This window comes from Aythya fuligula, chromosome 5 (genome assembly GCF_009819795.1).
Source record: "Aythya fuligula isolate bAytFul2 chromosome 5, bAytFul2.pri, whole genome shotgun sequence".
NCBI lineage: Eukaryota > Metazoa > Chordata > Aves > Anseriformes > Anatidae > Aythya > Aythya fuligula.
The window spans coordinates 31,291,477-31,563,992 of record NC_045563.1 but is presented as its reverse complement, the minus strand read 5'-3'; the positions used below and the strand labels follow the sequence as shown (position 1 = coordinate 31,563,992).

The 272,516-nt window shown below is 50.7% G+C and overlaps 17 protein-coding genes across 26 annotated transcripts in view; 10 read left to right on the top strand and 7 right to left on the bottom strand.

Annotated features, from left to right (window-relative positions):
- Positions 1-4,746, top strand: part of PSMD13 (proteasome 26S subunit, non-ATPase 13) — an 8,154-nt gene extending 3,408 nt beyond the window's left edge. Inside the window, exons 10-13 of the mRNA XM_032189059.1 lie at positions 749-811; positions 1,737-1,817; positions 3,038-3,154; positions 3,917-4,746. Of these exons, the coding sequence (XP_032044950.1) occupies positions 749-811; positions 1,737-1,817; positions 3,038-3,154; positions 3,917-4,012 (357 nt within the window). The 3' untranslated portion in view covers positions 4,013-4,746. The remainder of the gene's footprint in view (positions 1-748; positions 812-1,736; positions 1,818-3,037; positions 3,155-3,916) is intronic.
- Positions 4,747-13,117: 8,371 nt separating this feature from the next.
- Positions 13,118-27,123, top strand: PGGHG (protein-glucosylgalactosylhydroxylysine glucosidase). 2 transcript variants are annotated; one of them, XM_032189473.1, is made up of 13 exons: positions 13,118-13,381; positions 14,463-14,673; positions 15,281-15,716; positions 16,792-16,911; positions 17,109-17,240; positions 17,587-17,698; positions 21,494-21,566; positions 22,077-22,213; positions 22,831-22,964; positions 23,229-23,324; positions 23,780-23,877; positions 26,035-26,249; positions 26,419-27,123. In XM_032189473.1, exons 1-13 carry the CDS (start codon positions 13,129-13,131, stop codon positions 26,481-26,483), a joined length of 2,082 nt encoding a protein of 693 aa, XP_032045364.1. In that variant the 5' UTR covers positions 13,118-13,128; the 3' UTR covers positions 26,484-27,123. The 2 variants fall into 2 exon arrangements, with proteins under 2 accessions (XP_032045364.1, XP_032045365.1); XM_032189474.1 differs by lacking the exon at positions 13,118-13,381 and adding an exon at positions 13,729-13,948.
- Positions 27,124-28,074: 951 nt separating this feature from the next.
- On the bottom strand, positions 28,075-29,286 carry LOC116490063 (interferon-induced transmembrane protein 5-like). The gene is made up of 2 exons (XM_032188939.1): positions 29,039-29,286; positions 28,075-28,565 (listed from the first exon to the last, which is right to left on the bottom strand). Exons 1-2 carry the CDS (start codon positions 29,222-29,224, stop codon positions 28,347-28,349), a joined length of 405 nt encoding a protein of 134 aa, XP_032044830.1. The 5' UTR covers positions 29,225-29,286; the 3' UTR covers positions 28,075-28,346.
- Positions 29,287-30,225: 939 nt separating this feature from the next.
- Positions 30,226-31,767, bottom strand: LOC116489416 (dispanin subfamily A member 2b-like). The gene is made up of 2 exons (XM_032187778.1): positions 31,424-31,767; positions 30,226-30,714 (listed from the first exon to the last, which is right to left on the bottom strand). The coding sequence occupies exons 1-2, from the start codon at positions 31,607-31,609 to the stop codon at positions 30,571-30,573; spliced, it is 330 nt and encodes a 109-aa protein (XP_032043669.1). The 5' UTR covers positions 31,610-31,767; the 3' UTR covers positions 30,226-30,570.
- A 77-nt stretch (positions 31,768-31,844) lies between these two features.
- Positions 31,845-33,848, bottom strand: LOC116489415 (dispanin subfamily A member 2b-like). Its single transcript, XM_032187776.1, has 2 exons — positions 33,537-33,848; positions 31,845-32,648 (listed from the first exon to the last, which is right to left on the bottom strand). Exons 1-2 carry the CDS (start codon positions 33,789-33,791, stop codon positions 32,493-32,495), a joined length of 411 nt encoding a protein of 136 aa, XP_032043667.1. The 5' UTR covers positions 33,792-33,848; the 3' UTR covers positions 31,845-32,492.
- B4GALNT4 (beta-1,4-N-acetyl-galactosaminyltransferase 4) lies at positions 32,903-66,045 on the top strand. Of its 2 annotated transcripts, none has more exons than XM_032187774.1 (20): positions 32,903-33,039; positions 51,916-52,028; positions 53,520-53,627; positions 54,015-54,110; positions 54,416-54,506; positions 54,846-54,946; positions 55,336-55,403; positions 55,730-55,808; positions 57,508-57,574; positions 59,200-59,343; positions 59,613-59,722; positions 60,050-60,150; positions 60,396-60,478; positions 61,198-62,398; positions 63,190-63,497; positions 63,795-63,948; positions 64,099-64,171; positions 64,260-64,413; positions 64,725-64,851; positions 65,074-66,045. In XM_032187774.1, exons 1-20 carry the CDS (start codon positions 32,940-32,942, stop codon positions 65,186-65,188), a joined length of 3,393 nt encoding a protein of 1,130 aa, XP_032043665.1. In that variant the 5' UTR covers positions 32,903-32,939; the 3' UTR covers positions 65,189-66,045. The 2 variants fall into 2 exon arrangements, with proteins under 2 accessions (XP_032043665.1, XP_032043664.1); XM_032187773.1 differs by lacking the exon at positions 32,903-33,039 and adding an exon at positions 41,524-41,723.
- Positions 37,608-39,203, bottom strand: LOC116489414 (dispanin subfamily A member 2b-like). The gene is made up of 2 exons (XM_032187775.1): positions 38,583-39,203; positions 37,608-38,143 (listed from the first exon to the last, which is right to left on the bottom strand). Exons 1-2 carry the CDS (start codon positions 38,796-38,798, stop codon positions 37,934-37,936), a joined length of 426 nt encoding a protein of 141 aa, XP_032043666.1. The 5' UTR covers positions 38,799-39,203; the 3' UTR covers positions 37,608-37,933.
- Positions 66,046-67,567: 1,522 nt separating the features above from the next.
- On the top strand, positions 67,568-76,817 carry PKP3 (plakophilin 3). Its single transcript, XM_032188880.1, is given in 15 exon segments — positions 67,568-67,687; positions 67,690-67,767; positions 70,334-70,526; positions 71,559-71,635; positions 71,843-72,567; positions 72,943-73,066; positions 73,237-73,441; positions 73,679-73,853; positions 74,038-74,155; positions 74,347-74,514; positions 74,867-75,052; positions 75,268-75,421; positions 75,704-75,896; positions 76,276-76,363; positions 76,620-76,817. Coding segments are annotated over 15 exon segments (2,640 nt in total). The 3' UTR covers positions 76,656-76,817.
- Positions 76,818-78,320: 1,503 nt separating this feature from the next.
- Positions 78,321-80,915, bottom strand: SIGIRR (single Ig and TIR domain containing; the record flags this gene model as incomplete). Its single annotated transcript, XM_032187984.1, has 8 exons — positions 78,321-78,523; positions 78,856-79,036; positions 79,417-79,567; positions 79,647-79,749; positions 79,864-80,007; positions 80,137-80,277; positions 80,505-80,635; positions 80,716-80,915. Coding segments are annotated over 8 exons (1,254 nt in total), but the record flags the coding sequence as incomplete, so codon positions are not given.
- A 7,150-nt stretch (positions 80,916-88,065) lies between these two features.
- Positions 88,066-100,428, bottom strand: ANO9 (anoctamin 9). Its single transcript, XM_032187983.1, is given in 23 exon segments — positions 88,066-88,093; positions 89,002-89,114; positions 89,234-89,327; positions 89,469-89,588; positions 90,043-90,190; positions 90,480-90,632; positions 91,165-91,331; positions 91,537-91,857; positions 92,125-92,236; positions 92,714-93,011; positions 93,267-93,371; positions 93,835-93,917; positions 94,977-95,037; positions 95,428-95,524; positions 95,635-95,769; positions 97,300-97,382; positions 97,585-97,643; positions 98,235-98,364; positions 98,367-98,555; positions 98,557-98,723; positions 99,343-99,490; positions 99,709-99,774; positions 100,423-100,428. Coding segments are annotated over 23 exon segments (2,883 nt in total).
- A 10,866-nt stretch (positions 100,429-111,294) lies between these two features.
- On the top strand, positions 111,295-150,966 carry PTDSS2 (phosphatidylserine synthase 2). Its single transcript, XM_032188222.1, has 12 exons — positions 111,295-111,431; positions 120,148-120,249; positions 125,504-125,586; positions 132,472-132,539; positions 135,237-135,371; positions 136,379-136,429; positions 138,246-138,359; positions 139,798-139,916; positions 140,643-140,757; positions 142,980-143,125; positions 147,689-147,874; positions 148,475-150,966. The coding sequence occupies exons 1-12, from the start codon at positions 111,298-111,300 to the stop codon at positions 148,617-148,619; spliced, it is 1,398 nt and encodes a 465-aa protein (XP_032044113.1). The 5' UTR covers positions 111,295-111,297; the 3' UTR covers positions 148,620-150,966.
- Positions 150,967-152,951: 1,985 nt separating this feature from the next.
- SYT12 (synaptotagmin 12) lies at positions 152,952-162,949 on the top strand. Of its 6 annotated transcripts, none has more exons than XM_032188488.1 (8): positions 152,952-153,262; positions 157,039-157,103; positions 158,463-158,656; positions 158,752-159,144; positions 160,195-160,410; positions 160,504-160,624; positions 160,729-160,862; positions 161,497-162,949. In XM_032188488.1, exons 2-8 carry the CDS (start codon positions 157,067-157,069, stop codon positions 161,668-161,670), a joined length of 1,269 nt encoding a protein of 422 aa, XP_032044379.1. In that variant the 5' UTR covers positions 152,952-153,262; positions 157,039-157,066; the 3' UTR covers positions 161,671-162,949. The 6 variants fall into 6 exon arrangements, with proteins under 6 accessions (XP_032044379.1, XP_032044378.1, XP_032044381.1 ...); XM_032188487.1 differs by lacking the exon at positions 152,952-153,262 and adding an exon at positions 153,508-153,902; XM_032188490.1 differs by lacking the exon at positions 152,952-153,262 and adding an exon at positions 154,157-154,257.
- A 1,042-nt stretch (positions 162,950-163,991) lies between these two features.
- On the bottom strand, positions 163,992-205,658 carry IGHMBP2 (immunoglobulin mu DNA binding protein 2). Its single transcript, XM_032189362.1, has 15 exons — positions 205,573-205,658; positions 203,979-204,148; positions 201,952-202,144; positions 201,151-201,248; positions 193,287-193,450; positions 192,657-192,857; positions 188,626-188,773; positions 186,109-186,283; positions 176,181-176,363; positions 171,644-171,762; positions 169,868-169,962; positions 169,392-169,515; positions 166,734-167,555; positions 166,297-166,481; positions 163,992-164,504 (listed from the first exon to the last, which is right to left on the bottom strand). Exons 1-15 carry the CDS (start codon positions 205,656-205,658, stop codon positions 164,307-164,309), a joined length of 2,961 nt encoding a protein of 986 aa, XP_032045253.1. The 3' UTR covers positions 163,992-164,306.
- A 37-nt stretch (positions 205,659-205,695) lies between these two features.
- On the top strand, positions 205,696-221,309 carry MRPL21 (mitochondrial ribosomal protein L21). Of its 3 annotated transcripts, XM_032189352.1 has the most exons (8): positions 205,696-205,754; positions 207,137-207,197; positions 210,897-210,982; positions 213,960-214,123; positions 215,339-215,391; positions 220,385-220,488; positions 220,923-220,990; positions 221,164-221,231. In XM_032189352.1, the coding sequence occupies exons 1-7, from the start codon at positions 205,718-205,720 to the stop codon at positions 220,940-220,942; spliced, it is 525 nt and encodes a 174-aa protein (XP_032045243.1). In that variant the 5' UTR covers positions 205,696-205,717; the 3' UTR covers positions 220,943-220,990; positions 221,164-221,231. The 3 variants fall into 3 exon arrangements, with proteins under 3 accessions (XP_032045243.1, XP_032045242.1, XP_032045244.1); XM_032189351.1 differs by lacking the exon at positions 220,923-220,990 and having other exon boundaries at positions 221,164-221,309; XM_032189353.1 differs by lacking the exons at positions 205,696-205,754; positions 207,137-207,197; positions 220,923-220,990 and adding an exon at positions 209,862-209,954 and having other exon boundaries at positions 221,164-221,309.
- An 8,471-nt stretch (positions 221,310-229,780) lies between these two features.
- On the top strand, positions 229,781-237,576 carry LOC116489830 (ras-related and estrogen-regulated growth inhibitor-like). Its single transcript, XM_032188526.1, has 4 exons — positions 229,781-229,915; positions 235,574-235,630; positions 236,381-236,454; positions 236,932-237,576. The coding sequence occupies exons 1-4, from the start codon at positions 229,819-229,821 to the stop codon at positions 237,415-237,417; spliced, it is 714 nt and encodes a 237-aa protein (XP_032044417.1). The 5' UTR covers positions 229,781-229,818; the 3' UTR covers positions 237,418-237,576.
- An 8,096-nt stretch (positions 237,577-245,672) lies between these two features.
- LOC116489327 (SITS-binding protein-like) lies at positions 245,673-258,903 on the top strand. Its single transcript, XM_032187563.1, has 10 exons — positions 245,673-246,131; positions 248,239-248,410; positions 249,435-249,630; positions 249,860-250,010; positions 250,263-250,457; positions 250,890-251,158; positions 252,818-252,954; positions 254,510-254,631; positions 255,378-255,557; positions 258,730-258,903. Exons 1-10 carry the CDS (start codon positions 245,673-245,675, stop codon positions 258,901-258,903), a joined length of 2,055 nt encoding a protein of 684 aa, XP_032043454.1.
- A 7,411-nt stretch (positions 258,904-266,314) lies between these two features.
- Positions 266,315-267,221, top strand: LOC116489555 (olfactory receptor 5AS1-like). The gene is given in 2 exon segments (XM_032187982.1): positions 266,315-266,848; positions 266,850-267,221. Coding segments are annotated over 2 exon segments (906 nt in total).
- Positions 267,222-272,516: the final 5,295 nt, after the last annotated feature.

The window sequence follows — 272,516 nt, the reverse complement described above, 5'->3', positions numbered from 1 at the left end:
CCCTCCAAGACCATCTGGTCCAACCACCCCCTACCACCAATTTCCCCGCTAAACCATGTCCCTAAGCACCACGTCCAACCTTTCCTTGAACACCCCCAGGGACGGTGACCCCACCACCTCCCTGGGCAGCGTGTCCCAGTGCCTGACTGCTCTTCCTGAGCAGAAATGGCTCCTCATTGCCAGCCTAAACCTCCCCTGGGGCAACTTGAGGCCACTCCCTCTAGCTCTATCACTAATTATCAGTGAGAACTGGCTGACCCCCAGCTCCCCACACCTTCCTTTCAGGTAGCTGCAGAGAGCAATGAGGTCTCCCTGAGCCTCCTCTTCTCCAGACTAAACACCCCCAGTGCCCTCAGCTGCTCCTCACAGGACTTGTGTTCAGTTTAGTTTTTAGGAAGCCCCGTGTGGAGCCAGGAGTTGGACTCAACGATCCTCATGGGTCCCTTCCAACTCTGGATTTTCTGATCCCGTGGTTATGGACATAGCAGTAATTTGCAGGTTGACCTGGCTGCTTCTACCAGGCTGTGGCCGTGTAGTAGCAGGCTGCCCACCTTTTGAAGCCCTGCATTTAAGCATGCAGACTTATTTTATGGACTTACTGCCAAGCAGTAGGTGGATTGTAACGGTGTCTTTCCCTTGTAAATGAGGATAACGGGTTGCTGAGTGGCTTCCATCAGTGTACGGTGTGCTCCCAGGGGTGGGGGGGAAATAAGTACTAATGAACATGTTTCATTTTATCCTCTCACAGCCAGATCTGGCCGCAAATGAAGCACTTCTGCTGCAGAAGATTCAACTTTTATGTCTTATGGAGGTGAGCTGCTGAGCTGACAGCTGTTACGTGTTAAATGTGGGAAATAGAAAGGCACTGCTCTAACTGCCTTTTGATGGGGGTCGCACTGTTAAGCGGCGTGTTGTCTGCTGGATTTACTTGTTTTACGGATCCTCAGGGTTATAACTAGCTGTTGACTGCAAGTTTCACCTCTAGGTGGTGCCAAAAAGCAAGTACTGCTAGGAAAAGTCTTCAGCTACTGCTTGTTTGCAGTGTAAAGGGTGTGCTCTCTTTGAGGAAGGATGTGGAGGTGGGGAAGAAAGGTATCTGCAAAAACTGCTCAAGTGTAACAGTTCTAGTATAACAAAGACTTCTGAAAACACAGTTAACATTTTAATTTAAGGAGGCCTGAAAATCCTTTCCCTGAGAGGCAACCCTATATATTAAAAGCAGTTTTCTCCTGTCACTCGAAGGCTTTGGCTCTATTGTTACTAAATAGCACTGACGTATAATCCTCCATGGCTCTGGCTCTGTTCTCAAAAACTTAAATATTGAGTATCTGAAGGATAATGTGTATTTATGTATTTGTGCACAGGTGTGTGCAGATATATTCCACTTCTCGTGTTTTACTGAGAACTAGTCTTACGTCCTCTAGGCGTTGTGTTATGCCAGGAATTTGGTGGGCACTGAGACACTTCAGCACAGATTGATTTGCTTTATTTGGAGCTTTTGTTGTCTAAGAAATGCTTGGAGGATCGAGGTGTGTGTGGAGGAGTGAGGGGTGCTGCTCCTTTCTGCTGATGTAAATCTGTTTTTATTTGAAGTATTTCAATTAAATGTAAGCAATGTAGTTGGCACTGCACGTTGAGTGCTCAGCAGGGGGATGCAGTGAAAGTTGTGCAACCTGTGCGTGGAGGGGAAATAAAACTATGCGGCTTTATTTTTTGTTCTGTTTGCTTGAATTCAGATGACTTTCACCCGACCAGCCAATCACAGGCAACTCACTTTTGAAGAGATTGCTAAGAGTGCCAAAGTGACTGTGAATGAGGTGAGTTCAGGTCTGACACTTTTTGATATCTGAGTTTTGAAGCTCTAAAAGCTTCTGGATAGGTCTACTCCCACAGCTCAACTCTAAGTATAAACATTCTCCCCTGTTCTTGTGCATTTGGAGAACTCCGTTCTTGCGAGGAATTGTTCCTGTTCTTAGTAAGTGAGTTTGGCAGATTCTTCGTCATCCAGTGAGGGGAGATTCCACCGTGTCACTGATGTTTAATTTTTCTCACAGTGAAGGTTTTTTTTTCTGTAATCCAGGTGGAATTCCTTTGAAGCAACTTCTGCCTGTTGTCCCTTGTCTTTTCATGTGTCCTTGTAAGAACGCTACCTCCACGTTCTGTGTTACTGCCTTTTAAGTTTTGGAAGCCAGTGATGAGATTGCCCTAAGCCTTCTCTTGCTGAAGCTGAACAAATCCAGTTTCTTCCTATGTCAGGTTCCCCACCTCCTAATCTTGGTGGCTCTTTGCTGTACTCTCTCCAGTTTTGCACTGCCTGACTCAAACTAGAAAGAGGGTGGTGCACAGCAGACCCCAGTGTTTCAGGTATGTTTGAGGAAGTGTGAGGTCGCTGCCCCTGCTGCGAGTCCCCCCCTTTTGAGCAGGGTTTCTGTGGCCAGAGCTCAGCCTGTGCCGTTGCTGGGAAGCTTTCTGTCTCAGATGTGGGACCTTGCACTTGTCTTCGTTGCACTCCACGCAGTTCTTGTTAGCTCAGGCTGTTGAGGTCTGTCATTACGGTGACTCTTTACTTCTAGCTTATCTACCTCTCCTACCAGTTTGGCTTCATCTGCAGATTTGTAATGCTGCTGATTTCAAATGCAATGAACTGGTATCAGACCCAGTATCAACGCCTGGGAAACTGCTTGTAGCTAGCTGTCTGCAGCTCTGAATCACTAACCACTACCCCTTGAGCTTGGAGGCTTAGCAGATTCTTTCACTCATCTTGCGGTCCCTCTGTATGCTCTGACGAGCTTGTCAACAAGAATGTGGTAAAAGGTTTTGCTGAGTTCCTTGCTAAAAGAAAGGTGCAGAGCACCTACAGCTCTTCATCCACTGAATAAGTTATTCCATTTAAAAGATGGGTGTGAGAGACTGGAGGTGGTCTTGATTGTTTTGAATGTAGAAAGAATTCTGCAGGCTAGATCCATTTAAAAATTTCATCCATCTTTGGAAAAGCGGCTGATTCTGTGTTCTTGATCTTTTTTTTTTCCTTTTTAAGGTGGAACTGCTGGTGATGAAGGCGCTGTCAGTAGGCTTGGTAAAGGGCAGTATTGATGAAGTGGATAAGAGGGTGCACATGACGTGGGTGCAGCCACGTGTGCTGGATTTACAGCAGGTAATGACCAGCTTGAGTACTGTGGCATGTCTGACTTGTTTTCTTGTGTCTGAGGTGACCGGAAACTAAAGTAACAACTGGGAAGAGTTACTAGCTGAGAGTGTCTCCTTAGTGTTTCTTGAAGCTCCTCAAGGAGCTCAGAAGTATATCAGCTTTTCCTCCATCCTTTTTATGTTGCCTTCTTTAGCTCTTACCGTAGGTAGACAGTACTTCTTGTATCTGATTTGCAGTAGCTAGTTGCAAATCTGTCAGGCGATAAACTACTCGCAACACTTCTCAAAAACCACACAAACCACCAGGAAACAGAGAGGCGATGACAGTGTGCTACAGAAGGCTGCAGATGTTTATGTGGTTTCTTCAGACTTAGGTGCATCGAACAAAATGTTGTGTTCCCAGGTTGTAGGTGGCAGCTTTGTCTTGGGAAGAGAGTAGTTCAAGGTGGTAATGAAGATGAATTTGAGAAGCTCAGCACCTTCGTAATAAATGTTTTGGGAGACTATATAAGGTGCCTTTACCTTTTGAGAAACACAAACACACAAAATTGCTACATCCATGGCATAATAGCTGCAAACAATTCCTGTTGTGCGTTTCAGTTTAATTTACAATACCGTAGCTCTGATGTTAAGAGATGTTAAGCAGTGTCTTTTCTAGATGCAGGGGTTTATGAGAAGTTGAGATCTCAAGCGTTTGTCCTTAACAGTGAGTGTTGGTGTTGTAGTGGGAGGGAGCAGCAAAGTGACTTTCTGTGGACTTGTCTTCCAGATCAAAGGGATGAAAGATCGCCTGGAGTTCTGGTGCACAGATGTGAGGAGCATGGAGATGCTGGTGGAGCACCAAGCCCACGACATCCTGACATAGAAGCCCTTGCACTACCCTGGGACAGTAACTTCTGCTGCTGCTGCTAGCAGCACTCAGACCACTGACTCTGTACTGAATTATATGGAAGGGGGGTGGGTGGGCGGGCAGAGGGGAGAGCAGCTTTCTGATGCTTGGTCGGAGGAGTAAGTGGCCTTTTGCAGTGTAACCCTTTGGTGCTTGGAGTCAAGATTTCCCTACACGCTACCATTAGTGGCACTGACCGTGGGAGCTCCCGTCCTGCTCTCGTAAAAAAGTGGCCACGGGCTCCACAGTGGTTTATTTATCAGTTTTGCTATCAAGCTGTTGCGGGAGGACGATGCTGGTTGCATGTTATGGGGGTGGAGGTTATTTGCCCGGTACAGGGGTAGCAGAAGCTCCTCTATTAAAGCGTGCTAGAGAGGTGCCTGATCACTGTATGTGGTATTACGTAGTGGTACTGGCCTTAGGAGGGCGTGACCTTCCCTCGTATCCTCTCCCTCTGTGCCCCTGCAGCAGCCCCAAGGCAGCAGTGCTGAAATCATCTTTCTCTTTTCGCCCCCCTTCTCCACAACCCCTCCTCCTCATTTGCAGTAGAGGGAGTGTTTACTCCATCAAAGGGTTTTTTCCAGGATTGCCGTTCAGTGGATTTGGTTTTATATACTTCTGGGGGTTGTTGTCTTTTATGAACACTTTGTGCTAAAGCGAGTTGCAGCAGTATTGCTGGAATAAACGTCTCTGCCTTCCCTTTTCTTGTAGTTCTGTTGTGCCTTCTTTCTGACTCGCATTTGGATCTCTGCTCTGTTTACGAATGTGCTTCCTTCTAGGTTTCATGTTACAAAAGCCCTTTCTTCAACACAGATTAAATCAGTCTGCTAATCACCAGCTGGATGAGTGTGTAATTTGCATAGTACGTAGTACTATTTAAATGTGTTCTTTATTGTCAAGTTCTGCTCTTTTGTGGGAAACTACTCCTGATATCTTTTTACAAATAGGCATAAGTGACTGAAAAGGTTGAATAAGGCCTGAGATGAGGTTGTGGTTTTCTGGGTTTGTTTCTTTGCTTTTGCCTCTTAATGACTTTAAAAGCTTTCCATAATGTAATGGTTTCACTCTACAACTGCCGATGTCTTCATAAGGATGGAAAATAATTGTACACATCAAGACTTTGAAACAAATGCAGGTCTGAACTGGGGGCTATGTCCAAGTATCCATTTGGATGCACAACACGCATAATTAAACAGTAGTAATAGCAAATACACTAAAACTTATAACAGTGGCTTTAAACTGAGCACAGTCGTACAACTTTGATAAATTCCTGAGGGTGTAACTGGATTTTTTTTTTTTAAGTACTGCTGCCAAAGCATCCATGGATGGTTTCTGCTTCACAGTGCTAGCTTGATGGACTACTGTTCTTCAAGTGCTTCGGTTAGCATTTTGATTCTCTGCTTATTAAATATGCTGTATCGCTCAAACTAGTATAGAAATTCTTATTCTTTGTATGCTTTTTTTGTTTGCTGCCTTGACTTTCAGGGTTTAAGACCAGCAACAGAAAAAAGCAAGCACATGGCTGATGCTATGCTGCTATGTGAGTGCAAAGGTGTTTTGGACAAAGAAGAATTAAGCTTTTATAAAACAGCAAAAGTAAAACTGTCATACCTTACACCTGCTCACCCTCAACCCTTCTGCCTCTTATTAGTTTTTGCCAAAATTTCTTGGTTCAGTTCTGAATACCCACGTCTTCCCTGCCCATTCCATCAGCTTTAATGTTTTGCTCTGCCCTTAGCTGAGCTGTTGAATTGCATTGTGATGTTCTCTCCTCCTAGCTCATGCAGTTTGACTTCCCTAGCTCCTGCCTTGTTGCACCTTCCAAAGCTCATTCCTGATCTTGCTTTTACTGACTTCTGGAGAGAATGCTGGGGGAATGAGCATTCTGGTCAGGAAAATCTTCCATTTACCTCATAGCTGAAGACAGGAAGAGGACTCGAAAATAGAACTTCCTTAGCAGCCTCATGTCGCTGCATGTTGGGAGTAAAGGCAGTGCCAACAGTGCAGCAGGCTCATAGGGCTGCCATCACTTCTGAAGCATGTCAGAAGGCTGAGGCAGTGCTGTTGAGGCAGTACTCGAGTATTTTCCCCGAGTATTTTGACAACCCTCTTGTGCTGTGGGGAGTGTTTGTACAGAAACGTTTGAGCAGCTTCTGAAGTGAGTGTAAAGATCTGTAGTCTGACTGAATTGTGACAGTTTCAGAAGTTTTTTCAGGATGTCTGGAAATACGGTTTGCTCTCCAGATCTTTCTGAGTGGGAGCAAGTGCTGGCTGTCAGCTTTCCTTGGGCTTAGGAAGCTTGGTGTGTGTTTGGGTGGTGGGCTGGGGGGTGTGTGTGCCTTCACACAGGATCAAAAGAAGTCAGATGTGTAGCAGCCAGCAGACCACTTTTAAAGTGGTAATTTAAAGTGATGTTTAAAGCCTTGAGCATTTTCTTGTCAGGAGTTTAACTTAATTTTTCTCTTCTGTGCTCATGCTGAGTAGTTCCTCGGCATCTGCTTTTTGCTGCACTGCAACTCTACTAGGTAAAAGCTCAAGAGGGAAACCATGCAGCCCTGGGGCCTGCTGCAAACCTCTAAAGGAATACTGCCTCCAGGACAGCACAGGATTGCTGGTTTGTTCCCTTACCAACAAGCACGCGGACCAAGCAAAGCCCACAGACCCCGGTGTTTAATGCAAACATGGATTTTAATGAACAAACTCGGGGTTCTTTCCTGGGTGAAGATTTGTTCTGTGATCTTATTTTTGCTCACACTTCTGCTCCCGGGGGTGTAGGTGGTTCTGGCCACTTCTTAATCTCCTCTGCTCTTGTAGTGCTCCACGTGTGCCAAGACCCAAGCTGTTGGTGCCAGGAAGCATGTGAACATGGCAGCCAGTGCGATGGCCTGCTCCTGCGGGAGGGAGAAGGACCAGAAGAATCAGCGGGGTGGCTGCACAGCAGCTGCAATGCCCGTGGGGTCCCCAGGGCAATTGCATGCTGCGGCGTCTAATGCAACAGAGTGTGCTCATCTGCGTGCCCTGCCCTTTCCAGGCTGTCAGGTGAAAACTTTTTCGGGGCTGTAGAAAGGACATTTGGGTAAGCACAGCAGTTTCTACCAACAGCGGACCAAGCCATCTGCTCTCTAGGTCTGTTTCTATTGCTCTGTATTTCTCGGTCACGATACCTGCTGGGAAGTGTGGCTGTGTCCTTCAGGCGGCTGCGAGACTCGGGCTTGGGCCCACAGAGTTTGCAGAAGCAGCTGTGCCTGACTTTCAAATGACTTTGAGGTGGGAAGAGCAACGCAGCAGCCTCTGCCATTTTTGGCACACAAGCACGGCACTTAACCCGTTGTGCTGTCATTTTTATTTCTTATTTGGCTTGAAGAAGAGTCTTCAGGCCTGTGAAACGCTTCCTTGCAGACCTTGGAAATGCAGCTTGGGGGTAAACTCCACAAGCAAAAGCTGGCAGCGAAACCCACCCAGGATTTTTGGCGTAAAGCTCCTTTTTTTTTTTGAGCTCCTTTCACCCAGCCCAGGAGGGTCTCTGCAGCTGGAGCAGCTGCTGTTTTGGTGGGCAATCGTCCCCACTGCCAAAGGAAGGAATGGTGGAGGGACCTGCACAGCTCAGCTCTGCGGGGGCAGCAAACCTTCCCTGCACAGGAGGACACCTGCTTTGGGGGTGAGTGCCCCTCTGGAAATGGCAGTAAAAATTGGGGGGTGGGGGGTGGGGGTGGGAATGGGGTTGGGGCTATCCCTGCACTGTTGGGGTGCCTGGGGCCTTCAAGCAGCCCCATGGAGGGCACTCTGGGCTGTAGGGGACTTAAAAGGCAGGCGGGGTACTGAATGGACAAAATAAAAGGAAAGCAAGAGCCGGGGGGGTAGGGGATAGGAGGTGTGTGCACCTTTCTTCCTCCCTCTCCCCCCACCTCACTTTAATTCCCAGCAAAAATTTGGGTCTGTATGCCAATACCCAGGCCGTCCCCAGCTACCTCCCCCCCTCCCACCCGGTTTATTTTTTTTACCCCCCCCAAAAGCTACTCACCCCAGCAGAAATCGGGTGTTCGGGTGGTTTGGAGGTGACCCCCGCCCGGGGGACCCGTGGTGCCCGCAGCATGGTGGCCAGCAGCCGGGAGCCCCTCTGGAAGCCCCACATGGCGGCAGGCTGAGCGCTGCCCTCCTCGCTGCAACTCGGACTGCAGCTGCCCGGCCCGTCACTGCCACCCCCCTGCTGCCACCCCTCGGCACCCGGCCCGCTCTCCTGGGAGCGTGGCAGCGGAAAACCTGCGAGCCTCGAGGCTCTCCTCGAGTGCTCGCTGTGTTTTTCCTCCCCCGGGGAGTGTTTGGCCTTCTGCCTGCACCCCACAAACAGCAGCCCCAGCCATCAAGGGAAGGCATCTCTGCAAAGTCCTGCTGGAGAGCAAACCTTTTATTCTGAACTTTGTTAAATTTGTAAGACCCATAAAAAGCATATGCATTCTTTAAGGTATTACAGATGTGATGGCCAACCCTTGCTTGGCCTGAACCAGCAATGTCTGCTCGGCTCCTCCGTCTTCCCTTTGTGGCTCAGCGAATGCACAGGCTCCCAACCAAGCACTTACAGGCACTGTACGTGATATTATGATCTGTTCTGCAAGCCACGGACTGTTGGAGACGCTGACGGATTCGTTGGTGGTGTTTGGTCAGGTTGGGCTGATGTTTGCAGAAGCAACTTCCTACTTGCCTCAACCCGATAGCAGAAGTGGCTGAAAGCCTCGAGCCTGGGTCGCATTCCTGCGATGTGCAGGCACTTGTCAGAGGGACAAGTCAGGCCCCTTTGCTTCAACACGTGCCAGCTTCGTTGAATAACCCAGCTTTGTTCTTCTCTCCCTTAAAAACAGCTACACAGAAAGATTATTGAGATTTGTACAGAATTGGGAATGCTCTCCTGGCAGCTGCTGGGGTTTTGTGGTGTGCAGCGGGCTCCTCTTTGGGGTAAAACTGGGTTATTATTATTATATTGAGAAGGTCAGAGACTTTCTCCCAGAGCACCAGCTGTCTCAGGAAGGTACAGCTTTTTACCTTACAAGTGGCCCAGTGAGCTGCGTGGACCAGGACAGGCCAAGCACACTTTTGTTGATGAAAGATGACTGAAGAAATTTAAAAGCAGTACGAGAATCCTCTTACCTTATATCTGCTGCATGCAACTGGCTTTCTGAAGGATTCCTCTTTGACTCCTGTCTCATGAGAACTTTTTTCCAACTCGCTGACAGTGAGCTGGAAAATCTCCCTATGTGGCAGTCACAAAGCTGGGGAGGTGGTGGAACCTCCAACAGCAAAGATCTCTTCTTTTGAGCAATTTCACAAAAACACTTTTCATGTTGAGATAAGGAAGGAGACTCTTAGTCCTCTGACATCCAGGAAATCCCTGTTTATATCTCATGCTTACTCACTTTCCTCCTCCTAATTGTATTAGGAGACATTGCAACACCTGCTTCCATCAATCCTCTCCCGCTCAGCTTTTTAGGGTGCAAAGGAGGGGGGGAGCATTCCTGTACCTTTCTGAAAACCTTGGTGAGAAACCTCTTTTGCTCCTGTAGATCAATCTTCTCATGCGAGACAAATACTCGTGTTGAGGAGCATTGCTGGGATGAACATGGAGGACAGCAGGAGTGGCCACAGTTTGACCCTGTCTCCTAAGAAGCTGTAGAACAGCCCATGTTCTTGCCTCTTACATCCTTGATATTCTACCTCTCCTTTCCCCTTCCTCCCTGGAAGCTGCTTCAGGACATGTTACCAAGTGTGCCTGTGGAAAACCCCTCAGCCCCGTTTAGCATGATTGGACCCAGAGGTGGGACAAGGAACATTTTCTTTATTTTCTTTACAAGCCTACATGATGCTTTCAGCATGGGTTCTGGTCGTCTTCCTCCTGGCTCAGTCACTATCACTTCTCTTTGGTGCTGGTTGTGGGAGACTTGAGGCATAAACCTGAAGTGACTCACAGTGGCTTGCTCAGGAAGGTGTGGTGAGGAGCATTCATCTTCCCCGAGCCATGGCGAGCAAAGAGAAGCAACGTCTTCGCTTGCCTAGGAGAGCTTCTGGACGAAGGATTTGCTTCCTTCACACTGATAACAGCTTTGCTTGAGTCAGACATTGGCTTTTCTGTGGATTTGCAGAGAGTAGAACAGATGTGTAGTATTTATCCCATAAATGCTGGATTGTTCAATAAGATAATCCTCTCTGAGCACTGAGCCAGAGGCAGTAGGTTGCTACACGAGTCACAGCATCTGGCCATGCTGCTTTCCACGTGTCCACTGATCCCTGAGGAATGGACCTTAGATCTTTTGGCTAAAGGAGGTTTGTCCTTCCAAGGATCATGCAGGCTACAGAGGGTAGCTGTGTAGAGGCTAGGATTTGACCTTAAAAGCATTTTGGCATTGATGCTGCCCTACGCATTTACCTATATTGCTCACATTTGGTGTAGGGTGGATTATTTTTTTGTTCTCCCATACTCAGTTTGAAGCTTTCCAGCAGCTGTAGCGTGGCAGGACTGTGTTTCAGGTGCCAGGCAAGCTGCTAACGCAGTGCTCCCCTGCATCAGGGACACAGGTGGTGCTCAGTTTGGTTGAGCAGGGAGCCTTGATCATGCTCTTGCTCTCAGGAGCATTAAGGGTAACAAAAGCTGAGGTTGCTCTATGCCTGGGCTGACCTTGGAGACAAGGTGAGGGAAAGGGAGCAGGATCAGACTCAGAGAGAAGACACCGAATGAAGTAAGAGGTGGATCTGGGACCTCCATCTTCCAGTGGGCACTGACAAATGAACTGGAGGCACATCTGGAATCCAGAGAGAAATGTGCACTTAGGTCTACGGTAGCTTCCTATTTTTTTCTTTCTTCCCTCCCCTTAATGCCCCCACTTCCTAAGCCTAGGTCAGCAACGCGATGCTTCTGTGCCTTCCTGTGGCTGCCACGTTTGATGGAGAGCACGAGTGTGTCTGCAGAGGAGCAGCCATCCCCCTTTGCTGCAGGACACACGGGATGAATTTGGCCACTGCAGTTGGCAATTGCAAGATCTGTTTTTCTGCTCGTGTATAAAGCCGGACTGTGACATGAGATGGTAAGAACATTGCTCTGGAAAAATCTGCAGGGAAATGTGTAGTTGTGGTCTTGGGCATAGAGGATGTCTGTGCAGCACCGTGGCTTCTGGCTGTCTCAAAGCAGTCTCTGCTGGAGACAGACAGCTGCTCCTCCAAAGTAGGGCCTCAGGTGCATCGAGGCCATGGCTTATCTGCATCAGCAAGCTGGAATTGGGGTTTGGGTGCTACACGAGACGTGGTTTTACAGGTGTTTCTGTGTTTGGGTGGTGTCAAGATGATGCAGCCTGGCAGGTCGAGCTCAACATGCGGAAGAAAGCATGTTTGACCTTGTAGCAGAAGGTAAGCTGGGCATCTTTGAGGACAGCTCAGTAAACCCTTGTGTTCTGTGTGTGACAGGGCTTTAAAAATGACAGAAGGTCTGGGAGGAATGGGGATTCATGCTAGAAGTGCCTTCGTGGCACAGCATATCAGGGTGGGGACTGCTCTGCACCAGAAAAACAAGCTGCAGCGCCAGCAGCGGTTCAAAGGACGGAAGCTGGAAAGTTACAAAACTGAAGTCTGGGTCTCCAAAAGCAGGCAAGTAAAAGGGTCACAATGCAGCTGGGGACAAAGGGCAGTTGTCAGCCACAATTCCTTCTGCAGAGGGCTTTGTGCTGCTTTCTCAATGGAGAGCGATGGTGGCCGTCTGCCAGGGCTGTGCTCATTGCTGAATTCCTTGGACAGCTTTCAGCTGGCAAACTTTTTTTTTGTCTCAGTCCCTCTTTCCTGGTGCTTGAGGCAGCCCCAGTCCCTGGTGTGCCGGACGGTGAGCTTATCTAGGCAAGTACCTACGTGTCAACCAGATAATTTTTAAGGAAGGGGAAGGGCGGGGGGAGTTATTTCCTTCCTCCCATCTCAGTTGGGCAACTTCCGTCGTCTCCCCTCCAGCAGGGCCCCACGGCAGCAGCCTGCATGGTCAGAGTCCGAGCACAGCCTGACATGAAAGGCAAGGTCAAATCTCCGAACTTCCCACACCTCTTTTTTTTTTTTTTTTTTTTTAACTCCCTCCCTGCAGGCAGGAGGAGTGCTTTTCCTTGTGATTTGATTGTGGGCACCGCCTGACGTGAGCCAACTGAGCTGTCCCCAAGCACGGCTGGGCAGCCCGTGGGGACAGCTTTTGGGTACTGCCCAGAGCTGGTGTCCTCCCTGTGCTCGGAGAGCCTGTCTGTGCTCTACTTCTACCATTTTTTATATTAATGCAGTGCCTAATGCTGAGAGGCACCAGGTGCAACTCATTTCTGCAATGTTCTCTTTATATGTGCATATATTAAAAAAAATAAAATAATAATAATAATAAAAAATATATATTATATATATATATAATATATATATATTGTATATAATTTATATATATAAATATATAAAAGAAATATGATGTTCCTTCCTCAGCAAGCCAGTAACTGAAGTGAAACTAGAGATGCAAGAGGGAAGTGTGGAGGTACCACGAGGATAAAGAATAAAAGAATATTCAGTAATGTTGTAGAATAATGTTGGGAGGAGGAAGAAGAAGAGGAAGGAAGAGGAAGATTGTTGTGTGATGTGATGTATTGGGAGGAAGTGGTGAGATACTAGCATGGAGAGAGAAGTGAAAGGGGAAAAAATGGAGAAGTGATAAAAGCAATGAGCACGCAAGATTTGGGTAAGTTAGAGAAGCTGGCTGGGAGATGTCTGCCAAAAAGGAAGCTACACAGGAGGAAATGAGCCTAGGTGGAGCTGACCCACCTGAGGCACTGGGATGGAGGAAAACTGTGGCTTGGAGGTGCTGGTGGTGACCAGAGGGGAAAATAAAGGAAACAGAGACCCTAGGAATATAGCGAGGTTGGAAGCAGATGAGCAGGAAGGTTGTGCAAAGAGGGGCGATTTGCAGCCACCATTTTCAGCTGCCATCTCCCCCCCCAGCCATGCTTGGCCTTACACCAACTTTGTGTTGGGATTGCTCCATCCAGCCCTTTCCTCTGACTTTTACTTTTTTTATTTTTGTTCTGCAGCTTGGGCTGGTAAAAATGACTGACGGCAAGGAGGACCCTGCTGTGTTCACCACCACTTGTTTGCCCTCAGACCAGCGCCTTCTTGCTACGGTGACCAACGCGTACCTCGGCACCCGTGTGTACCGGGACATCCTCCATGTCAACGGGGTGTACAACGGCGCAGTGGGCGACACGCACCGTGCTGACGTCCCCAGCCCCCTCAATGTGAGAATGACTGTGCCTGGTGCGGACAGCCTGGCTGAGACCTTCACCCTGAACACCCGGACGGGTAAAGAGCAAAGCACAGAGAAGGTGTCCCTATCCTGCAACTTTCCTACCTGCAGCATGTGTGCCCTTGGCTCTTCCTCTCCGACTGCTGGCCACCCTCTGCTGGAAGTTAAGCCTCCTTGCCTCTTCCAGGAGCTCACATCTTTCTTCTCCCTGCTCTCCACTCACCCATGGGGTTGACTCAGTGTGTACCAATTAGGTCTGTGAAGGATGTCAGCTCCACCCCAGCAGTGGAATTCATTGCTCTAGGTGCAGTCAGTACTGGAGCTTCTGTGCAGGACAGATAGGTAGTTTTGTTGGCAAAGGAGATTTGATCCGTCAATTCAAATGTTTATAAAGAGATGAAATGAATCATACCCCGGATTACATTGACTGTCATAGGTGTCTGACTGTTTGGTTCAGGTGCAGGCATTTATTTTGGAGGCAGCTAGCTAATGGTTGTAAAGTGAACCCTACAGTGTGTTTTTAAAGGAGCCAGAAATTGATATGGCATTGTTTGCTCTCGCCTTTGGACAACAGCCAGCTCTGACCTTGATGTCATGCACTGGAATGTCTAGTTGGAAGAAAGGTGAGGAGGGTTTTTTGCTGATCTCTCTGTGAGTGCTCATTTTGCAGATTTCAGGATGTAGCTTTACAGAGTACTAAATTCATTTATTTTCAGAAGCAAATCTTCTCTTAGTAGTGGTACATATTGAATGAAATGGGCACTTTCATTCATGCATGGAAGACATGCAGAAGACTTTCCTTTCCCACATTACTCTTATGAAGTTGCTTTGGAATAAGTGGAGAATAAAAGCAGGTGATTTTCAGATTATATCTCAACCCCTGCTGGAGCCAGGCTCAGTAAAGACTGTTTAATGGTGAAACCTTGTTTAAAAAAAAAATAATTATAAATCCATTCCTCACCAGCTTGGTCAGATTTAGTGTGTTAACAGTGTTCTCCAGTCAAAATTTATGTTCTGGCCTGGATCTGGGGAAGACTGTTCCTTTGCCAATAGGGACCAGTAAATAAGGTAGAAATGGTAGTCTGGGGCAGAACATCAGGACCTGGCAGCTAAAAAGGCTGACTCTTGCACTTGCAGGAACCTTCTGCCACGTGCTTCAGTCAACTGATTATACAGCCATCCATCAAATCTACGCTCACCATTCCCTTGTTCACCTGATGGCCTTCAGCATCACCATCCGGCGGTCAGCTCACACCGGCCAACCCATCACGGTGCAGCTCCAGACTCCTTTTGTGCCAAAGAGCCAGGACTTGGACCTGCACCAAGGACCGGACTTCCAGGGAGCACAGTGAGTTTGCATCACAGGCAGGAGCCTGGCCTGGAACAAATCCTTCACAGATTGTAGCACGTTGCCTTGTTCCCAGATAGGAAACTGAAAAAAATAAGGCTAGAGTTAGACTGAGATTATAAGTATTGTTGAGGTTTGTGCAAATTTACTTCTTCCTGACAGGAACAAGAAGTGTATATATATATACATACATACATATGCAAATATACACACATGCATATACCTATTTATTATATATAAAATATATAGAAACACTTTTATTAGCTGCAATGCCAAAATTATTATCTATGCTGACACACAAGAGCATCAGAGGCCACAGGGACTATATGTGATTACAAAGAAATGAGTTTGGGGAAAATTGTGAGCTTGGAGGAGATAGCCATTTTTAGAGGTTTTGTGGGGCTGGGGACCCAGTGAGAGTTGTGATGGATCTCAGTCTTCTACAGTTTGGAATTGAGACTGCCGCTGAGCTGAAGTATGGGGACAAGGGAGCTTCTTTCCTAGGTGGGAACAGGGGAAAAATTCAGCTGATGGTTCACCCTGCGTGGGTTGATTTGCACTTCTGCTCTGCTCTTACTTTTCCCTTTCTTTTTGCCATCCCCTGCAGCTACGTCTATGGGACGACGCTGGTTCCTGAGGTAGAGGGGGGACCCCAGCCTACTGTTCACATGCTCTGGACTCCTGTGCCACAAGACCTGACTTTGTGCGGGGAGGAGCAGGAGCAATCCTGGGAGTTCCTGACAGCTGTGGCTGAAAGCGAAGAGGAGGTGAAGAGGAGCTACAGCGAGGGGCTGGCCCTCATTGCCTCTGGCTCCCTGCATTCCTCCCACATCCATGCCTGGGATGCGCTGTGGCAAGGGTGCTGCATCGACCTGGATGGCCCTCTGCCTCTAAGACAGGCCCTCTACGGGTGTCTGTATTACCTGCTGAGCGCCATCCCTCCCCGGGACAACCCGGGTTTCCTATTCCACGGCATCAGCCCTGGCGGCTTGTCCAATGGCACCCAGGGTGAGGACTACTGGGGGCATGTCTTCTGGGACCAGGTGGGTTAAAGCTGTGCTGTCGGTTCACCTCAGGGCTTTGAGCAGCAACTGGGATAGAGAAAACTCTGTGTGAGGTTGCTCACCTCCTCCCTGATGGTAGGGGTGTCTTGGCACCAGCCTCTTGTAGAAGAGCATCCTGCTTCTCCTTAGCTAACAGCTAGTGAGACACAGCTCCATCCTAGGTATTTCTCATGTTAGTTATTTCCTCTAACTCAAAAGTTAATTGCCTAAAGCCAAGCTAGAAGGCTGGTGTTGATGTTTAGGCAGTGGGGGTGAGAGGCCAAGAGGGATCCCACGGCAGGGCAGCTCTCTTCCCCATGCTAAGATAGGTCGCTCACCCAGGGGAGGCCAAAGCAAAGGGAACTTCAGTGTCTAGTTTAAAGCGAGGCCACTAACATATGGGAAACAAGTTGAAAACAGCCTGAAATCCTCCCAGCTTTGGTGGCATCAGCAAACCCTATTGTGCTTGAGGTAACTATTGAAAAAGCAAGCGTTTTCTATGTTTTCAGCTTTTTGGCATGGGTTTGTTGTGTACTCAGCAATCCAGTCCATCCGGGCAGCTTTGCCCTGACCAGAGGCTCAGAGCTGCCCTTGGAGACAGCTGCACCGAATGAGCACGCAGCTCTGCAGTTGAATATTTAAAGCATAACGTGAGCGAGAAACATGGCTAGATGGTGCTGAGTCCCCTGTGCTGCACCCAGCCTGGTCTTTCAAATGGGCAAAGGCTTTTTAGTCCTGTGGGTCTTATTTTTGACTCACACCAGAGCCCTTGGCTTTTTGGAGGACTCCTACCTCCCCTCTTTTGCATGCTGACGGTCCCGCCGAGATAATCCTAGCAAGATACCATGGGGGTGGCTAGCAGAGGATAGGAGGTTTGGGTGCCTAGATGCACTTTTGAGGGCAGAAACAGACCTTTGAGGGATTATCCCTTTTAGTGAGCCAATGTGACAGCACCTTTAAGCAGCAGCAAAGTCATGGTCAGAGCATTCAGGACTGGGGGTGGACTTGAACTGGTGGGAGCAGTTGGGTGCCCAGCCAGCCAATTTCACCACCTTGCTTTGCTCGATGTTTTCAGGACACCTGGGTGTTCCCAAACATCCTGCTGTTTTACCCTGAGGCTGCCCGAGCCATTCTGGAGTACCGAATTCGCATGCTGGAAGGAGCCTTACGCAACGCAGAGGAGCAAGGCTACAAGGTGGGGACAGGGCTGTTGGGCTGGGGACAGTGCAGCCCAGCCAGCATCACCCAGCAGCACAGTTGGACTTTCTTCCTCCTCTATGGCTCTATCTTTAGCCAGAGGCTGTGAGTTGGGCTTTGCCTGCAGGCTGTAAACAGGGAAGAGTGTCAGAAGAGGTTGTGTTTAGCTGCTCCATGGGTGTCTTCTCCCAGCAGGGTGCTAAATTCCCGTGGGAGAGTGCAGCCACTGGCCAGGAGGTCTGTCCTGAGGACATCTATGGAGCCCAAGAAATTCACATCACTGGGGATGTTTTGATGGCCTTTGAGCAGTATTATTACACCACGCAGGTAAAGCGAGCGTGTGCCACACAGAGGGCCTGGTGGTAAGGCCTGTAGGGCATCTGATGACTGTCACTGTCCTTTCTCAGAGACACTCTGCAGTTATCTGCTCCTGTCGGAACTGCCAGTAGCATCCTGGGATCCTTTCTTCATCTCCTCCTCCCATTCTTGATCCTCCATGGGTGGCTCGGCATCCTATTGACTCAATTCAGGCCAGTTTTCTGCCTTTTTCCCCTGCTCTGTGTATTTTCTTATAGCTTCTTTCCTTCTGCTGAATCCAGGCCTGTCTGAATTTGCCTCATGCTTCCCTGTTTTTCCCTCATCCCTGTTTTTCTCTGGCTTTGGCTCCTTCCAGGACCAGAAGCTGTTCAGAGAGGATGGAGGATGGAAGCTGGTGGGGGCCGTGGCTCAGTACTGGTGCAGCAGGATGGTGTGGAGCGAGGAGGAGCAATGCTACCACATCAGAGGTACTTCTGCAAGTGCCAGGCCTGTTCGTGGGGAAGGGCTTTGCAAAGAGAGGCTCAGAACTCCTCCAGCCAGACCTGGGTGGGAACATGTGGGTTCTGTAGCCTCCTGCCCTGTTATCCACGTCTATGTCCATGTGGCAAGATGCCCAGATCTTTCAGTGCCACAAGACCAATTGGTTTTTCTCTCAGCCCCTTGCTGCTCACAGGACACCCCTCAACGTCCCCTTCCATGGCAGTATAAATTGATGCGACAAGCCTGGGTGCTGTTTGAGGTCTGATGGTGTGACTGGCCACACTTTGGAAAATAGGATACGAGGGCTTTAGAGAGGAGGGAGAAAGGTTCAGCAGGTGACAGGGATGTACCTCTGCATGATGGAAGTGAACCTGGGAACACTGTCGCTTTAGGAGACAGCAGGGAAATGCTTGTGAATTGTCCCAAAGGAACTGGGGAAGGACTCCTCTAAAAAGGTGATGTGGCAGATGGCCCAGCTGAAGTGCCTCTACACCAGTGCATTCAGCATGGTAAACAAGTGGGAGGAGTTGGAAACCACAGGGCAATTAGAAAACCATGACTTAATTGCTGTCATGGAAATGTGGTGGGATGGATCACGTAACAGGAACACTGAAAGAGAGGGTTACAAGAAGGGCTTCAGAAGAGATGGAGGGCAGCACTCCTATACCTCCTTCCCTGCTTATGTTAAGTATTCAGGTTGGATTTCAGGAAAAGGTTTTTCACCAAGAGAGGGTGGTGAGGCACTGGGACAGGCTCCCCAGGGGAGTGGCTCATAGCACCGAGCCTGCCAGAGGTCAAGAAGCATTTGGAAAATGCTCTCAGACACATGAGTTGGACTCGATCCTGGTGGGTCCCTTCTGACTCGGATATTCTATGATTCTATAAGAAATGTCTCAACAGTGAAAAGCTGCCTCTGAGAAACAGCCACAGACAGGTTGAGAGCTTGTGGATAAAAGTTAAGGACTGGACCAATAAAGGACACCTCGTGGCTGGGGTTTACTACAGGCTGCCTGATCAAGGGGAGTCTGTGGACGTGGCCTTCAGCTACAAGCAGCATTGTGCTTGCAGGCATTCATGGTGGGGGGGGATTTCAGCTACCCAGATATCTGCTGGGAAAGCTGCACAGCAGGCTGTAAGCAATCCAGGAGACTCCTGGAGTGCATTGAGGATAACTTCCCAGTCCAGGTGTTAGAGAAGCCAACCAGAGAAGAGGCATTACTGGACCCGGTGCTCGCCAGTGCAGATTAACTCATTACGTAGGTGAAGATTGGAGGCAGTCTGGGCTGCAGGAACCACACCCTGCTTGAGTTCGTGATCTTGAGGGAATATGGACCCGGCAGAGAGCAAAGTCAGGACCCTGAACTTTAGAAAAGGGAAATTACAGCTATTTAAAGACCTAGTAGATGAGATCCCTGGAACACTGCTCTTAGGAATAGAGGAGCTGATCGGAGCTGGCAGCTCTTTCAGGATGTTTTCCTTTGAGTGCAATAGCTCTCTACCCCCACGTGTAAGAAATCAAGCAGGGAAGGCAGGAAACCAGCATGGCTGAGCAAGGGCCTGCTGGTCAAACTGGGGCGTGAGAAGGAAATAAGGCAGTGGCAGCAGGGATATGTGGCCTGAGGAGAGTACAGGGATGCTGTTCGGATGTGTGGGGATGGGATGTGGAAAGCCAAGGCACAAATGGAACTGAGATTGGCGAGAGATGTAAAAAATAACAAGAAGGGGTTCTATAGGTATGCTGGCCAGAAAAGAGAGGCCAAGGAGAGTGCCCCCCTTCTGATAAATGAGAAGGGAGAACTGGTAACGACAGACATGGAGAAGGCTGAGGGACTCAACTTCTTTGCCTTCATTTTCACTGCCAATCAGGCTGCCCACATCTCTTGAGTTGCTGAACACCTAGGCAGAGGCTGGGGGAGCAAAGTCCCTCCTACTGTAAGTGAAGAACACAGGTAGGAGACCATCTCATGGAACTGAACAGGTACAAGTCTATGGGGCCTGATGCCATGCATCCCAGGGTCATGAAGGAATTGGCTGATGGAGTTGCCAAGCCTTTCTCCATCATACTTGAAAAGCCCTGACAGGTGAAACCCCTGGTGACTGGAAGAAGGGAAACATCACTCTCATTTTTAAAAGGGTAGAAAGGAGGGCCTGGGGAGCTACAGACCAGTGAGCCTTGCCTCTGTGCCTGGGGAGATCATGGAACAAATGCTCCTGGAGGCCTTCTACAATGCAGGGAGGGGATTGTTCCCCTCTGCTCTGGCCACGAAGGTGCTCGGAGGGCTGGAGCACCTCTCCTATGGAGAGAGGCTGAGAGAGTTGGGGATCTTCAGCCTGAACAAGAGAGGGCTGCAGGGTGACAAAAAAAAAAAAAAAAAAAAAAGAATGCAAACCCTTCCAACCCGAGCCATTCTATGACTTGGCAACCCAGGCAGACCTTTTTTTTTTTTTTTTTTTTTTTTTTTTCTTTTTTTATGAGACCCGAGTTTAAATCTGACAGTAGCCTGCAGGAGTTGATTCCTTGAAGGTCTCCTGGTGTTGTTGGTGCCAACTAAGTACAACCACTGAGATGTCTGGCAGGACAAAGGGTGTCTCCATAGGCAGCAATCCTGCTGAAGCATTTTATGTTGAATGAGCACACATCACCAGTGACTTGAGGAAGATCTAAAAGAGATGCAGAGCTGTTTGTTGGCAGAAGGTCTGGAGGAGATGGCTGGGTTAGAGTGAAAGGATCTCAGTGCAGTTGGGGTGATCAGAGCTAGAAAAGCCCCCAGAGTTGCTGCAGGTTAGCTTGTGATCAATAGATCCTTTGTATTAAACCCCAGTGTCCTGAAAGTTGTCCCAGAAGGAGGCACTTGAAATGCCTATTTTCACTTTTCCTTTGGAAAGTGGACATAAGCAAGAGAAGGAGTTGAGCTTGTAACTAGCGAAATATGTCCAGTTAAGGACTTGAAGGTCACCTTGCCTACGAGTCTCAGCTCTGAAGTAAGGGAAATGCCCTCAGGTTGTCTGCTACCTTGAGAGTCTGCACTTTCTCAGCTAAATCACAGAATATTCCAAGTTGGAACGAAGCCACAAGGATCATCAAGGCTAACTGATAAAGCTGTAAGAGAGGGTGTTTATTCTTTACAGCAAATGCAAACACCACTTACATTCCCCTCTACTGAGCATTGCACTGAGATCACTTCCAGAAACAGGGAGGCAACACCTACTGTCAGGAAATATCAGGACTCCAAGCATGCAATAATGCAGGTACAATTCAAGACAGGTGTTTTCAGTAGTTATTAATGATTATCATAGTGAGAATGCTCAGGCACATCTCTTCCTCCATGCTCTCTGCCCAGTCGTTGCAGAGGCTGCACTTATATGCTGTTTCAAGGACATAAGGAAAATCACTGTAAAGTTAAAAAGGCAGAAATACATTCTTGGGAAGAATGGATGTTGGACAATCATCTGTTAATGAAACCAAGTTCCCATTTCTGGGAGGGATAGACTCCTTAGGGCCTATAGGAGGAGCACATCCAGTATTAGCTCAGTAGTGGGAGATAGAAACGATCAGGGCTACTAACTTTTGGTTGAAAGGAGTGTTCCTTTCATTAGGATAAACTTCTTAGACCTCTCAAATCTTAAGGATTAATAATTTTTCCACCACACTAGTCATGTGAGCAGGCATCAGTGCAATGGAGGGGTTCCCTTTCTTGTGCCAGCTCCCTGAGGAGGGGCACAGAGCCATGGCAAACCTTGGGTGTACTGCAGTGTGAAGTGTCCCCTTTCTCTCCCTCCAGGTGTCATGCCCCCAGATGAATATCACTACCAGGTTGATAACTCTGCTTACACCAATGCCTTGGCCCAGCGGAGGTAACACGCATGCTTTGGTTAAGGCACTGGGCCAATTTTCTTCTCTTCTGCCTAGCTGTTTGGCAGGGGTAGGAGACAGCAAGTCTCCCATATGCTGCACTCCTCTCCTCTCTTTGCATACCTCTGTCTGAGCTGGTCTCCTTTGCCTTTGTTTGCAGTCGGTGGAAGGAGGTAGATGTTCCCCTGGCAGTTCACCTGACCCTTCAGGTATCTGCATTAGGCAGAGGCATTTCACAAGTTTTTCATTTCATCTCCCTGCATTGTGTGGGATGTTTAGACAATTAGCCAGCTGGAAATATATGTAGGTAGACAAGGAGTCCCAGCTCCAGCAATGAAAGCTGTTACCCCGAGCTTAGACTTTAACCCATATTCTTTCTAAGCACTTGCTTCTTTGGCGGTGAGTTATGGCTCAATTAGTTTTTTGTGTTTCTCCCTCCCTTCTCTTTCCCTCTCTAAGGGGTCACAGGCACTTGTGCCTGATATAAAAAATTTTTCCTCGCTCCTTTTCAGCTTACGTTTTACAGCTGACATTGCTCAAGACCTCTTGATCCCTGTGCCAGAGGAGTGGGTGGAATGTGCCAACAAAATCAAAGTGCCCTTTGATATGGAGAAGAAATATCATCCTGAGTACGATGGTTACAGCCCAGGTGAGCGGAGGGGCAGCAAGCAGACCTTTGAATTGGCAGGTGCTCTTTCTTTTGAAGCACACGAGAGGCAGGGACAGTGCCTGAATGGTTGGCTGAAGCAAAACCTTCTAGCTTTTGCTCTCTCAGTGCAGCATTTGGGTTGCCAGTGTGGGGATCCTGATCTGTAGATGTTTTTTTTTCTGCTTCTTGGTGGATCGTTTTTCATTATTGTGGTCATACAAGTAAGAATTTTAGGTATGCAGAGGGTAGAAAGAGGCCTTGAGAGCATGGGCTACTGAGCTGCAGATGACATGGTGGCTATGAACTTGTATGTTGGCAGTTAGGTCTATCCTTCCAAGGTCAAGTGCGATGTATTGCCATTCCAGCAACCTCTGGCAGTGAAAGTTTGTGTGGAAGTGAACATTCAATTTAATGCCCCCTTGTACATTTTACTTGCCTTTAGCAAGGCAGCGATGACTTGTCCTCCTTGCAGTTCCACAACATTTCCAACGCGATGTGGTTTTTGTTGTTTTAAGTTTATGATTCTGTATGCCAGATTCATTCCCTTTAGTAAATAGACCATCAGTTATTCCTGGCTGGCATATGTGGTCTGACTGATTCTTGGCTCCTTTTCCCAGGTGAACTTGTGAAACAAGCTGATGTTGTCTTGCTTGGATTCCCTCTGATGCACTCCATGAGCCCTGAGGTCCGGAGGAATGATCTGGAGATGTATGAACCTGTCACCGAGGTGAATGGGCCAGCCATGACCTGGGTAAGGAGAGGGGCAAAGCCTGAGGTGGCTTTCATCCACAAGGTGGTAATTTCTGTCTGAGTTAGTCAATGCCAGCCCGTATCAATGGGCATAAACCTACTTTAAGTGATAAGAGAACGCAGACAGTTATCTTGGAGCTAGAAATATGTTCAAAAGGGATCTACACTGAAGACTGCTAGTTGTGGTGTAACTCTGGAGGCTTTGCAGCATAGTCACCCCTGAGGGAGACAGCAGCCAGCAAAAGGACAGTTCTCCCTCCTGCAGAGCATGTTTGCGGTGGGCTGGCTGGAGCTGAAGGAGATGCAGAGAGCACAGAGCCAACTGAACAAGTGTTTCAGCAACATCACGGAGCCCTTCAAGGTCAGCTGTGTGGAGTGTTGTCGCTGCTTCCATGTGACAAATGTCTCTTGCTTCTATCTTGTGTGTTCCCAAGTAGATCCCATCTATGCTGTGTGTGCTTGCAGTCACTAGATGATTATCATATTGAGCTGGGTGGCTGCACGTTCAGTCTCCTCTCTGCATGTTTCCAAAGAACAGCAAGGAGGTGTTTGCTTCCTACCAAGCAATACAAAGCCAGGGGTCAGTATCCTGCTCATCCCAGGCTTCCTTCTTTCTTTAAGGGGTGGGAAAGGGAATGGAGGTGGCAGTATTTTAAAGGCCTACTTCATGCTGGGATGGGCAACAGCATAGGACTGTTGCAATACCCCTAATATGTGGCTGTGATGGTAAGCATATGCAAGCACACATAACTGTATGAAGGGTCCCAGTGAAACCACTGACTTTTTTTTCCCCTCCTCCCCCTCATACTGGAGTAGATCTGGGTGGAGAATTCAGATGGATCTGGAGCTGTGAACTTCTTGACAGGGATGGGTGGATTCTTGCAAGCTGTCCTCTTTGGTTACACAGGGTTCAGGTGAGACCTACATTATGTCTTGTCTAATTTCTAACCAACAAGTGACTTGAAATGTTAGCATTTAGCTGGAGCAACTTGTTGCTTGTGAAAAAGAAAAGAACTTGAAGCATCTAGCAAATTCCAGAACATCTGCCAATGGCTCCTGGCAGGTAGTGGTTAACGATCCTTGATGAACTGTGGTCACTGGGGACAGTTGGTCACCGCTGGAGAACAAAGCAGAGTTCTCAGAAATGATGAGCTTTGATCCATTTCTCCTCCAGCTATGTCAGTGTTTAAAGCCATTGGCTTCAAAAGGAGTCAAGACTTAACCTCCTTTTGCTGGAAGAAGGAGATAAAAGTAATCTTGAGCAAAACTGCCATTTTGCAAAGCTGTTTTCTTCCTTCCCTGTTTTTCTGCTGAGTAGAAAGGGAGTCTCAAGCAGGCAGAAGTTCTTCTTTCCATTTCTTTTGCACCTTTTTTGTTTGGTTTGCTAGATTATATATATATATTTTTTTTTTGCACAGGCCACGGTGGATATCACCATGGTGAGAGATGGTGACGCTGCTGAAATGGCAAGGGACTGGGAAATGTATTTGCTCTTTTCATGCCAAAAGACTAAAAATAGCATATGTAACAGAGGGGAAGTCTCCTGCTGAGTCCCAGAAACTGTGTGGAAAAGGATGTTAGTGCAAAGGGTCATAGATGGCCTGGCTAACAGCAGCCTGGCCAGTGAGAGATGCCACACACACAGGTGTAAGTCCTTCTGCATCCCCTCTGAAGTAATCTGCCATCCACACATAGGACTGCAACTTTGTGGAGGAAAAGTGGTCAGCTGGAATTGCCACAGCATTAAGATACCTTAGAAAACACCCTAAGCTCTTCATATAATTTCAAGCCTGCCTCTCACATCTGAAGCAGCTTGGTGGTTTCAACCCTGAAGCAGCAGTCCCTGGAGTATATTCTTAGAGTTTAATTGAGGATGGATCACACTGGCAAGTCTTTTGATTGCCAGCAAGGCCTTCTAGCTTCTGTGTTTTTACTCTGTGTGTGTGTGGCCAGAATCTGCTGAGAAATCCACCAGACTCTTGGTGGAGCTGGGTGTGAGCTACTATATTCCTCTCTGAAAACCTTAATCTCAGCTTTTGCGAAGCTTCAAGGTCTTCCGATGCAGTGTGTGTGTCAGATTTGGGCCTCTCTTCCAATAGGCTCAACCCACAGACTTTGGGGCTCGAGCCAAATTTCCAAAAATGTCACGATGACATTGATGTAGTCCTTGAGACCACACTCCTGCCTTGCTTGTTATAAGCCGTGGCTGGCTGGCACATTGCTCTGCTGCTGAGTACCTCCGTGGAGGCAGCGCTGTGAGCGGGGCAGCACAGGCCCACGCTGTGAGCCCCATTTAATTTCAGGCTGAGGACTGGTGGCATGTGTGTCTGGTATAACAACTTGGGAGAAGTGTGCTGTTTCTGCTCTTGGGCCTCTCTCAAGTCCTCTCAGTAGAGTCAAGTAGAGTCAAGAGTTCTCACAAGTCAAGATTTCAGCAAGAGATTTATTTAGTGACTGTTATCTTTTTTTTTTTTTTTTTTTTTTTTTTTTTTTTTGTCCAAAGCCAAACACAAAAATGGGCTCTGCTTGACTTTGGATAAGGCTTTGGAGAAAGGGTTTGAGCTGCTGGACTGATTTTTATCTTTCTGTGAAAGAGCACATATGGGGCTTTGAATTTATTCTGAGTTATTTTGGCAGTTTATTATCTGTATACAACTCCGCTGCCCACTGCTTGTTCCTGTGCCCAGTTCTCCTCCCCATCCCGGAGCAGGACATTTCTGAAGTTTTGCCAGCATAGCTGCTGATAAAGTCACCCCCTGAGCTGGAGCGGGAAACTGAGAGGGGAAAAAGTATAATCCTGCTGTGTTTTTGTTTGTTTATTTTAAATCCAACCTACGGATCCTAAGCTGGGCAACTGGAAGAGGGACAGAAACACCGGAGGGTGCTGGGCTGTGAAATCACAGCCCCAGTAGCTTTTCACCAGATGCTTTGTTGCTGTGTTTGGGATTTGCTTAGAGAGCCTTGGGATGCACCTAGGAGTCTTTCTGCCTGAAAATGCATGGAGTAAGAGGAGGAGCCACTAGGATACATGAGGGGGTGCTGTTTTGACTGACTTCCTCCTGCCTTTCCAGGATCACAAAGACCAGCCTTCTCTTCAACCCCTCATGTCCTGATGACATCCACAAGTTGAAAGTCACTGGTGTCTCCTACTTGGGGAACAAACTGAAGTTCACCATCACCAAGGAAGAGATGAGGATTGAAGTGTCTGAATCTCCCCTTGACCCTCCCGCACTGCCCCTGGAGGCAGTGCTGGAGGAGTCAGGGCAGCGGTTTCCCCTGGGTGAAGGTACGGTCATGACCCTGGGTGACCATGCGTGCTGGCCTTGCAGTTGTCCAACAGCACTTCCTGCTCTCTAGCTCTTCAGGAAGTCATTGCTTGGGCAACTTTCCTATAAATGAAGAAAATGTTGGGAGGAACTGTTCCCGTGCTTCATGCATGTTGTTTTTTGTTGCAGGGCAGAGCATCTCCTTCCCCACGGTGGCTGGATGGATTCAGAGGTCACCCACCAAGGCGCATTAAAGCCTGGCTGATCTGGGTTTTGCATGATGGGAACTAAAATCCTGAAGTGCAGATGTCAGAGGAAGAAGGATGAGGCATCCTCGTGGTGTTCTGGCCTGTGCCGTAAAACTTTTGCCCCTGTGGGACTGTGTATGCTTTGTTTTCTTGGGCCTGGGGAAGGTGCGTGGAGCACTCACCATCACTGGGCTGGCAGCAGCTCTTTGAGTGAAACTGAGCATCCTTGTCCACAGTGGGGGGGACTGAGCCATGTGTTCCCACTTCACAGGCTGTCCCCATCTCTCACTTAGTAGAGGGGACAACACCAAGCCTAAAACCCATGTGCTTTGCACGAGGAGAGACCGGTGGAATGTGTGAGCTCAGTTTAAAATGCATTCTCTGAGTGGCCTGTGGATGCGAAACTCTGAGAAAGCAGCGGGTGCTCTTCCTGCTGTGCTTCTCAAAGGGTTTTGCAGGCCTAGCCATGAATGCTTTGCCACGTCAATCTGCAGCAGCAGCCACCAGGAAAAGGAGGATCCCTTGGCCTCTGGTGTTTCGATGTGCCAAGTACCAGCACCCCCAGACCTTGACTCCCCTGTACTGAGAAATGCTGCCGAGGCAGTGTGATGAGGTGTGGATAAAGGCAAGGCTGAAACTGAGCATTGTTCTGGTGTACAATATGTGTGTTTTTGGTACTGTATTTCCTGCATGCATTCATCAGAGCGGCCGTGTGTTGAGCAAGGGGATTTTGAAGGCTCTCCCTGCCCTGCTGAGACTTGTTCTGCTCTGTACACAAACCCCAGGAATCTTACCTAAATGGATGGGAGTTTATAAAAAGCTTTGTGGCTGCTTGGCACCACAGACAGCATGTGGGAACACTTAGGCAAGGCAGCAACGGAGGTCCTCTGCCTTGTAATTAGTGCTGGCTCCTTACTGGGCCCGGAACCGCTAATTAGCAGCAGCCCTCAGCAGCAGGGCAGGACGCATGGCCCCCTCTGTCCTGCCCCATGATAACGGCTCTGGGGGCTGCACCTGGGTTACAGTGCTTGGGGAGGAGATAGGAATAAGGCCCCACTTGTGAATGGATGTTTTTGGCTGTGTTTCCAAAATGAGACAGCTTTGGCCGTAACACAAAGCAGCAGGGAGAGCCAAGCCTGAGGGCTGGGGATGTCTCCTGACCTGCTTAGAGCAATGGGGAAGGTCCCCATGGATCCTGTGTGGGCTGAGCCGGGGCGTGCTGTGGCTCACAGCATCCCATGTGGCTCGCAGTCATCACACGCAGGTCTCCTCTGTCATGGCCCAGGAGCCAGCTGGGGGGGATTCTGCTGTGCTGCCATGAATTTGTAGGTTTCAGCTCTGCCTGGGGAGGTGGTGGTTGCTCTACCGGGCTGTTGCCATCCCAAGTCAGGAAACATCTGCCTACTTCTTTCCCCTCCTCTGCTATAGATGAGGCCCATGTTCTTCCCCTCACCCCAACTGTTTTAGGCTGGGACACCCTAGAAGCAATGTAGATTAACTCTTGCAGTTGTGAAGTGCACTATCTGAGCACACAAAACACATTTATATCATCCCTTAGCAGGATCCCTGCACCACGTACACACAGGCATGCCACAGGTTCGCAGTGGGTGAATTGTTTTAATGATTTAAATAATAATCGCTGAGGCTGGAGGGGTGCCGTAGTCCACAGGGGAGGCAGGATTTAAAAAACAAATAAACAAAACCACACAAGGTAAACGGAAATAACGTAGCTGCCCAAAGAAGCATGGGGTTGGGCACGGAGGGGCTGGGGGTTCTGGGCTGGATGAGGATTTTATTCAGGGCTGGCAGTCCTTTTTCGGGAGGCTGCCAGTGCTGCAAAGGAGCTTTGTCCAGCCCATCGCCCACTGGTCACTTGTCCTCGTCGTCGCCTGTGTTGAACTGGTAGCTGAAGAAGCCCACGGAGTCCTGGGCGAGCTTGGAGAGGTGGAGGACACCGGTGACGACCAGGGCAGCGAGTACGAGAGGCAGCACCACGCTCCCGGCCGTGGCCAGGGCATTGTAGCACCGGGCCTTGGAGCTGAAGCGCCGAGCGGCTTCCACGTCCCCAGCCACTTTGCGGTCCCGCGCCTGCAAGAACCAAGACGCAGGGCAGCCCTGGCTCCCCTCGTGCACCCTCCTGGCTTCCTCCAGCCTTCCCCTGGGGCGTCTGCCCAGCTCCAGCCCAGCTGGAGGGTAGATCCAGACATGGGGCTGGGGGCATATCAGCCCCTCCAGCGTCATCTAGGGCCAACAGTAGCTCCTCGGGTGATGACAAGAAGCTGTGATTACCTGGCTGGGGGCCTTCTGACAGCATTATTAATAGGTGGCAGGACAAAGAGGAGGGCTTTACCGGGGCATGCTGTCACCTAAAATGGTCTATCTGAGGGTGTTGAGCTCTCATCTTTGTGCCCGCCATCCCAGGCAGTTATTTGTGATGCCCTAGAAAATCCTCCCTGCTCCTGCATCAGCACGGGGGGTGACAGGGACTCCTAGAAACACCAGGTGACCCCAAACACCCCCTCTCCCATCCCTGCTCATGCCCTGGCCATGGCACAGCTTACCTTGACAGAGAAGGCGAGAGCCACAAAGCCAAGGCAGCAGAAGTTCATGTAGATGGTGTTGAAGATGGACCAGATGAGGTGGTCGCGGGGTGGCGCAGAGGCCCCGACGGTGACGACGGTGGGAGACAGGTCCCGCTTGTGGGATGTCATGGGCAGGTAGTCCTCCCGTGGGTAGGACGTGTCCATGGCCACGGAGAGAGGCACCCCGCGGCTCTCCTGCTGCACCAGCCTGGCTGGGGGAGCGGGGCTGGGCGGCCCCTTTATATAGTGCTCGCCTGCAGCCCGGCCTTGTCTCCTCTATATATAAAACAGAGAAATTACAGCCCTCCACGAGCTGTGGTTATCAGAAATGCTTGGCTGGGAGCTAGGAGAAACAAAGTTGGTTTTGTGAGCCTGCCTTTCTCTCGCGAGTGGATGGGCTTTCTATATCCAGCCTTTCTCCCACAGCGAGGGGCACGGGACCAAGGGGACAGAGCTGTGGGATGGGTTGGAAACCAAGCAGCCACCACCCCCCGGACACGATGCAGGATGCCAGGAGACGTTTCCTCACACCGGTGCCTCCAGCCAAGGCCTGTAGGTGGTGGTGATCGGGAAAACTCCTCAAACACCAGCAAGGCCTGGTTGCTCTGGGAGGCTGGAGTTTCCTGTGTGTCAGCAGAAGCTGCTGTCGTTGGGTGTGTGTGTGTTTGCCTTGCAACGCGCCTTTCACGTCAGTTGTTTCAATAAGGGCAATTGCAGTAAGTAATCGTTTTGATCTCTGTCACTACAGCACCCAGGGTAATGGGCTAGAAGCCTGTGGGACTAAGTACTGCTAAAAGCTCCACACTTAGGCATCCTCCCCACCTCCCTCCTCCAGGAATGCATTACATGGGCATTTAATGCTAAAATGTGGAAGGGCTTCTTCTAGCAAAGCCCTCTAGGGTTCTCTGGAAGTAGGAGGGGATGGGGCTTTGCAGCAGGATGTCTGTTTACAGCCAGAAAACACTTTTTTTTTCCCCATTTCCTTCTTCTGCTGTGCCTAAATCTTTAGGAAAAAACTCATGTCCTCAGCTGGGGGAAGAGGTGGGGGCTGGCAGCGCCCTGCAAGGCGGTGGGGATGGAGGAGGATGAGGATGAGGAGGCTGCCACCAAGATGCTGAAGGACCCTCTCTTGTCCTTCCCTGCTGTGAATAAGGCAACAGGCAAGGGGCTTGGCAAGCAGGAGCTTTATTTGTGGCAGCAGCGATCTACATGAGCATTGCAGCTTCAACAAACACCGACGCAGCCCAGGGAACCCAGCAGCTCCCTGACGAGGAGCACAAGCAGAGGAGGAAGGGGGCTGCCCCTTCCCCATCCCACCCTGGCCCACCCATCCCCTTCCAACCACCAGCCATGCCGGCCACCCGGCACAGCAAGGGGACAGGGCTCTGCCTTCCTCACCACCCCCTCCAACCAAAGCAGAGACACGAAGGTACATATTTTTTTGGGGGGTAGGGGGGCAGTGGGAGGGTGGCGGGTCGGTCCATTGGTTGAGGGGATGTGGCCAGCAGTGGTCAGGTGATGACGGCCACGAAGACAGTGATGGCAACGATCACGGTGACGACCATCAGCAGGGAGCAGATGATGTTCAACACCTTGGCCCGGGTGCTGTGCTTCCTGGCACCCTCCACGTCCCCCAGCATCTTGCAGTCGCGGGCCTGTGGGAACAAGTGGAGGCTGGGGGGGGGGAGGGAAGAAAAATCTGGGGACCCCTCCCCACCTGGGGAAGTTGTCAAAAGGGAGCTGGGACCTCATGGATGCCTTCCCTTGGGGGGCAGGGTGTGAAGTTGCCCATGTACCCCCCCTCCACACACAGTCCTGGATTTTGGGGTACGGGCAGCAAGGTAGGAAGGTTTGGGGGTGATAAACTGAGGGGGTGTCAGGGAAAAATCGGGCTGGGTTGGGGGGCACTGGTTCTGGGCTGGGGGGTGGTCAGGTCATGGAGGGGAGGTTCTGGGTTGTGGGGGGGTCCCAAGCTGTGTGGGTGGGTTGGGGGGGATCAGATTGGGCAGCAACGAATGTGGGGGGCACTTCATTGGGGGGTTGGGGATGGGGGGGGAGAGGGATATGTTTTGTCAGGCTGGGTCAGGCGGAGACCAGATTGGAGGAGGTTGAAGTAGTGGGGGGTCCTGGGGTGGGCCAAAGGGGGTGGATCGGGGGGTCCTGGGTTGGGGGGATTTGGGGGTCCTGGGTTGGGGGCGGGGGTCCGGACAGATCGGCTCTGGAGACCCTAGGAGGAGGTGGCTTGGAATAGGGGGGCATGATGACAACACAATGGGACACGGGGTGGGCAGGGGTCCTGGGGTGGGTGGGCAAAGTGACACCAGGTCGGGGGATGAGGGGGATTTGGTGGGGGGGGGGTCTCACCTTGATGGAGAAGATGAGCGCGGGGAAGCAGAGGCAGCCGAGGTAGGCGAGCTCGTAACCCATCAGGACGTTGAAGAGGGACCAGAGAAAGAAGTCTCGGGGCTGCTCGTTGGGGCCGGTGGTGGGGGGCTGCCCCCGGCTGGGGGGGTACAGCGGGATGCTCACCTCCTCCCGCTGGGGCTTCATGACGGGGCAGGGGCGCCGAGCGGGGACGGGAGGGTTGGGAAGCGTGTAGGGGAACTGAAACGGAACCCAACCCCGCAGCGGCCCCACACCGCCCCTAAATCCGGCCCCGAGGCCCCAGAGCGCAGGCGGAGCAGCCGAGCCCCCTTCCCGGCCTCCAGGCTCAGCCTGGTTGGTGTCCGTCCTTTTACCCCCCCCATGTTCCCCCCCCCGGGTGCGAGGACACTGACCCCTCTCAGGGACGGGCAGCCGTGGACATGGCTGGCAGCCGGCGTGTGGGCAGGCTTTAGGGGGGGCTACAAGGGCAGAAAAAGGCAAAGCTGCTGCTCGGAGGGGTTGGGGGGGATTAAAAGTTGCCGAGGGACTGATTGGAGGGGGGGGAGGGACAAGTGGGAGCCCCTCCCCAGCTCCCCCTGGGTTCAGCAGCAGGGCTGTAAAGCTTGGTGGTCCCCCTCCCCACTGTGATCTCCACCTGGGGTGGTTAACTGGTCTGGGAGGGGGCTCTGGGGGTGCTAAACACCCCCATAAACCCAGGAAGGGGGAAATATTTAACAGCACTGATGTGCTCTCCAAGACCTTCTGCTGCTGCTTGGCCCCGTTCCCTTCTCGTCTGAGTTATGGGGTAGCCACAGCCCCCTGAGGTGGGGATGCTTAGGGTGGATAATGCCTCCCGAAACCCAAAACCATGACATTTCCAAGCCAAAAGGGAGTGAGGAAAGCTTTATTGATCTTGAGCTCACCCCAGAGGCTCACTCCCAGCGGGGTCACCACGGCGGGCGCACCCCCTCAGCTGGAGGGAGGGGGTTGGAAGGGTGATGGGGTTTGGGGCCGGGGGGGGGGTAAGGGAGAGCAAAGCCGTGGTGCTGCCTCTCCTCAGTGGGCCAGGTCAGGGGTATACTGGTCTGTAGAGCAGTGCCACAACGACTATGACGATGATGGTGCCCACGATACCCAGGCATAACGCCGCGATGTTGAGGCTCCTGGCTGTCCTCCCGTAGCTGTTGGCGGCCATGAGGTCCTTCGCCACTGTCCTATCTCGGGCCTGCAGAGGGAGAGGAGCGAGGGAGCCTCAGACACCCGCCCAGCTCCACCACCGCAACGCGGCCGCTCTTGCCGAAACCTGGCAGCGGCATCCACGAGGCGCCAGACCCCCCTCCCCCCGGATTGGAAGCAGAGCTCCCGGCAGCCTAAAAGCCATTTCTTAATGGCTTATTAAAAGCCATTACACTTGGCCATGTGCTGCCCGGTCCTGCAGAGCCGCGGCATTGGCAGTGGAGGAGAGATGGGGGAGAAGGAGGGGGGGGTCCCAGTGTGCTTCCCGGGGCGCCGGTGAATGCTGCCCTGCCCTCCCCTCCCTGTGTGCTCATTACGAACGATTAGCCTTAAAGGCAATAAAGGGAAGGTGCTTGGGGAGCAGCTGCTGCTTATCGCAGGTAGGGCAAAAGTGTCGTGGCGCATTGGTGAGCGCTGCATGAGGCTCTCGGGGTGGGGTGGGGGGAGCAGGGAGCCAGCTCCATGGCTTTGTGACACCATCGGCTGATTTGGGGTGCTCGGGGGCAGTGGAGAAGAGCCGAGAGCAACATGGTGCCTGGGTCCCCCTCTCCCTGTGGCCCTTGGGGACGGTGAAGCGCTGAGAGGTGACAAGTGGCCCTCCAAAGGTGGCTTTCCAGGGGAGGTTGGGTGTGGGGCAGGGCTGGATGTGGCAGGGTGGAGGGGGGAGACATCAGACAGGCAGGGAAGGGAGAGTGGTGATAATGGGGTTTGGGGCAAGCTGGAGTGGGATGGGACAAAATGGGATGGGATGGGACAAAATGGGATGGGAAAAGGTAGGGTGGGATGGGGTTGGGGAGCCCCAGCGTGGGGGCAGGTGGCAGCCAGGGCTCCCAGGCTGGGCGGGGGGTTGCCGGGACTAGGCTGACTTTTCCCTCACCTTGATGGAGAAGACAAGAGCGAGGAAGCCCAGGCAGAAGGGGTTGCAGTACATGGCGTTGAAGAAAGACCACAGCACAAAGTCCTTGGGTGGCGGGGTAGAAACGGGTGTGGGCTCCGTCTGGCCGAAAGAGGTGGCCTGGCCAAAAGAGGTGGCCTGGCCAAAGGAGGTGGACGGGGGGTTGGGGGTGCTGGCTCCCCCGTTCCTGCCATAGGGTTGCATGTTGATGCTGAAGGACTGCGGGTAGTTCTCCATGGCAGCCTGGCAGCAGCGAAGAGCTGGAGCACCGGTGCTTGGGCTTGCCCAGTTATGGGTGAGTGGAAGGGTTTGTCAGGGTGGGGTCACCCCGCCCCGCACTGGGGCGGGGGCAACCAGCCCCGTATCCCAGCTGGAGATTAGCCGGCTGCCTTGGGGTCACTGGGATCGGGACAGGGGAGCGGCAAGGAGCCAGACACGATCTGTGGGGAGGATGGGGAGATGGGCCAAAGGGAAGTCCACAGGCTGGGTGATGTGGCAAAGCCTCATCTCCTTGTCCTTGTTGCTTTATGCTTCTTTATACGTGCCCTGGGGAGTGCAGGGCAGGGCTGTGCCAGCTGCTGTTCTGTCCCAGCACGGACACGAAGGGCAGTAGGGACAGATGGGGGCCACCACGAGCACCCCATACAGCCCTTATCCTGAAGCTGTGGGGGGGACAGGCTGCAAAACACCACTCCGGAGCTGCTTCAGCTTTTGCATCTCATCCCCAGCAGTGCCAGCATTTGGGAGCCAGCTCGTGTCGAGGCGTTTGCACGGTGTCAGCAAGGGTATGGCAATTCGGTGAGGCTGGAGTGCAAAGGGTGGCTTCTCGATGGCACGGGGCAAGGTGGCTGGAAGGGGGCATAGGGTGTGCTGCTTGTCCCCAGGAGGATTTGTGGACTCGATCCCCATCTGCGGGGAATAAAGCTACTGGCTTTGCACTTTGGGTTTGAAGGGTTTTCTTTTCTTTACTCTTTTTCTTTTTCTTTTTCTTTTTCTTTTTTTTTAATTTATAAATTTATTTCTTTCCTTTGTAGTGTCTTGCAGCTGCTGAAATGATTAGGGGAATTAAAAAAAAAAAAAAAAAAAAAAGGTTCAGAAAAGCAGCAAGGAGTTAAAAATTACCTGAATTAAAAAAATACCAATGCACAGAGCAAACGCATTGTGTGTGTTTCAGAAACATCAACAGCCTGCAGATTCAATTCACGTTTCCCGGGGAAATGAGTTAGAGGCAGAGAAAACGAAACTGAAACAACTTTTTTTTTTTTTTTTTTTTTTTTTTTTTTTTTTTTTTGTGAGAAATGGGGTTTTCCTACTCAGGAAAAATTGAAGATTGGGAGGTTTCATGTCTGGGCTACATCAAGGGCATTAGCCACTTGTGCTTGCTGTCACATGGCTTTTGTGGAAACCTGAATGCTTTGGTGCAAATCCAAGCCCTGGCCCCCAAAGTTGCTTATCTCAAAACCTTAGGAACAGAAAGATTTTTTAAAAATGTATTTCTTTCCCTGTTCCTGAAGCTATTTTCCCATTGTCAGGGCGCTGCTCTTTGAAGGTAACGAGGTTCAGTTGGGCGTAGTGACAATTAAGTGGAGAGGCTGGCGGGGAGGGGAATTGTAGCTGGAGGAGGGAGAGGGCTCGGCGGGGATTTGGGGCTGGGTTTGCGCTGAAGACCCAAAAACCTGACCTGCAGCTCTGCCAAAAAAGCTGCAGGTGTCCCTCCACGGGGCACAATGCACTGCTCTGCCTCACCCAAGCCAAGGGTGAAGGTGCTGGTGGCAAAATCAGACAGCGCTGGCAGCTGCGAGGGTCATGAGCATCTGGCTTGTCCCAAAAGACCCCACGTCTCCGCTGAGGTTTCTAAAAATCCTCCCTGAGCGTGGCTTTATGGTTGTGGTCTTATCTAAATGAGCTCAGCGCGAACATCCTGAAATTGCCACCTGCCCGCTGTCGCCTGCATTGCCCTCAGTTTGCTCTTGCACCTGAGCAAATGACGGGGACAAGAAGGCACAAGGAAGAGACAAAGTCCAGCCCCTGCTGCTGCTGGGTGGGGGCCACAGTCCCCACTAGCCCCAGGGGGATGCTGGAGTGAGAAGGGGGCTGCATGGGGCTAGGGGGATGCTATAGGGCACCATGCACCAGAGGGACGGGATGAGAAAGCGAAATACCAGGATTGGCTTTTTGCATGAAGGGAGAAAAAGTCTCTGCAAAGCAAGAATGAGACTTTTATTTTTTTTCAGGTCTGTCGGAGGGTTTCTCAGCCGGGCTGAGCACGGGGCGCTGGGTTTCACCGAGTCCATTGCTCGCTCTGGGCTCGCTGCTGGCAGCAGGGCAGGGAGTTCAGTGGCCCGGTGGCTGCCTGCCAACGGCCCGCAGCGATTGCTGCAAGGGCACAAACGGACTGTTCATGTCGCGGGAACACCCCTGCCCTGCCCCTGTGCACCCCAAGAATAAGGGCTTTGCTTCCAAAGACCCCCCCCTCCCATTGCCTGCAGGGATCTGGCCCAAGGGAGCTGTGCCTCCCAGAGCTGTGCCACGCACGGAAAAGCACGGTCACGCTCAGGGAAGAGGTTTTGGGGCTGGGGATGCACTCGCTGAGTCTGTCCCACTCCCCACGGGGATGTCAGACCGGAGAACTGAAGTCCACTTTTGGCTGCAGGCTGTCTTTAGGAATTGCCCCCAGGTTTTTGCATGTGTCAGCTGCCTGGGGAGACTGTCAGATGGAGAGGTGGCATGTGTGAAAAACACCCTGATTTTGGGGGGGGGGGGGGGGATTTCAGCTGGGTCCTGCTGCTGAGGAGGGGGAGGAACACGCAGCAGAGGGTGGGACTCAGCCCAGCCCACCCGCACCCCGCCAAGACCTTGTATAACGGGACCAGGCTGCTGCCAACACTAGAAGGAGGCAGCGCTGCTGAGACCTGGAGAGGTCTGGACAACGTTTACGAGCAGGGATTTCATTGCCCTTTGCAAGGCTCCTTGACCCCAGCAGCTGGACAGGAACACGGAGTCCCAAATCTTGCTTGTGGACATGCATTGCCTGCTGGCTGCTTGGGAAGGTGGCCGAGAGCACTGCTCCCAGCCGGCAGCACGTGTCTGTTTGCTTTTACAGGAATGAGAGGAGGAATAAATGATTCACCCGGCCGATGCTGCCAGGGATCCTGCAACAAATAACTGTTGTGTATTGCGGGAAGGATTTCGGATGGCTTGCTCATGAGCAGAGCTTCTTGGCAGGAGTTGTTCTGGAGGAAACAAAAAAAAAAGCAAAGGCTTTCTCTCAGCTTGGCGGGGCCCCAGCCCTGGGGAGCAGAGCGAAGGCTTCCAGCGAGCTGGGGAGCAGGAAAGGCAGGCCAAGCACATACCTGAACCTCTGCCAGATCGGCTTTGTCCGGGACTTTTGTTCGGGTGGTCGGGGCCTTGCCTGGGTCAATTTGGACACGACTGAAGCCATGAAAGCCACGGGCGTGATTTTTTTTTTTTACATCACCCTTCGGCTGGGCTGAGGGAGGGGGGCTGGCAGGATGGGGCAAGGCTGAGAAGTTTTGGAGAGGAGGGGAGAGGTGTTGCCATCTCACTTGTCCTCCAAAACACCCCGTGCCTCTGTCACCTGGTGGTGCTTCCCCATCGCGGTGATTTGGGATGGGGCCATCCCACCCATGGCTCCCCCTTCCTCCTGGAAGCCTCTCCCGTCCCCCACTGCCCCGAGCTGGGCCAAAACCCTTTTTGCACCTCCCTGCCCCCCGATGAAGCCTGCCTGCATCTCTAGGGGTAGGGGTGATGGTGGTGGCACCCCAGGGACGGGGACACTCTTCCCTCCTGCCCTCATCCTTGCCATGGTCCATCCTATCCCAATGCACTGAGCTGGGTTCACCAGTCTGTGCATTTCGGAGCATCCTTGCAATGCTGCGTGCACTGAGGGTGACAGAGGGGACAGTTGTCCCATGGCAGTGCTTCACCAGGACAGCCACCATTTCCCGTCCCAAAAAGCTGGGCTAGGGGACTCCCCCCACCAAAAAAAAAAAAAAAAAAAAAAAAGGAAAAAAGAAAAAAAGAAAGGATGAGCCGTGGGCAAAAGTGAAAGAAACCTTTATTAAAAACACTTCTGACAAGAAGGTACTTGGGGCTATATATAAAAAAAAGCCAGAGCAAAGCAAGTGGCAAAGCGTGCGCGTCCCCTTCCCAAAGGCAGCTTCTGGGGGCTCGGCTCCCGCCGGAGGAGAGGTGTCACGAGGCGCTTTGAGCGGTGGTCAGAGGGACTTGGAGCAGCAAGGGAAGCAGGGCAAGACCCCAGCAAGTGCTGGACGGGCTGCACGGGGGTCTCAGCCCTGCTCCGAGGGGCGGCGGGGGCTGCAGCGGGCCGAGTTCTGCCCCCGGTGCCGGGGAAGGGGCTATGTGGGGCCGAAGAAGCGGTGGTCACCCTGCCGCTGCTGCTGGTGGTTGAGCAGGTTGACGAAGGTGATGGTGCCGCTCGCGATCAGGGCGATGATGAGGATGATCAAGAAGATGTTGAGCAGCAGGGCCGTGATGTTCAGGTACTTGGCGGTGGAGCCGTAGCTGAGCGCCCCGCTGTAGTCGCCGAGGACTTTGCGATCCCTGGACTGGGGAGACCAAAGCCGGAGTCAGTGGGGTCAGGGCTGGGGAGAGGGGGCTGCGGATGGGGGCTCTGGGCAACCCATGGAGCATCCTGGGCTTGGGGCTCCGGAGGGTCTGCGGAGCTCCCTGCGGGGTCACCTCCAGGATGGGGGATTTGGGGAGGTCCGCGGGTCTCCCTAGGGTCAGGGGCTCTGCGGGGTCCACCCATTAACCCACGGCCGGGGCTTTTGGTGCTCCACAAGGCAACCCCAGGCTTGGCGATTTTGGGGGGCTCCAAGGGACTCTGTGGGGTCCACGGCGCATCCTAGAGCCGGGCTTTTGGGGCTCCCCGGCTCCACCCCCCCCACCTTGTGCGGCCGCTACCCCACCGCCCCCTGGATGCCAACACTACCCCCGACCCCCTCCTCACCCCATCCCCGTCCCCGTTCCCCTTTTTCCCCAAACCTTGACGGAGAAGACGAGCGCCAGGAAGCCGAGGCAGCAGACATTGCTGTACAGCGTGGAGCACAGCGACCAAGCCAGGTGGTCGCGGGGGGGGGCCTGCACCGGGGTGGGCTCCACGGGCACCACGACGCTTCGGGACATGTTCTCCATGTCCAAACCCTCCACCAGAGGCTCGTAGGGTGGCAGAGCGAGTCCCGGAGCTCGGGTCCGCTCCATCCCCGCTTGCTCGGGGCTCGGGGGCGGGCGGCGGGGGCGGCGCTGCGGGCAGGGGGGGGCGCTCAGAGACCGCAGGTTTCGAGGTTTCGTTTCCCAGCCGCTGGGGCTGGGGCTGGGGTTTGGGGAGGGGAAAAGCCCTGCCCGCCCTCTTCCTATGTCCTGGCCCCGGCGCTGCGCCCCGCGTCGTCCCCAAGCGCCAGGACTTGGCTGGGGTCGTTAAAGTGTCTGTTTAATTATTTGTGTATTAATTTTGGCAGCAGGAGGAGATGGGGGTGATGCCGGCTGCTGGATGGGTGGTTGGGCTGGGAGAAGGCTTAGGGGGGCTTCATTGCGCTAAATAATTAGCGTAATGCCGTGCTTTGTAATTAGCTTAAAGGGAGTCGTGGCGAGGGGAGGCGCTTTTCCTGTTCGCCAAATGAGGGAAAACGCCTTGAAATTGTGCCAGGGGAGGTTTAGGCTGGATTTTAGGAGAAATTTCGTCACGGAAAGGGGTGTGAGGCATTGGGACAGGGAAGTGGCGGTGTCGCCATCGCTGGAGAAACGTGGAGATGTAGCACCCCATAGCGTGGGTTGGCGGCGGACTTCAGTGCAAGGTTATGGGTCGGGCCAGGTGATTTAGGAGGACTTTTCCAGCCCGAACCAGTGTACGATTCCATGCAGAAACCCTAAATAACGTACCCACCATGTGGCACCGCGACCCCTGGGGTTGAACCCGGGCACCTGATGACTAAACCCTAAACCACATCTCCTCCATGTGGCGCTGGAAGCCTTCACCTTGGTGTGGAGCCTGGCTGCTTGGGGAAGAACCCCCAAATAATGTTCCCGCTCTGCGACCCCCTGATGAAACCCCAAAATAATGGCCCCACTGTGTGGCACTGTGTGATTTGTCCCTGGTATTGAGCCTGGATGCTTGAGGGAGAAATCCTAAACCATGTCCTTGCCGCGTGGTGCTGGGACCCCCGTCCCTCCCCGCTCTCAGTGGGTGTTTCAGAAGGCAGGCACTGGGTTTTGATCCCCAAAACCTGTCCCTGCTGTCACCTTGTGCCACGCAGCCCTTTGGAGGGCCGAGATCTTGGCCAGGATCCAAGCTCTGCTTTGGCCCCTGGGGAAAAGGGGGAGGCCAGAGGGTGCCGCTTACTGGGGACAAAAACCCGACTTTCCTTAATGTCTGGAGGGACACGCGTCTGCTGTGGCCATTGGGACAGTCAGGCCAGCCGAGCTCCCCATGTCACGTACCGCATGGTTGCCTAATAGGTTTAATTACGAGCCAATTAACCTTCCAAATCTGCTCGCCAGCTGAGCGGGAAAACGCAGCCTGGAGCGCGGGTGCCCTCTAGTTTCCCCAGCTGCGGATGTTAGGATTTTTATTTTTTTTTTTCTTATCACCGTGCTTTCTCCCCCCATTTCATTCCCAGCCCCATGCTCCATGGAGGAGGAGCTGCCGCTCCAAGCTCCAAACAGAAAGGAAGAAAAAAATAAAATAAAATAAAAAAAACAACATCCTGCACCCAAAATTCTGCCTCTGCAGCGGTGAAGTGACTTGGGCCCGGCTCCTCTGGTGCCAGGTGTGATGGCCATCGTCACCACGGGCACTATGAGCTCCATCGTTATATTTTGGCAGAGTTTGGACTGGGGAAACTCCGGTGGGAGAGGTTTTGGTGACACGGGGGGGCCGAGCCTGCAGGAGCTGCCGGTAGGTGGCAGTGGGACCGCGCGGGGCTGGGACTGGGACAAGGATTGGGATGGGGATGGGGATGGGGATGGGATGGGGATGGGATGGGGACGGGATGGGATGGGGACAGGAACAGAGATAAGATGGGATGGGGATGGAGTTGGGGATGGGATGGGGATGGGGACGGGACGAGCACGGGGATGGGGATGAGGATGGAGATGGGGACGAGGATGAGGATGGGACAGGGATGGGGACAGGGATGGGGATGGTATGGGGACAGAGATGGAATGGGATGGGGATGGGGATGGAATGGGGATAGGGATGGGATGGGAATGAGGATGGAGTTGGGGATGGGATGAGGATGGGACAGGGATGGGGATGGGGACGGGGACAGAGATGGAATGGGATGGGGATGGGGATAGGGATGGGGATGGGGGCAGATGGAATGGGGATGGGATGGGATGGGGCTGGTGCTGGTGCCTGCGTCCCGGCTCCCCCCTATTCCTCCCCCACCCCCATGCTCCCCCCTCCCCCCGCAGCCTGCAGGCCGTACCACCCCACGGCGGGGGGGGAAATCCGCGACCCCCGGGGGTCCGTGCAGCCGCAGCCCCCATCCCGAGCCCCCCTCCCCTCGGCTCCGTGCCCCCTCCCCATCCTCCCCCTCCCCACCCCTCCCCTCCCCCCAGGGCCGGGCAGGGCCGAGCCGCCCCCCCCGCGTCCCCCCGTGGCCTCTCCCCGGGCCCCCCAAACCCGCCCCCTCTCCTCTCCCATTGGGCGAGCCGCGGGCGGCGCGGGCTGCGATTGGCCGGCGGCGCCGTCGCTCATCGGTGGCGCCCCCTCCCCGCGTTCCCACGGCCGCCCCATTCATCCCCCGCCCGCCGGTCCCGGCGCCACGGGGCGGCGGCGATGCTCCGGGGGGCCGGGGGCTGCCGAGCCCCGCCGCCGCCCCCCCTGCCCCGCTGCCGGCCCCTAGCGGCTGCCGGGGGCCCGAGGGGCCGGGGTTAGGCGGCGGCGGGGGGCTGGGGGCGCGGTGGGCGGCTGGCAGGGGGAGAGACACCGGTAGGAGGAGGAGGAGGAGGAGGAGGGGCGGCGGCGGGCGGTGATGCCGCGGCTCCCGGTGAAGAAGATCCGCAAGCAGCTGAAGCTGCTGCTGCTGCTGGCGCTGCTCACCTTCGCCGTCTGGTTCACCTACCTCCACATCAGCCTGGTGCGCCAGGGGCGCGCCCTCCGCATCCCCTTCGCCTACGGCAGAGGTAACCCCCCCCCCCCCCCCCATCCCCATCCCCCGGGACCCCTCCCTTGGGATCACCGGGACCCCCCGGTGGGCGTTGATCCCCCTCCCGGTGTCTCCCCGCTTGCCCCATCCATCCCACATTTCCCCTACAGGCGGTGTCACCTCCATCCGTAGCCCCACACCCTCGGGAGGGAGCCGAGAAGGAGCCAAGAATCCCTCGGGGCTTTTACTATTATTATTTATTAATTTCATTTTATTATTATTATTTTTTCTATTATTTTCATTATTATTATTTCTATTATTATTATTATTATTTATTTTTTAAATTTATTGCTCCATTATTTTCTTTCCTTGAGGGTTTCCCACCTCTTTTCCCAGCCATTTGCTTCTTCTCCGTGCTAACAAAAGAAAGTCGGCCGTAAACCCGGGGGCACCCAGGCGCTGGTGCAGGTCCCTGTCCCTGGAGCATCCTCATCCCCTCCATGGGGACCCCCCCAGAAATCCCCAAACCCCTTTTCCACCTGGGAAAGGATGTGGGAGGCTGCAGCACGGCCAGCCCCGAGGGCCCGGTGCTGTGCTCCCCCAAAAGCTTAGCCCCAGGGGAGCGGCCGGGTGAGGGGCTTCACGTTGATGGACCCCCGGTTTTCTGCCTTGCACACCTTGTTGGGCTGTTTTTCTGGTATGAAACTGCATGAAATATTTGCTAGGTGGGCCAAAACTTGAGTTTGAAACGTTTCCGATGGGCTTGCAGGAAGAACCTGTCTCCCATCTTATTATTTTTTAAAATGCTTTGTGCCCTAAAATCATGGGAAAGGAATAAGGAGTTGGTGCTCTTAGAGGGGAGAAATGACTTTTCTGAGCAGGTTGAGGCTGGTGAAGTCTCTCAGCTGCTAAACCCAAAGTTTCCGACTGCAGGAGCAGCATGATCCTGCAGATTTTCAAGCCCCACCGGTGCAATCGGGATAACGCCAATAAGAGGAGCAGGAAATGAGATTTGCTTGGGCATCATCTCTGAGGAGCACTTGCGGGGAGCGCTGCTTGTTTTCTTTTTTCCGCTGCAGGATCAGGCTCATCGGGAAACCCCCAAATTACAGAAGTCTAACCCCAAAGAGGCTGCCCGATATCTTTTAGGGCAGAAAAAGTCCTCTTTCGGGACTGGCAGATGGTGCGGGATGGCAAGCCCGGCTGTCTGTCTGTTGTAGTCCCTCTGGGTGAGGTTTTCCTTTTCTCTGAGGAGGATGCTCAGAGCAAAAGCACGTTCCCTGGCTGTGTTTTAGGGTGCTGAACCTGGTAGGTGCCTGCTCCTGCTCTCCCCTGCTGCCTCCTGTACGTGCCCCACATCCCTGCTGGCCTGTTACGGTGCTCGGGGGGCGAGGGGATGCTGTGTGCTGTAGCAGCGAGATTCATCGCTGTGCCCTGGCTCCTGGCAGAAAGCCCTGCAGTCGTGCTGCAGCTGAAAAGACGAGCTGCCAGTGGGATCCTCGTTTTGGGGGAGAAAGGTGGGGAAAAAGAGCCTGGGGATTGCAGCAGGGGGAACGCTCGTAGGGCTGTGTGAGGAGAAGTGGGTTTGGAGGTGCTGGGTGAGGACGGTGCTCTGGGCTCGATCCACACCGTGGTGTACGTGGCAGAGATTCAGACCCAGCATTTGGGGACGTGGCTGCCTAAAAACTGGGGGAAAAACAGCTTTTGGCACGGCCGGTACCTGATCTTCTGAGCTTAGAGGTGTCCCCAGCCCCACAGCCTTTGGGGATTTTTGGGGACACTTGTCGCTGGAGTGGGAGAGGTGGCTGGGGAGCTGTGCCCGAGAGAACCAAAGGGTGCCCAAGACCTCTCAGCCTGCCTCAGAGGATGCTGCCTGGCTTGTGTCTGCCAGCAGGAGGTGCTTGGAAGGGTTAATTACTCGTTAAACCAAGTGGCACAGAGCCCACGGGCTTTCTGGAAGCTGAAGGTGCGGGATGTGAGTCTTCCTGGCAGCTCTGTTGGGGGCAAGGTAGGGGTGGGCCATGCCAAGAGGTGTGTGTGGAGGGGGTCTGAGCACGTGGGGGGGATTTTTTGGGGGTTCATGGGGTTCATTGGCCTGGCAGGCACTCACACAGGGAGCTGGAGCAGCGTGGTTGGGGACTTAGCTGGGAACCATGCTGGCATCGTGTCCCTGATAAAAAAAATACCCCCCTTCTCCTTATCTCCCACAAGTAGATAATTACCCTTCTCTGCCTAATTTAACACACAGATTCCTCATCTGAAATAATGAGACCATTACAGTGTTCTCCCGGCTGGAAACCGCACCGAGTCAATGGGGTGGAAATGCTTGCGTGCCAGGTGGAAAGGAAAAAAAAAAATAAAATGAAAAAAGGGGAAGAACAGACAAAAAAAATACAGTAGACATTTAAAATAGCTCTTAGCAGGGGTGCTTGGCTGGTCCTGCTCCCTGGCTGCCACCTCGCTGGAGCAGCGATCGCATGCGCAGGGCTCTTGCTGGTGCCAAAGGAGCAGCAGATGTGCTGGGATCCTGGTTTTGGGAGGGTCCTGCAACAGGTGTGGGGTGTTTGGTGGAGGAGGGCGATGGCTCTAGCCAAAGCCAAAACAGGGAGGAAAACCTAGCAGGGCTTTTTACGGGGTGAGATGGTGGCTGCTGTGTGTGTGTTTCGGTGTGTGGGGTGGCCCAGAGAACTCCCCAAAATGCTGTGAGCAGAGGCGGTGCTGGTTTGGAGGGTGCTGAGGTCATAAATCACAATGTTTGGGGTTGGAAGGGGCATAAAAGACCTGCTAGTCCAACCCCCACGCTGTGGGCAGGACACCTTCCACCAGACCAGGTTGCCCAAAGCCCTGTCCAACCCAGCTTTGAGCTCATCCAGCCACGGGGCACCTGAAGCTCCTCGGGGCAGCCTGCTCAGCGCCTCACTGCCCTCAGAGCGAAGGATTCCTTTCTTACCTCCATTCTAAATCTACAATTTTAAACCCTCATCCTATCCATCTTTCTGAAGAGCCCCCTTTAAGTACGAAAAGGCTGCCACGAGGTCTCCCCAGAGCCATCTCTTTACCAGGCTGAGCATGCCCAGCTCTCTCAGCCCCTTTTCATAGAGGAGGTCTTCCAGCTTGCTCTGACAACTCCATCCCTCTTGTGCTGGCACAGGCTGGGTGCAAGTGCTTGCACTTGGCCTTTCTGAACCTCATGAGCTGCCCAGCTGCTGGCCGAGCTGCCCTGAACCTTCTGGGGCCCTGCTGGATGCTGGAGCAATTCCCACCTCCGTATGAAGCGGGGAGCACCACGCTTCTCCAGGAGGAGCTGTGAGCATCACTGCCTGCACACCCCATGCCCCGTCCTCACCTGTGCCCCTAGGGACAGCAGGAAGGAGTGAATTCGGGCTGACGTGCAGCATCCCGAGCACATCTCCTTGGTTCATGATGTGCTTTTTTTTTTTTTTTTTTTTTTTTTTTTTTTTTTTTTTTTAAATTGGAAGGCTGGCACACTTGTGAAGCTGGGTGGCTTTTTTTTCCTTTCTCCAGAGGTGCAGGTAGGGGAGAGGATTGGAAAAAGCCCTTTGAAAAGGCTCGGTCGCCCTTGTGGAAGGACAGCGGTGCTCGCCGGGAGGCTGAGCGCAGCGGATGGCAGCTGCTGTCCCCAGAGCCGCTGTCTTCCCCTCCGTGCTATCCCCTGGGCCTCCCCCAGGGAGCCCTTTCCCTCCTCACTGCGGCCCCACTGCCCTGAATCGGCTCTTTGTACCCGCTCCTGCCCTGCCAAGAGCTGCTGGAAGGGGAGGAGGAGGAGGCAGGCAGACAAGCGAGCCCTGTCCTGGGTAGGCTGGGGCTGTCTCGGGGCTTTGGGGCTGGAAAACGAGCTGGCGTGTGGCTCGGAAACGTGGCAGCACGGCTCTGAGCCGCCCTGGGCACCTCTGCCCTGGGTGAGCACTGAGCTGCTCCTTAAAACGGGGTGGGGACGACTGCAAGGCTTGGTAATGAAGTGAAATGATGGGCTACACCTAATTGATCCAAACAGTCCTCTAGCTTCCCCTTTGTGATGTCTGGGAGGGGGCTGAGAGTTCACATTTATGGCTCCTGCCTCAGCACAAACCCCAAAACTATCAGGGATGGGGCTCAGCATCCCCTCTGCATCCTGAGCCGTGACAGGTGATGCTCCTTTAGGGTGCCTTTTATCCTCTAAAGTGTCCTTTAAAGGAGCTATATATAAAGGATATCCTCTAAAGGGTCCCTAGTGTGGGTACCCTGAGCAGGTGAGACCCCAAATGAGGGGAGGAGGAACTGGAGCCTAGTGCCTGGCTGGGCTGGGACATGGTGTAGCGTGTGCCGGAGCATCCCTGTAGCTCTGCAGGGTCCTGGTCCTCCCCAGCACCATTTTGCACAGCAGGGGGGGTGCATCACCTCTTCCAACAGCTCGAGTCCTTTTAAAAAGAGGAGAGGAAAAAAAAAAGACATTAAAGAACCCAACAAAAATACTCCTCAGTCTCTTTAATGTGGGCTTCTGCTAAAAATGAATTTCTTCCTGTCTTGTTTGTCTCCAGGCTTTGTTTGAAGTCTCCTTTTTGCTGTGGGGCTAATGATGCTGGGGTCACCATCCATCTCCTCTGTGTCTGCCCACATCCCTGCTGTGGGGATGTCCCCAGCCTGGCACCCCCCTCTGTGCCCTCTCAAATTTAATGTAAAAGCAAAGGAAAGGTTCAAAAGCACCCAAGGCTGCTGGAAATTCCTGGGGGAGGACGGGGAGGACATAACGCAGGTGCTGGCCACCGTGGGGTGCTTTGGGGCTGGTGCCAAACGAAATGAAACGGGAGGATGGAGACCGACACGGGTGCAGGGAGGTGGGAGCTGGGAAGCTCTGGGTGACCAGAAGGATTCAGGGCCAAGCACGGGGATGTGGGGCTGCCTGTTTGAGGCGTTGATGTTTTGGAGCCTGATGGGCTCCAAGAAACCACCGATGAGCAGAGGGAGGTGCTGCAGGTCCAGCCCGTTACCGTCTCCCGTGGCACAAGCGAAGCTGCCGGGAGCAGCAGTGTCAGGGGAAATATCCCCGCCTGGCCACTGCTCCGTGCCCCTCTTTGGGATGCCACATGTGGTCCCCTGCCTTATTCCAACCTCCCGGACAGATGCACTGATGGTTTTTGTGGCCTTGGGAGGAGTTTGCAGCATTGACTCTGATTGTAACTGCTCGGCAGCCCGGTGGTGGGGGAAGCTCGCGCTGCTGGCTGCTGACTCAGAGGCTGTGTGGCAGCGGCGAGCACCGAGCTGTTGGTAATTATCTGCTGGGATGGCACCTCGGGGAGGCCAGGCTCCCCTGGAGAGGGGTGACAGGGCTGGGAGAGCTTTGTGCCAGTCCCTTCCTGAGCTCAAAAGCACCCCAAAAATTCCGAGGTCAGCACACGGCCTCTGGAGGAGAAAAGGACGTGCGCAGATCTCGCCGAAGGGTTTCAGCCCCAAAAGGTGGGAGGTCAGGTACCGAGCGTACCCAAAACCTGGCCCTCAGCAGATGCTCCTGCATCTCACCCCGTCACTGGTGTGCTGGGAGCAGCTTTGGGATGCCAAGGAGCAGCAAACCCAGGGTTTGGGTTTCCGTAAGCAGTAAAACTCTGTCTGTAGCCTTGGTTAGACCACAGGGCTGGGCTCTGATGGGGTTGTTACATCTCCATCCCGATTGTTCCACACTTTCTTGTGCGTGAGTTGAGCTGCTGCCTCTGTGCATCTCTTCGCCAGGAGGGTCGGGCTGTAAGGATGCAGCTCTGAAGACACTGAGATGGTTTTGCAACTGGTGCAGCCCGGTCTGCTGATATTTCGGGGACAGATGGTGGAGGGGCTGCTGGTGGTTGTCTTGGAGTAAGATCCAGCTTGCTTTAGCATCTCCGGCTCGGCAGAAAGAGGAAGACAAGAGCAGATGCTTGCCTCTGGGGAGATTTCTCGGTTGGGAGCACCCAGCAACATCTCTCCATCCCCGTTTGCATCGCTCTGCTCGTGGTTTGCTCATCGGGGCAGCTGGAACATCCTGCACCACTAGTGCTGCTGGCTTTTTGGGGGGCAGCCAAACCCCAAATCCCTCTGTGCCCCCCTGTGGGTGCTGTGCAGTCTGGGAAACCAAACCCTGGAGGCTCAGTGGTGGCATTTACAAATTCTGTTCTGTTTTTTAGCACAAGATTTTGGGGGGCTTTGGTGCAAATTCAATATTATGCTTGACTGTCCTCATTTCCAGCTCTCCCTGGCCCCAAGCACCTCACCTGTATCTTCACCAGCACCTTGCTAGGAGGGGATGAGCAGCGAGAGGAGCAACCAGGCAAAGGCTCGGGGGGAACGTGATGGCAAATCACCCATTTGTGTCCCACATCCCACCTGGTTGATGTGCTTGGAAATTTGGCACTGGGGTGCATCGCTTTTCGTCTTGCTGGCAGCACCCAGTTGGGGTTTGCTTAGGGGAAGGGAGAGGAGAGGAGGGGATGCTCCTCCCCGAACAGCAGCATCTCCTAGGAGCCTTTTATGCCTTTTATCCTCGCTGTGGCCTCTGGGCTTTGCTGTGGAGTGGGGCCAGGAGCCGAACAATGAGGCTCGCCAGTGCCTTTGTCCCCTCTTTGGGGCCGGGCTTCCAGCACCCTCTGCTTTGGAGGCGAGGGCTGCTCTTCTATTCTTTCTTGGCGTTGCCTGGGGATGCTGATAATGACAGCGGGGAGGAGGGAGACGGCTTGCACGAGCCTGGCTGGGGCTGGAGGAGAGGTGGGGAGGGTTTTACATCCATCCCTGATTTTACATCCAGTGGGGTGGCGTGTGTCTGGTTGCGAGCCCTCTTGTAGCATCTCGCATCCATGCAAGGGACACGGAAAGAGCTGGAGGGGGTGGGATGGTGAGCTTGGTTTGCTGGATTTGGGGACGGGCAGCTGGGCTCGCTGGCTTTGCCTTTATCCCTGGAGACTCCTCTGGGTGGGCAAGAGCAGAGCGAGCTCTCAGCACCGCCTTGGGAACGATTAGGGAGAAAGCATCACCGAGGGGCATCTCCCCCTGAGCTGGCAGGGTTGGCCTCGAACCAAGGCAGCAGGAGAAATCCCAGCTCCGGAGCCTGCCCAAAGAAAGGGGCTGTGTTCGGGGCGAGCCAGCCGCGTGCCGCCGGCGGAGCAGGAGGGGAAGAGGAAGGCAGGAATTGGCAGCTTGAAAGGGCCTCTGTGCGCCGCGGTCCCGGCTGGCCGGAGCGGCACGGAGCGGGTTCGTGTGGCTGCCGTCGTGGAAAACCAGAGGTCTGGCTCGTCCCCCAGGGACAGACCTTCGCTCCCGTGCTGACGGGCTCCATCTCGGGCAGCCTTTTCCTTCCCAACCTGCTGCTGGCTGGTACGAGATGCTGGCCTTTCCCTCCCTTTCTCAAGGGGGGGTGCTCATTTTCAGTTCCCACATGCAGCAGCCAGGCTGATTAGCACTTATTTTTTGGGCCAAAGCCTGTCCTTGACTTTCCTACCCCATATTTGAATTGCAGAAGAACAAACACTGTCGCAGAAACCTTTTTCCAAGGCTTTGCTGGCGCTTTTCCTCCTCCTGGGATGTGGCCACCTCTCTGAGCACACGCTTGCTTCCCTATCCCTGCTGAGAAGAGAGGGTTTTGCCGAAAGCTTGCAGGCGCAATTAACCCTGCCCTAATGAATTTGTAGTGGCAGGGCTGGGATATGAGTGAATTCATTGGCAAGAGCATCTCTTGCCATGGTGTTCCCATAGAGGACCGTAAGGCTGGGGGATGTAGGAGCAGCGGCACCTCCTGCTCCACGGCTGTCTTGCTGGGGGAGGTGACGATGGTGTGCTCGGGGACCGACCTCACCCTGGCTGGTTTTGCATGGCCAAAATTGAATTTTTGCATCTCAGACTCTGCTTTGCGTGGGGTAGAGGCAGGTGCCTGCCTCCGTGTGGTGACTCCTCTTTCTCTGCGTGCGTTTCTGCTAACCTCGCTCCAATTTCCCCAGTACCTCGTATACCAGACCCCAAACTTGGGGCAGCATCCATGCAGCGAACACAAGGGCACAGCCTCATGCCTCCGTGTCCTGCAGCTGGCTCAGGTCATCCCAGAGAGGGTGTATGGGAATGGGGAGGGTCTGCAGAGCTGGACCTGCTCGCTTTCCCCCCCGCGACGCTCCCCATCTTGGCCTCGGTGGGGTCGCAGGAGGAGCGATGCGTATCTGAAGACGTGGGAGGGAGGCAGGGAGCTGCCAGGAGAAAGCTGAAGCTGCCAGGGCTGAATAATGGCTGAGAGCAGAATAAGGGGGCTTTAGAGCTTAATTTCCTGTTCCCGCGCTGCGCTGGGGACGGGATTTGTGCCGCCATCTCCAAGGAGACATGGGCTGCGCGGCCGCCTGAATGCTAATGGACTCGGGTAGGGACGAGCCCCCCGGGGCTGCCAGATGAGGGGATGGAGAGTGGGGGGCACCGAAATGTGGAGGACACCCCACTCCTCCTGCTGTCTGTGGGGACCCGTCGCTGCTCGTGGCATTTTGGGCTCCCCGAGGGGGTTTCTCACCAGGGTGCGGGGTGGTTGGTAAGGGGGAACCCCGCTGTGGACATCGGGGGGCTGCCGTGCTGGTTTTGGGGTCCTCCGTGCTTGTTTAAAAGTTTTGCAGGCATCCATCTGTTGTGGTGAGCGAAGGGGGTTTGCCGCCCCTCCCAGAGATAGCTAATGCAGTTTTCAAGTCTGCTCTGTTATTTTGGGGGAAGCAGATTATTTTCACACTGCGAAGCGAGGGCGTTTTAATGCGAACCCTCCCTAGCAGCCGAGGAAGATCAGTGCAAGCTGCAGAGGGGAGCCTGTAGGCTGGCGCTAATTATCGCAGCACCCGGTAACGAAGCCATCTGCAGTGGGTCCCCGAGCTCCCTCGGTGGGTGTAGGATCCCTTCTTTCCCTTTAGCTTGGTGTTGGCAGGCAGGAAGATATATTGGGAGAGATTTTTTTTTGGGGGGGAAAGGGGGTCAGCGTGGTGAGCTCAGAGGTGTGGGATGCCCCGGGAGAGCTGGGGACCTGCGGGAGGAGGGCTGGGGCCTGTCCTTGTCCCATGCACAGCCCATGGGGCAGGCTGGGCTGGTTTCTCTCCGGTTACATCAGAGCGCTGGGACGTGGGTTGAGCCCTAAACTAAGTAAGTTTGCAGATGATGCTAAATTAAGAAGAGCTGTTGGTTCCCTTGAGGGTAGGGAGGCCCTACGGAGAGAGCTGGGTAGATGGGAGCATCCCACCTGGGCTGCACGCATAGGCTGCGTGACGTTTTGGGCTCCACAACGTGAGAAGGGTATGAAAATATTAGTGTGCCCAAAGGAGGGCAGCAAAGGTGGTGAAAAGCCCAGAGGGCACGGCTTAGGAGGAGCAGCTGAGGATGCTTGTTTGGTTCAGCTTGGAGAAGAGGAGGAGACCCCCTGGCTGCCCGCCGTGTCCCCATGGTGGGGAGCGCAGAGGGGGTGCTGACCTCTTTTCTCTGGTGGTGGGATGCGAGGGGATTGCTTGAAGATACATCAGAGGAGGTTTCTAGTGGGTATTAGGAAAAGGATCTTCACTGAGAAAGCACCAGAACAGGCTGCCCATGGACGTGGTTATGGCCCCAGGCATGCCGGTGTTCAAGAAGCGTTTGGGCAATGCTCCTAGATGGCTTGGCTCTTTGGTTGCCTTGTGTGGAGTCAGGATTTGGCCTTGGTGATCCTCGTGGGTACCTCCCACCTCAGGATGTTCTGCGCTTTTATTTTCCACGCCATGCTTGGATCGAGTTTAATTCACGGCAGAGCTCAGCGCTGTCCCCGTAGCTGGACAGGCAGCCGAGGTCCCGCGGGAGCTTATCCCATCTCTTACGTCAAAGGGATGTGAGAGGAGTAATTAAACCTGATGCTGGTGAGCCACCGCAAGCTGCTTAGGACGCGAATGCCACAAAGGGAACTGCAGCCAGAACCCGCCTCACTGTCACCCCGTCCATCCCTGTCCCAGGGCCAGGAGGTGGCTTCAGGAAAGCCCAGGAACATCTTGTGGTGGGGGGGTCGTAGGATGGCGCTGGGTGGAAGGGACCTCAAAGATCACCCAGTTCCAACCCCCTGCCATGGGCAGAGGGATGCCAGCCGCTAGATCAGGCTGCCCAGGGCCTCGTCCAAGCGGTTGTTGAACACCTCCAGGGATGGGGCACCCACAGCCTGTCAGGGTGAGGGATGCCAGCGGGACCTGTGATGAGGGGGTGGCCGTGGTGTCACCGGTTCCCTGTTGGTGTTGCAGATGGAGAGCGGCTGGCGGAGGTGACGGACCCCGGCAGGCGGCCGGCGTCGGCCCAGGCATCGGCACGTCGAGGGAAGGCCGAGGACTCCAGCGAGAGCCGCGAGGAGGAGCAGGTGACAACGGGAGCCGTAACGTGTCTGGGGTGGGGTGGGACCGGCCGAGATCCCCGGCCCGAGTCCCTGGCTCAGCACCTGGCCAAGCAGAGCAGGGGGCTCCGAAGATGGAGAGGCCACCAGCTTTGTCAGGCACGATCTGCCCTTAGTGGAGCCACGTGGGCTGTCCCCTCCTTATTTTCCCTGTTCCTTAGCCCCAGGTCCTGTTGTGGCTCTCGGGATGGGGACAGCAAGCCCCATTGCTTACCAAAAGAGCAGCCCTTCGCTGCGTGCCAAAGATGCTTCGGAGCAGGTTGGATGCCTGGAGAGGCATCGAAGAGGCTCCCTGAATCCAGAGCAACAGCTGCAGCTTAAAAGCAAAGATGGGAAACTTTACTCCCACTGCGCTCCAAGCGTGTGCCAGGCATCAGAGTGGATCTTGCTGTTGGCACCACCGATACTTTAGTTTTGGTCTTTTTTTTTAATTTTTGCTGTTTTCCCTGTTCCCATGTGCAGGACACCCTGGCCCCAATGCTGGGCTGTTCTGGTGAGGCTGCTCTGTAATTGCATCCTGGCTTTCCCAGGGAGCACGATTACGCCTCCTCCCTAATAATGCCTTCCAAGGGCATCGCTCCCCTCCTCCGGGACGGTAATGAGCTCATTTAGGCAAACTTTGCTAATTATTTCCTTGGCGCTGCGCATCTTAACGGGCTGGGCTTTGCTGGCACTGCGGTTCTTACTGCTGGTTTTGGGGACACTTGGCTCCTATTTTGGGGGGGCAGCACTGTCTTTCCTTCCCCATCCAAGTCCATGGGGAAATGGGAGCCCTCTGGGGTCAGGCAGCCTCAGTGCCCACACAGCGTGTCCCTGCTCGGAGGGCACTGGGGCTGAAGGGTGACGTTTTGGCCCCGTGTTGCTCATCCCTTCCCGTCCTTCCTTATCTTGAGCTCATCTGCTTGCTCTGGCCTCTGCCAGTGTTAGTGCAGGGGAAGCTCCGAAAGCACACGGCTCTTCTGTGCCACTTTTTCGGCAAGCGACTGTTCCCCTAATCCCTTCTAAATTATGAGGCGCGAGTGATGGGATTAACCTAATCCCCCTTAAAGGAAGAGGGGAGCAGGGAGGCACAGATGCACTGGTTGCATTATTGCCCAGGCTTCTGCTCTTTTGGAAACAAAGCCCCAAATGCTCCCTTTCCAGGAGCCTGTAGGACCGGCCAAGTGTTTTGGATGCACAGAAGGCGTGCTGTTTAGGAGCAGGAGCACTTTCGACAGAGGATGGGAAATGAGTTTAGCTGGAACATTTTTGAAGCCCTGCTCCCTGGGACACCTCGCCAATATTTTTCTGTGCTGGGGTGCTCTGCTTTCCTTTGCATTTATCCTGGAAAGCTTTCCCCTTGGTTTGGAAACGCTTGACATCCCAAATGAGACGTTTACGTGTAGGGGGGCCTCCTCCTGCAGCGGGCTGGCCCCGATGCCCTGCGCCTCTCACCTCCCTCTCCTGCTTCCTTGGCAGGACGCACAGGATTTGGATGGCTGGCTTTCCAGGGGCTCGTGGTCCGACCGAGCCACCAGGCACCCCAAACTCAACCTGACCAAGCAGGCTTTGCCCTGGGATGAACAGGTATGCAGGCAGGAGGTGATGGTGGAGGGGGATCACAGCCACAACCCTGCCGTCCAGGGACGTGGGAGCATCGCGTGGTTCCCTCCACCCAGCCTTCTGGTGCCAATGGGGATGGGTGATGATGGAGCTGAGCTTTTGCTGTCATACCCATAAGGGAATCAGCCCTTGTATGAGCCTGCTGGTGAGCCAAAGGATGCTGTCAGAGCAGCAGGAGGAGGATTATCTGCTGGGGTTGGGTGCTGTGACTGTGGGGCTGGCACAGGGCTGGGGATCAGCCTTTCTCTTGGTTGTTAGCGTGGGTGATGGGCCGTGGGTGTCCACATTTCAGCCTTCCCTGACACTGTCCTGTTACCTCTCCCCCTCTTCCCCGGCACTCTCCTCCCGCAGTACAAAGGGAAGGCAAACCTGCACGTCTTCGAAGACTGGTGCGGAGGAGCCGTGAGGCACCTGAGGAAGAACCTCCACTTTCCGCTCTTTCCCCACGTGAGTCCCAGACCCAAAGGAGGTGTGTGGGAGAGGGGAGTTGCTCGCCCCTCTCTGGGTGCTGCTTCATCTCCCCTTGCTGTGAGCTTGGCCCTTCCCTGAGACCTTAGCCTTCAGGTTTTGGGTCCTGTTCAGGCAGGTCGTTCCCGTTGGAGCCAGCCGAGCTCCAGATCTGAGTTGGAGGGATCTGGGTGGTGATGGGACTGCTGTGTCCCCTCTGGTTTTAGGGGTATGAGACCCCAGGAGGACAAGGGGCGGGTGGTGGTGGTGCAAGGCATGAACCGTGGGTGTTTTCGCGTCCCCAGACCCGCACCACAGTGAAGAAGCTGGCCGTGTCGCCCAAGTGGAAGAACTACGGGCTGAGGATTTTTGGCTACATCCACCCCTTCAAGGATGGTGAGTGATGGAGCTCGGCCTCTTCTCCCCCTGCTGCGATGAGGAGAAGCTGCCTCCTCCCCCCTTCTTGGACCATATGAGGACAGAAGGGAGTCCCAAATCCCCTGGCTTGCCCCTTTGAGGCAAAGACCCTTTTCCATGGTTGTTTTGAATGGAGACAAAGCCCTGATCCCACCCAGGAGAGCACAGCGTGGGGTCTGGGCCAGCCTGTCGCCTCTGCCCTTCCATCCCTCTGTTTTCCTGGGTCACAAGGTAGAAGCTGTCACCTTCAAGCACCCATCCCAGCCCGCCAGGACTGCTGTATCCCTCCGTGGTGACCTTCTCCTCTGCTCTCCCCAGGGGATTTCCAGTTTTCCGTGGCATCAGATGACAACTCGGAGTTCTGGCTCAGCTCTGACGAGAGCCCGTCCAACTCCCGGCTGGCTGCGTTTGTGGGCAAGGTACGCACCGTCGTCCTTGAGCTCCTGCTGAGGGCAGCTCCTCCCTTGGGGTGCCTCTCGTTTCCAGCATGCTAATGTCCTGCCCCACTGCGCTGTGGGGATCCCCAGTACTTAGCTAACAGTGTCTCAAACCCATAGGACTGTCCCTGCCACAAAATCTCCCTTCGATGAGTCCCTATGCTGCAGCAGCTCTTAAAAGGAGCAAGCAGAGTCCGTGGGTGACTTTGCCAGAGGCAGCTTCTGCTGCTGCTTCGTCCTCCTGGGAAGTGCCAGGCCATCTCAGCCTGGCTTCTTCTCCACCTCAGGATTGCTCCTTGCTGCCTGTCTGAATTTGGGCTCATGCCTGCTTGGCCCAGCGGTTCTCACATGCTCTTTTTTCCTTCCTCCAGCTGGGCACTGAGTGGACGGCCCCGGGGGAGTTCACCAAGTTCAGCTCGCAGGTCTCCAAGCCTCTGCGGTAAGCTGCGCCCTGACCCTGACCAGCTCTTCCTCCAAAAAAAAAGCCCTTCCCCCAAAAAAACACCACTAGCTTGGGGCTCAGATGTGTTGGGCTCTACGAGGTGGGGACTAGCAATTCTTATAAAGCTTCTCCACAGTCGAGTTGGGCAGCAGGTATCCCACTCGCGGTGCCTTTCTCCCCACCCCAAGAAGTTTAGCCACACGTGAGCAAGGCAGAGGCAGTTTCCAGAGAGCTCCTCTGGCCCTGAGGGTCCAGGGGCTCCTCGTCGTGCTGGAAGCAGTAGCAGGCGTATTTCCTAAACAGCCTTTTCTCCTGTTATGCAGCCTCATGTCATCCAGACGCTACTACTTCGAGCTGCTCCATAAGCAAGATGACCGAGGTTCGGACCACGTGGAGGTTGGGGTGAGTAAATGCTCCCTGTGCTCCTCCTCCCAGCTTCATTTCATCGCGTCGTCAAAGCCATTAACGGGGCTTTTCCTGGTGTGCCTTCAAGTGCTTTACCCCGAAGCAAAGCCAGGATTTCCCCTTGGTTTGGAGCAGAGCTGGGACTTGCTCACCTGGGCTGTTCCTACACACGCTTTTCTCCCAGCTTGTCCGATCCCTGCATGTCGACGGCCTTTAGGGACCTAAAGACCCCGTCATCCCTCATTTGTGCCCTTGGACCTCCTGTAATGGATTCTAACAGAGTGACTCTGCTCTGGGCTGCAGTGGTGGTCAGACACCAGCGCTGCACAGCCAGTCCCATCCCCTCCCCTTCCCTCTTGCTCTGTGCAGAAGAGAATTGGGCTGGAAAAGGAGGAAAGGTCCCTTTTTGGGGGAGCCCAGACCGTGGGTAAGATCGGGACAGCCACAGGTCTGATCCAGGACTGTCTGACTGTCACCTCGAGCTGTCAGCCCCCCTTGTTACTTTGGGTCCCTTTTTTCTTCCTCCCCCCTCCTTTTGGAGATACCAGGAGCTTCAAATCTGAACTTGCCTGCCTTGCCTGCGCAGCCCTGAAGCGTACATCTCAGGAGCTCGGGCTTTTTTTTTTTTGGGAGGGGAAGATGTCGGCTCTTTTGCCAAGGTTTCCTTTCTCCCAAACAGCCATTAATCACTGCTGTCAGACTTGTGCCAGCAAAGCATCAGAGAGAGGCTGACAACTCCCCTTCCTCGCCTCTCTCCTCCCCACCTCTCAACCTCACCCTCTGAGGGCTCCGGTCCCAGTGCATCTAGCACTGATAAGATCTGGATTTCTGATGTGAAAAACAAATGGGGGGGGGTGTGGGGAAGGCATTTTTTTGCTGGAGGGAGGGAAGCCTCGCAGATGGTTGCAAAGAAACAACAACAAAAAAGGACCCTAATGCATCTCTCCCTGGGGGAACTTAAAGGCTTGTCTGGACGAAGGCTCGAATCCATCTGAAGGCATGCTTTTAACATGTAGTCACATCGGTGCAGGCAGCTGGGAAGACCCTCGTAAGTCAATGCACACTCAACATGCCCCAAATCAGCTTAAGCTGCGCTGAAACGAGTTGTGAAGAAAGCAGCAGGAATTTGCAGTGGGTTGCTTTGTGACCCGCTTTGGTCTGTGCTGGTTTCCTGTGGTGACTGGTGTGGGTTGTGGTCCTCACCACTGGCGTTTCGCAGCCCTGGGGAGAGACAGAGGAAGGAGGATGTGCTTTTGGGGCTCGGGGTATTTTAGGGCTTTGGTCACGGTCTTGATCCTTGACGTTGTCCCTGCCCTGCCAAGGCACTGCCCACGTTTGTGCTGCCCCTGTGATGTTGATGCTAGTAAATAGGCTGCTGCTGAAGCAGAGCTGGATGTGTCCTGCCTGGCCTGGAAGGACCACAAATAACTGGGATATGTGGCAGTCCCAGCCAGGAGGTAGCATGAGATGCTCTGTCCCACCTCTGGGAGCCTCGTTCTTCCCAGCCACCCAAGGAATAAGCCCAGACCACCTTGGGTTAAGGCAGGAGATAGGTCTGGACCTGCGTAGGGTCAGCCCTACCTCTCCTTCCACCCCTGCAGCGTTGGGGCTGGGAACAATGCAGAAGAATTCCCGGGAGCTGAGGGTGGATGAAGACCCATCCTCCCACTGATCCTTCCTGTCCTTCTTTTCCTAGTGGCGAGTTTTCCTTCCCAGCTTGAAGTTTGAGGTGATCGACTCCTCCTACATCTCTCTGTACACAGGTAAGGACCACCCGGGACCTCCCCGGGCACCCCACTGCTCTGCGGCCCTCCCAAAAACAGGATGTTGGAGGTGACACGCCATGGAAACGCAGCTCCCGTGGCTGCTGCACTTCAGCCTCCACCCTCCTAAAGAGATCTGGTTCCTCGGTGAGCAGCTTGGCTCCTCGGCCCGGCCCTGAGTTATGAGGAGCTGTCGTCTGGGTGGGGATGGATGGCAGGGGGGTTAATTAAATCTATCGATCTTCTGCTTCCTGCCCCTTCCCCGGCCTGGCAGCAAGAAAGCTCTTGATAGATGGGTCCTGCACTCACCGTGCTTAAGAGCTGGTCATCAAACATGCCCTCGAAGGTTTTTGATGAGGCCACAGGATGGGCAGCGCACGGGGATCAGCAGGGAGAAGAGGGATGGAGGGGGCTGAGCCGCTGATGCCAGTGCCCAGGAGATGGATGAGGCTGAAATAAATCCCCCCCAGCCACTATCCATCAGTGTTGGCACCCTCCTGCCTCCGAGCTCCCTTTGGAGCCCAGCAGCATCCCAGGGAAAAGCCAAGCCACACGGGAGGTGCCTCTCCTTGGGGTTCCTCCAAAAGATTTTCCCTTTCCTTTGCTCCAGCCTTTTCCAGGGGCTGCAGCCCGACCTTGGTTTGCTGTATGGGGAGCCCTGGGTCTGTTGATCCGAGGCAATGTGTCCCACGTCTCCCCACACTTCCCAGCAAAAAGCAGCGGTTTTGGTTCTGCTGGCTTTGGGACCTGCCTGTTGCCTCGCCGGGCACCCTTGGGTGCTAGAGACAGGTGGCTCTGCGTGGGACCGAGGTGGCCAGAGCACGGTGACCTCCCCTTGGGCGCTCTGGGGGCTGCTTAACAGCCAAGGACAACGTGTCGCATGAAGCCTTAAATAGAAGAAAGGGCACAAACAAGCTCGCTGTGTGTTTACCTGCAGCTTGAAGGGGAACAGCGCTGGTGGCTTAATTCCCGTGTCCTTGGGAGCTGAAGCCTCCGAGTGCTGCCATCCCTGGTGTTTGTGGCGAGCGATGCTGTAATCAGAGCTGGGGCTCCCGGCTGAGATCAGCCGTACCCTGTCCCTTCGTGTCATTAGCTGACGTCAGTAATTATCAGGCTGATTAGTCACAGGGTCTGCAAGCCTGGGAGAGGGCTGAAGGAGCTGGGTTTGCGCTGGTGCAGGCTCCTCAGCTCTGCAGGAGCTGGGAATCGGTAGGATGTGCTGTTCCCAGGGAGGACCACCATCAGTTTGGGGTCGCAGAGCACGTGTGTGTGTGTTTCCTTTTGGGGGCACAAACCTTGTGTCCCTGCTGGGTGAGGGGGGGGACACAGGAACCGGTGCTGAGCAGTGGGGTTCCCCACTCAGCCGGGTTCCCCCCACAGTCACAGGGGGGTCCCCAGGGCTCCCCTCTCCCACACTGTGTCCTGGATGAACAAATGGGGACAGAAGGGGGAATCCCCAATCCCCTGAGCCCTCCAGGTGGGATGAGGGCAGAGGCTGGGATGTGCCACCTTGGAGGATGCTCCCAGCTCCTTAGGGAAGGCGAGATGGTGCTCGGAGGCTGGCTGGAGGGCGAGCCCTGCAGTGGGTGTCCACAGGGTTCAGGCTCTGCCCTCGCTCCCTGCAGACGAGTCGTCCCTGAAGATGAACCACGTGGAGCACATCCCGCAGTCCCTGGCCAGCCACAGCGGGAGCTACCTCTGGGAGGCCCAGCAGGACGAGCATGGTGCTGACATGCTGAAGCCTGACCCCAGGGACACCTTCTTCCTCAGTAAGTGCCTGGGACCGGGTCCGTGCACTGCTCCGTGACTTCTTAGGTCCCTTCCAACCCAAACCATCCTGTGATTCAACGAAAAAGGCAGGACCTGGCTGCCCCAGGTACCTAGAGCATCTTCCCTGCCTTCTGCCCGTCTTGAGGGTGAAGGACAGCTCTGCAGGGGGCAATTTGGGAGGGTCTGGGCTACAAACTGTAACGTGGGAGGGGGCTGCAGGGGTGGAAGAGCACAGGCTGGGGGCTGAGCTGCAGCTGCCTCTCTTCAGCCCCTGCGATAGAGCCGTCCCGAGTGGAGAACGTGCTGGTGCCCTGTGCCTACAGCCCCACCTACGTGGTGAAGGACTTCCCCATCGCCCGCTACCAGGGCCTGCAATTCGTAAGTGTCTCTCCCCGACACCTGCGGGAGGAATGGGGTCACGCTCCCACAGGACACCTGCCAAAGCTCCTGCCCTCGTTTCGAGGTTTGGCTTGGCAGGGCTGTGTCCACCTGGTTAAACTCCAGGAGCTGTCCCCATTGGGAGGGTCAGGCTGAGCTTCCCCCTCTTGACCCGAGGGGGCCCGAAATGAGCACCCCACGGTGTGTTTGTGGTGCTGGGCTGGAGCTGAGGTCTCCTGGCTGTTGGGGTGCCCCCCACCCGTCCCCCACGTCCTCAGAGTGAGCCCACCCTGCGCAGGGGTGACGGCCGTGTGCTCGGCTCCCCAGGTCTACCTCTCCTTCGTGTACCCCAACGACTTCACGCGCCTCACTCACATGGAGACCGAGAACAAGTGCTTCTATCGGGAGTCCCCGCTCTACCTGGAGAAGTAAGTGTCGGGCCGCGACCCCAAACCTTGTCCCCAGCAAAAAGCCACCTCCAGGCTGGCTCCTACCCCATCTCGTGGGCTCCTGGGCTGGGTTTGGGGTCCCAGCTCCCATCCCAGAGCTGGGCTGTGGTTGGGGACGTTCCCCCGTGCACCCGTATGTGTGTGTGCGAGGCAGCACGCACCCGCCCGCCCGCGAGCACCCCTCCCTTATCTGCAGGACCTCATCTTTCATCTCCGTCTCCCAGGTTTGGTTTTTATAAGTACATGAAGATGGATGAGGAAGAGGAGGACCCACGCCAGCGAGCGTTTCTCTTCCTCAGCCCAGACAGTGAGTCATGCCCGCCCGCTGGCAGCTTTCGGGCATCTCTCAGCAGCTTGGCACGGGGCTGAGGACCTGGCATCCTGACCCACCAGCCCACCCGCTGCGAGAGGCAGCATATCGGGATGCCTCCGGTGATGTGCTGCTGCTGGGGGCTCAGGGGCTCACCCTCCCTGCTTTTTGAAGCCACATCTCCCCGGCTGAAAGCAGCTGTGGCTGCAGCATCTGTAAGAGGAGACCGGCGTGGTTTTTCCCCCTCTTGTCCCACAAGCCCACTATTTAATTATCCGATTGCTCTACCTCTTCTCTTCTGTTATTAGCATCACCTGGGCTTGATTCAGCATTGGCTTGATCTCCCCGAGCTGGGACCAGTGTGGACTTTGGGGATGCCCGTGCAGGCAGGGATTCCTGGGGGGAATTAATTTTTTTTTTTTTCAGAGCCTGCCTTGCTCTTGGTGCAGGCTCGGTTTGTTCCCAGGTGAAATGGGAGTAGTGCCAGGATTCGGAGGGGTTAATTAGCCGAGGTTTGGAGGGGTTAATTAGCAGAGTCTCTCACCCCTGTTCTTGGCGTGTATCACTCAGCACCTGCCACCTCAGTCTCCCTCACCTCGGGGCAGTTTTCAGGTTTATCCTCCTTAGGGAGACGAGCTTTGCCTGCTTGTCTTGAGCCATCGTGCTGCAGAATGGCCTGAACCCTCCGGGTATTTACCTCTGGCTTTGCTCCCTAGATTTTCTTGAGGACGATGAGGAGGAGGAGGATGGAGCAGACAGCCCTGAGCCTACCGACCCACCTCCTGAAGCCAAGAAAAACCTCGAGCTGGTAACCAGAGCCAAAAAGAAGGAGATCCTGCCGATCACCAGGGATTATGGGGACGAGCTGGAGTACTACAGCTTTCGCCGCAAACAGGACCAGGCGCAGGATGAGGCGGGCATGGGAAGGTGGAGCGTGCCCCTGGCTACCCCTAGCCCTGCAGCCACCCTCGAGGGTCCCCATGGCTATGGGGCTACAGGACCCATGCAGGAGCGAGTCAACGGGAGGATGCTCCAGTGGCTACCCCAGGAGCCCAGTGAGGGCAAGGAAGATGAACTAGGGCTGCTGGCATCCTCCAAGCATGCTGGGACCCTGAGCCTCCAACCCCACTTCTCTGTTCCCATCTTTGGTGGCAGAGCCAAAACACCAGGTCCCAACAAGCCCGTGGCACCCAAGAAGGACAAAAAAAAACAGAAAACCCAGGAGAAGGTGTACGTGACCAGGCTGCAGATGGGCAAGCGCAAAACCCCTGCCCAGGAGCCTGCCTTCCCCAGCATCTTCCTGTACCCAAAGCCTCTGAAGAAAGTGCACCTTCGCTCCAGGACCCCTCAGAGGCATCCCATCACCTCCAGCAAGCTCCGAGCTGTTCCCGGCCACCGGACCCCTTGGCTCTTGAGCAACATCTCCAAAGAAAGAGACGCGGCCAGGAGGAAGAGCACGTGGATGGGAAGCAGGAGGTGGGAGCGGGTGAACAAATGGGAAGAACTGGGGGCCGAGGGGATCTTCAGCCGGGAGACCCACGAGGACACGACTGCTGCCCTGGGCAGGGTGGCTGCCACCACCGATTACAACTCCTCCGAGGTGGGGACGAGGGTGACATCCTTTCTGAAGATGTCGGAGCTGACGGCGTCCCAGCAGGAGGGAAAGGGCCAGGAGGAGGAGGAAGAGGAGGAGGTTTCGGACTACAGCTACGAGACGGCAGAGCTGCCGCAGAGCTGGCTGGAGGACTCCATCAACTGGCAGAGGACGTTCAGCGTCAGCTCGGTGGACTTCGAGCTCCTGAGATCCGACTGGAACGACCTGCGCTGCAATGTCTCGGGCAACCTGCAGCTGAGCGAGAGCGAGGTGGTCGACGTGGTGGCCCAGTACATGGAGAAGCTCAACGAGAAGAATGGCGGGTAGGGAGGCAGCAGGGGGCAGGAGGGAGGTGTGGGGACCTGCCTTTTTGCCCCCTTTGGCTTTTTGGGACTTGGGGGATCCCAACGTTGGGTTAGAGTCATGGAGGTTGGAAGGGACCTTGGAAGATCATCGGGCCCAACCTCTGGGGAGGGAAAAAGGAGACTAGATGAGATTGCCTGACACCCTTTCTAGTCACATCTTGAAAACCTCCGGTGGTGGGGATGCTACCGTGTTCCTGGGCATGTTGTTCCAGTGAGTGGTTGTTCTCACTGTTTAAAAAAAAAAAAAAAAAAAAAAAAATTGGTTTAAATTGGCTTATATCAAGACAGAACCTCTCCTGGTGCGGCTTGTGCCTGCTGTACCTTGTCTTGATGTGGCTCCTAGGGAAGAGAGAGCCTTGGTCCTCCTTGTAGCTGCCCTTTAAGAACAGGAATATTGTGATGAGGTCCCCCCAGGGTGAACAGACCCAACTCCTCCAGACTTCGCTCGGGTTCTTTAGCCTGAGTAAAAGTCATTGCTCAGCATCCTCTGAGTGCAACCTGCTGGCCCATCTTACAGCCCACCTGTCCAGTCTGTGTCTTGGCAGTTTGTCTAGTAGAAGGCTGTGGGAAACAGCATCAAACGCGTTGCTGAAGCCCAGGTAAACAATACCCACCGCTTCCCACGTGGACAGACACGTTACAGAGTTGTAGAAGGTGTTTAGGTGATAGCAGGTTCAGCCCAGCCCCTCAAGCACGGGGAGCAGAGCTCGTGGAGGTGGTGGCTTCAGCTGCTTCTCCTCTCCCTGCAGCATCTACACCCTTCTGCGGATCGTCAACGTGGAGAAGCGCCGGGACACGGCCCGAGGGAACCGCTACCTGCTGGAGCTGGAGCTGGCGGAGCGGGGCCAGCGCACGGTGCGGCTCTCCGAGTACGTCTATGTGCTCCTGCACCACGGCAAGCAGGACGACAGTGCCGAGACCAACCCTGAGGGGCCGGCCCTGGGGGCCACCGAGCCCCAGCCCAGCGCCTGGAGCGTCTTGTATGGCAAACCCATCCTGTGCCAGCCCCTGCAGCTCAGCTGGAAGCAGGACATCATGGTGCACTTCGTGGTACCTGGTAGGTGACGGCAGGACGTGGCTGGCCCAAGGGTGTGCTGGCAGCCAAGAGGGTATGAACCGTGGCTGTGTTGGGCAGAGGGGTGTAGGGACATCCCCATGACCATGGTAGGGCCGAGCATGTTTTCTGGGGTCTTGGGCAACCACTGAGCAGGGCTGTCTCAGGAGGCCAGGTCCTTAGTGATGCTGAGGTTATCTGGTCTCGTGAGATGGGGTGCTGGTGTGGTTGGGCGTGCTCTTGGGACTTCCAGCGCTGGGATCCCGAGGTCTGAGAGACTTCTGTGGCTGTGCCTGGCAGTGAAGAACCAAGCGCGCTGGGTCCAGCAGTTCATCTCGGACATGGCCGGTCTGTATGAGGCTACAAAGGACGCCAACTTCAACGTCATCCTGGTGGACTTTGACAGCGATGACATGGACGTCGAGAAAGCCCTGCAGGATGCCAAGCTGCCCCGGTAACCTACCCCAAAGACCCCTCAACCCCATCCACGTCCCACCGTGGTCCTCACGAGGCTCACAGGGCCAATCCTCGCTGCTATTCTCAGTCCCTCTCCCTTGTGTCCCCTTCCACCACCAACACTGACTGCCGCGGAATCTCTCCCCAGCTACCAGTACCTGCGGCGCATGGGCAACTTCGAGCGCTCAGCTGGGCTCCAGGCTGGCGTGGACATGGTCGAGGTGAGCTCCCCTTGCTTGTGGCTTCTGGTGGGGGCTTGGGGCTGTCTGTCCACAAGCCTTGTGGCCACGTCTTGTCCCCCTGCTGCAGGACGGGCACAGCATCGTGTTCCTGTGCGACCTGCACATCCACTTCCCTGCCAACATCCTGGACAGCATCCGAAAGCACTGCGTGGAGGGGAAGCTGGCCTACGCGCCCATCGTCATGAGGCTGAGCTGCGGCAGCTCCCCGCGGGAGCCCAACGGTGAGCAGTCCCCTGGGCGGTGCCTCCCGCGTGCCCCAGGATCGCATGGGTTACAGCCGTGCTGGGTGACGTGAGAGGATGAGCGTGGTCTGCTTTGGTGAGACGGGGTTTGGAGCCCAAGGGTGCTCCAAAAGCTGTGGTGTCACCCTGTGAACCACCCACAGCAGGAGGTGGCAGTGATGGGGACAGACCCATGGTGGAAAGGGGTGGCTGAAAGGGGGGTGCTCCCATGGCTGGGGCTCAGCGGGCCGTAGGGAGCACCCCAGGGTGATGGTTTGGCGGGGCGGGGGTCCCGCTGCTCTCCCCCGCAGGTTACTGGGAGGTAAATGGCTTTGGCCTCTTCGGCATCTACAAGTCAGACTTCGACCGCGTCGGAGGGATGAACACGGAGGAGTTCAGGGACCGTTGGGGCGGGGAGGACTGGGAGCTCCTGGACAGGTGAGGATGGGGGCACCGGGACCCCTGAACCCTCCCCTATGGGCATAGCTGGCCTCCGCTCTGCTTTGTGCCCTTCCCATGGGCAGGTTGTGTCACCTGCACCTTGGAGCCACCTCCGAGGAGGTGTTCAGCTTCCCAAGGCCACAACCTGGCTTTGGGGCGCCCCCAGCTGTGTCCGTGCCCTCCTTTTCCCTGAGCGTTTGTCCCTCTGTCCGGCTGCAGGGTCCTTCAGAGCGGGCTGGAGGTGGAGCGCTTACGTCTCAGGAACTTTTACCACTACTACCACTCCAAGCGCGGCATGTGGAACACCCGCAGCAAGAAGCCGCCCAAGGACTAGCGCCCCGAGCCCGGCCTGCAGCTGCCAGGCCCCACCAGAGGTCGGCCACCACCACCGCCACCTGGCTGTCCCCAACCCCTGCCCGTGGCCACCGGTGCTGGCACGGAGGGCACTCGCTGCCACCAGGATCTCTCAACGAACCGCAGTTACTTTGGGGGGGCGATACGGGGAACGGGGGGTGGGTGGGCGAAAGCGGGCTCGTGGTTTTTTTCTTAAGGGTCTAATTTCTTAGTCAGAAACGAATTTATTAACTCATTAGCGCTGGGGCGACGGGCATCCTGCTGTCAGGAGGGGCGAAGCCTCCGGGCTGAGCCCTGGGGCTGTGCTGCGCCGGCGATGCTGGAGGTGAGAAAGAGGTACCCCAGAAAAGAGGTACCCCAAAAAAAAGGTACCAAAAAAAGAGGTACCCAGAAAAGGGTACCCAAAAAAGCGGTACCCAGAAACGCAGTACCCAAGTTCGCAGGCGGTGCCCACTCTGCATCCCCCCCAAAAATGCCAGTGCCAAGCTTCTGCAGGGGGGCTGCCGGAGCAGATACCTTCAGGGTGGGGGTCCAAGGCCAGCGGGATCCCCAGAGGCAGGCTTGGAGGGGAGAAGAGGGCTCGGCTTTGCCCCCACTGCTGTGGGTGGCTGGGGCAGGGGCAGAGCCCCTTCCTGGACCCCCTCAAGCAGGACGAGCTGGCGATGCTTAGGCCCGGGAGGGTGGGCTGTGGGGGGGGGAAAGGGCAGAGCCCGAAGCAGGTATCGGGAGCAGGGGAGAGCAAACAATGTTTCCAAGCTAATTTCTGTGAAATTATGAGGTAGGAAGCTGTTTTCAGGAAGTTCTGTCTGTTGTTTTTTTTTGTTTGTTTGTTTGTTCGTTGTTTTTTTCTTTTTTTTTTTTTTTTTTTTTTTTTCAATTCTTAAAAAATAAAATCAATGTCTTGGCTGGGATTTCCTTCCCTCCCAGCCCCATGTCACCCTGCACCTCGAGGCAGAGCAGGAGGAGGCCAGGTACGGGGTGAGGATCTGCTCTTTTGGGTGGCAACGTGCAGAAAAAGGGGGGAGGAGGAGGAGGAGGCAGCCGGGTGCCTTTGATGCACGCCCGGGCTTGCAGGGAGATTGGGGAGCCTCCACCCCACACCTGGGCTCCACCCGCCCATGCCCCACACAGGGAGCTCACCCCACTGCGGGAGCAGGGGCTAAAAGCAGGCCGTGGGGCATCCTTGCCCCTCGTGGGGGTGATGCAGTGAGGCTGAACACCCCCAGGGAGCTGAAATGTCCCTCAGGTTACCCCAGGATGTGCTGTTGGGGTTGCTCTGCTGCGGGATGAGGGCAGAGGGCAGGCAGCGGGATTTTATCCCCATGATGCCACTCCTCGCCCAGCTGCCCTCGTTTTCGAGCCCTTTTTCAGTGCTTTGTTGTGGGTGAGGGCTCTGCCTGCTGCACCAGGAGGTGGCCTCAGGGCTGAGAAGTCCCAGGTGGGGCAGGCGGCCACGCCGACCCCAAAATTTGTGGGCAGCATGATCCCCAAAGCCACTTTTCCTTAGGCACAACTTTTCCAGCCGTCAGAGCGGGCAGTGCTCCCGCTGGAGCTGCTGCTACCAGCGCTGTCACCGCTCACCCTGCTGGGGACACTGAGCCTCTCCGATGTCAGCTTTGGTAGGGCAGGGGAACCCCAAATGACAGCGGGGCTGGGGCAGTTTCCCTCTTTTTGAGGAGCAAGAGGGAGAGGCGTTTGCTGAGTGGCTCGCCCTGCCCCGGGGGAGTGCTGGATTTGGGCTTGTTGGGTCCTGCGGGATGGGGGGGGGAGACAGAGATGAGCACCAGCCCCAAGCCTGTGGCCCAGCAGCTCTCTATAGGGCCGGCTGTGGGGCTGAGCACAGGGGTGGTGGTGGGCAAAGGGGGCTGGCGAGCACTGGGTGCAGTGTGGAGCCGCGGCTCCGGCGCTGGTGGGAGAGATGGCCCCGAAACTGGTTTGGCTCGTTTGGAACGCTCCCTTTCGGCTTATCTGGGCTTCAAAGGGCTCCTGCTCAATCCCACACATGCAAACACACTCCCCGGGAGCCTCTAGGGCAGGGGGGAGCCCCTTGTCCCAAAAGCTGTGTCCCCCTCCTCTGCTTCTGCTCCCTCTTGTCCTCTTTGGAAGCCCCTTGTTGCACCCATGGGTGCCCTGTGCTGGGCAGGGGGCTCAATGGCCCACATTGGGCAGGACGCCTTAGCCAAAGGGGCATGGTGGTGGGGCCCCAAAGGGCTTTTGGGACCACGGTGGAGGTGACTGGGACCGAGGGACCCGCGGAACCCCACTGATGGCGAGTCGCAGAGCCACCGAGAGCCGGAGCCTCGTCATGAGCCCCAAAAGCACAAACTTGGCTGTGAGGCAAGCGGGTTTTTGAGCGCACATGCAAAACAACGGTGAAGAGACTGGTTGGGTAAGCTCCCGGGGCGGGCCCTGCCGCGGCCCCACACCCGCCACGGCGCAGACGGCAACGCCGACCCCGCAGCGGGGTGCTCGGCTCCCCCGAAAGCACCCGGAGGGGCGCGCGCCTGGCCGGGAGGGAGGATGCTGCAGGGCACCGGCCCTCCGGGGCCACCCAACAAGGTACGTGCCCGCTGCTCTCGCACGTGTGTGGCTGTCCCCACTGCGGGTTGTCATTGCGTTGAGGGGCTGTGGGTCCCACAGGGATGAGCTGGTGGCATCAGCCACCCTTTGGCATCCCCACAGCCAGCTTGTCCAGGTGGCAAGGGGCAGCTCGTGCTGGATGATGGGTCCGTCAGCGGCCAGCTCCTGGCCGGCTTTGGCCAAGCAGCTTTTCTGTCCCTCCCTAAATGTCCTCATGCCTTGGTGTCCCCGCTGTCAAAGGGACACCGCGGGCAGGGTGGCCCACGTGCGCTGCGGTGCCGCCAGCCACTCCCTGCCTGAACCGCTGGTGGCACCGGCAGCCACAGGCTCCCTGGGGACCTGCTTTTGGGGACAGGCACCCAGTGGGGCTTGAGGGGACAACCTGCCCCCGGGCACGGAGGTCTCACGGGGGGACATGGCATTAGTCGTGGCACAGAGGAGAGGACGGGGGTGCCTCCAGGGTGCAAGCCAGCTGCTGCTTTGGTGTGTCCACAGAGTTTTTTCATCCCTACGTCGCTCCAGCTGTGGCCACATCTTGGTTCTGCTCCAAATAGGAACGCTGCGCCGATGTGCTGCTGGTTTTCTTTCTAAGTGCCCCATCCTGAATTATTTTGTGGGATTTTAGAGCCCCGGCTGCCCACTTTGAGGGTGCAGAGGCATTGCCTGGGGGTTGTCCCCGAGTCCCTCGGAGCCTGGCATGGGGCCGCGAGCAAGCAGCAACTTGCATGGGGAGCGAACCGCCTGCTCCCAGGGCGGGGGGGATGTGATTCATGCGGGCTGGGAGCGCCCTGCCGAGCTCTGCTAACTTGGTGTACCCGTGGGGGTGGCACGAGGTGGGCACGGAGCTGGGAATGGGGTCTCCTTAGGGCTGCAGACCCCGAAAAGGAAGGATCAGGTGTAATCCCCAAACTTATGAAGCTCCCCAGGGAGATATGGAGAGGCGGGGGGAGTCATCAGTCCCGGGGCACGGTGCTGCGGTGGCCCTGGGGTTTTGGGGTTTGCAGCCACCAGCACCAGGGACCACATCAAAGCAGAGGACAGGCTGCCTGGCCATAAAACGCTCTCCCGCCCAGAATAAGCCGCTGCTCCTGCTGACGGCGGCACATTCCTCCCTGCTCTTTTCCCCCTCCTACCGAAGCACAAAAGCTGCCGTCTGGAGCTGTCATCGCTGGGTGTTGCAAGCCCTGGCCAGCTCACCAGCTGCCAAACCCCAAGACGCTGCTGCCAGGCGGGGCAGGAACGGGTGACGCTGAGCACCAAAGCCACCGCGGACACCGCTCCAACCCCGTCCCGAGGCTGAGGACGTACACAGCTCAGTTCATGAGTGTGCGGCTCAGGGAAAGAACTTGGGCAGAGGGGAAAGCCGTGGTTTACGGCCTGGCACGAGACAAAGCCGTGGGGATTTCGGGAGCGTGCTGGGCTGGGGAAAAGCAGGCGTGCCCCCCAAGCTGGGGTCGGCCAGGGTGGCTGGGTGGGTGGGGTGAGTCTAATTAGTGCCTGTGCACGGCAGCAGCTGAGTCACCCCACATTCATTGCCTCCATGTGCACAGCCACCAGCCCGGCGGCGCTGAGCTGCCCCCTTTGTTGTTATATTTATTATTATTATTGTTGTTTAATTCCCCAGCTGATTTGAAAAGCAAAGCAGGGAGAGCCTGGCCCCTAATTACTGCCCCCTGTGGAGCCCCCTGGTGGGCCAGCCCTGCGCCCCAGCTGGGGTGGGGGGCATTTGGGGCGCGAGGGTCGGCGTTAAGGGGCTTCCTGGGACCTGGGGCTCTCCGAGGAGATGGCACGTGGAGGTCTGAGGCTCACTGGTGGGACTGACCAGGGCTACAAGGAGGCTATCTGGTGGTCCAGAACCCTTCTGAGCCGCCCCATGTGTGTCTGGGGCTCTCCAGGGGGGTTGCCTGGGGTTCTGGGACGGACTGGAGAGGCCATGGGGTGGTGCAGGTCTCACTGCTGGGTCTGTGCTGGGGTCTAGGGCTCAGCAGAGAGACCACACAAAGGTCTGGGTCAACAGGGAGGCTGCCCAGGGGTCGGGGTCTCCCTGAGGGTCGGCTGGCAGGACCACGTAGGGGTCCACATCTCACTGCTGGCTCAATGCAGGGGTCTGGGGCTTAATGGGGAGCTCCGGGGCTTACTGGTAGGGTAGCTGCTGAGGCTCTGGGGCTTAATGGGGAGCCTGCCAAGGGAGTCATGGTAGCCTGAGGCACGTCCTCCCCCAAACCCCTTTGGGGCAGCCTCCACACCCCTTACACTCTTGTCACCGTGAGGCCACCCCTTGGCACCTCCACCTGTGGGCACCTCTCTGGGGTCCTGATGGTGGCGGGGGGCTCGCGGCCACCTTGTCCTAAGCAGGGACGAGCGGCGGCCGCCGAGGCGTGGCGGCGGCGGGGCGGGCCGGGTGCCTCCCTACGGCTCAGGGAAGGCCCCGCCGCCGCCCTGCCGTGCTCACCTGCGTAGTAGGGCGGCCCCGCTCGCCTCGGCCCCGCTCGCCGCCACCGCCACCATGCAGGAGACGAACAACTTCTTGCTCTCGGCCCTGCAGCCCGAGGCCGGCGTCTGCTCGCTGGCTTTGCCCTCCGACCGGCAGCTGGATGGCCGAGGCCGGGAGGCAGCCGAGGCCCAGAGGCTGCGCAGCGCCCGCGTCCAGGAGCAGGTCCGCATCCGAATGCTGCTGCGGGGGCAGGCGGCCGCCGCGCACCCCGAGGCCGCCGTGCTCGACCAGGTCGACGGCAGAGGTGGGAGACCGCCAGGTGGCTTTTTTAAAATATTATTATTATTATTTTGGAGGAGGGTGGGGGGTTCCCCTTTTCCCGTGCCCACACCTGCCCCACACCCTGGAGCAAAGAGGGTGAAGCCTGGGCTGGTTTCCCCCCGTGCCTCAGTTTCCCCCCACCCCGAGGGAAGCAGGGGTCCCGCGCCCCGCTTTGTGCTCCCTGGGGATTGCGGGCTGTGCCTTCCCCGTCCCTGGGTTTTCAGCGGCGTCTCGCCTTGCTGGCTGGGCTCCAAGCACCTCCATTTAACGTCTGAGCTCCTGGCCTCCGCCCTGTTGCTTCTCCCCATTGTGCCCTGGGCTGCGCCGCGGCGAGGGGAGAGCCCCAGTGGCACCCCTGGGCTCCCCGAGGCTGGGTGTGGGTGCGGGTCACGCTCCCGTTGTGGCCGTAGTGCTGGCGGGGTCTCCCTGTCCTCCTCCCTCGTGCCCCATCCCTGGGACTGGCTTTTGGGGGCTCCCAGCTCTTGCCTTGCTCACCCCCCAAGCCCCAAAGCTGTCCCCGTTCCGACACCTGGTGGCACCCACGCCACAGCACCGCTGCTGACGGCCACCCGGTGGGCTGTGGTGGCACGGCTCTGCCTCCCGCAGCAGGAGGCCATGACTAAGCGTCCCGGCCGGGGCACGGCAGGCTTCTCTGAGCGCAAATCCCAGCTCGGGTAAGGCCAAGGGGAGCCGTGCTGAGCCACCGTGTCCCTGCCAAGGTAGCAATTACTCCTCTCGCCGTCGGGGCACGATGAAAGGAAGGGAGGCCGTGGGAGGCGCGCTGTCTCCACGGCCTCTTCCTGCTCTCCGTGGCTGGAAGGCAGGCACATCCCCAGTCCTCCGACTTGCTCATCCCTCTTGCCACTGCTCTGGCACTACCACAGCTCCCAACGGGGCTCTGCTACTCTTAGAGCAGCAGGGTTAGGGTGCAGTATCGGTCCCAGACTGCCCAAATGCCTCCCTGCTTGCTTGGATGTGTGCGCGCCCCTCACCGCCTCCACCCTCCATCCCGCAGGCGGTCACTATGGCACGACCCTGCGCCCGTCCTTCAGCTCCCGCTCCCAGAGCAATGGCTTGGACTCCAAAAGCTCGGTACGTACTGGGGGGCTCGCCATTCGCCCCTGCACTGGGACCCATCTCCCAGTCAGCCGGGGATGCCCAGCCTCTAGCTGTAGCTTTTCTAGTTGAAACTTAGCACCAAGGGGGCTCTTGGCTCTGTTCTTCCCTCTGCTCTTGGTGGGGATGGAGGGGACAGGCTCAGGGCCGTCGTCCCTTAACCCTGTGCTCCCTGCCCTGCAGATGTATCAGTCAATGGCCAAGAAAGATTTTGGCACACTCAAGGGCAGCAGCTGGTCCTCGCGGTCAGCGGTGGACCTCACGCCGCACAAACGCATGGCGACCATCAGCAACGGGGGCATAGCGAAGGGCCGGGCCTACGGCACCGGCTACGCCATGTCGCAGGCCGCCAACACCTCCCCGCGGCCCAGCTCCTTCCACGAGCGCAACTACCGGGCTCGGCAGAGCTTCGACACACTGTCGCTGCGCTCCCTGCGGCTGGCTGACGGGCCGCTGCCGCCCACCGCCGCGGACGACCGCTACAGCGTCATCTCGGATCAGCTGGACCCCATGGGCCACCGCTCCCTCTACAAAAGCCAAGGCAACGGCGGCTTCACCCGCTCCTACACCTTCGAGAGGCAGATGAGCGCTGGCTCCAACGCCAAGAGCTCCTCCGACTGGCTGGATGGCGCCGAGGTGCCCCAGAGCCGCACCATCCGGGCACCAGCCATGCGCACGCTGCAGCGCTTCCAGAGCAACAACCGCTCCCGGCTCAGCACCAGCTCCTTTGGCAGCATCCAGCCGTCCTCGCAGGCGGGCATCGGGGGCTCCTACATGGGCATGGTGGAGCACAGCTCCCGCGCGCCCTCCGTGCGCAGCCTGGCTGAGTCCAGCCACCACCTTCAGGACCAGCGCGGCATGGAGATGTACAACGGGCACAGCACGCTGCTCACCCAGCAGTCGGGAGGGTGAGTGCCAAGCAGATGGGTCCTTTGTGTCCTCTTTAGGCACTCGGCTGGTTCAGGGCAAAACCCTCCAGCCCTCCTGGCATCGCCTTGCTGCGAGGGAAGCAGGAGAGGTGAGGTGGTTGGTAGGATTCAGCCCCATAGCGAGGTACCATGGTGCGGGGCGGCCTCTAAGTGCCTTTATCTCCTCTGCGTGCCTTTATCTCCTGCCAGCAGCCCATCCTGAGATGTGAGGGTGGGAAGATGCTCATTCAGCCATAGGAAGGAGTGTGATGGGTTGGCTGATCTTGGAGATGTGGGATATGGTGGGGAGCAGAGGTAGAAGACCCTCGGGGGATGCCCTGCCTGGGCTCTTCCTCATCTGCCTGTGGCTTCCAGGTTCGACGACATCGACCTGCCCTCCGCGGTGAAATACCTGATAGCCACTGACCCCAACCTGCAGGTCCTGGGTGCTGCCTACCTCCAGCACAAATGCTACAGCGACAGCAACGCCAAGAAGCAGGTGGGCACCTGCGAGCCAAAGGGGACAGGGCTGTCCTTGCTTCCATCAGGTCCCCTGCTCCTCTCTGCTGCCGTGGGGCGCTCCTGGAGGGGTGATGGAGGTGGACGGAGCCCCAGACCCCAAGCAAAAGGGGCTTGGCCTCTCAACCCATCTGGCCTCTCTCCTCGCAGGCCCGCAGCCTCCAGGCCATGCCCAAGCTGGTGAAGCTCTTCAACAGCCCCAACCAGGAGGTGCAGCGCCACGCCACCGGCGCCATGCGCAACCTCATCTACGACAACGCCGAGAACAAGCTGGCGCTGGTGGAGGAGAACGGCATCTACGAGCTCATGAGGACGCTGCGGGAGCCCGACGACGAGCTCCGCAAGAACGTCACAGGTCAGAGATGGCCACGGGGGCAGGCAGGGGTCCTCCTGGCATGGAGGTGGGTCTGGTCCACCCCCGCCTTGGTGGGGACAACTTCTTTGGGTGAGCTCTGGGTGGTGTCCCCAGCCGCGAGCTGTCCTGTTGCTGTGCCTGGCTGTGGGTGGCCGGTGTGAGCCCCGGGGAGGTGGGTCAGGGTGGGCATGCTCTCCAGCCGTCCCCAGGTCTGAGGATCCCCTCTCCTCTGCGCAGGGATCCTGTGGAATCTCTCCTCCAGTGACAACCTGAAGGATCGCCTGGCCCGGGACACGCTGGAGCAGCTCACAGACCTCGTCCTGGTCCCCCTCTCTGGGCTGGGTGGCTCGGGTGTCATCCAGCAGAACCCCTCTGAGGCAGAGATCTTCTACAACTCCACGGGCTTCCTCAGGTACCTGCTCCACTCCTGCTGAGGGTAAAGATCCCTAGGGCTTGTTTCTGAGGCACTGGTGCATCAAGGCAAAGCATTGTCAGCCCTGTGGCTTTAGCTGCTTCCCTGCAGAGTTGGGGCACCAGGAGGTGGTGGTCAGGGGAAGGCCCCTTCTTGCTGTGATGGATCCCTGTTCCCCCCGCAGGAATCTCAGCTCCGCCAGCCAGCAGACCCGGCAGAAGATGCGCGAGTGCCACGGGCTGGTAGATTCCATGATCCACTACGTGAACAGCTCCCTGGAGGTGGGCAAGTCGGAGGACAAGGTGAGCCCCGGGATTTGCTCTGGGTATGTCCAAGCTTACCGGGCACAGCGGGGCGCTGCCAGCCTTGGTGCCATTGGTGTGACTCTGGCCGTGGATCCCAGTAGGGACCCCCTGTGACTGCCCCCCAGGGAATGTGCCCACGCTCTGTGCTCTCCAGGACTGACCCCTCCGTGCCCTGTTTCTCTCCCCAGAGCGTGGAGAATGCAGTCTGCGTCCTGCGAAACCTCTCCTACCGCCTGTACGACGAGATGCCCCCCTCCTCCCTCCAGCGCCTGGAGGGCCACCGCAGGAACAACGGTGGCACCATGACGGGGGAGCTGGTGGGCTGCTTCAGCCCCCAGAGCAAGAAAGCACGTGAGGTCAGCGGCAGGGAGAGGGTGATTTTGGGGAGGGGGTGGCCCTTTTTGTGCCGTGCCAGCTGCATCATCCGGGGCAGGGAAGCAGCTGGTGGATGTGATGACAGCGGGGCGGAGGTGGACGCTGGCCTTGGCTGCTGGGTGGGACAGGCGGGTGAGCTCAGCAGAGGGTGAATCAGATGGCACTCGCATGTGGCAACGGGTGCCAGCCCTCCCCACGCCGAAGGGTGTGACCTGCCAGGTCCCTGTCAGGTCCTGGAGGTGCCCGTGCACACGGGGAATGCCAAGGGCAAGGGGCACTGTGGAGGGGACACCCCTCTAGGTCTAACACTGCACCCCGTCCCCATCCCCGCAGCACTACCTGAACGCGGACATCGTCACCTTCACAGAGGTCTCCAAGGACCCCAAGGGCATGGAGTGGCTCTGGAACCCGCAGATCGTGGGCATCTACAACCGGCTGCTGCAGCGCTGCGAGCTCAACAAGCACACGACCGAGGCGGCCTCGGGTGCCCTGCAGAACATCACTGCTGGGGACCGCAGGGTGAGGATGTGTGAGGGGAACATCCCCTGGGCTTGTCCCATCTCGCTGGGCTGTTCCTGCTGGCCACTGGGGGGATGTGGCCACCACGCTCCTCGCCAGCCCGGTCATCTGGCCACGTTGGGCAAGGACAGGAGGAGGAGGAATGGGGTGGGAAGAGGAGGTGGGTGCCTGGTGGTCCTAACGGGTGCCTCCACCGCGTGTTTTTGCCCCCGCAGTGGGCGGGCGTGCTGAGCCGGCTGGCCCTGGAGCAGGAGCGCATCCTGAACCCCGTCCTGGACCGCGTGCGCACCGCCGACCACCACCAGCTGCGCTCGCTGACGGGGCTCATCCGCAACCTGTCCCGCCACGCGCGCAACAAGGACGAGATGTGTGAGTGCCAGGGAGGGCCGGGCAGGGCCGGGGCTGGACGCTCTCCACCCTTTTTGATCCTCTGTTTGGCCTCTGGTTACCTGCGGGCGTGTCTCAGCACCTTCCTGCCTGCTGAGCTCACAGTTAGAGGCAGGCAGAGTGCTGGCATGCGATGTGTCCTCCCTGTTCCCTGTTCCCCGAACGTCTCCTGTGTGCTCTGCTCTGCCTCAGCCCCGCCATCTTGCTTGATTTGTCCTTGTCGCATCTCCCCCGGGGCTCTGACGTGATGCCTTTGCCCCCCAGCAACCAAGGTGGTCAGCCACTTGATTGAGAAGCTGCCGGGGAGCGTTGGGGACAAGGCACCTCCTGCTGACGTTATCGTGAACATCATCGCCGTGCTCAACAACCTGGTGGTGGAGAGCCCCATGGCGGCCCGCGACATCGTCTACTTCGATGGCCTCAGGAAGCTCTTCTACATCAAGAAGAGAAGGGACAGGTGGGAGCTCCCTGCCTGCCCCTCTCTCCCAGAGTGGACCTGGGGTCCTGTCCTGCTCTCCTCCTTCTTCCCCTGCTCCAGCGAGGTGGACGAGGCTCACAACCAGCCTCCCTTCCCTTCCCCTGGTGTTGGGAATCCCCAGACAGCACAGAGCGGCCTCGAGGCTGGCCTCCAGCCCTTTATAGCCTCCTCGGGACACCCCATGATGGGGTTGCCCATTGCTGCAGCCACCCAGCCCGTCGTGGCGGCCCCCAGCCTGTAGTCTTCTGCCTCTTTCCCCCAAATCCTTGGCCCTCCTGGGGTGGTATCCGTGGGCTGGTGGGCATCACCCCATGCCTGGTGGCACCCAAAAACTCATTGCAGCCTCTCTCTGCTCCAGCTCGGACAACGAGAAGTCCTCCAGAGCGGCGGCCAGCCTCCTGGGCAACATGTGGCAGTACACCAAGCTCCACCGGGACTTCAAGGTGGTACGTACCTCCCTCCTGCGGGGTCCTGGAGCAGGGCCCCGGGGTGGAACCCAAAGGAGCCAGGGCCAGGGGCTTCGCCCTGGAAAACTGAGCCACCCAGATGCATCCGGGCACACGGCTCGCTCGGCCTCTCTGCCTTTGCCTCCTGAAGAGGTGGGGACATCCCCACGGCATCGTCCCCTTGGTGGCAGGCGCCTAGAGGAGCGGGGACAGCGGTGTCCCTGCGGCGTGTGACGGGTGGCCTGTTCTCTTGCAGAAGGGGTACCGGAAGGAGGACTTCCTCAGCCTGTAAGGACAAACCCTGAGAGAAGGGACTGCACAGCCCTCGCTCTCCCTGCTGGGACGCTCCTCGCTGCCTCCTGTGTCCTGGGGAAGCTGCTCGCCACAGGACCCTGCTGCGTAGCGTAGTCCCCGGCTGCTCCTTGCACCCCTTGTGCCTGCAACCCCTCTGCTGGGCGCCCTGTCCCTGGGCTGGAGACGCAGGTGCTGCCAAGCCCCCGCCCTCCTTCCTGCGCCAATTCAAGCTCCTCTCGTGGCTTGGCCGAGGAGCAGAAGCTCTGGCGAGGCTCCTGCAAAGCAGTGGTGGTGGCGAGGGGGGCTTTTGAGGGAGTTTCTTTTCCAGCTCCCCCCCACTAATAGGGTCGAGCTCCCCAAATCGCAGCGTGCCAAGTGGCTGTGCCACTGGTCCAGCCCTGGCTGCACGGGGACGGGGCTTTGCACAACGCAGGGAGCCTGGGGAGGGGGCAAGGTGGCTGCTGTTGGCTCCCCAGATTTTCCAAGGAGCTGGGACCGGCTTCAGTGCTGTGGTTCTCAGTCCTCCCTCTGCTGGGGGCTCCACCTGGAGCTGTGCCTGAGGCTGCCTGTGCCCCTGCTGCAGGAAGATGGGCTGTCCCCATCCCTGCACCCCACAGGGACCATTTGGGGCACTGCTGCTGCTCTGTTAAGGGGTTGGGGTTGGGGCTGGTGCTGCGTAAGCAGGATCCAGGCAGGGCCAGGCAGCTCGTGTTTGCTGGGCGGCGTCTCTCTATGGGGTGGGGAGATGCCCTTGGTGCCCAGCGCGGGCTGGCGCCAGCGTGGGTCCAAAGCTCACTTTGCAGAGGCAGAGGCCGGGTTGGGGCGTGCGGGGAAGGGCTGGGGGTCGCTTGGGTCTGCCAGGGGGGTTGGGGCTGGTAGGGGGAGCCCTGCGCTTGGGGTGTGCCGCGCGCCCTGTCTGGGAAACGGGGTAGAGTATAGGTACAGGGGTGGGGGGCAGGCAAGGGGGGGGAGAGCAGGCAGCGCTGCCAGGAGGGGCTGCAGCAGCCCCCGATGCGGCTGTTCTGGCACGCCTGGGCCCAGCGAGGTCCAGGGGATCCGTTTATCTCCCCAGCTCTCCGTGTACAAGCTCCCCGAGCACTGTGTATCCCCGAAATAAAGGCCTTGAACAACAGCCCTGCGCCTGCTGGAGGGGAGGAGAGGGCCTGCGGGGTGCTGGCGTGGGGGAGCTTGGCCCTGCGGTGCCATCACGCTCATCCTCTTTGGGACACCAGTGTCACCCGTGTCCCTGCAGACAGACCAGGGTTGCTCCAAGCAGCAGCGTTTTATTGCCACTGGGATTCGGGTGCTGCAGCCGGCGGTGCTGCGGCTGCTCCCAGTGGTTTTCCAGCCCAGGCCACGGGGGGCGTGAAGGGAAAAGGGACAGAAGTGCACGCTGCTTCTTGGAGGGCATCGTCAATCCCCAAATTTGTCCGTTAGGTGGGAAAAATGTCCCTTCCACTCATGGCAAGGGAGGGGGACCCAGCACCCAGGGGTGCCCACGCCCTGCGGTGCTTTTCAAGCAGGGAACTCTTGCCAGAAGGAGCCAGCTCCTCTCTTCCCAGTGCTGGTCCAGCCACCGCGTTTGGGATCCTCCAGCTGTGACCTGGCTCCGTGCAGTCCTGCGGAGCAGGGGGGTCACCCCGTTTCCCCGTCGTGGCCCTGCTCAGATGTCATCCTCCGTCACCAGGCAGTAGAAGTCCGTGCGGGCGCCGTAGTTGCGCGAGCCCAGGTCCGAGATGTCGATCTCGGCTCTGTGCCCATCCCTCTGCTGCGCGTCCTCCGGCGGGCCGGCGGCCAAAGCTGCGGGCACCCCGAGGCTGCTGACGTGGGGAGGTGGGAGTCCTCTGAAAAGGCATCCACGGAGGCCTGGAAGGAGTTGGGGAGAGGGGTTAGGTGTCGGGGAAGGGGCTCAAGCCAACCTTACCACTACAGCAGTGTAAATGTAGCCCAAAGGGGCAAGCTGTGAGGCTGGCCCCACTCTGAGCAGCCCCTCTGCCCCCCCAACCCACTGGCACTGGCTCAAAAGGATCCTTCATGGCCCTGCCAATAAAATTAACACCTCTGTACCCCAGGGCTAGCAAACTTCTGCCCTTGTGCATCGCACAGAGGGACAGCAGGCAGGTGACCCCTAGCATGTGTCTCCCCGTCCCCAGCACATCTGTCCCCCGTGGGAGAGGAGGTGGAGGACACGAACCTACCTGCACCCAGGTCTCCATCGGGGTGGGGGTCCCCACGGCTGTCCAGGTAGCTGCTGTGCAGGATCAGCATGGGGTCCTTGTCCTCCTGCAGCTGGGTCTGCGGGTCCCCCATGGTCCCCTGGAAGGACACCTTGCGGGGCAGGGCCAGGCACAGCTCTTTCCAGAAGTCCGACGACGGGGTCTGCGCGGGGTAAGAAGGGACCCGGTTGAATTAGGACTGCAGCAAAGCCCAGCCCAGCCCAGCCTGTGTGGGGCTGTGGCAGGCTCTGTGGGGCTCGGCTCTCTCTCTCTCTAGAGCTGGGAGCTCAGCCCAGGTGAGAGCTGTGCTCCCGGCATGGCAGCGTGCCCGCATGGCGGCAGACAAACCGGCCCAACCTGCTGCATGCAGCTCATGGCCCGGCCCTGAGACGTGAGCAGCAACAGCAGCACGGGGACAAAGCTTTGCTGCTTCGGCTGGGGGACGCCCCGGAGCAGGACAGGGCTCCTGAGCGCTGAGCGTACACAAAATGGGGCACTTTTATACAAAACAGGGGTGCTGGCAGGGTGGGACCTCGCTCTTACCATGGAGCCAGCACGCCACACCAGCAAGGTCACCAGGTTCCTGTGCTGCTTCAGCAGGCTGATGGCAGGGTGCGTGATCTCCCGGTACTGGCTCTCAAAGACGATGAAGATGGGTTTCTTGGAGAGCTCCAGCAACCTCCAAAGGCCTTCCCTGTGAGTCAGGAGTGGGGCAGAAGGGTGAGGGCCCACCGGCTCCTCTTCCCCAGGAGCTGACAGGAGCAGGTTCGTACCTGAAGCTGCTGTTGCACCAGTCTTGCTCCAGATAGGCCACGGAGAGGACTACGATGAGGCGCCGGCACCGACTTACGTTCATGATCAGGTCGGCTGATGGCTCTGTGAGAGAGACAAGCAGCTCAGCCCTTCCCCTGTCCCCTCTTGGTTTCCAAGCCCAGGTGTCCCTCTGCCCGACCCCATAGAGGGCTGGGTGGGCATCAGCTGGGTGTCTACCAGCGTTGGGCAGGATGTTCTGCTCGTCCAGGAAGAGCTTGTAGCCGTAGCGGTTCTCCAGCTGTGGCTTCACGATGAAGTGGACGAACTTGCGGTCATCCGGGGCGGTGGCGTGGGACACGTAGGCATCATACAGCTTCCCGTCTGGGGAGGCAGTGACCATGGGGAAAAGGGGAGCCTACCTTGGGGTGGGAGCTTTGCACATTGCTGAGCCCCTTGCCCAGGGGAGGCTTGTCCTAAGGGGGGGCACCATGTCCTCTACACCCTTCTCACCGTTTATCTCCAGCTCGCCATAATGGTTCCTGTACCAGAGGAGCACGCTCAGGCGGCACCTGATGTAGAGCCCCGCCAGCAGCACCAGGAGGGCCAGGACCAGGAGGGCTGCCAGCACTGCACTCACGTGCCCCGCGGCCTCTGCAAGGATGGGGAAGGGGACGGTGAGCAGTCAGTGGCTCCAGATGCAGGCTTCTGGGTTTAATGTATGGTGCTCTGCACCCCAACGTGCAGCCATGCCCCCAGTGCCTGCTTTGTGATACCCACGGGGCCGCTGTGGCCACCCTCCGTGACCACGCTCCTCGTGGGTGTCCCTTCTTTGTCCCCTGCCCTGTCCCCACCAGAACTTGGTCCCCGTGTGCCCCTACCCTCTCGCCGCAGGGTGAAGGTGGCCGTGGCATTGCTGACCCAGCAGGCAAACACCCCGAAGTCAGCGTCATGCGTGAGGTTGACCTGCAGGACGGTGGCGAGGAGGTGCTCCGAGGCATTTTGGCCAAACCTGGAGAGAGAAGGAGCTCCCGTGGGTTGGGCAACCCAGACAGACAGGCAGACAGACGTACCCTGGGGCAGGCTCCTTACCAAGTGGTGTCTTGGCTGCTCTCGCTGCCCAGCCACTGCCCGTCTTTGGTCCAGGAGGGGACAGGCTCGCAGTGCTCGGTGGCTGCCCAGCGCACGGTGCAGTTCAGGGCTATCCGGCTCCCCCGTGCCAGCACCAGCGTCTCGTTGGCAGCAGGTGCAAGAAGTTCAGGAGGCATGCTGCAAAGGGCTGGGGGCACAGTGGGAAGGGGGTTTCAGAGGGGAAAGCCATCAGGGATACACCTTCCAGCAGCGTGGAAAGCATGACAGCCCCGTAGCCAGCCCAGCTCCCCCAGAAAAACAAGCTCAGCCGCCGGGGTCTGGCAGCAAGCACTGATTGCAGCTGCGCTGCAGCAGGCTGGGCCGGTTTTTGGGGCTTGGACAGCCCCTCACCCACCCCCGGAGCAACAAGCAGGACCTCCGCCATGCCCAAGGAGCACAGGGTCCTCCCCAGCTGAAAATATGTGAAATGTTTCATTTTGCAGCCTACCTGCCATGGTCAGGAGCGATCAGCTGCTGGCATTGCTGGCGGGCCACCCACGGCAGGAGGGCCCCCGCGGCGTGCCGTCTGCCGGGGGGGGCAAAGTTCTCCTGTCGCTGCCACCACTGCCGCGGGGTGGACTGGGGCTGGGAGAGATGAGAAAATGTTCCGTGAGCACTGGGTGCTCTTTCCTGGGTTGGCACAACGCTGGGCAAGTGCCCTATTCCCCCTCTGCAGCAGTCTGGGGTCACGGGGTGGTGGGTGCCACCATGGGGCGAAGCCAAAGCACAGCCACTAAGTCACCTGCTCTGCCTGCACAGTGCTAACTCACAGCCTGCAAATTCCTGGTCAGGAGGCGATTAATGACCAACTAAGGGCTGTGGGGCATTAAAAACATGGCTTTGGGACAATGTTCCACCAGCTAAAACCAGCCAGAGGCCACGATCTGAACACAGCCACTCGTCAGGGTGTGCAAGCGGGGGACCCTCCTCCATGCCGCGCGACTTGGCCACGGTGCTGCTTCCAGCCCAAGGTGCCCATTGAGAATGCAAATTAAGCCACGGGGTGGTTTATTTATAGTAGCACGGGCTCCCTATCTCGTGAGCTTTCATACCGTTGAGCTAATCTAAATGGGTGCAGTGCTCCCAGACACGTTAGGAGGCTTGGTGCGGTGCTGCCCCGTGGCCATGCCCGGGGAGAGGCACAGCCACACAACGTGCCCTGTGTGTTTAGGGTCTTGGGGACCAGCCCCCGGCTGGCATCGCACGACCAGAAGCTGCAATCGACCCAGGGGAAGAAGGGGGACCAGGGAGGACACCCCACACCCTGCTATAGCTTGCAGAGGCACCAGGAGCAAACGGTGAAGCAGAGCCTGGCGGTGGGGCTGGGCTCCTCTGTCCCCAGACGCCCACAGAGCCCCCAGTGCGGGTGTTGTGCCTGCCGGGGCTGATGTGGGAATAGCAAGGATGTCACGTTGCCGGTGTTTCTGCCAGGCAGTGCGACCGTAAACACACCCAGCATAACTGCTGGGGCCAGCAGGGGTAAAAATCCTTCTTGGCTACCTCTTTGCCCTGGCCCTTCACCACTCAAACTGGTTTTGGAACGATGAAACCCAGTTTGTCCCTGGAGAAGCCATGCTGGGACGCTGCTGGGAGTGGGGACGGAGGCACCTTGCTTCCCTTTGGCACAGAGGCCCTGGTGCCAGGTGAAGTTGGGGATCAAGGTACACAGGAAACGCTTGAGCAGCTGAACAATACCTGAAATATTAACTGGGTGTCTCCGTGATTAACTGGGTTTCTCCATGATAGAAGAGCAGGGGCTGGAGATGAGCCCCCCTCCCCTACCTGGCTGTATTGGGGTGCCATGGGGTTTTCCCTGCCTGGTGGGATGCTCAGCCTGCACTTCGTCCTGCCCAGATAGGTCACTCTCACATCGTTTCATCACTGCAAATATTAAGTCCCATCAAAATGTGGGCTTGCCAGAGAGCTGAGGGAAGCCCTCAATGCCCCCCTAGTCCCATGGGGAGGCACAGCTGGGGTTCCTTTGTTCTGGGGCCCAAAATGAGTGCCCAGAGGGCAGCTCAGTGTAGGGCTGGAGGAGGAGCACAGGGCAACGTGTAGCACGCTCCCGTTTCCTACGTCTTGGGACAAGGAACAGGCCGAATTTGTAGCAATCTGAGCTCGATGGTTGGGCTGTGGCATCCCCCCAGAGCAAAGCCATGGAGAGAGCAAAACGAGCAGGGAGGCATGGCAGCAGAGGAGCAAGCAGCAGGGATGGAAGCTGTCTGGGGAGCCAGAGGAGAGCGGTGGGGCTTGCAGAGAGAGGACAAGACCCTACAGACCCTGTCCGAGACGACCTTGACGCGGAAAGGGAAGCAGCGGAGAGCTGCATTTACCTTCAGGAGCTTCCTCAGGCTGCGGGCTCCCTGCCAGCTGCCTCCCTCCTGCGCCGCTTGAGCCGACTGGACCTGCCGGACCAGTGCTTGGTGGAGTATTTTTTTCTCCTTTTTTTTTTTTTTAAATTTATTATTTTCCCCCCTCCCCGGTTCAGCCCGTGCCCTTTGCTGGGTTCCCCTGCCGCCCCAATCGCTGGGCGCCAGGCCTGCAGGAGGAGTTGGCCGTCCCTCCCTCCCTCCCTCCCGCTGCTCCACCTCCACCTGAACCTGTTGGAGAAAAAAAAAAAAACAAAAAAACTTTGGCATTATGGGAGGGGAAAAAAAGACAGGAAAAAAAAAAAAAGGAGGGAGAAAAAAGGAGAAGGAAGGCAAACCGTGCACCCTGCCAGCTGAGCAGCCCCCGGGGAGTTGGGTGCATGCAGGAGGAAATTCCCTCCAGCTCCCTGTGGCTGGAAAAGCCAGTGGAGGCGTTGGGATGAGGCAAAACCTGCACCCACCGGTAACACCAGCTCCCCAGGCCACAGAGGGGAGGTCACAGGTACTGACTTGATGCCCAGGGTGCATTTTGGGGACAGGGTTTGCTGAGCACCCAGAAACTCGGTGCTTTGGGGCTCCGTCAAGGTGAGGTACTGATGGCGGGGCGCAGACATGGCCAGGAGGGTGGCAGCTTTGCCCGAAGGATCTCTGCAGGACCAAGTGGGTAATGTGGGGTCAGCTTGCAGTGGGGAACCAGGGCTGGGTGAGACGTGGCTGCTGATGAGCAGCAGGTGACAGCTGTGATGTGTCCCAAGGAGGTAAATACTAGAGCTGCAGCACGCCCAGGCACGGGTTATGTTCATAGCTGTGGTGATATTTGGTGCAGTGAATGACCACTGTAAGGACATCGTGGTCCTTACCTGCTGCCTGAGAACCTGGCTGTGCCTGAGAGCACCAAAATCAGAGTCTTCAGTGAGGTCATCACACAGTTTGTGGCTGAAAAGGGAAGAAAAGCGCCTGTTTCTTCTTGAAACACCCTGCTCCAGTGGAGTGTGATGGTGGTGGGAGTGGTAAGAACTGCCGGGTGTCTCTCACCGCAGGACTTTTCTAGAAATAAATTAATACAGCGACCACCAGGCAGCATTGCGGCACGAGAAGGGCAGAAACTGGGGACAGTTCTGGCTTCTGGGGGATTTTGGTGGGACGGCTGTGTGGTAGGGATGCGCAGAGGCAGGAAGATGTAGGGAGAGGGTGTCATGGCTCCAGTGCTTCACCTTCTGGTTGTTCTTTTTTTCTATGTTTTAAGTTTTTTTTTTTTTTGTTTTTTTTTTTTTTTTTAAATTTTCCTTTCAAAATGCATATATAGCTTTTTTTTTTTTTTTTTTTTTTTAAATTAAATTTTACTTATTTATTTTTTAAAAGGCTTTTCTAGGGTCTTCTGCACAGGTGGCCCGCCGTTGCTCTACCCCCAGCGCAGCTCCTTCTGTCTGCAGCTCATCAGATAGCCGTTGAAAAAAAATAAAATTGTTAAAAACTATGAAAAAAAAAATCCCAAATCCCTCCCGCACAGGTCAGTGTGTTCCCCCCCGTTTCCATGGCAACCGCCCGCCGGCAATGGCTGCCACCCCGCGCGGGGCACGCCGGGAGTTGTAGTCCCTCCACTCCCCTCCCTGAGCCATTTAAACCCTGAGGGAAAAGTTGGGGTGTAAAAAGGAAAAAGGGTGTATAGAGGGACTGTGGTTGGGTTTGTGTTTGGCTGGTGCCCCTTACCATAGGGTTTGTGGTTCCTGTGTGTGGTGGTCAGCCTCTTCTCGCAGATATAGGGCTAGAGGGAATGGCCCCAAGTTGTGCCAGGGGAGGTTCAGGCTGGAAATGAGGAGACATTTCTGCTCAAAGAGAGGGGTTGGGCATTGGGGTGGGTTGCCCAGGGAGGTGGTGGAGTCACCATCCCTGGGGGTGTTCAAGGAGAGGTTGGATGTGGTGCTTGGGGACATGGTTAAGCGGTGACATTGGTGGTAGGGGTGGTTGAAGCAGGTGGTCCTGGAGGGCTTTCCAACCCTGATGGCTCTGTGATAAAGGATCCCCAAGGCTCCCCAGCTCATGTGAATAGCAAGGGCACCAGGAGGCAGGGGAGGGACCTGAGGGCTGATAAAACCTTTCTTGTCTGTCAGAGTTATTCCCGTGGGTAAGTTGAAGCAAGAGGAGATGGAGCTGATCTTGCTCACCATGGCAAAAGGACAGAACAAGCCAGAGGGCCAAGAGCATTGCATGGTTTGTTTCATTTCCCTGCTTGGTGGTTTGTGGCTTTCCACGTCCGTGGGAGTGAAGTTTTTGTTTTGAGTTAACTTTGGTGCCTTTTGCTGCGGTTCTGGGCAGGGACTCACAGGCATGTCACCCCCTGGGAGAGTCACCTGCTGGCCTTGGTAGCAAGGCAGAGTCCTTGCAAGCCCTGCAACTGCTGGAAGTGTGTGGTGGGACCCTCAGGAGACCATAAATAGTTGGGGTTCAGCAATAAAATAGCTCTGCCCCCATTCTGTGCTTTGACAGGGCTGCGTTGTGCAAGGCAGGCAGCGGCTGGGGTCATCACACATGGGGCAGCTGTAGGGAAGGAGCTGGCTCTGCATCCCCAGCTGCAGCCGAAATTCTCTTGATTTGAGGTTGTTGCTTCGGTGTGTGGTGCTGCTGTGGGGTTTGTGACCCCGTCCCCCTGCTGCTGCCCCCTGGCCCAAGGTGAGCGCGTGCTGCTGAGGTAGGAAGAGCTCCCGGCCACCTAGGAGGCAGATGGAAATAACTTTATCGATGGGAGATTGCTAATAGCCGGTTCTTGCTGCATTTAACAGCTTGAAGCTAATTAAGGTTGAGCTACTTAATGCTGCCAGGCGGCTGCATACCGGAGTTCACCTCCACGTCCCATAAATGAGAGCAGTGCTACAGGATGAGGAGCCACCTAGCAGCAGACATTTAATCACTGTCACTTTTCTTCTCCTTTTCCCAGGAAACACAGCAGGTGGTGGCTTTTCGTTGTTAAATCGGGACAGGGACTCTCCAGGTGTTACAGAAAGGAGCATCACTGTATACATTTCTTTACAGGGACTTGGATTATTCTGACTTTTAATTACAGAATGAGACAGATGAGTCCTAATGAAATACTTGTTCCTGACCTGTGTTTCTCTGGTTTCATTGTCTGCATCTTTCTGAGTTTGTGTTGTGGCTACACGCTTATTACACATGCTCACACACATGCTTACCCATGTAGCTCCCACATTTTATTCATCTTATTCCCACAATTCACCCTGAGGTTTGTATTTCCATTTTACAGAGGAGATGATGAAAGCGTGGAGCTGAAGGTTAAATTTCAAAACTGGTTAAAAGTTTTCAGTTCTCATAAAGAAAAAAAACCTAAAACTCAGAGGTCAGCTTTAAAAATCCACAGTGGATTTACCCAGAGCTTACAGGGACCATGATAAAACTGGAAACTGAGCTATAACGCCCCAGCCTGTGCTCCTGTCTTCCTCATGGATCAAAGTTTGGAGAGAAAAAAAAAGAGAAAATTTGTTTCCCCCTGTGTTTACCAACCCAACTCAGCAAGGCTGCCGCCCACAGGTCTAACACGGCATGGGGCATCAAAGGGCTGTTTCTGCACCCGACGTTGAGTGAAGGATCCCACGTTTGAGGGCACGTTCTCATTTCTGTGTAGTGCCAAACAAACACATCATTCCTTTCGTGCAAATAACTCTGCCTTGAGCTGGCAAATCTGCAGGTAGGCCTGGCAGTAAGCAAAGCAAAGAGGCTGGAAATAAATATTTGAGAAGTCACAGTGATGGCTGTGACACCAAACCAGCTGTGGCACGTAGCCCCTGCTCTGCTACAGACAAAACCCTCTTGTGTTTGTAGGGAGAAGGGAGAGCTGTAAGGGAAGAGGGGAAGAAATATCAGGCTGGCAGGGCTGGGGTTTAGGCTAGTGGGTTTGTTTTGCAGCAAGAAGTAACCCTTTCTAGCCCTGTGACTCAGGATTTTCTGTGTAGCTTGATGCATTTTTGTTACCCTAGCAAATTAAAATGTTTTTTTTTTTTTTTTTTTTTTTTTTTCCCCACTATGCATGGTCAAAGCACCAACTTCTTTTAGTCCTGTCACTAGCCAGCACCTCTCCCCCAGCCCTAGTGCTGAGCTAGGCACAAGTGGTCCAGCTCCAGCCCTTTTTTGATTACCCACATGAAGAAAAGAGGGGGTGGAGTAGACAATTCCTTTGGGTGATGTGGATGGCAAAGGAGGGGAGGGGGGAATGGTTCCAGTGTGACTACAGTGACTCATGGCAGCTGAAGATGAGGCTGCTTGCACCTGCACGGTTAGTGTGTTTATTCACCATTCTCTCATTCTAGCTGAGGTGGGAATGTAATTGAGTCAGAGCAGGTGCAGTGACTTGGCAGGGCCCAGTACAAAAGCCACTCAGGCTAATGAGTTTGTTTTTCCAGCCTGTGAAAGCGCTGGGCTGGAGTTGCAGCCACATGGTAGTCGTGCTGAGAGGAGCATTGTGCTGGCTGGTGTGAAAGAGGAAGGACTGAATTTTCTTGATGGTACAGGAGCAGGGAGGTCACTGAAGGCAGAGGAAGAAGGTGCCAAGGAGTGAAAAGGAACCAGAGAGGGAACGTGGACTGAAGTAGCTGCCTTTTCCTGCGAGGCTGCACGGTATGTGGAGGCAATGACTGATGGGGAAGCTCGATCACCTCCTGCAGACCAGCAGCACGCTCGCCCAGTCCGTGCCCCAGGTAGCATTCCTGTCTCTACTGAGACTTTCTTCCTCCTTGTGGCTGTGCAAGTCATAAAACATCCTGCTCTGTGAAGCTGCCATCACCTTGTCACTCCCCAGCTCAAGTTCAAGGTTGGGGGAACATGGCCTGTCTCTGCCAGCGGTGCTGTGGTGGTTCCTCCGGTGCTTGTGGCACTGCTGGGCTGGGGAGAGGGGCTCAGGTCCGTGCTTCTCACTCTCCGCAGTGCGAGGAGGCTACACCTCGGTGGAGTACTCCATCATGCTGCAGGAGAAGGGAGAGGGAGGTTACGGATGGGATATCTGCATCGGAAAGGAAGGGGGGAAGAGGGGAAAATGTTCTGAGCGGGAATGGGGCTGTTTGCCAGATAGAAGTACATGTAGAGAACAACCCACTGTTTGTGGGAAGTCCCTGTGTGTGCAAATCTCTCTGCTGATGGGAAGCTGCAGCCTGGGAGCTGGATGGTGGTGGTGTGATGCTTCCCGAGCCCCACAGAGCTCTGCTCTCACCTGGATTTCAGGGGAGGCTGAAACCCTCCAAAGCAGGCTGAGCCCCCCTCCAAAGCAGGGTTCAGTCCTAGAGGACAGCAGCACCTACAGCTTTCTGCTAAGCTGGTTCTGCCTCCAGCTGAAATTGTTTTGTGGGTTGCCCCCTCCTGCCCCTCAGCAAAGTTTTAAATGGAAAATTTGGACAAAATTGCTCTTTTTTTTTTTTTTTGAGCTTGTCTTTCCTAAAGGAAAAGATGAAAGCAAGCAGACTCCTCCTCTGGTGAGCTTTAGTATTGAATCACCTCAGGTGGAACTCTTCTCACTGGCCTTGAGGCACTTGAAAGTCAGGCACCTGGGTTGCTCGGTGACACTGCAGGTGTGGAGGGAGGTGGCTCCTCCTCTCCAGGTCATGCAGCCCACCTTTAAATGGACATTTAGTGCTGTAGGCCCTAAGCAGGAGGGGCTGGACTGAAAGCTGGGGAGAAGCTACCTCCAAAAGTGTGATGGAGGAGCTTACCAGAAGGCAGGGGCTCACAGCCCCATGCTCCTCTGTGCCCACAGAGGCATGGAGCCCAATCATGGGGCTCTGGAGTGGGCTGATCCTGCAATCAGCCAGGTCTCCAGCTGAGCACCATGCTGTCTCTGAGCACTGCAACCCCTGGCACCTTCTGGGGCATCACCCACCTCAGTTCTTTCCGAAGGTTGCTGTGTTTCTCATCCAGAACATGGTTCTTAACTGACTGGGGCACATCGGGGACGTACCAGCCTGCGATCAGCTTGACGCACAGAGCCACGTGCTGCAGAAAGCAAACGGAGCCACCGCGGGCAGTGAGCGGCTCCCCAGGTCTATGCCACCACCCCTGTGTTAGACCCAGCTTCTCTGTGCCTCCTCAGGCAGCCTGCCCTCAGTGCTCACCTCAAAGAGGATGAGGAAGGCAAGCCGGGCTGCGAAGACGTGCCAGAACTGGACGGTGTAGCTGTAGTCGTCGGCGTTCCTGTAATCCCGGTACCTGCAGCAGAGCCCCATCAGCGCCAGCCCAGGCTCCCCCCTCACAGGGCACCACATCCCACCACGGCAGTCCCAGGAGAGCTCTGGTGGCTTCCTCCAGGGGCTAGGTGCCGTGGTGAGGGGCTGGCAGGGGTGCTGGTACCTGCACTCCGTGATCTCGTCCCAGATGATGCCTGTCTGATTTTCGGCCAGCTTTGTGTGGGGCTCGAAGTCCTGGATGTGGAAGACGGAGAGGCTGTGGTTGATGTAGCCAGTCAGGCAGCTGTGGGGGAGGAAAGGGCACATCTGGGCACAGGAACCCTGCGGTGAGGGGAAGCTCCTGCTTTGTGGCCACACTCAGAGAAGTTATGGCATGCCCTGAAGGAAACTGCAGCTCTTGTGTCTTTTTTTGGCAGGGAACTTAAAGGCCCCAGGTGGGAAAAGAGGGAGGGGAGGAGAGGGCATGGGCAGGCACCCAGCTGAAAGTCCTCCCTGCAGCTCTTGGGTGCTGCGCAGTGCTCTTTCCATTCAGAGGCACCAGTTGACCCACTGATGTGGGTGTGAGGCTGGCTGCGATGCTGAAGTTGGTCCCATCTAGAAAACTCTTTCTGAAGTCATTTGAAAACTCTTTTTGACCCACCCCACTCTGGAGGAAGCCTCACACTCTTGCACTGAGGCAGGACAGGACACTGCAGGCAGGGCTGCAGGGGTGGGGGCACCTGCCCAGCAACACTCACTCCACAGCAGTGCTGTTTTTCGTCATGCAGGGGCTGTATGTGTACTTGTAGACCTGCACAGGGATGAAGTCAGACGTGATGGCGATCACCAGTCCGTTCCCGATGACGGCCAGGATGCCAATGGCCTCCAGGACCTGCAGCCAGATTCCTGCAGGAGAGGAGCAGTCACTGAGACCCCCCCGCCAGCTTTCTCCCACTCTCCTGGGGTTGCAAACCCAGCCCCAGCAGGTTTGGCATAGCCAGAAGAGGCCAGAAGGAGAGCTCCAAGGTGCTCTTCAACCTCTGCAGGATCTGAACTTGCTTCTCCTTCCCCAAAACACAGCTCTCCCTGTGGTACCAGCCCTTGGCAAAGGGATGCTCCAGACCAACCCCCATTAGAAGGGGCTCTCCACCTGCACTGTTTTCCCAAGCAGCAGCTACAGAGGGCCCCGTCTCACCGATGTCGTTGGCCTTCCTGGGCACCATGCGCCGGTGCAGCCGCATCATCTTGATGGCATCCAGACGGATCTCGAAGAGGTTGTTGCAGAAAGCCAGCAACGGGGCGAGGGGAAAGGCAGCCACAAAAATGGTGGTGAAGCTGTACTGGATCACTGCAGAGGGGAGAAATGCCGGGTGATGGCACGGAGCTGCTTTGGAGGGGTCATCCCACAGGGCCCCAGCTGCAGTGTGGGCTTGTCCTGCTTCATGGCTTGTGTCAGAGGGGCCTCACAGGGTTGAAAGGGGGAGATAGACCTGTCTTGGAGACCCTACACCCCCACAGGGGACACCCACCTCTCCCAGAGCTATCGGAGAGGGAGCTCCGTGGGGGTCCCACTGGGCAGTGGTTGAGCCAGCCAAGCAGAGGGAGCACCTAAGGGTTACGGCCATCACCTTGATGCTCCTAGGAGGAGAGGAAGATGCTAGGCAGGGACCCAAGGTCAATGCAGTTGCCTGTCCTCCCTGACTTTGGGAATGATCTCGGTGTGCCAGGGCTCTTGGAGTAGGGCTGGGCATGGAGCTGGGTCTCAGAGCTCTCCCTTGCCTATACAAGGGCTCCCCAAGGTCAGATTCTCCCCACCCAAGGAGGACATATGGCACGGCACACAGCACCCCTCCTTGCTCACCCTCCCCTTCCCTACGTACCCATCTCCAAGAACTCATCAAACAAGCTGAAGATGTTGACCTCGCTGAGCTGATAGTTGCTCAGCCACTGCTTTTTGCAGGGGTCCTCAGGCTCTTCCTCTTCTCCCAACACCATGTTTCTCTTCTTGGGGCGCTTCTGCCTAGAGCGTATTTTGTGGCCTATCCAGCTGCAAGGGGAGGAAGCAATTTGTACCGCTGCCTGCAGAGGACAGCGGGGCTGAACTGCTGGCAGTGACAGCCCTGGAGACCTGATATAGGGAAAAGGAGGAAATCTTGGCCCAAAGGCCAGGGTTGTTCTCTGTAAGAGCTCGGAAGATGTCCTGCATATACAAGAACACTGGGAAGTGCTCTGCAGGCTGGAGGAGAGCTTACGGGATGAGGAACTCCACCAGATTGTTGATGGTCTGCTTGAGCATCATGATGATGGCCATCTGGATGAAGAGGTCGGTGATGCAGCCGCTGGGGTGGCACTGCAAAGGGATAAGAGGAGAGGGGTTGGGTACCACAAGCAGCGAGACCTGCCCTGAGGGGCTACTTGGCCAAGCTGAGGCTCAGCAGAGCCTTGCTGGGTAGGGGGGAAATGCAGTGTGGGAGTTGTGGTGCAGGGTCAGAGGGTTTCACGGCAAGTCTCTCACCTCCTCCAGCCTCCACTTGCCAGCGATGCGCACGTAGTTCCCTGGGTGGCCGTTGATCCTGAGCAGGGAAGCAAGAAGAGTGACATCTGTTGAGCCCCACCGTTGACCCCCCTCTGGATAAACATTGGAGGATGGAGATGGAGAGCACCGACCTCCAGACATCAGCAGAGAGGCGAGGGGCTCCCCCCACCCACTGCACCCCCAGGGAAAAGCCCTGCTGAGCTCCCAGGTGGTTTGTGGCCCTCTCCTGTCTGCCCTGGGCGCTGTGCTCTGGTGAGGAGGGTGGATGGGATGGGCTCCTCCTGGGCCTCTGGCCACCACTCACCGCCCCAGGAAGAACGCGATGTAGATGAGCGAGGAGAAGTTTGTGAAGAACTGGAAGATGAAAAGCTTTATGGTGAAGTTGTTCTCACGCTGGGAGAAGGTCCGTGGTTTCTCTGTAGACAGAAACAGGGCTTTGGTCGCACAGTGGTGGGACCTTGCCCCGCTTCCCCTGGATCCCATGGTAGCCTTGGAAGTTGTAAAGGGGTCTCTGCGCCCTGTGGAGCTCTCCCTGCCCCTTCACCTGAGCTCTTTGAGGGTGGTAAGCCTAGGTTAGAATAAAGATCCCTCAGAGCCACAAGCTGGGGCAGAAGGGGGCTTCAAGTTGGGAGGAAAACCATGCTATAAGCTCTTCTGTGGTTGTTATTGGCTTCCTGCTCATCTCAACTCTCAGCCCCACTGCCCCTCCAAGGTGTAACGTGTCTGGGGACAGCCAGCTGGGCTGCTGATTTCCCTGGGGACCTGCATGGTGAGAGCTGCCTGGGAGATGCTTCACAGTGGTGGAGGAAGGGAAGGGGCCATGAGTCTGGCTGCATTTGGGGACCGCTGTGGGGTGCAGGTGCAGGCAGGGGGCAGCCCCCAGTTTCCCTTACCCAGGTCACAGAGAAAGAGGGCCACATGCCTGTTGACCTGCAGGAGAGAAGTGTAAAACAAGAGGGGAGCGTTGATGACGGGGGGCAAAAAGGGCAAACCCCACCACCACCCACCCCGTGCCACACTCTGCACCTTGGTCATGATGATGATGGTGAGGTAGTGCAGCACAGCCCCTGTCATCACGGCCACCGTGTTGGCCTGCTCGCGGAAGAATTCGAAGTCGCTCTGGGTGAAGAAAGCCGTCGCGACCACCCGGTAAATGACGAGCGCGTGGGCAATGCCGATCAGCACAGCAATCTGCGGAGGAGGGCAGAGGGGTGAGGAGAAGCCGTTCCAGCTGAGGACCACCAGGCCTTCAGACACTGCCTCTCTTCACCACATGGAACTGGCCTCCAAAGTAAGCCAGTCCTCTTAAGGAGAGGTTAGAGGTTTGTAATATGGATGTCTCCACCTCTCCTCATCTAGACTTTCCTTAGGCTCGTCACGCTCATGGGAAGAAATGAGAGTGTCAAGGGTTTGCCTCCTCTACCCTACGTTCATCCTGGCACATACCATGACCAGAACCAAGATGAGGACGATGGTGCTGCGCAAGTAGGAGTGCTGGTACCGCCGAGGTTCGTGCTGCAAATTATTGATCAGCTCCAAAGCCAGCTCCTCCTAAAAATATATAAATAAAACAAATACATGCATGTATGTATATGTATGGAAAATGAAGGATCCAACAGAGCCATTCCCAGGTGGTGGAAAGCCCAGGGTGGTTGTGTAAATGGAGGTGGGGGATGAGCAGAACCAGAGGACAGAACTGAGCACCCAACCCAACCTACAACAGCATGACCAGTCCTGACTGAGTTCAAGCACTCGTGCAGGTGAAGAGGGGGCTAGTGATGCAGAGAGGGGAATAGCAATGTGGAGTGGAGGCCAGCATCTGCTCAGCTCTTTGGAGGGGTCTGCCTCTCCTGGGACCGTCAAAGGAGGCAGGTGTTGGCTTTGCCCCTTGCTTAAGTGCCTCTATTATGTGTCCACATCCACAGAGAGGTACCTCTGCCATGTCTCTTCTGCAAGCCTAGCTATCTCCTGCCCTGAAAAGGGAAGCATTAAGCAGGAAAGATGACATCCTTACCTCATCCTCATCCCACATGTACAGGTCCCAGTTGGTGACCACAGTGGCTCTCTGCCTCTTCCACAGCTCCAGGAACACAGTGGCTGTGGGGGGAAGGTGGGAGCACGGTGACCCTCAGGGATGGCTCTGCAGAAGTCACCCCTCCATTCCACAGCACAGGATGGACAGTCGTGTTACCACCCAACCTGATGGCAAAGCTGCTTGGACTGCTCTCGGCCCATGAAGGACAAGCAGCCACCTCTGCACCTCAGCAACCAGAAAGGACACGGGATGATCAGCAGTGAAGAAGAGGATGGAGGTATGGGGGTGAGTTTTTACCAGGAGTCAGGCTAGCTCTAGGGACTGTAAGGGATTTGATCTAAACCAGAGTAAGCACCAGGGCTAGCCTGCTGTGGTGGGCATGGTTACCTGGGGCCAGCCAACCACGTTATTCTGGACTGATGAAAAATATGCTTTAAAAGAGAGTAGGCATCCCACACTGCACCTCAGCAAGGCTATGCCTCTGCAAATTAATTTGCAGCCACCCACTCTGTTAATTAACCTTCCTAAGCTTGTTCTGTGTAAACTGACCCACGGGGACATGCAAGACCACATCTGTAACCTGCTCAGCAGTGAAACACCCAGCCCAGGTGCTGGCTGGTTAAAACCACGGTGGTGTTTGTAACTGAAAGGGCTGTAGTGAAAGCAGACTAAACATGCAGCTAATATGGTGATGGGATCACACCAACTCAGAGCCCAATGGTCTTCCAGAGAAGCTATAAGATGGTGTGGCAACCTGAGGAGGATTAATGAGGGATGTGGTGGTGCCTCCTTCCTGCAGCTGTGTCCACTTACAGGCAGCTGCTAGAAAAGGATCAGAGTTGGGTGGAGGCTGTGGTGGATGAAGGAGTAAAAGCTCTCAGGCAGGGTGGCTGAGGAGTGTTTGAGAAGTAGAAGGGAATTTGGGGCATGATTTTATCCCTTGTGCTGTCTGGAGGGGGAGCTGAAGGCTCTGGAAGTAGAGGAGCTAGGGACTAAAAAGCCCCTGAATGCTGGAGCTGCGTTGGTGTCCCATTTTCTTCCACCTCCTCTCCCCCTAAGCTATAGCGGGCTGCTCCTCCTTGCAAGCTCCGTGTGTGTGGTGCTGAGACATTGACACCTACCCCAGATGGCCATGAACATGGCAAATATAACTGTCCCCTCGTTGTCAATCATGTGAGTGACCTGGAGAAGATCAAGGAAGAACGTGATGGGGGCACCAAGGAGCACCTCGGGGCTGGGGAGAAGCCTCTGCACTCGGTAGACCTCTTGCCACCCTGATCTCCCAAGAGACAGGTAAAGATGGTGCAGGAGGGCAAAATGCAGGAAGGGGATAGAGAGCAGGGACATGTTAGATCATGGCAAATGCTTTTTCTTTGGTCTTTTCCTTTTTTTGGTGGTGGTGGAGACCATGATCAGGCTGGAGCTTGTCCTCCTTATCAGTGGAGGTCTCTTGTGTGTTGCAGCCAACTTTTTTTTTGGGGGGGCTTTTATTTCTGGTGGCGTGGGCACAGCATAAGCTGGGAGTTTTCCTATCCTTCACCTGGAGCCTGTCTTGGGAAGGGGGCTACTTACCCTGGCATAGGTGCAGGTGTCAGAGAGCAGCCAGAACGGGCACTTCTGGTCGCAGAGTGGGCACATGATGGTGTTATTGGCTTCGCAGATCTCCTTGCTGGAGAGGAAGGAGTAGAGAGAAGCAAAGGGGAGTGGCAGTGGTCAAAGCAGTATGCACAGCAAAGGGTGGTGAAGGGGATGTGCATTTGGTGTTCTCAGCTGCCTTACCTCACCTGGCTGGAGTTGAAAACAGTAATCCCAGCCACAAAGACCACCAGGCCCATCAACGCAGCGAATCCCAGCAGGTAGGTGTACCAGCCAAGCCAGGCAAAGTACAGGGCCACCTTCTCACCGAAATAGCACCTGGAAGGAAAGGTGAGATGTGCTTTGGGGTCAACAAGGAGACAATGCTGCTTGGGGTCACTAGGAAATGGTCTTCCACCCCCAAAGGGATAGCCATGTCCAGGAGGGGCAGTGCTGCATGCATATCTGGGCATTTGGCTGGGACTGGGAGAGTCAGCCCAAGTGACCTGGAAGAAGCAGGAGTGGGCAGCGGTTCCCAGGGGATTTTGGCAGCAGAGGGAGATCCTGAGACTCCCTGTGTGTGGACTCTGATTGAGGATGCAGCAAAGAGCACTGTGGATGTTGCTGTGGGGCTGCACAGCAAAGACCTGCTCAGAGCACGGCTCCATCTGAAAGCTGAATGTGGGATGGAGAGAAACACAGAGCTCTCCTGGGGACCATGTGGTGCTGGGCATGCTGTCCTGCAGGGTTTGGAGAAGGCAATGAGGTGGTTTCTCCTGTTCTCAGTCAGCCTGGTGACTGAAGCAAACTGCCTTAAGGGTAAATGTGGTCAGATGAATTGTATCCTAGGTAAAAGTGGTGCGAGTGATTGAGAGCCCAAGTTGCAACCTGTGTCTACAGAACAGAAAGGCTTCAAAAAGATGAGAGGGCTGCAAGGTGCAGCATTTCTCCAACCAGAGCAATATCCCCTCCTATCTATCCTCTATCTCCCTGCAATACTTCCACGTTTCATCCTTCTGACAGCAGCACCTCATTTTTTCTTGTGTGGGCAAGAAGGTTGGAGGCATGGGTAGGAAATGCTGGTAACTACTGACTGGGGGACCTGCCTCCCCTCCGATATTCCAGAGGGGTTCACTCCCTGCCAGCAGTCAGAGGTGGTGATGTGCTCCCTGGCCTGTGTTAAGAAGATGATTTCGTACTTGGCCCGTTGATTCTTCTGTAATAACAACAGGTCAGGATGCATTGACCTTAGAAATGGTGTTTTGTCTGACCTCGAGCATCATGGAGGGATCGAGGCTCCCTGGTGCCCCTGCTAGACTTGCAAACTGTAAGACACGTTTAAGGAAAGAGAATGCAATTTTAGCATTTCATCTCCCTCCCACGGTCCACTGAAAACCTTATGAAGCAGCATGTTATTTTTGCCTTCCTCTTCCTGGCCATGGAGACTTAGTTTTCTTCCCTTTTTTAAAATAGCCAAGCTCTTCTCTGAGTTTTAATGTGGCTTTAGGAGCCCTTTGTTGCCCTTAAAGTCCCAAGTTCAGCCTCAGGCTGGATGTGTTCACTGATGCTCTGTTCTCATCTCACCTTCCTTTTGAACATGGAAGAGGGTGGTGGAAAATGAAAGAGGCTAATTAAAAGCCGCTCAGATGCGGGGGTTTTTTCATGCTGCAAAATTAGCAGACGGAGCTTGGTGCCTTGGGATTCCCTTTAGGCTCAGAACTTCACAAGCTGCAGAAAAGGCCCAATATGTGTGAGAAGAGCCAGGTAGAAAGTAATGATTTAAAAAACAAAAAACAGGAGCTTGGGAAGGGGTTTCAGGTGGAGCCTCTTGGCTAGATGGATCCCCTGTGCCTCTTCTGCCTATGTTACCTGATCTTCTCAATTGGCTGTTGGCAAAATATATCTCTCCAGCGAGCCCACTTCTCCTTTAGGAATTCTCTTACCTCTTCTTTCTGGAGAGCAGAGAAATTGATTGGACCCAGGAACATCAGGGCAACCTTAATCCCCAGCCCAGCTCCCATCTGGAGCCCGGTTGTGCCCTACATCCAGGTGTGTCCCGATACAGCCCCAGTTACCCAAAGCTCTCTCCCACCCGGTCTGGCTCCTCCACCTCTTGTGGCTTTTCCTCCCAGGCATCTGTGTACTTGGCCTCACCTCGTGCAGTGGAAACATTGTCTCAAAGACGTTCTTATTTATCAGGTCACGCAGCTTCTCTGGTAGCAGAGCGGAACAGGAAGGATTAGTGACACAGTGACACAAAGCTTTGCTTTCCCCCCTGCACCTTTCCTGACAGGCAGCATCACCCAAAATCTTTTCTGAAGCCTTAAGGGCGGGGACAGAAAAAAAAAAAAATGCCTGGGAGAGGCTGAGCTACCCAGAAGGGATCAGTGCTAATCCTTGTGGTTTTGCTGCTCAGCTGGAATGCCGCAGGCTGTGTTGGGGCTGGTGCTGGCAGCGAGCCAGGTAGGCAGGTCCTCAGAGACAGCTGGAGAGCCAGCACCTTTGCTACCTCTCCTACTGATCCCAGGGTGCCAGAGAGGAACGAGCCTTTCTGGGGACACAGAAGGGTGGTGGTGGATTTGGGGAAAGGGAATAGTGGACCATTGATGGTTCCTGCAGTCCAAATTTCCCAGCCTCTGGATACAGCAGCAAATTGACCTCCCAGAGCTGCCCCTCTTTTTTGTCACATCCCCACCCAAGGGTGCTGGGACAGCTGGGCTGCCTGTGCCTGGCACAGGGCAGGAGCTGTGCTTATCCCCTGGGGATAAGGGGGATGTAAGGGTCCACTGGCCCCGTTCCCTTACCAAGGTCAGGCGTGACCGTGTTCTGCAAGATGAAGTTCACAATCCGTATCCTGAGCAAGGAGAAACTGGGATTAAAGGGAAGCCTGAGGATACAGACTGGTGGTGTTGCCCCGGAGAGAGGGGAAGGAAAGGGAGGTGTGCACCAAACCCCAGGGAAGGAAGTGGGGAAGAAACAGGGATCTGCTTGTGGACAGTGAGGAGCTGGCCACTTTGCACCAACGGTGGTAATTTGCTTTCTGTGGAGAATGAAAAGCCTGGCACAGTTGTGAGCTGAGATGAAAAATGGATGCTGGTGTGGTGGTAAGGGGCTGCAAGGTGCTGGAAGCCAGCAGCCCAGCTCAGGACCCACCTGGTGGTCACTGGTATGTCATGATGGGCATCGGAGTCTTGCAGCCGGCTGTCCTGAGGGTTCCTCAGGAGCCACTGGTATTTCCGGAAGATATGTTTCGGGGCACGGACCCCATAAAATAGCTTCTTGTCCTCGATTTTCTAGTGGGCAGAAGAGAGAGGCTGTTAGAGCAACACAGGCAGGGAAAAAAAGGCAGAGCTGTAAGATCCAGGGGCTGTGTGAGTCCTGGGGCTGGGGTCTCCCCTGGGTGCATGTGCCGTGTGTTTTACACACAGTGGGGTGATTTACTTGAGGGTTCGTGTCTCTTCCTGAGGCCTGAACTAGGCTGGGATCCTGGGTACCACAAGACATCCCCAGCCTTTTGTTCTTGAAAGAGAAATAACCTCTGTCTCACCTTCCTCTTATTTTTAAAATACGATCTGCTGAAAACAGATAAACTGATAATTGGGGTGATTGAGATGAACTGCTGGTTTGGAAATGCTTTAGTGTAGCGTGAAAGATATAGGTGACCTAAAGAGCATCTGATAATTGTGCTAAGTAATTATAGAGATTTTGTGAGTGTGAATTCCAGTTCAAAACTTAGTTTTCACATAGAGATATGAAGGTCAATAAACTTACCCAAATTCTTATGTCACTAATGAGTATTTTGTTTCTGTGTACACACATGATAGTACAGGGATAGATTATTTTTTTTTCTGGCTTTAATTATCTTTCTTTAACCTTCCCTTAGAAGCCAGTTTTTTACAGACCTTGTGTTACGTAGCAGATACCCATACCTGCTGCCCCTTACCTTGATGGTGAACCCCTTCTTGCTCAGCTCATCCAGGAACTTCTTCCTCTTGATCTCCTTCGTGCTGCCCACTTCGTGGATGTCGCTCACGAGGACAAAATCCCACTTCTCTTCATCCTGCCCACAGAAAATACAAGGGAATTAATGGGGATGGTAAGCTCTCCCATTTGGCTCCAGTCCATCTGGACCTTTCTCTATAGAGGTGCCCTGGGGACTGGCATTGAGCAGAAGAGTGGGGATGGGGAAACTGAGGCAGCTGCTGCCATGGTGTTCCCCCCCAAATCCATGTTTTTCATCTCTGAACCCACTGTGAGTGCAGAGGGACCCAAGCTTACCGCAGAGGCAAATGGATCTGAGTCTTCAAAGGGAAAATTTCTCCAGGGGGTCAACAGAATTTCATCCTGTGGAAGAAGAGAAAACCAGCAAAGACTTCAGTGGGGTCTCTGCGAGGTCCTGTGTTTGGACACAGAGCAAACCTCTCTCTGCAAACACCTGGATGGCTTTGCAATGCTTTGGGTTAGGTCTTGCCCATGCTGCTGGAGGCAATGGGGTCAAGCTGCCCTGCTCCAGCTGGTGAGAGCAGGTAAGCAGCACTCTGCTTGTGGTATGGAGAAACCCATCTTTGATAGTGCAGGCAAGGGATGTGCAGTGTTGTCTGCCAACCCAGCACTGTATGTGGTCTGCACAGGCTCTGTCAGGCTGTCCAAGCTAGGGATGTTTGGTAATAGCAGGAGAAAGGCATCCTGAAAGAGAATATGGGCCGGAGGATCTTGGGCATGCCCCAGCTGGGCTGGTGGAGGTGTGTAGTTGGCCTCAAAGAGCAAAGCAAAGAGTGGTCCCTGCCTGTCAGCAGAGATTGTGAGATAAATAACCTGCTGGGGTTAAGCAGAGTGCATTGACTTGTGGTTTATCTGAAGAACAGAGACCAAATGAGCCCAAAATTAAGGCAGGTGGGACAGCAGGTTGGACAGCATGACAGAAGGGTCTTCCTGAGAGGTGAAGCTGCTGGGATCAGCCAGGCTCCCTGTGCTCGGTTCTGCTGGTCTCACGTTCATGCCTCTCCCAGTGGCTGTGAGGGGGTACCTGGGGAGGGATGTTTTGTCCAAAACCTCCTCCCATGCACTCTTGGTCTCCAGCTCAGGCTCTTTCTGAATGTGTCTTTGTCAAAAAATGTGTCTTTGTGTTTGGGGATCCTTGAGGGATTGCTGCTCCACGGGCAAGGGCAGCCTCGTTTTGATCTCGTAATGCCTCATATCTACAGAGTCCTGGGGCCCCGAGGGAGCCAGCCAGCAGAACAAAACCTCCCTCTGTTCTGGACTTCACTCCTCCTTGTTTCACCCGGTGCCCTGACATCCGTTCCAGAGGAGTGTGGATGCTTAACTCACTCCCTCTGCGTGCATCAATGGTTTTTACAAGACTTTCATCCTCCTTTTCTGCTCTTTACTGTTCCCTTTCAGGTAGGGAGCTTAGCTTTTTGGCCAGGAAGGGGAATGCAGTTTTGAAGTCTCTGGACCAGAGAGTGGGGCGCAGGCAATGGGAGGCTTGCGCAGCAAACAGGGTGGAAAATAATTCCTTGGAAAGCACCACAAATGGCTCAGTCTGGGGCCAGGGGCAGCTGGCACTTGGCTTCTTCCTGCTGACCTCCTGTGCACTGCCAGCTCCAAAGACAGGCTGTGCAGGAGCAAATGCACAATTTTGCTCAGGCACCCAAGTGAGTCTGAGCCTAATCATGCTCAGACACCCAAGCGGAGTGGTTTTGGGACTGCACGAAGCAAGTAAGATGATGTTGTGGCAGTAGGTGCCCTTGGTCCAGCCTAGGGTGCTCCTTCTCTGAGGGATGCTGCAGAGAGCACCCTTGGGTGGCCTGGATCATCTGTTGGTGGGTGCCCGCTACAGGGGCATGTCAGCTTCAAAACACTTTGTCCCCATCCTCTGTGCCTGGCCTCCCCAGAATGATCTCATCCCGGTCCCGCAGCTGTAGTTGCTCTTAGGCAAGAGAGGATTAGTCCAACCAGCCCTTCAGTGGGTTGGAGAGAAGGTGCTGGGCTTCAGATCCCAGTGAGCCTAATGAGTTTAATAAAGACCTGCTCTGAAGGCCGTGCTGTACAAGGGCAGGGAATTGATCTTGTCTGAAAAGTGACATTTTTAAAAATTATTATTTCTTTTTGCAGTTCTTTGGCATGATTCACGGTGCAGCCCCGCAAATAGTTATGCTGCTGTTTCTAAGGGCACGGTGATGCAGCACAGAAGAAAGAAGAAGCTGCTGGGGAAGGGGATATCATCAATCAGGATTGCCACCGGAGACTTTGTGTCCCAAAAAATCGGCCAGCCAGACGAGTTCATCCAGCTGTAATCCCGGGAGCGGAGCGGTGGTGGTGCAACCAAGTCCTGATGTAAGATCTGGATCCCAAGCTTCCACTGAAGAAAGAATGAGGCCATGGGAGCCAGCGAGACTGAGATGAGGAAAGGGCTGAAACGCTCTGCCAAATACTTTCTAATGTGGAGCCATGGCCATGGCTTCACCCAGAGCACAAGAGCAGTGGGGGGACTGCGAAAGTCAAAGCAAGAAGACTTGGGAAGATGGGTCCCCCCTAAAGAGACACTGTTACGGTAAGAACCAGTGCTTCCCGCTGCTGAAAGATTCCCCAGTTAAAGCCACAACACAAAGGGCATTTGTGGTGCTGTCATCTGCTCCATCCAAGCCCTGAACAGGCTGTGGGGTGGGAGAAGTTCTTCTCATTCGGTTCGGTCTCCCCAGGTGGGGAAGAACCGAGTTGGTGCAGCAGCTCTACCTGTCCCTGTCCGAGAGCCCCTCTCCGGGCACGGGGAGGGAACAGGAGTCCCATCAGGGCTCTGCTCCTGATGCTTGGATGCTGGCACAGATCTGGGCTGGCACCACCTCTCTGCAGGTTGCGTTGTCTCATTCCTGCCCAGCTGGTTTCTCCCAGCCTGTGTGTGCACCAACCTCATCCTGCAAAGCCTGCCAGCCTTTCAGCTCTAGCAGTGATCCCTACAATGCTGAGGGTACTCTTTTGTACCCTAGGTGTTCCCAGATGCACCCCTACGCTGCTGTCCAACTGGTGTCAGCCCCAGCAGAGCTCAGGAGAAGGTGGATGGATCTGTTAGCATTGCAGCTTCTGTTTCCAGGTGGCTCCCAGGCATGTCATCTGCACGCACGGTCCCCTACTGGGAGGCAAAGCATCCTGACCAGCACTGCCTACCCCAGAGAAAAACTTCTGAAGGGATTACCGAGGTAGGTTCATGCACAGGTAGGAACCTACCGAGGTAGGTTCATTCACCCTCACACCCTGTGGTGCCACCAGCCCCTGAGTCCTGCTCTGTCCCTGCAGAGCTCCAGCAGAGCATCCTCCCTCTGCCAGCACTCCCCGTCATAACGTGGCCAGTCTCCTGGACCTGACGCTGCCAGATCCTGCCCTTGTTTCTGCTTGTTCCTGAAACACCAAGCGCTGATCTTAATCCCGAGTGGGACCTGTTACTTTTTAATCTTCCCCAGAATCAGTGGGGATGCTTCTCAGGCCACCTGCGTACAGCTGTCGAGGCAATACGGATGTCGTGGAAGCAGGGTCTGCAGCAGCTCGGCAGGCTTGTCTCTGTGTTCCCATAGCAATAGGATTTACCACCTGGTCCCCCCTCTGTAGGCACCGTGAGTGCCTCTGTGTAGGACTGAAAAACGGTGTGTGTGTGGGGGGGGGAGAAGGATTTGCAAATTATTTGCAGATCAGTGCAGATGATTCCTGGTGCCCACCTCTGGAGTGCTAATAGGAAAAATTGCATTCAGCTGCAGGGAGGGAGGTTTGCAGGCCTGGGATGACAGAAGGGTGGTGTTTCAGCAGGCTTAATTCTCGGTGGCTGCTGACATCCACGCAAAGGCTGAGGCAAAGGCTGTGTTAAGCTTCCTCTGCTGGGGCTGCTGTGCAGGAGCCCTGCCTGCTTTTGAGGCCAGATGTGTTTCGTGCGAAGGGACAGCTGCAGAAGGCAGGGACTTTGGATCATTAGGACTCCCACACCTATTTCTCTGGCCCTGGGGACTGGCAGCACTAATCTGGCGACAGCTGCTTTGCTCTGGGAGCATGAGGCAGCCGGGTCAGCCTCGTGTGTGGGCAAGGCCGCCTCACCTCCAAAGCGGTTGTATAAACCATGGACTATACTCCTTGCTATCAAGAAGGACGGTTCCCATTTAGCCCTTTTCCTGCGCTGTGCTTGGAGCAGGGTTGGAGGCACGCTCTGCCAAGCTGTGGGAGAAGCAACCTGCACAAAGAGCAGTGTTTTTGCTGGCGAGGAGGGTTTGCGTGCCCTGAAGTGTGCCAGTTTTCTCTCCAGCTGTACCAGCGGGTCCTTGTAGGCAGCCAGGAGTCCTGCTCCCCATGCAAGGAGGTTACTGGATCCTTTTGAGGTACCCTTGGGCTGGAAGTGTAGTTAGCTCTGTGAGTAACCGAGGTGAACCACCTGGGCAGGATCCGGCATCCTTGTTTTCCTTTCCAGCTGTAGATTGGTGAAAGTTTGGGTGGTTCCTATCACCCACACAAAGGTGACTGGACTGCTATCTTGTCTTGGGGATGATTCCTACAAATGCTTCCTGTGCTCTCCTCCCTTCCCCTGGAGCGCTTCCACCTTACCTCATAGCTTCCTAAGAAACGTGACAATCTTTGATTGAACAGGCAGACAGTTTGCCTTTTGAACAAAAGAAACTTTATCTTTTCTTTCAAGCCAAAGAAACAAATCTTTGCAGCTCCCCTTCTCCCCTGGCAATATTTCAGGCGCTCCTGTAATGCGGGGGGCTGTCACCTCTGCTGGAACAAGCAGTGCCTTTTCCTGGGCATGTAGAAACTAAAGATCTGGTCTCAGCCTTCTTAAAACCAAACCACGCTCCTGTGATCTGCTCCCTGGAAACTCTGAGCTGTGGCATTGAGGTGTTGGGTCCATGTGTGAACCCCCCCTTGCTCCTCTGGGGTGGTGTGTGGAGCTCAGCCCTGTCTCGCTCCCACGCTGGAGGTACTGTGGGGAAACTGCAGAGCAAGCATAGCGCACTGCTTTCTCCTTTACGTGGTCATGATAAGAACGAGATTGCTCACTGGAAAGAGGAACTGAGGTTTTATGGTAGTTTTTGAGTACCCTGGGGGCTGACAGCATGTCAGTGGCAGAGATCAGCGCTTATAGCGTAGGAATTTCCAAAGCTGCAGATGGCTCTGAGGTGCTGGAAAAAAAACAACACCCACCTTGTGGAAATTGCTGAGCAGTTTCTATTTCCTACCTGCATGGTGAAGTCTTTCTCTTCCCACCCCCTGCTCTCCTTTGGCTCCTCCTGGTCCCTCGGGAGCTGTCTGTCAGGCCGGTGCTGTGGCGGAGGCTGCAGGTGGAGCGGGCTGAGAGGCTCCTGAGGCTTTTTGGCAGGAGGTGGTCGGCTTCCCCAGCACCTCTGCCTGAGGTCTCATGTGAACGGGAGCGGTGACTTCCGTGTGGGACTCCCTCCTGCCTTGGGAGGGAGCTGCTTCTGCTCGGCAGTGGGCAGATAGGAAGGAGGAGGTGAGAAATTTGCCCTTCACCCTTGTTCAAAGGAGTGGCAAGCCCAGTACCGCCCAACGGCGTAGGCTGATAACCCCGCGGAGTCGGCCTTCGTGGCTCCTCTTGTTAGCTCGGAGAGAGCACCTTGGGCACCTGTCTTCCTTCTTGGATACAGAGCCAGTCGCTGTGTCCTCTGAACACCCCTGAAGAGGTTTCACAAGCAGGGGCCAAAAGGAGGAAGGAAGTTAGCAGAAATTAGAAGAAGGAAATGAGCAGAAGCTCTAGAAAGCATTAAACACTTCAGGCTGAGAAATAAAGAGCTGGGAATAAGCACAAAACCTTAAAAACAAACAAACAAACAAACAAAAAACTTAAATCTGAGCTGTGCACGATCTGTATCATTCTTGGGGGGAACTCTGGGCTCCATGGAAGAGATGGTAGGAGCAGCACAGGCTTTGAGAGTGAACAGGATGGGGTCATAAGCAAGTTTTTTAACTGCCAGGACAAGGAAAAGAGGCCAAGTAGGAGCTTCCAGGTAAGTGAGGATGCTCTCCATGGTTTTTCAGTGGCCCAGTGTTTTCTGTTCCTCTTGTATTTCCCAGCCTGGTCTTCCCAAACCACACAGAAAATCTGGCTTCCTGGAAGGGCTGAACAGAGACCGATAAATCCTTCTTCACACCTCGCTGGCTGCCGAAAGCAGCACTGGAAGTTGTGCACTTCGTTCTCCCATATGTGATAGTGCTGCTGCGTGCGGGGCCTCAGCGTCCAGTGCCAACAAGTATGGGAACATCTCCCAGTGTTTTACAGTCCCTCAGAACAAGTATTCCCTCCCTTGTGGCTGAAGAGGGAAGCATCAAAGTGTGCCCTGAATATTCCCCCAAACCATGTAGGCCACTTGCCTCCCACTGCTCCTTAAAATCTTGTCACTTCTAAGCAGATGTGATTTACTAGCGTGTGACAGCTTCAGTCCCTGCTTTTCTGACGGCATTTGTGGCAAGGTGCTTGGCAGTGACCCACTGGAAATCATAAACGAAACACAAATGTTTTTGTTTGCTCGCTTATATGATCACAAAGGCTCAATTCATCCAGACCTACAGCTTGGAGCGGGGTATAGCTCTCTCTTTTTACAAGAGACAGTGAAAACATGATGTGTGAGCCATGTCTGACAACTCTCCCTATATCTGTTTTATGGTGGTTTCTTGTTTTAGTTTCCAAGATAAGAAGAGCTGCCTTTTCCCAGAAGTTAGTCATCCCCTGGTTTGGATTCTCCTGTGCTCTCCGAGGGCGTTGCGTTGGGTAGCTCTTATATAAAATGAGTCCTGGGGGGTAACCCAGGTGTATCTTGGCAGGAAAGGCAGCTGGCATCTCCACGCTGTTTTTTCCAGTCATTCTGTGGCTTTGCCAAGCGCCTTGATCAGACGGTGAATCAGCCCTGCGATTACCATTTTTTAAAAAGAGCTGTCTTCTGGATTTCCTGCTGTGTTTGAAATCAAGAGTAGAGCAGGGGGCAAGGAGCGACCTTTAGCCTCCCAGAAGTGATCTGTAGGGCTGGCCAGGAGGGGAAAACTGTCCTGATCACCAGCAGCTCCCCACGGGTGTGGGAGGACACGCGTGTGTTTATGTGGGAAAGGAGTGAAACATTTTAAGACGGGATCCATGGTGCTTTCCGTGTCTCCCAACAGAATACCAAAGCCCTTTGCAATTTGAGCACGGCCGGGTTAAACAGAAAGGTAGGACAGCCATGTGGCTCTACCTGCACATCTGTGTCTTCGTCCTGCAAACTTTGCCAGGGAGGGCTGGGAGGACTTTGCTCTGCAGATAGGGCAGCTCCCTGAACACGGGCAGCAGCTGCTTCCAGCACCAGTCCCAAGAGCTCGTGAGCTTTGCTAGCCAGTGGGGAAGGTGAGTCTGTGCCTGCAGACCGGCTCTTTGTCCTAGGTGTTCGACCTCTGTGGTGTCTCTCGTGGCATTTAGAGGAAACAATGAACTTTTTCTTCTTCAGTTCAGAAGGCATTTGGCTCTGCCCTGGCAAGATTCAGCTCCTTTTGCAGCGAGGCCGGCAGCCAAATTGATGGTGTGCTTATTTCAGTGCTCTCCTCCTCACGTAACTCTCCTGCAACACTCTGCCTTGGCGTTTAGTGCTCTTGGGGGAACGGTGCTGAGGATGGCAGCATGGGAAACTAAAAGCAGGGGGGGAAAATTATGAACTCTCCAGCCTGTCGGTGGAAAATCTGGTTAAGGCGTGAGGTGTTGCGAAGCTCCAGCTTGTGCGTTTGCTGAGGCATTGCAACAGCACAAATGCTTTGTAAGCAGCCAGAGTGATTTGAGATGGTATCGCCCGTAACGGTTTATTGCTGCTGGGGTCAGTCACGTGAGTACCTCCTAATCTGCTGTGGTATCGCATCAGCCTGACACGTTTCAACCACTTTGGGCAGTGGTTTGACCTGCACTGAGCGAGGCAGTACTGAAGCTCTCTAGGAGCACTCCCTTGTCCTGTCAGTCCCAGCCAGACGTGGTTTCCATCTGAGAAGTGGTAACAGACAGCTGAAAGCTTCATGTATTAAACCTCTTCTACTAGAAAGAGGATGCCTGTCTACATCTTGCCTCGCAGTGATGCTTTCTGACAGAGCAGTCCTCTTCTGAGTGTTCCAAAGTGATCCTGCATGCATGCAGCCCTAATTTAGGATGGTGATAAAGTATTTATTTGGTCTTTTAGGTCCCCAGGGCCTCCAATTTCTTTCCTTCTTTCCAAGAGTTTGAAGGGTATTGCCTTCCTGTGCATCTGGCTGGAAGGACACAAAGGAAGAAAGATCATTTGGAAGAGGTTGTTTAGATGTGGTTGGTGTCAAACTGCAACTTTTTAAATTATTTTTTTTTTTTTTGTTAGAAGGGCTGTGTTTCCGTGAGGCACCCCTGTGCCACTTATGAACTGATTGGAGGCAGAGATCCTTCATTCTGCCCAGATGTGCAGAGATGAGAACTGGCTGCTCAGCCTCGTGTGACAGCCCACCACCCTGAGAGATCCTTAGCAATTAAAAAAATTAGCCATTCTGTTTGTGCAAGCTGAGTGGCATAAAATGGGTAGAGAAGAAAAAAAAAAAAAAAAAAAAAAGAAAACATTTGTATGACTTTGGCTTAATTTTGAAGACATCAGTCAAAAAACAGATATAAGTTTCCAAGAAAATGTGCTCAGGGAAATGGGCAGAAGATAATTCACATGGGGCTTGAATCCTACCTGCTATTGGAAAAGCAGGGAAGACAAGAATCAGACAGAAGCCCGTGATGTTGAGCCACTGTATAAAGCCTAATACTTGCTGAACATCTTAAGCTTCAGGTTTGATTGCAGTGCATATGTTTCTCAGCAGCTATAAAAAATCTTATTAGACAACAGCGCTAATGAGCAAGCTGGCCAGATACTGAGAGCCTGGCAAGAATATATTGGGTCTGAATGCTCGAGCTGCTGTCATCTAGCACCACCAGCTGTGCTGTGGAGATAGTTCAAGAGAAGTGGTTCTGGATGGGAAAAGTTCCACTTTTGAGGGCAAAACTTGTTTTGAAATTTGAGACTAAGGCAGAGGAAGAGCCAGTGTGCTGGAGAGGGCCAGCTGTGGCTCTGGAGGTGACAGAAAGCAGCACATTGTAGCCTTCTGGCTGTGCGAGGTGGTGCTGCTCCAGGTGAAAGTACTGGGGGGGCTTCACCCTGTAAGGAATGGAAACATGGAAGTGATGTTGGAAGGGGCCTCTGGAGGTCTGCAGTCTAACCTCCTCCAAGTGGGTAAACTGTTGGCATTAGATCCCTGGGGCTCTGTCTGGCTGAGTCTTGAAAGCCTCAATTGACAGAGATTCATTCCTCCAGCTCTTCAGGTGACCTGGCGCTGCACAACCCTCCTCATGAAAAAGCTTCTTCCAAAGTCCTGACTGCACTTCCCAACCTGCATTTTATGCCATCAGCTCTAACTTCTGCTCTGGCTGTGCAGTTTTAGCCTCTTGTGCATTTCTTCCAGCTGTACCAGGCCAATGAGCTGCAGCTCCTTGAAAAAAAGACCCTCCGAAAAGTTGGGTCTTGGAGAATTTCTGCCTGTCCTGAAGGCCCAAAGCAGTGGTGATGGGCAAATGTCAACAGATACAAGAAGAGTAGGAGTCCATAAGAGCCCAGAAGGCTTGGACCTGACTCAGTGTTTGCCATGACTGCAGAAAGCTGCGTCAGCTGTTGCCTGGTGAGTACTGTTCTTAATTTGTTTTGCACATGTCTGGGCTTTAGGCTGGGCAGAAAGGGACACTAACATAGAGCTTGTTTAGGTTTCCTTTGTGAGATGTGGTGGATGTTCCCAATGTGACACAAAGCTGTGTGACTGCAGGCTTTTGCAGTGGGAGCTGGTGGCATCTCTTGGAACAGGCTAAGGTCTCATAAAACATAGCAGGGCTGCCAGGAGAGAGAGGGCATTTCAGGTCAGTAGGAGACTGTGCAGTAGCCAGAAGCGTACCTGCAGATTTTTTTTTTTTTTTTTCTCTCCTCAAAGGACAGCAGTATTCAGCCTTCTTGGAGAATCTTTGGTTGAATCCTTCTTGCTCAGGTGTGGCAGCTACACAGACTTGCTCTGTCTTCAACAAGAGAGCAAACAAGCAGGACGGTAGCGTTGCCAACCCAGCGAAGCTCCTTTCATACACAAATGGCTCTAATAGCTCCTAGCTGGTGGTGACAAGCAATCCCTGCTGCTCATCACCCTGCACACCTTGCTCTTTGCCTAGCTGGCTGCTGCCATCATGCGGCCAGCTCATTCCTTCACAGTCACAGAAATATTTTCCCTCATTTCTTCTTTGGCTTCTCTTCTTTGCTCCTACAGGGTTTTCTTCCCCCATGTGGTGTCTGCTAACACAGAAAGCACCAGGATGGCTCTAGCATCTTGCTGGAAAGAAAGGTCTCCCTACCCGTAGGCCAGGAGCAGTATCTCACGTTTGGGTTTGCTCTGGTTGAAGAGCCTGATCCTTATGATGAGTTTGGAAAGCTCAGGATGTTCTGCTGCAGGTAAGAGACCCCATGAGGGGGTCAAGGAGGAATAAGAATACAACAGGCTTGAGGGCGTGGGAGCACCCAACTCGTGCATCTCTAGAAATGTCCCCGTGTGTGTCTGAACAAGCAAGCAGGTGGCTCCTGTGCAACCACTAGCCCTGGTCAGGCTGCCCATTGGGAAATGGAAAGCTTTTGCCAGCAAAATGCTGCCACTTTTGCAAATGCAAAACTGATTATAAATAGTTAATGTTTCAGTCTGCAAGGAGCTGGGACAACCAGGATGCCAGGGGTGGAAGGAACATGAGTGCACGCTCTGGCCTCCTTGAAAGCTGCAGAACAGTCTGGCAAGGATCACTTGTCCCCACATAATTCAAGCGAGTAGACATAAAAATAAGCCATTTTCTTTAATTACTTTCTTTATTCTTTCATTACTTTTGTCAAAAGATACAGAAATTGTGCATCACACATTGCCACAATACTGCTACTGTCTACAGAAGCTGAGATGTACTCATGTACTCTTAGGATAACGCTGTCCTGTCCCAGCTGAAAGGGCCATTTTCCCAATTGGTTTTGTTTTGTTTTTCCTGCAGACGAAGCAAATGCCTACCACAGTGAGCTGTAACAACACCCCCAACAAAGAATATTTTCAGGTTTCACAAGCTCAAGGCGCATTCACCAAGGATCGGCCAGGAATTCCTGATGGCACTGGGGATGCTCGCAGGGAAACTGAACAGTCAGAGTCAACAGCCTGAAACCCTGCTGAGCCTTCGGTTAGCCCATCTCCCTTCTCCCACCGTTTCAACAAGCTTTGTGAACTTGCTCTGGGGGTGCTGCGCTTTGTGATCCGCAGCGAGGATAATGGAGCGACTTTTGAAGTGACACCTGTGAAGTGACCTGTGTGGGGCCGTGACCATACGATGGAATGGCTGGGGTTGGAAGGGACCTCAGAGATCATGAAGTTCCATGGGCAGGGACAAGATGCCCGGGGACCTCCTCCTCCACCATCCTCCATTGCCCCCACAGGAGTTGCCCCCAGAGGACAGCTTCCTGAGGGGACGGATGAAGCCATGACAGAGACAGAAGAGCCCTAGGGAGGTGTGCGACGTGTGCTGTGCGACACAACCCCTTGAGGGGGTTGGTTTCCTCATGCCCCCCTTCTCGGGGTGGTTTCCTCATGGGCAGCGCACTGCCACCCCGAGGGGCATCTCGGCGCCATGCCCCCCTCAGGCCGCCATAACAACGGGAGCCTCCCCCCTCCCTCCCCGCTGTGCGCTTGCGCGCGGCCCCGCGCACCTCGTCGGGGGCGCGCCCCGCCCTTTCCCCTCCCCTTCCCTCTGCCGAGCGCGGTCTCGGCGCGCACCCGCGGCGGGCACGCGCGGCCGTGGCCGCCATGAGGCGCGGCGAGCGCCGAGGCCCCGGCGGGGCGCTGGGCAAGGCCGCCCTGGAGGAGCAGCCCGACGGCCCCGGCCCCCGCCGCAGCACCGAGTCCGAGGTGTACGACGACGGCACCAACACTTTCTTCTGGTGAGGAGACAAAAAGCGGGGGGGATGTCGCGATAGGGGGGTGCCCGCTGCAGCCCTGCGGGTGCTGAGGAGGGCGTTTTGGGGCAGCAAGGAGCCGGGCACAGCCCCTGTGGAGGGTTTGGCTCTGGCATTGGGGAGCAGCGGGAGGAGGACGCTTGGCTCTGCCCCTGCCAATCTGGGCAGCAGCAGGGCTGTGGGGGGTGGATCTCGGTGAAGCCGCCGAGACCTTGAGGTATTTCTGCGAGCAGGAGCCGCTGAGAGCCTGCAGCACCTCGGGGAGGGCTCTTCAGGGGCTGATCTGTGAGCACAGCGGAGGGACAGCCTCGCCTCAAGGACGGCAGGAACTTTCTTGCAGAGCGCAGGAGGGCTGAGTGCATGAGGGAGCCGCTGGAGCCCGCCGAGGTCTGCAGGAGTGCCTCCTGATAAATGGAAAATGGGTAAAACGCCGCCGCTTTTGCATCGTCTTCCTAACAGAGTTCTTTTCTGGGGTCTTGTGATGCCTACAGAACACCTGATGCTGTTGTGTAATCTCGCCTTCCTGCACCTTTTTGTTGTGTGGGGGGGCAGCACGTAGTCTGCCGCTTTTACGGGTTCATTACCCAAAAATACTCTATTTGCAGTTCATTTGCCGAGGTGAACTTTTCCCTTGGACGTGCAAATGTGCAAACCCTTTAAGGCTTCTGCTTTACCAGCTAGTTCTTTCCAGGAGGAAAGTAGGGACAAGTATACCAGTGTCTTATAAAAAGGTGTAACTTACCTATTTTCAGGTGACTTTATTTTTTTATTACCCAATTCTGCACGTTGCTTGCGCTGGTATCCAGGAGTGTAAATGCTTGTAAAAGTTGATAAGTTTTCCCTTCTGTTACTTTTGCCCCATGCGCGATGGCATTGCGTGTCTGAGCGTCATTTACCAAAAGACAAGCTAAATTTTCTATTGTGTGCAAGAAGAAAAATTATTCAGAGGAGCTGTTTTCTTCCCGTGGCCCTTGACAGTGCTCTTGTGCTGGTTACAGAAAATATAAACCTAAAAGAGTAGGTGCCCGCTGCCTTTGCCCACATGAGCTACACAGAGAGTACCTTTTCTCCTTGAAGTTCAGAAGCTGTTGGATAAGGTTACTGACATGGCCCGCTCGGTTTGGAAATGTTAAATAACACGGGACTTGTGGACACAGGCAGGAATCAGTCTAAAGTAGTTCAGTTTGCAAAGGTAACTTTACTGCTGTAAATATAATGCTTTGGAAAGGTGGTAGTTCTTAGCCGTAGTCTCTTTTTAAATCTTTTAAAAACGTTGAAGAACAAGTTTAGGTGCTGTATAATTGCCCGTATTCTTATTCAGTCCTAATGATTTTAACCTGGAAAATACAGTATTTTAATTACATCCTGGGAACCTGCTTGGTCAGTACCTCGACAGCTCTTTTTGCCACTGGGAAATGTCAAGGAAAGGAAATGGGAAGGAGCTTTATGAAGCAGATTGGCTGGATCTCTTATCCCTGAACTAATTTCAGAACACCTACTGCTACCGAGTGCTGGAAATATTCAGGCCTGCCTGGCAAGCTGCTGTCCTAGGAAACGTGTTTGCGCTTCTTTCCAGTACCTGTGACTGTTTCTTGCCCGTCTGCTTACAGAATTAGCTCTCTGAATACAAACAAAGGACCCCTTTGTGGCTGAGGTTTTGACTTTTTGTTTTGTCTTGTTTTCTGTACAGTTCGAAGCACAGTAGATCTTACATTTGTATTGAGCTCGCCTGAAAAAAACAATTTATTTTTTCTTAATGTCCCCACGTGTATTCTGTGGCATCACTGTGGCTTCATTTCTGTGACCAGCAGAAGAGCAAATGCTGATGTGTCTTAGAGGTTTTTGGTAGCAGGGATTTTGTTGGTATTTGGTTGTTTTTTTTTTGTTACCTGTGAGCAGGCAACAAAATCCAATGGAAGTTGGCTTTCTGTTACCTGTGGCAGATGCCTACTGATACTTGAAACTGAAAAAGAGGAGCAACATCTTTTTGTTGGGCAGCAGGGAAGCTTAGTAAAATACTGTAATTTATCTCCGCTGAGTGATCGATGTAGAGGTTTGCAGCAACTCTTTTGAAGAGGAAACCTTCCTCCAACCTTCCTCCCCTTCTGGTAGCCAGTGTGGTCGCTCTTTTCGTGCCAGTCCTTGCGTCTTGGATGCTCTTTGATTACCAGTTTGGGATCCTCTGGTTACATCTTATGTATAATTTTATCCTGAAAGTTCTGCGTGGTGTAAAAAGCATAGAAATTGCAGCTAAGAAAAGAAAGCCCGTCTGCTGCTTATTTTATTCTGAGGAAAACATTAAGAGAAATCTTTCCTGATGGCTGGCGCACCAATCTTTCTTTGGAAAGGTAGATTTGTGTGGAAATGCAGCATTGTTATTCAAGCTAAAATATTACTTATCCGCTTGTACATAGTTCTTATCTCTTAAAAACTAAATTTACAGCAGCACGAGATTTTCTAACAGGCCGTTTGGAGGAAGAGGTGAGTGATTTATCTTGGGAATCTCTCAGATAAAAGAGCTGCAGATTGGGTTGAACCTTTCTGTCCCCTCTTGTGAGGTCTGACTTCAGTGCTTTCAAGGGAATGTTCTTCAAGCCTGTTGGAAACTTGACATTTGCTGGACTTTTTTTTTTTTTTTCTTATTCTTAAAAACTGGACGCTTTAAATTGGGCCCTGGTGAGGTTCTCTATTTGCTGATCGATGCTTCTGATTCTCTACCTGCCCAGAAGTTACCAAGTTTAGTCCTATTGCATACGGAACTGATACGTAGCTCAGCCTGTCTTTTTTTAATATTTAGGTATGCCCTGGCAGTGTCTGGCTGCTAGAACATCCAGGAGGTCGTTGTGCAATCTGACCAAGTCCTGCTGACTGCATTAACTCTTCTTGCAGCTGAGGGTATGCGCATTGACAGAGAGTTGCATTGTTATGGCTCTGGCCCTCCCCGAAAGGAAAGAGTCGCCTAGTTCCTGCAAGCAAGCTGGAGGAGCAGAAGAAAAATCTCTGTACAGAGACCTTGTGAGAGTTTAATGCCCCATGGAGGCTTTAAGTCTAGTATTAATTCCCTATATCAATTTTTTTTTTTTTTGTAGATGTGCTCCAGCACTACTTGAGGAAGATGGGGAGAATTTGGGAGCCAACAGAGGGGTCCCCAGGGGTACTTTCCAGGGGAGAGAGTGCAAGGACAGGCCACTGTGCCACAAGCAATGCAGCATGCCAGGAGTGCACAGGATTAGCCTCATCCTGGGAAAACTGCTTTCCTTTTAGTGGTGTATCCTGTGCACAGCAAGACTTTGTGGTCGGAGCTCTCTGCGCAGAGCTTCCTCAATGCTCTTGTTTGAACTCATCAAAGCGCCATCATATGACTTGATTTCTAGAACAGTTTACAGAACAAATGATCAGCCCAAAGAACTAGCTCCGTGCTTCTATGCAGTTTCATTTGGCAGAAGGGCACCTCCCTCTCATTCCCTTCTGTTGTCCTTTTTAAAAACGTGCTTCTTAAAGTGTTTCTTGGGCTCCTACTTGAGTATTGCACCTTATCTGTCATGCAAAATGACACTGTCTCGGTGGAATAGCTTTAAACTAAAACCTGAAATGGAGATTTCAGGTTCTATTTATTTATCCTTAGACAGGTTTAAGAATAAAAATATTCAGTACTTGAAAATGAGTATTTTGGGAACCTTGATTAACTTGCTAACTGTGTAGAAATGATGAATGGAGATGTTTTTTTTTTTTTCTTTCTCATTCAGAGGCAAATGACTAATTTGCTGAAGCGTGGTTTGCTTTTTAATCCATTGTTCTGGTTTCTCTATGGGAGTACGTGCTATTGTACTGCTCTTATCGGGTGATCTGATCGTTTTACGAGAGGCACTGACTTGTAAAAGCAGAAAGACTTAGGGAAGGCAAAGGGACGTTCCTGTTTAGTAGCACAAATACATACAGAAGTTTAACCAGCATCGTTTACCTTTACAGATGTGCTGAAGACATGTTACTGGTCTAAGAATAGGTACTTCTTGATTATCTCTGAGTTTAAACACTTTAAAACAGGCTGCAGCTTAAAAGCCCCAGCTGTGTCCCTGTTACATTGCAGATGTGGGTGCGTGGAGCTTTCGGGCAGTGTCACAGGACAAAGTACGTCCTCTGGTTGCTGCCGATTATTTTTTGTGATCTGGGTGGATGAGAAAGGTCTCATGTCATCATGTCATGATCTTTTTTTTTTTTTTTTTTTTTAAATGCTGAGGCCTGACCACTTCCTTTGGCCCTGTGCACCGTGAACATCTGAATTTCATGTCGCTCATTTTGGATGTCTAACCAAGTTACAACCAAAGGTTAAACTGTTGAAGGTTCCAAAAGCCTCTCTCTTTATCCAGATGGAATTGTTTCCCTCCTTGTTACAGTTTTGGTTTTGAATGTCAAAAGGTTGGTCAATGTTACATTGTGATTAATTTTTTCTTGTATGTTCCCATAACATATTCCTCATGGGAACTCACTGAAATGCTATACTGTTGCTGAAATACTGTTACTTGTCCTACTGTCCATTTGTCATGTTTCCTTGAAATTCACCTGTTGTGTAGCTATGAGGGAGGTGGAGAGCTTGGACATTGCTTCATCTTTTAAAATCACTTTCAGAAACGTTTTTAGGACTTCACCGTTAGTTGGAATAAAGGAAGAAAAATATTTGCAAAAAAGTTGATGGTAGGCTGAGTTGGGAATAGTTTCTGGTGGCATTCTTTGCCAGCAGTAACTATGAACATAACTTCTTACATTGGGGGCAAACCACGCAGCCTGTTCTTTGGAATTTTGTTCCAGCAGAGAGCTGACAAAAAGATTAACACATCGATCCTTGGCGTGTTCTCAGCGGTCGGTTTTAAGGCAGTTATTGCATCATTTCTGACAAACAAGAACATTAATGCAGAGAAATGGGTGCTAAGGGTGTGGTCGCGTACACTTAAGCCCCTTTTAGTTTGTGTTGGAGTTGGAAGGAGGTGATGCTGGGGTATTACTGCCTCCCTTCAGTCCTGGGAGCTGATCTGTCTGAACCTGCTGAAAGGAAGAGATTCGTACGGTTTTGTCTTACCTCATCCTTGTCATATACTTTATTTGGGAAAATAAAAGCTCTGGTAGTCGTTGTGTTGAAAAAACTAGTTTCTAAGTGTGACAGAAAAATGAGTTACTATGACAAAAGAACTTTGGGTTGAATGTATTTGCTGGCAAAGCTCCTACTTCATAAGATTCAGTGAGGGAGTGGTGTAGTTACTGATGCTGTCTGTTGGACTGACTTAATTGCCCTCGATTGGCATTTAGCTAAATTACGATGGGAAGTATTTTAATTGAAGTAGAACTGGAAATATTTCACCTAAATGCTTCCTTTAACTTAAATGGGGAAAGAGCTAGATGTAAGGTATGGAAAGGCAGAAAAATGCTAGTGCAGAAAAAATAAGCTCCGACTTTTTGGTAGTTTAGGAGTTATTGTGAATTCTCTTTGACCTTCCTGACCTTACATACTTTTGTGAGTCTGTCTTCTTAGGTACTGTTTTCTGAGATTTTTGGCATAAAACCTGGCACTGAAAGCAATCTGTACCCCTGCTTCTTACGTAGAGCCCAAACTCTTGTGTAATGCTGAGGGGAAGGCTTGCGGTCTGCTTAGCTTAGCTCTTTTCCTTCTCCAAAGGCTCTAGGCTAACTAGGAGAACATAAGCCTTTCTGCATAATTCCTGTAATGCTTACCTTGCTCTGGATGTTCTTAGCTGGGCTGTCTTCGTCTTGAAGCATTATTTCGGAGCGTACGTGGAGACTTAATCCCTCTTTATGCCGGCTAAGTCATCTTGACTGATTCTTCACAAGCACTTCTGCGTGCTCTCCCTTTTACTGGCTGCCGTAGATGCTTAACACTTTGTCTTGTTCCATGTGACTGGGTTTCTTTCTTTCTTTTTAACTTCCAGACTGGGAAGTTAAGGAAGCAAGCATAAATACATCCCTGAGCTTGTTTGATCAGGCAGGTAGGTTTGCAAGATGCCCTGCTACCTGTAGCAGCTGCCGTTGCTTTGTCACTACTGGCGATTTTTTGCTGGGAGCTGTCGACTTGCTCTTTCCAGAAGACAAACCAAGCCAGAAAGCCTTTCATCCAGGTCTTTGGATTTCCTGCTGGACTGAAAACATGTGTACGTGCTTATCCGTCTCTAAGATGTGCTACGAGACCATCTCGCTTCAGCTGGAAGTGAAGGCGCAGCTAAAAGGGGAGATGAGATAATACGAGGGATAGAGCTCGTTCCGTGTTAAACACAGGGGCTTGTTGAAATTCAAGTTGGTGGTAGACCAAAATAAACCAAAGGCAGGGGGACATGGAGCTCTCAGCCACTGACCATTTGCTTGGCTACAGACTCCCCGCAGGGCTGAATGAAACTAGATCTTTGTTTTTCTACTTGACGAGTTTCTAGGTGCATTTATCTAAATGAGGACGTGCTCACAGCTGATTTTTATATTTTTTTTTCAATTTTTGTGACACTGCACATTGGAAAAGTAACCAACTTCATATTCGTATTCAGACTGGGATGTGGTGAGATGACAGAAGACAGTGTTTAGAGATTTTTATATCCTCTTAGATACTCCTTTCAAAAATACGCAATAAAACCAGGCATAAAATATAATGCACAGCCTTGCAATTAAAGTAACTCTGTTGTGAACAAAATATAGGTTGTTTTTGTGTCAATTACATGCACGTATACGTGCAGTGACTGACACCGTGCTCCGGTGTGAATGAACTGGGGCGTTTCCTTCAGCCCCGCGCTGTCCTGTAGCCTTTGAGAAGGCTGTGTCTGGTTTTTTAAACTCGTGGAGGTTACAAAATAGGCCCCGAGTCACATGGCTGGTAAATGAATATTAATCTGTGGTGCCTGAATCACCTGTTAGGTGGCATCCTGCGAGACAACTTGCCGGGAAAATGCATCGGCTGTGCTGCTGTGGAGCCTTTGCGTGTTTATTTTGACATCTTGATGCCTTGCTAGTTTTGAAAATACTCCTACATCCTTCTTTTTTTTTTCTGGAGCTGGTTAATTTGTGTCCTCTGGACCGCAAGGAGGGATAGAGTTAAATACTGAACACCTTTCTAACAGTGGCAGAAGAGGATTTCATCTGCTTATGAGGTATTGCATGTTTTCCAGTGGGATTAAAAGGATGCTGTGAGAAGTGGCCGTGTTTTGGACTAGGATGAACTTCAGATTGTGGTTCAAAATAATGCTTGCCTTCACTTTTTAGAGCACTTGTAGGTTGGTTACTGGGTTTGGTGTTTAAAGGTAAGTCAGCAGAGTTCTTGGAAATCTGTGGTGATCTCCAGTTTCTCATGCACTGTACAATATAAATATGTTTAACTTTGGTGTTTTTTAATACAAAATGGAAATGTAACACTACAAAAAGAAAATGTAACATCCGAAGGTGCATATATATACATCAGATACAGTACTTCTCATTTACTGTTTCTCTCTTCTCTAAGCTTGATGTTTTACGTGATATTGTTTTAATGGTTTGTACTAGAAGACATTATTTTAGAGGACTGTACAACTTGTGTCTTTATGATTTGGTCTTAAATGGCTTCGCTTCCCATGCTTCTGCTTGCGAGCAAAGGTCAGAGAAGTTTGCCACTGAAAATAAGGAATGGCTTTTCATTAGGAAATGAATTTTTGACTTCAAAAAAAAAAAAAAGCAGCATGCATTATGTAAGAATATTATGTGTGTTATACTCAGTAGGTATGTGAATATACATGTCGACCAGCTCCACGCAGTTCTCTCAGCTGCTGGGTCTGCCCATGCTTAGCTCTTCTTTCTTTCACATATGAATTTCTTAATAAAATTTGGGTGGGAGGGTGGCCCTTTATGGAAGGGGAAGTGAACAGCGCATGAGCGGGATCTGCCTTTGCCAGTAGGTTACACCAGCCAGGTCGCATCTTTAGCAGTGCAAAAGAGCAGCCACCTGCCTTTGCTGGGCACCTTTGCTCGTCTAGTTATTCCAGCAGAAACTCCTCGCAGAGAGATGGCTGCGTGGGGTTTTGCGGGCATGAATCTCTGCTCCTCCTGTTCGCTGCTAAGATAAAACGAAACTGTGAGCATCACTAGAAATACGGCAGCCAGAGGGAGCATCGGAACTTGTACAGTTGCAGCTGTTCTCATCCAGAGATGCTGTTTTGTAATATATTTTTTTGTTTTTATGGGAGTTTTGTCTGGCTTGAGCACCCTTTGGTTTTGTCTTGAGTCTGTTTGATTAGCTGCTGTTTTTATTGCTGCTTTATTGACAGTGGTACAGCAGCACCAAGTGTGTACCTGACTAAGCAGGAGAGAAATCTGTTGTGTGTTTTTTTTTTTTTTTTTCTTCAGTAATGTTGGTATTAGCACAGTTGGTGCTATTTTTGTTCCAGCTACCGTTGTTCCCATAGGACAAGTTAGCCCAAACCTTCCTTAACTTGAAACACCAAGGGAAAATGAGCAAGACCTGTTGTGGTGATAGGCTTCTCTTGCATGCTAGTGCACAACAGCCTGGTGGCTGAATTCCATGCAAATGCTAAATTCCTTTTCCTGTGCAGTACAATGCAAAAAATTTCCTTCAGTAGAATTGACTGCTGTCGACACGTGAGCCTTACTGAGGGCTCACTCAAAGGCAGCAACTGGGGTTTTTCTGCTTTCTGATGTCAGTTTTCTCTCTTCTCGATTTTAGGAGAGCTCATACCCTAACAGTCTTGTTCATCCTCACGTGTGCGCTGGGATACGTAACCTTGCTTGAAGAAACACCGCAGGATACAGCTTACAATACAAAGAGGTAAATGTTTGAGAAAGCGTTTCTATCTGGCATGTATTCCTGGAGGGTAGCTGTGTGAACAAGTTGCCTTCCGTGCTTTAATCTTACGGATAAGATACCTCAAATGCTCTTTTGTATTAACTTGTTTGCATGGCCCAAATGCCCAAACCCTTAGCAAGTGACAAAAGCAAACATAACTCTCTAATTTCTGTTGGTGCTGGTCATTGAATTTAATTGCTAATCAGTTCGGTGTTGCTCCCTGTCATACCTGGTGGCTGCCCCTCGTGTATGATTTAAAACAAATCCCAAAACTCTTCTAAAGCCTCAAAGTATGCACTGTGTTCCTTTGGCAAGGATTTTGCTTTTTTCTTAAAATAACCTAACTTTCTGAACATGTGAACTGTGACTAAATTTCTCTCACTTAAGTACTTTTTTAATAAAATTATACTTGAGATTTTAATAGGTGCTCATTTGTTATTAAAAATAAACATGAGAACTTCTAGCCCAAAGGGAGACTCTTGGAAATTAAGGATGATTAAACCGCAGTTTAAACTGACTATGTGTAGCTGAATTTCTCTTCTTTAAAAAAAAAAAAAAAAAAAAAAAGAGAGAGAGAGAGAAAAGAAATACAGTTGGGAACAAAAAAGGGTAAGTAAAGTGGTCTTTTAAAATCTGACTATATTCTAAGAATTAAAGCAGTGCTTACAAATTGCAAAGCATCCTTGTTATAAGCACTAAAATCATTGTTTCCTGCCTGTCTGGCTTCTTAAATATAACACTTCGTTTCTCCCCTTTGCTATGAAAGGATTTCTTCCTACTTTTTTTTTTTTTTTTCCCATTTTCTATAGTGAATATGGATATGGCATTTGTTGTCATGGAGATGCAGGAATTGGGGTATTTCCTGAGACAGTTGTTATTCTATGTTACACAATAGTTGTAGTTAATTTGGTTCACGCTCGCATGTGTGCAGAGCTGAGGGTTTGTATTTTTATGCGTGGGGGTGAAATGGAACAAGCTGGAACAGAGTGGCCCGTCTGGGTCTGGGAAAATTTCTGCAAGGCTCTGGTGTGAACAAATGCCACTTTACTCCCAGTTACAACAACGTGCGAGTTCAGCGAATGGATGGAGGTGGGACATCCTCTGGAAGGGTAGTTCAGAATAAAGAAGTGGAAAAGCTGAAAGAGAAGTGATGACACATGGTTAGGGGATAAGACAGACAGAAGGTGACTCAGTGGAATATCTTATTATTGAGATTAGAGCCCTTACTGCTTTAACAAAAACAAAACCAAAGAAGATTAATCATCAGATTAACCTTTCTTTCATGAAATAGATGTTGCTTTCTTCAAATTCAGTGCAGAGTAATGTTTGCAGTTGTTAAAAATCAACATAATAGTCCCAGACCAAGCAATGAGTAGGGAATGTTCTTTGATCACTTTCACATCTCTGTTTGTGGAGGACTGCCTGCAATGTCTAGCTGTAAAAATACTTGAAAACAAGCATCTGAGAATTATATAAGGTCTTTCAAATATTGTTTTTGAAGGATACCTCTCTGTTTCCAATCAGGCTTCATCCTTATGCTGTTACCATAGCCATGCCAGCTACATGCTGGATTCTGAGATTGCAGTTAACTCAGTCAAAGCGTTACTTTATGCTAAGCTAAAATTCAGCGCAGACATGACATCAGCCCTATTGGGCCTTTCCAAAGCTTTGCTTCTGTTGCCTTGGACCTGATTTAAGGGATGGAAGTGAGTGTCTGTTGCATTGTGTCAGTTTTCTGTGAACTCCTATTTGGTCTCATAAATCTCTTTTCTAAGGTCTTTGAGGCAAGCGCTTTGCCAAATCTAGCACTGCTAAACACAAAGGGTTCAAGCTCAAATCATGTTCCTGACAGTGCTCTTAACCTCCTTTAGCCTCCGTGCACTTATTTGTGTTGTATTGTTCCTGGCCAGTTTTGTGTGGCTCTCCAGGGGCATACTTGAATAAAGAGAGGCAGGGGCGAGATGGGCACAACATACTCAGGTATATCCACATCCCCAGTTCTCACAGTTTCGTTTTACCTTCATAGCTTAAAATACTTCATCCTACCCTGAGAACTTTTTCAGTCTCCTTAAAGAGCTGCTATGTGTTCTGATCAAAAATTTTGGCCCGGCGTGAGACTGTCACTTTGCAAATATCTCGTAGGAGCACTTGCCTGCTTAATGAACAGTGGCAATTTTACTACCAGCAAGCAGTGGCTCTGGCTGTCATACTTTTTTATTTCCAACTGCTGCACAATGACAGTGGAGCAGTGTTTTTGTCCGGAGGTGCAAAGTCTAACTACGTGCTTGCAGACACTTAAATCTCTTTTGTTTTCAAGCTCATGCTAAGAGATGCCAGACTGCTTGCAAACCGCATTAGGGGCTGCGAGCAAACCATGAAATTGAAGCAAAGTACACAAATTGCTGTGCTGTCTGCTGTTGCTGTTTCCTGGACTGGGTAAAGCAGCAGGAAGTCGTGCGAAGCTCCCATATTTCTCCCTTGTAAAAGTGCTTCACCCAGGCACTTGCAGCAGCAGGTGAGGGCAGGGTGAGAGGTGGTAAGTCACGGGGAGAAATGAGGCACAAAATACGCTGCGGAGCATGAGCCTGTGAGATCATGGGGTGTGGTATCTGGAGCTGGGATTCATACTTGCATTTGTTTGTGTGCTGGTATTTGAGTGCCATTTGCCTTCCTGCTATGTGTTAGAGCAGTTAAAGGAGGATTTTATCTTTTTATTTGTACTGTAAGTTACGTAGGAATGTTTTATACATAAATCTAGTCAAAGTTCATTAGGATCATACACAAAGACATTGATATGATCATGCAATATACATGATCAGATTGGCTAAGTAAAGTCTCAGCTCTCTTTACAATAGATACAAAGAGAGATTGCGTTGCAAAACCTGTCTGATCGATAAGGCTTTTTATTCACACAGTTCTTCCAGCATTCAGAGCGGCCTTGACACAGCCTGTCCCAGCTGGCAGCTTCTCCTCTCCCGTTAAGCAGGAGCCGACAGGACCGCACTCCAGCTCTGATGAGGACAGCTAAATAAATCCTCAGCGGCCTCCTTCATGTACCATGGCTGTGGAAGAAATCCACTAATGCTTTGAGTGCTGAGCAAGGGATCTTTAGGGGAAAAAAAACACACGTAAATGCATTCAGGTTTTAAAAATTCCTGCAGGCATCAGGGCTTTATATTGAATTTCAAGCTGTAAATCAGTCTCTCTTCTAAGATGCCCGTCTATGCTGGCTTCTGGCATAACTGATCATTGCTCAGCCGTGGTAATGAGACTGGGGGTGTGTGTGTTTGCAAGCTGCTGATGAACACCTACCAAGAAAGCAAGGTAAGAGAGAGGCTAGGCTTCTGTCTACCACTTCTTCATCTGGTCAGAGCCGTAAGGGGACTGTACCAGTCGTGCCAGGACAGAGAGCGGGAGCTGTCTGCTTAAACGCATGGAACAGAGGGTGGTACACAGCAACTCATAGGCTTCGTTGTCTTGTGTTTCTGAATTGACTCTTTTAAAACAACAGAAACAATAGCCTGTTTGTACTAATGAAGCTGTTGCTGTGTTTTCCCTTTCTTTTTTGGTTAAGCACTGAAATGATTTTTGTAGGCACTGCTATTTAGTGCCTTCCTGATCTGCTGCTCAGGGGAATTTATAAACTTTGTCCCTCTAGGCTACCTTCATGGATGTAGTTTGAGGCAAACTCTGTACCCCTCTTAAATGCTAGAGAAATTCTTACATGGAGCTGTGCTGAGCCAGGAGGAGAAGCTGCTGCTTAGGCTTTGAAAGCTTCGTAAGGAGGCAGTATGTTGATATGAATTTGGTCACTGAGGGAAAAAAAGGTAATGGAGCTGGCATGGCTGTTACACAGATTTGTGATTTTTCTTTGAAACTTCCCATGGTGAACTTGAAGTAAAACAAGTAAAAAATAAAAATTGCACAGCTTATTTCGGTGCTGCTGCTGCATCTACTGTTTGGCTGAGGGTGGATTTTAGAAAGAAACATAACTAAGATCATGTGGTGATTTAGCTTCAGGTCGTCTCTAGCTTTGGGAAAAATACCCTACAAGGCCTAAAAATCTTGGACATGGTGGTTCATGACTGAGCGTGATGATAGTGAGCAAAGCAGCGTGCATTGTTACATGCTACAGAATGCAAAAAATACAAATCTCTTCTTGGAGCCATGTGGCTGCTTTTAAAGCTTTGCATCTGCAATGGTTTAAGCTAGCAGTTCAGCCTCAAATGGGGGCTGCTGTGTTCCTTCCTTGTGTGAGGGGTGAGTTGACCCAACTTAAAACAAATTGTTCTGCTCCTAGGTTAGTTTTCAGCTGAACCAGTCTCATCCCTCTCCTTCTGCTGCCTCTTGGAAGGAGAAGGATGGCAGAGCCATGGCAGTCCTCCCTTAGGTCTTATGTTGCTGAGGATGAGAGAAAACCTTGTGCACTGCGGCTTGGGGTTTTGGGATAAGGTGGATCTTTGGTATACCTGGTCTTATGTTCTGATATAGTAACATTTCTATTGTGTTATGTAGGTTCTATATTATGGTTCCTGCTCTTGGAATAGCAACAGTGCTGGTTTAATTTTATAAGCTTCTCCTCGTCTTCAGTTGATGGAGAAAATGTTTTTGGAGTAGAGACAACCCAGGAAATGGCATTTCAGTGGTTCCTCATGAGCTTTCATTGAAATTTTACTGGAGTGAGGAGAAGATGCTCCTCAAAATTTAACAGGAAGAAATTTCTCCAGTTAAGTGTCTTGCTGATGTAGTATGGGTGAAAGTCAGAGACATAGGGAAGCATTTGACTGTGCATGTCACGATCATTTAAAGCCTAAGACTCGTGTGGATCAAGGAATTGTTCTTTTTTGCTTTGTTATTGATCTCACTGAAAACTCATCCAGCAGACTCCTGGACTGCCTGAGGAACGGAAGCATGCAGTTAGTTGAGAGGAAGGGAGAAGGCTAGAAGGGTGGGCATGGGGATTTGAGACAGTCTTTTGTGAAACCACAAGTAAAATGTAGGAATTGGTACCTATTTCCTATACCTGTTACCTGTAGGCAGTCTTTGTAAGTCCTTTCTAAAACATTCTATACTATTTCCCTGAAACATTATTCTCCAAAAGGGATCTGTTTAATGGCTGACATATTTAGAGGTTAAGAAATAAAGACCAGATATTTTTGACATCTAAGAATACAATTTCCAACTTCATTGGGAAGATGCAGCAATATAAATAGTCTGTTCTGTTTTTTACTTTCAGAGGCATTGTTGCCAGTATTTTGGTTTTTCTATGTTTTGGAGTTACACAAGCTAAAGATGGACCATTCTCAAGACCTCATCCAGGTAACTTAAGTCATTTAAATTAAGCAAATATTTCTGAAAAAATGCATTTTATGATGAATGTAAGTACTTGTGTTACTTGCTGAGAAGGTAAGTCATAATTTAACTAATAATATAGGCACACTAATGCTGCATAGTTCTTATATAGCCTCCCAGCATCCTGCCAGCCTCCTCAAGTACCCAGGTATTCCAAACAGCACAGTGATCCTTCAGTGTAAGACTGTAAGTCTTGAGAGTGTTTGAGACCATAACATAAAACCTCTTCTTTGTACTGCTATATCGAGTGAAGAATTTTAACATGTTTGATCTCTTTGCCTATGTTTAGACGTTGTGAATCACTGAGAAAGAGCTAAGGGAATTTATATAGGCTTACATAATGTCCGTGAAATATTTCTTATGCCAAAAAATTAACTTTTCAGTTTAGGAATCTTATTTCATATGAGAAATGGCAGACAGTTTAAAAACACTGATAAAAGCAGAAGTTGTTCTAGAGCAATGCACACAGCACATCTCTGTAAACTTAAGGTTTTGATAAGAAGTTGGTGTGTTTTGAGGTCTTTTTAATTAAAGTTGCAATTAATTCTTGTACCTTATGTAAGAGAAATTACTCCCTTTAAGTGATATTTGGCTGCTTTCCTGTCATAGCTTTCAGTTTGGGAACATCCAGTGGTTTTGTCTGGGAAAGCAGTCATTTTTATTCCCTAGAACAAAGTAGGGCAAGTGGGATGGGGAATGTCCAAAGGTCGTAGATGTGTACAGCAAACTGCTAGTGTGGACTGTTCTGGGGTTTCTGAGACGGTAACATACACAGGTGGTAGATGGCACTTGGGGGAATGAGGATGATTATCTTCTGACAAGCAAATTTTTCATATATTCAGTCACTTTATTTACTGGGTTTAGTAATTTTATAGATAGATAAAATTTGGTATTAATTCACCTTTCTTGTAGCTTGTTAGATGAGGTGATCTTCTGAAGAGTGGTTTTCAAGGGCTATACCAGTTCACCAGATCAGCAGATACGTCCATGCTCGCAGCCAGACACCTGGGTGCCAGTTTAAATGAGAACAGTAATCTTGCAGGAAGCAGAGGCTTGGTGCTGCAGCCCCCGAGACGCCGTGTCAGCTCTCCCATTACGGAGGGCTGTGGAGGGTGTACTGGGAAGTGTCCCTCAGGCAGCTGAGTCTGACCTTAGCTTCACGGTGCTGTTCCAAGAGAAAGATCTCATCTCAAAGGAACTGGGAGTACAGGCTGCTGGTGTGCGCAGCTTCCATTTATAGGACAGAAGAAAGCCTGTGGGTCAGATTCAGGTCACTACGATCACATACAGCCCCATCAGACCTGTTACACCAAATCTCTGAGCTGTGTATGAGAAGAGGCTAGAGGTTATGGTAGCTGGGTGATTTTGGAGGCCTACTACTCAGTATGTCTGTACCTATTTACGGTCAGCTCGGAGGTGTTTTATATTTTGGTTTGGGTTTTGTGCCTGTGTTGCTTTTCTGTTTAAATAGCTCTTCTTACTCGGTGTTTATCCACCTGATTTATATATACACAGTTCATGCCATCTCACCATTGGTTTTGCTAAAGCAAACAAGTCTTGCCTTTAGTTTCCCCCTCAACATAAGCTTGTTTACCCCATAACATTTTAGTAGCCCTCTGTGTGTGTTTTGGGTTTTCCTCTTGGAAAACGGCTATCCAGACCTGGCAGTGCTCATGTTTTTCGTGACAGCATTAAAGCTTCACAGTATCTCTTTGGGAGCACGCTGATGGCAGACTTCATGCTACTTGTGCTTTTTTCACAGCTGTATTACAGTGGCAGCTCAGAGTCTGACAGGTGACACTAATCCTTCAGTTACTAAGCTGATGAGCTAACATCGTGTATGAAAATTTACTGGTTCCTAAGTGTGAAATTGTACTCTGAGTTCTTCTGTTACTCTGTTTTTTTTGAGGTCATCTCCTCTGAGGTCATCTGGTTTTTCTCCCTGCTGTCGCTGCCTTCCCTACTGCTGCTGTTTGTGTGTTTTGTGGTGTTAATCTACTTTCCACTAAGGTTATTAACAAAATTGATCTTAGCCACTATGTGAGCGTTTAAGATTTCCAGACTTAGCCACTTCTACGCTTAGCCTTCCAGACTGACTTTTTTCCCCTTTCAGCGTTACTGGCTATGTCAGTTCTAGTTGATTGCCCATTCAGCTTTACCATTCTTCTACTGATTTTTTCTGCCCCATTTTCTCTAGGTAATAATTTGCCACGTGGACCCATACCAATTGTTTTAGCATAATTCAGAAATGTAGGGCTATTACACAAAGAAATATGTATGGTTATTTAGGGAAGACTGATGTTCTTAACACTCTTTCCCTGCTTTTTATCCAATTTTCCATTTTGTTCCTGTAAACCATTAGCTTCAAAGCCTCCGTTTGGTTTGTAGTGCCTCTAGCATGCTCAACAAAACGCAAACCACTTCCAAGCCATCTAGCAAAAGATGAATATGTCCTTATCCCTAAGGAACAATATTTCGCAGGGGTGAAATCTCTGCCTGCAGGTCCATTTATTGGTGGGTGAACACCTAAATGCGGAGAGCGTAATGCATTTCATGCTAAAATGATATGGATATGGGTCATGGATATAGGTCATCAGTATGCCGACTTCTTAGTATTTGCAGCTAAAAGATTTTCTTGATGTCAATTCCCCTTATGGAGCCTTGAGCATACAAATGATGTAATGTTGCAAGGGTCCAGTGATGTTTTATCGTCTTTAAGACAACGTGCCCATGTTGTAATTTTAATGCAACTTTCTGAGATGGTTATTACTGCCCCAAGAAAACAGTTTTAATATTCCCAGCTCTTGTCTACAGTTGTTTGATGTAATGCATTGTTCCTGATGGCATAAGCAGTTTGGAGAGTTAACCATGATATTCCTACCTAAGCCGTAGGCTGAAGTAGCTAGAAAAATGAGCAGGCAAAAACTGGGTCTCTTCTGTACCCGTTGCAGGTGAGAAAGCACTGGCAGAGCAGGCTGCTGGTAAAACCAGGTGCAGCAGCTGGTTGCCTTGTAATTTTGCAGTGAAGAAATCCTTCTGTTAGAGAATAGTTTGTGATCTGCCCTTTTCTGACAGCTCCTTTACCAATTCAGGAATCTGGCTGCTCACTACTGTCTGTACATAAATTCATTGGACTGTTGGGATAGCTGTAGTTCCACTGACTGGGTGAAATAAATTACCCTGTATCTAGGGGATTGGACAAGCTGAGCTTTTAACTCCTACTTTTATATCCTAACTTAGCCACTTAATATTTTGAAGCCTTACATTTAGCAATGAAATACCGTGCACACCGAGCTAGGACTGCTCTGAAGGCTTGCGTTCCCTCTGCTGTTCCCTCGGTCACTCCATCACATTGCTGCTCTCAGGTCACGAGGTGGTGCTTCTGAACCCGAGCTCGCTATGGAAAACCTTGTGCTAAGTAATTTGAGCAGGCATGTGGCAGCCCAGAGCAGACACTTCTCCCTCTTCGTGTCCTGTGCAACTTCTGATTAGCGCTTATGAAGTGCTTCCACCCACTTAACAGCTCTAAGATAAGTGCCTTGTTCAGGCACATACCTTTTTTTTAATTATTATTATTTTTAAACTCAGCCTTTCAGGTTGCATAGGTTAAACTCAAACCTGTGATGGTAACTAGGGGTAAGTGGCCGGTTGTGCACTCGGCCAGGCAGCGCTCCTGTTAAATATTCTCAAGTCTCCCAAGGATGACAGCAGTTCAGTGTTTGAGCATAGTAATCACTAAACCCTCAGGTATGTAAATGATTAGTTGAGACCTGTTTAATCAGGCAGATAATCCTAATTTGAGGGAGGTTCACGGTGACAGTGCATTTAAGGAAAACAAATAATAGGGGTATGCCAAAAATAACTTTATAGCTGAGGCTGGTCCAGGAAGAGAGAGAACACAATGTTTTCGTACCGCTTTGAAAACATCTTGTTTCTGCTGTGCTTGTACAGATAGAAAGTAGTCTTCAAAACCTCCTGGGTGCTTATGTCTGCTGGGGAGAAAGCACACTAAATTGCAACCAGATCTTAATCTTTTATTAATTATTTTGCTTTATTGAGCATTGCTGAGTGTATTCAGCAGCTGCAGTTCACCTGTTGCCAGAACTCTATGTACATAGGAGAAGAAAAGCTCAGCTGCAGGTTTAGATTTTTCTGCTATCTGAACATCGGTTTCAGAGTTAGTCTGCCACATTTATGGCTGCGAGGAGAATAAAATCTGTCATACAAGGCTTCGTAGGTCAGAAAAAAGCAGCATTGCCAAGGGTGGTAGTCTGAAGGTGATGTATAAAGGAAATAATTTTTGTAGAAATGTAAATGAAAACTTAATTCTTACTTATGGTGTGAACACGGGGTTTACTCTTCAAGGTTTGCAGTCATGGGAAGGGGTAGAAAATGTTATCAAACACAAAACACATTTTAAATATAAATATGGTGGTGTTTTTTTTCCCCTCCGTGAGATATCCTGCAGATTTGCTTGCAAAACCAGAAGTATTTTTCATTACAGTGGTGCTAGTGTGGGGAGAAGTTTGTATCTCCCGAATACATCTTTGACCAGTGGACGTTTTTGTTTGTTTTCCCTAAGCAGCATTCTAGGAAAGACAAGAGGGTGCACACTCTCAGTCAGTCCTTCCAAGTGAAATTTGCCAATGGATTTTCAAGTTTATGAAATCTGGAAGGAGGGACAGAAGTATTAATTAACCATTTCTGCAATGTCCAGGTGAAGACAGCTGGCAGGAGGCACTAGTTGTTGCCTTTCAGAGAAGGCAGGCTGAACTCTGCTTTTGCTTCTCTTAAGGTGACCAAGGGACAAAAAAAGTCATAAAACCTCATAGCATATGCTAGAGTTGGTTTTGTATTGTTGTTTTTTTAACTGACTCCTAGGAAAAGGCTTCATGTTATTGCGTAATTAAATAAGTACAATTATGTTTGTGAATTTCAAGTAAAAATCTTAAAAATTCAGGATTTCCAGTGAAATCTGTTGCAGAGTCCTAAACTTTCTGCTATCCATGCCTGCTTTTTTCTTTTCTTTTCTTTTTTTTTTTTTTTTCCTTTTTTCCTCTGGAAGTATAAAGTAAGCCATTTTGATTAATTTAAATTCAGCAGTTTTGCTGAAAAAAGGTCACGCCTTCTCACATTTCAATCTATTTTAATGATTGTGTCTTTAGCAGGCTGTCAGATAAGAGGCTTCTTTTTAAAATGTATATATACATTTTTTAATTTTTTTTTGCTACTTATGATTCAACAGGGCAACGATGACATTTATTTTTGTTTCGGGGCAAACAAGCCTATAAAAAGTCCTGCCACACCACAGCTAGATGATTTGAGGTTCTGAGCTGATAAACAAATTTGCAAGCCTATACTTGATGTTGAGTTCTTGCATTATTTATGTCGTGGTCCTGACTATGAAGCATTAACATATCTAAGTTCCCTTGGAGTTAATAGAGAGAAATGCCCAAATTGTGCCTGAAGGTGCTTGTTTGTTTTTTTTTAATTTTATTTATTTCATGGTGAACCATGAACGTGGAGGTGGAATTGCTTGCTGTCTCTGCTCAACCTTACCAATGACTGTTTTGATTCCTCTTTGCCCCAGTCCAGTTGTAACCATCACCTCTATGTAGCCATGGAAGGAGAGCTTGGTTTTGTAAGTGTAAACAGGAAACACCTGAAGGAAAGTCTATTAAAATCATTCCTAAGTGATTAGTACGTGATGTTACTGTGAGATTTAAATATCCACTTAGAATGAGTCAAGTTTTGCTGAACTACCTTGGATAAATTTTTGTATGTGATTAGGAAAAAATGCTGGAGTGCTCTGTCTGCACACATGCTGGTTCTGCATTAACCTGCTTCCTCCCTTGTAGGAGTTAACAAAAGAGCCCAGAAATGACTGTACGGAATGGAGGCCAAAGCAGACTTGTGGTTGGAGTAGGATGAATTAAGGGCATGAATGCAGCCCATGGACCACAAAGCTGGTATCCAAGACAGTCAGAGAGCCTATTACGTGGGGAGTGAGTCTTACAGCAGAACAGAGGTGACAATGACAGAGCAGAAAGTGCACAAACACTTTAATTTATGTACCCTTTAGCTTCAGGTGTTGCTTCAGTCTGAGAAGAGCTGGAATCACACATCTTGTGAGGGTAAAAAATGACAGCAGGTTCTGAAACAGATGAGTTCTGCCTGACGTTTCTCATTATGGAGAGCATCAGATGATTTCATCAGTCTTGCATCTAGCACCTGCTGAGCCTTTCATACTTCTTTTTGTATTGACTTCCCAGTAAAAGTGAGAACATCTTTTGGTATTTTTGAAATGCTTCCTGCCTGTCAAGGAAAAAAACTTATCTTCAGAGAAGAAGGTGGGCTTACAAACAAAAGCAGAGGTGTCCCCCCTGCTGTTGTTACTTTTGTCCGTTTTAGCAATAAATAGGTAGAAGTTGGCCAAGCTGCTTAGCCACGATAATGCTAGGAAAACCAAAGCTGGGCAGATCAGGTTATGTGACGTTGTGGAGGAAGAAATAAGATCAGTTCAGGATGGATACAGCTCCATTCCAAGGAAAGCTAGAAGCATTGTAAGTGGCAAATATTCCTTCTACTTCTTAAATATTTAGTTCATCAGGTTGAAGCGTTTTTGTTGATCCTGGTCATTGCCAGAGTAATCCTGGCATATTTGCATAGCAGCCTTTCTAGTAGTTGAACGAGCCTTTCTGGCTTTACCCTTCAGGAAGGACAGCAAATACTTTGAGTTATTATAATATCTTGGTGAGAGCATCTCTTCTTGAAATGTTAAGTTGCAACAGATGCATAATTGACAACAATTCTTGAAGCTTTTGCTGACATCCTGTTTGTCTGTTTCTGTAGCTTACTGGAGGTTCTGGCTGTGTGTCAGTGTTGTGTATGAACTCTTCCTCATCTTTATACTGTTCCAGGTAAGTACCTTAAACTGCTGTTTAGTAGCTAGATGTCTAACATGGGTGTAAAATCATTTGTGTTGTTTTTTTTGGGGATCCTCACTGATTGCAGAAGGTGCTCTACTTCATTCTTGTGTTCATTGCTTTATTTAATGAGACTTCTAGGTTGAAGAAAACTTAATTATATTCTCAAAATATTTCACCCTGTTGTCTCTCCTGATCTCCAGTTAATCTCAGCCCAGGTTAGACACCACAGTGAAGTGATCTTAAATGAGTTAATAAAAAAGTCAGTATTCTTGGTTACATCAAATGACCAGGAGTTAGTGCTTCTGACATCTAGTCTCTGCTTTTCTGGATTTGATTGCACTGATGAAGTTGCATAGCAGTTAGTTTCTTAGACCCTACAGATTGTGGAGTGAATTCATCTTGTTTAATATCTTGAAATACTTTTTTTAAAAAACAAAACAAAAAAAAAAAGCTCTACATTTTAAAGGAGACTTATCCTCTCCTCAGTTACACAATCCAGTTGTAGTCATCTCCTCAGGCAGCAGTATAACTTGAAGCCACAGCAAATGTAGAGATACTGGACAATGGGAGTTAAACATTCTGCTCTGTCAGACCTTGGCTGCATTTTGGTGTTAAGCTTTGGAGTTGCCAGTGGATCTTTTTCAACCAGTACCTTCCTGCTGATGTCCCAACATCCCAGTAGCATTTGGTGCTCTGCATCTTAATAGGGTTGCGGAGTACCATTGTGTACTCATCAAGTAACATTAAACTGATCATTTTAGATAAGAAGATGATGAGGAACATATTTTAAAATACAATGTTTTGCCTCTAGAGGCCAAAGAGCTTTAAGAAGTGGGACTAGAATTCAGAAGGGTCACAACCTGTCAGCTGCCTTCGTGTTGGAGTAGGACATGTGCTTTGCAAACAAGTTCTTGATATTGATCAGACCCTTTCCGGTTAATCAAATATTTCCTTTGGCTTCAGCATTTCTTGTTCTTCTTGATCTTCCTGGAGTCTTCTCAAAAGTCGATGCCAAGTTCTTTTTAAGAGTGAAAAAGTCTGGTGTGGGTTTTTTGGTATGGTTTGGTTTTTGGCTGGCTTGTTGTGTCAGTGGGCAGCTGGAATGTGTCCGCAGTAGGTCAGTAAAGAACAAGATGTTTTTTCTGTCCTGTTGTCATAACTTGGGGGTTCAGTGTAAACCCTTATGCAGGGCCCTAATGTCTCATTAGGGTTTCTTTCAGGCTGCCTGTCCTGCTTGGAGGGAGTGGAGTTCTGACCCTTTCACAAGCATGAACAGGTCTGTCTTGCCTTTTTTGTTGTTATTCCTCACCACTGAGGAATATTTATTCAGTTCCAATTTATTCTTATGCTCTTACTGTTTGTTTCATGTCACCCTCTATTTTTTCCAGGCATCCTTGTAAATGATACTCATGACTAGCTGCAACCAAACTGAATAATGTGTTTCATTTTTATTTGATAGCACTGTTGGAGTTCTGAATTCTCAAAGGAAAGCCTAGAACTGCTTTGCTTTCCTCTGGCAGTATGTTGCGTTACCAGCCTTGTAGTTGTTAAGGACACTCACTAGCTGGTGCCCAGCTCCTTACTAAAAATACATTATGACTTCTGCGCAGGTTTAAGTAAGGTTAAAATTCTGCAGAGTCAGTCAGTGACTAAACTACTTGAAAAGTAAATACAAGTTCGCTCATAGTTGAAACTTGTCTTACAGTTAATCTGACTTTATTGGTTTCATTCTATAACTTCATTATTGTTACTAACTAATCTTGGTGTTGCTCAGTTTTTTAATATCTGCTAGCTCATTCGCCTGTCTGTCATTGATGATTCTGCTGTAAAACATTGACCACAGCAGCGATCGATTTCATTGGGAAATGCCCATTCAGTAAATGTTTGTGTGAGTGACCAGTAAATTAGTTCAGGTCGTGGTCACCTTCTATAACAAATAGTTGGGTAATTCTTCTCCTTGCAGTTTGCTTCAGGGTTTATTACCTGAGCTGCTAGTGGGACGCTATTGAAAATGGCTGTTTATTCAACAGGCAGTGCTAATTCTTTTCAGCCATGAAACTTGGTGCAGGTCTCAATTTTCTGTAGCTGAACTGAGCTGAGCACACATGCAAGACAAATCCTGCTACCAGAGCATGTGATCTGCATGCTCCATCTACTGATGCTTGTATGTGCTGTATTTTGTTGGAGCTGCGTTTCCAGCAGCTGTATCTTTCCCATCCTAGGAAACCAGGAGGCCACTAGTGTAGGAGATGCAGACGTTAAATGAACCTTTCCTTGTTTGCTGACTGCTTTTTGTTTACCCTCATGAAGAGAGGAAGGGCAAAAGGATCAGAAAGAAGAAGGATGAATTGTGTATCAGTTCAAGTACTAAGCTTTTAGGGGAGGGGGGGCATAGAGGAGTAGCTTAGGAAACTTGAGTTAAAGATCTGTTGTTTTTTTTATATATTTAAGAAATCTTAAGTTCATATTTTAGTCATTTCTGTCTGCAGTACTAGGCATTAGAGGTCTGGAAACTCAGGTGTGTGTGCTATGTGATGCTCCGAGGTCTAGATGTATTTTAAAAGTTGTTTTGCAACGTGTTAAAAAACACCCATTTGAAGATAGGCTGTTGATATAAGTTATCCTTGTATTTTTCTGTCCATTAGCACTTACTAAGAGGAAAACCTGGGTTTTGTGTTCCTTTTGCAGACTGTACAAGATGGGAGACAATTTATGAAGTACATCGATCCAAATTTAGGTGTTCCTTTGCCAGAAAGAGACTACGGTGGCAACTGCCTTATTTATGATCCTGGCAATGAAACGGATCCGTTTCACAACATCTGGGTAAGAAACAAAGTTATTTGCTAGTGGGTCTGACTTTTTTTTTTTTTTTGGTAACGGTTGCTTAATTAAAAACTTGGAAGTGCAGTCCTCAGTCTTTCTGAGCGCTGAATCAGAAAGCAGGTCATGACTGATTCAAGCTTCTCTGTTTCTCTTCCTTGCACTTCCCTGGCAGATGGAGATGTGCTTCTTTGTATCTTAATTACACTGCCCAAGAAAGGGGGTAAACTTGAACAATCCTTGTTTCTCAGATTACTGATGAAAACCTGTTTCCCCTAAGAGTCTGGATTTATTAGTGTGCCTAAGGAATCTTCTAATCCCAGTCACTTTGAGGCACAAAGTTCAAAAGTTGCATGTTGTAGGCAACCCCTAAGTTGGACTTTTCTGTATACCACAAACCGGCAGGTTATTGTTTCTTGCTGGCTACCAGAGAACTCGAAAATCAAGGGCAGTGGAATTGTGATTGCTTTCAACTCCACAACTGCAGAGCACTAAATTCTTTGGGTCTACCATATAAGTCTTCAGTGCAACAGGAAGCATAATAACTGAGAGCAATAATAGCTTTCCTCTCCTAGTGTTCCACTGGCAGTAGGTGGAGGAGAGCCACTCTTTGCCCATGCTTTTTGTTGTCAGGAATGGTAAGATGTAAGAAGCTTTCCTAGATACAAGATTGGGGTATGGTGAAGAAATGCATTTTCTGTATTATGTCTGGTTTGAATGCATCGTTCCTTCCCCTTGGAAGGCAAAGAACATGACATTTTGCATTAAGAAGGTAGTTTCTACTTTATCAGTAAACCTGATCCCAGTTTCTGCCCTTGAAGCTTCCTGACTTTGCTTTAAAGGTTTCTTGTATGTTCACTGTACTTGAGAACAAAGAATCTCTTAAAATGCGTCTAGAATGTGGAACAACTGAAGTTTATTGCTGCATCTTTTCCTGGAAAAATGTAAGCTTCAAAGTTGAGTAATTGTTTATAGTACAAAGTGACCTACACTCTCTTCTTGGTTTGTAGGACAAGCTGGATGGATTTGTTCCTGCTCACTTTTTTGGCTGGTACCTGAAAGTAAGAATGAGCCTTCTGTTACATTTCTCTTGCAGTACTATTCTTCTTTCATAGCTTGGCTGCTTCTGTTTCAGTGATGCCAGTCTTAATGATCAATTATATTAGGCAGTCATCTGTGAACTAGACTGTGTTTGTAAAACATGAAAGGCTTTTTTTCCTGTTCAGTCATCTCATTTCTTTCCAAAGTAACATTACATTGACAAGCTCCTTCCTTCGCTATAATTCATTCTGAGGTGAGATCAATGAAAGTAAAATCCTTTACTTTTGTAGCAAGATAAATCTTTGAATGACCTTTGAATGTAGAGTGTGGGGAAGAAGACCATATTCAGAAAAGGCAGCAAAAGTTTATTGTTATCCAAAATAGATGCATGGTGATACGCTAGGATTATTCCAAGACAGGCTTTTCCCAGTGGCTTCCAAATCAGGAATTTCAATTTTAAGTGGGTAGGTGCTGTTTTAGTTCTTGTTGACATTTACTATAAAGTAACCAACTGTCAAAGAAATTAAGTTTGTGCTTGTTTGTGCTTGTCTCTGGCAGAACACATTCAGCCCATCTTTTACTGAACACTTTGGTCTAAATATTACTTTAAAAAAAAACACAATTGTGCAAGTGCAGACCTCCTCTTTTTTTGTCTGTTTTTGTTAGCTTTTGTTCCAATCTACGAGACCACCAGAAATAATAAGCTGAAAAAAGCTCAGTCTACTTTAAAAATAAGTTATAACTGCTGTGTTGTTTTTCATCTTCAGAAGTGCAGATGTATTGCTCTTTTTGTTTGTTTGTTTTTCTCCCATAACCAAAAGATGAGAATGGTAGGCACAGGGAGACTTTGACTTCAGATCAATGTGTCTATGGCTTGTTCTGTTAGTATACAAAATTGTAAATATGGAGAAACTTGGATCTCTTTCGTCTGAGAGAATTCCATTAAAAGCTTAAATATCAAAATAACGTTTCAATTACAATCTGTATTTGTACCAATAATGTCATTCTGAGAACAAATGCCTAAATAGGCAGAACATGATTAAAAGACATAAGGGAGTAGTAACACATTCCTGAAGAACTTGTCTGGGATATAATTCAAGCTGCCTGTCTGCTCATTCAAGCTATTATCTGTCTTGGTCTGGAAGAAAGCTAGTTTTGATTAAAATGACTTGGGAGAACGTTTCTGCAGAAATGCTTGAGATGATATGTCAACTTGTCAGCCTGCAGGCTGATCTAGAGAGCTCAGCATGCCCCACGAGGTGTTCATTTCTCTGCTGCTAAGCCAGAAGGAAGCTGGCAGCTATAATTCTTATTTGTCAGTTAACATATTTTTCTATAAAAAGCTGGAAGTTGGGTGTGTTGTCTTCATAAACAGCAAGGAGCATGTGGTGTGTGTGTGTTGTTGTTTTCCTGTTCCCCCTGTTTTGAGTACCAGATTCTTAAGTTACCTCGTGAAGCACCAGAACAACAATACTGGAAACGAATGTACCTCATTCATCAGAAATTACTGGGGGCCTCGTTTACTCTGGAGTCATTTAGATCATCTTTTCAGACTAATGCTTGATAATCCATATCTAAATCCTCATATTCCCTAAGTGATGAGTTTTGAAATTAGAAAATAACATAATTTGTCCGTACACCGTAGCAAAACTGTAAATCTAAGCAGCGTCTTTACGGTATTTCTGGAGTTCTTCTTTTAGATTTCTGAAGGACATCTGTGTAAGTGGTGTCTGGTACTGCTCAGTACAGTGTGCAAATATTTATTTTTGTAATGACTTTAGTATGTTGTACAACTGCTGTTGTTGATATTTGAAAGATTTCTCTCCCTTGTTGCAGACACTGATGATTCGAGACTGGTGGATGTGTATGATCATCAGTGTGATGTTTGAATTTCTGGAGTACAGTCTGGAGCACCAGCTTCCAAACTTCAGTGAATGTTGGTGGGATCACGTACGTACTGCATAAATCATTATACTTGTGTCTAAACTGAGGTATATATTTTAAAGGGAGGGCGCAGGAAATTGTGAAAACTAAATTACATGATGTGCACGACCACAAATGTATGTATGGCCACTGCAGCTCAGGAGCTTTGGCATGTCTCCATATTGAGCTTGTTATATGTTTGTCACAGTTTGTATAACTTTGAAGATTTTCAGACTTCTCTGTGGAATGGTAACTTTTATTTTGTGTGGTTAAATACTTGTTGTGATTCATTCCACACCAGAGAGAGACTAAGGCTTTAGCTGAGCGTTTTGAAATATTTGATGATGCAACAAACCACAGAGTCCAAAATTAAGAGAGAGGCAAAACTTTGTGTGTAGAGTTTCACGTGGCAATTTTTCTTGTCTGTTAAGAAAACAGGCTCAGTGCAATTTATGTCCAGCTCTTCCTTCAGCGTAGACCTATCTTTACTGTTTTCTGAAGAGAGTCAATATTGCTGTGTTTAGAAGTCCTGATATGGTATATAAAAAGCTGCTTGGAAAGAGAAAAGTTTGGCCTTACTGAAAAGCTTTATGGTTTTTATACTTTGTAGTGTATAACCATTCTTGTCCTAAAACACTGCTTGTGTGTGTTTTTTAAAGCCAGAGGGGCTAACTGCTATTATCTAGTTTCTCTATGGAAAAAGTAAGCTCTGTAGCTTAAAGTGTCGTACTTTATTTTCTATTATATATTTTTCCTATTCCTGTGAAATGTAAATTGGCTACAGGAGCAATCAAAACTGTCTACATTCAGGGCACACAGCTCTGGTTCTTACATTATTTCAGCTTGTACAGTCCAGGTTCTTTCCCAAGCTTGTGATGATTTGCTATGTGGTTCTGTTTATGAAAATAAATGCAGTTTGCATAAAGACATCAAGCAAAGGCATTTTGCCTTCAATAAACTTCTAATGAAATGAACACTGCGCTCTCCTTCTTCAAATGAAGAGGACAGCCAGTTTTTTTCTCAGCTCGAGAGCTCTGTCTCCAGAATGGGAGAGTAAGGCAGAGCATGAGGAGAAATCACAAGTTTAATTTCACATCCTGGAGATAAGTCATTTCTTTAGGAGGCAGTCTGAAGTCTAGACAGCATGTTAGGAACACATTCAGACTTACTTTGCTGTGTTTCAAGTTACCGCTTAACAGAGCAGAGATGAATAGTAAATAGGAAGAGATCTATTCTGTAGCAGAAGGAATACAGCAACAGAGGAGTTAAAGCACAAGTATTTTACAGCTGTTGGCTGTAGCAGACCTGGGCAGTTCAGATTCTCTTTCCTGATGGTTCATACACCACTCTTCTGGGGATGTCCAGTCCTTGTGACTGTGTCTGCACGTAAATGTATTTATAGTATTTTCCTTTTTTACAAGCTTTATGGTTTCTTCACCAGCATCACTGTTTTTTCTCCTTTCAGTGGATAATGGATGTGATCTTATGTAACGGATTAGGAATTTACTGTGGGATGAAGACTCTCTCTTGGCTTTCTTTGAAAACATACAAATGGCAAGGACTTTGGAACATTCCTACATACAAGTAAGTTGGCGTAGAAAGTTAACTCTGCAAGCAGTAGCACCGCACAAAGTTTGGGACCTTGCTTTAAGACCTTGCTTGCTGATGGATTATCCTGTTAATGTGATCTAAAGAATCCATGTGTGTTTAAATGATTCAGTTATCTAATAACTTTACACAGCATGGAAGCTTGTATATGATCATTTTATTTAACTTGCACACAAAATTGTTAGAAAACATACCTGTCTGTCATGAGCACTGCCTGATGTCTAGGAACTGAGGGTGTCTTGTGGAAATTAGGTTGTGTAATGAAATTGTAACTGGAGATTCAGGAAACCCAAGTCCAGGATCAGGCTTTCATTCACAGCAAAGATCTGTTCACAAATAATGTGTTCCCCAGTAATCAAAACTTCATAGTAATCGGGATGCTGAAACTTTTAATTGAATAAATCCCTTGTAGTGTTCTACCAGTAGGGAATTATTCTTGTCTGTAGTGTTTCCTTGCTTAGCAAAGCAGAACCGAGGAACTGCTCACAATGGGTGTGATCTATTAAAAGTTAAAATGATATTCCAATAAGGGGCTTCTCTTTAAAAGAAAGCTAACTTGAAATGTTAAATCCCATTAAGTAGGATTTTTAATGCAGTAAATGGAGGCATTTCACATACATGGATTGATGTCTGAAATAGAAATGTAGATGGATGTCTCTTATCTGCCCTTTCTTATAACAATGCGCTCTGTTTTCCTTTCAGAGGCAAAATGAAGAGAATTGTCTTCCAGTTCACCCCGTATAGCTGGGTTAAATTTGAGTGGAAGCCAGCATCCAGCTTACGCAGATGGCTAGCAGTTTGTGGCATTATCTTTGTAGTAAGGAAACATCTCTGTCTTGTCTTTTCTCTATCATCTGATTTGATGTTTTGTAACACTTGACTATGCAGAAGGTAACTTAGGCTGAAACACTGGCCTGGTGGTTTCTTTAGTTGAGGCCAGAAGAGATTGCTCCCGAATCCTGCAGAAAAGATTTCCATGTCTCTGATACAGCCTTACAGATTCATTACATAAACACTTTTTTTCTTGCTGAACATCACTGATTGGCAATGTGAATGATTTAAACTGTGATCTACACAATTCAGTGAGTAACTGTTGCTACCAAAGACATCGGTCTTGGATAAAAGGGGCTTGTTTCTCTCTGCCTCAAGCAGCTAACACATTCCAACTGGAGAGGGCTGTGGTCAAAATCTCAGGCTGCCGAATGTTAGCTCTGGGCAGTATGGCTCCTGATGCCTGCAGTTTTGCCTTGGATAATGCTTTTATACAGACTTAAATAATTCTGCTCTCCTATTTTTTCTGACGTTTCACTGCTAATGGTATCCAGCTTGACCAGTGCAGTTAAACTCACCCCATTTAGACAAAATAAAATATGTTTCTCCAGCAGTTGTAATACATTGGAAGTTTGCCTCCTTGATTTAGCCATCTGAGTGGCTACATTGTGGGAAAGCATCATCTTGAGTTCATACCTTCCATTTCACAGTCACAGGTGTAGCACGTGGAGGAAAAATTTGGCATTTTTAAATGCTTTTTCCTCACTCCTGCCTCTTCTCAGTTAGGAGACTTTGGGCTTTGTGGTGTCCATGGGATGTCAGTCGGCTCAGTTTTGAGCAACTTGAGTTTATTTCAATTCAGTAACTGTCAAGTTTAACTTAATAACAAAAAGCCCTTTGTGGTACTTTTAGTGATTCCAAAGACAATGGGCGTTAACTGGCTTCTGCTATGGTACAGGATATAACTGGTCATGGTACAGGATATAACTGGTCTGTGTATTTTGTAACAGTTGCTAGCACAGCATATTTAATCATCCTGAAATATATGTAATATGAAGTTCAGTGGTGGCTTATTTTGGGGTGAAGTTCCTTATCCCAGCTTGCTGAGTGGCACACAGCTCATAAGCCACCACCTCTGTCTCACTTTATGTTAACATCACGTTGCAGATTGAGTGTGCTGCAGGAGCAATATGCTGTCTGCAACAAAGCAAGCAACATAAAGCAGTGGCAGCAGGGATGCATCAGGCAGTTTGCAAACCCAGTTGAAAAGAACTTCAAATCACCTATTTCTGCTACATAAAACATTTGCCCAGTTAGCATAGCATAACAGACTTGCTGAGGTTTCCATAGCTGATGGGAGAATTAACGTGAATGTGCCTGTATAAATAACATTTGTGTTTGCTTTAATGGTTACTGGGTGCATACTCCATTTTTTTTTTTGCACTCTGAAGAAATCATTTTTAGGTGCAGGAGTAGATTCTGCAGCTGAGAGGTTCCACTGAGTTTATACTAGTTTTTGGTATAATAATGTTTCTTGTAGCAAAACATAGCTGCTGCTGATTTCCAGTTTATAAACAGCTTCACGTATTGGCATATACTTCTGTATTAAGCAACACTTAATGCCTTTTAATATGATTTCTTCTGAAATGAGAAACCTGTGTCTACTTGCTCACTTAATCGCTTTGTTAGGGCAGCTCACTTGAGAACATTTGCTATAAATGTGTAACCAGTGCTCCTAAGTTGGCTTTGGCAGTGGTGTTTGCACAACTGTTTAAAAAAAAAAAAAAAAAAAAAGGGAGGGGGGCAAAAAAAGGCAAGTGAAAACACCAACCGGGATTCATTGCTACTGCATCTTGTCATTTTGGGTTCCCTTGGTGAGATTTTTAAATACTTGAAAGGAGAAGCTTTTTGCTTTTAGGATTTGCTATTAGTAGTTCTGAAGGTACTTCAAACTCCTGATAAACTTGCAATGCTTGGCCAGGTTTCTTTTGTGTCCTGTGCTATGCACAAACATGTACATGTTTTTTTCAACCTCTTCCAACGCACTCAGCAACTGGGGGGGATGTCAAAAACTAAAAATAAAACAACCCACCGCGTGTTCTTGGTCATTATTGCAGCCGATGATGGTGGGTTTAGTGATAACACAGGACATTGTGGAGTCAGTGAATAATTGGGTGGGGGTAGGGGTGGTCATGCATGGGTGCAGGGAGATTCCAGGCTTCATTCAGTGAAGTCTTCTGAATGTAATTAAAATGTCCTTTTTCTCAGTTTTTATTGGCAGAGCTGAACACATTTTACTTGAAGTTTGTCCTTTGGATGCCACCAGAACACTACTTGGTCCTGTTACGACTTGTCTTTTTTGTTAATGTGGGAGGTGTGGCTATGAGGGAGATCTACGACTTCATGGATGACCCGTAAGCCAGTCCTCTTGTGTATATTACCATGTCAAGCTTCACTTGCTTTATTCTGTATTTGCTCCAGTTTGCTCCAGCTTGTTGGCATCCATCTCAGCTTGCTGGGGACAACATGATCTAACCCCAGAGCATCTGCTTTGTTTTCTTTTGGTTTGGAAGTAAAATTCTCACTGCATCTGGATGGAGAACAGCTGTTAAGGGCATTCCATGTGCACTGTTTTGAACCTCAGATTTTAATAAATGATCACTCTTTTGAGCATGTAACGTGTAAATTAGCTGGAGTGCCACTGGCTTGTGGGCAGGGGAGTACTTAACTCCATTTTCAGATCGATAGCCAGGAACTATAGTCCTTAGTAGTACCTTCTAAGGACAACAGGGCCCAAACTAAAAAATCTGTTTCTTAAAGGTGCTTCTTTTCTTGACCTGTCTTCGAACTGGTTCCTGGTGCCCTGAAGCTCTCATGGCACCCTCTTGCACATCAGCAGACCCTGCAGTAAAGTATACTGAAGGCAAAGTGCACCTATACACAACAGTGCATGTACTTTCAGACTGTTCCTACTTAAGCATCATATTTGTCCTTGCTGCTTTTGTTTCTGCAGACCATGTAAGATCAGAGAATGCTTTGTTCTCAAAATCGCGTTTTCTTTTAAGTTTTAGTAGTAATGTCACAAATTGCCTGAGCCCACATCTTAAGTCTAAGACAACGCCTGGCTTCAGGGGGTGCTCATTGTCTGTCACTGACCAACGCAAAAAGTGTCTGTGTTCAGAATTTAGGGTTCCACCATTCTCTGAAGATCAGTTTCCATTGCAAGGCTTTGACTCCTAGAGCTGGGAAGAAGGGCCAGCCCACAGTGCTTAGGCGGATTGCAGGACATTCAGCAGTGGCAGGCTGCCCCTGCCTTTGGTGTCGGACCTACTGGTTTGGGACGTGCCTCCAACTCAAAGGTAAGAAGAGGTCTCTACCTCTCACTGGTGAGCTCCTCTCCTTAGCACCACTCCCCCATCTTCTGGTCCTTTTGTTTGGGTTAGAAAAAAACCAGCTCCTTTGCCCCTCTGTTCAACCACATGGCATGACATTGAAATTTAGGAGAATCATCAATCACCAGCGCCTCACTGCTAATTCTTTCCATTCTTTCAATGAGCTGGAGAACTTCATCAAGCAAGCAGAGACTCTCATCCTGAACTGCATGTCTTCATCACTGCCACCACCACCTACTGGTCTGTTTCTCTTGGTGGGTAAGGTGATTAACTCCCTTTCTTCTGAGGTTCATGGCTCTGCTTGATGCACCACAGACCTGACCTCACCAGATTGTTCATGAAAAATGGTGGAACCTAGCATCTGGTCTTACCTGACACCTGCTCTGTAAAGATTCTTGCAACTGGATTTTGATTCCTTCATGCATTTCATGTCATCCAAGCAGAGATCATCTGTCCCCATTTGGGTGTATTTTCAATTGCACATCATTTTGAGGCAAGGAACTTAGTGGAGTTCCTTGATGGGTTCTTCCTGTTGTGTTCAACATTTTTTGTCATTCAACAACTTTATGGACAAAGGTTGGAGTATTCCACTGACCTTCCTCGTCAGAATCGTGGCACAATGCCTTGTCTGTTACTGATGGGATTGTCTGAGATAAACTGATTAGGTCTCTTCAGCTAACGTTTCTACTTTCTGGACTAAATGTTGTGAAGTTCAAATACGAAAACTTTTTTCTCATTCACAATTCTTAGTATCAGCAGAGAGTTGTAGGACTACTTGCAGGAACTTGGTCTGAGCATGGTGACAAAAAAGTAACTAGAAGGGAATAGTCCAAGAGAGAGGTGGTTCTTGAAGTTGTTCTCCAACTCTTAGATATTCTGTGCTCCTATTCCAGCTGATATGCTCTGCCTCTGGAGTTCTTGAGGACTGGCTAATGAAATGTTCCTGACCAGAAATGCCATAATGTAAGAGGACCTGTAGCAGCTGACCTTGCCATGCCTTCCTGGTTTCTAGTCTTCATGTCTCTTCCGAGGGGTCTGCATTAAGGCCATGAATTTTAAACTCATTCATCAAATTAAAAAAAAAAAATAAACAGGATTTTCTTTAAAACCTTTCATGAGAGAAGAACCAACTCTCTTCTTTGGCAGCCTTAGGGTCTGTGCAGCTCTCTGTTGGGGTTACCTTGATTCTTCTGTCAGTGTGCTCCATAAGCTAGTGAAAGAAAATGGCAAATCAGGATGCAGATCAGCAAAGCAGAAAGCTGACCCAGTCATCTGAACAGCTTGAGTTCACAGTGAGAGATGTTTCTTTTTAATCTGTCCATGTGTTATGGCTCGTTTGTGCCTTGTTGATCTCAGGTAAATCACCTGGAGCAGTTTCTGAAGTCCTTTCACCATGAGTTGGTCTAGGCAGAATATTTTTTAAAGTGGAATGCACTCATCCCATCTGCATCAGCAATAATCCACACTTGGTTTCCTGTATCATATTTTTTTCCAGTGTATTTGGTCAATGTTGTGTAGTTTGAACTTATGTATTGGTGTTAAATATGGCTCTCGGGCCTCTTGTTAAAGAAAATGTGTGTTTTGTGTGCTTGACTTGCTGTGACTCCCCTAGATTCAGGAAAGCATCACAGGAGAGTGAAGAGAAGCTCTGTTTGCTTCCCATGCTTAGATCTTTTTCCAGATACAGAGACTCCAAGGGGATTCGATGGAGTATGTATTCCATGTGTACGAGCAGCAGCAAAATGCCTGCTAAAGGAAGGCTGCTCTCAATGCAGCTGCTGGCAACAGATGAAAAGAAGGGAAGAGAAGCTGGGAGCAAATGTGCAGTCGCAGCTCCCTCTCCCCGGCACTACTGGCGTTCACCGGCACTACTCACGTTCTGACGTGAGCAAGCTGGGCATTATATTAGCTGGAGGTGGCAGGCTTGTTTCTCTGCCTCACAGAGAGAAGCATTAGCTGAGCAGCCCCTCTCCAAGGGTAATCCTAACCAGGGATTTGTTAGGTGGCTTCTCTTTTGTCTGTTTTGTGGCAAAACTGGGAAGGAAATACAGCCCCAAGGTTTTACGTGGCCGCTGAGTATTGCAGCATTTACTAAGCCAGTGCCTAAGCCATAGTGTACAGGCCCAGCAAGGATTTCCTGTTGCTGCAATGCTTTAGAAGTACTGCAAAGGTCATCTTAACGTGTCCATTTCTCTCTTCCTAGCCCACTGAAGGTTGTTAAAACACTTTGCTCCCCATCTCCTTTGTCCTGCCCTGGTAATTCTGCAACTTTACACTGAGGTCCTCCTGGATGTGATTCACTCCGCATCTTATGCTGCGGTAGGAGCGGAGTAATGCAGTAAGCTGGACAAAAGAGAAACGGCCTGGTAGGAAAATCTCTGTCAGAACACGCTATGATAAGTGAGAGGGCAAGGTCCCTCTGCAGACAAGATTCAGAGGGTTGGTGATAGAAGAACAAAGCTTTAGTCTACCAAGTGGAAGTCACCTACTTGGCTGTGCTGTTGGGCAGCAAATGTGCATGTACCAGTGGTGCTGCGGTGGGCAGGATGCCAGTGCAACCCTAGGCAGAGAAAAGGTCTTGTGCTGCCCAAACAGCTATATGAATCAGCTGGTCTGACAGGTTAGTAAAAGGGAAAAATGTCAAGTCTAGAAATGACGTTAACAGACAGGATCAAGAAATGCAGGATCTGGCTCGTTGAGGTCAAGCAACTTACAGTCAGACTGTTGCTGGAAACCTGGGTGAGGATACTGACGTTTCTTGAAGGGCAGTCAATAGGTATTTTATTTTTATGTATTTCCCATGCAGGAGTAGGTGGCCCAAAAGATAGCTTATCTCCAGTCTCTCGTTCTGCCAGTAGAGCCTCTAAATAGATGTCTTGGTTGTACTACAGTTTAATTCCTAGCAGTAGTGATTGATTAGTACACTCCTTCGCTAGGCTTGTACAGAACAGTGCAGTTTCTAAATTGCTTGTCCGCTCCTGCTTAAAAACAAACCCTGGGGATTAAATATTAAGCGTGTTTTTGCTTAAAGTTTGTCTTAGAAGTAGAACACCCTGTGTCTCCCAGTGACTTACCCTGTTGTTATTAAGCTTTCTTCTTTTAAAAACCCTTTAGAGGTCATTAGTGACAGCTCACTGAACACCTACTTGGGAAGAGTAAATTTCAGAATGCTATTAATGATCTAGGTGTTAAATACAGGTATGGCAGTGTGACTTGGTATTTGCAGGAGTAATCTAGGAGTAGTGCTCCTGCTTCATACCTTACCCTGAACCTCAGCTAATCTCAAGCTGGTTGAATAATTATTTTTTACTTGGATTTACTAATACTCTGAAAGTAGAGGTACTTCCTTGCATCATGAAATGTTGGAGTTTAACTTCTGAAGTGTTTTCAGGGTCTCTGAGAGGAAATTAATACCAATGCAGAAGTTGTCAGCCCGCATGTGTGTGTGTAATCCAGACCAGACTTAGAGAATTGTGCAAAACTAAACGAAATTATTACCCCAGCTGTCTTTTTATGAATGAATATTTCTCCAAATGCTTAGTTTGATAGTGATGGCTTTGCTTTATCTCTGCATTTGTTTTGCAGGAAGTTCCATAAGAAGTTGGGTCAGCAGGCCTGGCTGGTTGCTGCTATTACTGCCACAGAGTTCCTGATCGTCGTGAAGTACGATCCCTACACGCTCACCCTGTCGCTTCCTTTCTACATTACCCAGTGCTGGATCTTGGGGATTATACTTGTGCTCACCTGGACAGCCTGGCGTTTCTTCATTCGGTGAGAAGGGGTTGTGCTACGTCCAGATCTGGCCTGGATCTTAGGGGTGGACTGTTCCAGGCTTCTGTTCAACAGCGTGTTGAATGTCAGATGTATGCTTCAGTGCCTCCTGAAGAGGGACTACAGCTCTCTTAAATGCTGTGATTTAGACAAGACTAAGATGTTTACAGCTTCACTGCAAGAGCAGTACTGCACTGCAATTGTCCAAGCTGTCCTAGTGTTAGCAACAAGTGAGGCAACTTAAATCCCTTGGGTTTCGATGCTGCTCTGTGCAGGTTTAAAAAAAAAAAAAGCAGCAATACAAGGCTGAAAGAATTACAGTGTTATCTGTGGAGCAGGTCCTGTGCAACAGGTTGCTGTTGAACTTGCTGTTGTGTTATGCTTCTGAAAAGAAATGAAAACAGCCAGACTACTAGCAAGAAACACAAATCTCGAATTAATGCCATCAGCAATTTCAGAAATTTCCAGCCAAAATACTCAGATGGGTTAAGTTATCCCAAGGGCGCTTGCATTCAGAACAGAACTGGTTTATTGTTTTTATTGTATATTGAAACTGTTTATTCACATCACTGGTATACATCTGTTTGTTTTTCTTTTTAGTGACATCACCTTGAGGTATAAAGAAATAAGAAGACAGAAGCAAGAACATAAATATGAAAAGGACAAGTGCTTGAGCAATGGTGATGGACATTCTTCAATACTGGATGAACAAAATGGGAACAAACTAAGGGAAAGGAAACTTTGAGCAACGGACAAAGGGCTAAAAAGAACTCGTTGTGCTCAAGTTGGCCTGGTGGACAGTTTCAACCTTATCCTACCTAACTTGTTTTGTTGTTAGTTTTCCACCGTGTGAAAGTCCTCTTGGGGGAAAAGATGTCGCATTGACATGCGCGCCCTTTCTCCTCGTGTACACCTAGTCAGAGTCAGAGAAAGTCTGTGTAGAGGGAAGTCAGAACCAACACCATTGCAACGAGGTGGGATCTTCGTCCAAGCGTGTTGTATGTCTTCCTTGCAAACAAGGTTTGGAGACAAGGGGCTTTAAAACAAAGCCCAAAGGGAATCTAGCTGACCTATTTCCAGTAAACTGTGAGATCTTGATTTTGACATTTGGGCATTAGGAGCACTTGTTTTGGAGTGTGCAGATACTGGCACAGGAAATGAATTTTGTTTCTTCTGCTTGAAAATACCTTGAGGTGTGGAGTCAGATCGTGTAACGTGTTCAGCCACCAATTAACAGAAGTGCAGCGAGATAAAACATAGATAAGCTGAAGCTTGTGAACAAGTTGCGTAACTTGCACAGAATGTGATACAGTACACTACTGTTACAGCCCCTGTAATGCAGGGGTTATTGCCTTTCTCTAAACTGACTTTCAATATCCTGGAATAGCTTACAATAATTTTATGTTATGTCACAGCTCTGGGGAGACAGAAGGACGTTTTTTAATCTCAGTCATCTCTTAAATGTAAGAGAGGGTTAAATAAGAAAGGTCAGCCCGCCTTTCATTTGCTTCATGGAGTGAAATCTATTACAAACAGAAAACTGGGAGTTACTCCATCAATCTTAAGTTATTTGCCTTATTCTCAGCTCTTTTACTTTGCTTGCCAAGAGGATTTAATTCTTGGTGTCTGCTGTACAAGGCATGTCCTGTTCTGCCACCTTCAGAGCTGCCCCCTTCTCCTCCCAAGGTAGCTCCAGGCTGAGCAATCTCCCTCCTGAGTCCAACTGGAAGAGGTGTTCTCTGCAATCACGCACAAAATAGCTGTTACCATGCTGCCATCCCTGCCAAAACGAACAAGCGGGAGGAACGCGCGTTGTTCTCACTGAGCAGTGCGTAGTGGAGGTTTGCAGGCCAAACTAAACAGCTTTTTTTTTTTTTTTTTTTGCTCATGACTCAGCATCTAGGAAAATAAATTAGAAACCTGGGCTGCGTTTTTTCAGGTCGTTATTCCAAAATGTAAGTGCTACAACTAAGCATCAATTTGGTAAACCCAGCTCTAAGCCTTTGCATTGGCCCCTGAGGCACTGATGTAACCGTATCACTTTTTAGATACAATGATCTAATCTGGCTCTTAAAGGATATTTTTCAGGGAAGTGTTTATCCAGAAGAAAAGTACATAAACAACCCCAGTAACATTTAAAGAGCACAGCCCCAAACTTTTGAAGTGGCAGGAGACTTGCAGAGCTGCTGGCTAGCAAACATCCTCATTTCTGAGCGGTTTTGGTCCTGTGCATGAACCAACCAAATTCTGCATTTCTCTAGGTTTACAGGGTGACCCAAATATTTTCCACCCCTAAAGAATGGACAGCTAGCAGTAGGGCGCTCTTCAAGTAATGGAGCATTAATTAATTAACGGGTTGCATCAGAAGAGCTCAACAAATGAAGCAGAGTTTGAGGGCCCTGGGGCCTGCCCCAGTCACTTAGCAGACAGCGAGGAGGATGACCAGTGTGAGAGGTAGCATCCATCTTCTTCCTCGAGTACGTACAACATACTGTGGCTCAGTGGCTGCTTTAAATCCTAGTCTTTTGCTGCTCTGAGGTAGTGAGGAATAAATGGCTGTGCAGCTAGATGCTGGCAAGTTTGTAAACGGGCAGACGGTGCTGAGTTGAGCGAGTATTTATTTCCATGCCTTTCCACCCTGAGTCGTTCTAATTTCCAGCTTTCTACCAGTCCTAAGAACTGTTAACTGATCGTTTGGTAGCTCGTACCAGTGCGTTGTGCTTGTGTAGTCCCAGCTGAGCGAGGCTCAGGTCGGTGTATCTCCATTCCGTCTGTGCTGGTTATCACTGTGCTGCCCTGCTGATCTCTGCCCTACAACCACCTTGAGGCTGTCTCAGGAGCTGGGTGGTAGCAGGCACACCTGGGAGGGGTCTCTCGCTGCACCTCCCTCCTCCCTGCCCCGCCGAAGGGCCACACGTGTACATCTGAAGCAGCTGGTGAAGCGTACCCCTTCCCAGTAACAGTTCTGGAGCTTCGACCTCGTACGTAAGACACTGACTTGTGTTTGTCTACATCCATCTACATGGCTCTTATGGTTAGTCTGGATAACTGAACCGGTGTAATAAAGTGATGTTTGCTGGTGTGTCCTTTGGTACAACGTGTCTGTGCTCCCTGTTTGTCTTCCTCGTCACCTCAGAAGTGCTTTGAATTGCTTTGAATTCCCCTTGCTGCAAAAACTGCCAAATGCATCAGTGCCGTTTGTGACGGGTCTTGGGCCTTAAGATAATCACCGTGTCCCGATTTTCAGGGAAATGGGTGGTACAAGCCCTTGGTCAGCTGTTGCAATTCAGAAACTTCTTGCAGGACGTTTACACGGGTGATCTTTGCATGGTCAAGTGGACGTGAGCGGTGCACACAACGCATTGAGTAGCGTTGCAGTCTCGGTTCTTCCTTTCTAGATTCCATGTCCAGCGTTGCAGGTGGGCTCTAATCATTGAAATCTTGCCTGGTTTTAGAAATCCTTTTGTCATCATCTTTGATAAGCAGGCAAAGCAACCTCATATGGAGATGATGAAAGGACGGCTGAGAAGCTTTACTTAAATGTTATTTGCAGTGGCATAAGATGAAACCACCGCTGTGGAGATGAGAGGTGACTCTCCCACGTCCATGCGCATCCTTCTCTTACTGCACACTTCCTTAGGTCACCTTCCTTCTCAAAACTGGAACGAGGTAGCTTCCTCATGTGGGTACGCCCTAATATCTGTAGTGAAGTTCACCAATGGTAAGTTTTTGGGTTTAAAAAGGGAAAATGCAGGGAGATTGTTCAGGTGAGTGAAAACATACTCAGCTAATGCTGAATCACCTCCTGCATGGGCTCTGGTCAATGAGAATGGATCCCCCAAAGTCCGATACCCCAAAATACCAGCAATGAGCACACGCATCTCGTGCCAGACCCGGTGACAGTGGCATTGACTCCTCACTGCCAGTCTGTGCTGTGACGGGGCAGGAGACCACTGAGCAGCCACCAGGCTCTGGCTGTGAAAGCAGGGAAGTCCCAGAGGGTTCCTCTTGGTGTGTTCAGTGCAGTACCTACACATGGGATGGGATTTTTTTTCCCAGATGGGAAAGCAATAGGGATACCCTCGCTTTTGAAGCTTTTGAAGCTCTGAGTCTCATCCGCCTCTGTCATTAACAGCTTCTGACACAGCTACTGCCTTATTTTATATATATATTTTTAAGCTGGATTTTAAAGAAGCAGGCAATGGCCCATTCCCCCCTGCATGGGTCTGCCAGGTGAAGGAGCAGCAGCCATTTAGTTCCTGCAAGGAGGCAAGCCTGGGGAGGACACATCTCTTGGTGCTCTTCTGCAGTGCTCCATCCTCTGAAGTACCTCCATGTGCTGGTGGGAGCCTTCAGCGGGCAGAGATTTTGGGTGCTGGCCTTCCAGAACGCTTCTTGCCTTCTGTTCATCCATCCCTGCCTGTTTGTCCTTTAGGCTCAAGCATGTTCATTGCGTGCGTGGTGGTGGTTTGCTTGTGTGTTTGTGTAGGTATTTATTTCTTAAAAGGCTAAGTGGTCTATTATTATTATTATTAGACTTAAAACTCTGCAGAGCGCTGCTCTGGGTGGTATTTCCTATGGGAATTCAGATGGGGCAGAGGTGAATGAATAAGGTAAATCGGCAGAGGCTGAAGAAGCACATAAAGGGTGAGGCCCTCCGGAGGTGAAGGTGTAAGAACAGCAGCACAGGGGGGTGGGTGATGGTTTAACCACCTGGAAAATGCCTGACACACGGCTGGCTGCTGCTGGAGGGCTTTTCCAGGAGGGTTTTGACCAGAAATAAAGAGCTCTTTACTTCCCAGCGAGCTGGCTGAGCATGCTGCTGCAAGCAGAAGCTGCTTGAGCTACCTTGGCTGTGTCCCCGTGGCATTAAAAAATGTTTTTATAGGGCCGCTTGGGTGCCTTACATTGCTCTCTGATGGCCGTGAAATATTGGCCAAACCGAATTTGGCTAAACCCAGCTTTCTGGGGGTCAGCTGTGGACAGGGCTGAGCCCAAGGAGGCCCCACAAGAGGGTGCTGGTGTCCGGGGCTGAGGAGATGGATGGCTGCCGGCCCCTGGGAACACTTCTCTCCTAGGTTTGGGATCTGAGGAGGGAAGAAGCCCTGGCCAGCTCCATTTCCAGCTGCCTTTTGTACGTCTGGAGGAAGGGCTGCTTTTGGTGGAACCCGCGCTCCTGGAGAAGGCTCTCAGCTGGGGGACGAGGCTCAGCTCCCACCCAAAATGGGGCTGCAGTCAAAATTCAGTCTATTGTTGAGTTTTGTTTCTTTTTTAACTATGAGAGAGTTAAAACCCATCTCTCCCTAAAGATGAGTTCTCCGACAGGAAGGATTTGGTGGGTTTTCCTGGGAAGCAAAGCTCCTGGAGCATCGCGCTGCTGTGCACCAGGTGAGCTGGCATTTTCCTTGGGGCAAAAGGTTTTCTTTCCTCCCCAAATTGCGTTTATTATTTTTTTTCCTAATTTGAGCAAATTGAATCTTTCTGTTTGGAATTACTTCTCACTCCTACGGAGCGGTGGCCTGGCATTCGGGGTAGGAAAGAGGCTGACCACGGGTCTCTGAGGCTCTCCATCCCCACCCCACAGGAGCACCTGGGGGAGGTTTGGCTGCTGACCAGTTCCTTTGCCACAGCAGACGGCGCCTGCCAGGGGGTGCTGAGCTTTTGCTCTCCGATCAAAGGGCTTTTTGGGGACAAATCCCACGGAATTGGCGCTTTCAGGATGAGCCTTTGACTTGTGCTGTGTTGAGGGAGAGGAGGACCGGTTTTGTGGCCGAAGGGGTAGAGTCCAGGGGTGAAAAGGGGGCGAGGATCGTGGTGGTTTCTGTCCTGCAGTGTTGGGAAGGTACAAGAAGCCCCGGAGCCCGCATTAAGGACAGGAGAGGAGCCAAACCTTTGGCTCTGGGGTAATGATTTCAAGCCGAAGCCCGTAAAAAGCCTTATGGAGGAGAGCATCACCCCTGCGGGAGGGAAGAGGAGGGGATACGGCTCCTGAAGCAGCAGAAGGATGAGCTGAAGGATGTGACAAGAGGGGAGCAGAGGGCTGGGGATGGAGCTGGGGGTCCCTGGGGGGCAGAAGGGGGGGGGGAGGATTTGGGTTTTCACTGCATCTCTCTCATCCCATCCCTTATCTAACGCAGGACCCCAGGGCTGAAGGATGCCGGGGGAAACCCAAACCCGGGGAAGGGGCTTTGGGGGTGGGGGGAGCAGCCGATCCCAAACCCGGCCGGCGGGGCCGGGGGCTGCAGGGGGCGGGCGGCGGCTGGGGCCGCACCTGGGGGGCGGGAGGGGGCGGCCCCTCCCGCAGTCCCCGCTCCAGCCGCCCGCTGCCAGCACCCCCCCGGCCGCAAAATGAGCTTTTTCTCCCTTTTCTCCCCAAAGGAGCGGTGAGTCCGAGACGCGGGGTTGCTGCTGGTGGTGGTGGTGATAGGGGGGAGAGGGGGGAAGCAGGGGGGGAAAACCCCCGTCGGGTCCGTGCCACCCCCCCCCACAGGCAGGGGGTGCGACCTCTGCAGAGCATCTTCTCGCCCCCTTGCAGTGTTTTGGGGTGGCGGTTTTATTTTTCATTTATTTTTGTTTTTTACTGATTTATTTATTTTGGGGGGTTCGCCGGTGCAGCTCTCTGAGCTTATTGCAATGCGCGTCGCCTCCTGCACACGGGTCCTGAAGCAGAAAAATACCTTGGGGGGGGCAAAGGCAGAGCCGAAAGGTGCTACGAGGGGGGAGCAGAGGGTGCTGGGGGGACCTAGGGGTCCCTGGGCGGCAGGAGGGGGTGATTTTGGGGTACCCCGGGGCTGAGCGATGCCCTGGCTGTGGTGCCGTGGGGATGAACCAGGAGGGCAACGCTTTTCCAGAGAAACCCTACAGAAACGTGGCGTGACTGGGTCCCCTGCTCCCCGGTCGGGGATTTGGGCTGCTTTAGGGCCAAACCTTTAGGGCAAAAAACCTCCTGGCGCCTGGTGATGCGGGGCAGAGGCTGCCCAGCTCGTTGCACTTGTGAGCAGGCGCTGCGCCCCGCAGCTGGCGCGAGGAGCCCAGGCTGGCATCGCGCTGGGAATTCCTGCTGGGGAAGGAGCTCAGCCTGGCACCCCTCGGAGGAGCTGGGGGCTGCTTCGACCCCAAAGCCACCTCCTGGGCTCAGCATCGTCCCCTGGGCTCAGCACCGGCTTCCCCGGCTCGCTGGGCTGGGCACTGCTGCATTCCCAGGCACTGCCGGGGATGCAAACGCTGCTGCTGCCCTGCTAAGGATGGAGGTGAGGAGGGTCCCGAGGATTTCCTTCTTCCCTGCTTTTAAAGCAAAATAAAAATTAAAAAAAAATACCCAGCAATTGGTGTTGGGACAGATCCAGGCCTGTGCCCGCTGTGGCTCCGTAGCCCCTCGGAGCGCCGGTGCCACCGAGCGCTGCCTTGGGGCTGCGGGAGGCGTGGGGTGCTGCAGGGTCTTCTTTGGGTGAAAAAACAGGGAGATAAGGGCATGGTTTGGTGCCTGGAGTGGGGTCTGCCGCGGAGGTGGCTGCTGCCCTCACCTCCTGCAGCAGTAACTGTGGGAGGGGGAGCGTGGTGGGATTGCGTTGGCTCAGGATGGTGAGGGGCAGAGCCCAACCTCTTGGGTCAGGTCTTGGATTTATTTTTTATTTATTTACTTATTTTTTTAACAAACTCACCATTAGCAACCTCCATCCTACTTTTCTGCCTTGTGGATCGAGGCTTTCACCTTCTGGCAGGAGGCTGGGGATGGACTGGGGGGGATGGAGAAGCCCCACTCCCAGCCCAGGATGTGGGGATGGTGCTGGAGGGTGGAGGGAACAGAGCTTGCCTATGCTGGGCAACCAGGGGTAGTGGGTAAGGTTTTACGGAGATCACTGCTGCCATTTATAACTTGGGTTATGACTTTTGGGGGCTGCAGCTTGCTCGGGGGGGTGTCCTGGATTTACCCACGGTGCTTGATACGTGCTGGGGCCACACCGACCCCTTGTGCAAGTGTCTTCTAGCCTCGGCTGGGCACAGCAGTGAGGGCCAGCGGGGTGTCAGCCCTCTTAATTTTGAGGGAATTGCCCCCCCTCTCCCAGCAGACACGTGGCTTCAGTGCCAGGTCTCCCCCTTTGAGCCGTTTTATCCCCCCGAGCAGGAGCTGCCCCACGTCCCATCGCAGCAGCTCTGAAGGAGCGCAGAGCTGCCCTGAACCTATTGCAATACCTGGATCCTGATTGTCCCACCAAGCAAAAAAAAAAAAAAAAAAAACAAACAACAAACCAAACAAAAAAAAAAAAACAGGTGGGGAAAGCCTGGCTTGACACAGAAAGCTGTAAATCTCCCGAGCTCTGGTTGCACCTTCGTTTGCGTGCCCAGAAAAGGCTGATGTCGTCTCGCTGCTGGGGGAAATACCAGCTCATTTAATTCCTCCGCTGAACGCTGCAGTCAGCCGGCGGCTCTCTTGGGGATGCCTCGGAAAGCTGCTGGAGCTGCTGCCTGTCCTCACAGCTCCTCAGAAAACGCTGTCACGGGGGGCACGGCTTTGAAGGAAACAGAGCATTTTGATGGGGGATATTTGTGCTTTTGCAGGGTAACTCATTCCTCTAAACTTCTTTTATTTGCATAGTTTCAAAAAGCCAGAAAAGGAAACCTCTTAGGAGGTGGTTTTCAGATAAAAGGGGCTGCTTTGGGTGAGCCCCTGTGGTGCTCAGCCCGGGGGTGACACGAGGTCCCCATTCTCAGCCAAGCATGAGGTGGGGACAAGGTGGGCATCTCCGAGCCCTGCTGCTGTTTTGGGATGCTTTGTGACTCTGTTACTTTCAGAAAACCCTTCTGCTGGACCCTGTTGCCCTTAGCGGAGGTCTGCCAGCCACATCAGGCTACCAGGGCCTGATACCCAAATTCATCGATAGCCTAGCTGAGCTGGAAGGTGGTGCCCACACCTTTAGCCACCAGGCAAATCCAGCTCTTCCTCCCTGGCCATGAGTGTGGTTCAGGTCTAGTTTGGAAAATTGCTCGTGTTTAAGCTGGCTCTCACGTAGAATTCACCTGGGGAAACCCCTCTGGGTGAGGAAGGTAAGAGAGAAAAGTCACCAAGTGGCTATTCAGCATCCCTGCTTAGAAAGGAAAAAAATAATAATAATAATTTATTTTTTTTTCCTCTTACCCTAACTGCTTTTCCCTGTGCACTACAGGCTGTCCCGCTAGCGGGGAGTGCTTGCCATGGACAGCGACCACGCGGGCAGGTACCGCCTGAGCGGTGAGTGCTTTAAGGAGCTCGGGGAAGGGATTTGGGGGACGGGCTGAGCCCTTGGTGCTGGCACACACAGCCCCACAGGAGGGCTGCTGGTCCCTGCTGCTTTCAGGAGCAGCCCCTTAGTGTCGCACGTGAGCATGGAGTTAAATCTTCTGACTTTTTTTTAATTGAAAAAGGAAAATTAGTAAACTTTGCAATATTAGGCACTCTGCCCTAAAAAACGGGCAGATACTTGTAGGAAGCGGGTTTAGAGCACAGCTGGGTTTTATACCTGGAGTTGTTCAGAAGCAGGAGGCAGAAAGGGTTGGGTTTTGCCCCCGTGCTATAGTGGGATGTTGTGGATTTGTCGAGGCTGGCTGCCACCGAGCACCTCTGTGCTTGGGGGTGTGCCAGGAAGAGGGGAGCCACAGCGCTTCCCCCAGCACCATCACCCCCGGGGATGCAGGGGGATGCACAGCAGCCCTCCACAAATATAAACCCTGTTTGGCTGAAGATGGAGGAAGCCGGACCTGGCTCCTGCCCTGAGCTTTTATCCCACGAAGTCCCTCTGGGCTGCTCGTGGTCCTTTCCAGGGACCAGAATTCACTGCTTGGGTTACAGACAGCCCTCCTGCCAGAGCAGGTTGGGGGCATAAAGCTGCAGTGGGACGCAGGCACCAGCCTGGCTTCGGCTCCTGCCTCCAAAGCCGCCGCCGAAGGCAGGAGCACGGCGGTGTGACGCAGGAGGCAGCGCTGGGGGGCCCCCGGCAGCGCTCAGTAATCACAAATCTCTTCCCCCCCTCTCTCTGCTCCCCTCCTGTTCTTCTTGTTAGGCTGAGCCACCGGCGCTGCTCGAATCGCTCGGGTGATGGAGGCTGCTGCAATGCAGCACCGACGGCTCCTGTGCCATCGCAGCCGACCCAGTTCGCAGCCTCCAGCCGGGCTTTTTCCTCTGCATCCCCCATCACTTACCCTTAGGGTTCTTTTTCCCCCATTTCCATTTTTTTTCCCATTCCTATTTTTTTTTATTTTTATTTTTTATTTTTTTTGGCATCCCGAGCAGTTCCCTTCAGCGTGAAGGCGATGCGGGATTGCTGCGAGCTGTCAGGGGCTTCCTGCGTCCCGGGGGTGCTGCAGCCACTCCCTGACATTACCTGTGGGGAGCGGGGCAGATATTCACCCGCACCTCACCTCCCAGGGGCTGCCTGGCCAAAACTCTGCCACTTTAGGCTTGCCCACCACCCTTTTTCAACCCGCGGGCAGCCTCAATTTTAATTCCCAGCCTCTACAGCTGATCCTATATCAAGGGGATGAGGAGCTCCTGGCGGGGACGTGGCCGAAGCCCCCTCCGTGGGTGGCTCACGGTGCCTCTGTCCCCTTGCAGTGGCCGCCAGCCCGCCGCGCTGGGAGGTCGGCATCTACGCCACGGGCGCGCTGGCGCTGCTGGGGATCGCGGCCCTCAACCTGTGGAAGCTCTGGCGCTCCGGCAGCTACCCGGCACCGTCCCCCTTCCCCAACTATGACTACCGCTACCTGGAGCAGAAATACGGGGCGGCGTGCTCGGATGTCAAGCACAAGGTAAAAAATGAATAAATTGGGGGTGGAGAGCTGGGCTCAGCGCTGCTCCTGAGGTGAACTCGGACCAAGTGGTGGTGATTGCTTCTCCTTCGCAGCGTGGGGTCACCATGGGCTCACAGCGGGGGCTGGAGAAGACATCGCCCGTCCGCCAAGCCAGCCTGCGGGCGGCTGACACCTTCGAGAGCATCAACGAGCTGGGGAGCCTGGAGCTGATGAGCAAAGACCTGGGGCTGGCCCCCTACGGCCCCTTGAAGAAATCCATCTCAGCCGACTCGCTCAGCTCCATCTCCTCCATCGGGAACAACTTCGGGCAGGACGTCACCGTGGGGCAGGTGGAGGTGTCCATGGAGTACGACGGGAAGGCGGCCACCTTGCACGTGACGCTGCTGCAGGGCAAGGACCTGCTGGAGAAGGAGGACACGCGCTTTGAGTCCTGCTTCATGCGCATCAGCCTGCTGCCGGCCGAGCAGATCGTTGGCATCTCCCGGGTGAGCGGCTCCTTCCCCAAAAACCCCGCACGGGCAATATGGGTGTGTAGGGTGGTGATGGGTCCTGGGGTGGAAAGGGGTCTGGGCTCACCTGTGCTGAGTTTGGGGCTGGTTGTGGGGTTTTTGGGTGGTGGGGGTCCCAGATGGGGTACTGGGGGGGGATGAGTCCTGGAGTCCCTCTCTGCATGTGATGGGGTGGCCAAAAATTTTGCACAGATGGATTAAAAAAAAAAAAAAAGCAACGGGGCTGCCTTGGCGTTCCTGCTTCCTTCTTGCAGGCATGATCAGAGCTGGTTTTGGGGGAAAAAACCCTCCTTTATTATTTTTTTTTTTTAGAACACCCCAGAAGGTGCTCTGGGAAAGCAGGAGCCCCAGGAGCCGCCAGTTGCCTCTTGGTAACTTGGCTTTTTGCAGAGGGATTTTGGAAAGCCTCTGGGTCCGCCAGCTTGATTTTATCAGGCTGTTCCAGAAAGGAAATCCCAGAAATCCCCATCCCACCGAAGAACCCCAATTCCCTGGGGGTGGAGGCGCACAAAAAGACAGCGAAATATTTTCCCAGCGCTCGTTTAAGCCCATTTTTCCATCCTAAGATCAGGTTCTGTATTTACGCTCCGGAGATATTTATTATTTAGCATCATTATTCATAATTTACCAGCCCTATTTACCCTCTTTTGCAATCCTGAGACAAGTCATAAAGTCTTTTTTTTTTTCCCTTTAATGCTCTGCAGTACCTGCTTTTTTGTTGTTTTTGCTTTACTTTTAAATGATGGCTACAATATCTTACAGTAGCTTTCATCCAGACGTCCCCCAAACACAACGTAGGCTGCAGACCGAGAGCGATCAGTGCTATAAAGCCAATTTTCTGCAGCTCTGCCTTTCCCTCAGAGGCACTTCAGTCCCCTGGGGACTGCAGAGGTTGGGCAGAGCTGATGGGGGAGCGCGGGGAAGTCTCCTTAGGAGGTCTCGGGGGCGGTGAGGTGGGCAGAGGGGATGGTGGTGGTGGTATGGGGGGCTCCTCTCCATTCAGTCCCTCGGCTCTCCCCGTGGCAGATCCAGCGGAGCGCCTACGCCGTGGCCTTCGACGAGCGCTTCTCCATCCCGCTGGACCCGGCGGCGCTGGAGGAGAACAGCCTGCGCTTCTCCGTCTTCGGCATCGACGAGGACGAGAGGAACGTCAGCACCGGCGTGGCCGAGCTCAAGCTCTCCGACCTGGACCTGGCCCTGCGCCCCTTCAACGCCTGGCTCTACCTGCAGGACATGAACAAGGTGAGCGGGGTGGCGGCGAGGCTCTGCGTGCCCGGGTTTGGGGTGTTTCGGGGTTTTTGTGTCCCTCTCCTGGAGGGCTGGTGTGTCCTGCAGGCGGTGGACACGGTGGGGGAGATCCTGCTGTCGCTGAGCTACCTGCCCACGGCCGAGCGGCTGACGGTGGTGGTGGTCAAAGCCAAAAACCTGGTGTGGTCCAACGGCAAAGTGACCGCAGGTGAGCAGGGTGCTCATCCCCGTGTGTCCCCGTGCTGCCTCGGGGTGGCAGAGCCACCTGGGGAGGCCGCTGGCTCCACGTTGAGGCTGTTCTCTCCTGAGCAGATCCCTTCGTCAAGGTCTACCTGCTGCAGGATGGGAGGAAGATCAGCAAGAAGAAGACGGCGGTGAAGAGGGACGACAACAACCCCGTGTTCAACGAGGCCATGATCTTCTCGGTGCCGGCCATCGTGCTCCAGGTCCGTCCCAGCCTGGGGGTCCTGCTCCATGGGGCCCCAAATCCCTGTGCTAGGAGGGGAGAGGGAATCGTAGGGGGTGTGGGGTGGGTGTATGGTTCAGCAGGGAGCGTATGGATGGGGTGGGGGTACAGATGTGCAGGAATCGGGTGAGGTTGTGTGTGTAGGGATGGGCATTTATGATTTTGGGTTGTGGGGGGATGTGTATGGATGGGGTATGGCTGTAGGAGGGCACGTGTATGCGCAGGGTATGGCTGCTGGTGGGATGTGTTGTGTGGGGTGTGTGGGGTAGGGAATTCGTATAGGTTGTAGGTGGGTGCATTTATGGGTTCAGGGGGTGTGGGGGGAAGTAAGGTGATGAGTACATGTGGGGTGGGAGGTATTAGGGGTATGTAAAGGGTAAGGCTATGTGTGGGGATGGGCACACGTGGTTTCCCAGTATGTAGGGGGGAGGATGTAGGGATATGTATGTGCACGAGGGGGACGGGGGTGTAGGGGAATGCACGGGGCTTGGGTAGATGTGCATTTATGGGGTGGGATGTATATGGGATGGTATTGGGGGGGGCACATTTCTACCTGCACGTGTGGTTGGTGGTGTGGGGATACGTACACACGGCGGGTTCTGCCCCCCCCCCAGGACCTGTCCCTGCGGGTGACGGTGGCGGAGAGCGGCGAGGACGGCCGCGCCGACAACACGGGCCACGTCCTCATCGGCCCGGCGGCCAGCGGCATGGGCATCACCCACTGGAACCAGATGCTGGCCACGCTGAGGAAGCCCGTGTCCATGTGGCACCCGCTGCGGAGGAACTAAAGCTGCCGGCGGGGGGGAGCCCCGCGTGCCCCCGGGACCCTGCGCCCCGATGGCGGCTGAGGGCCGTGCCCAGAGGTCTGGGGCTGGCCCCAAAGGGCAAAGCTGCCGGCACGCCTCGGCCCCAGCATCCCGCTGCCGAAAGCCTGGACGGGGAGGAGGATGGAGAAACTCCTGTCCGTGTCTCTCTCGCCATCCGCATGCGCTGGGACCTGCCAAGGGACCCGCCGAGGAAGGACCAAAACCAGCAAAATCCTCCCCAAACTGCTGCCCGGCTGTCTGCCAGGCTCCCGAGCATCCTGCATGCCCTCCCCCCCCAGCCGGGCTCCTCGGACCGGTGGGGACCCCAAACGTGGCCTCTGGGGACCGCTGGGGGGAACGCGACGGGCTGCTTCGGAAGGCGCTTTTGGGGCAAGCGAGGGGAAAATGCCGAGGGGGGCGACCAAGGCCGGCACCGCGCGGTTTCTCTCGGCACGTGGGGACTTTCTGTTGGGTTTTGGAGGGGTTTTGGTGCACTGCGCCAGGGCTGAACCACTTCAAATTGCAAGGAAGAAGGGAGAAATAACAGCAGAAAAAAAAAAAAAACACCACGCAGTTGTTATCTATCTTTTCTTTCCTTCCATCGCCTTTCCAGCAGCATAAATCAAGGCAGATGCTGCTGAGGGGTGTCAGGACTTGACGAGTAGTCTTTAAACCCCTTGGGTTTGAGGTCGAGTCCAGCCTGAGTCACCCCCTGAAGGTTAAATGTGAGCAGGGGCACCTGTCCCCACCCCAGCCCTTTTCCCAGCTGAGATAACCCCTGAGCTGCCCCTACAGCAGGGCCAAGTTCAGCAGGCACCAGAGACCCCTCCCCAGTTCCTAATTTTTAAGCCCATCTCCTGTTTCAGGGAGAAAAGAGGGGAAAAATCCTCTTTGGGCACTGTCTGCTTGTGGGCTCCTGTCCCCAGCAAGGTCCCCTGCGTGAAGTTAGCTTTTTTGGGGAGCCGATTCCCCCCCTGTTTTTTGGAGGCTGACAGAGGGAGGGAGCTGGCAGGCAGAGGATGCTCTGGGGACGCGTCCCATGCTCGCAGCAGAGCCTCGGCTGGTCTCTGCCTGCAGAAAACCAGGCAGGGAAACCTGTGTGTGTGTGTTGGGGGGGCTGTTTGCCACGGAGCTGCCTCTACAGGGTGGGCTAGGTGAGGGATTGGGTTGCTTGAATGATTTGAGCTGGGAAAAAAAAAAGAATATAAAAGTGTGAATGAGCCATTTCGCCCTGATTAAAGATATCACGGTGGTACCCTGAGCTGGCAGTGATCTTTGCTCCTCTCTCTTCCCTGTCTGCCCGCTGTTTTGGCACGAGGCTGCGATTTCTCTCCCCCACGCAACCCCTCGCGTGCGCTGCGCTGGCTCCTTCCCCCGTGCGCACCCAGCGCTGCTCGCAGAGGCACAGATTTTCTCTCTCCCACGCTCTCCCTCCTCCCCACCTCTCCCCCCAGGAGCCCTCCCGGTCCCATCTGCTGCCACCACGCCGCTGCCACGTGAGCCGGCGCCGTCCCTCGGCGAGCTGACACATGGCTGGCCCTGGGGACCAGGGCACGAGCCAAGGGATGCTCAGCATCACTTCTTGTTGTGTTTATTTTCACGTAGCCGGTACTGACAGGCAGCGAGATTTGAGGGGAAAAACGTGCTTATTAGCTACTTTGCCTAGTGTTTGGGAAGAAAGAAAGAGAAAGGTTTGCCTCATGTGCAGCCCCTGCAAATTGCTGAGCTTTTTTTTTTTTTTTGGGTCAGGATGAGATGAGTGCCTTCCCCTGGTGTTCAGTGAGGCTGAAATCGCCGGTGGGCAAGAGCTGCAAAGCTCTGAAATGCCAAGGCATGTATGGTTTGGTGGTTTTGCTGCTCCTCTTCCAGGCCCTCCTCTGTGCAGGCTTCTCAGCAGCTCTCCCTTCCTCCTAGAATGACTTGTTTGCTGTCCTGGGGACAGTAAGTGGCTTTCTGAGCCACTTCTCGGGGCTGGTTCAAGAACTGTGGTTCATCAGGACCTCCTCGAGCCATCGAGGAGAGGGGCCAACGGTGCTGGGGGCTGTGGAGGAGATGCTACGGAGCTGAGGCTCAGCAGGCAGCAAGCAGGGTGGGGGATGGATTATTTTGGGGGTACAGGGCCAGGTAATGGGTCCAGGAGGGACAGGAGCTGGGAGGGCAGAGCTGGAAGCATCCATTTCCTTAGTCATCCTCCGGAGAGGAGAGAGGGTCACCCGGGGCCTTTCAGTTCCTCCCCCCCCACTGCCCACAGGCATTTATCTTTTTGCTGGAGCAGGAGAAATGTCACAGTGACAGCTGATTGCTTTAGGTGTTTTAATATCCCTCTTTATTGGCACGCTGCAGCCTCTCTGTGTACATCCATTACTTTGTCAATAAGGGTAGCTGGGGCAAAGGAAAGTGCTCTCCTTCCTCCGTAGCAGCTCCGGGGTTTACAGAGGCCCGGTGACTCTTTATTCAGCAGTCTATGGCACGCTGGCTCCAAGCTGTCTGCCACCCAGAAAGAGCTCCCCTTTCCCTCTGGGGCTCAGCACCACCCTTTAGTGCATCTTTGGTGTTCGTAGCCTGAGCTGTTAACCCAAGAAAAGACCTCGGTTGTCGGAGAGAAGTAACCAGCACCTTCATTTCTCCTTGTCTTTCTTTTTGCTCTTTCTCTGGCTGGTCAGCTCGCTGAGCTTCTTGTCCAGGCGGCGCTGGAGGTGGGCCCTCTTGGTGGGGTCCAGGGATTTGTCTTTGGAGCTGCTCCCAGGGTAGAGAACCCCTTCCCTACTGATCCTCTGCCGTGCGTGCGCCTTGGCCTTCTCCCCGCAGCCATGAACCTGGGGAGAGAGAGGAGGGACACGGGTGGGAAATAGGGCACGTGTGGGAGCCTGGTGTTTCTGTGGCTGGAGCCTGGAGGTGCTCTTCCACCTGCTTTGTGCTCCCTGAGACCGCTTCCTATTTATTTATAGCTCCCCTAACAAGAAACAAAAAGGAAAAGGTGATTTCTTTCCTTGCGGGATCGGCACAGCAGGGAAATTGCCCTTTTGGCCAGCTGAAGTATGGCTTTCACGAAACTCCCAATGTTTGGGGGAGACTCCTGCTCATCACGTGAGGAGCTGGATCTTTTATGGTTCCTACGTGAGAGTTGGGAACAAAACTGAGCTCCCGTTCCCTGATGTTCTCAGTACAGGAAAAGGAGTGAAGCAGGACAGGTGACTTGGGAAATGAGAAGAGCTCTTTTCAGCCACGTTATGTGCCTCGCTAGGGTAGTTTGGGCTGTGCGATGATAGAAAAGGCATCAGAAGGCTCGCTCTGTGCAGGTGAACCTTTTACAAAACCGGCCTGCACTGAAGCACAGGATGTGTTTAAGGTGACCCAACTGCGTGTTAAGCTCAACACCAGCTTGAATCACCTTCACCGGGTCTAAATTGGCTCTGAAAAGTTCATCCCTTCTGCTCAGTCGACCCCCATATCATTTGATGTTTTCAGGAACACAGACAGAAGACAGCAGCTGGTTCTCTCTGTGCCCTGATAAAAGATTTCTGGCCCTGCTGCTGGGGCAGGTCAGTGGTAGAGAAGAGCTGTGGGCAGTGCCTGGCAAGCTGCTCCTGACCCTGCTGATCCCCCCCGGGAGGGTCAGGCATGGGTAGAAGGTCCCAGGCTATTTGCCAGACAACCTCTAGAAAAAGGGCTGAGCTTTGAAAGGGAAGAAAAACTCACTGAAGGGGATTTTATCCTTCCAATTGTTTCTCACTGGAGTTCTCATTACAATTCAACAGGAAGAGGCGATTCTGCAAGAAATAAATTCCCATCCCACCCGGATTGTGAATGACCATAAATACAACTACTCTTTGCCATGGAAACAGATAGCAGTTGACAAGGGGAAAATCTCTGCTGATGATTTATAGGTCGGCTTGCTGAATGTTGCTAAGCCCTGGGAGGCTCCACGTGGCCAAGAGCTACTCTTGGGTGGTGCAGGAGGGGAGCACAAGGCTGTGGTTGAGTGGAAAATCATCACCTCTCAGCCCTAGTACTTCTCACAGCCTCCAACCAGCCACATCAGCTCTGCCTCAGGGGCTCAAAGCCCAGGGCTGGCTGATCACAAAGCATCACACTGCCAGCCCTGGAGGTTTAAACCTACCTGTCTGCCTCGGCACCAAAACTAAAAGATAAAGCCTGATAACGGTTTAAGCTTTGTCTTCTTCCTTTCTTTCTACCCAGATCTGAGGAGGAAGGGGCTTTCAAGCAGCTGTGGAAGAATGGCAAGGAAGAAAACTAAAGAAGGTCAGAGGTTAGGAGGAAATTCTTCACTCGGGGGGGGGTGAGGCACTGGCACAGGCTGCCCAGAGAGGTTGTGGGTGCCCCATCCCTGGAGGTGTTCAAGGCCTGGCTAAACCTGGGCAACCTGGTCTGGTGGGTGGCATCCCTGCCGTGGCAGGCGGTTGGAGTTGGATGATCTTTGATCTTTGGCCATCACCAGCCTACTCTTGAGCCAGTTCTGCTTTAACCTCCCTGCAAGGAAATCTTTCCTGGGGAGCTTAACAGGGACGACTCTCCGGTTGAAGCCGTGCTGCTGGGCACGTCCTACTCTGCTCGAGCCTCTGGGCAGCTGCCCGGCCCCAGGCGTACCTCAGGGACGTGATGGCTGAGGCAGTAGCGCCTGTTGCAGTAGAGGCAGAGCTGGCCCAGGGTTGTAACACTGGCTTTGCAGTGGGGGAAGCCACAGGTGTTGTCAGCTTTAATGGCAGCAGAAATCAGAGCATCAATATCTTCTTCCGTTGCGCCCTCCGCCCCGGTTTTGACTGCTGGCTTTCCTACAGACAGGGCAGAAGAGACATGGGGAGTTAGGCACCCACTTGGAAGCAGAGAACAAACCCCAAAAAAACCCTCGTGATGCAGCTGCTATGAAGCAGCACAGCTCCGGGGAGCCCCTTTTGCAGATTTCCAGGAGCCACATCCCAAGCGCCCCACGCACGTGAGGTCTGGAGGCAAAGCCAAGGGGCTTAAGCAGCAAGACCCAGCCAAGCAGGATCATAAATGGTGCTGGTTGTGAAGCAAGGACCTACCTTTGGCCTCACTCTTGTCTTTCTTCTTGCTGCCGCCTTGAAGGCCAGCACCGGGCTCCTGAAGCTTCCTTGCCATCTCCTCCCGTCTTGCTTTCTCCCTTTGAACTCTCTCCAGGTGCAGGCTTTTCAGGTCCACTTTTCCCGAGCCCTCGCTGCTTCCTCCTGTCTTGACAGGGGCAGGAGCTTCCCCGGGAGGTTCCTGCAGCTGAGGAAGGGGACGCTGAAGGCTGGGGGTGGCAGCTGAGGGGGCTGGAGGCTGCCCAGGCTCTTTCTTACGGACAGTGATGTATCGCTCCTTGCCTTCCCCGCTGCTCCCATGCTGCAGCCCGTGCTCCTCTGCCAGGAGGTGCACCAGCATCCGATCGTGCGAACTGAGGGACGGGGGGAAATCCAGCTGGGCCTCGCTGCTCTCCAGGAATGCCAGTAGCATGCTTTTAAACGTGTTTGTAGCATCTTTTGTCCTTGGGCTCTCTCCCCCAGGCCCGCTGGTGCTCGGGGAGAAAGGTGTTTCTCGCTTCCGCGGAGCTGCTTTGGCAGCTGCTGCTGCTTTGGGCTTCCTCCCTGTGGCCGGCCGCGCCTTGGGGGGCTTCGTGCCCTGCCGCCGCTCGCCCTGGCTCTCGTGGGAGTAGTTCTCGGGCACGAGGCCGTCGAGGTACTCGAAGGCCGTGCGCACCTCCCCGTGCTGGCTGAAGTAGGCCACGAGGCGCTGCAGGAAGCCGTGGCTGCTGACGGTGCGCGTGTCGCAGATGATGGCCACGTGGCGCCGGGCGCGGGTCACCGCCACGTTTATCCGCCGGTCCTCGGCCAGGAAGCCCACCTCACCTGGCAGGGAGAAAGCAAAAGGCCCCCCCAGGTCACTCACCAGGTGTCTGCTCAGCACTGTCTGTGGGTGCAGGGCTCCTGACTCTGGTTTGTGGCCTGAAAGCCACACCCTGGGGTCCCTGCTCCTCCCCTGGGGTGGGGAGAGGGCTGGGTGACACCCGTAGCACACCGGGAGGAGAAATATCTCCTGGGTAGCCCAGGATGTGAGATCAGGCTGGGATGAGGAAGGAAACGCCTAGGGAGTGATGTGGAAGAGGCTCCCCTTGCACCAGGAGAGCTGCAGGTGAAGAAATCCGAAATTCACCACCCCAGAGGAGCTCCCCCTGCCTGCCCCCAGGCACGCGGTGCACGCAGGGCTGACAGTGCCAGGCGTTTAGGCAGCTCTGCAAAATTTGGGTCTGCTGTCTGGCTACTTTGTCGGAGAGAAGTGAAGAGCTGGCAAACACCAGGATGACTCAGTGAGGATCTGCTAGGGAGAAGGGCAGCGTGGGCGGCTCTCGAGTTCCCAGCTCCTGAGGATGAAGAGGAGGCCGGCAGGGAAGTTTTTCCCTGACTACAGGGGAAAGGTCAGCCCCTCTGATCCAGCACGAGGGCTTCCTGCTGGCTCCGGGATGGCCACGCAGGGATGGGCACTGCTGGGCACTGTGCCTGGCTTCCCCTGAGCTGAGAAACATGGTCACAAAATAGGGGAGCTTTTCTCCCCTGGGTCTCACAGGGTGCTAATGGCATCTCTCACGTCCTGTGCAGACCAGAGCCATGCCCAGACACCACGAAAAGCTGCTCATGCCCCTGGAAAGGGACTGGGCTGAGCTTTGTCCGCTCGCTGTGCACCAGAACGGGGCTGGGGGCCACATCCTTGGGAGAGGACACCAGCTCCCGCTGAGCCACTAAGCAAAGGCGAGGTGAGTCACTCATGAATAGAGACTATTCTTAGTCCTGCACCCCACCTCCATCCCCCCCCGGTGCTGCTTTTCTTGCTCCAGGCTTTCTTTAAAAACACCAAACCACCTCCCCCTTCCATGCAGCCTTTCCCCATTTTTTCCTTCCAGACATCAGCCCCCCCCAGCACACGCTGGCTGTCTCGGCGTCAGCAGCATTAGCAGCCGAGTCAGTGCAGTGAGGGCTGTGCCTTGTTTGGGGTTTGAAAAGGGCAGCGAACCCCTCGGGGGAGAGAGGTGGCTCAGGGGGCGATCCCACACGTGCTCTCTGCTTGAGCTGGCTGCCACAAAACTCCGTGGCACGGGCTGATGGCTCTGCACAGGAGCCTGGTGGCTCCGGGGCTGCGGCTTTTTTCCAGCTATTAACTTCCCCTGCAGCCACCCATAAGAAGAACTCAATTTTCCGCTCCAGATTTCGCTTCCAAAAGGAGCATTTTCTGTGCGTGACTTGCGATGCCAGCTCCTACTTTCTTCGAGCGAGTGACCTGAAGCGGTCTCCAAGCCCCACGGATTTCCACCTTCTGCATGAAGCGCTCAGCATTCCAGCAAGCGTGGTGCTAACCTGATAGGTGCCACAGCTGGGACTCCAGTTTAATCATTTCTGAGGCCTCGATTCTGGAAAACTAAGCAGTCCTGGCTGCCTTTTTACCTGCTGCCTGGCATGGGAGCCTTCCTCTACAATTGTGACAGCAAATGTGTTCATTTAAAAAAAAAAAAAAAAAAAAAAAAAGCTGAAATGGAAGCTTCTTGCCAGTAAACTGGTGCAGAGCGAAGTGCTAGAGACAAAATTGAAATTAAACCACAGCACTTGGCAACGAGACCAGTGACCTTTCAGCAATCACAGTTCCCATTTCTTCCCCGTTCCCCACGGAGTTGCTCTCCAGCAGCAAACTCTTACCCTTCCTGTTGGATCTCACGAACGACAGGATCACTGCCTCCTTCTCTCTCCCTTGGAAACCATCAACTGATTTAATTTCCAGCTCTGGGTACCTGTGGCAAAGGTGTTCTCTTAGCATGTCCACCTGGAAAAGACAAGATACATCACGTTTAAAGAAAAGCCTCGGGTGAAAGGCATTAAAATGACGTTGCTCTGGAGAAGTGCCTTCCTCTCAAATCCACAAGGACGAGTGCTTGCATCTCCCAAGTGCTGGCTTTTGATGCTGGGAGTGGAAAATAACCCAGCTCTCTGACAACACCTCCGTGGCCTTGAGTTGCTTAAATTTTGAGAAGTTGGCCATAAAAGCCTATTATGAAATTTGGCTTCTGCTTCTGACTTCCACCTTCCTCCCTCTGAGGATGTTTTGGGATCCCTCCTCGAAGTGTCAAGGTTTGAATCCAGTACGGTGCACGTGGGGAAAGAAAGCATCATCTCACCTGGAGGTTGTAGGGGGCTACAACAGCGATGTCTCGTGCCTTCACACCAGCTTCCACCAGAGCCTGGATGTGCAAACCAGCCAGCTGCACCTCTCCTAGGGCACAAAGCAGAAGGGACAGTGACGGGAATGGTTTCAGGCTGCTGAAACCAACAGCTTGGGAGTGCTGTGGCTTGGAGAAGCTTGCCCACCTCCTCTTAAACAGGGAGGAAAGACCAAGACAAGAACTGCCTGGGGTTCAGCACTGCATGGGAACAACAATTCCCAGCCTGGCCTGCTTGGACAGATGGTGATGTGCTACGCAGCCCCACTCCTGGAGCTGCACCCTGTCTGCTTCTTGCCTTGCCAAGCCACCAGCTGTCTATGCTTATGCTTAGGAAGAGAGCTTTCTGAACAGCCCCTGGCTTTCCTGGCCCTCCTGCCTTAATCCAAGAGATAACAATAATCCAGGCAGGGGCTTAGTCTCCCTCTGAAGTGGACCTCACTGCAAATTCACGTCTCTAGTCTGTGGCTGAAAGAAGCCCAGCTTTGTTTTATTTTACTTTTCAGCTCCTGCATTTCTCACACCCCCGTGGTCACAGAAACAACCCTCGTGCTCAGACCTGTGGGCTCAGAGCTTCCAGACTCTGCAGACAGCCTGCCACAAACAGCTGACTACTCAGGCTGGTGCCTGCCTCAGAGAGATCTAACAAGGCCAAGCTAAATATGAGTGTAAGCTACTTGACTCGTTTATCTGCCAGCCTGCCTTTTTTACCATCTTTTGCAGCAAAACACGTCTAAAAATCCAGCACCTGCAGCCTGCCAAATTTTGGGAGACTTGCATTTAATCCCCTGCTTAGAATGCCTGAACAATCCCGCAGAAGTTTTTCTAGATCTCCGTTTGGGGGCAAGAGCCTTTCTCTGTCTCAGTGGGGCCATGGGAATTGGTGCACGGGAAAACGAGAGGCACTGAAACCAGTGGATTTTCATGAGAAAGATAATCAAACTGGTAATAATCTGCCTTTGTATTTTACAGTTTGTTTTCCATGTCTTGTCGGAGAGGGACTTGGAGCCTCAGAAATCTGTCACTGGTGTTAGGTCTGCACCAGCAGGGAAACCAAATGAATCCCTGAAGCACGCAGCAGTGTTGCCAAATGCTCTCTTTGGCCACATGAGAGGGACTGGCCAGAGAAGCCTGTGGCTCAGCCACTGGGGGAAAAGTTTGTTGTGTGGTGGGCAGGGGTGGCCAAGGCCCTCCACGAGCCTCTTAAGCACTATCAAGCCAGACTAAGCGTAGAGGAGCACGAGCAGCATCCCCGAAGAGCAGATCACATCCATTCAGCCTGCTGTGAATGCAGGGACGCAAAGGAGGCAGCATCTTCATTTTCATATTTTCTCCTGCTTTATGAGAATGGCTATGGAGCCCGACTTCACACTCAATCTTTATAATGAAACCTATTTTTTAAGCCAGAAAAACACATGGAGCTCGGTGTCTCGGGAAGATTCATGGAGAACAGCCACGTGGGACTTTATGAAAGCAGCTGATGAATGGGAGGCAATTCTGAGCCACGTCTACAGCCTCTCTGAAACAGCCTTGTGCCGTGCTCAGTATTATTTCTCTTGTGTGAGGTATCTGCTGCAGGGATTCCCCACCCTGCCCTAGCCCTCAGCTCTGCCTCTGGTGCCTGGCTCCCTGGGGACCCCACCTGCATCTCAGGGGGAGCATCTCAGCACCGTGACTGAGCCGTGAGGCTGAGGACCTCGATGAATTCTTGCAATTTGCCCAGAACAGTGGTACCTGGATTGCCCTTGGACTGTTCGTCTTCCACTTCCAGCTCAAGCAGGCCACAGCCGGCGGTGTCGATGAGCAGTAAGGGGATTGTGGTCTCTTCCGTGGAGGTGACTCCCGGTAGGTCCCTGCAAAAAAAGGGTGTTGGGAAAGGGCCAGCTGACAGCACTGAAATTGGGCCAGAAGGGCCCTCGTTTGTCTGGTCGCTTACTCCTCTCAGCAACACAGCAAGGGCAAAGGGGGAAAACACAGCTGGGTATTGCTTCCCAGGGACAAGGCTGTGGGGCAACCACAGCCATCTGAGAACTGAGATCCCCCCACTTTGAGTCTCTCCAAACTCTGGTCCTTTTAGTGCTGGCAGTGATGCTACCAAAAAGCCTACCACGTACAGTGATAACTGGGCAGGGCCCTTTAGCTCTGGGGGGAGTCTCGGGCTTTTATCTCCAGACTTCCTGGGTTCAGTGCCAGGACTGCAACCACAGCCACCAGCAGAGGAAGTCCCAAAGCCCCAGGGAAGTCTGGCAATGCCAGGAAGCCACAGCTGAGGAGCCTTTATCGCTCTGCGCTGGGGGATCGTGCTTTAAATTACTCCCTGAACGAGGAGCTGGGTCAGCCAGCAGCACTGCGAGCTTTCTCAGTGCCTCTGCTGCACAGCCCAGCTGCTGTAGGCAGGGGTGTGTGTGGGTGGCAGCATCTCACTCAAATGACCTCAAACAGGAAAGCTACGCAGGCCTAGGGAGACGTGGCAGCTGCTCTCAGAGGGAAAAGAAGCATTACTGGAAATTTGACAGCAGTGCTGTTGGGCAAGACAAGAAAGTGCAGCCCAGGGAGCCACAGAGGAATTGGATTTTCACATCCTTTCTACATCTAAAGCTTCTGCATTCACAAGAAAATAATGAAATTTAATAAGCCGCGTTTTATTATTCGAGAAAGCTGCTTGCTGAATTCACAGCCTAGGAAGAGGACTGGGGATGGAGGGCAGGAAGAGAAAGCCCAGAGATGGCAAGAGAGCTCTGAAACAAGGTGTTACGGTGCTTCACGTGCTAGTCAAGGAGAGCTGTGCCTCTGGAGAGCCTTGCAAATAAGAATGGCAGACAGCAAGCCATCGAAGAGGAGGATTACCTCCAAATGACAGGCAGGGAAGTGAAGGCAAAGCTAGTTTGCAATTCCACCTGCAGCCTCTCCTCCTGAGGACTCCCAGCACTGCATTTGTATGCCTCCGACTGCCCCGTTTCCCATGGACTCCGGACATTATTCATTGCAGTGACAACAAGAGTCTCCTCTCCTGACTGAAACTCATTTTTCTGCTGTCTCGAAGCTAGTGCTGTTGTGATGCATGGCTGGGAAGTACAGAGACCAGCACAGCTATGCTGGGGAGCCAAAGCCCTGCAAAAGTACCCGGGGTGCACGCTCCCCACTCCTACAGTGAGCAGAAAGTTGAGGTCTCCACATAGAAAATCCTGGTTCTTTATCTGCTTGTAGTGGCCACAGGAAGACCTCGTAGCATCTCTCGATGCCAGGAACAACCTCAACCCTGGGAATGCTGCTTCAGAGGACTAACTACCTGCATAAATCTTGCAGGGGAGAGAAGAATTCACTCTTTTTTAAGAGATTGCAGCAGAGCCAGCTGTTACCTTGGAGAAAAGATCTCTGGTGCTGTTGTGGTTTAACCCAGGGATGGATTTTTGCTCCTGGAGGGACTCTTGCCCTCCAAGGATAAACTCAGTCATCCATGCAGCCAGACACTTGGTCCAGGCTCAGTGTGCTGCCCTGTGGCATCTGGGGACCCAGTGCTTTGTCTGGGAGGAGCTGGTCCCAGCTGGGTGAGTTGGGGCACTCTGGCTTCTGAGGGTCCTACTAGGAGGGGTTCCCCCATTTTTCCCATCAGTGAGAGGGTGCTGGCCCCCAAAAATGTGCTAAGAGAAAGGACACCCAGCGCTTTAAAAAACTGACAGCAGAAGCTGCTGGTGATTTTCAAACCGGTTCCTCACAGATTGAGTCACAAATGTTTTGAATGTTGGAAAATACTGCTTGCAGTCTCTTGGACTTTATTCCGGAGATGTGTGGGGGTTTCTGATGTGCTTTGTCACCCATTTCAGAAGGAAGGGGGATGTGGGAAGAAGGTTTTGCTCCCTTGGAAATATTCCTCCCCCCCTCAAAAAGACACTGCAGGAAAACAAAGTTCCCTTCTGTGAGAAAAGATGGTACTGGAGAAATCCCTAGCAGATGGCAGACAAAGTGCCTCTGAAGTCAGAGCAGAAGTTGGTAAGGAAATAGGAAGCCATTCAGAGCAGAGCTGCAGGTCTTTCAAAGCCTCGTGTCTGTGTTTCAGGTAGAGGAGACGAGACTTGCATCAACGATGCTCTTCAGAGAAAGGCCACGGTGATTATGGTCTAGATCACCTCGGATCTTTCTTCAAAGGAATACCTCAAAATGTGTTTGGCAGAGATGGGAACCCAGCTCTTCGCACCGTGTTTCAGGACTGCTCAGGTTCCTCAAGCATTGGCCACCAGCCCTTAGGAAGGAGGTAACAAAAAGCCCCAAAGCCAGAGTTTGGGTAAAGGCTATTGCAGCTGCAGTCCGGGGTTTGACTGCTCTTCAGCAGGAGCAGGTAACTCCTGTGGGCACTCCTGAGCCTTCCCTAGGATGCTTCTGCTTGTAAGAGAGGTTTTCTGTGAACTACCCGAGTCAAAAAACTTGCTTATTTCTCACTCAGGCACTGCATTAAGCAAATCATTCGGCCTAAGTCAACAAAAGACACGAGGTGGTCACAAATATCATGAAAGAATTTGTACTAGCAACCCAAATATAAGAGGATTGTGGTCCAGTATCAAGGCCCTGCCTTATCTGTCTTCTACAAAAGCACAGAAATAATTTTATGTGCTCTAGTGCCTGAGCTGAAGACTGCTGTATTCATGCGATATGTCAGCAGGGCTGTGGGCTGGCAGATTTGATTACAGGTTTAGACATCGATATCTGCAGGAAAGGGCCCTGAGCAGGGACAAAGCTGTCCTGTGGGCTGAAAAGAAAGACATTCACTCCTTTATCAACCATAAAAATTAGCCAGCTCATCAGAATAACAGTCCGCTAACTTCAACTTTTCAATTAGCTCCTATTTTAACGGTTTCAAACCATTTTGCCTGGGGTTTCTCATTAGCTGCTATTTTTAATTTGTGAAGCTAAACGGGAAAATCGGCATGTCAAGGAACAAGAACAACTGAGAAGTGCATTTTGTATGGCACCAGTCCTGGAATTAGATCCTTGTGGCTAAAACATTGCTGAATGAGTCCTGTCCATCTCAGCTGAGCTCCTGGCAGAGATGAACCATCAGAAAGAAGCCTTTTTACTTAAAGACCTCACTGCACAACACCTATATAATTACATATATATATATATACATACAAAATATATATAAACCATGACATTATTCAGCATAGCTTCTCTGCTGTAAGTAGAGCTGAAGCCCTGCTGCAGAGCATGCTGACACATGCAGAAATCCCCACGCTGGCTGCAGCAGATGAAGATGGGGGTGTCGGGGCTGTCTCAAACACAAAGCTTGTTCTTCTTGTCTGGGCACAGGTTCCTATCTCGCAGCATTGTTCACATTGTTCACAAGTAAGATAATTATGAAACGAGCACAACAAGATGGCCTCTCCAGCTGTCTCTGTCCAAAACTACTCCTGCTATCTCTTTCTATTTCCACTGTGAGATGAAGAGATTCTAGGGGAATTTCAATTTTTCCAACTCCTACATATCTGCATTAAAAAAAAAGCATTGCTAAAAATACAAAAGCACAATGCAGACAGGCACTGTGGTATTTTGTGCTTCTCCAAGTCCAACAGAGAGAATTAATGTTTTCCCATTCACCTCCCAAGAATTCTGCTGAGTGCAGTTTTAAAAAGCACCAATTATTGACAGTCACAGCATGTGTTGGCAAACAATTGCTGGTCCCAGGATGCAATGGAAAAGAAACGCTAGTCATTTCCTCTGAATTACCAAAGGAATGGTAAAATGTTGCAGACAAGGAGTGTTGCAGACAAGGATCTGATGCTGTTGGACCTGCCTCAGGTGCTGGCTTGGCAGTAAAACTATCCAAGCCAGAAAGGGAATCTTGCTTTCTCATCTTTCTGATGTCAATTCTGGGACATGGTGGTCCATGTAATTGCTTGGACATGTGGAAAAACAGTAAAAGTCAGCATCTGGCCCTACCCCCAGTGAAAGCCTGAGGCAGAGAAACGCTGCTTGGGGTCATCCCACTGCAGGTCAGGTCTTTGTATTTTGTCAGCAGGTGCAAGAGGATTTTATTTAACAATTTATCATACCAATGATAATAATCATTTATCATACCAATGGAGGAAATGGAAGATAACACTGCATAGCTTCTTGTTACAAAGAATGTTTCCTCAGTGAAATACAGGACGAAAGAGAAATGCCATCACAGGGAGGAATGGAAAACTCCATCACAGGGAAAGGGACAAACCCCACATGCACTGGGATAAAAAAGACATCTCTGCTCAGTTACACCACCAAGGAATAAGTCACTTACTTGAGCAAATGCTGGGCTACTGATGGGTGAGCAGTGAGCCGGCCGCTGTACATCTCCGAGGAAGCCCACTGCATGATGGCCTCGTGCATCCGGTACTGCACCGTCAGCATCTTCATGATCTTCTCCCCGTACCTCTCGATAAGACGCTCCATCAAACTGAGTGAAAGGCCGCTGGCAGCAGCCCTGCAAGGGAAAAGCAAGTCAGAAGTGGAGTCTAGATGTCTGTATGAATCTAACCCTGTTTGCACTAAAGAATCAATAAGCGTCTTCTTGGTACGGACACGGCTGTGGTAGTGATGCAGCTGGAACTGAACACAGTGCCCAGCAGTGCTAAAAGTGTGAGGCAGAAATGCTGTCAGAGTACCCTGGATGCATGTTCTAGACCCTGCTGAGCACCCTTGTGTGTCTCTGCCCCTTGCTGTGATGGTTTTACCTCCCTGGCCTTCCTCGTGTGTTCCACTTGGGTCCCAGTGGGGAGTGGAGAGGGAGCAGAAGAAGGCTACAGCATCCCCAGCATGAGGTCCCCAGCAGGATGAAGCCCTCAGGGATAGACTTTCACAGATACCAGATCGGTCTGAATGTGTCGGGATGGAGAGATGCCTGCTTCCCTTTCCCACAGGGCAATGTCTGCTGGCATTGCCACCATCATGTGGGACACACAAATGGTTTAGGAGCCATCCCTGCCTGGAGCAGCCACTTCTCACACCCAGATTCACTCTGCGTGGTTTGAGTAAGAGGAGTCAGGATGCCCAGCATGGGTAAACAACTCCAGAACAAAATACTCTTAACCTGTAAGCTCATCTCCTCAACATCCTTGAGCTCCTCATACAAGCTGTGTGTAGCACATCGGTCAGCCTAACGCTGTACTCACATTACCCCTAGCTCAGCAGTGGCATCAAGATCACCTCATGCATTATTACTACAGCTTGACCCTACAAGCATCTTAAAACACTTGGTGTCAGCACAGCCAGATCTTACTGGTGTTTTATGGAGACACTTGACATGCAAGCGTTCTCATTACCCCTTGGCTGCTCAACCCAGACCAAGGTTGCTTTATGGCCCATCAAGAAAACCAACACTCCCTCACTTATGGCAGAGTTCCCGGCGACACAAATTAATAAACCTGCTAATGAAGTAAGCCTTCCAGGAGCCTTATTGCTTTCTCTTTGCCGTACAGAAAGGGTTTGTCAGACACATCTCATCGCAGCGCTGTCTGAGGAAGGAGGAGAGGAATCGCGGTGTGAGAGTTACTCGTTTTGAGCATTTTGAGCCTTGTCCTGGACTCGTGGTTGCTCCCAGAACACACAGAACAAGCACGGCAATGGTGAAATGATGACAGGGAACAGCTCGAGAAAATTGTTTCTGTTGAGGCCGAGGGGCACAGCGCGCATCCAATTACTGCTGTGGGGAAGCGTGGCAACAATACGCGGCCCCATGGCGAGCGCCGTGTTTGCTGCGCCGGCCAGCTCTGTCACGTTAACGGTCAGCTTGGTAAATGTATCAAGAGACTGCAAATTCATTAAAACTGCAGAAGGGAAAATTGAGGGGAGATTTTTCTGAGGAGAGAAGTCGAGTCTCATTAGCCCTCCTCCTTGCGAGATTGCAGAATGCAATACACAGGGGGTAAAAAAAAAAAAAAAAAGGATCATAAGCTGCAAACGGTCACGGCTGCAGGATTTTGGAGACAGCGCTGCTTTTTCAAAGGCTGTTTTAACATAATGAGCACTAAACAGCGTACACAGCCACAGAGGCCAGGATAAGGGCTGGCAGGGGTGCAGTGAGGATATTCGGGGTTATGTGACAGCAGCTTCCAGCTGTGTTGTGTGTTCTGCTGCTGACCATGGCCCCTGCTGAGGGTGGCCGTGAATCCTTTACAGCTTCCCAGCCCCTGGGCTGCTCCTGAAACATGGCAAATTAGGAAGCAGTGCGGCTCTCCTGCTGTCCCCCAGCAGGAAAGCAAGGAAAAGCACTGGCACAGAGCTGCGAGCTGCCTTCACTTCCTACTGAGTTATGTCCTGTCTCTGCCGGCTGGACGAACCTTGTAGGTCACTTGGATCCCGTGTTTTTTTGCTGGATGGATGCTGGACCTGTGTTGTGGCCTTGTGTCCAGCCTACATGCTGATAGGACTCCCTGCAGAGACCCCAGACTTCGTTCATCCCACGCTGGTATCTCCCCAGGTATCTCCCCTTTGCTTTTATCCTTTACTCTCCTCCCCTGGCTCACAAGTTCTTGCAGGTCTAAAGCTGACTATTCTGCAGAACCAGCAGGAAAAAAAAAAAGCAGTGGTTTTTAACAACAAACGTTCTGAAGGGTGTCTTCTAATGATATACAATAATGCATGGGGGAGGCATTAAAATCTCACAGTAAGCCCTGGAAATAGCACTCTTCTATACACTAACAGCACAGGTTTCACCGCAGGGATCTACATGAGGTTATATGTTGAATTAATAATGAGGATATTAAGCTGCTCACGAATATTTCACCTGTTAATAAGTTTCCTATTATTTACAGCTCAGTTAATTCCTGCAACGGTTGCTCCCTATGCCAACAAAATAATGCAGCACAGAGCAAAAGCTTTTAAGTGTTGCTTAAGATATGAAACTGGGATAGGAAGGTGGAGAGACGGAACCATATTCTCGATGCTCAGAAAACATCTGCTTTAAAATACATTAAGATAGAAACACCAAGATTACCCAAACAAGCCCACAGAAGCCAGTGTTTGCTCTTAACCTGGTTTTGCCTTGGTTCATATGCAGGAAAAGGCTGCACTTGGCTTGAATATGCCTTCGTGTGGGTACCTGGATGGATCCCAAAGAGGAAGGATGAGGCCCTGGTGCTGTGTGCTGCTCTTTACAGGTAAGGCTAACAGTGACAGCTGCAGCCAAGTGGAACCAAGTAGTTCAAAGGCTCTTGTGCCCACCGTGGTGTGAAATATCCTTTATGGGCTGGGCGTGAGGAGCCAGCCTGCCACATCGATGTAAAGAATGATCTTTATCGGGGGAGTAAATGGGAAGTGTTTCCCACGGGGGGATGGAGCTGTACCTTCAGTCACGTTACATCATTCCTTATTCACTCTCTGGGTAGCTGGTCTCCTGTGTAAGACACTCTGATTCCCAGCGTATATCACCAAGTTCAGACAGCAAAGTCTGGAGAAGGATAAATAACAGGATTTTATTGTGTGTGCCTACCTCAAGAGCTCTAGGATGTCAAAAACAGGCCGAGGCTGCTGTGGACATGCAGAGTATTAGCTGTCCTCTGGTTTGTGCCCTGAGATTTTCTATCGTGGTATAGATTTAAGAGGTTTCACAAACAGAAGTAAAGTAGTAGTAGTAAGTGAGGCTGTTCAGAACTCCCCTTTTCTCTGGATATTGTGGATTTCTTTTTTTTTGTTTTTTTTTTTTAATCCTTGCAAATACGAGGGAGCAGGGTAGCTTGTTATTTCCAGCTGCAGAGGCTAGCAAAGAAAACCTAGGCCTGACATTTGCTCTTCTGTGAGAAATTGAAAGCAAATCCATTTTGACCTTGATGTGCAATTCAGCAAAGTTATTCCGAAGGTCTAGCACAGGGGTTTTGGATGGTGGAGGCACCCAGGCTGACTGCTAACAAACACGAAAGCAAAATATCCCTGGGCTTGTCTAAGACACTAGCTGAGAACAAGAGGTCTGATAAGTATCTGCAGGTATCTGAAGAGAGTAAAAACAAATAAATAAGTCAAAGCCCTGACATGGAGACAAATTAACTAGGATGTCAGAAAAGGAAGGAATGAGGACTAAAATGAAAACAAGGAAAACAAATGTTCCTGCCAGACAGCAGAAAGTGTCTAGAAATTGAGATGCACCCTGGGACCAGGCCAAAAAAACGGTGTGAGGCCTGAAGCTGTCGTCAGTGAGCTTTGAGGAAGGCTGCTGAGAGGGGGACAGGCAGGGATGGGTATTTGCCATTGCTGGGAGCCCTCTCAGAGGAAATACATCCAACGTGGACAAGATCTAGGTATAAGGTTTGTAAAGTGTGAGTGGGGGAGACAAGACAACCCAACAGGAGCAAAACATCTCCTGCTCTGCATCCTGAGCTACCTCAAAAAGCATGAAAGAAGCGCATCCCACAGACCCCCCACCGAAAATCCCTTCTCCTCAAATGGAAAAAAATTAATAATAATTGAATGAATGATAAACATGTGGAAGAAAAAGCAGGTAACAAAAAAGTAGTTGCACCAGACAGGGCCCAGCTCCCAGCGCTGAGCACAACCTAGGGGGCAGCCTGCTCATCTTCTCGTGCTTGCAGTACGGCATCTAGAAAGTCTAAAAGCCCTCCTGTTTCACAGAGACTTCCCACTTGGGCAGGACTGACTTCACACCCGGTAGTAACAGATGATCCTTCTGGCAGCCCAGATTCATCCCGGCTAACTTTAGACCCTGCATTGAGGCCCCGAAAATAGGAGTCCACCCACTGCAGGTCTGCTGTCATCAATGGAGGAGAAGAGGAAGGTAGGTGGAAGGATTTGAGTCCTCGGCATGAATCATCCCTGGAAATAGCTTATCTATTTCCATTAACCAAAGGGGGATCTGGTGGATGATTGGGCTCCTTAATTAATCCTTGGAAATACCCAACAGCATGGAGGTAGAAGGGAGCCGCCTTCATGCTGTGTCTCGCAGCCTGCAGGGGCCACAGCTGGGAAAAGCACAAAGTGATGCTCTCCAGCCTCTGCTTTGTTCGGGTTGGGAAGGGGCTGTGCTGCAAAGAGGAGAGCTGTAATCCGCACCCTGGTCAATAAAGCAAATGCTTTCACTCAGGCAGCAATTAAAAACAAGGCTGGAGTTCAGATGCATAAAGGAAAAGAGCTGCTCATTTTTAAAGGCGTTTGTTTGAAAAGTAATTGGATTTCTCAAAGTAAGTTGTTCTAATTGATCAAGATTTGTTAGCTTTTGCATTTCACAAGGAGGTTCACAGAGTGCAGCCAAATTTTGTCAGCTGCTCCAGCTGGACTTCACTGCACATCCTCTCCATCACAGGCTTGTTGGGGGCTTTCAGGACACAACAGAGCTTGAAAGAAAAACTCCTTTCACTGAGCATTACACAGCTTTGCTTTCCACCAGCATGACATGTGCCATCCCATGTTGTTTTTTGTGTTTTTTTGTCCACAGGACAAATACTCTATACCACGCTATTTAAACCCTCTGCAGATTCAGTCTGTCCAAGAGCCCTCTGTTCTACAGAGACCGCAGAGATGAAGGATGTGATGGTACTCTGGGTAGAAAAGAGGCAAATTTTGCTGTTTCCAAGCAGTGGCAAAGTCTGGAAGGAAGGCTGCAGATCAGTGCCTGCCAGAGGAGCACCCACTCTGATTTCTATATGGAAGCTGATACCTACGAGTGTACCCATCTGCAATTAATGTCTATGGAGTTGCTACCAGGGGCTCCCACTGAGATGAAAGGTAAAGCCATAAATAGCTCAGAAAGCTTTATTTTCCAGTTGAAATTCATTTTCCACTTATTTTTCTGCATTCTCAGTCTTCCCAGTTTATCATCTGATCAACGATCAAAGCTTTAAAATGCCCAATTTAAAATCATTTTATTTAACGAGATGCCAGCTTTTAGCAGTGAGGGGAAGGGCAGGAAAGACACACAGACAAATGCCAGGCTGGGGCTCAAGAGACCTTGCTCAGGTCTTGAAGCCATCACAGATTTCCTGTATCAAGTGGGGAAAATAATTCTTCTTGTCCCTTTAAACTGTTTCTTCACATCATAACACGGGCTGTCTTTCATTATATACCATGCCTGACACAGTGGAATATTAGCTGGAGTCCTTCAATACTTAAATTAATGTCCTAAAAAGTAATTAATACAGGAAGCTGAACAAGCAGCTTAATTCAGAAAGCTGTGTTTCCTCTGGCTCACTCCTGTACAGTTTCTCTTGTGGCCAACTACTCTGGTTGAGTTCATATGATGGCTTTCCTCAGAGTGCAGGCATAAACCCAGGTTTCAGCTTTGCTACCTACTTGTACAGAGCTGAAGATCTCCAGGACTTCCACGCCTTGATGGATTTCCTTCACATTAGCTAAAGCATTTCAGGAGTTATTTGGAAAACTGAGAGAAGACTGGCTTGCACTGCCAGCAGCGCTGCAGCAGCTTTGCCTTTTAACCTAAGCACAGAGAGGCTTGCCTGGAGCGTGGCAGCATTTACAAGCCCAGCCTGTATTTCTTCTGTGTAAGCTGAAGTCAGCTTGGCTTTTTGCACTTTATCTTCCAAAATACAACTGTCTACAAGGCTGAGCTGGGGACTGGTGTCGTGTCTGAGCAGCACTTGGGTCATGGACGTGCCGATGCCCTGCGCAATAATGTTTTCTGCATAGCAAGTTTTTCAGATCATAATTCATTGGTAAGTCAGGCTGAAATACAGAACTGCTAATGCTGTTGACTCAGACCCACGGTCTCTCTGTCCTATGTTATTTTAAATCTATTTAACTTAGGTAGGGCACAGAGCTACAGTGTCTAAACATCGCTGAAGTCCAAAAGGGATTACTCCACGAGATGGGAGCTGACCTAACAACTGGCTTCCCTGCACAGTTGTTAACCTTGACAAGGTTGAAAAGCCAGAAGATCTGACTTCTGCCAGCACCCTCTCTTAATTTTACAAATACCAGTTCTTTGTGCAGCTGGGGTTTAAAAATACAGAAGGAAAGCAAAACCTTTAAGCTCTTCTTAAAGAACAAGAATGGGAACAGCAAGGTTAAACAGCATGGTCTAAGTCGTAACCGTAGGATCGAAGGGGCAAAACAGTTTCTGATGGAGAAAAGAGGACGTTAAGCTCACTTGTGAATGCAGGAGAGATGCAAACTAGTGGCAGCTTTCCACTGCACAGTCAAATGAACTCAAAATTGAGTTAAAGAAAAGTGCAGCAGATCTGCAGCAGATGGGTCCTACCAAACACAAGAGCTCCCTGCTGTCAGTTCCATGAAGCAGCACCAGCAAAGGCTCCTGACATCAGCCATTGTGAGTGAGAGGGCAGAAGAAAGCAGCTGGGCAGGTGGTATAATGTTTTCTGAGCTTTTCTGAAAAAAATCTGCTTCGTTTCAAAGAGCAGGCAAAACTGTCATCAGTCAAGTGCTAGAGACACTCAGCCGCAGCAGCAGGATTGGTATTTCTACTACATTTTGCCTCACTCTTGGGGAAGAAAGTCTCTAGGCTCTGTTCCTGGGGCTGGGCAGCCCTGTCTGCTTCACTAGCAGATGGCAATTCCAATAGCTGTTGCTTTGGGACCACAGTGAGTGTTTGGTAATTGTTTTCATCCAATTCAAACTTCTGATTTAATAAATAAGCATTACTGTGGCAGGAGCACTGGGCCCAGAACAAGTGAACACAGCACTTAAAAACAACAATCAAAAAAACCAACATCCACCCCTCTAAGAAAAACAACAAAAAGCCAACAACAAAAAAACCCACTGAAATTGGAAGGACCAAACTGTAAATTTCTTCTTCTTAGTAAATAGAAACTTCCTCCAAGCAGTACCTTGTACATTATACAGGGAGCTCTTCTCTGCTGGGCATGGTTTTGTTATCTGATTCCAAAGAAACCAAATCCCTCCTCCAGCAAGCAAGCAAGGATCTACCAGGAGCTAAGCTTGCTCTAGCCTTCATCTAGTCCCTGACTATTAACCTCTTTTCAAGATGAGGTTAAGAACAACTCAGTTCACTCAGCACAGACTGCAGCCTTCCTGCAGCTCCCTGGCCTTGGCCAGCCATTTGGCTGCTGCTTGTTCCCAGCTTACAGATGGGGAAAACCTGGGCTCGGAGAGACAGCCTGCAAAGCCACAGCAAATAAACACCAAACCAAGAAGGTTAGGGGGTACCAGACGGGCATTTTTGTGCAGATCACCAACCTAGATAACTCTGCTAGACTGTGTAGGAGTATGCTTATCACTTGCAAAGATTTAAAAACATTGAGCATTTGTGCATCAGGTAAAAACCAGGCCTTTGTCTCCAGATTGATACAGCTCCTTATCATTATTTGCACTGTCTCTCAGGCACCTGCTGAGCTGTTGCCTCCTGTGGATGTTTCATTTCTCTTGTTCAAAATTCAAGTGAGGTTATAGATACGTATCTGGCTAATTATTTTTTGGAAGCAGGAGAAAGTTTATGAAGTCAGAACTATTTCTCTGCTTGTGCACAAAGCCAGTTCAGTAATTCCAGATCTAGAGCAAGATAAACATGCCTGCATTTATATTTTAAACTACCAGAAAGCTCCCAAGTACTGCTCAGAGTATCCCCCTCAAAGCACAGGCAATTTACAGTAGCCACAGATCTTTTCCACAAACTACTTGTTCTTAATGTGTGTGTTATACATATTGCAGTTTTATAATCAGTGTGGTGCGTGTGATAATGTGGTGCAGCATCTCAGTGGGCCAACTCCCACATTAATATGTTAAATGAATAAATGCAGAACCATAGAGGCAGAATTTAATAAAGGAAAGAGAAGACTTGGATTAATCTGAGCAGGAGCCTAAATTCACTCTACAGAGCCTGTAGTCAGCAAAGAGAAGGTAAACTAGGCCACCCTTCTTGCCAGGTGGAAGAAAACCTCACACAGAAAAACAGATTATTTTTCTTAAAAACAATCATTTGAAAATCTACAAATTTTTGGCTTTTATTCACCTTCTGTTTGCTGACCATTCTACTAACTTCAGTGGCTGACATGCAGTATTTTAAACTCTTTTTTAAACAACTTTTCCAACCAGTCTGAAAATTTCAGTGCAAAACAGAGAAAACCAAGAATTCAAACACAGTGCTCATAAACAAGCAGAATCAAAAAAAAAAAAACTCAACTAATGACACATCTCTCAGGAAAAACATCTATTAATGTATACACAATTTTGAGTAATCCTGTATTAGCACAGTACTCCTTCTCACTAAAGGCAAAAACTAAATCAAATAATGCAAGCTCAACACCTTTAATTCTTCAGAGCTGGGGGACGTTTCAGCTGGCTGATGGAAGGATGCAGATAAGCATGCTTGAAGGCACCATCAGTTCCCTAGCAGTACCAGTCAGGACAGTATCCTCTCATCTCATGCTCTTTATCTCACAAGGACCTGCCCCTTGTACAAATGCCCTTATTGCATTCATCCTCCCTGTCTGCCTTGCTTTTTGCATGGAGGATCCTCTCTTGTGGATACACAAGCTTTAATTGCATGCAGAACATGGACAAACAGCAATCTCAGAGAAGGCAGGCAATCTAGCAGCCAGATCATGCCCCTGCAGCTTAGAAGCCCTATGCAGAATGGGCACGGCAGTATTTCAAAAGCTCACATGTCCCTGTCACTCTGTGACAACTACATTCCCACTACAAACAGCTGGATCTGGCACAGAATTGCCTTCAGTTTCTGAGGTTTCCTTTAGTGCCTCTACCAGGGCAACCCTCCTATGCTCAAGCCTAAAAACTTGATCTGGTATGCAGGCTCCTGTAAGCCACATCTCAGCTCCTGCACATCTGAAAGCCTCGTGGGCAAGGTGCTCACGCCTTGGAGAACTCACAAAAGCTCCTGAGCGGGGCCAAAGGCTGCCTGTCAAATCGCTCTCCCTGTCTGCAATCTCAAAACCCTTACAAGCCCTTGAGCAGTTGCCCAGCATGCAATTATCAGCACAAAAGGAGGCTCTCCAGCGCCATGCTGACTACCAATGCTGTGCTATTATGTGAGTCAGCAGCAGGTAACACAACTGTCATGTCCTTGTGCTGTAAGAAAGCCTGCTCAGATGGAGGTGCATTAAACTTTAAGCAGTGGCTCTGGGTAGAACAGGTCTGATGTAATTCTGGCTGTGTGACCAAGCCCAGTCAATGGGGGACACTGCTAAATAATTGCATTAATGAAATGTGTTGAAACTTGAGGTGTCCAGAAGCACAAACAACAGAACCTGTGGCCACAAACTGCTCCTTACTTGTGAGAGATGATGGTGGGGGGAAGCTGCTTGTGATCCCCAGCCAGGATGCACTTGGGAGCTTTCAGCAGAGGTATCCAGCAGCTGGCTTCCACGGCCTGTGCACACTCGTCTATCACCACAAGATCAAAGTGATCTTCAGGAAGCAGCTTCAGTGGACCATCCGAGGAAGCACCTAGTGAAAGGACAAGGTGCACAGCTTAGCAGGGAAAAACAGAAGGGCAAACAACATGTTTTTAAAGCAAAGCCTACATGCTTTAATTGTGATTGAGGGAGGTAGAATGATGTTTCTCTGCAGAGATTTAGAGATTCAGCTCTGCAGTCGATGACAAATAAATATACATTTACATGTATGTGTCAGAGTTGTTTTTGCCAATTTCTGTTTGTCCTTTTTTGCCCTGGCATCTGGGGCCAAAAGCTTCCAAAGCATCTTTGAAAACAGCAGTGAAACACAGCTGATAAACAGAACAATATGCTCGAATACTTCACCAGAGCAAAAGTAGAGCAAAAGCAGTAATGAACACCCACTTTCCTTCTGCCCTCAAATGCAAACAAAAGTTCTCACCAACCAGAACTGGAAGGATGACAGATTTGAGATTGCTTAGTATACTGAGGGATACCCCAAAGGGGAAAGATCAGTTGAGACCCAGACTCCTCGACCCTGCTGACCCTGGCTATGCTCCCCTGTCTTTCCTCATGAGAGAAGGAGAAGGGAAACACAAGAGACTGTAGTCAGCCAGGACATGAGCTGTTTTTTATGTCAGACATTCATTTTGTATTGTCAACCACATAACCCTCACCCGGGTCCTGCTATAATCCAGACATGAAACGATATTGATCCATGCATCAATCAGAACAGTGAGTTTCCCAGGCATCAAAATACCACTGCAATTCAAAAGAAAAAGAAGATGCAAAAGGAGCAAAGAATGATGAAGAAGCCAGGGTGCTAGACAAGGAGATTTTAGTCACAGCGTTTACAGAAATGTTTTTCAAAAGCTCCTGTGCTATTGCAATGTAGCACTAAAAGCAACTGATTAGGAATGATTTTGCTTTGACACTGCAAACCCTGCTGCCTCTACGGCTCTGCATCACATCTGATGTTACAGTTTGTCAACTGAGATGCTCTGTTTTCCTTAAAAAAATAAAATAAAATCCAGCCTATGTCAGTCCATGCTGATAACAAGGGGCATACAGTTGGAACTTGACTTTTGCAGTTTTACCACGCTGCAGGTGGAAGGAAAAGAAAAATAACCAGAAAGGTTCTGTCTAAAACTGTCCCTATGTGGCGTGCAGCTGTGCAGATGGTTTCCTTCCCCTCCAGTGTTGCAGCTCAACTTATTGAACTCCCATTAACTAAAGGTCACTGCTGTCCCTCTGTGTTGCCATGATTAAATTCCCCGTCCGCTGAACCTAGCAACAGCAGTTTGGCTTGCATAAATAATTCCCATCAAACTAGATGGTATGAGACAAATACCAAGATTACTTAACCGAGGAAAAGAAAGTTCAAACCCTTTGTTTTTCCATTGCCTTTCACTGAAACAGAATTGCATAGACCTCCAAACAGGCTAGCAAGCCCCAGGAGATAATCAAATCTGATCATCGCAATGCCTAGTACAAAATAACAGTTTTATTGAAAAAAAGAAAGCTTCCCCCATTTTTTTTTACACAAAGCTACAAGAAGTGAAAGCTCAATTCCCAGCAAATAATTACTGGAAAGAATTTTCTTCCATTTTACCTTCATGTTAGTAACTTGTGAATACCCCATGAGGTTCTTTTTTATAACCTAAAATTACTGATATTTTCCTTCAGCAAGTAATCTCTGAACAACCAAATTTGAAGATTATAAGTGGGCTCTGGAGCATTACACATCTGATCTAAAAAAGCACTTGTTAAAAGTATGTTTTAAAGTATGTGTTAAATTTAAACACCGTGTTTCCCTTTGATTTCAAGGGATTTTGTAGATGTGCCTACATGTGCTGCCTGACCAACACCTGGAACAGTTCCCTAAATCACATGTGGTTTATTCCACTTGGGTGATTTACAAAACTAACCAAACACACAGACTGAGACCAGGCTACAGAAACACGTGTTGTATTTCATCAGCCATGGAAATTATCCAAGCAGGAAAGCAAATCCATGTGATTTATGAAATCAGTTAGCAGACTGCACACTTCCAATAGCCCTTGTTTACTCGCTAGAAGCTGTGCTCCTACTCAGAACTGACAGAGATGGGCCACGCTAGCTTCCACCAAAGGCTCTTCTAAGTTCCATACTCTAGATCCACGAGGTGGTCTACACCTTCTCTTCATTGCAGAGTGGAACAATGTGCCAGGGTGTAAGCAGTGGGGATCCCACTGGGGAGGGGTTTGACAGCATGCAGCAAACTTGACTGAACTCCCAGGAGCAGGAAATCTAAGCCTCCCTCCTATCCTGGCAAGATGCAGCATTGCATGGCACGTGGTTTATGTCAGTCTTGCCAAGTGAGGCACAATATTGCAAACAAAGAGGATCTTGCACCTGTATTTGTAGCAAGGACAACACTGGCGCGAGTAAGGGCTGCAGTCATGGCAGTTTCTTCTCGTTGCTTCAGCTCCTTTTTCAGTGCCTTAATCTCACTGAGAAAATGGCTCCGTTCGCCCTTGTCTTGGGCCTTTTTGGTTTTTGCCTGTAAAATAAAAAACCCAGATAGACCAAACAGGGTTATATTCAGCTTCTCAGATGACCAAAGCAGTCAAATTCAACACGGCTCCTCTATGTTCACCACGGTCCACTGGCTTATCAGAATCAGCTCCATAAAACTTTGGTTTCTCTTCCCTCTCCCTGCCAGCAAGCCCCTTCTGCAATCAGCACTGCCTGAAACATAACAAGGATGTCTGTCTGTGCAAAAGATGAACTGGATCAATACAACCCCAGGCTTGGTGCGTGGAGCAGCAAAATGAGAACATCACTCACCGCCTATCCGACCGTCTGGGAGCATCAGCACTAGCACCATCACTCATGCTCCAGACAGCGATTTCCCAGACTTAGCTGGTCCATACTTAAAAACCCTCTTAAAAACGTCCTTAATTATGAGCATGAAGGATTGTTAAAGAGTAACTCCCTGACCTTAAATCCTCTGTTCAGCCCTCCTGCTCTGCCCTGTACTTTCCCTGTGCCCCAAAGATCAGCAGAAGGTCAGATGCTTGAGTCCAGCCAACAGCCAACTCTGTGCATAAGCAGAAGCACCTTAGCACATGGAGGGGTGTAATATGTAGTGGTGTTTAGGCTTGCTGGGAAGAGTTCTGTGCCTTTACTGGGTGAGGAACATCACAAATGCTCTCCCAGTCTCAGCCTGCTCCCTTGCTCAGGGGAAGAAGGGACCCTTGGGCTCCAAGCGCCCTGGAAGCAGGAGGGCTCCCTGCGCCATGGCCAGCCACAGCAGCAGCTCTGCATTTTTAAAGAGGCGTCTCTGAGTTGTTGTAAATGATTCACAGCAATATCTAGACAGGCTCGTGGCTTTTTTTAGCAACGCCTATTAAATATATCTAAAACATCAACTCATCACCACTGGTTGCTGGCGCTTCCCCGGCTGCAGGCCGGCAGCTACAAGACAACGGACAAGCTGTCGCTCACTGCAGGTCACCTTGAGAAAGCTGCCCGGGCTCTCAAGCTGAAATTTGGGCTGTTTCCTTGGAGGGAAGGCTAATGACACGAGAAACCTGAAAAGGCTACAAACATGGGCTTTCAAAAGCAGCCAAGCCAATAAGAGTTGATGGTTCCTATAGGCATCTTCTGCATGGATGGGTTGTCTGGTGTGTAAGGCCATACCACAGCTCATACCACAGCATTTCCGCCAGGAACATTTCCCCTTGTGTCTCTCTCATCTCCCCAGCCACCTGTTTTTGTTAAGCTTCTAGGTATTTAATATCTGTGAGGCCTCTATATGTCTGTCAAACATAGTCAAATAGGTGGATGGGTTTGGAAGTTACAGGGGAGGGATCACATAGGAGGGATCATCTTTTCCTGAGCTAAAAGGACAGAAGATCTTTTCCTTGGCCTAAAGGGAGAGAGTGAGTGCTGTTACTGGTACTCATTTAGTTGAAGGAACAAAACAGACTAGTGTCAACTTCCCCTCCGCCTGAAACATGGGAAAATTAGAGAGCAAAATTGCTGGTGCCAGTACTACAAGTTTCATGTCTGTTTTGCAAAAAAAGATCTAGTTACTGAATTAACAACAGCGACTGGCTGATGACATTAAGACCCAAACATCTGGCTGAATGTCAAATCTGAAAGCAGCTGAGGGAGCAGGGAGCCCAGCCCAGCCCTAACAGCACAGTCAGCCCCAAGGATATTGATTGGCACAGAGCCCACTCACTCCTCGTTAGGGCTTCACGGATGCCAGCAGGCTCTAGTTACCCTAATCTGCCTTGTTTGGGTCCCCACCCATGTGCCCTTCACCCCTGGCTCTGGGAAATGCATTTAAGGCCAGACCTTGCTCCCTTACCCTTTTATGAACCCTGGGGGGGGGGGGAGGGGGGCTTGCACCAAACTCAGTTGGGTTCTGCTTTTTTCTTGGGCTGTCTGCAGCCTTGTTTCATTGCTTGTTTGGTGATGTGGATGCATAGCTGACCTTTTTTTGATGTTCCTGGACCTATCTGCCTTTCTTGCTTGGGTGCCATGGGATTGCACTTTTGTTGGTGCAAACAAGATCCAGAAGATGATGTCCTGGAAAGCTCCCAGCCTAAACAGGTGTGTGTGTGTTTGGGGGGGGGGGGGGGAATTGGGTAGAAAAATGTGTGCAAAGAACATGGATTTTCATTTACTAGTCCTTCTATGACTGAAGGTAGTGGTAAAGGGGAGAGTGAAGAGTCAAAATAGAAGTGAATGAAGGAAGAAATAATTAAAAGGGCAATTAGGGGACAGTGAGAGGGAGGCCAGGACCTCAGAGGTGAGCTCTCTGCAGCCCAGAGAGAGAAAGGGAGGTAATAGGAGTTGTACTCAACGATCCTTATGGGTCCCTTCCAACTCAGGATATTCTATGATAAGAAGTCAGGTGCATCTTTTGTGAAAGAGCTAGTCATAGGCATCTCAAAGCACTGCCATGCGAGCTGAATTGCAGCAGTATGTTAGATAGTGTTTTTTCTCTGGTGTTATGAAGTGGAACAAGCTCTGGTGGCTAGTCCATATCTCCCATCCCCTTGTACCCTTTTCTCTAGGGAAGAAGCAGATGGAGATCTTAGTACTGAAGACTGCTTTCTTCCATTTTCTCCCACTTTTCCCATGTGAAATCTCTTCCCACCTTTCAAAGTGCTTCCCAAGAAGAGGGCAGGGCAAAAGATGAGCCATTAGTGAGGAAGATGCAAAATATATTCAGTAAAAAAGACTTGGTATCTAGCTGTGATTATAACTGGGTCCTGCATCTGGGGGAAAAAATGAAGCTGCTGCCACAGCAGTAGTTGCAGACTGATGTTCATGGTGCTGAACTCCACATTCAGCCTGCATCATTCAAAAACGTAAATGTGTGGTGCCCTACCAAAGGGCATGGCAGTGTACTTGGGCAAGTATGATGCAACGTGCAGGGGTATGAAGATGCTTTCCTGTGTCTTCTACTGAGACACAGCAAATCTTGCCTACGTTGGACACATCTGCAGAATGGCTTTTGGACAATGCAGTTACCAGAAGGGGGAGGAAAAAAGTTCTAATTATCATCAAAATCTATTATCTCAAGTAGAAGAGCTACTCAGTAAATTAAGTTTAAAAAATTAAGTTGTGAAAAGAAATTAAGGATGCATTTTTATGGCGTACTCTTTCTACTTGAGGTGGCTGAGAGTGGGAGGGAGTGTTAGGACAGCCAGATATCTCATTAGGAAGTGAATTAATGATGTGAATGTTTCCCTTCCCCTCTGGTGAAGAGGACTGCATGAACAATGCCAGACAGAAAATCTGGAGAGCAGGGCACTGCAGCATCTCCCCCCTGCACAGCAGTAATGACTATGATTTTTCTCTCTTCAGAGAGGAATTTGTCTAGGAGGGGTTTTGCCCTCAGCTGCCTCTACAGCAGATGAAGATGAGTAGTGCTGGCAAATGTATTTGGCTCAGGCATACCCTGGTAGAGAGGCTGTCTCTCTGTAAGATGCTGCTTGAGGCTGGAAGCTTCCCCCATTTTTGATGACCAGGCTTGCACCCCAATTCCTCTCCTCCAAGTTAAATGATCTCCAGGCAGAGGGATGAATGCAGGCTATGTACACCTCCAGCTGTCACTGTGAGACTTTTCAGCTATGCTTTTTTTTTAACCTTTCCCCTCTCCTAAAGTGACCTTCTGCTGATTCCCTCCACATGAAGAGGCCTGTGGTTCAGAGCTAGTCACTGGGACTTGCTTCCAGCCACTCTTCATAGGGCAACCCACAGCACCTGCCTGAAGTCATTGCTTTCCTTGGATCCCCCTAAATATCCAAGAAGTGGTGGAATTACTCCTCACTTACAGAGTAACTTGGCTAACAGATTGGGTGCTGCTAACAGAGAGCTGGCGTTCAGGCTACCCACGTGGGGCCTGTTGCAGGGACACGTACGAAGGCCTGGTCGATGTCCTTCCTGATATCTGCCACGATCTGAGCGCTGTCGCTGCGGGCCAGGACCGCGTCCAAGGAATGCTGCTGGATGGGCTCCAGCAGGCGAGCAGGGTGCCCCAGCCGTAGGATGTGGGCTTTGTAGCCAGCCAGCCTCTCCACCAGGTTATCCACTGCGATGTTGGAAGGGGCACAGCACAGGACCTGTGAGGGGAGAAAGCAAGTGCTTGTCATTGCTGATTGTGAGACTGCCAAGGCCAGCAAAGCACTGGAGCAATGGGGTCTGAGCAACAGGAGGGCACTCAGCAGAGCAGAGAGGAGGATATCAGCTGTTAGGAATAAACCACTGACACCTCCATAGCCTCCAGACACCAAAGACAACTCTCAAATTCTCTTCCTGCTTTCAAGCACCAGGGCAGGATCTTCTATAGTTAGCAAATCTGAGCTTTGAAGCTCATATTTGCACCTCATTTCAGCTGGTAGGGGAAACTGCCCAGCCTGTGCAAGTCAAGCCAGGCTCTACTGTGTAACACAGCTGCTGCTGGATCTGCTCCAGCTGCCATGAACCCCAGTGACTTTGCAAAACAAATCAGCATGCTTGCTGCCACTACAGTCCTGTCACTGATTACTCACTTTCAGGCCTTGCTGTACAGCTTGCAGGATGATCTCTACTATCGTCGTGGTCTTCCCTGTGCCAGGTGGTCCATGGACAATAGCAAGCTCCCTCTGTGCCAGTGAGAAGGAGACGGCCTCCCTCTGTGATGTGTCCAGCGAGTCATTGTAAAACTTTAAAGGCTCTGGGGAGACAGCAAGAGATTTCTCAGCCCTAACTTGGGTTCGTGCTGAGAAACAAATCCATGAATATAAACCAGATGCTCCCAGTGGCTGGGCCATGTCTATTAGATAATGAGAGTAACTTGACTGGGGAGTGAGGCATGCTGTTTCCCACCTAGGTGGCTGAGAGACCATAAACTGGTAAAAGTAAGGATTTTTGTACTTCTAGAACAAACAGGCTACCTGTGCTGCATCAGTCTCTCCCCCCCACCTGGTGATATTTCCAAAGAAGCAAGCATTCAGGTGTGAATACAGCTAGTCTATATATGGACACTTTACAGTGTTTGAAGAGGCATCTGCTTGCCATAATAAAAAACATTTAGGACAGGGATGATGCTTTGGGGATATTTTGGAGGTGAGCCAGCATATTTAGTAAGCATTCAGTGAAAAGAGGGAAGAAAATCATAGAACGGCTTGGGTTGGAAGGGACCTTAAAGATCATCCAGTTCTAATCCCCCTGCCAGGGGCAGGGATGCCACCCACCAGATCAGGTTGTCCAGGGCCTCATCCAGCCTGGTTCTGAACATCTCCAGGGATGGGACATCCACAGCTTCCCTGAGCAGCCTGTGCCAGTGCCTTGCTGCCCTCTTAGTGAAGAATTTTCCTCCTAACCTTTGAAATCTCCCATCTTCTAGTTTAAAACCTTTCCCCCTTGTCCTGTCATTATCTGTATGAGCAAAATGTTGCTCTCCATTTTTATTTTTTTTTTATAAGCCACCTTTAAGTATAGAAAAGCTGCAATGAGTTCTCCCTGGGGCCTTCTCCAGGCTGAAGATCCCCAGCTTTCTCAGCCTTTCTCCATAGGAGAGGTGCTCCAGCCCTCTGAGCATCTCTGTGGCCAGAGCAGAGTGAGACAATCCCCTCCCTGCCCTGCTGCCACCCCTCTGGTGATGCAGCCCAGGAAAAAGATAAAAGCAGCCCATATAAATGATGAGAACTGTTAGTTTGGATTTTAATCATCAGAAAGGAGAGAAGAGTGTTTAAATTGTGTTATAAGAGGATTGGTTTCACTGCAGAAGATAGAATTCTCACAAGCCACTCTTTACCTCCCAGATTTATCTAATTTAAACCCATTATTTATTCTCATCCCACTTAATCCTGCTGCTAATCTCCTTGTTCATTATGGAAGTTAATTACAGCAGAGATGATGACTCATCTGAGGTTTACCGAAAATAATGTTCCCACGAAAGCTTATATAAGACAAATCTCTGGGCATCATTCCCTGCAGGGCATCATCAGTTTTATCTCTACCTTTGCATTAAGGTAGGGATGCATCAAAGGCATAAAAGTTTCCTCTGGCCTCATAGAAGTGAACTTCTGTGCAACTCCCAGGCAACCTGTGGCACTGACTTTTGAAGCAGCACAAGCAAGTGAGGCACCCAGGTTAAACAAAGAGCATAGTGAGGTTAAAAAGGCTTGGTGGGGAAGTAGTGGTGATTTTTCCTACTAGCCTGCCTCTTGCTTTGTTTATTTTTGAGTTAGTATGGCAGTGACTAAGAACAGCAAGCTTCCATGGGCCAGGGAAAAATAAAGAATAGCTTAAAAACTGAAAGCGACTTCCCACAACGAGGAACAAGTCAGGGTGGAGGAGTCATTGATATTTCCTTGCTCAAAGAATGAGATCAGAAACCGTCTTCTCCACACACACGTACACCCTCTTCCCTTTTAATCACATGCTGCCAAGAGTTGCTGTGGGGGCAGGCTGGGAAATGTGCCTCTCTTCTGGTCTGGGCTCATCAGCAAAGTTTGAGGAGCAGGACAGAGCCTCTTAAGAGGCTCCTCTGATTTTCCATTTATCAGCTGGGCTCTGAGCAGGCTCACCTGAAGAAATGCTGCTTATCTACTCCAGCAGGATTGGCCCGAGTCCTCTCTAAAAGCAATCAGTTTAGGATTTGCACAGATAGTCCCAAAAGAGGGCCATTAACTCCAAAAACTTTTGCAGGAACCAAGGCCCTTTTCTGCACAGTATCAGCAGTTCAGGGAGCAGGAGTGGGCTGGAAGGTGATGTTCAAGTCCAGGACAGGGATCTTTGTTCCCATCTCTGTTGGGTGCATACCTATGAAGGAACAGTCTCTTCAGGGAGGAAGAAATCCAGTTTTCTAGAGCTGGAGGGTTCTTGCACTTCAATGTACCTTCCAAGGTATGCTCCTCGCCTCCTGTGTGTACGGGTACCAAGAACAAGCCAGATCCCACAATCAGCACCTCTGCAGCCAAACAGTGCTAGACAAAACCCAGGTGGGTAATTCAGCCTGAAACAGGGAACTTCCCCTGCCCTCTTCCTTAGGTATTTGGCAGCTGAGTTGTCCACACTGCTTAGTTTTCCTCATAAATTTCAGGGCCCTCTTCCTGGCCTCTGTGTTGACAGGAGGCTCACAGCAGAGGGACAAGGAGCATTTAAGGTTTTCAAGTGACGCAGCACAAGCCCAATGCACGGGGCAAGGAGCAGAGGAAACTTTGGTATAAATGCCTGGTGTTTCCCCAGTCCTTTGTCTGCTGGGTCAACTTCTTACTGCTTGCACCCCTACCTTTTAAATAGGCTTTTTTCTTCCTTGTTTCTCTTTTCAAGTATCTTTTTAGTGCAATAAGCAGAATTAGATATAAGCAATGCCTTTTGCACTCCACGTGGCCAGGGAAGCCAGCACTGGCTGACTGTATCTAGACCCAGATTAATACCCCCTCACTTTTTCTTGACCTACTCCAGGATTAACAGCTACCAGCTCTCTCCTGTCATGATCTGCACTGGGTTAGGCCTGCAACAGGGAGTTCTCTGTAAGAAAAGAGATGGTGTGCACCCAGCCTGGCTGGCCCTGAGGCGCACAGCAAGCAGAGAAATGCTGGCCTCTGCTGGCTAGCAAAGCCTCTCTGCACATCCACCACAACGTACGGGTACAGGAATCCCTGCATATGTGCTTTGAGACAGCAGCTGTGAGCAGGGAAGCCCTAAATGCTCTGGGCCACAGGCGCAGGTTAAAGTGGAGGAGAGCCAAGCAAAGTATTTCTCATGGATGGGCTTCTGGATTTTGTTTTTCATCAAGTCTGGTGAACAGAAACCCTGTTCTGCTCCAAGTTTGCTTTTTGGAAAGCTTGTTTTTCTGCTTGCTACTTTTCTGGAGGTAACAAGATAAGGGTTGGAAATGTTTTGTTGTGGGGAGCAGTCCCATTCTTAGCTGCAGATCATGTCTACCCATAGGTTTTACTTTCATATGCTCTATGGGTTATTTTTCCTGAAGCCTGTCTAGTGTTTTTGTGTTACTCCAAGATATGCATTCAGAGTTTTTAATGTTTTGCAAGGACTTGGACTTCATTATACAGCTCAAGAGGACAGATAATAGCACAGATTGAGGGCCCACCTTCAGCAAATACAATCCTTCTCATTACACTAGCCATACACTCTCACGTAAGGGGCTTGTGAGTGTGCCCTAGCATTCTGTTATCTCCAAGAGCATTGCAGCTTTGCCCTTCATGCAGAGGAGACAGCTTCCAACATATCCCCACCACTTAGCATCAGACAGGGAGCCACCAGCTTTCTGAATGGAACCTGAAGCCCCTAGCTGTCTCTCACAGTTCAGATCTCCAAACATACTCCTGGCTAGATGCTGAAGGGCAACCCAAGCATCTCACAGTAGCAGTGGTGTGAGAGCTGTGAGACTGTTGCCTGTAAAGATCATGGGGCGAGAAGGCTGGTACAAATTAATTTTAGGCTTCTCAGGGTCAAAAGCCTGGCATCTTTCTCCTGAGTTACTGACAACCATCTTATACAAACCCGATCCCAAAACAAACATGCTCCAGAGCCATTTTCCCAGTGGGAGTCATGCCTACACCCATTACTAGCGGGAAGGACTCATCCCCAGGTAGTGAGCAGGATTTTCCACATATGGTGGGAAATAGCTGCATGCAAATTAGCAACTCTGGGGGTCATCAGCAGTTGGGTAAAAAGGCATTAATTTGTGTTTTGTTTTTTTTTTTTGTCATTATTACCCTTCTGTGCATACTGGTGCTTTTTTAGCAGGCATATATCATGCACTGGTCAGATGCCAGCAGCCATTAACTACTTTAAAAACATGTTTCAATTGGCTTTATCTGACTCCTTGTCCATCTAATCAGTCAGTGCCTGGATTTAGATACCCTCCTGGGATGCCACAGGCTTTAATATAGATCCTCCAGGCACAGTGTTTGGCAGCACACTCTGCCATAATAAGGCAGCTGTGATCCATTCATGAGTAAATCACAACACAGGAGAGTAAAACAACAACAACAAACAAGCATCTCGAAATTATTTACCAGATAGGCCATAATATGCCACCAGGCTGGTGCAACTCTATTAGAGTATGCCCTAAAGAAACCCTTTATGACCAACCTTTTTGAAAAAAGGTTGCTTTTCCCTCCAGGCTGAGAGGCTCCATGTCACTAAACACCAGAAAGCACCAACGAAGCACAGGATGGCATTAGTACTCTGCCAAGCTTTGCTGCAGGAATGGAGAACTACAAAGCAGCTGACAAATTTCAAATCAAGCTGGCATGAAGTCCCTATGTGTTTTATGAAAATGGACAGTGGTGTTAGACCTCTTATAACCCAGCTAATAGACCCAAGACTCCTATCCTTGAGAAATTAGTTTTCTAATCTACTCCCCACCATCACGTGCATCTTAAAAAAATTAGAACATTCTTGAATATCTATCTGGGCACGGAGATGGGTGCTTATTCTCCCCAGTGACCCTTCTACTTCTCTATTTCCTTGTAATTTGGTTTATATCTTGTCAGAGAAGACAATGACAAAGGCTGTCCCTCTGGGCACAGGCCTAATCTACTCTTTTCCTAGACTAGTGTCGGTTTTAGTTTTTCCTTGGGATGGGTATTTATATGGTCTTATTCCTACTGCTGGCTTTCTGAGCTTCTGATTGAAGTGGAGTGTAAATTGCATCCCAGAGTGGTGTTAACATAGATCACAGAAGGCTTGGATTGGAAGGGATCTTAAAGATCACCTAATTCCACCCCCCCCTGCCAGGGGAACCCACTAGATCAGGTTCCTCAGGGCCCTATCCTACCTGGCCTGTAGAGACGTCCAGTTCTATGAGCTGTACAGAACTTATTAACTCTGGGACTCCTGATGGGTTTGTTTGAAATCAGATAACGGATGGGATGAGACAGATGCAGAGACACATTCCTTTAAGAAACCAGACTAAAAGATGTTTGATCGTGAAAGGAGGTGCTGTGCCATAGAAGAGAAACAGCCTGAAATGCTGGGAGCTTTTTCTATCCTTCCATGTCAGATCACGCACCTGGGTAATACTTCTTGCCTTTGGCAGATAATCCACACATTGCATGTTTCTATGCTATTTGCAGAAACCCATCTATATATGAGCTCTATGGGACACCTGGGGAACTGTGTGTGCCATCTTAGAGGTGTAAGAGAGAGGATTTACCCAGCTAGCTGCTGAGTGCCCTCCCATTGAACTCGTTGGAGGCTGGGAGTTGAAGGCACCTTGCAGGACCTATTTAAACTTAAGAGTTGTTATTATTTAATGCCTGGCTAGTATCACATCTTCCTAGCTGGCATGAAAGGAGCTATACAGTGAAAATGTGAACAGAAGGCCATTCTACCCTGCCACAGTGTTTTGATGTTCTCAGGTGATATGCTGACTTCTTGTATTGCATCTCCTGTCTATTGTGACTGAATGTTTCCATCAATCCATATTCTCAGTGCTGGGGAGATGTAAAATTCATTTCTGTACTTAGTTAGTTCACATCTAGTTCACATGTAATAGTTCACATCTGAGCTATTCAGTGAAAAGGAATTTTTTTCTTTATTAGGGAGGCAGTTCTGCCACCATGGGGAAAAGGCACAGTTGAAGCTGCTAAGAAAGTGAGTTCATTAAAATTTAATTTTTATCTAATATTAAAAACCTGAGTACACCAAAGTCCCCGGGTAGCCAAACGGCTAAGAGGTTTAACTCAGGCTAAGCTCAGTGCTCAGAACTACAGAGGTCTGACTCACACTAGCATTAACTCTTCATCTCTGATATATCAGAAACCTAGCCTGAATGTAATAGAAGTGTGCATGTGAAAAAAGGGAACCACTGTGGACAACTAAATGCAGTAATCAAGGTAATAGGAAAAAATGCAACAGCAAGCACTGAGCACAGCCGTGGCCAGCAAGGAGACCAGGGATGGATGGCATAATGTGTGATATGCTGCTGACAGGTGAGCCTGGGCCTCAAGAGAGAGCTAAGATAGACTGCTTGCCCAATCCTCTTAGGCAACTTAATCTACCTTCTGCCTTTCTTCCCTGACTTTTGCAGCCCAGATGATATTTCCCTTCTGTCAAGGGGTAATACTTATTAACAGATGCCTGGCCCTCATATTCTGCTGATCAGGGGCTTTGGTTTCTTCACAGTTGCTCTTAAAGGTAATTTCATCTTTAGTTTCTCAAAAATTCAAATCAAGAAAGATCAGAGTAAAAGGGGATTCTACTTGCACGTTTTTTTGGACAGCTGTTGGTAAAACCTAGTTGTGATGTTTTAAGTATTTGATGAAAAGCAGTCTGCAGATCTCCAACTTGACTAAACATAATCAGAAGGCTGTAAAAATAAAAATACAAGCCAATAGAACACACCCCATGCTGTTTCAAACTGCAGTAGTTCCACAGTAACTTAACTCCCATGAAGGCTGAGTTACTGGATTTTCAGTACAGAAACAGAGCTGGTAGTTTCTTATCTCTGAAGTTTATGGATGGGTTTGGGGCAGGATGGAAATAAGAAATGCCTCATTGTCTAAACTGAATTTCAGAATCATGAATGTGTGCAAAGAAATTCCCCCATAATGGATCCTGTTTGTTTTATGCCACAATTCAGCTTCCCTTGGTACACCCTGAGGAAAGTGAGCATTAGCTAACTGAACAGTCTGGGTAATTCTGGCTCTTTTTCAGCAATGACAAGGGTTTTTACACCAGGTTAGCATGTCCAGTGACCCATTAACCAGTAAGAAAAGTAGGTGTTTAATGCTGCCAGCTGCAACAGCACCTATTACTGATATTCAGCTGAGATCCTTCCTAGAGCAAAGTGAGCTGCACTTTTGGCATGGCCCAGAACTGCACAAAGATCTGAGTCTGAGTAATTTGTTCCTATCGGCAGTTTCAAAGAACAGGTCATGAACTGACAGACCATAAGCACTCTTCTCAGAGGGTCAGCCCCAGAGATGTATCTTGGTGGACTGGAAGAGGAGTAATAGCAGCATAGTGTGTGGAAAAACCTGTACAACCCTCACTTAGGACTCCAACTCTGTCAGATTTAATGGGGCATCTGAAGATGTGAACATCCTCATAACTGGTGCAGAGCCTGTGGATAGGAAACTTCAGGCTTCACTGACTGCTCTGGAGACTGAAGATTTTACCTCCTTCCCCACAATAACTTACCGTAATCTTTGCTTATAACCTGTGTGAGTAGCAACATCTGCTTTTACTGATACATTCAAAAGAGCTCTCCACCTGCCTAGCTCTCAGCCCTGCATACCAAGGCAGATCAAACACAGCAGCAGTCTCAGTGTACACACTGGGCTGTAAAGTGCTAGGGGCTCTCACCCTGAGGGTCCAGAAAATTCATTTAGAGAGACCAGCCCAGCACTTGCCATCAGGATGATATGAAGTCTTAGAAAGAAAGGTCCTTACTTGTTTCACTGAATGAGGTTGGATCAGACGAAAAGAAGAGGACATCGATCAGACCAGAGGCTGGACCACCACGATATTGCTTTAGTGTGTTTAAAGCTCTGCCAAAGAAGAAAACACGGGTTATATGCACAGCATAAATTCCTCCAGAGATTCCCAGTGCAAATTAGGGACCAGGGCAATGTACCCCAGTGAAAGACGTCTGTGGGCACAACAGACTAATTCTAATTGCTGCATCTCCTACCCCTCATGTACTCATATCCCCTGTACGTTTCTCCTTTCTACTATTGCTTTGGTTTGATGCATTCAGACCCTGTGCTGAGCCTTTTCAGTGCATTAATTCATCAAATTGCTACTCCGTTCTACTGCCTGGATGGAAAAGGTGCTACACAGAATCCAGTGGGCACCAGAGCTGGCACAGTGTGGGACCAAAACAGATAACTGAGTGTGGAATGTGGGGCAGGGGACAAACGAGTAGGACTGCACCAGCCAGCTGGTAAATAAATTTAGGCTGTTGTGATGCTTCAATGTAAGATACCCAGTTGAGTTATCTCATTAAGGAGTACAGGTTCCCTCAGTAGTCAACAGAAAGAGAAAGGCACATCCTGAAGGTGGATACCTCTCCTAAGTGCAGCTGCCATAGGAGTAAGAGGAGTAAGATGGGAAGGAAGAGAAGCTGAGACTAGTGAAGCAGACTGAGATCAGTCACAGAAGAGTTCTCCCAAAATAAGCCTGGCAATTTTCAATTGGCCGTTGCACTCCTGAGCAGTGATCCCAGGCGAACTGCACCCTCACAGCCCTTACTTTTTTAGCCTGTTGTAGGTGACATCGTTGGCTAATTTCAGCAGGCGGTAAGAGCTCTCACGGTCCAAGCTCAGCATGCCATCTCGAGATTCCTCAAAGGCAACGGTGATTGCTTTGGAGGTGACACGTGTTACAATGCCGGTGGAGAGTGGATCGCCCTGGCCGACTGAATCATAAAGCCCCAAAATGTCACCTGCAAAGACAAGTTAAAGACAGTAAAGTGGAGTAAATATTTTGAAAAGCAGTTTTTTGGAGGAGACCAGCATGGCCCACTGGACACTGGGCTCACCTACATCAGCCACAGGACTAGTTCCATGTTATCTGCCAAGGTCAGAATTTGTACCAAGCCTAAAAAGGAGGAAAATATCCTTCTCTTTCATAGTAGTGCATGCAGCAAGAGGCAAGGGAAAAAACTATTAGCAGTGAGAAGACACCACGTAACAACTAACCAGCTGCCTTTTGATGTCCATGCACCACATGACTTGGAGAGGACACCAACAGTGCTCCCCAAGATGCTTTCACATGGACCTTGGAAAGACCTAACTTCTCCAAACTTTCAAACTGTTTTAAGTTCATTTTATCATTCAGTAATAGCTAAGGAGGCTGCACAACAATGTGTGCCTCCCAGATGACTGCTCTACACCAGTCAGCAGAACTAAGAAAGATGAGATCCGTAAGGACTCACTGTGGCCTTTCTGTTCTTCACAGTCACATCGAGATGGGACCAGTCAAATTATGCAGTGCAGCGGTCAAATGGAGATTTTAAGCAGGATGTCTGACAAGTGGATACCTTAGCTGAGGCTCACACTCATCAAGGACTAAATGTCAGATTTGCAAAATAAGGGAAGCTTGCCTCAGTAGTCTCCATCAGCTCTTACATTAAAATGTTTGTCTCTGAGAACAATTTAGTGCTACAGTAATGTTATTTCTATTTGAAGAGCCCTGAGAGATGCTGTTTTTTAGACCTCAAGGTTGAGACCCCGACCTGCAATGAGTCATTTTAATTTCACAGGTCAGCAGCTTGGAGGCCTGGCTGGCAAAGAATGCATCAACAAATTGAACTGTGACACTTCGAAACAGTACCACAGATGAGAAACAGTCCAGTTCCAATGCATCTGCTTAGCAAACTAATTGATCGAGCAAACAAAACCAAGTAAAGGACTAAGCTAAACCAGCAAACTATCTGGTGCACCCAGCTTCACTCTTGTAGACCAGTTTTGGAGAGTGCAAGGCAATATCATTATTGCATAAGGAAAAGAGAAAAAAGGTCTCTGCAGGAGAAAAAAAAAAAAAAAAAGCAGAGGGCTTTCCCTGCGGAGTCACTTGGAACTATTTCAAGGTCAAACTCAACTTTTTTCAAGGGATAAGTCTGTGTAGCTGGCCCCAGCATGGCAGACTGGGTCCTTACTTTTCTCAGATACTGGCAGGAGCTCAGCTCTTTTCAAGGAAATGATGGCAGAAGGTGAGACAAGTCAAAAGGGCACTGGCTGATGTGCTGGTGAGTCAGTATTTCTCTATATTATTTCTCTATATTTTATTCCCAACAGAAATCCAGGCGCATTAACTAATACACGTGGCACACTTCATCTCTTTTTGACCAAAAATAACAGTACAGGGAAGGGAGAAAATATGGCAGCTCAGGAAGGAAAAGGAAAATCCACTTTGCGTTTTGAAATTAAAATGTAAATAACAGAAGCTCCTTACCTACCCCAAGATGTAAGCTCATACAAAGAGTGCCACAACATCTTTAATGACAGGAGACCAGGGCTTTATTTTTAAGGATTCAGAATGAGGAAAGCCAACTCTTTAATCACTGTCACTCTTCCCTGTTGCAACATACATGCTTATAAATAAATGAGGGAGAAAGAGGACATTTTTCTTTAGATTCATCTTCTAGCCATAGCCTTTTTCTCCCTTTTTGCATCAATTGCTCAGTCTTCACAAGTGTCACATTAGAAAGATGTTACGAAGAATACATTGGTCATCTCTCAGCTTACCTACTTCCCATGAAGAGGAATAGCACTTACCAGGCCCAAAACTGTTATAGGGCAGCTCAGCATCTGAATCATATTTTCTAGGCTGAAAGGTCACGAGCAGCCGCCCGTAGAGGCCAGTCCTCTGGTTGGTAGCTTGGAGCTTTAGCAAGCAGACACCTCTGCGCTGCAGTTCCTTTAGGGAGACGTTTTCCTGCCAGGCCCTGGAAACCACACACAGGCATGAACACCATTTGCCAGACTGAGGCAAATTCAAGGCTTCAGAAGACAAAACAGAAAAAGACAAAGGGATGGAAAAAGAGGATGACAGCAAAAGATACATTAGCTTCCTGAAGTGTTGGCTTACGTGACCGCTTGGTAGTGATTTAACTGGATTGGCTTCTGCATTATTTTGGGCAATGGGATGATGCTCACTGATCTTGAAGAAGAGGTTTATATGATTTTCCTCTCTCCTGTCTGGGTGTGAAAAGGAAGCTGCTGCCCAGTTAACCCAGTCCTATGAGCCACGAGAGAATAACCCAAGTTTTCTCCTACTACATATAAACTCTAAAATGGAAGATTTGCTCTTTTTCACATGAAGCTCTGCTAATCCCCAACAAATACTTCACATGTGCAGCTGCACAGGGAAAAGGAGTGGATATCTTGTGCTGATGTGCAGGCTACAAGCAACTAAGACACAAAATATGGGCAGCAGCTTTGCAGCCTGCTGTCCTTTGGGCCCAACGCCTGCCACAGCAGCGGGGTTCACCCCGCAGTCTTACTTGGGGGCCTTGGTGGGTTCTTTACTTTTGTATGGATTGACACAAAAAATAAAATCCTGCAAATTTATCCCCTTCAGTATCCCAATTTGTTTCGTTGTGCAGGGAATTTTAAGCATCTGGGCAGGGCAGCGTGGGGGTCATGGGACCACTGGGTCCCAGCGGCTGCTAGGGTCTGGGGAAGAGAAGAGGAGCCCCAAGATGTTGCTGGAGCTAGCTTTGATCCTATAGATGACAGCAAGCCCTAAAGGGTGAGTCTAACAAGGATCTATAGGAGTGAGCTAGTGGTATGGGTGAATCCTATATGTGAGAGCAGCTGCTATAGGGTGATTGTAGCAGGGTTTCCCATTAAGAGGGCTGTACATAGTGAGTACAGCAGCATTTCCTATAAGTGCCTGTAAGACCACTGCCAGCCAGGCTTCCCATAGAAGACAAGAGACCCTATAGGAACCAGCAGGGTTTTCTATATGTGGCAGCAAGTCCTACAGAGGTAAGTCTGGCAGGGATCCCCATGGGTGCCAGCAGACCCTATAGGGGTGACTCCAGCTCATTTTCCTATGGGGTGAGTCTTTCCTAGGGGTGCCAGCAGACCCTATAGGGGCAAGCACAGCAGGGTTTCCTATCGAGACAAGTCTTTCCTAGACGTGCCAGCAGACCTTACAGGGGTGACTCCAGCTCGGTCCCCTATATGGACGGCTCAAGAAGGTTTCGTAGGGATGCCAACAGACCCTATAAGAGCGACCCCAGCTCGGTTTCCTATGGGGTGAGTCTTCCCTAGGGCTGCCAGCAGACCCTATAGGGCCGATCCCAGCAGAGATTCCCCACAAGCGACGGCAGGGCTCGGGGACCAGCGATGGGGCCGGTGCTACCTGCTCTCGGCGAGCTCTGCCTCCCGCTCGTCCCGCAGCAGCTCCAGCTGCCGCTCCGCCGCCGCCTCCACCGCGGCCGCCGCCATCATGGCTCCGCGGCCGCCCCTTCCGCTACCGGGGCAGGAGCCGGGGAGGGGGCAGCGAGATGGCGGCGGCGGCCGCTGCCCGGCGGAGGGCGGCAGGTGAGGGGCAGCGGGGACGGGATCAGCCACAGGGGGGTCCCGGCTTCTCGACCCTTCGCAGGGCGGCTGCTGCCCCCCGGGGGTGCTCGGCTGAGGGGTGGGAAGGAGGAGCCGGGGCGGGTTTGTAGGCAGGTGGTGGTGGGGTTTGGTATATAGGGGTTGTGCGGCGGGCTGCTGGTGCACTCGTCCTGTGGAGGGTTGTTGTCTCGGGTTATTCGTGTGCTCGCGAATTTTATAACCTCATTAAATGCTGCCTTTGCTCGTGGGTCCACGTGCGTTTGGATTTAAGAGGTCTTCCCAAGCCCCTCTGCCATGCGTGTGGTGGCTGGGGGGTGAGAAAGCTGATGTTCCCGCAGAGTGTGCATGGGCTGGTGTTGCATTTAATTAAACAAATTGTGCCAAAAAGCATGTTGTTACCCCTGAGGTGACATGGGGACGAATCCCTGAGTCTGTGTTTCTAGGCCTCCATCTCTTTTTGTGAATTAACAGGGTGTAGACAGGTCGATCTCCTTTCCAAAAATGCAGAAGCTGCACTTAAAGTGCAACTTAAGTTGTGTTAAACCACCAATTCTTTCAATATTTGTGTTCTGACAGCAGTACCAACTTTACTGTTTAGGTGAACACTACTAACTCATATATACATAGCTCTGAAAAGCATGAATAAATCTTCTTAAATTCATCTCCTGTTGTTCTTCCATAGCTCGCTCATTTCTTTCTGGAATAAAAAGCCTGTCAGGGACAGTGAAAATCCAGGTGTGGGAGCAGTAAACCCAAACCTGTCGCACCTTCCAGGTTTCCCTCAGTGTTGTGGCATCTGCATGGAGGCCACGTGGCTACTGAGCTCCTGGCAGAACGCCTCCTGCGTGTTTTTGGATGGAAACTTTCTAAGGCTCAGTAAGAGTTGCTGAGAATCACCTGATAAATGCCATGCAACAGTTTCTCTCCATGTTTTTCGGGCTGAGGGGGCCAAGAAGGATCCTTTTAGCAACACCAGTTAGCACTCAGAATTAAGGGAGTGCAGTGCAGGGTTCAGACCACCTGCTCCCGTGCCTTTTGGTCAAACTGTCCTTTAAAAGAGGTGGAGTGCTCGGAGTGTGTCTTTGTGAAATTATTGTGTCCAGCTGGATGTGTCACTTGCAGGAGGAGACCTTTCCCCTGCTGTCATACAATGCTACACACAACTGACAAGTCCTTTGTTTGTGTATTTTCTTTTTCCTTCCATCTATCTTTGCTTGTTGTGATAAAACTGAAAAAAGATTACAGGCAGAAAGTGGTGCCAGCACTGTGATGTTGCCTTTGACGTTGCTCTGCTGTTTCTCACTAAGGCCTAAGAATCCAACAGATGCTGCTTGTTTTTAATTCTTTCTCTCTCTCCTTTTCAGCTTTCTTGTTTTCATCTGCAGTTCGGCACCAGAGTTCCCAGAGCACGGCAGCGCAGGAAGGGTAATGTTAAATGACTCTCTGCTTGGATTTTTGCCCCCTGAAATGCTGACCTTCTGTGGGACAGTGGGGAAATGGGGCAGGAAGGGCTGGGGGGCAGCTTATTTTTCCTTTGAAAGAGAGACTATTCAGGTCCCATTGTCTGTCTGTCACTTCCTGGAAAGTTTTAGACACTCTGCCTACCCTCAGTCATCTTTTCTGGAAGGCCAGTTCTATTGATTCGTGAAATTAAGCAGCTGAGTAGAGAGACAGGTAACTAAATCCTCCATTTAGCAAAGGGCTGCATTGTGGCTTAGTCCATAATAAACAGCAGGGAAGCTGCTCAAGTCAGGACATTGCAGACTCCTCAGCTGCAGAAGGGGCCTCAGCTGCCACTCATCTTTTTTGGTACAGGTGGTCTATTACTCAGGCAAGGTTTATCTCCTGGCCAGTCTTTTCAGTATCTGATAAATATTGAACTTTCACTGCACTCTTTATGAATTGTAATTAAGAGAAGTTTCTGTAAGATACCAAGCCAGAAAACTTTAGGCTTCATTAATTTCAGCGCTTTTAGAACTGCTTGTTTGTATCTTTATTTTATTTCTTCTGCTGGAATCTAACACCAAAATACCTGGATAGAGCTGCAGGCTGTGCTGCTTCTTGCTTTAACCAGAAGGGGACACTGCAGAAATAAAGAAATCATGTAAGCAGCATTTGGGAGAAATGACACGATTCATTGCCACTCACTCTGCCCTGATAAAGAGTGCAGGGGGTGGTCTCTTCCCGCTGGTCCTCAGTGTGTGGGAACACAGTTTGGATCTCTGCCTCTGTGACACAGCATACAATGTTATTACTAAACTCTGCAACAAACCCACAAAGCCTTGGGACTAGCAATTTTTTATATAGAAAGTGCGGATCTCAGCCCACAGGAAATTCCCAGCTTTCCATTTGTGTTGGAGATGGTATTTACTGAGCGACACCTTTCTCTTCAAACTACATAAACCAGGAGCTCTCTGATCATCTCAATGAAATCCAGGGTGAATCTTCCTGCCACTGACTAAATCTGAGATTGGCTCCACGGTATCGTAGGTCCTTGCCTAAAAAAGAACTATAATCTGGTGCCTTTCAGCCGTGTGTCCTGTTCTGAGTAAAGGCATTTGGCACCTCTCAGGATAATCTGTAAATGTAGCTGTATTGGCACCATGCCTCCTTTCCCTGCCCACTGAGGTGTATGCCACGGTTCTGATGAAAGCACTGCATGTGCAAAGTGCTGTCCCTGGTTAGAGCGATGCTTTTCTCTCCAGTGTTTCTTTGGGAACAAATCAATAGTTTTTGGAACTGGCTCTAATGCAGAGAAGTAAACAGTTGCCTCTGGTGCTCCTCCTTGCTGCTCCTTGTCCTAGAGATCTTGAAAAACAACTAATTGCAAGCAAGGGCTATTCGCATTTTTTTCTGCTCTCACTCACGCTGTGAGTTTCATGTAGCATTTTATTTTTCAATTAACACCCTGTGGCACATTTGAGCAGAGTTGATTGTTGTTCAGCTCTGACATTTTAAACAGGGTTCTCATGATTTAGTGCTACCTGTGCTGCAGTCGAGAAAGGCAGCATATGCACACGAATACTTGTAGTACTGATGGTACAGGGCTTGAGGCAGCGAAGAATTAGTTCAGTTTTCAGACAGGGGATCCCTCCCAGTGATAATCTTGAGGAAAGCAGAAAGAATCCAGAATGACAGCTAATGGGAATGTGTTGCTGGCTGCTAGCTGAAATACCCCTGGCTGTTTTCAGTCTTAAATTCTGTGTCAATGCCATGGCCTGCTTGCTTTCAAGCTCCCAGTTTATTCTCTAAACTGGAGGTGTCTCATGCTGTGACAGCCATAAACCATTTTCAGTAAGTAAAAGAGCAACAGGCAGGTGCAGAAAGTAGAGCAGGCTCTAAGTAAGATCTCTTGCTGGGGCGGCTTGAGCTGTGATTGATCCCTTAATTGTGGCAGTGCTGAAAGATCCTAAAAGGGTCATGTTTGTAATGCTCAGGACTCCCCTGGGTGATCCCCAGGAAGGCTTTCAGGGACAAAAGTGAAGGCTTGAAATTGTGAGGTTCTTGTCTTAGCAGTATGGTTGCAGAGACATTATTAAAGCTATTTTTTAGTAACAACAGTGGAAGATAATGTTTAAAAAAATAATAAAAAAGGATTTAATTTGCATCTTTTAGCAAAATATGTTGAGAAATGATGTTTGTACTTGGCTGGCTGGATTTGAGACTGCACATGCTCCCAACTCACTTTTGTGGTCCGCCTGAACCAAGTTAGGCATGGGTCTAAGAAGTCTTGTTAGATCCCTCTGCTAGTCCCTTCCCAGTGTGGTATAGGTTGTTGACAGACATCATGATAGCACAGAAGAGGCTTTTGGGCTAAATGTTTGTTGTATTGAATGCTGAATTGCACCTGGGGTGGGAGAAGCCATTCAGGGTACACAGCTGAACGCGACAAAGGAAGAGCAGCCTCATAACTCTCCTGTATAGAACCCAGCTGTGGTCTTAAGACCCTCTCAAAACTATTTAACAGAAGAGCATTACAAATAGAGGAAAAAAGGATGCATGAGTCATTCGTGTGTAGTGCTTGAGGCTGATTTAAGGATGCTCATTAGCCCTTTCTCCCTGTCAAAGGCACGTTGCCTCCTCCCGGATACTCTCTGCTACTGGATAACTGCAGGGCTTTGTGCTTGGTACTGAAGTGGGATGAGGAGCATTTACGTGTTCAGCCTGTCAGCTGTGGTGGAGGTAATTTGTACATATATACCTAGGAAAGCTTAAGTGCCTTTTGTCTAAAACTCAAGTGCAAGCAAGGCTTTGGGTAGGTCTGATCCCACTGGAGTTTGTGATAAAATCCCAGTCTGTAGAAACGAGGCAGTGGGAAGTAACTGGTGGTCCCTGAGCTTAATCGTCGCTAGCACATCTAGCTGTAGATGTCTGAACACCAGGGACAAGCAATAACCCAGCTTAGGTGAATTTTGGGTTAATTTTCAGTTGGTTTCTTTCTGAACTCTTTGTTTCACACTATTTCAAATAACACTGTGAAATGGAAAGTAAAACTAAAATCCATTTCCCCCATACTGAATTTAATGATAGATGGGTGTAAAACAAACCAGCAACTGAGACATTTATTGCTTTTACTTAAAGCTTGCTGCTATTCATGGTGGACCTGAATGACATTAAGCCCTGGGTGCAGTGACTCTGTGTGACAGGGAGTTTGCAGGCTGAACTCAGAAATGAGGCCAACTGTTTTCTGCATGTTTGTGAACAGTCTTCTGAGCTGGGCTGCACCTTCAGCTCCTTTGTAGCATTTCTTGTGGAAGGTCTGGGGACTTTGCCTTATCCAGTGTCCTCCATTGGATTAAGCCATAGGGAAGTAACATTGCTTTTGTGTTGCCTGACACCCTCTGTCCATAAGGCTTAAGACCTGAATACAAACCTTCACTTTGTTTGTGAGCTGCTACGAAGTGAAATGTGGTCTGTGGGAAATTGCCTTCTGGTGTGAGGGTGTTTTGGGGTGAGTCTTTCATACTGACAAGTCGTCAACTCTCCTGCACGACTTCTGCTCCCGTTGTGGAAAACCACTTTCTGCTCCATCTCCAGCTTCCTTTACCTTCCCTCCTCTCTTTGTGGGTGCATTCCTTGGCAATATCTGTTTGCTACAGGTGAATCTTATCTTATTGTTCACAGACTTGTTGCCAAAACATCTCTAACTTCACCACCGTGGCCTGAAGTGAAACTGCCAGATCCAGCAGAAGAAGCAAAGTATCATGCAGGTAAAGGTCTCAAGGCTCCAACTGAAGACTAATGCTCTGTTACTGCTGTTCGTGGCCCGAGTGAGCACAAATCACTGTCTTTGATGATTCGAGCTACTTGTTCTTTTAATTTTTTCTTCTTTCTGGCATATTTTAATGTCACTGGCCTCATGCTCCAACTGCTGGTATTAGAGAGTTGGGTAGATCATGAAGCCTCTCTAGTGCGTGACAGTCTGACAGGTCATAACACTGCCAAAGGAATCTTACCTGATGTGATGTGTTGCCACCTAAAGTGTGAAACATGCATTTTGGGCAGGAGGAAACAACTATTTTTCCTTTAGTGGATAAAGCAAAATGCTAAAGCCAGCACAAGCAGTTGGATAGTGGGCACATCAAAGAGCTGGTATTTTGTAGCAAACAAAACAGAGCGCTAGAGCCAGCATAAGCAGTTGGGTAGTGGGCACACGACAGAGCTGCAGAGGTGTGACATAAGGCAACGAGCAGGTGGTAAGTGACACTGCTTGGTGAATGTATTCTTGTCCTCACATCTAGTCAGGACTGTTGAACGCAGCCAGTGGTCCTCCCGAAAGGAGCCCCTGGGCTGCTTTTTGGGAGGCTGACTCCTGAGCAGTCAGCCTCCCAAATCAGCAAGTGAAGTGAAAATCGAGTACAGAGATGTGCCTAGCCTTGTATTGCCCAGGTGGGGCTGTTGTCAGCCAGACTGTTTTAGAGGTGGTAGCAGGGAAGCCATCACAGGCACAGGATAGTTCTCAGAACTGGGGAATAATGAGCCCCAGTGGGTGAATTTCCCTTACCGTGGTGGTTCTGGGCAATTAGCAGTTGCCTGCTTTATGCAGGAAATGAGCTGTGTTTGTTAACAGGCTTCCTACTGTATTGTTCCATTAGCCTCTGGGACATCTATGAAAGGCACCTGAAAGGACATCTCTCAAGGCTCTAGACTGGAGAGACCCAAGAAGTGAAGGAGAGTAGTTATTGTACGAGGAGACAATGACAGAAGAGAAGCAGAGCCGCGTCTGTATTTTTGCAGATAGTCTCCCATGGCATAGCTAGAATATGTTGTTAACTCTGCAAGTGATGTGCTTTGGAGAGAGCCTCTTGCTCCAGGTTCCCTCTCTGGCTTTTTTATCCTGCTTTTCATTTCCTCTGTGCTCTTGGGATTGCTTAAGTGACGGATGAGTGTTCTGTCCCAGAGCATGATTTGACCCAGCAGTGAACCATAAACTGCTCGGTTTGATTTGCTGACGCCCTGTGGTGAGCAGGGTCCCACGTTCCTCTGACTGCTTCACACGGGATCCTTGGGGCCATTGTGATTTCCGTGCCTTGTAACCTCCTACTGTTTATGAGCTTGCATCATTATCTCCTGGCTGTGCTTATCCAAAGCATACAACAGCCAGAGCATTTGAATTCTGCCTTATATTCTCCTGCTGTCTGTGGAAACAGCCATGGATATTTTAGGAAGGGTCGCTCCACGTGGTGCTCAGATACAAGCCGTACTAACAATCAAACGTACAATGTACAAGCATCCAATGTTTCCTGTCTAGGGATATTTGGAAGAGTTAGCAGCAGCTTCAGAGCCCAAGTACATTGAAGAACATGTACCTTTTTCTGTTACAAAAAGATGAGAGAGCCCTGTGGGTAGAAAGTTGAAATTTGACAAGGAAATAACCCTTGTTAGAGCATGACTACGTGTGTTTTTCTGGCTAGGGGGAAACTGTAGGTCAGCACTTTGAAATTTTGGTTTTAAATGCTGGCTACAGGACTGTTCATACACCTGGATCAGCAATTTGGAGCCGGAAGAAATTTATCATATCCCATTGTGCATTGGGGATGTAACAAAGAGAAGGGGATAGTACTTTTCTGTGCACTTTTGGTAGTGGACCACTCTGAGTCAGAGAAGAGCACACAGTGGTCTTTTTTTCTGGAATGGCAATTGCTGAAACACAGAGGCTAAGCTCTTCATCTGAGTGAGGACTGCAGTAACTACTGTCTTGCACAATCATTTCTATTTTCACCTCTACCTATAATAGTTTGCTTCTGCTGAGTTGAAACTTGGACACTTAGAGTGTTCCTGTAAGGGCTGGGTTTGGTTTGGTTGCTAAATTCTTGTCTGTCCCAAACGGTCATTATGTTGTGTTTACATTCCAAGAAAAAAAAGATTCAGCCACTTTTGAGGACAATGAAGAAAACCTTTTCCAGTTATAGCAAAGTTACTCTTTTTGTGAACAGCTTGAGAGGGTGGAAGGCTGCTATTTGGCAGGGGAATGGCACTCATTAAGAAATACCTTTTGATGTTCCCATAAAACTTGGTTTTGGCTTCACTGCACAGGAAGCTGATCACAGAAATCTGAGTTAAGTGCATGTGCTGTGCAGGACCTCGTCCCTGGAATTTGTGCTGCTCCTGGCAAAAGGTCTAGGTGTGTTTGCATGTATAGGAAGAGCTTTTCTGGCAGTCTCTCCTGATTTGCTGCAGGTACAAGTTCTCAGGCCAGGCTTTGTTAATATGCCTGGAGCGCTTTTTTCTGCATACTTTGCAGGACTCTTCCTGATGCTCTGGGGTGCCTTACAAAGTATGTAGGGTCCTAGTCCTAGTATTACTCGGGAATTGAGGATAGCTCCCTTCCAGATGTAGGTTGTATGTTGACGAGCACTGTGTTCTGGAACACTTTGTGTTTGAATACAGTGCCTTTTAGGATGCCTAAGGTACAAGCTGAGAAATGAACACCCTTTCATTGACTGCACAATATACACATAGGTGTTTACTTCTGCATGTTTTTTTTCCAGTGACTAAAAGGCAAATACCTGCATGAAAGGATGGCTCACACCCTGTAGAAAACAACATCGCTGTTGAGCCTTGCTTAGAGATTCCCAGAAGATAACAGTTTTAGGGGGAGAACAGTGTGGCTGAATTAATTTTGATTGGCTCTTCACACCTTGTTGGGTTTTCTGCTCTGATTTCTTCCCTGATGTTTGCCAACAGAAGTGGTACAAAAGGTGAACAATATGATTGCAGCAGGGCAGTACGGAAGGCTTTTTGCCGTGGTCCACTTTGCCAGCAAGCAGTGGAAAATAACCAGTGAAGACTTGATTATGATGGACAACGTGCTGGAGGCTGAATGTGGAGACCGAATCCGGATGGAAAAGGTAACGTGCCTTGCCCACAGTGCCTGTGATCACACATGTGTGGGGCTGGAGCAAATGGCATGCAAACATTCTGTGAGACAAAACCAAGAACCAGTTATTTAGAAAAGTCCTGAAGAGCTCCTGTTGGATCTCCTGCTCTTACTCCAGCTGTTTGCCTTAGTTTTGTTCCAGTCTCAGTTAAGCTGTTATCACTAATGCGATTTCTGTCGAATGTGGCTGGAATGAGTTGTGCCACACTCTGTTAGGAGACAGGTTTCTGTTATACTACATCCAAAAAAAAAGAGAAAATTTACAGTTGTTTTTAGAGACGGCAGCTGAAGATAGTGTTTACCTTGAGACTGTAACACCCAAAACACTGACAGTGCTCCCAGAGGAACTGTCACTGCTCCATGCTTTGCGAGATCCTTATCGTGCTGAGTGTCTTGGGTGGAGGGAGGGATGGTACATGCAGGGGAAAATTGCCAACATGCAATTCAATATAGTTATCCTTAGCCATGCTTAACTAGCAGGAGCTTGTAGAGGCTCGTTAATCCAAATCTTAAATGAAAGACTGAAGTGGGATTTGCTTGCCTTAATACCTAGTTGTTAGAGCCAAGCAAGTGGTTAAGGAGAGACGGGCGGTTTTTCTACTTCATCCATTGCTTTGAAATTCCTGTTTAGAGGCAACTTTTTCAGCCGTGTCTTTGGCAGGTGGTTGAAATGTCCTGAAACAAAATGGTTAGTCCCTTGGTGGTAAATTCATGCCAGATGTTCATTTCTTTATTGCCCATCTTGGGGCCTCATGGAGGAGAATGATGAAAGGGTTTCTGTAGATATGTTGCAATTGGTATAAAGAAATGATTTTAGTAGCTGCCATTCATTCAGATCCCACGCAAAGGCATATTATTCTTCCCTGTATTGCTTTTCATAGCTTTTACAACTGTTGGTGAGCCAGAACAGAGAAGTTCAGTGTGTTCTGATCACTGTGAAAGATACATGTAAAATATGTTTTAGTAGAATCAAGTTCTCCTGGAAGACTGTCTGTTTTATGAATCTGTTTCTAGCCTGTTAGCTGCCTTTTCCCACTGTTACTCTCTAGTAACAGTGTCAGGTTTGAAACACGCATTTTTAAGCATTTTGGCTTCCTTACGGTGACTGCAGAATTTGGAAAATGTTGTTTGCATTTATTCTGGGGTAATGAACCACTGACATGTCTGATTAAGTTATTTTCCACAGGTTTTGCTGGTTGGTGCTGATGATTTCACGCTTATTGGAAGGCCGCTCCTAGGGTAAGAGGTCTCACACAAGAATTATCCTCTGAACTGAAGAGAAACATGAATTTATGAATTTATCAGCACTAGGTCTTTTCCCAGCCCCATGGGTTTTGAAAGAATCAGCCATAAAATAGGCTCATCAGCCTCTGCTGACCTCACCCATTACCTCAGTGCCAGGATAGAGCAGCAGTACCAATTCCTAAGATAACTGTAGGATATTCACCTCTCTTGGGTTGGTTCTTTTTCCTCATTGTAAAAGCCTTGCACAAACTAGCAGTAAATCTTGCTCTTCAGCATCTTTACTCCCTAACCATAATTGCAGCGATAGCCATCTTAGAATAACTTAGAAATCCTTGCCCATCCCTTAATCTCATAATTTGAGTTGTTGTGTGTTGTTGTTTTTTTTTTTAAACCCACTTCCTTTTACCCATGTCTTAACTCAGCAGGTCTTAATTTAAGAGTTTCCAGTTTTCCCTTCCTCCTAGTTGCATGACTCCAGCCCCAGCTCCGTCTTAATGCTGTCGGACTTGCTGTACAAACTGTCAGAACATCTGGTTCCTCAGCCTTTGCTTTACCAGAAGGAAGTGGTATGTGGACTAGGTGTTGCTGTTTCAGCTCTTAGCACTGGCTGGAAGCAAAGTCATCAATGGTATGTGGTTTTCCCCAGAACAGGAGGTTTTAGTGGTAAAGTACAAGTCAAGATAATGTGGCTTGCAAGTGCTTTAAGCATCTGGAAGCCCTGACTGTGGTCTGCTTGCAGGCTATCCCATGTGTTTGTGTTAGCTTGAATTGAAGCAACTTTGGCAGAGGATGGCCAGAAGAGGAGGAGCTTGCAAATCTGAGAAATATTTCCTGGTGGCTTGTAGATTTGAGTTAGAAATACCATGTGTTTTCAGGTGGGTTTGGCTTCTGAGCTTGTTTTTTTTTTTTTTTTAATGTTACCCTGAGGTTATCCATATCTAAGAGGTATTGATAACACATTTGCATATTTGATAACGTGACTTCAGCTGTGCTGGTTGTACCTGCCTCAGGTTCCCTGTGTTAGGCAGGATTACAAGAGCTGGGAGCCCTTTGAGCAGTGCTGCAAAGAGATCTGGAATAGCAGATCCTCAGGAGCCTTCGAATTACTGCCAGACACTGTTAGACTTGTGGAAAAAAATTAGGAAGGGGAAATACCATTTTTAGGACTAGAAATATCATCTTCCAGATACTCAAATAAGAGCCTATGTTCTGCAGACAGGGATATGGCACCTCAGGCAGGATAGGAGCACCGTCCTTTGCCTGGTTCTCTTAACTGGTGGCACTGGAGTGGTTTGTTACAGCTCTCCGAGTGCTGCACTTGGCAAGTGCCCCAAAAGCCAGGAGCTCCAGGACAGGAAGAAAACCATCTGTTTGGTTCCTGCAAGTGCTCTGAGCGTGCGGAAAGCCTTGTCAGTTGCTCGAGGCAGACCGAGCTGCACATCTGCCGGCACTGGACTGAACTCGAGTAACTTTGGCAGAGGGTGATGGGTGCGTGGAGGAGGCTGACCAGGCAGAGCGAAGGGCTGCTGGGGAGATGCTGTCCTCCCCGTGAGCCGTGGGTTCCCCAGCTGTCCACCATGGGCTGGGGAAAGCAGAACCCCATGTGTCGCAGGCAGTTCTTTCACATAGCTCCCCGTTGTGCCGAAACCACAAACATTTTGGAGGGGAGATAAGAGCTTGGATGCGAACAAAGGCATTTTTGTTTTTCTGTTGTTTTAAAAATAAACACATCAGTGAGTGCTTGCACCAGCGTCTGCGTAAGACAGTTCGTTACAGCTGCACTCCCTGTTCTGACTTGGAGACGGGTAGGAACTTGTCCTGTTTTGGGCAGATGGTCATGTTTTAATTTTCTGTAGCAGATACCTCCCAAGATGACACTTCTCTAAAGCCTTAAAAAAAAAAAAAAAATCACAACAGTGCAACAAAACATATCTGCGTGGCAGAGGCTATTTTGGGAACTTTTAGCTGGCTTCTACTCTGGAATCTTGGGTTTTGGTTTTGTTCAAGTTAACTTGCTGTCTGGTCAGTTGGCACGGGGGTATCAAGCAGTATGTGGTTGTACTTTGTTTAGCTGTAAAATGCAAAAATTGTTGTGCGTTCTTAAATCCGTGATGGGAAGCGAGCATAACTTTGGGCAGGTTTGTATTTCAAACCATCAGCTGAGTCCTCTCATCTGTTTTAAACCCAAGTGAAGTGAGTGGTGCCTCTGAGCCAAAACGTTGTGTTTGTTTCTATACAAAGTACAGCTGATGAGATTTTTTTTTTCCTTTTAATGATCCCTACTTTTTCTCCTGCCACCAGACCGTTTTTGCAATGGCTTCAGTAGCAACAAGAAAGTGCCTTAGGCTCTTCCAGACAGCCAGGCTAGGATTCAGTTACCTTCTGCAGGGACAGAGAGGGCTCATTGACTTGGGTTAAGTTGTTAACCTCTAAGATTTATGATCCTTTTTGTAGGGATCAGGGCTGTAGTTGGCCTGGATCACCTGCACAGCTCACTGACAATACCTTTCAGTCCAACATAGATCTCTGATGTTTCAGTATGAATCTTTCTGGCCTCCTGCTAAAATCTGGTAGATGTCCTTTTTCATGAAATATTTTCCCTCTGAGAGCAAGCAGTAGGCTTGACTATCTCAGACTCTGGGAAATGTGTGACCCCCTTCTTATTTTTATGGGCATTCCAGGCATACCTAAAACACTCAAAGATTTTTATTTTTTTTTTCTTGGGCTCTATTTTGCTGAGAACTTTTATGTTTGTGTGCACTTCACCAGCAAGCAGGCTTCTGCCCTGCTTCAGCCTTTCAGCCAGCAGGTCTTGGTGTTTAGGCCAGCAGAGAGGGGGACTCACCAGGGCCCATGGCCCTTGAACCTTGACTTGCAGAGTGAAGCTACTGCCTTAATACTGAGCTGTGCTCAACAACACCCTGAAAGATTTACTGGAAAGCAAGTCAACGTCCATAAGCAGCGTCAGGGTAGATGGTTATCTGCAGATGTGTCAGTGTTTCTCCCCTCAGCTGAATGCTACTTGAGGCTTAGGGCAGCTAGTGTGGTCCGGCAGTGAGAGCTGTACCGGGGCAGCTTGGCTGTGCTGCTGCAAACTCTGATTCTCTTGAGAGCAGCACGGAGATTTCAGTGACTGGCTCCTTTTATCTGGCCTGGCTGCTGTCCAGTTTGTCCATGTGATCATCATTAGTGAGTTTCTTACATGCCTTTACCGTCCAAGCCTGTGAGAAGTCAGTGGGAGTTTAGATTTCCCTTTGCCTTCAGTGGACAGAAGTTAGACCCAGAAAATAAAGCTCCCTAATCAGAGTAGCAAAACACAGCCACCCCCTGGAGTGCAGTCTGTTTTTTTGGTTTCTTTCCTAGTCTTGCTGTGCTTGCTGTGTATTTCAGTAGTGCTGTTGGTCCTGTCGTTGAATCTGGATAACACCCTTTAGCTGGGATGTCAGGGTCACCCAGTGGTCTCTTAAAATCTAGATAATCTTATATCTGTTTTCCTCGGGGCTAGTCAGTGAATGTAAATTAATCATTTTTTTTCCTCTGGCTGTCTTTCTCTCCTCCCTTAAGGATTTAACCTCTGATATATATGACACCCCAGAGGGTAAATGTTAAGAGAGATGCTAAATGTCTCAAAGCCTTTGGCCTCTTAGTGACCTTGTTGGAACAGTGAGGCTAGATGGGCTTCCCTCCTCTGCCCCTGAAGTGCAGAGTCGTTTGTCAAGAAAATGTTCTTTAACTGTTTCTGGCAGCCAAGTGAGCATGCTAATCAGTTTTTAATGACATTTTGCAGTGATGCCGCATGAAAGAGTGTCTCTTCCTTCTCCACTGTGGTTGTTGATTGAAACTAAACTTCCCAAAGCTCTTGTCTGGAGGCTTTTACCTTCTCAGAGAGGAGGCGTTGTGCAGACAGGTAGCTGGACCTCCAGCACATACCTCAGATCCCCTTGTTTTCCACCTCTGGTGTTCTTCAAGTGGCAGCTAGAATCCCCAGTGCTCTTTTTTTCTAACTTCAGCAGGACTGCTCCTGGTGCTCTGCAGATTCCCTGGCCAGACAGAAAGTGTTTATTTGTGTGTGTCAGTAAGGTAATGCAGAGGGACAAATTACTCTGATTTCAGTCAAGTGTGAAGGAAGTGCGGGCTGTATTCTTCTCTTCTTCTCCATCCTAGGGGAGGAAGGATGTTTACTTGCTGAGAATTCTCGCGTGTGGTAGTGAGATTTAGAAACGATTTGAGTCTTTGAGTGGTCTCACCACTCAACCTGAACTCCCCTGGTTGCAGTGAAAGCTGTGCGTGAAATCCTCAGTGAATCCCTGTCCTCTCTTCCAATCTGGGGTAAACAAGCAGGGCCGACCAAGAGTGGGAGGCAGAAGAGAACCATGTGGGAGAAGAAGTGACTTGCTCCAGCAGCCAATTAGCTGTGCTTCCTGCTAGAAACCGTGGGCCAAATGTTTTTGCTTAGCCTTTGCCAGAACTTAATCAGGTGAGAAAGGTGTAAAGATTTTATTCCAGCTGTCTGGGATGCTGTACAGAAGAAGGAAGAAATTCTGTGTTGACCAGCAGAGCACGGGAGAAGGGACCGTGTTTAATCTGTACATTAAGCAAAGTAGAAGGATCATGTGAACATGCCAGGAGAATTTACCCTACTGTAATCCTACAAGTTCCTGCAGGATTCTCTTACTACTGCATTCTTGGCTGTTTATGGTCTCAGCTCTCACATGACAGAGAGGTACTGCCCTGCAGAATAGCACATCACTTGGCTGATTCATGGACAGCACCTTGAGGCTTTTGTTTTTGCACCACAAAGGCAGCAACCTGACAGATTTCCCTCCTCCTTCCCTGGTGACTTTGTAGTTCCTCCATATCTGCGCTTTGTAAGGCAGGGTGTGGTACCTGGGTGTCATTTTTCTCCCCAGAAACCTACTCGCTAACAGGCAGAGAATGTAAATAATTGAAAGGTGCTAACTTTTTTTGTTTCTCCTTTATTTTCAAGGAAAGAACTCGTCCGTGTGGAGGCTACTGTGATTGAAAAGACGGAGTCGTGGCCAAAAATTAACATGCGCTTCTGGAAAAGGCACAATTATCAAAGGAAGAAAAGTAAGATGTAAAGAGTACAGAGCTTTCTTCCCTCCTGTGCTGTGGCTGGGTCTGGGAGAGGAACATACCACGGCGTAGGGGCAATACCTGGGGAGGGAGATTTGTTCAATGTACCCTAGGCCTCCTCATGGCACAGCACCTTTTTCCCAGCCTGCTCGCCGAGGTGTGCATGCTGCATTCAGAGCACAGCGACTTTATTCCTTCTGTCCAGCACCCTTTGTTGAATAGCTTTGGAAAAGACCTTTCTGGGAAAAAAAAAAGAGTTCCAGGGCAGAAAAGCAATTTTGTTCTCCTTCCAAAGCCTTAAATACTGGATATTTAATCACAGATACTAACAAGCTTTAACAGTATCACGTGGCAGGCTTTTTGATTAACAGCTGACTGCCCCTTCTCAGATATGACTGAGGGAGAAAAATTATGACTGCTTTTTGCAGAACAGACACTAAAACGTTGAGCAATCTGACGCGGTCCCATAGGAGCTCTGCCTTGTGCCATACCGATGGTATGTAGCTGTCCTGCCAACATGACACTATCTGCCAGCATACCCCCTCCTAGGCATTGTCGTGCCTTGGCATGCCTTAGACTGATGTAGCTAAGCCTTCTGAAAGGTATGTAACAGTTTTTTTGTGCTATCATCTGATCTTTTTTTTTTTTTCTCTTTCCATTCTTTTTCAGTCATCACAAACCCGCAGACCGTCCTCCGGATAAACACCATAGAAATTTTCCCCTGTTTGTCATGATTGATTGATCGGGTGTTGTGTGGCTTAGGCTGATTCTTGCTTTAGGCAATTACAGAAATAAAACTGCTTCATCACTGGAAACTTCTGGACTTCTTGCTATTGTCTACAATGGAAATCTATATGTAATTTCTTTTTTTTTTTTTTTTAAAAAAAAAGCAAAATGAAATGGTTTTGTTAACTATTATTTCAACCTTGGTGTTTGTTTGTTCGGCGTCCTAACCAACCCAGGATCCTTGCTAGCTGCCAGGCTGTTCCATGCTGATAGGGTCTCCCTTTTCCTGCACACCTCTCGGAGTTCTTTAGTTTATCAGTGTCTCAGCTGAGTCTTAAAAATACCTGGGGCTTCACTGGCTGCGGAAGAAGATGGCCATTGTCCTCTGCAGTCCCCGAGATGAGGCTCTGATCCTGGAAGGCAGGACCTAAGTCTGTGATCAGTCAATTTAAAGAGCCTGCTGCTGTGCTTAGTTGCTCACATCCTTGCAAGTTTCCCTATCCTGGGACTGTGAGTGCTCTTAAGGCTAGCAGAGAGGAAGGCATGTTTAGGTGAGCTGATCTGTCCTCTGGAAACACTTGGTGCTCTCCACAGACAGCAGTTACATAGCTATAGAAAGGCGAGATGTTTTTGAGAGTGTTAAATGAGGGTTTTTTTTGTTTATTTTTGCCTGTTTTTCTCTCCTGACAAAATTCTGTCTGCTCTTAATAAAATGTTGTCATTGGGTGACTTCAGGGAATACCCCGTGGCACACTGTGGCCCACAGCAAGCATGGGGCTGAAGAGAGCAATGAAACAAGATGACTGCAGGATCCCAAATTTACTCCCAGATCATGCTAAGCAGTGGAAATCCGTAAGCATTAGCAACAGGAGATGCAGCTGGGAAATTCACCTCCTAAAGGTGAGCCAAGCTGTTGCATAGCAATAAATAGTCGGTGTGTGCATCTCACCATCAAAATAACAGTTACCAGTGGCGCAGGAGTGATTTCGTGCCTGACCTCTAGAGTACTTTTCTAATCTCTGGGTCTCGGTATTTTCCTTCCTCTCTTCACTTTGCAAATTGGGCAGAGTCACTTACTGAGCAGCATGTGCCAGGCCAGGTTCAGCAGGTGTATTCAGCAGAGGTCCCCGTGTGTTTGTTGGACAGTAATGAAATCAGGAAGCGTTTCCTTGAGCTTTCAGCAGGATCTCCGGGGAGCTTTCATATTTCCTACAGCGATGGTGAGAACTGGCAAACGGGCTCTGACTTTACCATGTCTGCAGGGAGTATCTTACTCCAAACGGGTCAGGGGGAAAGTCCCCATATGGGGTGTCCTTACACACCCTCCCTGTGACTCCCTCACAGGACTAAGGGTGCCCACAGCCTTGTACTGAAGGAAATGCTGTTTTTGAATGTAACTATGTTGGGGTATTGTCCTGGCTTTCAAGTCTTGCAAGTAATTATAAGCCTTCAGGAGATCCCTCGAGGTGCCATGAGCAGCAAGCTTAGTGCTTTGGGCTGCTTTTCATCTCACCTGACTTCCACCAGAGAAAGATCCAGGTGCGGTTGGGTTAAGCTAGTTCTCTAGTCACAGAAGAGAGATGGTCGACTCATCTCCTCCTTTTGGATAGCCTGGCACAGACAGCACCTGGAAGATGCTGTTGGTTCTCCAACTGTACAGGGAGGTTGGGCACCTAAATTTTTATTTGAAGGCAGGGCCCTTTCTGCAACCTGCTTCAACCATTCCATCTTCTTTCTTTCCAACCTCTTCCAAATGGAAGGCAGGGAGGGAACTCTTCTCTTAAAAAAAAAAAAAAACACCTCCTGCTGGTGCCACCACCTTTTCCCCCTTTCCCAAAGGTGCCTCTGTTCCTTCTCTGGGACCACAGATCCCAGCAGGAGCAGTTAATTGCAATCTGTGGTGGCAGCGGGCTGGCACGAAGAGCACGCTGCTGCCGGCTCTGCAGTGCCTCTCTTCCAGTTACAGGCTGTTCACGGTCCGTGGCGGAAACAGCCCTGCCAGCTGAAGCAGTTTGAGGGGAGACGTCACGATTCCTGCGCGTTTCTTGAGGTCTGTGAGCGCTGGGGCTAAGGAACAGCATGCGTGTCTTGGCTCCAGGAGGAATTTTCTAGCCTTCCTGGGGAAACGGTTGAAAATAATGAGAGATTTCATGGCTCAGAAGCTGGAAAAAAGAACCCGATGTTTATCCAAAAAGAAAAATCAAATGCTTTCAGTCCATCTGTAAAATTGGTCCCACCCAAAAAAAAAGCCCTTGGGAAAAGCAACTCTAATCCAGATGAGATACTATATGAAACTAGAGTGACTTCTGCTTGCTGTTTTTGTTTTCTTTTCCTTTTTTTTTTTTTTTTTTTTTTTTTTTTTTTTTTTTGAGAAGAACGCAGGAAGGGAAAATTCAGCCAATATCAGGAAGTCCTGGTTTTTGATTCGAAAATGTAATTACATAAAGTCAGAGCGAAATATTGAGGTTTTATTGAAAGGATGCATTCAGACCGAGGCGTAACGGGGCTACTTCTGGCATCTACTTTGGAGGAAGTGAAAGCTCCTTGCTCTTCCAAATGGAAATAGAAATCTCTAGTTATCTGGAGTGAAGCTGCAGGTCTCTTTGGCTTCACATGTTAGGGGTGGCCACTTGAGATTTTCTTTTTTCACTGCTAAATGCGATTTGCCACACTTAAATAGTTTAAGCAAGAGCAGGAATTCCTCTGCAAAACAGATTTCTTTCTTTCTTTCTTTCTTTCTTTCTTTCTTTCTTTCTTTCTTTCTTTCTTTCTTTCTTTCTTTCTTTGTTAGCTCTGATTCATAGTGGAAATTTATCTGTTAGGACAAAACATCTTTTTGGACAGCACTTTGAATCAGGATGGAATTTGAGTGATGCTTTGCCCGGTCTCTAACGATTAGGCATCCACGTGGGTGAGACGAGATCCAGACCTGAGCTCCTGCCATCCAGCTTCTCTAAAGCAAGGCTGCCGAGTTTGTCCCCCCCCTAATCTCCCTTAGAGCTGTTTGACTTTGTGTAAATAAGTATTCACTGCCCGGAGCGTGGAGGGCATCTGTCTGCTCTGAGTCAGACACAAATTCCAGCGCCTGCTCCCTGCTCGCTGGCCACAAAGCCGCTGGCTGTTCTGCTTTCCCTCTCGTGCTTTCGAAGAATGCCGATGGGGCTCTGCTTCATTCCCCAGCAGAAGGACAACGGGCTTTGCAACGCTGACATTTTCCCACTACAAGGGAGCCTTGTTTTCTCACCAGCCGGGCTGCCGAGAGGTTTGCCCAGAAAGTTGCCGTTGCGTCTCTGCCAGCTCTGCTCTGGCCTCACGCTGCTCTCGTCTTCTCCGGTTTGGGGTATGAATGCCTGCGTGTAGCAGACGGGATTCCCGGCTGTGCTGCTTTCTGGATCCCAGATGAATCGTACAGCCCCCTCAGGGCACCCCTTGCTCCCCTGTTCCCTCTCTGAAGGAGGAAAAGGAAGCATTTAGCAAAGTGCTAATGAAGCATGAGCCCAGCAGCCGGCGGGACGTGGTGGTGCACAAGAGATCGATGAACTGCTGGCCTGGCTGAATGTCAGCACCAGCCCTGCCCTCATCCCATGTCCTTTTAAGAGCAACGGAGCGTGGCACCTTAATTCATTTGTGGCTTTGCTTTTTCTTCTTCCCTTCAGATGAATGCTTTCAAGAGTTCGATTTTGAAATGAAGTTTCAATAATTTAAAAGGCTAATGCTGTTCTCTTCCTCCCCTGGCAGGACGTTATGGTCATGGCTGCTCGGATGCACAGTCTGCAATGTCAAGGTGCTTGTATTTGGGTTTTGCATTCTGACCAAAGTGAGGTCATCATCGTGATTGAAGTGGAAACAGCCTGTGCTGGTCATCCGACAGGATAACTTTCTGTGGCGTGTCTCCAGTGCTCTGTCTGGGCAAGTTTTAAATTACCTACCTTATGGGGTTCCTCTTCCATCCCTTGGCGAGTTGTTCTGTGCTCTAAAATAAGCACCACAAACGAAGCTGTTTTTCGCAGTGTGAAGCCTTCCTGTTGTGAGGATGTGTTATCCGTGCAGCATAACCAAGTGTGATTACGTGGTGAGCATCCACGGCCCTTCATTCCGACAACCAGCCTCTGCAGAAGAACAGAAGTGCCCCAAACTCTGACTTTGGGACCCAAGGGGCATCAGAAGAACTCAGCATCTTGGTTGAGATGTGTGGCACTGCTCAACGTTCACGCTATGTACCACTCCACAAGCTGCAAGTCTTTGTCCTGGTGAAGTGGCAAAGTGGCTTGAAAAGTTCTTAGGGCACCTCATTTAGGCCGCCGGGATGGAAGGGAAATACTGTTAATACGCCCTTTTGGTGGTGTTTTCTTCTTTGCTTTTTTCTTTTTTTCCCCTGCCAGCTTTGCAAAGCCGTCTTTGAACTCTTACGTGCAGGCAGATTTATTTTCTCAGCATGATCCGGACACATTTTGGCTGCGCGTCACAGTACGCCTCAGCGGTTAGAAATCAGCAACAGACAGAATGTAACACCAGGAAACCGTGTTGGTTTGATTTCTCTTGCACTAGAGGCTTTCTTTCCTCTTTTGTGACCCCCCAAAAAACAGCCTCTATATTAAGAAAAGGGATGCTTCGCCACCAGGTCCATACAAAGCCTTTATGGAGAAATCCGACAGCGGCCAGCAGGCCTCGACGTGAGCGAGCAGGGGGACTAGGTGCCTTTCATCTATTTTCTCTCTCCCTATTTATAGAAGCTGGGAGAAGCGATAGGGATCCGTGTCCTTGTTCTGCTGTGTCTCTGCCTGGCTGCTAATGCAACATTTGCACGGCCGAAGCAAAGTCAGGTTTCAATTCTGGTAGGAGGCTGCACCAGCACTGAGAAAGGAGCGGGCTCTGTGTGCTCCCTGAAGTCTGAGAGCACTTTTTAATTGCATGCTGTCTTTGCTATAGCAACTAAAAATATGTTTATTGACAGCGTGGCTTCAGATATATTCTTGGAGAGGAGTCCCCTGATGGCCCTGTCCAACATTAACTCTCGAGAGGCGTGTGAGTAGCAAAGCTTGCTGCATGCTTGGTGTCTCAACAGGAATGATGTTTGTGCAGTCATTAATGAGAGGCAATTAAGGGTAATACTTGAGCTGGAAGCGTGGGATTTGGGCCCTTTGAGTGGGTGCTCAGGAGATGAGCTAACCACTGATGGGACCAAAGCTTTGAAACACCTTGGTCATTATTAAAAACAGGGTGCAGGCTCTGAAGTCAGCTTGATATTGAGTTGTTTTCTGCATGGATCCTGCATCTCCAGGTCATTTAATGGAGTGAAAAAGGACTGGCTCATATTTTGTCTTCCTTTTCTAAATATAAACAAACACACCACTTCTTTCAGATCCAGCAAAGCGTTTTTTTGTTTTTGTTTTTTAATTTTTCTTTCTTCTCTTCTCAAAATAACCAGTGGTAGCCAGGGATTTAGTTTAGACCATGTTATAGGAATACCGTGCTCTGGGGCTTGAGGTGATTTCGTTTGGTCTGCTTTAGGATAACTTTTTACTTCTGGATTTTTGTTTGCAGGGACATGATTCATGAATGAATTTGGCCTCTTTCCCAGTGCAAACTCTCTGTCTTTAAGAAAAAAACAAACAACAAACAAACACAACAAAACTGCAAATGTGGACTAGCCTGGTCCCAAATATTTCAACAGAAAGCAATATCCACCCCACCTACCCCATGTGGCTTTGCTGCAGGTGCTTTGTTATGCTGTTGGTGGTTTATTCAGCGATCAGGTGATAAGGCCTTGTTTCCATCGTCATCCATCCAAAAAGTCTCCAGCAAACACAGGACCATGGGAGTGTTTTCTCCCCAAGAGGTGCTTTCTGCTTCTTGTCTTTCCAGGAGGGTCTGGACCTGGATGTGGCCATCGACCAGTCCTCCAGGCCAGTCTAGGCATACTGTTGGGTTTACTGGTACGAGTTAAATATATGTTAGAGATTTAGAAAATTAGGCTGTTGAGGGTCAGAGGACTGAAGTTTGGTCATTGCCTAGGGCTCTGTTTCATGAGTTTGATGGACTTTGCATCTGGCCACCCCAGAGCTGAAAGGTGCCTTCTCAAAGCTGAGACCATCTGCCATGATCTCCTGTGTGGTTTCTTCTGTGTAAAGCAGGGCTGAGCTTACCCTGCAGCCTTCCCTGCCTTCAGTCTGCTTCTGAGAAACCTTTTCAGGGTTTACAAAGGCCTTTAAGTTAAATGTGTATTGGCTTATCCAACCCATGCAAAGAGAGGACCTGGATGGGTGCCAGAAGAAACCAGCCTGAAAGACGTGTTGAAGTCCAACCTAGGATCTCATCCCTTGCTGGACATCGTAGTAGACCCATGTAGATTTTCCTTGAGGGTAGGTCTTGGAGTAAAAAGACATGACAGCATCATTTACTCTGGCATTGCTGGGCATACATCAGGTCTTTTGGTGGAGCAGCTCTGCAAGTGGGAAGGTTTTTTAACATTCTTACTGTTTTTCCATTTGATCTTCCAAATATGTGCACCTAGAAACATCTCTGACAGTTTTTTTGAGGGAGGAGGAGGGGAGCTCCAGTGTCTTAGCTGGACTCTGCCAGCCTGTTCCCCCTGACACTCTCTGGCCTCTGCAGCTGAGCACAGCTCTACGGATCACCTTTGGTCCTACCCAGGGCTATGAATCTATCACCGGGCAGGGAACTGAAGCTGTGACAAACCCAGGACTGGCTCTACAAAACACTGCAGCAGTATGATGCAACACAGCTGGTGAAAGCTCATCAATTCCAATTTGTTGGGGAGGAAAAAAAAAAACAAAAAAAAACAATTGGAAGGCGTAACCTCTTGCAGACTTTGTGCTTGGAGACTGGTATCTCTCATCAGGGCTGTTACACCATTCTCCTGCTGTTACAGCCTGAGGAAGGATGGGCGCAGAGGTGGTTGACTAGCACCTTCCACCAGGAGAGCTCGCCAGACACCAGCCTGCAAGGAAATTGCCCAGGCCTGGTTTATCTGCAGAGCTGATGGAAGAGCAGGGACCCAGCCTCGACCCACCTGGCTGTTAGTGGCACTTTATCTGAGCTTCAGCTGAGCAGAGCTGGCAGTGGGTGTACTGTCAGGAGCAAAGGGGAGTTTTAAGCACCTGCCAAGAGCGAGGAGGCTCCTGGATGCCATGAGTTGGGATAAATGCACGTAAAAATATATCTGGGATTTACCCAGAGCACACAGCGCTGTCAGATTTGGCTGAAGTCAGCCAATCTACTCAACAACTGCACTGAACAGGGACAGGCGAGAGAGGGTTTGATTGCAGGCATCTCATTTCCTTAGGAAATGGGACTAAAAATAGGAGAGGGACATAAGGAAGCCTTCTTTTTCTTGACGCCCCCCCTCTCCAGCTGGGTAGAAGCTTTTGTCCTGAAATCTGAGGTTTGGAGCTCTTGCCGTTGTCTTCTGGGCTCCAGATGTAGTCAGGCTGCAGATGTGTTTCTTGTCAGCCTTCGGGAAGTGGTGCACGAGCATGGGGATCGTGAGGGGCTGGTGCCACAGAAAGAATTGTGAAGTCCTCCTGTTCCTTTCCTGGGCTTGCCCTGAAGATGCTATTTGTTTTATCCAGCGCCCTCTTCCCAGGGAGGGCTTTGGTGGTTCCACTGGTGGCAGGAATGCTTCGGATGACCCTCCTCTCCATCTGAGGTCATGTCCTGTGCAGGCATCAGTGGCGTTTATCTTTGACTTGAGGTACAGGTTGTAAATTCAGGCCATAAATACTGGGTGAGGTGACTGTCACCGTTAGCACAGGCCAAGGTGATCTGTGTGCTGCTGCAAGTGAAGTCACTGGAGCTTGTCAGGCAAACTGCCCCGTCACCAAGGAATGACTGAAGCCTTCCAAAAGGAGGCTGGAGCCCTAGCAGGGCCATTCAGCTGCTCTGCAGCCTTGGTTGAGTCTCTCCTGTGGGATTTTGGGGTGCAGGTGTCAGCCGTGCATCTGCACCACGCGTGCAAGCGTCGTCCTAGAGCCTGCTGAAGGTGGTCGAGATGCTGCAGGTCTTTTCCCTTCATCCCAGCACCCTGCTGCCTTTGGGGCTGGGTGTGCACCCACCGTGTACATCCTCACCTGCTCCAGCTGCTGCTCTGTGTGGCTGCACCTCACCTGTGCCCACAGTTATCCGTGCTCTCACGCCCCTTGCTCACGGATATGCCCATGCCCTGTTACTGAAATCTCTCACAGTGCTGCCACACCAAAGCACAGGCAAGATGTGGTTTCAGACCTGGCAGAAAGTCTTCTTAAAACCAATAACTCAGCCACCGTTTCCTGCAGAGGTCCCATTCCCTTTCCCTAGGACCTCTGGAGGCTACGGCCTCCCGCTGCAAAACGGGGTGCGGGGCAAAGCCGAGCTGCTGGAGAGGTGCCAAGAGGCGAGGAGGGGAGGAAGAGAGGGAGGAGGAGGAGGAGGAGGAGGTGGTGAGCATCCCCTCGCCAGCCTCCCAGCCCTGCCCGGCCCCCGGGGCGGAGCCGCCGGTGCGCGGCCGGCGGAGCGCGGAGCCCCGGAGCTTGGGATCCTCGGAGCTCGGGAGCCCCGGAGCCTCGGAGCCCCGGAGTTTGGGAGCCCCGGAGCCCCGGCATGAGCTTCCCGAGGCCCCTGCGGCGCTCGGTGAGCCTGAGCCCTGCCCGCACCCTGCGGCTGGTCGTGCTGGGGCAGAGCGCGGTGGGCAAGACAGGTAGGAAAGAGGGGGGTCCCGGCCGGGGCGGTGGGATGGGGAGCGTGTCCCCAGGGGAACCCCTCGTTCCTCAGCCCCCCTTCTTTGATTTTTTTGGAAGAGGGTCGCCGCTTGGCTTTGGGGTTTGCAGCTGGGCAGCTCTACAAGCAGGGCGCTGGGTTGGGGTGTACTGTTGGAGCTGCGGGGGCCGCTCACCCGGCTGAGGTTTGGGGGTCGCTGGGTATCTGTAGGGAAATAGTGGGGTCTGCGGAGCCCCTCGCAGCAGAGAGCAATTTACTTTTCCTCCTGGCAAACTCTCTCTCACTGCACTCTTCATCTGTAGCTGACAGGTGGGGGATTTTGGGGTGCGGAGCTGGGGGCACCCAACTCTCCCCTTTGCCCCCTGCAGGGCTGGCAGCTGCCCCTGCACCCTTCCTGCAGCACCCAAGGGTGCCAGTCACTGACAGGGGAAGTCCTGGCAGCACCGGGGCTGGGGACAGTGCTGCCACGTCCTTGGGAACAGGGCAACTCCACCAAAGGCACAACCTTGAACGGGGGCCGTGGCAGTGGCACCTCCGCCAGGCTTGCTGCCAGCAGCTTTAGCTGTCGGTGCCGTCCAAGTCGCGTTTCCATATACAGTAACCGTCCAGCCTCTTGCCTTCCTCTTTCCCGGGGTTAGGGGAAAAAAATAAATTAGCTGTTTTGCCCCGCTTGCTGCAACAGAGGTGCCGCCGTGGTCCCGGTTAGAGAGCAGGAGCTCACGCTCCAGAAATCAAAGTGAACATTGAGGCTAAATGCCTAAATAAGGACTCCCTAGGCCCGGTGCTCTCAGAGGAGAATTAAAAGCAGAAGTCTGCTGTGATTAAAAACTGGGCAAAACTCAGCAGCAGCGCACCTGCCTTTCTCCAGGCAGGTAAATTCGAGCTGTGGGAATATTTTCTGCCGAATTCACCTGGAGGAGCAGCCATACAGCCCAGCTGGGAACAGGAACGGGGGGGTTGTTCAGCCTTCGCCGAAATCCTTGCCAGCAGGAGGAGCAGAGGGGGCCCTGGGTGCTGGTTGCAGGGACCAGGGCAGAGGGAGGTGATCGATGCCTGGCTTGTTCCAGGCAGGGAGGGTCCGGGAGCATCCACAGGGACGTGTCGGCAGCATCCTGCCCTTGCTGCCGAATTTCCAAAGGAGGGATGTCACAGCACCTCAACACAGGGATCTCCCCACCTCTGTCCCCATGAGTGCTGTGCTGCGCATTGGGGAGAGCGTGGCACCATCACATCGATGCCCTGGTAATGGGCCGTGAGCCTGAAAAGACCCTGTGTTGGGATGGAGCCAGGAGAGGGAGGAGTGAGAAGGGCAGGGGTGCCCCGTTTTGGGAAAGGGGATCAGGGGAATCGAAGCGGACTTTCAGCTGGCGTTTCGTCCCACTTGCAGCCCAGGCATTTTGCTCTGGACTGACTTCAAGGCTCAAGGATCTGCTTGTGGAAGGTTTGGTCAGGGTGAGAGGGATTTGTTGTTCATGTGGGGTTGAAGGCCAGGTCTCAGGAGCCCATCCTGCAGCCATGAAGCTGCCGGTGCTGACAGACAGGAGGCCCCGGGCTGCAGCACCACGCGGGGAAGCTGCTTGCATCCCCCTGGCAGCGGGACAGGGGGCACCAAGGGCTGCCAGGGCTTTAAGGAAAGAGCCTCATGGCTGGGTTTGGATGCAGAAACCAGGTTTAGGGGCTGAAGGGGCCATGGCCTGTGACTTGTTTCTAATCTAAAGAGCAATTAAAATCTAGACAGCTACAAAAGGGAGGAAAGAAGCTCGCTTTGACTCTCTGGGGCAGTTTGGAAAACTTCAAATCCAGCCTCCCAGGGAGGCATCTAAGCAGCCCCACGTAAGTGGGACAAAGCGACCTGAGGTCCTGAATCCTCTGAGCAGGGATGAGCTTGGGGACAGGCCTGTGGCTGAACCCCATCAGTAGCCGTGAGATCCAGGCTGCATAAATCACCTGCGGGGGGCTGTAAATCCAGCCCTTCTCCGGCGTTATCTCCTGCCTTCTGCTGCTGATCCTAGCCAGTGTAAACTTTGCTGCACTTCAGAGGGAAGCTCTGCTTACGAAACACGGCCCAAAGATGAATTGATGTTGTAAGCTGCTCCGCTCGCAAGAGGGATGTGCTATGCAGCAGCATAAACAGCTCAGCACGTGGGCGCACAGGGCACCGGGCAGCCGCCGAGGTGGCCAGCCAGTCCTTGCAACGTGGCTTAGCTGGGCATCACAGCATCCCCTTAACCATGTAGAGAGACCAAATTAACCTTATCTGCACCAGGGTTCTCCAAAGAGAGCCCTCTCCGAGGTTATTTATGTTCAAGATGGAGGAAAAAAAACCTCCATATATGGCTGCTTGGACGTGCTCGTGCCTTGCTGCCTTCATCCCCTTCTCCTGACTGGCAGCTTTGCCCAAATGCTTGCACCCGAGCCAATTTTTAATGATTTTAATTGGCTCCTCCTCTCATACAACACCATGCACACCAGCTTCGGATGGCTGCTGAACATGCGACATGGGATTAGGTGCTTTCTAGAAATCAGGACTGACCTGCCTCCCTCTCCCCCTGACAATTTGGGTCCCTCTTTAAGGATGCTGCTGCATGCCTCCTGCAGGGTCCTTGGCTATCTCTGCAGAGCAATTTTGCTAAATGACATGTTTATGTCATCAAATCCTTTCTCTGACAGGCAGGGTTTGAAACTCAGGGGCTGCTTGGAAGGTGGAAGGACGCTGAATCCCCAAAGCAGGAGCCAGGCACGTGCATAAGATGTGGGACAACATTCAACACGACGAATGGCTGGGACAAACTCTTCCTGAGCTTGTGGGCAAAAAGCAAATGTCTCCTTGGCGTGGGAGCACACCAGTCCTGCTGGCTGGGAGCTTTTTGTCGGCTTCTTGTAACCAGGAGGGTTTAATGCCATGTCCTAGGTTCGGTGTGTTTTGTTCTTCCTTTGCGCTCCTGGCTCTGTTTCCTCCTCCTGCTGTGCTGGTGCCCTGCACTCAGCCTCCTCATCCTACCTTTCCTGGGGCTCTGAGCTCCTGACTTGTTCTGGTTTTTTTTTTTTTTTTTTTTTTTTTTTTTTTTTTTGGTGCCCTCTATTCCTACTCATTTTCCACCAATTTCACTTTTTGCTCCTATTGCCTCTCTTTCCAAGCCATCTCTCAGCCTCTCTGCTGCCTTTCGCTCCCGTCCATAACCATTACCATCACAACCACCTTCAAGGGCTTAAGCATCACTTACATTAGCTGTGCTCCATCCAGCCTCCAGACCCTTTCTCTGTCTGCACCAAAAATCACACCGAGGCACCAACAGAGCATTTTCACAGCAGCTGCACTGAGAAGATGTTGCCTACAAGATGCTGCGCGGACCATTTTTCTTTGAACATCTGTGGCCGTGGGCGCATGGATCGGCTCCTAAGGACTGAAAAGATGTCCAGAGAGTGAGCGTGGAAAGGAAGCCAAGTGCAAAAATAACACTTTGGGTTTGTCTTTTTTTTTTTTTTTGGCCAGACAAAGGGCTCTTGCAGGAGCTCACCCATGGCTGGCTCTGTCTGAGACCGTCCGATGCTCCTGCTGATAGGAAGGCACAGCTCCATGATGGTTTCTGAGCAGGGCACTGAAACACATTGGGAACTCCCCCTTGCTGGGTCAGCCCCACAGCTTTGTTGTATTGCTGTTGAAGACTATGCTCCCTAGTTACCCCCATCAGCCAGAGCTGTGGGGTTTCTCATCAGTCTTGGCACACACACAAGTCCCTGGCCAGGTCTCCACCAAACCACCTCCAGCCCTTGACCCTGGGGCCCTGGCACTTATCCCATCCCGGATTAGAGGGGCCACTTTAATGAGTTAATGTCCCCCGGTGACACTTGCTCTCTGCAGTCACAGGCTCTGTGCCAGGGCTTTCCCCTGCTGGAGGAAGAAAGTTTCTAGCCCCGGGGGCAAGTTCTCAGTTCCTGCTAAATGGACGCCAGCTGAGCATTGGGGCTTGCATGTTCTGCTCATCCTTGGGTCTCTAGTGTCTCCCAGAGCATCTCAACCTCCTCACAGCTTTTTGTGGGGTGGTGGAGGCTGTGGGTATGAAGTGAGTATGGAAAATCCCCCCCAGAAGCCAGAGGTTGTCTCCTCCATTGGAGCTCTGTTAGCAGCGACGACAAGTAAGTTCTGGCTGCCTACCTGCCCCTTGCAGGCCAGCGGGTGTTTGGTACCTCCAGCTTGTGCCTGTGCTCAAAGAGCTGTTGCTTTTTTTCCTGTTTCCTGTTCCTGGCTATTCACCAGCACTATCTGCTGTCCCTGCTGCTGGAAACACCCCAGCTAGAGGCTCTGCACGAAGGGAAAGCTTTTGCCATACCTTATTTCCCTTTCAGGAATCTCTTCATTGAGGTGTTTTTTGGTTTCTTGGTTTTGTTTTTTGCAGAGCTCACCCTGAACAAGCCCTTGCTTGGGCTTGAGCATCTGTGGGTGCTCTGGAGCTGAGCTCTGTCTCACTCAATCTGGCTAGATGGAGAGAGGTGACAAGAGGCATGACTTTTGCCTAATTTTTTTCCAGCCCTTGCCGTGTTTGGATGGTCAAGCCTGCAGCACCAGCAGACCTCCACCCTGGCCAGCCACTAGAGTGTAATTTGGGCTTTGCATCTCCCTGTCTGTGTTGCAGGGAGGTCTGGTAATCGGATAAGAGCAGTTTAATTGCACGCACTGCCTTTCCAGAGCTTGTTTTGCTGCAGCACGTTGCTGCCGTAAAGAAGACCCCACTCAGAGTTGCTCAGTACATCCCTCCCGGCTTGCCATGCCCTGCAACACCCCTTTTGAGACAAATTTCACCAGATTTGGTGGCAATGGCTTTAATTCCTCCCTGCAATATGCCTGGGTCAGGTTAAACAAACAGGGCTGAGATTCGTGAGACCCATCCAGGCAGTCAGACCGCCAGCGGTGGTGATGTAGAGGGGGAGCCTGGCCCTGCGGTGGCTCGCCAACGCACTGAGCTCACATTTGGAAAGCACTTGGCTGGAGGCCACCGAGGGCATCACTCACCCAGCATAAAGCTCAGCACGTGCATAAATCTCTGTAGGATTCAGGGCCAGAAGGAGCAGTTTATCAAAACTGACTGTAAGCTGCACGCAAAAGGCAGGGGTTGTGGGGTTGGGTTTCCCTGGCTTGCACTTTGCTCCCGGCCACCAGGCAGGAGCCACTTTTCGTCCACGTGCCCCGAGGGGACGTTTCTGACAGCAGCAGTGTGGAAGAGGCTGCTGAGCTCTGGCCAGGCAAGAGATTGGGTTAGCAGAGTCCCAAGGGGCTGCTGCTGCTTTCCAAGGCTGTGATGCTGAGTTGTGTTGACGTGGAGGGCGTTTTCACAGCTGATGTCTGATCTGGGCACAGACTTCATCCTCTGCCTGGAGCATCTCAGCAGTGTCCCCTCTGCTGGGGAGAGCACCAAATGTCCTGGGTCACCCCCACCTGCTCTGTATTGGCCCTTGTATAAGGCAGATGAATTCCCATCAGCATGGTGCTGGGTCCTCTGGAAGTATTTTAGCTGGGATATCGCCTCCTGGTCCCCGCTGAGGCAGATCTTTGCTCCTCCTGCCTCCCTCAGCCAATATTTCTCCACAGTTTGCTCTGACAATCATAACTGGGTTTGTTGTTTTGTCTTTTTATTAACAGCACTGACCGTAAGATTCATCACCAGGAGGTTCATTGGAGACTATGACCCAACGCTAGGTAGGTGAAGTTCTTTTCCTCGCTGCTGGTGCTGCTGCTGCTCGCTCAGTGGCACCACCCTCAAACCCACCACCTTCGCTTGCTCCTCCTCAACCTGGTCAGAGCCACTGGTCCTCGTGGCAGCTCTTGTGTCCCTCCTCTTTATTTTGGTGTTTTGTTAAGGCAAAAGCTGCTGGGGCAGGACATCAGCATTGCACAAGCATGCAGGTAGCTGGGAAGAGGTATCTCCTGGATCAGTGGCCAGTGCTTTGCTGTCCTCTAGTTGTGTTTTGTTTTGCGTTGGATTTGAGTTTTTGGGGTACTTAAGTCAGATCCCAGCAGAAATGTTCCAGAAAGAGTGGTTGTGTGCTATGATGAACAACATTTTTCTCCCCAAAAAAGTGAAATCTGTTTTTCCTCTCTGGAACTCCTTTCTGCCTGCTGCTCAGTCCCACCGTGGGGTTCAATGCACTCAGCCACGCACTGAAATAAAATTGGCAGCAATCTGGGCTTTGCCAGGCTCAAACAGCAGCGGCTCAAGGGCAATGACACAATGAGGAATATGAAGCTTGGGGTGTTTCATGGCATGTTTTTTGCTGGAAGAGACAGGGCCAGGGCAAGAGCTGCATTAGAGCTGGAGGCCATGTAGGCTGTGGGTTACAGTAGGTGAAAATGGACTTCTCCAGCAGGGTTTGCATCAAGGCAGCCTTGGTTGTTGTTTGCCACCTGAGGGCTTCTCACCCCTGTGCTTTTCTGTCTGTCCTCCTCCAGAAATGATTTACAGGCACATGGCCGTCATCGATGGGGAGATGGTGCACTTTGAGATCCTTGACACGGCAGGGCAGGTGAGCTCACACCGCTGGCTGACCCCGGCAAACATTGACGGGGCAACCTCACTTGCCATCGGAGGACACTCCTGCTCTTCCACTAGCCTTAATCTGTCGTGTTTGAAATATCGATTGAGTTGTTTGTCTCAGAAAAATGACATTTTGGAGAGTTTACCTCCAAAATGATTGTAGGGAATGGAGAGTCCTGTGCTGACTTCCCATGCAGCCCTGCAACCGTGGTGGCCCTCATCCTCCCCTTGTCCACATCAGATGTGTTTGGTTGCAGCCTCCACCCATCGCTTTGTCCAGTCCAACAAATTTCCCTTCTGATCTTGCTTGCAAGTCCCTGCCATGTGCAATCCCAGCATCAAAAACCCTTCAGGAATAAAGGTGGTGGGCCCTCACGGGAGGTTTCAGTGGTTGCAGTTGGCGATGTGTGTATTGAGAAGATGTTGGGGTCTTCTCGTGCTAACGGGGGCTTGTTTGCCACTCCAGGAGGAAGACTCCCTGCAGATAGAGGAGAAGATCAAGTGGGGAGATGGCTTTGCGGTGGTCTACTCGGTGACAGACCGGTGCAGCTTTGACGAGGTCGTGCGGCTCTGCTTCCTCATCAACCACATCCACGCCAGCCCCAAGCGGAGCGGTGGGAGCGAGCAGCCCCCCGTGGTCATCGTGGGCAACAAGAAGGACTTGCAGTTTGACAGGATGGTGTCCACGGAGGACGGCGAAAACCTCTCCAAAACCTTGAAGCTTCCTTTCTATGAGATCTCCACCCGGGACAGCTATGAAGAGACCGTGGTGGTGTTCAACACCCTCTACCAGGAGCTCATGAGGCAGGGGCACTTCTCCCCAGGCTCCTTCAAGAGGAGGACAGTGTCAAAGGTGATGGAGAAGATCCCCAAGATGCAAGCCAGCTCCACCTTGAACTCGGCGGGCCGGAGCCTCAGCTTTAACTCCTTCAGGGACTACATCCCCGAGTGAGCATCCCCAGGGCAGAGGCAGGAGTGATGGACAAGCCGGGACCAGGGGACGGGTCCTCCTGCCGGGGCACCCGCAAGGGAGTGAGGAGCTACCTTCCTCGGGGGCTGGAGGGCAGCTTGTGGGCCAGGGCTGAGCTCCTGGGAGGGGAAAGTTAAGAGGTGGGGCGGGTGGGATTGGTGCTGAGCAGCCTCCAAAAGCCTGTAGGTTTCCACAAACAGGCTTTGCATCGGCAGGGAGGATGCTCTTCCTCTGTCCCACCCCTTTGCTCCCTCCTCCTCCTCCTCCATAGCTGAAGTCAGCAACAAAGATCATCCCTGTTGGCTTCAGCGGTGTTGGGTCAACACTTGTAGGCACCAATTTGCTTCGTTGAGTACCAGACCCATCTCCGACACCTCCCTGTGGATCTCCTGCTCCCCACCTGAGGCTCACTGGGTTTGCTCGTGTCCCTTGGGCTCTGCTGGAGCCCTTCTCCTCCTCGCTCACGGGCTGGCAGCACGGGCATGTTCTGAAGGAAAGCAGAGATCTGTTTACAGCGGGGGGAAAAAAGCCTGCTAACCTCTGGCTTTTCTCAAAAACTGTGGTTTTCAACATCTGAAGCTCCTTATCACTCTCTCCTTTAACACCACTGTAAATAAAAGCCCGGGCAATGGGCTCCTGGCTGAGGCTGCCCCTTGCTCTCCGTCTCCGCCTCACTCGGGGCTGCTGGCCTCTGTGGGGAGGCCAAGCAGGCTGCACTGCTGATGTACGCTGCAACCTCGGGCTGAGATCGTGCTTCTCCATCCCAGGGGAATATTGTTCCTGATGCAACTTCTAGTGATGCCCTCACCCTGCAGCTCAGCTCAGCATTGACAGTGTGTCTCAGAGAGTCCCCAGGGTGCAAATCATGGGACATGGTGCAACGGAGCAGAGAGTGGGAGGTGCAAATGGTTCTTGGTCCCTCACCTGCTTATTAGTTGCCCCATCCCAAATGGGAAATTGCTGTGGCCAGAGAATTTGGGTGTGCTGCTGCATTGTCAGCACCAGGGCACATCCTCCCGCTGAGCTGCTCCTGCCTGATTTCTCTTCCTCCCACCCTCCCAATGCAGAGTGCTGCTTTGCCATCCAAAAAGTGCATTTTTTGGGAGACCCACGGCGTGCCATGTGTGTGTCCTCTGAGAAGTAACTGTGTGCTGCTGCGTCCTGTGACAATAAAAGCCCAGACAGTGATTTTGTGCGGTGCTCTCTCATTCAGACGTTTCCCTGCCAGGGAGAAAACAGCCTTCAGGGTGGGCTACAAAGCCTTTAAATTCGGGTCTCCAGGCTCCCCCCAGCTCTGCCAGGGTGCTGCAAGAGGGAAGGAGTGGGTGGAGATGCTCACCAGGGGCCCTACAGAGCATCACGCACTGCACAAACACCCCTCGCTCCCTTAAGGCTCCCCGAGGTGCTTTCTGGGGCTGCTTGCATTCAACCAAGAGCTTTCTTGCCCAGAATTTAACTAAATCCCACTAAATCAGCACTTCTGGCATAGACCTGCGTCCCTCCTGTGGAGCAAAGACGAACCCCGTCGAGGGTCCGGGACAATTTGGGACTGTTTGTTCCCAGTATCTTAATTAATCTGTGAAGTGGCGGCAGTGGGAAACGTCACTGGGAGCTGCTGGTTTGCTCACAGCCAGGCCTCTGTGTACGGCGAGAGCAAAATCTGGGGCTTAAAGCCCTAGGGAGCTGGCTAAGGGGAAGCAAATGTTGGGATTTTTGTTTTAATTTTAGAGGTTTTTTTATTATTATTATTTATTTTGATGGCATTCCCAAGTGAGCTGGGCTTGGGGCTTTGTGGTCTGGCAACCTGAGAGGATGTTTGCTGTTTGGGGCTGGCTGCTTTTCAGGAGAGACCCACATCAGCCAAAAGCCAGCCGACCATGAAGCTGCCGGGATGGGGAGGGAAGAAGGAACTTGGGGCTGTGAGGATGCAGCCTTCAGCCTCGCTCACCGACCCCAAGCACTGGGGGCTGCAAACCCAGGCTGCCCCAAAACCCCTTTCGGATGTGGGCACACACCTGGCCCTCACCCCGTGCCCCCGAGGGACCCCTTTTCCTCGCCAGCTTGTGCTCCAGGTCTGTGCGGGGCCGGGAGGAGCAGAAACACACATTTTTCAGCATAAATTATCCAAAGCGAGGGAAGGGAGAGAGGCTGGCAGCTGGTGGGGCCAGCACACGCTTCTGCTCCCCCGGGGGTGGAGCGCAGTGGGGATCGCTGTCCCGAGCCAACCCCAGTGCTTTTCTACACCATCAGGAATTCAGAAAGGGTTTTTTGGCCAAAACCCTGGTGTATTTTCTGCCCATGTTTCAGCCCCCTCTTGCTTGGCCCTGCTCGCCTGCTATAATTAGCAAACCTCATTTGTTCAGCTGCTCTCCGGGAGGCCAAGGGGAGCTCATCAGGGCTAATTGCTGAAAGCCTTTAGAGGCTCTCCACGAGCTTGAGGCATCCTCATGTGTTCCTGGCTGCTGTTGGAGGAGTTTCCTTTCTTGAGCACAGCATTTTGAGGGTGCCACAACAAGTAGGAGTGGGAAAAGTGTTGGTGGGGAGGGTGGTCCTCTCCTGGGGGACCTAGGGATTGGGGGTAATGCAATGGGGCAGCCCCCAAAATCCTAAACTCCTCTGCAGGGGCTCAGGTGAGGAGAGGGAGGAAGGTCTCTGCCTTCCTTGGAGCAGGTCCTACAGCTTGCAGGGCTCAGGGAGGAGGATTAAACCCATGAATGCAGAGAGGAGGTGCCCAGACCCCCACGTTACAGCCCTTTGGAGGTGCCTGGCTGTGTAGGAATGCTCAGCCTGCAGCCCCCTTCTTGCAGTAATGGGCAGTGCCATTGCAATAATATGTAAGGTAATTTTGGGGGTGTAACCCTTAAGCATGGGGAGTGAAGGTTGCTACTTGACTTGCCTTGGAGTCCCCCCAAAAAGGGGTGGGGGCAGGCTTCAGGGCTGCTTGATAACGCAGCTTAATGGAGCAGGGGTGTCCCGTGCTGATGCTCTGAACAAATGTTCCCAAGCTTTGCTGCACTGTTGGAAAATGCCAGCCCTCAGGGGGGGGTCTGGAGGGCTGTCCTGCACCTGGGGGCCGTCAGTCCTTCCAGCCTGATGGCAGGGCTGTGATGGGAAGCCGATGGCTGGGCCCTGTAGAGAAGAGCTGGAGAGTTTCAGCCTAATCATCCAAAAGGCATCTCCAGGGCAGTGATTCAATTTTGCAAGTGTGTAGGCTGCAAATCTGCTTACCAGATTTCTGGGAAGCTTGGAAGAGGCGAATAACACAGAAACATCCTTCCCAAAAGCTCCTCGCATGCTGGTCACCGGCAGCACCTCCCAGGCACGCTGAGCCCCTTCAACATCCCTTTTGCACCTTCTGCAAATCCTTCCACTGAAGAAGTAATGTGTGCGTGTGTGTGTGTACCACCTGGGCAGAGACCCTAAAGCACTTTTTTTCCCCCTACGTTGTGCTTGGGTTGAGCAAGATGAGTTGTTTTTTTTTTTTTTTTTTTTTTTTTTTTTTTTTTTTGCATTGATGCTCTCAGTCTTGTGGTACCTGCTCCTCCACCCGCACACCCTGTGTGGTTTGGGGGAGTTTTCTGAAACATTAAGGAAACCAAAGGGCCCGAGGCTCAGCTTCAGCAGCCAAAGCCTTGCTTGGAAGGGTAAAACCATGCTTACATGGGGATGTGAAGTCTGATTGCAGCAGCAGGTGTGATCACCCCTTAGCAAGAGGCACAGAGTAAGCCCGTGGAGGGGGGAGCTGCTTTCAGTTCATTGCATGCTCTTCATCATCATCAACCTCATACTTTAAAAAAAAGGTTTGGATTTACTTTATGAAGTCTTTGAGAAATTAAGTGTTTGGCCATGTAGCTTTGCCTGGAGAGCTGTGTGCATCTGGCCTCATGGCATCCCCAGATACACATAAGGGAGTGTGAAGCTGGTGGTGGCATCTTCCAAGCAGGTGCTGGCTTTAGGCACCTGAAATAAATGCAGACTCTCTAATCCGTAATATTAATTTAAGTTCAGAGCAAACTGCAAGAGGCTGGGTCTTACAAAGTTCCCTGGCTTGAAGAGGCTTGGTCTGAATGCTTGGGTACTGTTGGGTGCTGGAGCCTGGGGAGCAGGAAGACGAGCCCCCAGGAGGGTGGTTTCTCTCCCAGTTCAGGCAGACACAATGGAAAGGGATAAGTAAAGAAATAAAACAGAAACAATAGTCCAGAGCCATCCTTTCAAAACTCTGCTGCTATTTATATGTCCGTGTTCTCACTGTGGGTTCTGCTGCTTGTTTTATTGCCATTACGAACTGCTGCCAAGTCGCCTGGGAGTTCGGGGAAATTCAGGACTGGTCTCCAGGGTCAAAACTTAGAGTTTCCGGTCATCAGAGGAGCTATATCAGCCTTTATTTCTTTTGTTTCCTTTATTCCTTTTAAACTGTTTGGTAGTTCTGAGTACTTTCTCCAGCTGAGCACAAGCCTCTGCAAGATGTGGAGACGCTCAGCACAGCCGAAGGCTTTTGCTGGCACTGAAAGGAAGGTCTGGGAACTGCAAGGGTGAAGAAAAGCCAAAAGAAAACACCCAGCACAGAGCATCAGCTCACATGTACCTGCCTGTGGTTTTACAGCATTTCTCCCAGGTCAGGAAAAGCAGATAAACCAGGGAGAGGTACTGAGGGGAGGGCAGGAGGATGGCTACAGATGTACTGTCCAGGTTTGCCTCCTTGTGCTCATCCCTATGCCTCTTATATATAACTTTGGGGGAAAACGGGTGGGTTTTGGGGTGTAGGGTTTCAGTAGGATACATCTCTGTGATGAGTGTGGTTGGAGCCTGGGGCATGCAGCTGCTCTCGCCCAGGGAAAATCACAGAGAGACACTGAGTCCTGGAGGTGCTCCGCTGCTCCCACCCTTCTTTTGTTCTAGGTAAACCCATGCATCTACTTCTATAGTTTTTCTTTTAAAAAAAAAAAAAAAAAAAAAATCTCCCGTATAGACTGGGCGTGCTCCTGGGAAGCTTTGGCTGTGATTGCTGGCGCTCTGAAGCTGCAGGAAAATATTGATAGTAAGGGCTGGTCCTCACAAAGGACAAGCCTGTGCTCCTTACCCCATGAGCAAAGTCCCCACAGCTCCTCACGCTCTGTTTTCTGAGCCTGAAACATAACCATACGACTTTAGATTGCCTGCAGCACCCCTTTCTATGGGACACACTGCAAGAAAGGACACTCTTATGGGGCGCTGATATGAAACATCAGTAGGAATAAATCTTATTCCCTGCTTTTTTTTTTTTGTTTGTTTGTTTTCCCAATTTATTTTCACCAGAAAGCATCATTGATTTTTTATTTTTTTTTATTTTTTTGAGCTGTCCTTATTGGTGCTGCTGCTGGGTTGAATATGTTTCCCACCTCATCCCTTTCCTGGGCATCAGCAGCTGGAGGAGCCACATTCCCACCCTAAAGGCATTGTCAATCAAAGTTCTCAAGGTGGCACATATTAATCAGAGCCTTTGGGAAGCCCCCCATTAAAACAGCAAATTGGTGGTTTCCCAATATTTAAGCTTTTTTTTTTTTTTTTTTTTTTTTTTTTTTTTTTTTAAACCCACCATATACCTCCAAGCCTGTGCAAATTTGGTTGAGAGTAATAAGCAGCAACAGGATGAACTGGGCATGGCCTCAGGCGTTCTACCTCATTGGATGCAAAATGGGAAATTTAAAACCTTTTCAAAATCTACAAAGTTAGGAAAAGTGGGGAAAAATACCTCATTCTACAGAGGGGACATAAAGCTTCATAAAACCATACATCTCGCTAACTGCATCCCACGGACTCGATCTGCCTGAGTTTCTCTAATCCCCCCTTGGAGTGATTTGCTGTCCTGCAGCTACCAGGATTTAATCGTTTGCCATGTGAGAGAGCTTTTCCCAGAGCTTGTCTCACTGCCAACAGCATCACGGGTCACCCCCAGCACCTCGGGCACTGGGAAGCTGGGAATGGCTGATACCTGCCACGATTTTCTGAAATTTTGGGGTTCCTACTGTGTCCCCATTCTTTTGGCTGAGGAATTCAGAGGCAAGAGCATCAGGGATCATGGACCTGTCCTAAAGATAATTTTTAACTTCTCTGTCCTGTTTCTTTTTTTCCTTTTTTTTTTTTTTTTTTAGCTAAACAGTGCTTTTATTAGGGCAGAGGGATTTATAAAGACAAAATATTAATAATAATAATAATAAATGACAAATCCTATCCTAATAATTCAGCCAGCCCTGGTTTAGATTGTGACTGAACTACTCTGAATTGCCATCAGATTTTATTAACTTCCACTTGCTGCCTTTCTTCCAGCTTGAGGGGCAGCATGAGCAGCATAAGCCCAGTGATCTCAGTCTTAATGTCTTTGGTGGAAAAAGAACCTTTTCCCTTTATTTAAACTAGCTTGGTCCGTAACCTTGATTTATTTTATTTTTATTTTATTTTTATTTTATTTTTATTTTTATTTTATTGTCCTAATTCTCCCCATCTCCTTCCAGAAATCCCAACAAACTCCAGCTGGGAGAGCCGTGCCCTCTTCCTGTAGTGCTTGGTACCCAGCCCCACATCCATCACCCATCGCTTTGTTCCCACCCTCCTAATCTCAGGACCAGAGAGAGCAGATCCAGAATCCTGTCAGGGTGGACACCACTGCCTTGGATCTTCGGGTGAGCCCCCCTCCTTCGTTTCTCCTCATCCTGGATCTGAACCTCCTTCCACCCCTAGGAGCCCAAGCCAGCAGCAGGGAGATGCTCGTCCTGGTGTCACCAACCAGTTTTTCCCCACCTCCCACAGTGGTACTGCCCAAAGTGAAAAGAAAAAATAATTTTGGAGTCTGTGAGTTGGGAGATGCATCTCCAAGGGTTTTTTTTTTGGGTTGCAATGAAAGATTTTCCCAGGGGATTTGGCCACCTTGAGACCCTCCTTAAGAGCAACATTTCCTGGGGTGAGTAGTGCTGTTGTCTTTGGACCCGGTGCTTGGCGTTGGGTTTTTGGTGTTTTTTTCTTTTTTTCCTCAGACCTGAGAGGACTTAAGGGGATGCCAAGCATCTCATTTAGCATGAGAAATGGGGAGAAAACTCCAGTAACAGTAAAATCAATCAACAGAATGAGAGCAGCCTTAGCACTGGCATGGTTCATTTACGCATGGATCTGCAGGTACGTACTAAGAGCTCATCCAGAGCCACCTCAATAACTGCTTAAAAAGGAAAAAGAGGGGAAAAAAGAGTTATTGCTGTATAAGCAAATGCTTGTTGAAAATATTTGTAAGACTTTCCCAGCTCCATTTCTTATGTAAAAAAACCTGCAGGGGCCCGGGGTGGGAAGCAGAGCAACATCTTGTCTTAGATAACACTGCTGGCTTTGCTTGGATCAAGTTGCCTGGGCTATAAAGGTCTCTGACGTGGCTGCAGGGCTGGGAGGAAAATTCCCTCTCGGGAAAGAGGAGCAAACCCTATAGCACCACAGAGAAATATCCGGGTGAAGCGCTCGGTCAGAGACGGTCGCCCCTGGGTACCGCCAGAGCATCCTTTAACCTGCCTTTAGGTAAAATAAAAATGTGTGCTTTTCGGGGGGGGGGGGGGGGGGGCTGGCAGGGGGATGCAGTGGGTGGGTGTGCAGAGCCAGGGGAGGCAGCACGTGGTCCCCCGACAGGGACAGCAGCACCAAAATCTGCATTATTGGCCCCGAAACGGAGTGTATCAGCCAGGAGAGGCAGATGATGGGGACAAGCTGGTGCCACCCCACCAGGTTGTCACTGCTGGTGTCCCCATGCCCGCTTTGAGCATTGGGTGCCGGGTCTCTGAGCAAGGGCTCAGCCAGCACACCCAGATGGGTGGCTCTTCCCCTTGGGCTGTGCATTAATCAAATACTTTTCTAGACGAGGGGGAAGGAGAATGGAAAACCGGTGTCCTGTTACGGGGTCACTTTTCAGTCCTCCTCCCTGCTCCAAGCACCCCTGCAATATTTTTTCAGCCCCCCCGGATATTTACAGCAGCTTTGCGAGACAAGGGGAGCTGCATGGCAAGGCAGAACCCTGAGCCCTGCGGAGCCCCAGCCCTGTCCCCCTCCCCTCCGGTGGCTGAATTTCGGTGCTGCAGAGCACTGGGAGGCTGCGGGAGGGATTTCTCTTACCTTCGGGGTCACTGCGAAGCCTTGCAGCTTAATTTTAACTCTTCACATTCTTTCAGAGCCATCCAAGAGGATTTTCCTTCTTATAAGGGAGAGGAAGCAGCATCCCTCGCACCATGCCCATCGCTCGCCCTGCTGGCCGAATCCCCGATGCCGCCTGGACCTCGGGCTTGAGGGAGATGACGGAGCCCTGGAAAGGTGCCTTGGGCTGCCTCGGCGTGGCCGTCTTCTTCGCCATGACCATCGGCATCATCTCCTGGCAGGCCCTGGAGCAGTCACCGGAGGAGTGGGTGCTGCGGGGCCGGGCGGGAGGGGTGCTGTGGGAGCGCCGCCGGGGTGCCCTGCTCCTACGGGCACTGCCTGAGGGGCAGCCGGTGGCCGTGATCGCCGTGGGTGGAGTGCCTGCGGCTGAGCCACCCCCTCCACGGGACCGGTGCTGGCAGGACGGAGGCCAGTTCTGCTACGCATGGGAGGAGGAGGCCGAGCTCCGTCTCTCCCTCGAGCCCCCGCCGGCCCCTGGCACCGAGTGCTACGGCGTCCACTGGACCCCGCTGCGCCCCGAAGTGATGCTGAAGGTACCGGGGATCCCCCACTCCACACCCTCTTTCTTCACCAAACTAGCCCAAATATCAAGGATTTGGCCCAAATTGTAATATTTCCCTAGCGCAGCTTGTGGGGTTATCCCTCATCTTGCATGGCTGGAGAGTGCTGGGTGGGAAAAAGTCCCCCTCCAGAAGTCTCATGCTCCGATGCTGACCATCCAAAGTACTGAAGGGGCTGCCACCACCTCCTCCCAGTGCTATGTGTGTATGGATACCAAATAAGTAATTGCTGGAGTGAGAAGTGGCGAAGCGAGACGGGGAAAGCTCGGGAAGCTCCCTGCCAACCCCAGGAACAATGCGGCATCTCACGGCGCCCGTGCTCCTGCTGGGATGACAATTTATGGAGAGTTTTCATTCACATGTTTTTTCCTTTTTGGCGCTAAATGGCCTTATTTCGTGCTGGCGGACGGTGCCTGAGCGCAACCAATCGTCCTGTGCTAACATCAGCTTGTGTTCGTTTGGGAGGTCTCGAGGGGATGAGCAAGAATAGATTTTCTTCCCCCATTAAAAAAAAAAATTAAAATAATAACAAAACTATTGGAAAATATGATGTGGGGAATGTTAAGTGTTAAGAACAGCTTTCCCCCCCCCCCCCCCTCCCAGCTGGTGTAACTGGTTCAGCTGACACCCATGCAGCTATTCTGGGCCTCCAGCGTTTCCACTTTAATAATTTACATCTCCCCTCCCTGCCCCTTGTCGAGATGTTAACCTCTCTCTGCCCCCACAGCAGGAGCAAGCTCTGGGAGTATCCTTGGTGGTGGGGGGGTGGGAAGTGGTACCAGGGCCAGGTCAGGCATGGGGGCCATCTCTGCTCACCCAAAACCCCTCCAGGTTTCAGGGGGACCCGTCCCTGCACGCGGAGTCACACGGGAGGCTAAGTCCTGCTGATCCCCTGCTCTGGCAGAGAAGGGAAACCCTCAGGGGCTTTGGAGCACTGGGCAGCACGCAACAGCAGACCTGGGGGAAGGTTTCCTTCCCTCCCTCCCTCCACAAGCTGGAGAAGTGGGCCCCTTGAACCTAACTACGTTTAACAAGGCCAAGTGCAAGGTGCTGCACCTGGGTCGGGGCAATCCCAGACAGGAGCACAGGCTGGGAGAAAAACTCACTGAGAGCAGCCCTGCAGAGAAGGACCTGGGGTGCTAGTGGACAAAAAGCTCAGCAGGACCCAGCGGTGTGTGCCTGCAGCCCAGGCGGCCACCTGCATCCTGGGCTGCATCACCAGAGGGGTGGCAGCAGGGCAGGGAGGGGATTGTCCCCCTCTGCTCTGGCCACGAAGATGCTTGGAGGGCTGGAGCACCTCTCCTATGCAGAAAGGCTGTGAGAGCTGGGGATCTTCAGCCTGGAGAAGAGAGAGCTCTGGGGTGACCTCACTGCAGCTTTTAAATACTTGCAGGGGGCTTATAAAAGTGGAGAGCAACTTTTTGCTCATTCATATAGTGATAGGACAAGGGGGAATGGTTTTAAACTAAAAGAGGGGAGATTTAGATTAGAGGTTAGGAGAAAATGTATTACTCAGAGGGTGGTGAGGCACTGGCACAGGCTGCCCAGGGAAGCTGTGGATGCCCCATCCCTGGAGGTGTTTAAGGCCAGGCTGGATGAGGCGCTGGGCAACCCGTGAAAGGAGGAGGGAAACCCACTACCTTTGGCTTTAAATGAGAAAGTTAAAACTTTTGTGATCTTCAAAGTGAACAAAATATGTAACTTCCACTCTTGATTTTGTAATTTCTTTTCTCTTCCTTCTCTCACACCACTCAATAACTAATCAACCTGCAGGTTGCAAAAGAGTATTTATGCAGAATTTCAGCATTTTTTTTTTTTTTCATACCTAAAAGCCCAGCTCTTTTCTTGTGGAGGAAAAGCTTAAAGCCAAATATCTTCTAGCAGGTCAGATGCAGAAAGCAAAAACCAAGCAGCTACCAATTCATGCAGAAAACCCCTAAATCTCAGGTTTTGGGCATTTTTCTTCCTGGAAGATGGTGCTGTGCCAATGCTGCAATAGCAGGCAGGGGTTTGCATCTTATAATGCAACACGTTCATGTATTTGTCCCCAGGCTGAGACATTTCTCTCTCCCTGCTGCAGGATTGCTTCTCCATGGCCAATATCTCCTGGTACGGAGGGGCGAGCATCCGTGACCAGCGCTGGCCATTCAACAGTGTTGATAGCCCAGCACAGCCCTTTGTCAGCGGAGATTTTGGCAAAAACCCCACTGGATATGGCCCTGTGCTAGAAAGATACTTCCTAGGATCAACAGGTATCTGCCTCATTTCCCATTTTTCCCAATTTCCTATGGCTTTAATCACTGCCTCTACCTATCCCTCCCCTCATCTACAAGGCTGTTAAAGAGCAGGGTAGATAACTTGGAGATTATAATATATTTTATAAATGGGATAACAGCTAGCATGAGTAGATGAGGGATGGATCCCAAACCACCCTATCTCTGTGGGAAAAGCCAGTGTGTTGAACCTTGGCTGCATTTTACAACTCAGTGCCTTCCTCTCTGGAAAATGGGGTTTTACCCAGGTTACCCCAGGGAAATCCCTTGCTCTTGGCATGTCTTTTTTGGGCAAATTCATCTCCCCCTTCTAGTGAGACTAGAAATCTCTACTGAGATGGAGCAGGATGGGTGCAGCTCCCTCACTGCCTGCTCCCTGGCTGGCACCATATAAAGAACACACAACTTTTGGCATCCAAATTTCAAGCCTAGAAGTAAGAAGCTGAGGTGTGGCATAGTCCAGAATAATTTTGTCAATGATGTCCCAAACTTGAGCGGGATTTTACACACCTGTCTACCACGGGTGTAAATTCCTCTTGGGTGGCTTCACACTGAGCTCACGGGTCCCCAGTACTGCTGTGGGATGCTGGAATGAATCAAACTGCCATTGATTTCCACTTTAGGGTGGATATTTGGATTATTTCCCAGCGTGCCAAACTCCAGATATTTCCTCCAAATCATCAGTTGTCCTGAAAATCCCCTGTGGCTATGTTTTTGGAAAGAAACTGAAGCTGCTGTCTGAGCTGAATACAGAGCTAAAAGGCAAGAAATGGTGCAAATCAAAAGGGCTTTTAAGGGCTGGAGGCTAAAAAGGAGTAGTGGAAGTGAAGAGATGGATATTCTTGCATGGTCGGGGCAATCCAGGGGAATTTTTTTTTCCAGGGAGTGGAAAAAATTCCAGGGAGTAGCTGGACTCTGCCTGCACGTCCTCATGGCCACCAGCACGAGGACATGGAGGCATCAGGAGCCAGCCATCGCTTTTTCCCTTCTTTTCACCCCAAAGGAGTGACAGTAACGGTGGCACCCGATGTGCCCTTCATCCTTTCGCTGGAGAGCAACCAGCATTTCTGCCTGGGTAGTGCCGGGGGCCCCCTGCAATACCTCCTCTGCATCAGTTCCGACGTGGCCACCGCGCACCGGCACGTGGGCACTCAACTGGTGGAGCCGACACGGGTGCTGCCAGACATGGCCCTCCTGGGGTAAGCTGCTCCCTCCATCCCTGGTGCCACATTGCTTTCCAAGCCCTAATTAGTTAAAAATAAATAAATAATAATAATAATATTAAAAAAATATCTTGCTCCTTTATCTCATCTGCTGCCATAGGTAGGGCAGTGATGCTTTTTGCTTGCCTGTCTCCATCCTCTTGTGCTGAATGTCTTGTGTCAGAGCGAGATGCAAACTCTTCCCCCCATTTTCTCCATCACACAGGTCTCCCATCTGGCACTATTATGGCCCAGTGGGCTCAGCTGCCAAAATTAAGCGGGGTTTGAGGTCACTCACCAGGAGACTGAAGCGGCACCGGCTTCAGGAGGGGATCCTGGCCCTGGGAGAGCGCAGCACTGCCACTCTCGCTGCCATGGTACGTCCCTTCCTGCCAGCCCCTGTGCTCAAAATGCAAGCCAAGAGCACCCTTAAACCCCTCTAAACGGGGGGTTAATTAGATTTCTTAAAAGTGCAAACACACCTGTTCTGTGGGGTGGGGAGTTTATTGAGCATCCCTTCCCTGGGACAGGATGCTTGGTTTGGGGTTTTGCCTGTGGATCTGGTGACACTGAGCTCAGAGGCTTTACCACTCCCATTAAACACATTTTTCCACCTTGCTTCCTTGCAGGAATACGTGTCCATGGAGCAGAGGAGGAGGCGCAGCTCAGCCCATGCCTGGGACCCTGCATTGATCAACCCCCTGCAGCTCTCCATCACGCTGTCCCCCTACACCAGCATTGCCTCCCCGCTCTTCCTGCGCTCGCTGAGGGACAACGAGGCCAGCTACTGGCTGAGCCTGCAGCCTCGCTTCGGGGGCTGCTTGGTATGGGACATGGCCCCCCACCTGCACATTAACCCCGTTTGTGAAATTAAAGCTGAATAAATACTCCCCGCCCACAGCTCGGGACAGCCCCATCCCCTGCTTGGGGCAAACCCTGTGGCTGTAGGGCAAAGTGTAGGGGAGGAGCTTTCCTCCTGCTCTGCAAAGAAGCAGCTTTTGAATTTCCACTGCTGAAAGATGTTTCAAAAAGTCACCAGCTTGCAGAAAGTAGCTCAATGCTTTATGTTCCCCCCCCCCCCCCCTTTTTTATAGTCATTTGATGATCCACCAGTTTGCCACCCACTGGGGGATTCTTGGGGAGCGGAGTGTTTTCACTTTCACACATTGCAAACTGCGGCGCCATCCACCCTCCAGCCTAGGGGGTTGGCAGGATATTTGAAGGGTCTGACCCATGTTTTCCACCCTTTTCTGCAGGTCCCACTGCTGACCACATGGAAGGGACGCCTCTGCGCCCGCCTCAATGTCACCAGTGAGGTGGCGCTCAGCTGGTACCTGGCCCGTGCCCGGGCCCTGCGGCGGGCACTAGGGGCCGCGTATGTGGTCTTTGAAGGTGCCGAGGGCAATGCCTTCCTGGAGCAAGCCATGTCCCCTCCTGCTGAGCTGGCTGGTGACCGATATGCTGGGGCACTGGCAGCAGCACTGGCCACACTGGGGAATGCCACTGTCATCAGCGCTGGTGCCAGGTGGGTTGCAGTGAGAAGATGCTTGGGATGATGCTTTAAATGTGCCCTCAGGATGCTGCATGTGTGTGGAGATGTTGCTCTCATGTCTTCTCTTCTGGCATGTTATTTTTTCAATATTCTAGAGCATAAAAATGCTGAAATGAAATGATGTTTAACTGTATTAATGCCAGATGCAATAAAAATGCATCTCATGGTTCATGGGCATTCAAGCTTCAGGATGCTGCCTCTGCTGCAGGATGGAGGTGAGCCCTGCAGTCATGACCAAATCCTCATGTTGGCAGTGGCTTATGGTGCCAAATGGCTGCAAAATTTCTGACTTTTCATGCTTGCATAGCCCATAGCAGTGTTAATAGTTGAAATTATGCCTTGAGACTTTTTTTCCCCCCACTGTTGTGATGGTTAGCAGATGGGAAGGCTAACTTTGCAAAAGGCTTTCTGCAAAATGGAAAGCAAGGCTAATAGGAAATGGCTATTTCCATGTTTTGTGCAAAGAATTTATGGTGAACTGCATGAGAAAGCAATTTCAAGTTAGTTAATTTTCAGAGAGAAAGGGGGGTTTCATGTGCTGAGGCACTGACAGGCCAGCAGCTGCTGGGGATGTGGATGGCTCCTGCTCAACCATCTGCGAGTCAGTGGTGCAAAGAGGCACTTCTCTAAGCATTTTTAGCCCATCTGGGACCGTACCTTTCCTGGTGGGCAGTTTTCAGACCAGAAGTGTTTCATAAACCCTCATGTCAGCCTGTCTTCTAAGATGAAAGCGGACATTTTTGGGGAGTCAGCAAAATGGGCACGAGGTCAATGAAGAATCCAAGCTGTGGGAGCAGATGGACGCAGGGCTAAACTCTCCTTGGCTAGATGAGCTCCAGACTATTTTTAAGCCAAGGCTTGTCATGAAGGTTTGGACGTGACCCTTTTTGGCTGCCAGAAATGCAGTGGCAGGGGGCTGCTTCCAATATTAGGCTGCTCAGGGGCATGACCCACCGCACCACCAAGGAAACCCTAGGCATAGAAATGCTACTTAGAAAAAAAAAAATAAAAATGAAATAATAATTTAAAAAAATGGGGGGGGAAAAAAAGAAAAATGATGTTTTCCTATGGCAGATGGACAAAAGCGGTCAAGAATGACAGCCGCTCAATGCAAAACAGATGATCATGAGTGAAAGCCAAGAGGAGAAATCCTCCCTGCAGGATGCATCTCAGTGGGGTTTATGCTTTGGATTTGGGGCCCTGCATGGGCCAAGGCTGAGGGTGCTGTTGGGATACCTTGGTTGATGTCTTGGCTATGTTTGTGGGGAGTGTTTTCCCATCAGGATTGGTGTAGCCACGTGTAGAGTAGAAAGGGAAAGTTTACAGCCCATGGCTGCAAGGTGGGTCACCAAATGTGGATCTCATGGGGTCAAGCCAGGAGAAGGAAATCTTTGAATCTGGGGATTTGGGAAAAGGTTACAGAGGAAGGAGGTGGACTGGGGTGGCCAAATGAGACGGGGCAGGCTCAGTGGGTAGGAGTCTCAGTGGGGAGCACTGATCTCCCTTCCACAGAGGTCCCTGGTGGTCAAGGAACCCACATCTGACCACAGAGTCTGCCGAGACAGCCGGAAATCTTAACATTTCCGCTCCGATCCTTCTAAAAACAGCAGGTTTGTGCTTGTTTCCCCACAGATCTAGTCACCTACCACTCTTCGTCCAGATGAGCCCACGGCGCTCGGACTGGAGCCACGCGGGCCTGAAGGGGGTTATCCCCTCTGTGCTGCACTACAGCCTGCTGGGCTACAACTTCTTCATCCCCGATGCAGTGGGTGAGGACTTCTTTCCTTCTTTGCTCCCCGTTGCTGTCTTTGCTCTGTTTTTTTTTTTTTTTTTTTTTTTTTTTTTTTTTTTTTTTTTTTTTAGCACTTTTTCAGGCAAGAGGAGCACAGGCTTTAGGGTGCTATAGGGACGCTTCAAACGTTTTGTTCCCAGGATCCAGTTTTGATTTGATTGAGGGTTACTAGGGGAATCGACCGGGGAACTGAAAACAAAAAAACACATTGTAAATCTTAACAGGCAGCCAGCTCTCTGGGGATGCCCTTCGTGGAGCTCCTTAACCGCGTGTGGAGGGCAGCCCACTGCCTCTTGCAGCTTTTCTTGGGCTAAAACTGTGACAAAAGCGAGGAAGGAGCCAACCGCTGGCAAACAGCATGCCTGGGCTCTCAGATGGGGAAATAAATATTCCTAAAATGCCAGCAGCCACAATCAAAGTTTATATTTCTGCTCCAGAGTATGATGGCATGAGATATCCTTCAACAACAACAGGAAAAAAAAATAGAAGTTGAGAAACACTCGTGTAATGAGGGCTGATGAGTGGCTCGTTTTGCCTCTCTTCTTGGAGGTGGCCGTGTTATTTGTTTGAACCTTGCCACAAGCACACGAGTCATCGCAGGGGCTCCACATGGAGGTGATCAAAGCCAGCAGAGCTGCAGACAGCCCTGAAAAAAAAAAAGTGGTGTTGAGCAATTTTCAATTTGCTATTTTTAGCTGGTTTTCCTTAGAAAACAAGGCTTGGGCAATCATGGCATGTCACTGCTGCCCTGAGGAGATGTTGAGTCTGTTGGCTTTTGTCAATGGGACAAAGGATGAGAGAGCAGGGCTCCATCCCTGCAAGGGATGTCTTTGGGCCTCGTTTCATGGGATACCAACAGCATCGTCTCTTTCTTCCCATTTGGGGACAAATTCACTTTGTGCCTTTCTGAGGACTGTTGGATTTTTCCAACCTGCCCTTCTCTGTTGGTACTGGCTGTGTTTTGGTGAAGCAAATTTTTAGGGTTTCTTACTGTCTCCCCTCTACCTGTTTCGTTCATTTAGGTTATCCTATCAAGTCTTACCTGACTAGCATCCTTTGCTTGGGTATAATGGCATCACCTACGCTTTAGTGATCCCGGTTTAATCCTAGCATGGGATCTGGGCGCAATATTGTACTGCCTGCTTTTCCCCTTGAATATCACATTGTGACAGCCTCAAGAGACTGGAGTATTTTTCCATGATGCACATCAAAGAGGCAGAAAAATCCATTATATTCCCAACACTTTTATTTGCAAGAGGAGAAAGCCCTTTTTACGATGTTCTGCTAAAATTTAGAAACTGTCTCCTGGTACATCATCCCCAGCATGAGCCCTATCATACATCCATCTCCAGCCATTTCAGGATGTTTAATTGTGGAACAAAGGAAGAAAAAACACATGGGTGGGGATCCAGCTTCTCTTGCATTGGGGTTGTGTGTCCTGCTTGTATCAAGAGCAGATGGCTTTGAGCTGTCCAGCTGTCCTGTGAGGGGGTGTCCCCAAGAGGCTTTTCTCTGCTCCTTGTCCCTGGCAGGAGGCAGCCTGGCTGGTGATGCCCCAGGGGACCAGGAGCTGTACGTGAGGTGGCTGCAGATCGTGACCTTCCTCCCCGTGATGGCCTTCAGCACCCAACCCTGGCTCTGCTGCGACACCTGGGTATGTATCCCCCTGTCTTGCGGAGGAGGAGAAGGGTACATCCATCCTTTAGGGGATAACCCCCCTCCCAAAGCCACTAAAATTCCCATGGGGGAAACCTGGGGCTAAAATCCACTGCCCTACTTGTGCCACCCGCAAAATCCTGCTCTGTGCCCCCAGCGACCTCATCGCTGTCCACTCTCAACATTTTTTTTGCTACAAAATTCTTGTGAATTGATGCAGCTTTGTGCTTGGGCTATGTGCAATGGCATGGCTGGTACCTACAGCACCTCTGGGTATGACAGTGATTGTCACATGTGTCCCTGCTTCCCTTTAGCTGATGGAATTGCTTAATTATAGTATGATCAAATAGTTTATATGATATGCGAGTGAAGCCTGTAGATTTGCCATAAAGACCTGTTTCAGTGGTTGAAAGCATTTTCCTGGGGATGTCTCCTTTAGGGCATTAAAGGAAGAAGGTGATTCCTTAAAAAATCATGAGGAAGGATGTGGGGAATGCCATCGTATCTCTTTACTAGCAGCAAAAGAGTTGTTTGTTTTGGTTAAGGATATCAGCACTCTGGAGGATATCACCCACCAGCTGATGTCCTCAGCTTTTATATTGAAATAGGTAAAAATCAACCATATCAACCACCTTTGGCTGCCATGAGGATCTTGCAGTTCAGCGACTTCTCTCCCTAAGGAAATGCATGTATTGTTTTTCCGTATTTTTGGGGTGAAGGGATTGCCATGTATCTCTCATGCAGGTCCTGAACCTTACCCGGCAGTGCATACAGAGGCACCGGGACTTGGTGGTGCCACTCATCCTAAAATACAGCGAGGAGTGGCTGCGTTTGGGGTACCCCATCTTCCGCCCGGTGTGGTGGCTCAGCCCAACAGACCCAACCGCTTTCACCATCGAGGATGAATTTCTCATTGGAGATGAGGTGGGGAATGTGGAGACAATTCTCCCAAAGGGGGTAACATGGGGGGGAGCATAATCCTCTGTGAATTGCAGCAACACTTTGTGCTGCTTTCGCATAGGGATGCGGCCAAGGAGGGGACACAGTCTTCTAAAAAATATCCAAAACTCAAAATCGAAGTTCATCAGCAGTGAGTTTGTAGTTTTAACATCAGGGCAGCTTGTGTTGCAGAGTTATCTTCTCAGGTCCTGCTTGCCGCCTCCGGTAGATACTGTGATATAGGATTTCCAAGCTTGAGTTTCTTAACACAAATTCTTCAGGTTCATTGTATATGTTGTTTTGTGGATGTTTATTTTTTTAAGGAAACTTTCCCTCACTGCAGGAAATTGTTAAAATATCTTTCTGTTTCTCTTTTAAAGTAAAAATCGAAATCAGGTAGGATGTTTTAAAACATATAAATCCTTAGCATAAGTGAATTTGAGTGGCATTGTGCAGAAGAGACATTTCTGTCCTGATGCCCTGTAGGGTGCATATCCAGGTTGTAACTGCAAGCAAGCTAAAGCTTAGCTACTTCCCCCAAAATCACTCAAAATGAAGAATCCCTGATGTAATCAAAATGGTCTGGTCTGTGTTAGCCTGTGTTAGATTTCCAGTAAAATACTGCAAAATCATCTCTCCCTGGAGATGCTGAACTATGGTTTGGCTGAAAGCTCCTGAAATACGGTAAAACATCAGGTCTGCTCCGTCAGTATTGCAGGGCCAAGCACTTCTGATAAAGTGTCATGTGAGGCCAGCAAAATCTTGTCTGATTTCACTTCAAAAGGAGCCTGAGCTGGCAGGGGAAGAATCCAGATGGGGATGTTTTGACTTCCAGTATGTCTTGGGAAGTTGGAAGAATGGAAATGTGCTCCAAAACCTGCCTGGTGCCATTTGGAGTGCCACTAATAATTAATTACTGGAAGGTGGTGGTTATTACATAAGGTGGTTCTGTCCTGGCGTGGTTTGAGGCAAGGTTAAGCATGAGGATGCTGGGATAAACCTTTTGAGCATTGATCTGGATGTAAGCATCTGCTGCAGGGAGCTCAGAAACATGGCTTTGTGCTATCACCATCATATTCTGGCATCTGAGCTGTCTCCCACACCTTTTTGAGGAGTAACTCTGAGGTGGGAGGATAGCCCTGCTTTGAAATCCACGTGTGTTTTTTTTTTCAGGTGGATTTGTACATTACAGCCAGATCTCTGTAGTCCACATGTCTTGGCAGCATACTTAACAACCTGTTGAATCCTTTCAGCACAAGATGTTGAAATGTAATGGCAAGGAGACAAGTGGCACTCGGTCAGCAAAAAATTATCAGCACATGCAGCATCACTTCCCATCAGCGCTGTCTGCCTGGCAAAACTGGATATTGCAAGAGACTGGGAAGCCAGGTCATGCTCCAAACACATCTATAAAGGCCACAAGGGTCCAAAACTGTCCCCTAAAGTGAGCTAAACACCACATTACCTCCTTTGGGGTAATGCTGCTCAAGGAGCATTGATGTACAGTGTGGGGATTGACCAAGACCTCAAAAAGCAGATTTAAGAATGAATGATGCATAAATTTCTTACACTATTTCTGCTTTTTATCCTTTATTTTTTCCATTATTGGCTTTCCTGGAGTTTTATTTTTATCCTTTCATTCTCTCTTTCTTCACCATGTGCATTCAGTACAGCACAAATGCAAACAGCAGCTTTAAATTTAAGCCAAAGTGGCTGATTTATTCCCCCCCCCCCTTTTTTTGTTCATTTTTCCTTTTCAGAAAGCCTGTGTTTTCCTTGAAAAAGGCTTAATTTAGGGCTCTGAAAACCTCTTTCAGTTTCTGAAGTGAAATAATTTATCAAGTATAAATATCCTCAGAATACTGAGACCTTTGTTTGTTTGTTTGTTTTTTGCTTTTTTTGTTTGTTTGTTTCAGTAAAGGGTGAAAAAGCCTTCACAAACCCCTTCTTCCTGTATAGAGGACTCCAGCAATGGGACGGTCTTTCCCACAATTTGAAGGGGAAAAAAATCTGTAAAGTTCATTGGGGACTGTATTACCCTGACTAAGCCACTGTAGAGGAGCAAACAGAACACGCTTCTCCTTATGACACATCTCCAAATGGGACTCACTGATTTGTGACACAAAAGGACATTTTAAATGCTTTTACTTTTTTTTTTTTTTTTTTTTTTTTTTTAATGCTTTTTATGCAATTGCCCATGTACTAAGGCCACCAGCCAGGACTTCCATGAGCACTTCTGGGCGCTGAGCAGCTACATCTCTTGCATCTCCAAAGGAGCCTCGAGTCCACAGAATGATGAATGAAAAGTGAACCTGTTGCTTGAGAATCAATAACTTGTATTATGTGTATTGAGCACAAGTTGTTCCTAGAGCTTATCTAACCTGAATCCAGACCAGATCTACTGGAGAGGAGCCCTAGGCAGAGAGCTTTTGAAGCCCAGCTTTATGGCAGCCCACATCTAAAGCTCCCATAGCATGATCATTTCTAATTAAAATACAAGTTTCTGCTTGTCTCGCTGCCAGGTAGTGTTTGACTTCATTTATTAACTCACAATGAAGGGTTTGTCCAAATCAGATTACCCCCAAGCAATGGGTGACGAGAAAAGAGAAATTCATGCCCCAGTCACAAATCTACGTGGCATGGGGATGTCTCTCCCTTGACTCTGTGCCACCAATTCCCACCACAGCTCCATAAAACCTCCTCAAAAGCTGCTTCATATGAGCCTGAGCCCACTCACAGCCTCCCTGCATCCATCCTGTCCTGCTCAACCTGGAAGCAGGAGCTTTGTTTTGAACAAACACCCTATTTCTGATTGTGGTGTTTATTTTTTTTCAGTTTGGGTCTTTTAAAAAATATGAGCTGGGTGGATCCTGGAGGCTTTTTCTTGCAAGACATGCATTAGATGGACTCCAGAGGTGATTTTTCTCACAAAATACAGGCTGGACAGACTCTCAAGGCTCAGTCCAACAAAGGCCATTGCATCACTTCTCACGGCAATTGTGGAAGCCTTGACCACAGTGGCTGTGGCTTCTGCTGCTTGCACACAAGGACAATCTCATTTGCAGCTATTAGACAAAGGTTCTGACTTTCTCTGCAATGACCCAGCTAACCCTCCATCTGCAAAATTATTTTTTTCTTTCTCTCTTTTTCACTGCAGGTCTTGGTGGCCCCAATAACAGAAAAAGGGCAAACGTGGCGAGATATCTACCTGCCCGGAGAAGGGCACCAGTGGATGGACACCAACACTGCCCGTGTGTTTGATGGAGGCACCATCCTCAGGAATTACTCTGCCAGCCTTGAAGAGGTGCCAGTTTTTGTAAAGACTTCCTAAATATGGATTGTTGTGGCTTTTAGGCAGTTGCCCTCCTTCAGAGCAGCACTGGCCAAATGTGGTCACTTTTCCTTAAGATAATTTCTTGCATTTTTCTAAGAATGTGTTTTTTACTTTTATTATTTCAGCAGAAATTGTTCAAATTGTCTATTATTGCTGCTATTCTAAAATAGCAACAGTACAACAGTACAGATTGGTCACAAATACACATCCACACCACGTTGACCTCCATCTTTTTGAGGTTTCCCAGGGATGTATTTGTGTGCCCATGCTGTGTTCTGGTGGGCACATCCGATGCTCCCAGGTCCCTGCCACCCCAGTCAAAGATGCTGCCTTGGCCCGAGAGTGGATTTTCCAGAATCTGATATAAACAAACATCACCTGTCATGATTGGATTTATGCATTTAAAGAATAAGATGTATATACAGGGAAATGTAAATACAGTAGCTCTATACATGTGCCTGGACATCACGTGCTAAATGCTACATGCTTCTCTCATCTGATGCTGCATCTAGTCCACCAGGAGAGAGGACTCGGGGGAAATGGAGCACAGGTCTCTGTACAGAGATTAAATCACTGCATAGCCCAGGTGGTACCAGCATCTTCCTCCAGACCTTGCCCGAAGTCAAACTGAAGATAGAATCAGTTTTTGCTATTCTTCACCTATCGGAAAGTCACCAACTTTTTAGTTAGGTTTAGTGCCTGGCTGAAGAAAAAAAAATAACCACCATGTTCATGCATGGTGCATCTTTTACATGCTGTAAAAGTTCTCAAGCAGCCAATTTCTTTGTGTTTGTTAATAAGATACACCTCATTTCTGCAGTGAATTTGCTTTAAATTGAGTTTTCTGCTTTGTTGCTGCTGTGTCAGGGTTTGTGCTGGTGTCACTTGGCAGTTTCTGAGTTATAAAGGGTAACGTTGCATCACTGACAGCTAAAAGAATATTGTTAATGCATTTTCTATCTTGAGAACATTTGGATATTAAAGACTGCATTTGGAGTCACCGTAAGGTTAATGAAGTGTTCATTAATGTAAACTTGATTTAAAGACTTGGCCTGCCTTGCCGTCAGTGTCTCTGGGCACTGACTGATCTGTTCTCTGCCTTGTGTCTTCCTCTTGGCAATCCATGTGGAAGAGGCACAAACGTTTCCCCTCACATGTTTTCTATCTTTCTATCTTATTCTTTTCACTATCTTAAGCTAATGCTCCTGTTTTTCTGAAAGGGAGACTTAGGCATGTTTAAGATGTATGGAAGTGGACGGGACATCAGTGGATGCTTAAGAGATTTCCTGAAATGAGGGCTCTGTGACTATAAACTGGTAAATGCTTGCAATATTAACTAGCTAAAATAACATAGTAAAAACAAAAATACAATAAGCACAAGCTCTTCTTTTAACAATTTTTTTGCTTTAAGCACTTTATTTTACTCCACTTTGTGTTTTTTTCTTTTACCTGTGCAGCAGATGTGCATGCCTGCCTATTTTCTGGATGTATTTCTAAATCTTCCTGATTGGTAGAGCAGGAATGAGTGGTTTGGGTAGATCTTATAAGGCAGAGATTGTGACAATGTTTATGGATGGTGCACTCTTATCACCACTTGGATTAACAGTTCTTTTTTTTTCCTCTGTCAGAGACTTTTAAAATCTTTTGCATACCTGAGAGATGGGCTCATCAACCGTTTGGCTTTTTCACTATATTTTTGCTGCTGTGCTGTCCTGTGAGAAAACTTTGTCCTTTGTTAACAGTTTTGTGGGTTAACATCCAAGATGTGGTGCTGAACTAGTTAAAGCACTGCTGGGGTGATGTTATGGGCTGCATATCTGCATAGGGATCACCAAAATACCCAACAGGTACAGAGAGGGTAGTTGAGGAAAGGCATCAGGCCACAGGCTGTCCCTGGTAAGGCAGAGACTTCTTTGTACATTTTGTGTGTTACCTATAAATATGGATAACTTTATATAAATATATAGTGTTCTTAAAGTTGACTCTAAGACTACCTTTAGAGTGTCATGTAGACTTTCCTATCTCAGCTTCAAGACTTTCCTAAACCAACTTGATGCATTCCTTGAAGTCTCTAGCAGACTTCAGGATTTTTCTAAAGTCGACTTTAAGACTTAGTCCTCAGCAGACTTCGGCAGATCTCTGGAGATACTCAAAACCAGGCTGGATGTAGGTGACCCTGCTTGAACAGGGGGCTTTTGGACTAGGTGATCTCCATAGGTCCCTTCCAACCTCAACCATTCTGTGATTCTGGGATTTCTGAAATCTCCAGCCAACTTCGGCATTCCCAAAGGCCATCTTTCTGAGTATAGTAGTCTTGATCAGACTTCAGGAGTTTCTTAAAGACAACTCTAAAGTTTTAAACTCTTAAAAGTCACTCCGAGATTCTCTTTTATTACAGCAGTGTACAACGGGCAACCCCAAACCAACTGGAGGAAGCCAGTCCTCCATGCCCCTTGGCCTAAGTGAGTCGTGTGGGGACAAAAAAGCCCTGCAGCATTTCTACCCCATCCAGTGGTTTGGGCTGAAACAACTGATGAAACAACTGAAGCCCAGGCATCAACCTGCAACACTGCAGACCCTGAAACCCAAATCCCCCCAGAGGGGCAGCGCAGCTGCTGCTTTAACCCCTGGTCAAGGACATGGTGAAACCTGGGACGGAATTAAGGAGCAACTTTCAGCCCACAACCAGTGCCAATGGGCTTGGGTGCACCTGGAATCCAGTTACCAAAGTCATCAGTCAGCACCTTGTTTGTGCTGAAAAGCGGGGTTCAATGGGGTACTTGTTTCTCCCAGGAAATTCTCCCTGAAAATAACTGCAGAGAAAGCAAAGCAAAGGTAATAACATGGTTTGGGCTGAGGAGTACTGAGAGGTCAAGAGCTGAGGTCGGGATCTGAGAAGCACTTCCAGTCCTTGCCTGGTCCAGAGGTGCACAATGGGACCTGAGGTCACCCAGAGAAACACCCAGGGTTCTGTTACAAACCACCCATGAAGGTTTCTGAGACACCTCCAAAGGCACGTGGAGAGACCTATGCAGCATGCGATGGTTCACAGATGAGCTCAGGGAGCAGAAGAAGGGACGTGGAGCTGAGGAACACAGAAGGCTCTGCAGAGGCTCATGGGGACCTCTGAAAGGCTCATGGAGGACCCTGGGATGCTCATGGAGGACCCTGGGATGACCATCTGCAGGTAGTTTTCCTTGTAGGTCAATTCTGGTGAGGGTAATTTCTGGAGTCCCAAAAGGGGCTGTTTTTAGTTTGTTGCTTTAATATTTTTAGCCTTGTCAAATCCAGCTTCACAGTAAATACAGAGATGAAAAACATATTTGAAAGAACAGCCTAGAAAAACATGTTGTTTTGGTTGATTATTGGACTTTCATTAGGAACAAGGAGGGGGTTGTATGACATCTATCAATTATGGTTCACTTGACTTTTATGGGTTTTTGTGTCTTTCAGTTCCATCAATATCTTGTTCTCTTACTTCAGAAGAGATGGTATCACATCTCATCAGGTGTGTGTTTCATTTCTCTGTTTACAAAGGGGAAATTCTACATGTAGTATCCTCAGAATGATTTCTCTTTCTCTTGCAGACCAGCGCTCTGCCCTTCTTTCCTGAGATGGTGAGTAACCACCCTTTTTTCATTTTTTTTTTTCTTCCAACATCAGTATTTCACATGCATATGCTTTTCCAGCAGTTGCTTCTTTCCTAAATGGTACCATTCCCCCTTTCTGTGTTGCATTCAAGATCTGCTGTCAAATGTCTGTCTTCATTCTGTTCTCTTCCATCTGTAACAAGGATGCTTTTTGGTCATTATGAGGCAGGGCTCAATTTGCCCAGCTTCAGGTTTTTCCATTAGTGGCAACAAGTGATTTCTGAGGACAGATTGCTCTCACTTGAATTCAGGGGGCTACGGTTTGGTATCCTGGCTGCCTTTTAAGTCAGTAAGTAGAAACGAGTACCTTTCAAAATCAGAAACAAGCATCTTCAGAGAGCCTTCTCCCACATGGGCAGAATAAATGTCCCACTAATCATGCCCCATGAACTATGGGAAGAGTGTAAACAGCTACATAAGACTTAGACGAGTAACTTTCACGTGGATGAATAGTATCTCAGGTTAATTCTACCCTGATAATAATTTCAGTTGTGTCATTTAATTTATAAAAAGACAAAGCCCCTTCAAACCTAGGAATTCATGGGGGAAAACCTTAATATAGATCATCTGTGGCTCACAAATGAGGAGACAATTAAAATTCCTCCTAAAAACAAACCCAAACCATTCAAAACTCAGTTTCAAGCAGCTGGACTTCCACATTATGACTGTCACCCTCTTCACCAAAATCAGGAACAGCTGTGCAGTAAATTGCACTGTACAGATGTCAGTTCTGTGCCCAAGAAAGGAGAAAATAGCAAGAGCTTAGCTGTCCTTTCTCCATGAGGTAATAAAGCTGAAGATGCAACAGGGAACGTGTCCCTGGTGTCTCACTGGCACTGTGATAAATCCTTCCCATCGCCTACAAAAACAGCTTTTGTGCAAGGATGTCCTCATACCGCCCACAGGTAGGTCTGACTTGGATTTGGTGTTTAACGGGGAAGAACAAATATCAGTGTTTGACTGGGGCATCGCTTCAGCCTTCCATGGCTGGTTCCTTCAGCTACTGGAAAAAATAGCAATTATTGCCACTTCTTAATACCATTAAGGTCCCTTTCCATGAAAAAGCTTAATGTGTTTTGCAGAGTATAGATGAAGTTTCCATTATATTTCTGTTCAAATGACTAACCAAGATGATGCTACAGGTGGTGGAAAAGTGGAGGGAGGAGAGGACCACATGCTTCTCCTGACTCTTGATCTCCCTTTTTCTTCTTCTTCCTCCAGCCAAAACTTGAATTGAGAGAGTTAATAATTATTTCTGGTATGGTGGTGGTTGTTCTTATTGCTCCTAAGAAATCTCACCAAAGACTCAGGAAAACACAGCATTAGAGACTTGTAGCCATACACCCTTTGAGTGTTTAACGTGATGGAAGTGACAATATAAACAGTGAGGAAACTGAGTGCTTTTCAATAGCATATCTGAAATCCCTGTACAGGGCTGGTGTATCACTCTCCGCATTTGAATGGTTGGACAAAAGAAGAATGAATTTTCCTGCGCTGAATGTGAAAGAAGCAGACACAACTGTCTGAGGTAGGCTGGATGAATTGGTGTCTAGGAATGCCTCTTTTCCCTGACTTTGGGTGATGAGGTGGACACAGAGTTGTAGCATGGCCAGCGTGTTACTCACCAGTGGCAGATGTTGGGAAGAGAACCTCCTGCAGAAATGACTGGTACCACAGGCATGCTGGTAGAAGACTTCAAAAGAAAGTGACTATTTTCTGTATATTTTAAAAGGTTTATTTTGAAGTGAAGCAGTAGGAAAAGATTCAACCTTCGAAGGGCTGTGAATAAAAACTCCACATTCTCACATATCCAGTGTAGCTGAATGAACTGTATTTCATGCACAGACTGCCTCAAGGGAGGTGAGATGTGAACAACATGTGTATAAATTGTCATGTTTGAAAAAAAAAAAAAAGGGACTATTGCTGTGGTCCCCTCAACATCCTTGTTTTGTACCATCCATCCAGCAAGGCTGGCAACTTACTCTTTTTCATTTTAAGGTGAAGTTTGCCTGGCTTGCGAAAGGGATTACGCACTGTGGTTAGCCATAAGGCATGGGGATGGTGCTTATTTGTTCCTTGCTATCTAGGTTCCTGCTTTGAGGAAATAATCTCTGCTTTCTGACAGCATTTTTAACTTCTTCTAAAACTCCAGGAATGGCTGTGTGTCACCCCTCATCAGGACCAGAAATCAGGGGGTGTAAATGACAACCTTAAACACTCTAGGTTCTTACAGAATGAAGGAAGACACAAGTGCAGAAGGTGATTCAGATGCTAGATAAGACGACTCAGAGGTAACCTTTTAATTTGTCCTCTTTCCCCTGACAGTAGAAGAGTCTTGGAAGAGAAGACCCCATTGATATGTTCAGGGTGAGATTCAGCTTACTCAGGTTTGCTTATCAGAAAGCCTGGTGATGAATTTGTGCTGGTCAACCAGGCTTCCTTCCCTGGCAGTAAACCAAGGAAAGAAGTGATTATAAATGATCTTGTGATTACACACGGACTTGAGATGACTCAAACCGACATTTAGGCAGCTAAATGGGTGTGCAAATTCTTCCATCTGCAGGGTCTGGAAACACAATTGGGAAGAGAACCTGCTTTTCTGTATGCCCACATCAAGCCTAACTTATTGCATAGTTTATTTACTATATATAGTAAAAGATTTATTTTTGAAGTGCATTTGGTTGCTTATCCTGAAGGGTTCATAGATTTTTCTTGCTGTTGTTTTTGTTTGGGGGTTTTTGGAGGGATGTTGACATTTCTGTTTTCATGGTATTTTTTTTGTCTGCACAGCATTGAAATCTGCAGTTATTTCAGTGACTTCTGCCAGCATATCCTTTATTACATCTCCTTTTTAAGTAAAAATGTGAACAAAAAAATCTATCCTTACTTAAGTTTATGTTGATAGAAGCAGAAATCAGTCTTTACGTTTGCATGGTAAAGTTAAACTCATAATTTCTATTCCAAATGTGAAACTAGCACCCAAACCTGATTATCTGGAGAATGTATTTGAAGGATTGTGTTCTGAGGGATACCTTTGACAGCATAATTTAAGTTCAGTATATAGCTTCAACAACAGTAGCAACAGCAAAGTATGTGAGTTTTTTTAAAGGTTCAATATTAAAAATATTACTTTTTTTTTTTTTCCCCATTTTGATGACTTAATGTAGTTCTAAATTTGACCTATGTCAAAGAAGAGGCTCCATCCCCCAAATCTCATAGTTACGTTAAGCATTTAGAAAGAAAGAAAATATGAGGAACAATATCCAACAGGAAAGCAAAAACGAACATTACTAACCCTAAATTGTGCCTGAACCCTATGCTTCACTCACCCAAATATCTAATGCTTATTTCATGTAGGAAGTAATGTTTGTTGGTTTTTTTTTTTTTTTTTTTTTTTTTTTAGCAATGCAACATATAAAACACTCATTGATATACTATTTTGGCTTTAAGTATTTCAAAATACCCATCTAAGAATGTCTATGTCATGCACATGTCATTGAATCTATCTGCTATAAGAGGAAGAACTTCTCATGGAATTGTTTCCTAATTTCTCTTTCAATGTCCTCCTCAGGTTTTACGTCTGAGTATGCTTTACATCACCACTTTCTCCTTTTGATATTGTGTGTAAAATAATTGTGCTACCTTTAAGTCTCTTGAGCAGACAGGGACGAACCCTGCTTGATTATGGCTCAAGCGTTAGGACCAACCAATGATCCCTTGGACAACGCTTACCAAAAGGGCAGATGTGAAGGAAGGAAATGCCTGAAGAAAACTACACTGCAGTGACCGAGTTCATTCTCTTGGGTTTCATTGACCGCTTGGAGGTGGAATTACCTTTGTTTGGGCTCTTCCTGCTCATCTATATCACCACGCTGGCGGGCAACGCTGGCATCATTGTGCTCGTCTGGCTCAATGCCTGTCTTCATAGCCCCATGTACTATTTCCTAAGCAATTTATCTTTCTTAGACCTCAGCTATTCATCTGCTATTGCTCCCAAGATGCTGTTGAATCTGTTAGCACAGTGGAAGACCATTTCTTTCTTTGGTTGTGCAACACAGATGTTTCTCTTCGCTGCCCTTGCTGATGCTGAGTGCCTCATTTTGGCTGTGATGGCCTATGACCACTACATGGCCATATGTCATCCTCTTCTCTACACCATTACCATGTCCCACCAGGCCTGCGCCTTCATGGTAGCTGGGGCTTATCTCAGTGGGGTTCTGACCTCACTGGTCCACACGAGCTTTGTGTTCACCCTGTTGTTCTGTGGCTCCAACACCATCAACCCCTTTTTCCTGTGACATTCCCCCACTGCTGGAGCTCTCCTGCTCCAAAACAAACATCAATGAGATCCTCCTCTTCACCATGTGTGGCTTTATACAAACCAGCACCTTCCTGATCATCATCATCTCCTGTGCCTGCATCCTTGGCACCATCCTTCAGTTTCATGCCACAGAGAGCAGGCACAAAGCCTTCTCTACCTGCACCTCCCACCTTATGGCTGTTGGCATATTTTACGGTTCCCTGCTTTTTGCTTATTTACGGCCTAGCTCCAGCTACTCACCAGACACAGACAAAATAATTGCTGTAATTTACACTGTGGTCTTACCCATGCTGAACCACAGGATCTACAGCCTAAGGAACAAGCCTCTAGTGTGCCGCCTCTAGTGTGCCGCCTCTAGTGTGCCGCCTCTAGTGTGCCGCCTCTAGTGTGCCGCCTCTAGTGTGCCGCCTCTAGTGTGCCGCCTCTAGTGTGCCGCCTCTAGTGTGCCGCCTCTAGTGTGCCGCCTCTAGTGTGCCGCCTCTAGTGTGCCGCCTCTAGTGTGCCGCCTCTAGTGTGCCGCCTCTAGTGTGCCGCCTCTAGTGTGCCGCCTCTAGTGTGCCGCCTCTAGTGTGCCGCCTCTAGTGTGCCGCCTCTAGTGTGCCGCCTCTAGTGTGCCGCCTCTAGTGTGCCGCCTCTAGTGTGCCGCCTCTAGTGTGCCGCCTCTAGTGTGCCGCCTCTAGTGTGCCGCCTCTAGTGTGCCGCCTCTAGTGTGCCGCCTCTAGTGTGCCGCCTCTAGTGTGCCGCCTCTAGTGTGCCGCCTCTAGTGTGCCGCCTCTAGTGTGCCGCCTCTAGTGTGCCGCCTCTAGTGTGCCGCCTCTAGTGTGCCGCCTCTAGTGTGCCGCCTCTAGTGTGCCGCCTCTAGTGTGCCGCCTCTAGTGTGCCGCCTCTAGTGTGCCGCCTCTAGTGTGCCGCCTCTAGTGTGCCGCCTCTAGTGTGCCGCCTCTAGTGTGCCGCCTCTAGTGTGCCGCCTCTAGTGTGCCGCCTCTAGTGTGCCGCCTCTAGTGTGCCGCCTCTAGTGTGCCGCCTCTAGTGTGCCGCCTCTAGTGTGCCGCCTCTAGTGTGCCGCCTCTAGTGTGCCGCCTCTAGTGTGCCGCCTCTAGTGTGCCGCCTCTAGTGTGCCGCCTCTAGTGTGCCGCCTCTAGTGTGCCGCCTCTAGTGTGCCGCCTCTAGTGTGCCGCCTCTAGTGTGCCGCCTCTAGTGTGCCGCCTCTAGTGTGCCGCCTCTAGTGTGCCGCCTCTAGTGTGCCGCCTCTAGTGTGCCGCCTCTAGTGTGCCGCCTCTAGTGTGCCGCCTCTAGTGTGCCGCCTCTAGTGTGCCGCCTCTAGTGTGCCGCCTCTAGTGTGCCGCCTCTAGTGTGCCGCCTCTAGTGTGCCGCCTCTAGTGTGCCGCCTCTAGTGTGCCGCCTCTAGTGTGCCGCCTCTAGTGTGCCGCCTCTAGTGTGCCGCCTCTAGTGTGCCGCCTCTAGTGTGCCGCCTCTAGTGTGCCGCCTCTAGTGTGCCGCCTCTAGTGTGCCGCCTCTAGTGTGCCGCCTCTAGTGTGCCGCCTCTAGTGTGCCGCCTCTAGTGTGCCGCCTCTAGTGTGCCGCCTCTAGTGTGCCGCCTCTAGTGTGCCGCCTCTAGTGTGCCGCCTCTAGTGTGCCGCCTCTAGTGTGCCGCCTCTAGTGTGCCGCCTCTAGTGTGCCGCCTCTAGTGTGCCGCCTCTAGTGTGCCGCCTCTAGTGTGCCGCCTCTAGTGTGCCGCCTCTAGTGTGCCGCCTCTAGTGTGCCGCCTCTAGTGTGCCGCCTCTAGTGTGCCGCCTCTAGTGTGCCGCCTCTAGTGTGCCGCCTCTAGTGTGCCGCCTCTAGTGTGCCGCCTCTAGTGTGCCGCCTCTAGTGTGCCGCCTCTAGTGTGCCGCCTCTAGTGTGCCGCCTCTAGTGTGCCGCCTCTAGTGTGCCGCCTCTAGTGTGCCGCCTCTAGTGTGCCGCCTCTAGTGTGCCGCCTCTAGTGTGCCGCCTCTAGTGTGCCGCCATCTAGTGTGCCGCCTCTAGTGTGCCGCCTCTAGTGTGCCGCCTCTAGTGTGCCGCCTCTAGTGTGCCGCCTCTAGTGTGCCGCCTCTAGTGTGCCGCCTCTAGTGTGCCGCCTCTAGTGTGCCGCCTCTAGTGTGCCGCCTCTAGTGTGCCGCCTCTAGTGTGCCGCCTCTAGTGTGCCGCCTCTAGTGTGCCGCTCTAGTGTGCCGCCTCTAGTGTGCCGCCTCTAGTGTGCCGCCTCTAGTGTGCCGCCTCTAGTGTGCCGCCTCTAGTGTGCCGCCTCTAGTGTGCCGCCTCTAGTGTGCCGCCTCTAGTGTGCCGCCTCTAGTGTGCCGCCTCTAGTGTGCCGCCTCTAGTGTGCCGCCTCTAGTGTGCCGCCTCTAGTGTGCCGCCTCTAGTGTGCCGCCTCTAGTGTGCCGCCTCTAGTGTGCCGCCTCTAGTGTGCCGCCTCTAGTGTGCCGCCTCTAGTGTGCCGCCTCTAGTGTGCCGCCTCTAGTGTGCCGCCTCTAGTGTGCCGCCTCTAGTGTGCCGCCTCTAGTGTGCCGCCTCTAGTGTGCCGCCTCTAGTGTGCCGCCTCTAGTGTGCCGCCTCTAGTGTGCCGCCTCTAGGTGTGCCGCCTCTAGTGTGCCGCCTCTAGTGTGCCGCCTCTAGTGTGCCGCCTCTAGTGTGCCGCCTCTAGTGTGCCGCCTCTAGTGTGCCGCCTCTAGTGTGCCGCCTCTAGTGTGCCGCCTCTAGTGTGCCGCCTCTAGTGTGCCGCCTCTAGTGTGCCGCCTCTAGTGTGCCGCCTCTAGTGTGCCGCCTCTAGTGTGCCGCCTCTAGTGTGCCGCCTCTAGTGTGCCGCCTCTAGTGTGCCGCCTCTAGTGTGCCGCCTCTAGTGTGCCGCCTCTAGTGTGCCGCCTCTAGTGTGCCGCCTCTAGTGTGCCGCCTCTAGTGTGCCGCCTCTAGTGTGCCGCCTCTAGTGTGCCGCCTCTAGTGTGCCGCCTCTAGTGTGCCGCCTCTAGTGTGCCGCCTCTAGTGTGCCGCCTCTAGTGTGCCGCCTCTAGTGTGCCGCCTCTAGTGTGCCGCCTCTAGTGTGCCGCCTCTAGTGTGCCGCCTCTAGTGTGCCGCCTCTAGTGTGCCGCCTCTAGTGTGCCGCCTCTAGTGTGCCGCCTCTAGTGTGCCGCCTCTAGTGTGCCGCCTCTAGTGTGCCGCCTCTAGTGTGCCGCCTCTAGTGTGCCGCCTCTAGTGTGCCGCCTCTAGTGTGCCGCCTCTAGTGTGCCGCCTCTAGTGTGCCGCCTCTAGTGTGCCGCCTCTAGTGTGCCGCCTCTAGTGTGCCGCCTCTAGTGTGCCGCCTCTAGTGTGCCGCCTCTAGTGTGCCGCCTCTAGTGTGCCGCCTCTAGTGTGCCGCCTCTAGTGTGCCGCCTCTAGTGTGCCGCCTCTAGTGTGCCGCCTCTAGTGTGCCGCCTCTAGTGTGCCGCCTCTAGTGTGCCGCCTCTAGTGTGCCGCCTCTAGTGTGCCGCCTCTAGTGTGCCGCCTCTAGTGTGCCGCCTCTAGTGTGCCGCCTCTAGTGTGCCGCCTCTAGTGTGCCGCCTCTAGTGTGCCGCCTCTAGTGTGCCGCCTCTAGTGTGCCGCCTCTAGTGTGCCGCCTCTAGTGTGCCGCCTCTAGTGTGCCGCCTCTAGTGTGCCGCCTCTAGTGTGCCGCCTCTAGTGTGCCGCCTCTAGTGTGCCGCCTCTAGTGTGCCGCCTCTAGTGTGCCGCCTCTAGTGTGCCGCCTCTAGTGTGCCGCCTCTAGTGTGCCGCCTCTAGTGTGCCGCCTCTAGTGTGCCGCCTCTAGTGTGCCGCCTCTAGTGTGCCGCCTCTAGTGTGCCGCCTCTAGTGTGCCGCCTTCTAGTGTGCCGCCTCTAGTGTGCCGCCTCTAGTGTGCCGCCTCTAGTGTGCCGCCTCTAGTGTGCCGCCTCTAGTGTGCCGCCTCTAGTGTGCCGCCTCTAGTGTGCCGCCTCTAGTGTGCCGCCTCTAGTGTGCCGCCTCTAGTGTGCCGCCTCTAGTGTGCCGCCTCTAGTGTGCCGCCTCTAGTGTGCCGCCTCTAGTGTGCCGCCTCTAGTGTGCCGCCTCTAGTGTGCCGCCTCTAGTGTGCCGCCTCTAGTGTGCCGCCTCTAGTGTGCCGCCTCTAGTGTGCCGCCTCTAGTGTGCCGCCTCTAGTGTGCCGCCTCTAGTGTGCCGCCTCTAGTGTGCCGCCTCTAGTGTGCCGCCTCTAGTGTGCCGCCTCTAGTGTGCCGCCTCTAGTGTGCCGCCTCTAGTGTGCCGCCTCTAGTGTGCCGCCTCTAGTGTGCCGCCTCTAGTGTGCCGCCTCTAGTGTGCCGCCTCTAGTGTGCCGCCTCTAGTGTGCCGCCTCTAGTGTGCCGCCTCTAGTGTGCCGCCTCTAGTGTGCCGCCTCTAGTGTGCCGCCTCTAGTGTGCCGCCTCTAGTGTGCCGCCTCTAGTGTGCCGCCTCTAGTGTGCCGCCTCTAGTGTGCCGCCTCTAGTGTGCCGCCTCTAGTGTGCCGCCTCTAGTGTGCCGCCTCTAGTGTGCCGCCTCTAGTGTGCCGCCTCTAGTGTGCCGCCTCTAGTGTGCCGCCTCTAGTGTGCCGCCTCTAGTGTGCCGCCTCTAGTGTGCCGCCTCTAGTGTGCCGCCTCTAGTGTGCCGCCTCTAGTGTGCCGCCTCTAGTGTGCCGCCTCTAGTGTGCCGCCTCTAGTGTGCCGCCTCTAGTGTGCCGCCTCTAGTGTGCCGCCTCTAGTGTGCCGCCTCTAGTGTGCCGCCTCTAGTGTGCCGCCTCTAGTGTGCCGCCTCTAGTGTGCCGCCTCTAGTGTGCCGCCTCTAGTGTGCCGCCTCTAGTGTGCCGCCTCTAGTGTGCCGCCTCTAGTGTGCCGCCTCTAGTGTGCCGCCTCTAGTGTGCCGCCTCTAGTGTGCCGCCTCTAGTGTGCCGCCTCTAGTGTGCCGCCTCTAGTGTGCCGCCTCTAGTGTGCCGCCTCTAGTGTGCCGCCTCTAGTGTGCCGCCTCTAGTGTGCCGCCTCTAGTGTGCCGCCTCTAGTGTGCCGCCTCTAGTGTGCCGCCTCTAGTGTGCCGCCTCTAGTGTGCCGCCTCTAGTGTGCCGCCTCTAGTGTGCCGCCTCTAGTGTGCCGCCTCTAGTGTGCCGCCTCTAGTGTGCCGCCTCTAGTGTGCCGCCTCTAGTGTGCCGCCTCTAGTGTGGCCGCCTCTAGTGTGCCGCCTCTAGTGTGCCGCCTCTAGTGTGCCGCCTCTAGTGTGCCGCCTGCTAGTGTGCCGCCTCTAGTGTGCCGCCTCTAGTGTGCCGCCTCTAGTGTGCCGCCTCTAGTGTGCCGCCTCTAGTGTGCCGCCTCTAGTGTGCCGCCTCTAGTGTGCCGCCTCTAGTGTGCCGCCTCTAGTGTGCCGCCTCTAGTGTGCCGCCTCTAGTGTGCCGCCTCTAGTGTGCCGCCTCTAGTGTGCCGCCTCTAGTGTGCCGCCTCTAGTGTGCCGCCTCTAGTGTGCCGCCTCTAGTGTGCCGCCTCTAGTGTGCCGCCTCTAGTGTGCCGCCTCTAGTGTGCCGCCTCTAGTGTGCCGCCTCTAGTGTGCCGCCTCTAGTGTGCCGCCTCTAGTGTGCCGCCTCTAGTGTGCCGCCTCTA

Excerpts from the sequence above, each read along its gene's own strand:
- LOC116489830 (XM_032188526.1), top strand. The coding sequence starts at position 229,819 with ATGAGCTTCCCGAGGCCCCTGCGGCGCTCGGTGAGCCTGAGCCCTGCC. Across the intron at positions 229,916-235,573 it reads GAGCGCGGTGGGCAAGACAG|CACTGACCGTAAGATTCATC; the intron begins GTAGGAAAGAGG and ends TTTTATTAACAG. Across the intron at positions 236,455-236,931 it reads TCCTTGACACGGCAGGGCAG|GAGGAAGACTCCCTGCAGAT; the intron begins GTGAGCTCACAC and ends TTGCCACTCCAG.
- LOC116489415 (XM_032187776.1), bottom strand. The coding sequence starts at position 33,791 with ATGGAGAACTACCCGCAGTCCTTCAGCATCAACATGCAACCCTATGGC. Across the intron at positions 32,649-33,536 it reads CTCTTGTCTTCTCCATCAAG|GCCCGAGATAGGACAGTGGC; the intron begins GTGAGGGAAAAG and ends CTCCCTCTGCAG.
- LOC116489416 (XM_032187778.1), bottom strand. The coding sequence starts at position 31,609 with ATGAAGCCCCAGCGGGAGGAGGTGAGCATCCCGCTGTACCCCCCCAGC. Across the intron at positions 30,715-31,423 it reads CGCTCATCTTCTCCATCAAG|GCCCGCGACTGCAAGATGCT; the intron begins GTGAGACCCCCC and ends TTGTTCCCACAG.
- MRPL21 (XM_032189351.1), top strand. The coding sequence starts at position 205,718 with ATGGCGGCGGCGGCCGCTGCCCGGCGGAGGGCGGCAG. Across the intron at positions 215,392-220,384 it reads ATTGGAAGGCCGCTCCTAGG|GAAAGAACTCGTCCGTGTGG; the intron begins GTAAGAGGTCTC and ends TTTATTTTCAAG. Across the intron at positions 220,489-221,163 it reads CAATTATCAAAGGAAGAAAA|TCATCACAAACCCGCAGACC; the intron begins GTAAGATGTAAA and ends ATTCTTTTTCAG.
- LOC116490063 (XM_032188939.1), bottom strand. The coding sequence starts at position 29,224 with ATGGACACGTCCTACCCACGGGAGGACTACCTGCCCATGACATCCCAC. Across the intron at positions 28,566-29,038 it reads CTCTCGCCTTCTCTGTCAAG|GCGCGGGACCGCAAAGTGGC; the intron begins GTAAGCTGTGCC and ends TGGTTCTTGCAG.
- LOC116489327 (XM_032187563.1), top strand. The coding sequence starts at position 245,673 with ATGCCCATCGCTCGCCCTGCTGGCCGAATCCCCGATGCCGCCTGGACC. Across the intron at positions 251,159-252,817 it reads GTCATCAGCGCTGGTGCCAG|ATCTAGTCACCTACCACTCT; the intron begins GTGGGTTGCAGT and ends GTTTCCCCACAG. Across the intron at positions 252,955-254,509 it reads CTTCATCCCCGATGCAGTGG|GAGGCAGCCTGGCTGGTGAT; the intron begins GTGAGGACTTCT and ends TGTCCCTGGCAG.
- SYT12 (XM_032188488.1), top strand. The coding sequence starts at position 157,067 with ATGGACAGCGACCACGCGGGCAGGTACCGCCTGAGCG. Across the intron at positions 160,411-160,503 it reads ACCTGCAGGACATGAACAAG|GCGGTGGACACGGTGGGGGA; the intron begins GTGAGCGGGGTG and ends TGTGTCCTGCAG. Across the intron at positions 160,625-160,728 it reads CAACGGCAAAGTGACCGCAG|ATCCCTTCGTCAAGGTCTAC; the intron begins GTGAGCAGGGTG and ends TCTCCTGAGCAG.
- PTDSS2 (XM_032188222.1), top strand. The coding sequence starts at position 111,298 with ATGAGGCGCGGCGAGCGCCGAGGCCCCGGCGGGGCGCTGGGCAAGGCC. Across the intron at positions 111,432-120,147 it reads GGCACCAACACTTTCTTCTG|GAGAGCTCATACCCTAACAG; the intron begins GTGAGGAGACAA and ends TCTCGATTTTAG. Across the intron at positions 138,360-139,797 it reads GTGAATGTTGGTGGGATCAC|TGGATAATGGATGTGATCTT; the intron begins GTACGTACTGCA and ends TTCTCCTTTCAG.
- PGGHG (XM_032189473.1), top strand. The coding sequence starts at position 13,129 with ATGACTGACGGCAAGGAGGACCCTGCTGTGTTCACCACCACTTGTTTG. Across the intron at positions 13,382-14,462 it reads CACCCTGAACACCCGGACGG|GAACCTTCTGCCACGTGCTT; the intron begins GTAAAGAGCAAA and ends TTGCACTTGCAG. Across the intron at positions 26,250-26,418 it reads GCGGTTTCCCCTGGGTGAAG|GGCAGAGCATCTCCTTCCCC; the intron begins GTACGGTCATGA and ends TTTTTGTTGCAG.
- IGHMBP2 (XM_032189362.1), bottom strand. The coding sequence starts at position 205,658 with ATGGCGGCGGCCGCGGTGGAGGCGGCGGCGGAGCGGCAGCTGGAGCTG. Across the intron at positions 202,145-203,978 it reads CTATAACAGTTTTGGGCCTG|GTGACATTTTGGGGCTTTAT; the intron begins GTAAGTGCTATT and ends TTGTCTTTGCAG. Across the intron at positions 201,249-201,951 it reads ACCTACAACAGGCTAAAAAA|AGCTTTAAACACACTAAAGC; the intron begins GTAAGGGCTGTG and ends CTTCTTTGGCAG.
- LOC116489414 (XM_032187775.1), bottom strand. The coding sequence starts at position 38,798 with ATGGAGCGGACCCGAGCTCCGGGACTCGCTCTGCCACCCTACGAGCCT. Across the intron at positions 38,144-38,582 it reads CGCTCGTCTTCTCCGTCAAG|TCCAGGGATCGCAAAGTCCT; the intron begins GTTTGGGGAAAA and ends TGGTCTCCCCAG.
- B4GALNT4 (XM_032187773.1), top strand. The coding sequence starts at position 41,573 with ATGCCGCGGCTCCCGGTGAAGAAGATCCGCAAGCAGCTGAAGCTGCTG. Across the intron at positions 55,809-57,507 it reads CGGACCACGTGGAGGTTGGG|TGGCGAGTTTTCCTTCCCAG; the intron begins GTGAGTAAATGC and ends TTCTTTTCCTAG. Across the intron at positions 57,575-59,199 it reads CTACATCTCTCTGTACACAG|ACGAGTCGTCCCTGAAGATG; the intron begins GTAAGGACCACC and ends CGCTCCCTGCAG.